Source organism: Panthera onca, chromosome A1 (assembly GCF_046562875.1).
Source record: "Panthera onca isolate mPanOnc1 chromosome A1, mPanOnc1 haplotype 2, whole genome shotgun sequence".
NCBI classification, from domain to species: Eukaryota; Metazoa; Chordata; class Mammalia; order Carnivora; family Felidae; genus Panthera; species Panthera onca.
Genome location: NC_138339.1, coordinates 39,362,691 through 39,651,048, shown reverse-complemented (window position 1 = coordinate 39,651,048; position 288,358 = coordinate 39,362,691). Strand labels below are relative to the sequence as shown.

The 288,358-nt window shown below is 38.7% G+C and overlaps 2 protein-coding genes and 1 pseudogene across 3 annotated transcripts; 1 reads left to right on the top strand and 2 right to left on the bottom strand.

Moving 5' to 3' along the window:
- Positions 1-145,435: 145,435 nt before the first annotated feature.
- On the top strand, positions 145,436-172,259 carry MOCS2 (molybdenum cofactor synthesis 2). 2 transcript variants are annotated; one of them, XM_060634591.2, is made up of 6 exons: positions 145,436-145,545; positions 147,856-148,009; positions 167,614-167,741; positions 168,267-168,417; positions 169,159-169,282; positions 172,141-172,259. In XM_060634591.2, the coding sequence occupies exons 2-6, from the start codon at positions 147,903-147,905 to the stop codon at positions 172,207-172,209; spliced, it is 579 nt and encodes a 192-aa protein (XP_060490574.1). In that variant the 5' UTR covers positions 145,436-145,545; positions 147,856-147,902; the 3' UTR covers positions 172,210-172,259. The 2 variants fall into 2 exon arrangements, with proteins under 2 accessions (XP_060490574.1, XP_060490575.1); XM_060634592.2 differs by lacking the exon at positions 145,436-145,545 and adding an exon at positions 146,562-146,675.
- Positions 172,260-174,752: 2,493 nt separating this feature from the next.
- Positions 174,753-283,251, bottom strand: ITGA2 (integrin subunit alpha 2). Its single transcript, XM_060634588.3, has 30 exons — positions 282,998-283,251; positions 256,216-256,333; positions 241,656-241,765; positions 236,232-236,323; positions 232,816-232,930; positions 232,514-232,641; positions 229,816-229,964; positions 224,829-224,979; positions 224,377-224,542; positions 221,856-221,932; positions 219,952-220,090; positions 218,040-218,185; positions 216,286-216,429; positions 207,221-207,424; positions 206,420-206,556; positions 203,374-203,513; positions 199,460-199,611; positions 197,062-197,172; positions 196,438-196,520; positions 195,868-196,009; positions 194,651-194,743; positions 193,901-193,977; positions 193,731-193,814; positions 190,128-190,230; positions 188,362-188,472; positions 187,296-187,400; positions 185,265-185,378; positions 182,046-182,135; positions 179,159-179,275; positions 174,753-178,651 (listed from the first exon to the last, which is right to left on the bottom strand). The coding sequence occupies exons 1-30, from the start codon at positions 283,050-283,052 to the stop codon at positions 178,571-178,573; spliced, it is 3,534 nt and encodes a 1,177-aa protein (XP_060490571.3). The 5' UTR covers positions 283,053-283,251; the 3' UTR covers positions 174,753-178,570.
- Positions 283,252-284,493: 1,242 nt separating this feature from the next.
- LOC144616113 (MICOS complex subunit MIC13 pseudogene) lies at positions 284,494-286,023 on the bottom strand (annotated as a pseudogene).
- Positions 286,024-288,358: the final 2,335 nt, after the last annotated feature.

Sequence of the window (288,358 nt, the reverse complement as noted above, 5' to 3'; positions counted from 1 at the left end):
CTAGCATACCCATCCCTCATCTGTGAGTGCCAGCTTCTAAAGACTTATAGTAGCCTCCCTCTCCAGACAGTTTCTCACAAACTAATGGGAAGTACTTCATCCTGGCTGCTATGCCTCTGGGGATAGGAGAGGAGTTGAAGAGAGCAGTGCAGAGACTCCTTGCCTCAAGGTAGGAATAAATCTGTGATATATTTATGCTTCAGAATTCCTATATAAATGAGGCAAAGCTGATCTGCAGCTGAGACTACATCCTTATTTAGTTTTACCATGGCATATCCTGTTTTCTTTACTCCTTTTCTCCTGAAAGTAATCTCTCCATAAATTACTCATACAAGACTTTTCATCTCAGGCTCTGCTTCTAGGGTATTTGGCACTAAGAATAGTCCTAAGAAGTGAACTCTTCAAATAGGATTCTGGAGTTGGGTTAGTCATTGGCCAGGTGGCACTGAAAACCCCAGCCTGGATAGGTGGAGCCTTGGTAGTTCCTGGCATGCTGCAAAAGTACACTTGCTAAGATGCTCGCCTATGGTGAACTGACAGGATACAGATGGAAGGAGGTATACTAACTGATACAGTTTCTGGCATTTGAAAGGCACAAGAAAAAGAGTAGCTCTATGGACTGTAGAATGGTTTGCTTTTGCTAAATGGCATTTATATATTGAAGGGAGATCATGATAAATTTCCATCTATTAATCAGTAGTTTAAAGCGAAATATGAGTCAGAAATCCTCTAATTTCTGTAGATTGAGGGCAGACAAAGCTGATGGCTTGGAACAGGACATAATTGTAAGTGGCAGAAGACTTTAGAGAAAGGTGAATTCTCAGCTTTAAGAAGGTCTCCTAATCCAAAGTCAGAGATCTGATAAGAAAGTGGGAGCCTGAGATGGAAATATCTAAGTAGATGCACTTGGGTACCTTGAAATCTTAGACTTCCTTGAACTCTCTGATTTTTCAGAATTGACCATTATCTTTTAGTGGAAGATAAAGTTCCCTCTCCCCTGCTTAAAGACCATGCAGAAGTCTCAAAGGAGAAAGGCATCTTTGGGAAAATCTTCCTCAGGAGCGGTTCCTATTTCTTCTCCTGCCTACAAGACCCATAACTTCGGTCAAATTTCAACAAAGTTAGACTGGGGAAGTATTAGCCTGCTAAAAAAGAGGTATTGAGTACTAAAAAATCTGCTGGCCTTAGTTAAATGTGTATTGGCAGGATCTAAGAAGAGATGCCTATAAACAGATCCCGAAGCTACTGGGAAGGAATATAAAGCTGGATTAGAGATCATGTATTGATATGAGGCACTTTTCTGCAACACAAGATTTAACATTCTGGCAGTGGTCTGAAGAGACAGTTTTAATGCTCTACTGGGATGGTTCTTAGAAGATTGGAAAAAGCAATGCCATATATCAAATGTCAGCAAACCTTTACTGTAATGGGCCAGATAGCAAGTATTTTAAAATTTGAGAGTAATATAACCAATATATAAACAAATGGGTGTGGCCAATAAATTGGGTATTCCAATAAAAATTTACTTACAAAAAAAGGAAGGAGCTGGATCTGGCTCAAGGGCCATAGCTTGCCAACTGCTGCTCTACATTTAATGAGATAGAGGTGCCAACATTTCTGTGGCAGACTATGAAGGAAAGTATTAAGAGGCTCAGAAAGTGGGCATGTTAGAATGGGCTATTACTTAAGACTGGAAAAGCCACCATGTGATTGTATTCCTTGGGAGGTCCTGGAGAAGACTTTACTCATTACAGTAAGAAGTGTGCCAGTAAGGGAGAATTTTTAAGAAGCACGAGGTGGCTGTGCTCTACACTAGAGCAGAATAGAAGATACTGTTGCAGAACTGAGAATGATAGGATCTGGGAGTAGCCAGGTGGTAGTACTAAACTGACAGAGTAAGGTGGGTATAGTTATCATAATAGGCAGAAGCTTGGAATGGCAGCCAGGGAGGCATTATCCACAGAGATCTATGGAGATTGCTAATATAGCATCATGCTCCTAGGGGCAAGATTTATTGTTTAATATATGTAGCAATCAACACAGATAATAAATATGAGATCAGAAAGCTGAAGGCAACTGCCAGAACATCACAGTTCTTTGCCCAGTTTACATACTGAGGAGATTCTTAGGCATAGAGCCCATCAACTGAAGGAGTAACCAGAAATCCATATAAAAGGACTTAGCAACACCATGAGTATACAGAGCAGTGAGACACCCAGTCCTTCCCTCAAAGACCCTACTGCCACTTATTTGGGTAACTGTATACTTTGGAGAGGGATATACCCTAACATTTCAAGAACTAATGATCTGGGTCTTTGTTGATCCTGGTACCTAGGGATGCGGAGTCCCTCAATCGTCTCTTGTTAGAGTAGAAGCATATGGGATCAGGTTAAAAAAAAATGAAGTCTTTGTCTATGTCTATTTCAGTGTGTTCACCAGGGTTAGAGATTCACCTAGTGGTCATTACCTCTGTTTTTGAATGCATAATCAGAAGAACATACTTTGTAATCAGCACAACTTTCACATTAATTCCTTGACCTTTAGGGTAAAAGCTATTGTAGTCAGAGAAGCCAGGTAGTTTTTGAAACTGCGTCCACCCTGTCCACCTTGTCATAGTACATAAAAACAATATCATTTTTTAAGAGGTCGGTAGATTAAAATTTTAAGGAATGTAGGGGTGGTAATCTTTATCATATCCCCAATTAATTCACCAGTCTGTTTCTTACAAAAACTGGATGGCTCATGGGAGGATGACAGTGGACTAATTGCAAATTTAACTAACCGCAGCTGCTCTGCCAAATCTGGTATCTTTATGAGATCAGAATAACACAGCCTCTTTATGTGGTATAAAACTATTGAGGTGGCAAGTACATTATTTCAATATCCATAAAGAATGAGAATCAGAAGCAGTTCCTATTCACATGGGATGGACAACAATATATATTTGTGGTCTTATCCCAGGGCTATGTTCATTTTCCTCTCCTTGTCACAATGTAAACTAAAGAGAGCTGGATCATTTGGATATTCTGTAGATTGGTCCACTTTGTTGATGATATCTTGCTAATTAGATCTGACGAACAAAAAGTAGCAAGTGTATGTCTTGGTAAGACACATGTGCTCGTGAGGGGAAGAGATGAATTCTAAAAAGATTTGGGAGTCTGTCACATTAGTGACATTTTTATAGTTTCCAGTGTTGTGAGACATGCTGGAACATTTTCATTGAATGTAAAGGACGAATTATTGCACCATACACCGTAACACTAGGAAAGAAGCATATACCTTGGTAGGTCTGTTTGGGTTTTGGAGGCAGCATATTCTTTAGTTGGGAGTATTGCTTTGACCCATTTTTTTTTTTTAATTTTTTTTTTCAACGTTTTTTTTTTTTTTTTTAATTTCTTTTTGGGACAGAGAGAGACAGAGTATGAACGGGGGAGGGGCAGAGAGAGAGGGAGACACAGAATCGGAAACAGGCTCCAGGCTCCGAGCCATCAGCCCAGAGCCTGACGCGGGGCTCGAACTCACGCACCGCGAGATCGTGACCCGGCCGAAGTCGGACGCTTAACCGACTGCACCACCCAGGCGCCCCTGCTTTGACCCATTTTTTGAGAAGGTGAAGGCTGTTTGGAGTGGATCTCAGAGCAATAAAGGACTCTGCAGCAAGTCCAGGCTATGGAACAAGCAGTCCTACCCTTGAGCAATATGGTTTGGCAGACCCTCTGGTGCTAGAGGTATCTCTCCTAGAAAAAAGCACGATCTGGAGCCTCTAGAAAGTCCTAGTAAGGGAATTTAAGCACAGAGTTCTGGAGCAAGGCCATCCATAACAGAATTACCTGCCATTTGAAAATACCTGGATTGCTATTAGGCTCCAGTAGAAGTTGAGCATCTAATCATGCGATATCAAGTGACCATTCAGAAATAACTTCCCTTTATGAGCGGGATACTGTCAGCCCATCCAGCAATAAGTTTGGGCCCAACAGCAATCCACTGAAAAATGGAAGTGGTAGATCCCATCCCAAGGCTGGGGCTTGAGCAATTCCAAGGAACAAAAGTAAGCTGCATGACACTTACACTCAAGTCACATATCAGTGTTTCACCAGTGCCTCTCCCTCAGCTCACATCTACAGCCTTTGGGGCTTTCTTACAAATGCCTGATGAGAGGCAAAATCCTGAGTTTGGTTCCCAGATCATTCAACTTGATATGTGGCTGTAAACTAAAAATGAACTGTTGCTCTACTGCATTCACATGCAAGGGTGGGACTGAATGATTGTAGTGAGAGGAAATCCTTCAAATGGGCAGTTATTCAGTGAGTTTAGTGATTTGGCTCAGTCGCTTTGTTGGAGTGGAAGCTGGCCTGAGACAAGATATCCCCATACTCATGAGTGATGGGGGGTGGCTTAATGGGTTGGAAATACATAAACTCATGGGCAGTGGTGAATGGTTAGTTGACTTCTCAGGAGCTTGATAGGAGCAAGATTGGAAGCTCAGTGGTAATAATGTCTGGGCAAGAGGCATATGGTTGGAACTTTAGAAAAGGGCACAAAATGTAAGTAACCTTATGTTGCACCTTAATGCAGAAGAGGTGCTAAACAACTAAGTAGACAAGATAGATGTCAGCCTCCTCTGTCCTCAGTCACTTCAGGGATTGTGCAGTGGGCTTCTGAATGGAGTGTCCATAGTTGGAGGCCATAGGAATGGAGGCTTTGAATGGGCCCAACAACATGAGTTCTGTCTCATTCACAAAGGCTGATCAAACTACTGCTATTTCTAATATCCAGTCTATCAGCCACCAAGACCAATGCTGGGTCCCTATTAAAGTGCCATTTCTCAAGGAGACCAAGCAGCTACTTGGGGGAAAGTTTTCATTCTGATATCCCTTTTACCCTAAAAGGGACAATGATGTATTTTGATAGGATTGTCTTGTATTCCAGGGTGGATTGATCTTTTCTGCCTTGGCTAACATCACAACCCAAGTGTTGACAAAGTATCTAATCTATTGACATAAGATCTCATATAATATTTCTTTGAACAAAGGAACCAAGTTTATGGCAGTGCAGATGAGATGGTATTCACATGACCATAGGATACATCAGTCCTGCCACAACATCCCCAAATTGGATGGCCTGGTAGTGCAGTGGAATTGCCTCTTCTCAGTTGAGGTATCAACTTGAGAGTGACATCCAGTGTAGATGAGGTACCATCCTTCATGATGTGGTGTTCACATTAAACCAGTGGCTATCACATGCTGTTTTATGTGTCTGAGAACCAATGGGTAGAAGTAGAAGTGGCTGTATTCACCATCACTTGTATTGGCCCATTTGGGGAATTTGTGCTTCTCATTCTGAAACTATAAGCCCTGTGGATCTGGTGGTCCTGGTTTTCAGAGGGAGAACTCTTTCTCAAGAAGACATAGTAAAAATCCCTATAAACATTTGTTGAATGGTCGTTTGGGGCTTTTCATGCCAGTGGACCAGCAGGCTAAGATTATAGTTACACAATGGTAGGATAATTGACTAGTTATCATGAGGAGGTAGGATCACGGAGAACACTTTTGTCACTAAGTCAATCCATTTTAGCATCTTTTGATTTTATCATATTTGGTTTTAAGTGTAAATGCAACCATAACACCCCCAGCCTGATAAGGAGATGGTCACTAGGACTTAGATTCTTAGGGATGAGGGCCCACCAAGCAAACTACCTAGCTCAGCACAGATACGGGCTATGAAGGAAGAAATCTGCAATGTGTGGCAGAAGAGGGAGATGAAGAGTATAAGTTACAACCTTGAAATCAACTGCAGCAGTCAGTTGATTGTAGTTTGATCTATTAAACTACATTTGCAGTCTTCCCTGAATTTGTAAGTGCTCTAAATCTTGGAGAAGCTGTGCCTGGAAAGAGTAAACTTAATATGAGAATCAAGTGGCTCTGAGCAGTATAAGGGGTAGACTAGTAAATCTTGTTGGTATCCTTAACTTAAGATGTTGTTGGTGCACTTAACTACTAGCTGCTGGGAATTTTGGCTACCTAGTGGCTCATAGTGGCCTCCTTCTCTGGAGATTTGCCCTTGACCAAATGGGAACCCTCGTTCATGGGAGATGATTTTCTTCTCCAGAGAACTGACCCAGGGTACATAAATATGGCTTCCTTGCCTTAAGATTGGACCAATTCTATGGTGCAATTCTTGCTTAGCACTCCCTGTGGGATCAGGCTGAAGTTAGTCACCAGCTGAAACTATGCCTTTTTTTTCTTACTTCCTCCCCACTTTCCCACAACTTTTGCAATGAGAGCCGTTACACTGATACAATGACTTATAAATCGCTGAAATGAAAGAAGAAATGAGATCATTGCTCTACCTTGCATGACTTATTTTCCTTCTCCTGATATTTTCTCAATAAATTGTTGCACAAGAATCCTCATCACAGGATCTCTTTCCAGGGAAACTGACCTAAGATAAAGTATAAAGCAATTTCCAAGAATCTTGGTTGTTACCAATTCTGAACATAATCAGTTATAACCAAAGGATTTCTCAGTAGGGAAAGGTTTGAGCCAAGAGATATCCAAGAGCCAAGAGATATCCCAAAGATATGTATACACACATTCATAGATGCATATGTGTGGGTGCATAAATTACAGATATTTTATATGTTTCATTGGGTAAGTAAGTCAAATTCTTACTCCCCAAAATGGTTTGGGACTCTTTACCTTTTAGTAGCCAGGAAAAGTAAAGTTCAAGTTCTAAGTGGTGGGCATGCCTGTTTCAGTGACATGTGGGCACATGTATCTTCTTCTTGGAAAGGAATGTAGGCTGTATGCCTGCATGGGAGTGCCTGGGATGAATGCATGACTCAATCGCATGTCTTGGAAAAGAACCAGTAGGCTCATAGCCTGCTGACTAGAGCACAGGTGAAGTAGTTTTGATTTACAAATGTACTTAGGGAAGATTTTATATTAGGCAATAATTAAGACTTTCAAACTGTGCCTGGGTCTAATTCTTTGAACTTGGATGTAAGTGGACTTTTGCAGTTAGAGATATTACATTAATATAATAATTCTTGAATAGCTGAAATGAAAAGGAGAGATAAGATCACCTGCCCTGTAGACAGAGATGCATGTATACTTTTAAAGTTTTGATGAGAGAAGATACCCAGTGACTTGCAAAACTTAACATCTCAGCAGGAACAAACATGATAGATCAGAAGATCTGAATCTGAAAACTGTCCAAAATAAAAAACCACTTTATTTGCATGCTGCAAGCTTTACTGAAGCCACATGTGTGGTTATTGAAATATTCGATAAATGTCAAAGTGGTTCTGGCCCAACATTTTAGTACATTTGGTTTAGTTTCATTAACTATATAATTTTGAAGTTGGCCTTGTCAGCAGTCTTTCATATGCCAAGAGTACCAAAAGAAAACTTAGACAATTGATTTTATCTGATAATAAAAGTTGCTCAGGCCCTTTTCTATAAAGGCAGGGATGCTTCAAATCCTTTGGGGGATTTAGCCATCAATTTGCTTAGGGTGAGAATAAATGACATTATTATGTCAAAGAAGGGCTGATAAGGAGCATAGAAAAGAGGGCTTCACAGAATAGGAGAAAGAAGCCAAGAGCTTGAAGTCTGAACATTTGCTCTAGGCAGGTGAAGTCTGCAGCGCAAATACGGAGTTGTGGGTTGCAGTCCTTACAGCTTCCACTCACTAAGGGCCTTATGGAATTTCTTCCAGGTATTTGAAATCTCTTCTTCAATAGCATTCCCTCCAAGTTCAGCTGTATGTAGTTGCTCTGTTATTCCTTCCTGCTTGACTGTTTCTCACAAACTTGACCAAGAAAATATCACTCAGGAAGATTGCTGAGTGGCAGGCTATCCGTTTAAATTGCAAGACAACTCAGCACAGACCCTGTCTTTAGAGTCATCCAGGATGGGTTGGAAATTTGCAACCTGAACAGGATCTGATCTAGGCACGTGATAAGATGACATCAAAAGACTTGGTGCTCAGGTCTATCGAAGCACCTAGGATGGATACTTCTCCAAACTCAGAATACTCTTGAAAGCTAGCAAATCTGGACTGGAAATTACAATAAGATGACTTCCTATGAAATTTCCGGTACTTTATCTTTCCCATCAGGTCATAAATGTCATGAGAACATAAGCTTTTCTTATTATACATAAGTTTGTCCAGTGCCAGTTTAGGTCTTGGCCCAAAGCCAAAAACTCAGAATGGGAACATATTAAAAGAAAAAAACATAATTGATCATTTTGGAAGACCCTAGAAAATTCTGTGTAGATTCTGATCTAGAAGATGCTGGAGCAGGGAAGGGGGACAGTTCTTATTTTTGAAAGCTAGTTCTCTCATCCAGGTGGTAGTTCTGATGGATATCTGGCTGAAGGTGACTACTGGAGTCATCTGTCTGCTGAGAAGCAGCTGTTTCAAGTGAACAATGTTGGACAATATTATTCTAAGAGAAGAATCTCAACTGGTACATTAGATAAATTAGATTTGCAAATCTTTCATCATGTATACACAGACAGTCAAAAATTTCCAGCTGAAGATTTAAGTTGTATTCCGGAATATGAGGAACTACTGGGCTTGGAGTATGGAACATACAGGAATAAAAAGACAGGGCAAGATTGTGAAGGTGTAATGTTGTATTGCAAAGCATACAGATAGATGGGCTGTGAATGGGAAGGTTGTGGTGGAGAGGGGACCAAGTGTGGAAAGAAGTCTCAGACTCCCAATTTCCAGTCTCTTGGATATTGGCATCCATTGACATCTTCCTTTATGACTTTTAACTTTTTTTAAAGTCTCCAAAAGAGGTAGAAAAGAGGTCTGTAGATATGCAGGTAGTAAGCATCCTTTAATTGATTAATTAACCCTTCATTTCATCTACCAGAAACTCCAGGTAAGATAACTGTACACCAAGGGCAACTTTTTATTTAAAAAATAAAAATGAGTTTTACTTTTCTCTATAGAATACTGTAAAATTCTAGGGCCTAACTGCTTATTGATTTCATCTTTCAGCATCCTTTTACTGAGTGCTTATTCTCAGACACTGCGGTAAGCTTGGGGGTGACAAATATGAATTTGCCAGCAGAACAGAGTTGGCCTCATGTGTGTGCAGCCTTTGTAGTGGCACAAGTGGCCCCTGTTCTCAGAAGGCCCAATGCTTGACTTAATCTCAGGTGTCACTGTCTTGAAATTTCTGAAGATTTTTGAACAAAGGGCTCTGTATTTTCATTTGCACTGGGTCTTCAAATTATGTAGCTTGTCCTGCTTCTGAGGCTTGTTTGAGGAAAAAAACTTTTAAATAAACAACTACATTACAGAAATATCTCATACAATGTGATAATGTAAAGAGAAAAAAAAGCAACAAGCATATGCCAAGTGCTGTGTTGTGAATCCCAGAAGACAGTATATTTATATGTGCTTGTGGGAGGTCATAGGTTTTAATTTAGGATGTATTATTTTGGTGAGAATTTTAATACAGATTTATACCTTGTAACTGTTTCCATTTTGCCAAGACTATGCAAAGTTGTATGAATTTGTACATTTGGTCTAGCAAAGCCCATATAGCACAAAGAGACAGAGAGTATGATTTGTTAAATAACTGTACTTCTAACTTGCCACAGGCTATTCATACTTCCCATTGCATATCATAGTGGCACAAGCCTTGAGTAGAGGGAGCAGAGAATGTGATAGAAAGGACTGTGTGTGTGTGTGTGTGTTTGTGTGTGTGTGAATGAATGTACATGCAAGCATTTCAGCTGCGAACAGGCAGGCAGACATTTGGTTATTAATTGTTTTGCTTTAAGTTGGTAATAAGTGCATTTTAGTAATCTCACATGACTGGATTTTCAGAGGAAACTGCTAAGGCTAAGTGAAGGTAGAGATGTGATGCAGATAAAGATCTGTATCTAGAAACAGAAATTTAGGATAGACAAGGATGAAGATAAAAAGAAACTAAAAATAATGATGTTACCATATATATTATATGTATGTATATATTATACATATAATATAGTTGTATAGTAATTCCATGTTTTATATTCTAATTTATTTCTTTGGCAAGTTAACAATAATTTCCCTTTGTCTTTTCATCAAGTGGGTTTTTTTCTTTTTTCTTTTTTTTTAAGGAAGCAGTTTAAATGTCAGAGTTGAGAATTGGAATACCAAAAATTTCCATTCTCTTCTAAAATGTTTTTTGAAGCTGTAGGCATATAGATTGTCTTTAACGATTTTTTTACTACATGATGTGAGCAATTATTAAATGTTTTTTTATCATAGGAGTTTCTCTTTCACCCAACATTGTCTCTTCTTAAAAACTGAGCTTTCCTGCTCTTTATCCTCTCAAAAAAAAAAAATACAGCTACCCTCAAATGCCAAATGGAAGGATTTCCGTGTCATTCAGAAAATAGTGACAGTGCTTTCTGTTTTCATTTAAGAGGATTGAGTTTTCACCTAAGCTATAGTCTGCACATCTAGAATCATGCATGGTGAAAGGAGGAAATACTGGATGTTGAGAGAATAGCCAACTGAGAGGGAAAGGCAGAGGGGCCTTGATAATAATTTAATATGAGATGACTCTTCAGTTTTAGTAACGCTTATGATAAAATGGGCATTTTAACAAGTTAAAGCAACATTTGCAGATGTAAGTTAAGAAGGGAGATGTTTTCTAATTTGAAAAGATAGGTGCACCTGTATGTTCAGTGCAACATTATTTACAATAGCCAAGTTATAGAAGCAAGCCAAGTATATTTCTATGCATGAATGAAGAAGTTGCACACACACACACACACACACACACACACACACACACACTGGAATATTACTCAGCTATTAAAAAGAATGAAATCTTGCCATTTGCAACAACAGGGATGGACCTAGAGGGTATAATACTAAGTAAAATAAGTCAGTCAGAGGAAGACAAATACCAGATGATTTCACTCACATGTAGAATTTAAGAAACAAAACACACAAAGAAGAAAAGAGATAAACAAAGAAACAAACTCTTAAATAGAGAGAACAAACTGATGGTTACCAGAGGAGAGGTGATTGGGGAGATGGATGAAATAGGTGATGGGGATTAAGGAGTGCACTCATCATGATGAGCACTGAGTATTATATGGAATTGTTTAATCACTATATTGTATACCTGAAGCTAATACAACACCGTATTTTAACTATTCTGGAATTTAAAAAAAAAAATTTTAAAGTAGCAGAAGAAAGGAGATGTCTGCAGAGATAAAAAGTTTTAAGGAAAGGAACATATTGACAAAAAATTTCCTAAAAATCCAACAAGATAAAGCCTACAGAATGTTGTTACCTAACATAGAAGTGTGTCTGTGCAGGTGGATTCTTGGAAAATAAAGTAACATGAATAATGCTTACAGTTGTGCATATTATAAAGATGATTGATTAAAGTGTGCATTTATTTTAATAGGCCAGGAGTATCTGTTTCAGTTTCATAGATAAGCGTGTGCAGGTTTGTGGTTTGTGGTTTTAGAACCAAGGTGCCCAGAGGGAGGAGAATATAGCTGGGTTGGTAGCTCTGACCTTTGTTATTATCACCATCATCATCGTCATTAGGCAACAAGGACACTGAACATTTTGGGATGCTGAGCCCCACAAGTGTGATCCAAGTATCAACTGCCTGGATGCTTCCAGTTCTCCTAGACTATTGAGGTCACCCTGTCCAGCCTCAGTGCCAACTGGGAAACCACAATCTTCAACTACATTTCTTATCTCTCAGATCTGTAAGGATTCCTGGGGTTTTTGTCTCTCATTATTCATAGTCTCTGCTCTGAATCCTACCTTATGTTACTGCTTCTTTCTTCTTCATACTTGGCCTCATTCTGGACATTGCCCTGATTATTTCAGTTCCCCAAATGGCCAATAACATAAGACTGAGCATGTGGCAGACTTTTATTTTGAGGGTACATGCTGTGGACTGAATGTTTGCCTTCTGCCCAAATTCACAATTTGAAACCCTAATCCCTAATATTATGGTATTTAGAGATGGGGCCCTTAGGAAGTAATGAGATCATGAGGGTAGAGACCTCATGATGGGTTAGTGTCCTTTTGAGAAGAGATAAAAGGGAATTTTCCTTCTTTTTGCATGCACACAACAAGAATAGGCCACATATGGACATAACTAGGAATGAGGCCTCACCAATACTGAATTATGCTAGCATCCTGATCTTAGACTTCCAGCTTCTAGAACCATGAGAAATAAATTTTTGTTATTTTTAGTCACCCATTCAATGGTAATTTGTTATAGCATTCCAAACTAGACAGTGATAGAGTGATTACATGGTATAACTATAGAGACGAAACAAGAAATAGAATATTAATCATCACCCTTCCAACATTCATTACCAATTTCCTCCCTTCATATAATTTTTGCTGTCCATATAACCTCCTTAAGTTTTGGCTGCCTTCATCTTTTTGTCTCTGGTCCCCTTCTATCTTCTAGCCTCCTGCTCACTATTCTAAACTAGACATGTAATTGAGCCTGTTTTTAACAGGAAAGATTTTCTACTGTGGATGACTACCATTTCACAGCACAAAATTTTAAAGGAGCTCTGCTAACCTAAAAGACTTTCCACCATGGTGTCTAAAATTTAACAGTAAGGGGAAAAACTAACAGAAGCTCTGTAATGTTTTTCTTTTAACATGATCAAAACTTTAGACAAGATTCCTTCTTCCTGGTTAAAGCATAGTACATGGAATATTTTGTTCTCCTTCCTTTAGAAGCATAGATTAAACACAAATGATCCTTGTAGTCTTAATGATAATAAAGTGAAACAATTCATTGTAATGTGATAAATAGGAAAATGTATTCCTAGAAAAAACTTTTAGGGGCACCTGGGTCACTCAGTCGATTAAGCGTCTGACTTCTGCTCAGGTCATGATCTCACAGTTTGTAAGTTCGAGCCTTGCATTGGGCTCTGTGCTGACACCTCAGAGCCTGGAGCCTGCTTCAGATTCTGTGTCTCCCTTTGCCTCTGCCCCTCCCCTGCTTGCATTCTGTTTCTCTCTCCCTCAAAATAAATAAACATTAAAAAAAGTTTAAAAAAACTTTAAGTAGCTTGGTGAGTCAGACTTTGTGCTCGAGACTTTCTCATCCTCTATCTCTAATTTTACAACAACGTGATCGTTAGATTTTAGTCATCTAATTTCACATATTGCTAAGCCAGTGAGTGGCATTCAGATAGAGATGCTGACCAGCAGGTCACTAACATTTCAAGTGTGTACTCAGTTTAACAAGTTAATAATCTATTCACTTTCATATACTCTGAAATGATCAGGATTTCAGTAACAGACTCACACTATCTTAATCCACAAAAGGGTAATATATAATCCATAAATCCAAATTTTTAATTTATAATGGCACACATTCATACCCAATGACCATAACTTTTGTGTACTACATCCTTAAGGACTACTTCTTTCCTCCCGAATCAATGTATTTGAGGGTCAAACTATTAATCAGAAATATATTATTGGAAAATAGAAGGTTTGCTTAGAGATATTTTACCTAAATTCAGAAAACCGTGATTAGCTATGACTACCCCAATGTCCCTTCCAAGGAGACATTTTTAATGCAGACCACCCTCTTTTCCTTGACACATATTTTCTTAAGATCAGTTAATACTACCGGTTAACACATAATCTAGACATTAATTCATGGAAATGAGAAAGAGTCCATTCCTCAGACTGCTGGATTGCCCCAAATCATAGTTTGTATACACTACAGAGGAAACGGAAGGCTGAGATTAAATGACTCATTCAGTGTCGCAAGGATAGCAGGTGCTCATTATTTTTGCTTCTGTACCACAGAGGAAGAGCCACTGTTTAAACTAAGAAAGGCTAACAGCATCAAGAGCTATTCTAGGGAAAAAGTGAAATCAATATGAGTGAGTAGGTCCTTGATTTATAAGAGGAATAAAATTATTAATGTGTAATCAGGACACAACATATTGCTAAATATGTATTTACAGCCTGTTCCCTCCTCTCACTCTCATTGGAAGGAAAGATTTTTGCCCTCTGCATCAGATTCTGGACTTTCATTTGGGGTAGAGAACCTTAGTAATGGGCAAAGAAGAGAAAAAGTTTAAAAAGAAATCCAGGAGGCTGAGTTCATTTACATAAGAGCTGGGAGTGAGGGTAGTGAAACGGAGAGCAAAAAACTTTATGGGCTTTTTGTCAGGGAGGACATATTATGCTGCAAAATGGCAAGTGAGAAGCAAAGAATAAAAGATTCTAGAGCAGCTTCCATAAGGAAGGATTGGGGAACAGAAACTAGGAGTTTAAAAATTATATAGCTTTGTGTTATGAATTAGATTCTCTTTATTAATCTTTTCATAAGGCAAGAAAAGAGTAGAATTATTTTTAATTACACTTGGCTAACTTTACAGGATTGTGTTTCTTTGAGTGAGACACCTTGGCAAGGCTAGGTCACTTGAAGCCCTGGGATTTATTTGGATTACAGTTGGAGGAAAGACACATTGTTCCTGAAAATTCATTTATTTGAAGTAGGGTTGGCTCTGGCTTCATGGGCATTCAGCCAGTGCAGTGGCACAGGACCACATGTTTGCCAACTGTAGTCTGAACTTCTTGATAAATCTATCTCAGAATTTGTGCTAGAGACTTGTTTTGTAAGTGAGGCGCAGTGGGACAATGGAGCATGGGTGTAGAGGTTGGCTAGTTGGAGTCAGTCCATGTCTGGGAGTGGGACATAGTGGCGGCTGTCCTAATACCAGTGATCTGGAGTATTAAATGGCACAGCAGATACAGTTTCCTGCAATCCTTGGTACAGAGGGTTAAAGATCCTTGGGGTCACTCGTTTGCCCAGAGTTGGGCCAGTGGGAAGGGGAAATGCCTGACTGACTTTCTCTAAGGTGGCTGTTGGGAGGGGTAACCCCTGCTTGGGACCTGAGGCAGCATGTGTGCATGCTCATCATTCCAAGGCTGGATCCTCAGGGCCTGGGGGTAAGGGGAGGGGATGTCTTTTCTTTCCCCACAAGTAATTTTATGGCCTAGAGTACTCCTTTGACTGGCTTTTCCTTTGTGGGCATGCTCTTCTTACTTCTCGACTCCTGTGTCTGACTTGTGTTTGTCTCTTCTGGTCGGTTCAGGGGGCCTATGGGGATGAGCCACAGAATACGAACAGGGTAATTTTGGTGATTCCCCACATCAATTAAATACTCTAATATTTCCATTTAGAACTGGCACTGCATAGGATAGTAACATTCAAGCTAGTAATTTAAAATTTTAATTTTTCTTTACTTAGGATGACATTAAGCAGCAAAAAAACCCCAAAAAACCCCAACATGATAAGTAGGGAGAAATCAGTGGGAAAAGGACAAAGCTTTATATTTTAGTTCCTTTAATGGCATCCCCCTCCTCCCACCCCCCACTCCCCCCCTACTTTTTGAGCAAAGGGCTCTATTGCTTGTTGTTGTTTTGTTTTGTTTTGTTTTGTTTTTACTTTGCACTGAGACTCACAAATTACATAGCCAGCTTCTAGGAGGGAAATTTGTAAGACATCATTGCTAGAAGAAGGGAGAGGGAGGGCTGGCAGAAATAGATTCAGGTTTGAGATGGAAATGCAGTCAAGATGCTTTACTGCTGGAAATGGTGGAATTACTTTCAGTGGATAAAGTGCTGCAGAACACAGGATCCTACTAGAATTCTGTGGTATGGCAGGTTATATCTCAAGCCATGACTTCTACAGTGTATTTATGAAATTTTTCATTTTCTGGGAAATAGTTCATTCCATTAACTGCAGCATGGGGTGTTGCTTGAATATAGAAGCCATTTGAATATACTTGCACTTACTGGATTTTCCTGAGACCTTTACTTCTTTATCTAGAATCATAGATACCATATAATTAGGATGGTGTTTGTGAAGTTGTCTAGTCTACTATATTTCCTAGTCCCTCTTGCATCTAAATAGGATCATGTGATTAGTTCTGGCCAATAGAAAACAAGTAAATGAAAATAGGGGTGTCATTTCCTTGGGTGTACTTTCCTTGCTTCTTCTTTACTCTTTTGTGGGTCAGGTGCAGAGATATCCAAGGCTTAGGGAATGGTAGAGCCACAAGATGGAGGAAACCTCAGTTCCCCAATTGACACATGGAAGAAAGCTACCTGGAATATGTTTATTGAACTTGGTCATGTAATGAACCAGTAAATAAACTTCTCTTGTGTCAAGCCTCTAAATTTGGGAGAATTTGTTGTTATATAACATCTAGTTTACTCTAGCAGCTTTCATCAAACTCCATAACAGATTGTATGTAACCTTTAAAAAAATGAATCTATTCTCTAATTTTACAGATGAGGAAATCAAAGTCTTGGTACTTAAGTTACTTTCTCATATAAATGTAAATAGAAGAATCAGAGACAGATACTAGAGCTCCTGTCTTCCAGTCCAGCTCACGTTCTACTTTTTGGTGATAAATTCTAAACTTAGTAAATATTTGTCTATGGCATGCTTTTGGAAGCATTATTAGGTAGAGAACTGCGATAGCATTTCTTACTTAAAAATCAGCACTAAATAGTCAATATATATTTTTTCATGTTGTTATATTGAATATTATTCAATTTTGTTAAACACAAAATCAATCTTTTTCTTTTAAATGTAATTTTAAAGTTTCATAAAATTTCAATCTTTTGCTGTGCATATTTAATTTAATTTTTTTTTATTTTTAAAATATGTTTATTTAATTAGAGAGAGAGAGAGCACAAGCAGGGGAGGGGCTGAAAGAGAGGGAGACAGAGAATCCCAAGCAGGCTCTGCTTTGTCAGCGCACAGCCCAATGTGGAGCTTGAACTCACAAACTGTGAGATCATGACCTGAGCTGAAATCAAGAGTTAGATGCTTCATTGAGCTACCCCCTCACACCTGTCAAAATGGCTAAAATTAAAAACTCAGGCAACAACAGATGTTAGCGAGGATGTGGAGAAAGAGGAACCCTTTTGCACTGCTGGTGGGAATGCAAACTGATGCAGCCACTCTGGAAAACAGTATGAAGGCTCCTCAAAAAACTAAAATAGAACTACCTTACGACCCAGCAATTGCACTACTAGGTATCTATCCAAAGAATACACAAATCAAAGGGGCACATGCACCTCAATGTTTATAGCAACACTATCAACAACAGCCAAAGTATGGAAAGAGCCCAGACGTCCATCAACCCATGAATGGATAAAGAAGATGTGACATTCATATATATACGCATGTGCATGCATATATACACACGCATATATATACATATATATATTGGAATATTACATGGAAATCAAGAAAGAATGAAATCTTGCCATTTGCAACAACATGGATGGAACTAGAGTGTATTATGCTAAGTGAAATTAGTCAATCAGAGAAAGATAAATATATGACTTCACTCATATGTGGAATTTAAGATACAAAACAGATGAACATAAGGGAAGGGAAGTGAAAATAATATAAAAACAGGGAGGGGGACAAACCATAAAGAGACTCTTACATACAGACAACAAACTGAGGTTGCTGGAGGGGTTTTGGGAGGGCTAAATGGGCAAGGGGAATTAAGGAGGACACTTATTGGGATGAGCACTGGATGTTGTGCGTAGGGGATGAATCACTGGATTCTACTCCTGAAATCATTATTGCACTATATGCTAACTAAGTTGGGTGTAAATTAAAAAAAAAAGTCAGATGCTTAACCAACTGAGCAACCCAGGCACCCCTATACATGTTTAATTTTAGATGAAAATTAAGACAGAGCTTGATTCACTTATGAGCAGTGTTCTTGATGGCAAACTTTATTAGAATGTTCATTAAAATCTCCCAAATAAAAAAGAAATGCCAATTATGAATGTTATAGTTTAAAATTGAATGGCATTTTTGGAGAATGCCAGAGACTTCTATGAACTCTACCACCAAAGATCCTGCTCCATCAAACAAAGGAATCAGATCAAGAAAGAAAAAAGCACAAGAGAAAGAATGTGGAAGTTGTCCCTCTGTGTGAAAATTTAATGGGAAGGGTGAAAATAGTCTGGTGCTTCTAGGTTTTGGGTAAAAATCTTGGTCAAAGAATACTTTTATAGAAAGAAAATGCAATAATAGATTCTAGTATAAGTATTGAAAAAATATTTTGGGTGGAAAATAGTGATATGCAGTGTATGTTGAGACTGATTATCCTCTGGGAGGATTAGGAGGATTTCATCTTCTGCATTAAGTACTTCTGTAATTATAGAATTTTGAGATTTAATAATTGCTTCTGTAAACAACAAACTTTAATTTAGGACAGAGACGTGAATCAGATTATACACTGTGTCCACTCTGCAAGATTTGAGCAAAGTGTTCTAAAAATCTTATATCTCATAGTTAAGAGCAAAGTGTTCTAAAAATCTGTTGTATCTTATAGTTAAGGAAACTGTCAAAGGTGAGGTTTTAAGACATAAACTTGTCACTTTGAGAAAATTTACACAAAGGCTTCTGGGTAGGTAGGTATGTAGATAGAAGGATAGATAGATAGATAGATAGATAGTTGTTAGGATTATGTCTGTGACGTGGACATATCATCATCCCCTTTAATCAAATTTCCTTTACTGGTTATTCAGACTCTCTCATAACTATTTTCATAGTTAACACTGGTTTTACTACATTCTTGGAATGAGGGTGGAGATGGAGACAGGAAGGAGGAGTATTAACTGAGAGAGAACATTCTTCAAGGCAGGCCATGATCTGTAGAAATATCTCGGAGGTATCTATCTAAGGCACTCCTGTTCTTAATTTTTGTTGAAACCATGAACACCTCTTTGATGTACTGGGTCTAGTAATACACACCTTCTTCCTTTCCAGCCAGCCATATGAATTTATTTACATCACAAGCCTCTGCCAGAGGCCAGGAAAGAGATCTGTATAGTAATTCCAAACACAGTCAAAAAAGGAAGTGGCTCAATAGTTTTCATAAAAGTCAATGACACCTATCAAATGGCATTAGAAATATTTAGGAAGGACTATTCACAGTTGCCTCAAACTGACATGATAGTACCTGTCTCAAATCAAATTGAACATCACTGGATGGTTTTTTAAACATTCATCCAAAGTCATGCAGTCAGCAAGACAGTTTCAGCTGCCCAGAAAAACAGATGTTAAGTGGTGAGTGGGCTTTGAAATAGAAATGAAGTCAAGGGTCTTTTATTGCTTTTGAGTGTTTAAAAAGCAAAACAATTTAAATGAAAAACATTCTTTTATATTGCAGTTTTTACTCATAATCACATTGTGTTGTCTGTGTGTGCAGTCCTATCTATTATAAAAACTATTTCTACATAGAATTGCTAGTAAAATCAGCTGTATGACATTAGGCCTCTACTTACCTTACTATATTAGAAATAAACTGTTAGTTATAAAAACAAATGTATGCTGGGTAGGCAAGCATAAGATTATTAACTTTTCAATTTATAAATTAAACAATAAACGTGCCTTAATACATCATAAATTGATGTTCCATTTTTTTTTTAATTTTTATTTATTTTTGATATGGAGACAGAGCATGAAAGCGGCAGGGTCAGAGAGAGAGACGGAGACACAGAATCTGAAGTAGGCTCCAGGCTCTAAGCTGTCAGCACAGAGCCCGACGCAGGGCTCGAACTCACAGACCATGAGATCATGACCTGAGCCAAAGTCAGACGCTTAACCGACAGAGCCACCCAGGCGCCCCTGATGTTCCATTTTTTAAAACCAAGTCTTCTTTTTACCTAAAGGAAGATTTTTTTTATTCTCAAAATAACACTCCTCTTTCTGATTTCCTCACTAGTTCTTATGTACTGAATTTAGACATGCACAGTAGTACCAGGGAGCATCTTGCTGTCAAAGAATTATTTTTGTTCAGTTACATTCTACTAGCAAGTCTTAGGGCACAAGCCTTTAAGAAGCAGTTTGCTCTCACAATCTCTGCCTCTGCAGTGGTTCAGTTGAGCAGCTTAGAGAGTCTTTTATTCATTCTCTCTTGTGTAAATCACCATTGTGCCTTCCTAAATGAGACCAGAAGGCTCACTTAGCATTCTTACCCTACTTTGGGGTACAGTGACCTTTCCTCATTGCTTGAGGGCAGTCCAACCTCATGATTAAGATGAGATCTACCAAGAATGTAGGACTGATATCTTGTTCTAGCACTAGTCAAGGGAGTTTGGCCAACTCATGTGTATATGTGGATGTATGTATGAATACATACTGTATGTATGTATTTGTATCTTTAGAAGACCAGTGTGTATTTACATACACACTGTTTTTAAAGGACCAATTAATTTTAATTTTTATTTATTTAAAAACTTTTTTTGGTGTTTATTTATTTTTGACAGAGAGACAGAGCATGGGCAAGGGAGGGGCAAAGAGAGAGGGAGACACAGAATCTGAAGCAGGCTTCAGGCCCTGAGCTGTCAACACAAAGCCCGATGCAGGGCTCAAACTCAAGAGCCATGAGATCATGACCTGAGCCGAAGTTGGACACTCAACTGACTGAGCCACGCAGGTGCCCATGGACCAATTCATTTTTAAATAGTAAGGAACATATTCTCCATGAGTACAAATTTCTGAGGTACAATGTAGTCCAATACTGTTTTGGCATGCAAAGCGCTGATAGCCAAAACCCTGTTTATCAAGTCTTGGGCTGTCGCTCACATATTTCAAACTATATTCCATACTTTTTAAAAATGTATTAAGGCAGTTCTTTAAAGACTATATTAATAAGACTTTCTAAACTTTGAAAACAAAAAATTTAAAATAATCAACTGAATATATCCAAATACCCATATATTTGGCCTTAAGCATTAATATGTCATGATATTTTTTTTGGAGAACTCTTATCTCAATGTTTGAAGTCAGGGAGCTATGAGTTATGTCAATTATGAAAATAAGCATAGGTTCATAAATGGCATTGACATTGCCCAGGATTTTGTCCAGCATATGTTTAAAGGAATTAGGCAATGCACTTAATGGAAATCAGTGCCATACCTTCAACACATAAAATAGATTCTCTTAATCCCTAAACATGGGATTTTATATTTGGAGAGGCACAAATTGCTATTGTTACCCATAGATACTGGTATTTTCTTGGACTAATTTCCATTAAACGGTAAATATATGGTGACTTGTCTTACTTTTTTTTTTTTTAACTACTTTTTATTACAACTGTGTTCCTCCCTTCATCAAGCTTCATTGGCTGTATCTTCTCTGTTCTAGCATTCAAACTTAGAGAACCAATCATGGTGTATTTCCTCAGGGCCCAAATCTAGGCTCTTTTAAAGAACTTAAGCTGATACATACAGATGGCTAACAGAGACATGAAAAGATGCTTAATATCACTCACCATCAGGGAAATACAAATCAAAACCATGATGAGATACCACCTCACACCTGTCAGAATGGCTAAAATTAACAACACAGGAAACAACAGATGTTGGTGAAGATACAGAGAAAGGGGTACCCTCTTGCACTGTTGGTGGGAGTGCAAACTGGTGCAGCCACTCTGGAAAACAGTATGGAGGATCCTCAAAAAATTAAAAATAGATCCAATTTGACAATAAATTTCATATTTGAAAAAAACAATAAAAAATAAAGGAAAAAAAGAAGTTGTGGTTTATATATACAATGGAATACTACTTGGCAATGAGAAAGAATGAAATACGGCCTTTTGTAGCAAAGTGGATGGAACTGGAGAGTGTTATGCTAAGTGAAACAAGTCATACAGAGAAAGACAGATACTATGTTTTTTCACTCTTATGTGGATCTTGAGAAACTTAACAGAAGACCATGGGGGAGGGGAAGGGGGAAAAAAGAGAGAGAGGGAGGCAAACCATAAGAGACTCTTAAAAACTGAGAACAAACTGAGGATTGAAGGGGGGTGGGAGGGAGGGGAAAGTGGGTGATGGGCATTGAGGAGGGCACCTGTTGGGATGAACACTGGGTGTTTTATGGAAACCAGTTTGACAATAAATTTCATATTAAAAAAAGAAATACACAATTTGTAATAAAATATTTGGGTCAAATTCTAATTTTTCTACTTCACCGTAGGCAGTGAATCTTCCAGAACTTTAGGTTTTCATCCATAAAATAAATAAAGATAAAATACATAAAGATAATCTTGCAATATGTCACAACATGGATGAGCCTCGGACAGCATTATGTAAGTGAAATAAACCAGTAACAGAAGGACAAATACTAAGTGGTTCCACTTACATGAGGTGTGTAAAATGTTCAAACTCATAGAGCAGAGACTGAAGTGATAGTGCCAGAGGGCGGGGGGGGGGGGGTGTTGCTAATTACAGATACACAGTTTCAGTTATGCAAAATGAATAAGTTCTAGAGATTTTTGTATACCATAGTGCCTATAGATAACAGTACTGTATTATACACTTAAAAACCTGTTAATGGATCCCATGGTGTCCTTAGCACAATAAAATTAAAATTAAAATAGATTTTAAAAAGCCAGTACACTAATACTTGCCTTAGACATAGTGGATACAATTTGGGGTTATGTGCTTAACTTAACTACAAACCAGTAGTTCTAAAATTGCCAGTTGCCCACAGGTGGGCCATGGAAGGCACATTGCAGTACATGGCCCTAGCCTGATGGTCAAATATGATTGGATCAGGAAAGGATAGCTTTTCAAACTGGGCTGATCAGAGTTATATTTTCCTGGGATCTTGGAATTAAGACTGAGTAACCATAATTCAGTTGTGCTGGTCATTTGATTACAGGAGAAGTAAACTGGGTGTCTTGATGGTCATTGGACATAATGAAACATATGTACAGAGGGAAGAGCCAGAGATGAAGAATGCAACCCTCAGGTCCTCCTGGCCTTCCCAGGTTCTGATTCTAGTTGTTTGTGAGGCTGGTTGCCCTTTGGGTTTCATGAGATGATGATGGTGATGGTGGTTATGATGATTTTTTTGTTAATGTTTGACATTGGTTTACTTGCTACAAAAAAGCTTGATTATGAGGATAAAATCAGACTTTGTAAAACCATATTGAACCATATATTATCTATGATTATTATTAGAAAATATCTTAATAATTAAGAGGGGGGTGAATATTAGGGAGGACAGTGTAGGAGGTACTCAGGGGCAGTTAGGATCCTGAGTTATATCCTTTTCAATGTGCCATGTAGATAAATAGGTGTTACTTTACTACTTCCAGTCAATTTTGTTTTTAGCCTAGTGATAAAATGAGAAGTGAAAATAAATTTGGCTTTGATGCGGAGGAAAGTAGCCCTGAAAAATTGGGAATTGCCTAATTTAACATTTTTAAGCCAAATGATTTTTGTCTTCTAAATAATTTTGAAGGTGATTTGCAAAAATCTTATAATATAATTAACTGAGAGAATTAGTGGTGATCCTAAATCTTAATATATAAAAACAAATCAACCAATAGAATTGAAATTAGTGATTGAGAAATGGAAGCATAATAGCAATTGTTAACAAATGTACTTTTTTCTTATATTTTTTCTTATTTTATCCATGACTTATAAATATATATTTTTTATCAGTTGTTTCCAACCTGAGGGCCAAGAATGCCTGGCCTAAAGACATGGGAGTACAGAGTAGATTTAGAGAAAATGACCCCTAAATTCATATATACACCAAGCATGATCTATAGGTGTGATAAATACTTTACTTTGAATGAAAAATAGCAAAAATTTATTAAATGATTACTTAATGAATTATACAATTTAATTCTCACAAGTCCAGATATTATCCCATGTTATAAATGATGCATCTAGGACCTAGAGTGATTTGGTAACTTGTTCAGTGTCAAACAGGCAGTTAATGGTAGAACTGATTTGCACCCGGTCAGCATGACTCCCAAGCTCTTAACTACCATAATCCATTACTTCCAGTATAAATATTATTAGGTTGAACCATATGAAATTGCCATTTATCTAGGATGAGAACATGCATATATTAACAATTTCATGATTCAACATTATCTTCTAACTACTTATGTAGTCATGTAAATCACTTATGTAAAGCACTAACTCATTTAAAAACATAATTGAATTGAATATAGTTTAGCAACATGTAATTTTCCCATAATGCAGAAGTTGAAAATACAGCTAGTGTCTTATGAACATTAATGTCTTTGGTTTACTTGGGAGGTGACATCTCAGAATGACAAGAGTAAGGGAAAAAGAGCACTTATGCAGAGAAAAAAGAAAAGCAAATACTAGATTGTAAATTTCTTTCTTTCTGTGTTTGTTTATTTTGAGAGAGAGAGAGAGCATGTACAAGAGTGCCAGTGGAGGAGGGGCAAAGAGAGAGGGAGACACAGAATCTGAACAGGCTCCAAGCTCTGAGCTGTCAGCACAGAGCTTGATGTGGGGCTCAAACTCACAAGCCATGAGATCATGACCTGAGCCGAAATGCCGAAATCAGATGCTTAACCGAGCCACCAATGCGCCCTTAGACTAAATTTCTGAGCTGGCCACAGCTTAACACACACACACACACACACACAGCTAGTTACTCAGGGATACAGGGTATCTCCTTCTGCATACCATACCCAGAACAGTCTGTCAGAAACAAGAAGACAAAGAAGTTCATTTGCTGGTTACTTTCTTTTTCCCAGTCTTGCTGAAGTACCCAAAGGTCAAAGTTCAACATTTCCAGCCTTTCCAGGTTAAGTTATCTGATCTGTATAGGCATATCTCCCTCTCATCATCTGAGTCTGGAAGCTGTGGGAAGAGCCAGAGCCCAATGTGGGTTTGGTCTGACTGGACTATATCTGCTATTGGTTCTGACTCAGTAGGTTGACTGAAGATGGTGCTGACACCTAGTTCTCACCCCGGGGGACCCTAAGATAGCATTGGTCTATAAGGCCAGAGCAGCGACAGCTAAGGCACTCATTCAGCAAGCAGTTGAGGTGCAGAGGGCTGGGTGAACCAAGCAAATCTGGGTAAGCTCATAAATGAGATCTGGCATGGAGAACCTCAATTTTATTTCAAGTTTTGAAGAGTTCCTGTTAATCTAAAAACCTGAAAATAACACAAAAACAGCATCCCTCCCACCCCATTAAAAAAGTTACTTCCTATTTCTTTTCTTGGGTTGCCCTATGATCAGTCATTCCTAATGAAACCATAAAGTTTTACTATTATGCTTTTAGAATTAATATAAGGAGACCCCCCCCCCCCATTCCTAAAACAATAGCAAACAAATCACTAAACAAAAAACTAGTGTGAAATTTAGGAAAGATTGCTTAAGACCACTTATCTGGTACAAAAAGGGGAGTTACATCATTAATAGGTATTCAGGGTTCATCTCTATTTGAGAAAAGATGTTTGCACTTTTCAAGGCCCTCCAGTGACCATGACTTTGGCATTTTTTCAGTGATCACAAATTAAGTTTTATTGGAATATAGTCATGCTTATTTGCTTATGTGCCATTTTTCCTTTTGTGTCACAAAGAATTAAGTACTTGCAACAGAGACTATACAACCCACAAGGCCTAAAATATTTCCTATCTGGCTCTTTTCAGGCATAGTTTGCCAACCCATGCTTTAGGTTGCTTGTCTGTATTCTGAAACTCCCCAAAGATTCCCCTGGAAACAACTTTATATACAGCTGCAATCAGTTGCCCAACATAATTTATATTTATTTATTTATTTATTTATTTATTTATTTATTTATTTATTTATTTATAAATATGAAATTTATTGTCAAATTGGTTTCCATACAACACCCAATGCTCATCCCAACAGGTGCCCTCCTCAATACCCATCACACACCCTCCCCTCCCTCCCATCCCCCATCAACCCTCAGTTTGTTCTCAGTTTTTAAGAGTCTCTTATGTCTTGGCTTCCTCCTTCTCTAACCTTTGTTTTTATTCCCTTCACCCTCCCCCATGGTCTTCTGTTAAGTTTCTCAGGATCCACATAAGAGTGAAAACATATGGTATCTGTCTTTCTCTGTATGACTTACTTCACTTAGCATAACACTCTCCAGTTCCATCCACGTTGCTACAAAAGGCCATATTTCATTCTTTCTCATTGCCAGGTAGTATTCCATTGTATATATAAACCACAATTTCTTTATCCATGCATCAGTTGATGGACATTTGGGCTCTTTCCATAATTTGGCTATTGTTGAAAGTGCTGCTATAAACATTGGGGTACAAGTGCCCCTATGCATCAGCACTCCTGTATCCCTTGGGTAAATTCCTAGCAGTGCTATTGCTGGGTCATAGGGCAGACCTATTTTTAATTTTTTGAGGAACCTCCACACTGTTTTCGAGAGTGGCTGCACCAGTTTGCATTCCCACCAATAGTGCAAGAGGGTTCCCGTTTCTCCACATCCTCTCCAGCATCTATAGTCTCCTGATTTGTTCATTTTAGCCACTCTGACTGGCGTGAGGTGATATCTCAGTGTGGTTTGGATTTGTATTTCCCTGAGGAGCGACGTTGAGCATCTTTTCATGTGCCTGTTGGCCATCTGGATGTCTTCCTTAGAGAAGTGTCTATTCATGCTTTCTGCCCATTACTTCACTGAACTATTTGTTTTTTGGGAGTTTTGTGGAGTTTGGTGAGCTCTTTATAGATTTTGGATACTAGCCCTTTGTCCAAGATGTCATTTGCAAATATCTTTTCCCATTCTGTTGGTTGCCTTTTAGTTTTGTTGATTGTTTCCTTTGCTGTGCAGAAGCTTTTTATCTTCATGAGGTCCCAATAGTTCATTTCTGCTTTTAATTCCCTTGCCTTTGGGGATGTGTCAAGTAAGAAATTGCTGTGGCTGAGGTCAGAGAGGTCTTTTCCTGCTTTCTCCTCTAGGGTTTTGATGCTTTCCTGTCTCACATTCACATCCTTTTTCCATTTTGAGTTAATTTTTGTGAATGGTGTAAGAAAGTGGTCTAGTTTCATCCTTCTGCATGTTGCTGTCCAATTCTCCCAGCATCATTTGTTAAAGAGACTATCTTTTTTCCATTGGATATTCTTTCCTGCTTTGTCAAAGGTTAGTTGGCCATACTTTTGTGGGTCTAATTCTGGCGTTTCTATTCTATTCCATTGGTTTCTGTGACTGTTTTTGTGCCAATACCATGCTGTCTTGATGATTACAGCTTTGTAGTAGAGGCTAAAGTCTGGGATTGTGATGCCTCCCACTTTGGTCTTCTTCAAAATTACTTTGGCTACTTCAGCTTTCTTTTGATTTCCAGTAGCATGATATATAGTTCTCCATCCCCTCACTTTCAATCTGAAAGTATTCTCAGGTCTAAAATGAGTCTCTTGTAGACAGCAGATAGTTGGGTCTTGTTTTTTTATCTATTCTGATACCCTATGTCTTTGGTTGGAGCACTTAGTCCGTTTACATTCAGTGTTATTACTGAAAGATATGAGTTTAGAGTCATTGTGATGTCTGTAGGTTTCATGCTTGTAGTGATGTCTCTGGTACTTGTGGTCCTTGCAACATGTCACTCACAGAATCCCCCTTAGGATCTCTTGTAGGACTCATTTAGTGGTGAGGAATTCCTTCAGCTTTTGTTTGTTTGGGAAGACCTTTATCTCTCCTTCTATTCTGAATGAGACTTGCTGGATAAAGGATTCTCGGGTGCATATTTTTTTTCTGTTCATCACATTGAAGATTTCCTTCCATTCCTTTCTGGCCTGCCAAGTTTCAGTAGATAGGTCTGCCACTAGTCTTATGGGTCTCCCTTTATATGTTAGAGTGTGTTTATCCCTAGCTGCTTTCAGAAGTTTCTCTTTATCCTTGTATTTTGCCAGTTTCACCATGATATATTGTACAAAAGATCGATTCAAGTTACGTCTGAAGGGAGTTCTCTGTGCCTCTTGGATTTCAATGTCTTTTTCCTTCCCCAGATCAGGGAAGTTCTCAGCTATGATTTGTTCAAGTACGCCTTCAGCCCCTTTCTCTCTCTCTTCCTCTTCTGGAATTCCTATTATACAGATTGTTCTGTTTGATTGCATCACTTAGTTCTCTAATTCTCCCCTCATACTCCTGGATTTTTTTAATCTCTCTTTTTCTCAACTTCCTCTTTTTCCATAATTTTATCTTCTAATTCACCTATTCTCTCCTCTGCCTCTCCAATCCGAGCTGTGGTCACCTTCATTTTATTTTGCACCTCATTTATAGCATTTTTTAGCTCCTCCTGACTATTTCTTAGTCACTTTAGTCTATCTGTAGCAATAGATTCTCTGCTGTCCTCTATACTTTTTTCAAGCCCAGCGATTAATTTTATGACTATTATTCTAAATTCTTGTTCCGTTATATTGCTTAAATCGTTTTTTGATCAATTCGTTAGCTGTCACTACTTCCTGGAGTTTCTTTTGAGGAGAATTTTTCTGTTTTGTCATTTTGGGTAGTCTCTGGGGTGGCATGGAACTGGAGGGCACCTCCCCTGTGCTGTCTGGGGTAACTTGTATTGGTGGGCGGGACTGCAGTCAGACCTGAAGTCTGTCCCCAGCCCACTGCTGGGGCCACATTCAGACTGGTGTGTACCTTATCTTCCCCTCTCCCAGGGGCAAGACTCACTGTGGAGTGGTGTGGCCCCTGTCTGGGCTGCTGCTTTGATGGGATCTGGCATATTAGCCAAGGTGGATCCAGAAGGTGCACAGGGGCAGGAGGGGCAGGCTCAGCTCACATTGCTGTTGATGGTCCCCTGCAGGAGGGGCCCTGCAGCACCGGGAGGGAGGCAGGAAGACCCTTTGGAGGGATGGATCCACGGAAGCATAGTGTTGGGTGTTTGCATGGTGCAAGCAAGTTCAGTGACAGGAACTGGTTCCCTTTGGGATTTCGGCTGGGGGGTGGGAGAGGGAGATGGTGCTGGCAAGTGCCTTTATTCCCCACCCAGCTGAGTTCTGTCTTCCAGAGCTCAACAACTCTCCCTCCCAGTGTCCTCTTGTCCTCCCCACTCTCTGAGAGCAGAGCTGTTGACTTATAACATTCCAGATGTTAAATCCCACTGGCTGTCAGAACTAACGCAGTCTGGCCCCTCTGCTTTTGCAAGTCAGACTTGGGAGCTCTGCCTTGTTGGGCAGGCTGCCCCTCCACCACCCTGGCTCCCTCCCGCCAGTCTGTGTAGCATGCACCGCCTCTCCGCCCTTCCTACCCTCTTCCTTGGGCCTCTTGTCTATGCTTGGCTCCAGAGAGTCCATCCTGCTAGCCTTCTGGGGTTTTCTGAGTTATTTAGGCAGATGTGGGTGGAATCTAAGTGATCAGCAGGATGAGGTGACCCCAGCGTCCTCCTACGCCACCATCTTCTCCCCAACATAATTTTAGAATTTAGCTAAGTTGCAAGACATTACTAATTATTCTTTTTTTCAAATTTTTATTTAAATTCTAGTTAATTAACATAAAGTGCAATATTGGTTTCAGGAGTAGAATTAAGTGATTCATCACTTACATACACTAATTATCTGTTCGTAAAGCTCAAAGTTACATTTGATTTTCTGAAAAGGAGCTGGGACTGCAAACAAAATGCATCCAAGTCCTCCTTTGCTGAAACAAAACTAGTTGAAGACTTCAGACATGTGTTTCTTTCCACAGATAATTTAGTGAAGTTCAGAGTGAATCTTTTCAATTGTATGTGAGGTCCTAACACCCTCAAAATAAAGACAGCACTTACCATTGGCCAGTTGAGAAGAGTTGGTTACTTCTTGTCTTCCCTGACAAGTTGTCCCACCTCTGGCTTCAAAGGCTAGTCTAAGTCAGCCACCTTCTCTCTAATTTTCTTTTCCCAGACTCTTCCTACCCCTCAACGTCAAATCTGATTCTCAGAAAATTTCACCAGCTAATCAACAGCCACTGTGCACAGGGAGTGGGAAGGAAAACTAGCAACTAAATCATGACTTTGTCTTTTATTCTCATTGGAAAGACAGCGCCTTTCATGACACAGTGCCCCCAAACACTGCTATATGTAATAGATCCTGAGAAGTATTCAGTTCCTCCAGACAGTACTTGGTCACATTTCTATTGTTGTTGGATAAATCCCATTTCAGTACTGGCCGGAACTGACCTTCCGTAGCTGATCCATTCTGAATAGCCCATTGCTTGAGGTGTTAGGATTTCAGCCAAACTGAAAGAAATATAATCCTAGAACACTGTGTATTGCTAATATTTTTCTCTTTAGATAGGTTTTCAAGAAGAGCCTAGGGATGGGAAAATTGAATGGGGAGGAAGAAGCAAGAGAAAGGAGGGTAAAAGGCATTTGCCATAATCCTGTGTTCTGATGTTGCCACTATGGTAGTAACCATATGACAAATGTCAATAACATTGTTCCTACTGTCCTGCTCAATGATATTACAACAGTCCTTTCTGGTGAACAAACAATAAGATGATGTGTTTGTCTGCCTGAGTAAGGAGACTGCTTGTGAATGCAACAGAGCCACTCACTTTTAGAAAAATCTTGCTTGTTCTTTTCTTTTATGAACAAAAATCCTTTTCCTACCTAAGACCCACTACAGAAGACGGGTATGATGGAAAAGGTTCCCACACAGGGGGGCTTTAAGTATCTGGAAACCTCATTTACTTGGCATGAGTCTTTCAAAACTACCAGGTTTTCTAGTTTTAAGACTATTTGTTAACTTTAATTGCAGTTCACTGTGAAGCTGGCTAAAATTCAATAGCTAAAAGGGCTAAAATTCAATAACTAAAAGGTCAAAATACAATTACATAAGGAATGGGCAAGCTAGATCAGTTTGGAATTGGCTCAGGTTTTCATCTTATTCTTTCATGGTCCCAGATTGAGTATCTTTTAAAGTTTAGAGCAGAATATTTAAAAAACATATACATAGGAGGAAAAATAAGATTAATTCCTAATATTGTATGGTGATATGACAAGCGACAGCATGATTTTTCAAAGTTCATAATAAAAACTTGAACAATATGTTATTTCATCTGCAGTTTTTCCCCATCCCCCAGAATTGCACTACTTTTTTGAGGCCTTTTTGGTCCCTTTGTATCAATTTATTTTTGAAACAGTATATGGAAATAGCCACACAGGAAATAATGCACCCAGGTTGAAGAAAAGGCTAAAATACAAACATCTGGCTACAGTTTATTGATTAGCCCATGACAAAAATTGAGCACTAGCAATAATTTGGGTCATAGAACTAGAGTTTTTTTTTCCTTAAGATTATTTGTTTATTTGAGAGAGAGAGAGCATGCGAGTGGAGGACAGGCAGAGAGAGAGGGAGAGAAAAAATCCCAATCTGCACTGATAGCACAGAGCCCAAAGTGGGGCTTGAACCCACAAACTGGTGAGATCATGACCCAAACTGAAATCAAGATTTGGTTGCTTATACGACTGAGCCAACCAGGTACCCCAAAGTACTGAAACTTAAAAATAAAGTGCCAATTGCTTGGCATCATGAATGCAGCATTATTATTATATTTTTAAATACTTAATGCCTGGCCAGTGATCTGGAAAAGAAGAGAAGGTATCCAACTCTCTCATTGCTCTTGAATAAAGCAAGACACAGGAGGTAATTAGTGACCCTTAGAAGACAAAATGGAATGTTACCCATTTCCGAAACAGTTCATACTTTCCCAAGACTCACTTCACAATGACCCTGTGACATAGATTGGTCAAGTGTTATTTTCTTCATTTTACAGATAGGAAACCGAAATTCCAAGGGAGTACTTAATTTGCCTCAGATTACACAAGAATAAATGGTGTACCGTAAGTTTCATAAGGTAATATTTTTTAATGCAGGACTCCAGGGGTAATGGACACAAATGTGAGCCATAGGGCAGGACATGACCACTTGGGCAAAGCTACACACAAAGCAGAAGTGGAGGTTAAGGGCAGCTATTTATGAATCCTCCTGAGTGAGTTGTTTTCCTCTCTTGAAACTAGAACTGCTCATCTGGTGCTCCAAAGTTCTGGCATGTCCATTGCTAAAAAGAGGCATGAAAATGGGAATAGATAATTTATGTACACTGTGTGTGTGTGTGTGTGTATGTATAGACATGTGTACATATACATGCATATATTATATACATTATATGTATATAATATATATAATATATATTCAATAAGCCCATACATACATTTTTGTACCTTTTCAATCATCTGCTTTGTGCCAGACATTGTTCTGGGTGCCAGGAGTACAGCACTAAACAGTAATAGAAGAAATAATATTAAAGGAAATACATATTAACTTCTTAATAAGAGACAACTTTTTTGTCTCTGGCAAAAGAAGTTTCAGATTATAATTAACAAAATCATAATAAACAAGCACATACCACTCATGAAAACATAAAGTGATAACATTTTGGAAAGAATTTTGGTAATATGCATGTAAATCGTTCAAAGTGGTAGCTTTAGAACCAGCAGTTCAGTTTCTTGGAATCCATCCTAAGGACTTAAGGATAGACCCAAATATATTGTATATTTGAAAGTTGCTAAGAGTAGATTTTAAAAGTTTTTATCACAAGAAAAAAATTGGTAGCTGTCTGTGGTAATGGATGTTAACTAAACTTATTGTGTTGATCATTTTACAATGTATACATGTATCAATTCATTATGTTGTACACTTGAACTTAATGCAATTATATCTCAATAAAATTTTAAAAAATTAGGGTGTAGACCAGATCAGGAATTGCATATTGGTGGCCTAAAGGATACCTGAAAACCGCAGATACATTTTGTTTAGGCTATATGTTTGTTTTGGTTTGGTTTAGTTTTCCCAGGCAGTGAGTTGTATTAAATTAGAATTCCTTTAAGAAGGCCAGTATAGATACTACCCAATATAGACTCTTTATTGTCTTATTAAACAAGTCTGATTCACACATTTATGTACTTGCCTAGTTCTTACAGGCTTTTCTGCCCGCAAAAGCACCTCCCTTCCTGCGGCTTCTCTCTCCCCAAGTTCACCTCTCCATACTGCGTACCTGCTGAATTCTGTGGTTCAGGTTGTGTAGATTTTTGTGTTAATTCTCCAATCAGTTTTCTAGGTGTGAAGGATGGTTTAGTGTTGGTCTGGCTGTATTTCATGGACGCAAGACACACAAAAAACTTCCATGCTGTTCCACCATCTTGGCTACTCCCTACAAATCAATGTCCTTATAGGCTTTTGAGATTGCAAGTTGGAGATTAAATTGTCTCTGAGACCAAAGTCAATTATATTTATTTTTTCCTGGGACTCTATTAAAAAAAAGTAACTTCTAGGAAGACGTAATTTCTAGGAAGTTTGTTATAGCATGGCTTATAAGAGAGGAAAACTATAAACTTGAACGTCTAACAATGTTAGTAATAATAAGGATAATGATAATGAGAGTTATCACGCCATATTTAATGTGTCAACAACACTGTTCTAAGTACTTTATATTATTGCACTTCATACTTTCAGCAATTCTATGTAAGGTAAGAACTATTATCACCTTTATTTTATGGATGAGGAAACTGCAGCATCAAGAAGTGAACTGATTTGCCCAAAGATTTAAGTAAAGAGTAGGACCAAGATTTGATTCCAGATAGCCTTAGCCTGTCTTCAAAATACCACTTCTTAATTAGTATGCTTAATTCTGATATATTCATAAAATGTAATTCTATTCAGTCATTTAGGAATAGATCTACAACAACATACTTTAAAGTGTTTATAGTAGTTCTCTTGGTGTGTGAAATCATGAGTATTCTTTTATTTTTTTCTCATGTAAATTTTGTAGTAATTGTTTGATATATATATATAGTATATATACTATATATAGTATATATAGTATATATATAGTATATGTATAGAAAATATATACTATATATATATATGTATATATATATACTATACTATACTATATATACTATATATATATATACTATATATATACTATACTATACTATACTATATATATATAGTATTTCTGAAATTAGAAATAAAAGTTCTTTAAAGAAGAAAAAGAGCCAAGAGAAGCTTTTGTATTAAAATGACACCAAACACCACCAACAACAACTCAAGCCAGGTTGCCTTTTCTGGCTTCCACTGTGACACACCAATCTTGAGTGTACACAAAGCATCAAGCCTACTCTTAAACATCCCAAATACTCATATTCTTTTATTCCAACACAAACCATACATTTTGTCACTCCCATGAGCAAAGGTATATGAGTGTCCCAAGTAAAATGAAGAGCATAAACTAAAACACTAACAGTCCCTTACAGAGGAAGAAGCTAGCATTATAACTGTGAAGATTCACTACAAGTCCTTATTTTATTATGATAGACACTAAAGCAACAACCCTATAAGTCATTGTTTCTGAGGTTCTAGCCACTGCATCCTGAGGACACTACATTGAAGCTTTGTTTGTTTCTGGAATATTGCTTTATTCAGCTCTGGATGTAGTAGATGAATATTAATGTTCTTTGTGGCATCCCTGCCATATGGGGAATAATAGACAACCTCAGGGAGACATGATTGGAAGGCCTAGGACATATATATACATGCTCAATTTCTTTAAGACTAAACCTTCTGAATATGGTATATCCTGGACCACTGCTAAACAGCAACATCAGAAAGCAACACCATGGATTTTAGCAAGTAGTAGCTTCCCACACACTCCAAATAAAACAATAAAAAGAAGAAAATTTGAGTCCATCCTGAAGGAATTTGAGCAGAGCGAATTTGAGCTATGTGGTGACATGGAGTGTTACTCTCTACATCACCAATGACAATCTTCTATTGTTCCTGAAACCCCAAACAGCCAAGCGTGACCCTTACTTGAACTTCTGTGTTTGTTGTATGCCCAAACTACTGTGTGGAAGATCACATCATGGTCACTGTGTCAGTGCAGAGTTTGATGATTCCCAAGGCAATTGGTGCTTACTGGAGAACCACTTACTGAGTTTGACAGCTTTGATTTTGCTTGTGCTGTGTTCTTTTGTGCATAAGTAGAAATATCCTGAAAAGTTTCACTTGGGTCACTGGAATACCAAATATATGGGAATTCTGGCAAAGCTATAAAGCGTCTTGATACACTGGCTATTGTTGGTATTTTTGAAAGGTTCAAAATACTAAACCAAACATTCAGAAAATTATTACTGTTCTGGAGTCTATTAAACAAGAGGCAAATTCCCTGAATTTACCAAGTTCAAGGCTCATGACATTTTTCCTGAAATCTTTGGGTTAGATATACTCAGGCTCATTTTCCAGGAATATGTGACCTAGATTATGCCCAATGAACCCACCAGTGTCAGCAGCAAATGGATGTCCAGAGCCAACTTCAGCAAGGAAGATGAGCTGAAGGGAATAACAGAAAGCAATTGTTACCCACTTAGTTACTGAAAAGCAAATTAGATCATCCCAAAGCTGGTATGCGTATCTTAATACTCCAGGGGAGTTCTACTCTAGCTAAACACAAATCAGCCTTGGAAATCTGGCACTGGCAGTGTTTCATCTTGCTTCTATTCCCTTTATCTATACACCTGAGATAGTTACCAGCAAAGTGTGAAAGGTTGGAGACAAAGTACAGTGTTCTTACAAAGAGGGAACATTGTACTCTATGTGTCATGCTTGATAAAATTGTGATGATTGGTGGTTTGGATATGATAGTACTTTTCTTATAGCAGATATTATAATCAAAAGATAAAGGAAGATGAGTAGTGGCATTTCCTTCTCAGGATGCATGACTCATGAATACCTTCACTTATTTACTTGAAAGCTATTTTTAAAACAGAGAAAAGCACAATGGTTGAGGACAAATTTCATTAGTTAGGTAAATTGCATTATGCAAGGAGAATTAGGTAAAATGAATAGTCATGGTTCCAAGATCAGGGAAATTGAAGTGTCAACTTAAAAGTCTTAAAAAAAATTAATTCAACAATTAAGAATTCTGCTATAATTCAGTCACTTTTGAATTTCAGAGATATAAATTAAGTATTTGCTGTAAAAAGTATTGCAATTAGATACAGGAAACATTTACTTTTAAATAATTTATCACAATAATAACAATCCAAGTGTCTGTAGATGAATTAATTGGACAAAATATGTGTTAAATAGAAAACGAAACATTAATTCAGTCACAAAAAAATAAAATACTGCCTTTTGTGACTATATGGATGGACCTTGAAAACGTTACACTAATAGAAATAAATCAGAGAAAGACAAATACTATATCTCACTTATATGTGGGATCTAAAAAAGTCAAACTCATAGAAAGAGAGAATGGAATGGTAGTTGCCAGGGGAAGAGGGAGATGTCGGTCAAAGGCTATAAACTTCTGGTTATAAGATGAATGGGTTCTGGGGATCTAATGTATAACATAGTAACTATAGTTAATGATACTGTGTTATATAGTTGATGGGTATTAAGGAGGGCACTTGTGATGAGCACTGGGTGTTGTATGTAAGTGATGAATCATTGATTTCTACTCCTGAAACCAATGTTACACTGTATACTAATTAACTAAAATAAAAAAGAGAGAAAGTTACCAAGAGAATAGATCTTAAATGTTCTTACCACAAAAAATAAAGATAATTATGTGAGGTGATGGAGGTGTTAACTAATTTTATTGCGGTAATTGTTTTATGACATTTATGTGTATCAAACCATCACATTATACACCTAAATTTACACATTGCTATATGTCAACTATACCTTAATAAAACTAGAGAAAAAATAATAAATGTTGTATTTAGGTAGTTAATAAGAAAGTAATCATTAAAATTGAGAGAAATATATCCAAAAAAGACAAAACTTGATAAACCACATGTAAAGTTTTTACATTAAGAAGTATATATTAAAAATAGGATATGAAGGGGTGCCTGGGTGGCTCAGTTGATTAAGCATCTGGCTCTTGATTTCATCTCAGGTCATGATATCACGGTTCGTGAGTTAGAGCCCATGTTGGGCTCCATGCCGAGAGTGCAGAGCCTGCTTGGGATTCTCTCTCTTCCCCACTCCCACTCATACTCTCTCTCTCTCTCTGTTTCTCTCTCTCTCTCTCCCTCAAAATAAATAAACTGTAAAAAAATAAAAATAAAATAAAAATAGGAAATTAAGATGTATGTACTTTTGGGTTAGTTGACCCAATTAGCTTTGAAATGCTCAAAAGTTAGCAAAGTGGAAAGTGATACATAAAATGCAAACATTTTATAGACATTAGGACCTGTCATAAAGGCAACAAGTATGTTTTTACATCCAAGTTAGCATATAGTGCAACAATGATTTCAGGGGTAGATTCCTTAATGCCCCTTACCCATTTAGTCCATCTCCCCTCTCAAAACCCCTCCAGCAACCCTCAGTTTGTTCTCCATATTTATGAGTCTCTTCTGTTTTGTCTCCCTCCCTGTTTTTGTATTCTTTTTGCTTCCCTTCCCTATGTTCATCTGTTTAGTATCTTCAATTCCTCATATGAGTGAAGTCAGGTGGTATTTGTCTTTCTCTGACTGACTAATTTCACTTAGCATAATACCCGCTAGTTCCCATCCATGTAGTTGCAAATGGCAAGATTTCAATCTTTTTGATTGTTGAGTAATACCCCATTGTATATATATACCACATCTTCTTCATCCATTTATCTGTTAATGAACATTTGGGCTCTTTCCATGCTTTGGCTGTTGTCGATAGCACTTATGTAAACATTGGGTGCATGTGCCCCTTCGAAACAGCACACCTGCATCCCTTGGGTAAATACCTAGTAGTGCAATTGCTGAGTTGTAGGGTAGTTCTATTATTTTTTTGAGGAAACTCCAGAGAGACTGCACCAGCTTGCATTCCTGCCAGAAGTGCAAAAGAGATCCTCTTTCTCTGCATCCTCGCCAATATCTGTTGTTGCCTGAGTTGTTAATGTTAGCCATTCTGATTGGTGTGAGGTGGTATCTCAGTGTGGTTTTGATTTGTATTTCCCCGATAATGAGTGATGTTGAGCATTTTTTCATGTGTCTCTTAGCCATCTGTATGTCTTCTTTGGAAAAGTGTCTGTTCATGTCTTTTGCCCATTTTTTCACTGGATTTTTTGTTTTTTGGGTGTTGAGTTTGATAAGTTCTTTATAGATTTTAGATACTAGCCTTTTATCTGATATGTCATTTACAAATATCTTCTCCCGTTCTGTCAGTTGCCTTTTACTTTTGCTGATTCTTTTCTTCTCTGTGCAGAAGCTTTTTATCTTGATGAAGTCCCAATAACTCATTTTTGCTTTTGTTTCCCTGGCCTCTGGAGATGTGTCAAGTAAGATGTGCTGAGGCTGTTATCTATTTTCTCCTCTAGGATTTTGATGGCTTCCTGTCTTACGTTTAGGTCTTTCATCCATTTTGAGTTTATTTTTGTGTATGGTGTAAGAAAGTGGTCCAGGTTCATTCTTCTGCATGTTGCTGTCCAGTTTTCTGAGCACCATTTGTTGAAACTGTTTTTATTCCATTGGATATTCTTTCCATTTGTCAGGGATTAGTTGGCCATATGTTTGTGGGTCCATTTCTGGGTTCTCTATTCTGCCCCATTGATCGAAGTGTCTGTTTTTGTGCCAGTACCATACTGTCTTCATGATTACAGCTTTGTAATACATCTTGAAGTCTGGGATTGTGATGCCTCCAGCTTTGGTTTTCTTTTTTGGGATTGGTTTGGCTATTCGGGGTCTTCTGCTTCCATAGAAATTTTAGGATTGTTTGTTCTAGCTCTGTGAAGAATGCTGACGTTATTTTGATAGGGATTGCATTGAATATATAGATTGCTTTGGGTATTATTGACTTTTTAACAGTATTTGTTCTTCCATTCCAGGAGCATGGAATCTTTTTCTGTTTTTTGGTGTCTTCTTCAATTTCTTTCATAAGCTTTCTATAGTTCTCATGTATAGATTTTTCGCCTCTGGTTAGGTTTAGTCCTAGGTATTTTACAGGTTTTGGTGCAATTATAAATGGGATTGACTCCTTGATTTCTCTTTCTGTTGCTTTATTATTGGTGTATAGAAATGCAACTGATTTATGTTCATTGATTTTATATCCTGAAACTTTGCTGAATTCGTGGATCAGTTCTAGCAGTTTTTTGGTGGAATCTTTTGGGTTTTCCATATAGAGTACCATGTCATCAGTGAAGAGTGAAAGTTTGACTTCCTCCTTGCTGATTTGGATGCCTTTTATTCCTTTGTGTTGTCTGATTACTGAAGCTAGGACTTCAATACTATGTTGAATAACAGTGGTGAGAGTGGATATCCCTGTCGTTTTCCTGACCTGAAGGGGGAAACTCTCAGTTTTTTCCCATTGAGGATGTTATTAGCAGTGGGTCTTCCATATATGGCTTTTATGATCTTGAGGTATGATCCTTCTATCTCTACTTTCTTGGAGGTTTTTTTCAAGAAAGGATGCTGTATTTTGTCAAATGCTTTCTCTGCATCTATTGAGAGGATCTTGGGGTTCTTGTCCTTTCTTTTATTGATGTTATGTATCACATTGGTTGTTTTGAGGTTATTGAATCAGCCCTGCATCACAGGTATAAATCCCACTTGGTCATGGTGAATAATTATTTTAAGGTATTGTTGGTTCCGGTTGGCTAGTATCTTGTTGAGGATTTTTGCATCCAGGATCATCAGGGAAATTGGTCTGTAGTTCTCTTTTTTAGTGGGGTCTTTGTCTGGTTTTGGAATCAAGGTAATGCTGGCTTCATAGAATGATTTTGGAAGTTTTCCTTCCATTTCTATTTTGGAACAGCTTCAAAAGAATAGTTGTTAACTGTTCGTTAAATGTAAATTCCCCTGGAAAGCCATCCGGCCCTGGACTCTTGTTTTTTGGGAGAATTTTTATTACTAATTTGATTTCTTTACTTTTTATGGGTCTGTTAAAATTTTCTATTTCTTCCTATTTCAATTTTGGTAGTTTATTGTTTCTAGGAATTTTTCCACTACTTCCAGATTGCCTATTTTATTGGTGTGTAATTGCTCATAATATTCTCTTATTATTGTTTGTATATCTGCAGTGTTGGTTGTGATCTCTCCTCTTTCACTCTTGATTTTATTTATTTGGATCCTTTCCTTTTTCTTTTTGATCAAACTGGCTAGGGATTTATCAATTTTGTTAATTCTTTGAAAGAACCACCTCTTGGTTTCATTGATTTGTTCTACTGTGTTTTTTTCTTCTTTTTTGGTTTTGATAGCATTGATTTCTGCTATCTTTATATTTCCTGTCTTTTTCTGGTTTTGGGTTTTATTTGCTTTACTTTTTCTAGCTCTTTGAAGTGTAAGTTAGGTTGTGTATGTGAGACCTTTCTTCCTTCTTTAGGAAGGCCTGGATTGCTATATACTTCCCTCTTATGACTGCCTTTGCTGCTTCCCAGAGGTTTTGCGATGTTGTGTTATCATTTCCATTGGCTTCCATGTATTTTTTAGGTTCCTCTTAACTCCCTGGGTAGCCCATTCATTCTTTAGTAGGATGTTCTTTAGTCTCCAAGTATTTATTGTCTTTCCAAATTTTTTCTTGTGGTTGATTTTGAGTTTCATAGCATTGTGGTCTAAAAGTATGCATGTTATGATCTCGATCTTTTTGTACTTGTTGAAGGTTGATTCATGTCCCAGTTTGTGATCTATTCTTGAGAATGTTCCATGTGCACTTGAGAAGACTGTGTATTTTGCTGCTTTAGGATGAAATGTTCTGAATATATCTGTTAAGTCCATCTGGTCCAGTGTGTCATTCAAAGCCATTGTTACCTTGTTGCTTTTGTGTTTAGATGATCTGTCCATTGCTGTAAGTGCGGTGTTGAAGTACCTTAGTATTATGGTATTATCAATGAGTTTCTTTATGTTTGTGATTAATTGATTTATATATTTGGGTGTTTTCATGTTTGGAGCATAAATGTTTACAATTGTTAGGTCTTCTTGGTGGATAGGCCCCTTAATTATGATATAATATCCTTCTTCATCTCTTGTTACAGTCTTTATTTTAAAATGTAGATTTTCTCATGTAAGTTTGCCTACTCCAGCTTTCTTTTGGTGACCATTAGCATGACAGATGGTTCTCCATCCCCTTATTTTCCATCTGAAGGTGTCTTTAGGTGTAAAATTGGTCTTTCATGGCATTGAGGAGAGCACCTGTTCGGATGAGCACTGGGTGTTGTATGGAAACCAATCTGGCAATAAATTATATTTAATATAAAAAATAAAAATTAATTAATTAATTAAAAAAAATAAAATGGGTCTCTTGTAAACAGTATATAGATGGATCTTGTTTTCTTACCCATTCTGTTACCCTTGTCTTTTAATATGAGCATTTAGTCCATTGACATTTAGAGGGAGTACTGAAAGATATGAATTTATTGCCGGCATGTTGCCTACAGAGTTGAAGTTTCTGGTGGTGTTCTCTGGTCCTTTCTAGTCTTTGTTGCTTTGGTATTTTTTGTTTTGTTTCATCTTTTCTCTCCTCAGAGAGTCCTCCTTAAAATTTCTTGCAGGGCTCGTTTAGTGGTCATGAATTCCTTTAGTTTTTGTTTGTCTGGGAAACTTTTTATCTCTCCTACTTTGAATGACAGCCTTGCTGGATAAAGAATTCTTGGATGCATATTTTTTGGATTCAATACACTGAATATATCCTGTCACTCCTTTCTGACCTGAAAGTTTCTGTGCATAGGTCTTCTGTGAACCTGATCTGTCTTTCCTTGTAGGTTAAGGACTTTATTTTTCCTTGCTGATTCCATGATTCTTTCCTTGCCTGAGTACTTTGTGAATTTGACTATGATATGCCTTGTTGGTGGTCAGTTTTTGTTAAATCTAATAGCAGTTCTCTGTGCTTCCTTGATTTTGATGTCTGTGTCTTTCCCTAGGTTAGGAAAGTTTCCCTCTATGATTTACTCATGTAAAATTTTCTATCTCCTTTTCTCTCCATCTTCTGAGGCCCCTATGATTCTGATGTTATTCCTTTTTAATGAGTCACTGAGTTCTCTAATTCTTATATCATGCTCTTTTGTCTTAGTCTCCCTCTTTTTTTATGCTTCATTATTCTCCTTAAGTTTGTCCTCTGTCTTGCTGATTTGCCACTCTGCTTCCTCAATCTTTGCTGTCATGGCATCCATTCAAGCTTGCAGCTCAGTTATAGAATTTTTTATTTCATCCTGACTAACTTTTATTTCTTTTATCTCTGAGAAAGGGATTCTAGTCTGCTTTCAACCCCAGCTAGTACTCTTATTATTATCATTCTAAATTCTGTTTCAGACATATTTCTTGTAGCTGTGTTAAGTCCCTGGCTGTCCTTTCTTCCTGTTCTTTCTTTTGGGGTGAATTCCCTTGTTTCATCATTTTGAAGGAAGAAAATGAATTAATAAAGTAAAAAAAGTAAAAATTAAAAAATTAAAAACGCACAAAGAAATCAAATAAAGGATGCTAGATCCTAGGTGTGTTTTGGTCTGGTTATTGAAAGAAGTTTGATAGATTAGAGAAAAAAGGGAAAGTTAAGAAAAGGAAAAAAAGGGGGGAGGGAATGGAAAATGTTTCAATATTTGGAAAATGAATACAATAAAATAGAATAAAATGAAATGATGAAAATAAAATAGAATTAAGAAATTTACAAAACAATAAAAAATATAGTGGAATAAAATTAAAGAAAAATGCTTTTAATAAAAATGGAAAATAAAAATAGTTTTTTTCTGTTTCTGTATTCAAGAATCAGAAAAGAAAAGTAGAAGAAAAAAAATTGAATAAAACGACCAGTAAACAGAATGAAGTTTGATTGAAATTACATCTGGCTTCCCATAGAAGTCAAACTATGAAGCACTTTATAGTCCATAAACTAAGCAGGCAGAGAGACTTATGGTGTTCTTCAAGAGCTGGGTTGGCCCAGTTGGGCAGGGCTTAGTGTGATGGTTCCATTCTCCACTAGGTGGTGCTGATTAGCTTACTGGGGTGGATTGTTGTACATTTGGACTTGTATGTCCATGCATGGGAGGGGTGAAAATGGCTTACCCAGCTACCCAGTCTCTAGTATCAGAACTCTGTTCTCCCCAACCGGCAATCAAGCACCCTTCCTTCCTCTCTGGCTTCTGTTAACTCCCTGCTTCTACACTGTCTGTGACCAAGCTGTCAGGCTGCCAAGCAGCACCTCCCTCCTGAGTTTTATCTCAGATGGGGCTGTGTTTCCCAGCCCCTCACTTCTGAGGGACTGTGGCTTTGACCTGCTCACACGCTCTGGGGGAGGGTCTCACTGAGCAATGGCTGTGTGCCGGCTGCCCCTGGAATGTTTGTGAGACCGTGCTGCTGCCAATGCCCTGAGACTGTGGCTGGGTGCCAGCCCACCCCCAAAAAACTTGCATGTTTGTGTAGCAGCAGTTTTTCAGAGATTATGGTAAATCACAACACACATCTGGCACCAGGCTTCCCCCTTCACATCCTTGTTCCAACACCAGTGAATGTAATTGTTCTCCAGGGTCCGCTGGGACCTTTGCCTGTGGGGAGGCCACACAGCCTCTATTAAATGTCCTCCTAGCAGGGGAACACGCTCCCCGTGTCACCTGTGGACCCCTCGGACCTTGCTGTGTGCTCTTGGGGATTCACCCTTCCCACCAGAGTACCACCAGGTATCCAGCTGTGGAATTTCAGACTCTGCACTCTCCCTGTTTATAGAGTCTTAATGGAATTAAAGCCCTCTCCTTTCTCCTTTCTTTTTTGTTTAGACCTTTGTGGCTGTTTCCACTTTTCCTTTTTCTCTCTAGCTGCTTTTGTGGCAGGGGTGCTTTTCCCATACTCTCCCCCATCTCTATCCTGTCTCCACAAGCAAAAACAGCTCCCTGCCCTCCGTGGCTTCTCTCTCCCCAGGTTCACCTCTCTGTGCTGCATTCGTGCAGAGTTTTGTGGTTCAGGTTGTGCAGATTGTTATGTTAATCCTCAAGGCAGTTTTCTAGGTGTGCAAGATGGTTTAGTGTTGATCTGGCTGCATTTCAGGGACTAAAGATGCAAAAACACCTTCCATGTTGTTCTGCCATCTTGGTCCCTCCCAAGTATTTTTTAAACTATGAATTTGGCTTATGCATTTATAACCAATGTGGTATGATTCACCATTAGGTAGATAAATAGTCATTTGTCCTTTGAGCAGGAAGCCCAGACTCCTCTGCTTCCAAATGCCAGGTGAATACGTTTATGCCTTACATTGGTGCTAAACTCCATGTGGTGCCACTATTTCTTCAATGATTGCTAGAGGCTTATTATCTTGCAATGTTTCAAGCATGAAGCACCTTACAATTAGAAGTGTCTCAGCCTAGTAGGAAAATCACTTCAAGAGGACAAGTTTTTTTCTACTCTTCTGGTTAATAGTACTTCTTTTCTACTTAAAAGTATCATGGTTTAAAAAGCAAATTACATAATCTTCTCAGGTTTAACGTTACTATACTATCAGTTTCCACTGTAGCTATTTCTCTTCAAATTATACTCACTTAACTAGAGTTGTTTTTTCCAGAGAGCTACCAGCATCAAATACACTAACCTTTCCCTGTGAATACTTAGACATTTGCTTCAGCCTGAATCACAAGCTTAGACTCTTTTCTTCCTAAGGATAATATTATTTCAGAGGTCTCCTTGCTCCTCTTATCCCTACTGGCCCTGAGGTCTTGATCCACCCCAGTGAGCCTCCTTAGCTTTAAAACCAGGTTTGGAGTCTCTACCCTAAAAGCCTATGGACTCACCATGGAAATGGATCTATCACATCCCCTGTGATTAACTTCTCACACCAATTCTCTCACATGATACGACAATTTTGATGAAGCCCTAAAAGATTTTGTAATAGCTAATCCTGGAGCAATGAGTGTCTTGTTCTCAAGAACAATAGCCAAGAGGGTCATCCACTCATGTGACCCTTAACAGGACAATAAAAGAGCAGCTTTTCTCATTTAAAATAATACACTACTTAACAATGAAAAGACAAATAACCTGATTAAAAAATTGGCAAAGTATTTGAATAAACATTTCTCCAAAGATGTAGGAATGACCAGTAAGCCCATGAAAAATGTTCAACATCATTAGTCATTATGGACATAAAAATCAAAACCACAAGATATTACTCATACCCATTAGGATGGCCTTAATAATAATGATAAAACTCCTAGATGATAATTATTGGTAAGGATTTGAAGAAAGTGGAAGCTTTATACATTAGTGATGGGATTGTAAAGTGGTGTAGCCAGTTTGCAGGACACTTTGGCAGTTTCTCAAAAAGTTAAACTTATAATTACCATGTGACACAGCTAGGTATGTACCCAAGACAAATAAAAATGAATATATAAAATGTTCATAGAAAAATATACAAAATATACAAAAATGTATATACAAATATTCATAGAAGATTATTAGTAATAGCCAAAATGTAGAAACAATCCAAGTAGCCATCAACCTATGGGTTAATAAATAAAATGTAGAATATGTATATAATGGAATATTATTCAGCCATAAATAAGAATAAGTACTGAAAAATGCCACAACATGGATAAACCTTGAAAAATTATGCTAAGTGAAAGAAACCAGAGAGGATCAAATATTGTTATGACTTCATTTATATGAAATGCCCAGAATTAACAAATATATAGAGACAGAAAGTAAATTAGTTATTTCCAGGGGCTGGCAGGAGAGGAAATGGGGAGTGACTGCTAATAAGCATGAGTTTTTTTGGAAGTGATGAAATTTTCTGGAATTAGATAGTGGTGATGGTTGCACAACTTTTTGAATATACAAAAAAAATCACCAAGTTGTACACTTTAATAGGGTGAATTTTATGATATGTGAATGACATCTCAATTTTAAAAATGTATTGCTTCGAGTCATTGGATAATTTAGCTTTAATTCAAGACTGATGAGTTATTGTTAGTTTTTAGAGATGATGTTAAACCTAGAGCTAGAGAGTGAGAGAAATAGTCTGTATAAGAGGAACTTTGCTAAACATCCCTTCACCTTACCCCCAGGCAGAATTTTGCATTATACTTCCATCACATGTAATGTAATTCTTTTCAGGTTGGTCTATCTAAGTAATCCCACTATAGCATCAACACCTTTTCTTTAAAAATTTGTTATAAAATAGGTAAACCTTTAAGATTACTTATTTTCATTCATTTTTCATAGGATTTCCATTAAATAGATTCTTTGATATAAAATATGATGATATTCACAAAAATTGATTTGGACATACCTTAAGAGAGATGGGACAAAATGGTCATTATTATAATCAGTCTTCTGAAAGGAGTTGCAAACTGGCAGCTCCAAATCAACATTTGGCCTGCAAAGATGTCATACATTCACCTGAGCTCCCTCATTCCATAGGCATTTGAGTTTATGGCTTCTTTTCAAAATTTAAGTTTATCAGAATTATCAATATTTTCCTTTTTCCCCTTCTAGTTCTCCTTTCTTCATTACTCCCTTCCTTTCATTTCTTCCTTTTTTTCTTCCTTTCATTTTCTTTGTGCTTGCAAACTGGTGTTTGTCACTTAATTAGCTCAAATTCAGAGATTGGATTTAGGCTCATTAATCCCCTTATTTTTGGGTCAGCATAGCCCAACTTGGGTAAGGTTATACATACAAAAACTCTCAGTATGGCTTTCCATACAGATCAGGGAGATTCATCCCTTTCTGTATTATATTAAAATACTTCCAACTCTTATTACAATGGTAGCAACAAAGATGTCTCCATTTCCTCTTCCACTTTAAATCAATTGCAGTAAAGACTTTGTTACATTACCCAAACAGAAGCACAGAGTAGAGGCACTGAGAGTTTGGAGTGGGCAATGAGTTTAAGAATATTACATATTTTCATAGGTAAGATGGGCTGTCCTTTACTTAAGAGATACATTTTTCACATTCTCCCATTGAGTTAGAGAAAGGACACTTAAATGTCAGTCTAATATGGTCACACGTTTGGTTTTTCTGGAAGGAGCCTCTGAAACTGAGTTTAGTGTGTGGCATATTTACTGAGGAGTGCCCTGGAGGATGAACACCTGTGGAAGTCAAGCTGTGATACAGGCCAAAGGACAACCATGGCTGACCCCACAGGAGCTCTGCAACTAGAATGTTCTTCAGAATGGTTTCCCATTAGGCCAAGGTGGCCAATCCTTTATACTCTCACATCAATAAATTATTATATGTCTGTTGTCTCAGGAAAGGATGACTTTGGGTAAGGAAATTGTCTGCAGCTGAGACAGTCCCTGAAGAGACTGACAGCAATAGACATCTGCTGATGGAACCCCCAGCAGCTGGAACCATAGGTCCTTCATTGAAAAGGCATCTGGATGGTACATTATAGTGACCACTACAAATCACATGTAGAACATAGCTATCAGTGTCAAGCAATCAATGAATCAATCAATAGCTGGTATGCATATAGTAGGTATTTAAGGAAATGGACTTTTTTTTTTTTTTTTGGTCACTTGATGATTGAATTTTATGTCTCTCTTTCATTTTTAAGCTGGGAATGAAATATGCAAATCAGTTTGGACTGAAATGCCAACAACATACACGTCAATTCTTTGGAAATCACAATTAGCTAGTCCAGGAATCCTCTCACCTAAATACCAACACCCTTATTAGGACTAGGAAGAAAAGCAAAATGAAGCCAATAAAAGCTCTTCTGGGAACATTCCTGATCTGAAGAAGTATGAGCTCTTCAGGATGTGTCTCAATCATGATGCATCTGCTTTAGGTGTTCAGTAACTGAGCCCATGTGAGTTTGACTAAAACTGTGATAGGCAACAGCTCTTCTGAGTCTGGCCTAGGCTCACTGGTGCACAAATGGCATGGTGAGCTGGCTGGTGAGGAGCACTTATTTCTTTGCTCTTTTTTTCTTTTTCTCCCTCTTCTCATTTTCTGTAACCCTCCCAACAGTATGTTGTATTTGAGAAACTGAAACAATAACTCCCAAATTCTGATTTGTGTAATTTTCAGAATATCTTTAAAGAAATCCTTAGAAGCAATGGCAAACTAAATAAAATTTTTTTCTCCTTCTGGGCTTCATTTGAAATGATTTATACAGAATATCTTTCAATATAATCTTTATATCTCAAAGACTGAAATATTTATTTTGGTTTTGAAATAGTCTCACAGTCTTTGTCTTCAGAACTAAATGTCTTTGCAAATGTCAAATATTTTGCATAAGGCTTTTCCATATTTTACTAAACACTAAATATGTATGCATGAATAAAAACTTTACATTACACTTTGAAGTTATTAAGCTTTCTAAAATTTTATTTCAAACATACTCTGGATGTTAGTAGGCCTGATATACATGTGGTCATTTAAAATAACTTCTAAAACAGAATCATAATCAAATTCAAGACTTCCCAAACCACAGTATAAACTTGGATATAAATGTAAGCCAGATAATTTGCTTTTTACAGCTTCTTTATAGCAGGTTTGCTCTGAATCCTTTATTCCACTTTATTTCTTTAGGTGTGGACTTACGTATTTTTATTTTTAGTTTGAATGCCTCTGATAGTTAAGAAGAAATCATCTTCGACAGGAAAAACTATTATATTTCCTCCATCTTATAGTTTGCATGAGCTAATTCCTTTGTATTTCTATTACCTTTGCAATCCAGACTACTTATAAACTTTTATCAACCAGTAGTCTATTATTAAATGTTTAAAAAGTTAAAAATAATTAAAGCAGTTTGGAGTGTACATTTCTCTTTGTGCTTGGATTCACAAAGTATATTTAAGGATAGTTTTGTCTGTTCTGCTCATCTAGTTACAATACAATAGTTGTTATAGTCATTAATCCTTATAAAGGCAAAGAGAATGAAAAGGTTGTATCGATTGGATACAAAACTACACATTAAATGCCAGATCAAAAATCAAAACTTGTATGCCATAAAGGACATTGGGAGATGATTTTATTTAAGTATTTGACTTAGATTTGTCATTAGCCTGAATTATAATGGGAATTTAGGGGGCAGGGAAACACTGTTAGAGAATAGTTTGAGAATGGTGAAAGTGAATGACAAACAGAAATCACTCACCTCTTAAGTTTTATCAGGTGCAAGGGCAACATTTAAAAATGTATGACTGGGGGCGCCTGGGTGGCGCAGTCGGTTAAGCGTCCGACTTCAGCCAGGTCACGATCTCACGGTCCATGAGTTCGAGCCCCGCGTCAGGCTCTGGGCTGATGGCTCGGAGCCTGGAGCCTGTTTCCGATTCTGTGTCTCCCTCTCTCTCTGCCCCTCCCCCGTTCATGCTATGTCTCTCTCTGTCCCAAAAATAAATAAAAAACGTTGAAAAAAAATTTAAAAAAAAAAAAAATGTATGACTGTTTTACAGCTCCTAAGTTAAAATAATTTATTACTTTACCAGATGTTGCAGTACCATATCCGTGTCATTCCCTTTATTCATTTATTTATTTTTGCATGCAGGGAAATGCCAGATAAGTTGGGGAAGTGAGCCTCCTATCCTACATAATCAGTGTTTGTGGGGGGAAGAGGAAAGAAAAGATTTACTGATGACCATAATTTCACTACGAAATCACTAAGAAAATATTTCATTTCCAGGAACACTAACATAAAAAGAGAGCAAACTCATATATTGCTGATGATTCAGTGTTGGCAAGGAAGACAACAAAGGCTTTTTCTAACAATGAATCATATGATAATGTCATGTTAGGTGGCAAATAACTTAATTACTCTTATTAAATTACAATTCCAGTGGTCAGCTTATATGTTACAGATGTGAGATACATAAAAACACATTTCGTATTATCACACAACATTTGGACAACATTTAGGTTTGCTTTTTCCATAAAACCTGAATGTTTTTCTCTGTCTTCTGTGCACTGGAGTTGAGTTAAAACATCTACTATTTCGTAATACTCTGTCTTCAACCCCTGTCTTAGTCTGCTTGGGCTGCTATAACAAAAATACCATAAATTGGATGGTCTTAAACAACAAACCTTGATTTCTCATAGTTCTGGATGCTGGGAAGTCTGAGGTTAGGGTGTGGACAGATTCTATGTCTGGTGAGTCCACTTCCTGGTAGTTCTCTTCTTGCTGTGTCCTCACAAGGGAGCTCTTCAGGATCTCTTTTATAAAGCCATAAATCCCACTCATGAGAGCTCCAACCTGATGACCAAATCACCTCCCAATGGCCTTACCTGAAATAACATCACATTGGGGATTATGTTTAAACATGTGAATTTGGGGGAACACAAACATTTAGAAAGTAGCAGTGGATATAACCACTTTTTTTTTTTACTCTTCACCAGAAAATATTTCAAACAATAAATTAAGATTGTTATTTTTTGAGGCACTCTCTGTAGATCACCCCTCCACTCCAGTTTGTGTTTGCAAATCTGTTAGATGCTGAGAAAATGTAATAGAATTAAAACATATGTTTCCTATTGGGGCTGCCTATAGCCTGTAAAGATTCTTTGTGCATATTTGAAAAAGGTGCCCCTTTCTCTGGCAGCCACAGCCCTGCACCAGGTCCCAAGGCCAGAGGGCAGAATGCAGGCCAGACTTCAGTGCCGGCTCAGCCTTACTCTGGGTGCCTGTTTGGCATGACCTGAGCAGCAACATACAGGGCCTTGTTTCTACCTTCCTTTCCAGAGTTGGGGAGAATGACAGCTAGTCAACAGCTAGGACACTACATTACTATTTACATTTGGTAAATGCGAGATAATACAATATGAACTTGGAATAGAAACCCAAAGAAGATGAAAAAACACAATAGAGAGGAAGTCTGGGTTTACACTCTAAGTAAGTTTCATTTTATTTTGAAAAACGTAAGTCCACTTGGGTCTTGCTAAGTGTGGCTCAAGATAACCCTGGCTACCACTCGTTGAAAAGCAGAGCCTTCTTTCTAAAGTGTATGAGCTCTTCAGTTTCATGTGCTCTCCAAGAAAGAAGAAGGGGACTTTCCAAATGGCTGATATCAGACTTTCCACCACATGTTGGCAGATGGAGGTTCAAGCCAGATCTAATTAAATCTGACAAAATCAAGAAATGCCAGGCATTATGCTAAGAATTTAACATGCATTTGCTCAAATGATCCTCAGAACACCCTATGAGGAAATTGCTTTTCATGTCATCCTCATTTACAGTTGGAGAAACTGAAATTTAAAAGAAGTCAGTAACTTGTCCACAGTCACCAGCTGTTAAATGACAGAGCCTGAATTTAAACTGAGGCAGTGATCACAGGTATCACCACCTGGCCACACTGCCTGGCTTTGTCAGGTCTTATTCCACAAATCTTTGACTTTATAGTAGGCTCAGCAAGCAACTCTGTGACCCAGCAGTTCCAACGTAAATCAGATGGACTTTCATTAAAATATTGGTACTATGGGGGAGCCTGGGTGGCTCAGTTGGTTAAGTGTCTGACTTCGGGTCAGGTCATGATCTTGCTGCTTGTGTGTTTGAGCCCTGCATCAGGCTCTGTGCTGACAGCTCAGAGCCTGGAGCCTGCTTTGGATTCTGTGTTTCCTTCTCTTTCTTTGCCCCTCCCCTGCTCATGCTCTATCTCTCTCTGTCTTTCAAAAACAAGTGGACATTTAAAAAATTAAAAAAAAATTGGTATTATGAATAAAGTAAAAATAGTAATATATCAACATCAATCATATGCTTGTTATTTCTTGAGGCGGACAGATACTAAATTGGGTTTAGTTATGGTATATAATGCAAGATAAGCTTATGTCCATATGACAGATGTGTAACATATCATCAACGCATGCTAATGACAACATCTATAAAAACAGTTCAAATGTTTTTCAAAGCCCTTAAGGACTTTCCTGATCCTGTTTGTTAATTGGTGATCTTTTGAGTTAACATTTATTTTATGCCTTTTTCACATTACTTTGCATTCACACCTGCTATTCATGCCTTCCTTCTTCTCTAAGCGGGAAGAAGTCATGTGTGTAGGGGTCTGGGTAAGAATTAGGTATTATGTTTGAAGCCTGGGAACCCTTCACAAGAGCCAATAGGGGGTGATACTTAGCCTCATGGAAGGATCTTGCTGGTATGGGTAGAGAGCCTGAGGTGGGGGCCCTGAGGCATGAACCCATGAAATTCATGAACTGTAAAAGGTAGGAAGAGAAGACCTCTTAAATGACTAGTATTGGACTCCACATTGATTTCTGACAGATTTATTTTCAGATTGGTGTTAATTAAATCTGAAAGAAGAAAAATGAAGAATGTGAAATTATCTCCATCCTGAATATCATAAGAAGGGGGACCACAGAATTTGTAATCCAAACTGAGATCCTGTTGAAGGTAAAGGGACATTCTGTTGCTATAGGCATGAGCCTTGTCTGTCCCAGGTAAACTAGGAGTGCAACTCATATCTGCCATATCCATAGTTATTTGTCTTTGTGCAGTATTTTAGAGTTTGGTAGCATATCCATTACCATATATAGAATATAATGCCTATTTCACTCTATGCATTTGTATAATTTATAAAAATAATTCCCTGAGCATCAACTACCATAGGCTCAATTGAACAGCCATCTCCTTCTTTTTGGGTCATCCTTTAAAAATATTTCTACTTGAAGTTTATCAAGAGTCTCTCAACCTCAGCAATATGTACTTTAGTCTGTTTTATAAATTGATGTTATCCAAAATCTGGATCAGAAAGTCAAAAGTGAAAGGAAGAGCTAATCAGTGAAGTCAAGTATAATATGCCGCTCTCCCAAATAAACTCCTTAAATGCACACTGCTCAGTTGGGTCTTCAGAGCCCTTGATAATGTATTCATCTAGCCAGTATTCCTCCTGCTTTTTTGTCATCTCAACTCCTCTGCTCCTCCTCTACATTTACCATACTTACCTTAATCTGCCTACTAATCTCCAAAATATCCTTACTTCTGCATTGGACTTTTGATCAAACTGAGAGGTACTGGAATGTCCTTCACTCCAGACCTCATCTGCCCTATATATGCCTAGCAGAAAACTATAAATTCTAGTTCAAATGATCAAATTATTCTAGTAAGATTATCTTCTCCTTCCTAGATGCCATGTTTCTGTATTTCCTACACTATTTACCATAGGCTATTTACTATCTAGTCTATGGGTAACCATGTAATTTATTATCCAAATCTGGATATTTTTGAAAGTGAAACAATGTGGTAAAAATAATCAACAGGTAGTAATTGATGTATAATAGGCACGAAGCAAGTGAGATGTGTTATCAGCCGACTGGAGATTTTTAGATGTGTGCTTATCTGCTCCCACTGGAATGTGAGCTCCAAAAACACAAGTATTGGTCAGGATTGGTTAGGTTAATACTTTAGTAACAAACAATGCCAAAATTTCAGTGGCTTAATTTAAAAAAATACACAACACACCATCACACTTTAAGTCCAGCATGAGGCAGTGGAAAGAGCCGATCCATACAGTTACTCAGAATTCTGGTTGGTAGAGGCTCTATCATTGTGGCACTATACCATCTAAAAGAACTTTCTTGATTGTCAAAGAAGGGGAAGAGCAACAAGGAAAGTAATGAGCCAACTCTTTCTATCCTTTGGCTTTTCTTTTACTTACAGATCATTGGTAGAACAAGTCACATGGTCTTGTCTAATTCTAAGAGGGCTGAGAAATGCAGGAAAGCAGATCAAATGTTTCATGAGCACCATTTCCTCTGTCAGAGAAAAGATCCTCAAGCGCTATATTTTTATATATTCGTATCCCTACAGTGCCAATCATGGTGCTCCATGTGTAGAAAACACTCAATAAATGTTTGTCATATTGACTTTGTTGAGTGGTTTGACTTGACCCATTTTGCTTTCCTTGTGTATATTGTTTGCCCACTTTAAGAGGAAACCTGATTTTTGAAAGGTTTATGTCTGAAAAACTTACCTCTATATATCAGAAACAAATGTTTTAAAAATAAAACTGAAAAATAAAAAAGATAAGGAAAGGGTGGGAAGTGGTTCTCACCATGAGATACTGCCAGTCATAAACATATGGAGGCTCTTCTCTTTGCCAAAACATCTGTTTGCTGTTGTGTAGACATGGCCTCTTTGATGTGATCTATATTTAAAAAGTATGTTATTACATATTGATCTATGACTAAAGGTCACACGTGGAATCTTGTGAAATTTACTGATGGCTTTATCACTGGGAGTCGAGAGTAAAATTCATTCAAGTAACTCTCAAGCTGAATTTTTGAGATTGTGCATAGAGCTGGGGATAGAAACATATATTTGTTCTGTACACATAAGCAGAGGTATTTCATGTGTGGTGCAAGACTTTTGGAGCATCTAACTGTGAGCAGACTTCATCTATGTCCACTCTGTATGAGAAGTAGGGAAGAAACTATCTTTGATATTGTTGACAGCTTTTAACTCTTTGGTCTTTGAATTTCTTCCGTTTTTCTTCTATGACTTTCTCCTTTCTACTTCTCCTCTTACCTCTGTAATTACTTTCTTTCTCTTTCTTTCCCTAGCTCCTCTTCCTCCAACTTCCAATTTAATATAGTCCTCAAGAGAAGTTTATCAACTTGCATGGTTTTATATGTCATCTTTCTGCAACACATCCAATCTATATTTACAAACAATAAGTGAAGAATTCCAGTTTCCCAGTGCTCAGTGTCTAGGAGATATCAGTATAAATTTAAGAAGGCATAAGTCTGGTTCTGGCCTTGGCATTATCTCCCAGCATGGATTTGGGGCAGATTAGTTACTGTCTTCAAGCTGTTGCCTTTTGTGTAAAATGGAAATTTGCTGTGCTTGTTTTTACAGAACTATAGTGCAGGTAAAATGTGAAAATGGTGAGAAAATACTTTGTTTAATGTATAGAGCTATTAAAACATCACTGTAAATATTACCAAGGAAAACAAATCTAAAACTGTAGGCCTGACCACTCTCCATAGCACCAATTCTGAATTTGCATCTATTTGCTGGACATTTATCTCCACATGGTTGTCTTCCAGGCACCTCAAATTCAACATTTTCAGAAGCAAATTTTCTGTCTTCTTCCCATGGGATTTCTCTTCCTTTTGTCCTCTGTCTCCTGAATTTCCACTATTAATTCAGGCATTACCATCCACCCATTTTTCTCAATTGGGAGCCTCAAGGTCATCTCTAACTCATCTCTCTACTGAACATACTTGCTTCTCCAATCAGTTTGTACATCTTGTGGATTCTTCCTCTAAAATGCCTGCCACAATTTCCTTCAGACTGCTGCCAGTCTTCTGCCTTGTTCAGATTCTGATCATTTTTCTTTCTTCTTTCGATCTGTCAACAGTGTATTACCTCTAGACCAATTATAGCTTGTTATTGGAGAGAATCAGTGGATGTTTCTGGGTGCATCCTTTTGCCAGTGCCTATAGACACAACCTATGGGATATAAGATTGACCTGGTATTTCAGTTCATTCTGATGTCAGTATGGGCCTCAGAGTCTGTAGTTGTGGTATATTTCATCCAGCTGAAATGTATTCCCTTAAACAATATACAGAGGCATCCTTGAGGCCCTGGTCCAGGGAATTTGGTGCATAGTGAATCTTCTGCAGGAAGGAGTAGGCTGGTACCTTCCCTTAGTGCAACCAAAAGTTTACCTGCAAACAAGGACAATAATTATGGGATAGCAGCAATGCTACAAATCCCTACTGGTGTCACTTGTTTCCAAATTACTAATGTCCATGAATTACAATGGAATTTTTTGGTTGCTTAAGTTCAGGCAATGGTCTCTACATCCCATGTCTCAAGCTGTACATTTTTGTACCCTGAAATATATGTTTCATGTCAGAAAAATCTTGTGTTTACTTTGTGAGACAAGAAACAAATGAAGATAAAACAAAAACCAGCCTCAGGACGTTTTATTGTGTTTATTCTTCATCTGTATGTCTCCTAAAAACCCGTGTTTTTCTTATATAAAAACTTGTGAATCAATTAAAAACAACATCAAGTCTCACATGCAAACAAGAGAGTTGCTCTTTCTTCTCCGCGTGTTTCAAATTAGTTCACTTGTTCATCAGTGAGAAATAAAGCAGTAGACTGAGATCCTGGCAGAGGCTGATCTAGAAATATCAACATATTGAAAGATTAACACAACATTAAAACTCACAGTCAATAAATTTCTTTTCCTGGGAATTCATTTGAGATCTTCCACAATGGTGTATCTTAGTATTTCTGTAATGCTGTTTCTTTTACTTTCTGTTTGAGTGAAAGACTATAAAGACACTGATATTTCCAGTTTTATATTATTGAGTATATCAAGTTAAGAATTCATTTCCAAGTTAAATTTATAATCTTGGGATTAGTTTTGTTTTCTACCAAATCACAAAATTATAAAAATAAGTTATCACTTTAAAACTTCTTAGACCATTTATTCATTTACTTTCAAAAAGGCTTCTCCTCTTTACTAACAAAAAAGAGGTGATAAAGTTTTAAAATAAAGAATACTTACATAGCTCTGTGTGGTCATTGTTCTAAGCCCTTTACATATGTTAACTCATTTAATAGTCATACCAACTGTATGAAGTAGACACCATTATTTTGCACAATTACTTATGAGGAAACTGAGGCAGTATAAAGAAATGGAAAAATGATGACTCCCGATCTTCTATCCTGTCTTGTTCCAACATGAAACTCCAAAGACCCTCCGACTTACTCACTACATTTATTTATTCCTGTGTTTATTTAGAGTTACTGAGACATCATTCATTCATTCTACAAATATTTTTAAGCACAGGCTGTGAGCCAGGTCCTAGGTAAAACTGGAGAACAAAGATAATGGCACAGACCCTGCCATAGAAGAGCTCATAGTCCAGTGAGAAGAAAGACAAGCTAAAGGACAACTGCATGAGTGAGATAAGAGTAAAAAGAACATGTAAATGGGACCCTCATGCCAGGGGTAGGAGTCAGGAAAGAAGATGAAGTGACCTATAACTTTGAAGTCAAGGGTGGGAGGACAGCTGGTACAGGAAGCAGACAACAGACAGCATGGAAATGGGAAAAGGCATTTGAGTAGATCTGTGTGGCTGGAGTATTGGGGCATGAGAAAAGAGCTTGAGCTTTGGAATCCAACTGAACTTAAGTCTTCTACTACTTATTTGGCAAGTAACTTAGGACACTTATTCTCACCCTCAGTTTCCCTATCTATAAAATAAGGGTAATAGCTACCTCAAACTGTCATGAGGATTAAATAAGATAACACATGTATATTTGTTTCTTATGGCTGTTGTAAATACCACAAATTCGATGGCTTAGAACAACAGAAATTTATTCTTTCTTGGATCTGGAAGCCAGTAGTTTGAAATCAGTATCACTGGACTGAAATCCAGGTATCAGTATGGCTGCACTCCTTCCAGAGGCTCTGGAGGAGAATCCATTCTTTGTCTCTTCCAGCTCTTGGGGCTGCTGGCATTCTCTTGCTTTTGGCCACATCCCTTCAATCTCTGCTTTTATGGCCACATTTGTTCTCATCTTCTGTATCATTTCCTTCTGCCTCTTTCTTATGAAGACACTTATGATTGCATTTAGGACTCATCAGGATAATCTTCCTATCACAAGACCATTAATTTAATTTCATCTGCAAAGAACCCTCTTCCACATAAGGTAACATTTAGAGGTTTCAGGTTTTGGGATCTGATATCTTTAAGGAGTCATTATTCAACCTACTATAATATGTAAAAGATATATTGACACATTAGAGGCCCTCAATGTATGCTAATTCCAACCGTCCCTATGTTATGCTTTAGCTGGGCCATTAATGGGTCCTAGTCTCCATGATAAGACTTTGTACCTGCTGGCCTTTCTATTTCTAAGCAAAGGTTAGACAACTTTGGTCTCCCAGACAAGCCTGTCACTATAAAAATAAAAGGAACCCAAAGATTAATAGCTTTGTGTTAATGCAGGAAATAATTCTTGTTTATTTTGCTAATGTAGTCCAAACCATTAAGATTATCGTGTTGAGGACCCAGTGGTACATTTCAGACAGGGCTTTTCTTCCACGTTTCATTTTATCAGGCATGGAAATGGGCTTTGTACATGATTAGAGTAGATATATATTGATCTTTTTTTCTCCAAGCATTACTCATTCTTCTTTTTCCATCAGTGTATAGAGAGAATAATCACTGCAAAGGTCAAGTAGCACTTAGGAACAATTTAAGAGTCAAAGCACTAGGCCATGAGCTTTGGGATAATGCTCAAGTTTACACAGACTCATCAACTCTTACATTTATTTTGACAAAGAGACAAATATTTTCATAACTCACCAACCCTAAGTCAAGAGTGCAGACCACAAGGATTTAATAAAAAAATATTTATTGCCCTGAAAAAAGTCAAAATTTGAATTCACTTACAAAATTACTATTAATGGAATAACAGAACAATTGGGTATCTAAAACAAATAATGACTAAAAGGATATATAATGTCAAGGATGTGACCTACTCCAGGTTCCAATAGTTGGCTTACTTGAAATTCTTTTACTTTGGCCACTGGGCCTAATTTTCCACATTAACAGTTTAAAAGTCATCTGTTTACTCAAAACTGTGTCCCCCCATACATTTATTGCCAGTATATTTGTGCCATATTGGTAGTCATCTTTATCACTCCCTTTTTTCCTTTTACTCAGATTATATCCATAAATATGTCTTAGGTATCTTCATGTGCTAGAGACATTAAGCTTGCCTCCAGGGAACTTTTAGTCTTAGCCTGAGTTTCTCCCCCAAAATCTGCGATAAGGACTGGAGGACAAGTAGTTTATGTGAGCAGTTGATCCCAAGGAACAGGAGTGTTGTATTACGAAGTTAAGATAGGAACTGAGGGAATACAAGTCTAAGAGTTTTGATCAAGCTGGTTACTGCTCTGGGAAATTGAGACTCAATCTTTGTTGGGACTCCCTAAGAGTTCATGAAGAATGTGCCTTGGAATTTTTGGCTTGGGATACAAGAAAAGGGAATATTTGTTCATTGGTTCCTGTCCCCCACTGGTCAAGGGTTCCTTGTGCTTCCAGGTTTGTTCATGCTTCAGAATGTCTGACTGGCTACCTACAGCAGGGATCCCAAGTGATGGTGGCAGAAAGGCACTGGGGAAGAAAATGAGAGAGTTAGTGTGCTTAGCTGAGATGAATGAGGTGCTTCCGTGTTACACTGGCAATAGATGATGGCTGCACCAGTGTCTGGACTGAAAAGAAAGGCCATGAAATGTGAGGCTGGGCACTATGCCCAGTATCCACATAGCTGAGAATGCAAAAGCATGTGACAGCTAGGAACACAATATTACAGCTGATGCAGAAATTATTGTCAAAGGAGTAATAGAGATAGAAAGTATATTTAGGAGTTTATTGTACAGTTTTTTCAGGACTGCATATTCACAAAACTTTACAAAAGGGTGGGTTTCAATCTAGGTCTTGAAGGAGGAGTAACATAGTGGACATCAGTTGTGTTTGCCGCTCAGCATCCACTTGCCCTTCCTCTGGTAATCAAATAAAGTTCCTTCTAAACAATGATTCCTGGGGTGCCTGGGTAGTTCAGTCAGTTAAGCATTGGACATCGGCTCTGGTCATGATCTTGTGGTTTGTGAGTTCGAGCCCTGCATCAAGGCTCTGTGCTGACAGCTCAGAGCCTGAAGCCTGCTTCAGATTCTGTCTCCTTCTCTCTCTCTGTTCTCCCCACTCTGTCTCTCTCTAAAATATAATAAACATTAAAAAATTAAAAAAAAAATAACTCCTCCTTTACCCTTAGCCCTTGTGCTTTGGCTTCCTCTAGCCCAGGGGTGGAGCATATGACAGGAGCCTATGTAAATCAGAGCATCGTGCTCCCTGGCCATTGGGATTGAATATGAGAGCAGTTACAATGAAGTGAGACTTTTCCTGAAATTTCTGGGGGAAAAAAAAAGATATGTTCTTATTTGCTGGATTTAAAGTTAAAATGATGCAAGGTATAAACTTTTGATATCTTGTAGTTCTATCATGTGGAAGAAAAGTACAGTAAAACTACAGTATTTTTCTTTATATGCCTACACTGACCTTATAAATTTGTTGTTGGCTATATATGAAAACTGTGAAGGTTGCAATGTCAACAAAGAGTCTAAACCAGACTATCTCTGAAGGACCTACAGTTCCAAGCAAGACAAAAAAAGTAAAGATGAATTTGCAGAAAGAAAAAAAAATTAACCTGGATGCCAGGAAAATCTCTAGACAACGAGATGGTTACTTATTTATTTATTATATTTACTGGACTTGCCCAGACTTATTAGCTTATGTCCAGCACAGTTGTGCATCAAACATCTAAAAGGTTGAATGAATGGCCATGTCTCACATTATAGCTCACAGTCTATAGTAAACATAAAAAGTGAGCTCAAGATGCAAATACAATTTCAAATAAAGCCAAACCAAAGCCCTAGGAAGGAAATTGGCTGTGGCTGTGCTGATTAAGATGCTGAGTGGAAGGCAGCCCCATCAAGCTCACTGTAATTTCAGATTCTGAATATGAACTGGAAATGCAGCTACTTTTGTATTCAGACATTATGTTTTCATCTGAGTTACTTAAACAGTTAGTAAGCCATGACCACATGTCTACACAATCCTGGCCCATGTCCTCTATAATAGACTTTACTCTTAATATGCTAGGAATTATTGAAATCACATGAGCAGCCATTTGTGCTGATCACATTTATAGTCTGTATCGTATGGAAAACCCATATGGGATGGTCATTATTCTTGCTGGAAGTCATATTAGAAGTAGGACTATTACATTTATATATCTACAGAGTAGAAGTTAAATTAGAATATTGAAGCTATTACCTTGGACCCACAACCTTGGGACAATCTGGTTTGAAGGTCTAAACTGTCCAAATCAATCCCTATCCATCTTTTCTTTACCCATGTTAGGTCTTTGTGCATACTTAGAGTGCAATATGTATATCTGAAATAAATTAATGATGTAAAATGTAAATCTTCTTTCAGTAGCAGAAATTGACATTGTATCCAAGGACTGAGTAACACATTTAACATTTAATTTCTGTTATGTTTTACAATTAGAAGATAAAGAAGCTATTTTAGAGATAATATCTTTGATCCCCAAACCTGATGTACAATCATCTAATGTATCTCCAGTTATACCAGTATGAACAAGAAATGATTTCTGCAACAGAGTAAAATTTTATTTTATTTCATTTTTTAAATTTTATTTTTTAAAAAGGAATGCCATGCCGGGTGCCTGGGTGGCTCAGTCGGTTTAGCGTCCGACTTCGGCTCAGGTCATGATCTCACAGTTCATGAGTTCGAGCCCCGCATCGGGCTCTGTGCTGACAGCTCAGAGCCTGGAGCCTGCCTCAAATTCTATGTCTCCCTCCCTCTCTGCTCCTCCCCTGCTCATGCTCTGTCTCTCTCTCCTTCAAAAATAAATAAAAACATTAAAAAAATTTTTTTAAAAAGGAACACAATGCAATATTTGGCATAAAAATTGTAGGCGGTCACAAGATCAAATAACATGCCTCCCTCTAACAGAACAAAGAATCATGCCCTGAACTAATGAGGAGGTGGCTTGATTAAACAAAAATATTTGGGTTTATTTTGGATTGGTTTAGGTTCTCAGGAATACCATGTTAACATAGGGAGTCCTTTTGAAGATGATTTGGGTATGTGAAATTGCTCACTGAATACCTTAAACCTCTTCTGATGGGACATTTCACTACATCTGAGACAAGTTTGATTTTACTAAACTCCTGAGTCCCGTGTTTGGCCACATTGACCTGAGAGCATGATTAGAGTTAGAAAAGCAACTCTGTAAAAGCTGTCACCTTCCTACTGAACCATATCTGCAGCTCCCCATGTGTCTCTGGATCACATCTGTTTACTGAGAGGTCCAACCAATGTCCTCATTCACTCACATGCAACATCGGTGAGGGTTGCGTGTGTGTTCTGCCAGTATATGTTGGCCCCAAATACAAGTTGTACTACTGTTAGCCTTGAAGTCAATACAAAAGTGACCTGGATTCTATCTACTCAACTCTGTACATCAAAATAACTCCTATCCAAGTTCCTATCCCTGCAGCTTTACCTTCATGTTGGTAGAAAAAAACAAATACTGCCTTAGAATTTTATTTTCAGATCTCAGATAGGGCTATTTTAAGCTCGCTGAAATAATAAAGTTAGTATTTCTAGCAAAGTAAGCTCTTTTGGCAGAGAAGTTAAAATTTATTGGGTAAAATTGAAAGTCTTTCTTTCTCCAGAAGTGTATAAAGGTACATTTCTTCATAATTTATTTTCCCCACCAGCCCTTGAGACCCACAAATGGAGTTAATTTTTTTTTAAAGAGAAGTTAAAAAAGTAAGTGTGAGATATTGCCTTATATAATTTCAGCACATTATAGATAAAGAATATAGTGTGTTCGAATGATGGTACATACAGAATCCTACCCTTATTTACAAATAAATAGTTTTGCTTAATGTGCTTTCTTTATGATAGCTAAAAATAAGATCATGCCTTTTCCTTTTAAGACTGGCATAAATTTTCTCTGCTTTGGTAACTTTTTCTAGTTTTAAAAAAGGATATCAACATGTAACTATATAACTTTACTTTTACCTGAAGAATATTGCTGCAGAACGGCAGTGGATACACAATGATTAACATTGTGGTGATCTAGTTTGAGCCAAATTCTTTCTTTCTGCCTCTGAGGAAGAGAGAGGTCTGCAAATTACCATAGACCCATGGGAAACAAATGTAAGCAGAAGTCAAATGACAGCTTGTGATTGCAACCAGGACACCAGTCACACACCAATCTTTGCAAACACGTTTATTTACATAGGAAGTAAAATAGACAGAAATATCTATTTTCAACATAGTATTTCTAAGCTAGAAATGATGTGGTACATGACTGGTATATAAATTGAAGAGTAAATCAGGAATTTTGTTAGATGACTGAGCAATTTTACTTTTCTTTGGTTATATATTTGTTTCTCAAAGAAAATGTGAACGTCTTAAGGCTAGGTACCATGTTGCTTCATCATCTAGTGTGCAGATTACTGTTTAAGGAATCCAACCTATGCATTCATCAATGTATTTTTATTGAGAATCATTTACATACTAGGCACTATGTTAAGTGATGAGGATAGAGTAGTGAATAGGGGGATGAAGAAGAGGAGGTCCCTACCCTAGGCAATGAAGTTGTAATCTATTTTATAAATTTGGAAGGAAAAGAGTCATTCTCCTGGCCAAGAGCATGAGATATTAGGGACCTATACCTAGGGAGGGAAGCCTGAAGTTTCCCACCTAATTACTGGATAAGTAAGAGTCCTGATTCTGGAATGAAGTATCAGCATGCCTATTTTGTCTTATGCCTAAGATTTTTTTTCTCTCAAACATTATCGTCATTCAAAAAGTTAACAATTTATCTGCCTGACTTCTAAGTCTATCTCTGACTTGGTTCTAAACTTGAGTGTATAAGAGAAAGGCAATAGTATTGACCTCTTAAAAACCAAGATAGACTATTTCTGTCACTAACCAGCAGGATGACCTATGGTAAATTACTTCACTTCTGAATTTCTTTATCTGAAAATAAGACTAGGAAGTGATTTCTGAATTCCCTGGCTACTCATATATTCTGTGATTCTGATTATGGTAAAAATTGTTTCAAAATGTGATTGATTAAAATTACTTTTTTATTATTGAGAGCTTAGAAAATTTGTAGCTTGAAAACTAGTTATTGGTTTTGCAGTGCAAGTACTTAGGACTATGATCAAATTTGGGGAAATACCTGTCATATAAAGTTTATTTTACTTATGAACTGTTCCATATATACTTGCTCTTTGTTGCATTGTTGTAAGTTATGCCCTATAAACACAAGAATTCTGGGAAATTTTATTTTGTGTGATTTCTATAAAATATTTTAAGTATGACATATTTATCATATTCACACTATTATTTTTTTTTTTCATTTATTTTATTTTATTTTATTTTATTTTATTTTATTTATTTTTCTTTTTAGAGCAATCTTTTTTTTTAAATTTATTTTTAGATTTATATCCAAATTAGTTAGCATATAGTGCAATAATGCTTTCAGGAGTAGAATCCAGTGATTCATCCCCTACATATAACACCCAGTGCTCAACCCAACAAGTGTCCTCCTTAATGCCCCTTACCCATTAAGCCCAAGGGATACGGTGCATGTGCCCCGTTTGAAACAGCACACCTATATCCCTTGGGTAAATACCTAGTAGTGCAAAAACTGGGTTGTAGGGTAGTTCTATTTTTAGTTTTTTGAGGAACCTCCATACAGTTTTCCAGAGTGGCTGCACCAGTTTGCATTCTCACCAGCAGTGCAAAAGAGATCCTCTTTCTCTGCATCCTCATCAACATCTGTTGTTGCCTGAATTGTTAATTTTAGCCATTGTGACTGGTGTAAGGTGGTATTTTTTTATTTTATTTTATTTTTTATTATATGAAATTTATTGTCAAATTAGTTTCCATACAACACCCAGTGCTCATCCCAAAAGATGCCCTCTTCAATGCCCATCACCCACCCTCCCCTCCCTCCCACCCCCCATCAACCCTCAGTTTGTTCTCAGTTTTTAAGAGTCTCTTATGCTTTGGCTCTCTCTGCCACTCTAACCTCTTTTTTTTCTTTTTTTTTCCTTCCCCTCCCCCATGGGTTTCTGTTAAGTTTCTCAGGATCCACATAAGAGTGAAAACATATGGTATCTGTCTTTCTCTGTATGGCTTATTTCACTTAGCATAACACTCTTCAGTTCCATCCACGTTGCTACAAAGGGCCATATTTCATTCTTTCTCATTGCCACGTAGTACTCCATTGTGTATATAAACCACAATTTCTTTATCCATTCATCAGTTGATGGACATTTAGGCTCTTTCCACAATTTGGCTATTTTTGAGAGTGCTTCTATAAACATTGGGGTACAAGTGCCCCTATGCATCACCACTCCTGTATCCCTTGGATAAATTCCTAGCAGTGCTACTGCTAGGTCATAGGGTAGGTCTATTTTTAATTTTTTGAGGAACCTCCACACTGTTTTCGAGAGTGGCTGCACCAGTTTGCATTCCCACCAACAGTGCAAGAGGGTTCCCATTTCTCCACATCCTCTCCAGCATCTATAGTCTCCTGATTTGTTCATTTTGGCCACTCTGACTGGCATGAGGTGATATCTGAGTGTGGTTTTGATTTGTATTTCCCTGACGAGGAGCAACGTTGAGCATCTTCTCATGTGCCTGTTGGCCATCTGGATGTCTTCTTTAGAGTAGTGTCTATTCATGTTATCTGCCCATTTCTTCACTGGGTTATTTGTTTTTTGGGTGTGGAGTTTGGTGAGTTCTTTATAGATTTTGGATACTAGCCCTTTGTCCGAGATGTCATTTGAAAATATCTTTTCCCATTCCGTTGGTTGCCTTTTAGTTTTGTTGATTGTTTCCTTTGCTGTGCAGAAGCTTTTTATCTTCATGAGGTCCCAATAGTTCATTTTTGCTTTTAATTCCCTTGCCTTTGGGGATGTGTCAAGTAAGAAATTGCTGTGGCTGAGGTCAGAGAGGCCTTTTCCTGCTTTCTCCTCTAGGGTTTTGATGGTTTCCTGTCTCACATTCAAGTCCTTTATCCATTTTGAGTTAATTTTTGTGAATGGTGTAAGAAAGTGGTCTAGTTTCATTCTTCTGCATGTTGCTGTCCAGTTATCCCAGCACCATTTGTTAAAGAGACTGTCTTTTTTCCATTGGTTATTCTTTCCTGCTTTGTCAAAGATTAGTTGGCCATACGTTTGTGGGTCTAGTTCTGGGGTTTCTATTATATTCCATTGGTCTATGTGTCTGTTTTTGTGCCAATACCATGCTGTCTTGATGATTACAGCTTTGTAGTGAAGGATAAAGTCTGGGATTGTGATGCCTCCTGCTTTGGTCTTCTTCAAAATTACTTTGGCTATTTGGGGCCTTTTGTGGTTCCATATGAATTTTAGGATTGCTTGTTCTAGCTTCTAGAAGAATGCTGGTGCAGTTTTGATTGGGATTGCATTGAATGTGTAGATAGCTTTGGGTAGTATTGACATTTTAACAATATTTATTCTTCCAACCCATGAGCAGAGAATGCTTTTCCATTTCTTTATATCTTCTTCAATTTCCTTCATAAGCTTTCTATAGTTTTCAGCATACAGATCTTGTACATCTTTGGTTAGATTTATTCCTCGGTATTTTATACTTCTTGGTGCAATTGTGAATGGGATCAGTTTCTTTATTTGTCTTTCTGTTGCTTCATTATTAGTGTATAAGAATGAAACTGATTTCTGTACATTGATTTTGTATCCTGCAACTTTGCTGAATTCATGTATCAGTTCTAGCAGACTTTTGGTGGAGTCTATCAGATTTTCCATTTATAATATCATGTCATCTGCAAAAAGTGAAAGCTTGACTTCATCTTTGCCAATTTTGATGCCTTTGATTTCCTTTTGTTGTCTAATTGCTGATGCTAGCACTTCCAACACTATGTTAAACAACAGTGGTGAGAGTGGACATCCTGTCGTGTTCCGGATCTCAGGGGAAAGCTCTCAGTTTTTTCCCATTGAGGAGGATATGAGCTGTGGGCTTTTCATAAATGGATTTTATAATGTTTAAGTATATTCCTTCTACCCCGACTTTCTCAAGGGTTTTTATTAAGAAAGGATGCTGAATTTTGTCAAATGTTTTTTTCTGCATCGATTGACAGGATCATATGGTTCTTTTCTTTTATTAATGTGATGTATCACATTGATTGATTTGCGAATGTTGAACCAGCCTGCAGCCCAGGAATGAATCCCACTTGGTCAAGGTGAATAATTCTTTTTATATGCTGTTGAATTCGATTTGCTAGTATATTATTGAGAATTTTTGCATCCATATTCATCAGGGATATTGGCCTCTAGTTCTCTTTTTTTACTGGGTCTCTGTCTGGTTTAGGAATCAAAGTAATACTGGCTTCATAGAATGAATCTGGAAGTTTTCCTTCCCTTTCTATTTTTTGGAATAGCTTGAGAAGGATAGGTATTATCTCTGCTTTAAATGTCTGGTAGAATTCCCCAGGGAAGCCATCTGGTCCTGGACTCTTATTTGTTGGGAGATTTTTGATAACCGATTCAGTTTCTTCACGGGTTATGGGTCTGTTCAAGCATTCTATTTTCTCCTGTTTGAGTTTTGGAAGGGTGTGGGTGTTTAGGAATTTGTCCATTTCTTCCAGGTTTTCCAGTTTGTTGGCATATAATTTTTCATAGTATCCCCTGATAATTGCTTGTATCTCTGAGGGATTGGTTGTAATAATTCCATTTTCATTCATGATTTTATCTATTTGGGTCATCTCCCTTTTCTTTTTGAGAAGCCTGTCTAGAGGTTTATCAATTTTGTTTATTTTTTCAAAAAACCAACTCTTGGTTTCGTTGATCTGCTCTACAGTTTTTTTAGATTCTATATTGTTTATTTCTGCTCTGATCTTTATTATTTCTCTTCTTCTGCTGGGTTTGGGGTGTCTTTGCTGCTCTGCTTCTATTTCCTTTAGGTGTCCTGTTAGATTTTCTATTTGGGATTTTTCTTGTTTCTGGTAGGCCTGGATTGCAATATATTTTCCTCTCAGGACTGCCTTTGCTGCATCACAAAGCATTTGGATTGTTGTATTTTCATTTTCGCTTGTTTCCATATATTTTTAAATTTCTTCTCTAATTACCTGGTTGACCCATTCATTCTTTAGTAGGGTGTTCTTTAACCTCCATGCTTTTGAAGGTTTTCCAGACTTTTTCCTGTGGTTGATTTCAATCTTCATAGCATTGTGGTCTGAAAGTACGCATGGTATGATCTCAATTCTTGTATACTTATGAAGGGCTGTTTTGTGACCCAGTATGTGATCTATCTTGGAGAATGTTCCATGTGCACTCGAGAAGAAAGTATATTCTGTTGCTTTGGGATGTAGAGTTTTAAATATATCTGTCAAGTCCATCTGATCCAATGTATCATTCAGGGCCCTTGTGTCTTTATTGACCGTGTGTCTAGATGATCTATCCATTGCTGTGAGTGGGGTGTTAAAGTCCCCTGCAATTACCACATTCTTATCAATAAGGTTGCTTATGTTTGTGAGTAATTGTTTTGTATATTTGGGGGCTCCCGTATTCAGCACATAGACATTTGTAATTGTTAGTTCTTCTTGATGGATAGACCCTGTAATTATTATATAATGCCCTTCTTCATCTCTTGTTACAGCCTTTAATTTAAAGTCTAATTTGTCTGATATAAGTGTGGCTATTCCAGCTTTCTTTTGACTTCCAGTAGCATGGTATATAGTTCTCCATCCCCTCACTTTCAATCTGAAGGTGTCCTCAGGTCTAAAATGAGTCTCTTGTAGACAGCAAATAGGTGGGTCTTGTTTTTTTATGCATTCTGATATCCTGTGTCTTTTGGTTGGCGCATTTAGTCCATTTACGTTCAGTGTTATTATAGAAAGATATGGGTTTAGAGTCATTGTGATGTCCGTAGGTTTCATGCTTGTAGCAATGTCTCTGGTACTTAGTCTCACAGGATCCCCTTTAGGATCTCTTGTAGGGCTGATTTAGTGGTGATGAATTCCTTCAGTTTTTGTTTGGGAAGACCTTTATCTCTCCTTCTATTCTAAATGACAGACTTGCTGGATAAAGGATTCTTGGCTGCATATTTTTTTCTGTTCATCACATTGAAGATTTCCTGCCATTCCTTTCTGGCCTGCCAAGTTTCAGTAGAGAGATCGGTCACGAGACTTATAGGTCTCCCTTTATATGTTAGAGCACGTTTATCCCTAGCTGCTTTCAGAAGTTTCTCTTTATCCTTGTATTTTGCCAGTTTCGCTATGATATGTTGTGCAGAAGATCGATCCAAGTTACGTCTGAAGGGAGTTCTCTGTGCCTCTTGGATTTCACTGCCTTTTTCCTTCCCCAGATCAGGGAAGTTCTCAGCTATGATTTCTTCAAGTACACCTTCAGCACCTTTCCCTCTCTCTTCCTCCTCTGGAATACCAATTATGCGTAGATTATTTCTCTTTAGTGCATCACTTAGTTCTCGAATTTTCCCCTCCTACTCCTGGATTTTTAATCTCTCTTTTTCTCAGCTTCTTCTTTTTCCATAACTTTATCTTCTAGTTCACCTATTCTCTCCTCTGTGTCTTCAATCCGAGCTGTGGTCCTCTCCATTTTATTTTGCAGCTCGTTAATACCATTTTTTAGCTCCTCCTGGCTGTTCCTTAGTCCCTTGATCTCTGTAGCAATAGATTCTTTGCTGTTCTTTATACTGTTTTCAAGCCTAGAGATTAATTTTATGACTATTATTCTAAATCACTTTCTGTTATATTGTTTAAATCGGTTTTGATCAGTTTATTAGCTGTCGTTATTTCCTAGAGGTTTTTTTGAGGGGAATTCTTCCGTTTCGTCATTTTGGATAGTCCCTGGAGTGGTGCGGAACTGCGGGGCACTTCCCCTGTGCTGTCTTGAGTAACTTGCGTTGGTGGGCGGGGCTGCAGTCAGACCTGATATCTGCCCCCAGCCGATGCTGGGGCCACAGTCAGACTGATGTGTACTTTTTCTTCCCCTTCTCCTAGGGGCAGAATTCACTGTGGGGTGGCATGGCCTGTCTGGGCTACTTGCACATTGCCAGGCTTGTGGTGCTGGGGATGTGGCATATTAGCTGGGGTGGATCAGCAATGTGCAGGGGGGCGGGAAGGGCAGGCTCAGCTTGCTTATCCTTCGGTGATCCACTTCGGGAGGGGCCCTGCGGCACTGGGAGGGAGTCAGACCCGCCAGAGTGATGGATCCGCAGAAGCACAGCATTCGGTGTTTGCGTGGTGCAAGCCAGTTCCCTGGCAGGAACAGGTTCCTTTTGGGATTTTGGCTGGGGGATGGGCGAGGGAGATGGCGCTGGTGAGTGCCTTTGTTCCCCGCCAAGCTGTGCTCTGTCGTCAGGGCTCAACAACTCTCCCTCCCGTTGTCCTCCAGCCCTCCCACTCTCCAAGCAGAGCTGTTAACTTTCCAGATGTTAAGTCCCACTCGCTGTCCTAACGCACTCCGTCTGGCCCCTCCACTTTTGCAAGCCAGACTTGGGGGCTCTGCTTGGCCGGCAAGCCACCCCTCCACCCCCAGCTCCCTCCTGCCAGTCCGTGTAGCTCACACCACCTCTCCGGCCTTCTTACCCTCTTCCGTGGACCTCTCATCTATGCTTGGCTCTGGAGAATCTGTTCTGCTAGTCTTCTGGTGATTTTCTGGGTTATTTAGGCAGGTGTGCGTGGAATCTAAGTGATCCGCAGGACGCGGTGAACTCAGTGTCCTCCTATGCCGCCATCTTCCCAGAAGCCTCGTGAGGTGGTATTTTATGGTGGTTTTAATTGTATTTGGTTTTGATTTGTATTTCCCTGATGATGAATGATGTTGAGCAATTTTCATGTGTCTGTTAGCCATTTGGATGTCTTTAGAAAAGTGTCTGTTCATGTCTTTTGCCCATTTTTTCACTGGATTTTTTGTTTTTTGGGTGTTGGTTTTGATAAGTTCTGTATAGATTTTAGATACTAGCCTTTTATCTGATATGTCAATTGCAAATATCTTCTCCCATTCTGTCAGTTGCCTTTTACTTTTGCTGATTCTTTTCTTCTCTGTGCAGAAGCTTTTTATCTTGATGAAATCCTAATAACTCATTTTTGCTTTTGTTTCCCTGGCCTCTGGAGATGTGTCAAGTAAGATATGCTGAGGACAAACAGGCTGTTATCTATTTTCTCCTCTAGGATTTTGATGGCTTCCTGTCTTACGTTTAGGTCTTTCATCCATTTTGAGTTTATTTTTGTGTATGGTGTTAGAAAGTGGTCCAGGTTCATTCTTCTGCATGTTGCTGTCCAGTTTTCTGAGCACCATTTGTTGAAACTGTTTTTATTCCATTGGATATTCTTTCCATTTGTCAGGGATTAGTTGGCCATATGTTTGTGGGTCCATTTCTGGGTTCTCTATTCTGCCCCATTGATCGAAGTGTCTGTTTTTGTGCCAGTACCATACTGTCTTCATGATTACAGCTTTGTAATACATCTTGAAGTCTGGGATTGTGATGCCTCCAGCTTTGGTTTTCTTTTTTGGGATTGGTTTGGCTATTCGGGGTCTTCTGCTTCCATAGAAATTTTAGGATTGTTTGTTCTAGCTCTGTGAAGAATGCTGGTGTTATTTTGATAGGGATTGCATTGAATATGTAGATTGCTTTGGGTTATTATCGACTTTTTAACAGTATTTGTTCTTCCAATCCAGGAGCATGGAATCTTTTTCTGTTTTTTGGTGTCTTCTTCAATTTCTTTCATAAGCTTTCTATAGTTCTCATGTATAGATTTTTCACCTCTTTTGTTAGATTTAGTCCTAGGTATTTTACAGGTTTTGGTGCAATTATAAATGGGATTGACTCCTTGATTTCTCTTTCTGTTGCTTTATTATTGGTGTATAGAAATGCAACTGATTTATGTTCATTGATTTTATATCCTGAAACTTTGCTGAATTCATGGATCAGTTCTAGCAGTTTTTTGGTGGAGTCTTTTGGGTTTTCCATATAGAGACCATGTCATCTGCGAAGAGTGAAAGTTTGACTTCCTCCTTGCTGATTTGGATGCCTTTTATTCCTTTGTGTTGTCTGATTACTGAAGCTAGGACTTCAATACTATGTTGAATAACAGTGGTGAGAGTGGACATCCCTGTCGTTTTCCTGACCTGAAGGGGGAAACTCTCAGTTTTTTCCCATTGAGGATGATATTACCAGTGGGTCTTCCATATATGGCTTTTATGATCTTGAGGTATGATCCTTCTATCTCTACTTTCTTGAAGGTTTTTTTCAAGAAAGGATGCTGTATTTTGTCAAATGCTTTCTCTGCATCTATTGAGAGGATTTTGTGGTTCTTGTCCTTTCTTTTATCGTTGTGATGTATCACATTGGTTGTTTTGAGGTTATTGAATCAGCCCTGGATCCCAGGTATAAATCCCACTTGGTCATGGTGAATAATTATTTTAATGTATTGTTGGTTCTGGTTAGCTAGTATCTTGTTGAGGATTTTTGCATCCAGGATCATCAGGGAAATTGGTCTGTCATTCTCTTTTTTAGTGGGGTCTTTGTCTGGTTTTGGAAACAAGGTAATGCTGGCTTCATAGAATGATTTTGGATGTTTTCCTTCCATTTCTATATTTTGGAGAAGCTTCAAAAGAATAGGTGTTAAATGTTTGGTAAATTCCCCTGGAAAGCCATCCGGCCCTGTACTCTTGTTTTTTGGAGAATTTTTATTACTAATTTGATTTCTTTATCTTTATGAGTCTGTTAAAATTTTCTATTTCTTTTTCTTTTTTAAATGTTTATTTATTTTTCAGAGAGAGAGCATGGGCAGGGGAGGAGCAGAGAGAGAGGAAGACACAGAATCCGAAGTAGGATCCAGGCTCCAAGCTGTTCAGCACGGAGCCTGATGTGAGGCTCAAACTCACAAACCGTGAGATCATGACCTGAGCCAAAGTCAGAGGCTTAACTGACTGAGCCACACAGGTGCCTCTTCTATTTCTTCTTCTTTCAGTTTTGGTAGTTTATATGTTTCTAGGAATTTGTCCATTTCTTCCAGATTGCCCAATTTATTTATTTATTTATTTATTTATTTATTTATTTATTTTAAATATAATTGATATCAAATTGGCTTCCATACAACACCCAGTGCTCATCCCAACAAGTGCCCTTCTCAATGCCCATTACCCACTTTCCTCTCTACCCCCCCCCCCCATCAACCTTCAGTTTATTCTCTGTATTTAAGAGTCTCTTATGGTTTGCCTCCCTCCCTCTCTGTTTGTAACTTTTTTTCCCCTTCCCTTCCCCCATGGTCTTCTGTTAAGTTCCTCAAGATCCACCTATCAGCGGAAACATATGGTACCAGATTGGCCAATTTGCTGGCATACATTTGCTCATAATACTCTTGTTATTGTTTGTATTTCTGCAGTGTTGGTTGTGATCTCTCCTCTTTCATTCTTGATCTTATTTATTTGGGTCCTTTCCTTTTTCTTTTTGGTCAAATTGGCTATGGGTTTATCAATTTTGTTAATTCTTTCAAAGAACCACCTCCTGGTTTCATTGATTTTTTCTAGCGTTTTTTTTGGTTTTGATAGCATTGATTTCTGCTCTAATCTTTATTATTTTCCATCTTCTGATGATTTGGGGGTTTTTTTTCTGTTCTTTTTCCAGCCCTTTAAGGTATAACGTTAGGTTGTGTATCTGAGACCTTTCTTCCTTCTTTAGGAAGGCCTGGATTGCTATATACTTCCCTCTTATGACTGCCTTTGCTGCATCCCAGAGGTTTTGGCCTGGGGCGTTATCATTTCCATTGGCTTCTGTCATAGACTCTAAGTCTAAAGTTCTCTTTTGTCTAGCAAAAGGGCGGATGCAGGATTAAAAAGAGAGATGGCTAATGTCTGGGAAAAAGACAAGAGCCCCAAATAAGGGTCCTTGCCCCGTAATTATTCAGATTTATTCAGTTTGTAAGAAGGCTTGCAAACATGTAGGCATATACAAAGAGACAAACTAGGAACATTGACTTGTGGATGTGTGGGGGGAAAGGGGATTTTGAAGATATATAGTGTTTGGGGTTTGGGTCAATATAAAACAAAATCCAGGCTCCAGGCATATGGGTTGATGGTAGTTAACAGCAGACAGGAGGCGCTATGCCTGTTTATCTTTGCCAGCCTAGAGGATGAGACAGACAGGGGGAATAACCTCAGGGTTAACAAGATACCTTTTCTTTGTTACTTATCTCCACTCCAGGCTGCTTTGCCTGCAGTGCAGTGGTCCAAAGTTCAATTCACCAATTTACCTAACCTGGCCCTATTCTCCTATGAAAGCAGATTTCTGCTATAGTATTAAACTTGGGGTGCTTTCACCCTGAATATCTAATCTTATGATTCCTATGTATTGGGCACCTTTGCTCTGGTTCTATTTCAGGCCTTTGCCTCTATCTCTCTATTTTGGGTGTTCATCACCCCTCACCCTAACCCTCCTTATTTAGGGGTGCCTTTGCACCTCCCTATTCTTGGCACCTTTGTGCCTCCCTATTCTTGGAGTGCCAATCTGGTTACCCAAACTTGGGTGTGAGCATTTTATGACTTTGTGTTTCTTTATGCCTTGTTAACCCATTGGTGTAGGCCCAGGGGATTCCTAAGCTTATCCCCCACAGGCTTCCATGTACTTTTTAATTTCCTCTTTAACTCCTTGGTTAGCCCATTCATTCTTTAGTAGGATGCTCTTTCATCCCCAAGTATTTGTTGTCTTTCCAAATTTTTTCTTGTGGTTGATTTTGAGTTTCATAGTGTTGTGGTCTGAAAATATGCATGGTATGATCTCAATCTTTTTGTACTTGTTGAGGGCTGATTAGTGTCCCAGTATGTGATCTATTCTGGAGAATGTTCCATGTGTACTCAAGAAAAATGTGTATTCTGCTGCTTTAGGATGAAATGTTCTGAATATATCTGTTAAATCCATCTGGTCCAGTGTGTCATTCAAAACCATTGTTTCCTTGTTGATTTTCTGTTTAGATTATCTGTCCATTGTTGTAAGTGGGGTGTTGAAGTCCCCGACTATTATAGTATTATTGTCAATGGGTTTCTTTATGTTTGTGAGTAACTGATGTATATATTTAGGTGTTTCATGTTTGGGGCATTAATGTTTACAATTGTTAGAACTTCTTGGTGGATAGACCAATTAATTATGACATAATGCCCTTCATCTCTTGTTACAGTCTTTATTTTAAAATATAGATTATCTGATATAAGTATGACTACTCCAGATTTCTTTTGGCAACCATTAGCATGATAGATGGTTCTCCATCCCCTTACTGTCAATCTCAAGGTGATTTTAGGTCTAAAATGAGTCTCTTGTAAACAGCATATAGATGGATCTTGTTTTCTTACCTATTCTGTTAACCTATGTCTTTTGATCTGAGCATTTAGTCCATTGGCATTTAGAGTGAGTACTGAAAGGTATGTATTTATTGCCATTATGTTGCCTGCAGAGTTGAAATTTCTGGTGGTGTTCTCTGGTCCTTTCTAAGTTTTGTTGCTTTTGGTATTTTTTGTTTTGTTTCATCTTTTCATCCCTCAGAGAGTCTCCCTTAAAATTTCTTGCAGGGCTGGTTTAGTGGTCATGAACTCCTTTAGTTTTTGTTTGTCTGGGAAACTTTTTATCTCTCCTTCTACTTTGAATGACAGCCTTGCTGGATAAAGAATTCTTGGCTGCATATTTTTTGGATTCAGCACATTGAATATATCCTGTCACTCCTTTCTGACCTGAAAGTTTCTGTGGATAGGTCTGCTGTGAACCTGATCTGTCTTCCCTTGTAGGTTAAGGACTTTTTTTCCCTTGCTGCTTTCATGATTCTTCCCTTGTCTGTGTATTCTGTAAATTTGACTAGGATATTCCTTGTCGAGGGTCGGTTTTTGCTGAATCTAATAGGAGTTCTCTGTGCTTCCTGGATTTTGATGTCTGTGTCTTTCCCCAGATTTGGAAAGTTTTCCACTATTATTTGCTCAGATAAACCTTTTACCCCTTTTTTTCTCTCTTCACCTTCTGGGACCCCTATGAGTCTGATGTTATTCCTTCTTAATAAGTGACTGAGTTCTTTAATTTTTATATCGTGCTCTTTTGCCTTAGTTTCCCTCTTTTTTTTCTGCTTCATTATTCTCCTTAATTTTGTCCTCTATATTGCTGATTTGCCACTCTGCTCCCTCCATCCTTGCCACTATGGCATCCATTCAAGATTGCATCTCAGTTATAGTATTTTTAATTTCATCCTGACCAAATTTAATTCTTTTAGTTCTGCAGAAAGGGGTTCTATGCTTTTTTTCAATCCCAGCCAGTATTCTTATTATTTTGATTCTAAATTCTGGTTCAGACATCTTGCTTATATCTGTGTTGATTAAGTCCCTGGCTGTCATTTCTTCCTGTTCTTTCTTTTGGGGTTAATTCCTTCATTTCATCATTTTGAAGGGAGAAAAAGAATCAATAAAAATTTAAAAAATAAATAAAAATTTAAAAATTAAAGCAACACACAAAAAATAAAATAAAGGATGCTAGATCCTAGGTGTGTTGTGGTCTGGTTGTTGAAAGCAGCTTTATAGAATAGAGAAAAAAGGGGATTGAAAAGAAAAGAAAAAAAAGAAAACGTTTGAAAATTTAAAAAATAAATAAATACAAGAAAATAGAATAAAATGAAATGATGAAAGTAAAATTGAATTTAAAAAAATTACAAAAAATTTAAAAATAACAGAAAAAAAGTTAAAGAAAATATTTTTTTTATAAAAACAGAAAATAAAAATAATTTTTTCTCTTTCTGTTTTCTTTTTCAAGAATAAGAAAAGAAAAAAAAATTGAATAGATGGACCAGTGAACATTATGAAATACAATTGAAATTACATCCATTTTCCCCTGAAAGTTAAACTACGAAGCACTTCATAGTCCATAAACTAAGCAGGCAGAGAGACTTGTGGTGTTCCTTTAGCATGCATTTGGTGCAGTTGGATGGGGCTTGGTGTAACGGTTCCGTTCTCCAGTTGATGGCACTGGTTAGCTTACTGGGATGGACTGTTGTGCACATGTACTGCATGTACATGCATGTGTTGGAGGGGTGAAAATGGAGTCACCCAGTCACCTGGTCTCTAGTATCAGAACTCTGCTCTCACTAACTGGCAGTCAAGCATCCCTCCTTTGTTTCTGGCTTCTGTCCAATCCCCACTTCCACTGTCTGTAACCAAGCCATCAGCCTTCCAGGTGGCACCTCCCTCCCGAGTTTTATCTTAGATGGGGCTGTTTCTAAACCCTTCATTTCAGAGGGCCCTGTGGCTTTGACCTGCTCCAACCCTCTGGGGGAGGGTCTCCCCAAGCAATGGTCAGGTGCTGGTCTGCCCCCAGGAACATTCACATGACTGGGCTGATACAGATTCCCAGAGACCACAGCTGAGTGCCAACCCACCCCAGAAAAAGTTTGCATGATCATGTAGCAGCAGCGTTTCAGGGATTATGGTAATTCACAATACATATCTGGTCCAGGCTTCACCGTTAAAGTCCTTGTTCCAACACCAGCAAACGTGGTTGTTCTCTGGGGCCCAAGGGACCTTTGCCTGTGGGGAGGCCACACAGCCTCTATCAAATGTCCTCTCAGCAGTGAAACTGCCTCTCCCTGTGTGGCCTGAGGACCCCTCAGACCTTGCTGTCTGCTCCTGGGGATTTGCCATTCCCACCAGAGCTCTGCCAGGTGTCGAGCTGTGGAGTTTCAGACTGCGTGCTCCCCTGTTTATAGTCTTAATGGTATTTAAGCCCTCTCCTTTCTCCTTTCTCCTTTCTTCTTTCTCCTTTCTTCCTTTCTTGTTAAATCCCTTATGGGTGTTTCCACTCTTTCTTTTTCTCTCCAGCTGCTTTCAGGGAGAGTGCTTTTCCTGTACTCTCCCCCCGTCTCCATCCTTTATCTGTAAGCAAAAACATCTCCCTACACTCTTCAGTTTCTTTCTCCACCATTTCACCTCCCTGTGCCACATATCTGCTGAGTTCTGTGGTTCAAGTTGTGCAGATTGTTTGTATTAATCCTCAGATCAATTTTCTAGGTGTGCAATATGGTTTGGTGTTGACATAATTGAATTTCAGGTAGGAGAGAGGCAAAAAAACTTCCATGCTGCTCTACCACCTTGGCCCCTCGTCCTCTATTATTTTTTTAAAGTTTATTTTGAGAGAGAGAGAGAGAGAGAGAAGAGAAAGTGCCTGAGTGGGGAGGGGAAAGAGAGAGAGGGAGAGAGAGAATCTCAAGCAGGCTCTGCGCTGTCAGCACAAAGCCTGACACTCAAACCCAGAGACTGTGAGATCATGATCTGAGCCAAATCAAGAGTCAGACATCTAACCGAATGAGCCGCCCAGGCACCCCTCTATTTTTTAATATATTCCTAAAGAAAAGAACCTCCCCTTTAATAAAGGATTGATAAGAACCAAATCTTTTTACAATTTACATGTCCGATGATTAGAAAAAATTTCCACAGGCTAGCTTCTTGGTCCCCCTCCATTGTCCATATACTACCAACTGCCATTGGAAATGTGTGAAATTGACCTTCTTGTGAATAGAAGAGGATAAATATGTAAGATGAGAGGCTTACATTTATTAGTTCAAAATAATAACTTTACTCTAAAAGGATACTTACATGACAAAGCCATATTATGATACTCTTTGGCCTGGACCTTTCTACTATGACGTCAGGTGGTAAGAATATTCCTGGAATCCATTCCTGTACTAATATATGTAGGAATAATTTAACTACACACAAAGTAATTATTAAATATATCAATATATACTGCTAAACTCAAACTAAGTATATCTTCAAGTTGGGGTCCCCTTAGCTAGATCTCAAGTATGCCCAGGACCACTCCAGTGTCATGCAACACAAGGATAAATATGACAGATGGTGTTATGGACTGAATTGTATCTCTTAAAAAATCATATATTGAAGTCCTAACCCCCCAATGTGACTATTCTTGAAGATAAGGTTTATGAAGAGATAACTAAGATTAGATAAGACCATAAGGGTAGGCCAATAGGGTAATCTAGTAGGACTGATGTCCTTATAAGAACAGGAAGAGACACTAGGGATACTTATGTATATATAGAAGATATGCCATGTGAAGTCATAATGAGAAAGTGGCCATCAGCAAGCCAGGGAAAGAGGACTCAGGAGAAACCAAACCTGCCAACACCTTCATATTGGATTTCCGACTTACAGAATTGTGAGAAAATAAATTCCTGTTGTTTAAGCCACCCAGTCAGTGATATTTTGTTATAGCAGCCCTAGCAGACTAAGACGGGGGGAAAGTTAAGTGGAAAGAGTCCATGATCTTAACTGATTTTAATTAAAATATCTTAATTCTAAGTTTTGCACAAATATATGACTGAAGTTCTGCTTCCACTCAAAATCTAGCAAGACACAAGAAAACATTGACCTCTACCCAAACAATGAGAGAAATATGTACAATCTACAAACTCACAGCTTTTCTTGAGCCTATCAGAGAGTGAGATTGCAAGGCAACTAGGTGGATTGAATTACAAAGGTTGGTAAGCCCCTCCTGTGAAACATGGATATAGGAAGTATTTCACCTTTGAGAAAGCATTGGAGGAAGAGACAGCCACCATAAAAAAAAGGGTAAGAAGAGGGGAGCCTGAGTGGCTCAGTCGGTTCAGCATCCAACTCTTGGTTTCAGCTAAGGTTAAGATATCCATGCTGAACATGGAGGCTGTTTGAGATTCTCTCTCTCTCTGTCTGTCTCTGTCTCTGTCTCTCTCTCTCTCTGCCCCTCCCCCACCCTCTCTCTCTTTCTCTCTCTCTCTCAAATAAAGAAATAAATTGTTTTAAAAAAGAGGGTAAGAAGAAAACAGCTGAAAACTCAACAAATTCTCAATGGCAAAGTCCAGGTTAACTTGATGGTTTAGAGAAGGGGTCAACAAACCCCAACCCATATGCCAAATCCATCTTTCTGCTTATTTTTTATACTTTTAAATCACTGGGAAAAACTCATAACAATAATATTTTGTGATATATGAAAATTACATGAAATTTAAATTTTAGTGTTTATAAATAGCTTTTTGGAACACAGCCACCTCATTGTTTACTTATTGTCTATGTCTGTTCTTGTACTACAATGGGAGAGTTCGTTAGTTGCAATAGACTGTATATTTTGCAAAGCCTAAAATATTTACTATCTGGATTTCTATAGGAAATGTTTTTTGACCCCTGATTTAGAGACCTATGAGCCCAGGACAAAGAGAAGTTGCACTTACTTGCAGGCTCTTTTCCATGCCAGGTCTTTACCATGTTCATATGAGAAAGATTGGGGCAGGGCAGGAGAATAGAAAAGTCCCTTGGCAAAACACAGATATAAAACTTCTTCCTCTTCCCCAGAACTTTCTCTCATATGAGACAAAAGTGCAAGTGCCAGGGGAGTGCCAGGAAATCCTTCCACCTTCCAGGTCAGGAAAAGATTCAGTACCTCTGAGGGAAGGGTAGAAGTAAAACTCACCCAACACTACAGGAGATATGGGAAACTTTTCTACTCCCTCAGTCTCTGATCTTTACTGAGGAAGAGGCAGAAGCAAAAGACATCTATTGCTTTTGGAGAGTAAGGAAATACTTTCATGCCCTGGATTCTATACTTAAAAAAAAAATAGAGATCTGCTCCCACTGGGTGAGGACTAATAAATTCCTCTTGCATAATAACTCTGAGCTATACATGAAGTGTTAGGCTGCAATAGGGGAAGAGATAGAAATGCCAGGTAAGTCTGTCTTCTGTGATACAGATGCACAGAGCCTACCCAGACTGAGGCAGAACTGGAACAATAGAGAATTATGCCTACGCACCATGAGCCTCATACTAATGATTAGCAGTAGTAATCTACTAGTTGGGGAGAGACAAGAACATACAAAGAGGCACTCTATATGGTGTAGGTGTATAAGACTTGCTGAAAAACATTGGTTGATCACGTACACTGGAAAAGAAAACCCTCCAGCTCTACAGGTCATGCATTAGGTACAAAATAGCAGCTGACCACCCCTGGAGGAATTTGAAATTTGTGGTGCGTTGAAAGTAACTCAATCAACAGCAAGCCCAAACTCAGTTCAAGTATCAAGTAAATTGACTTAACTCGCTACATTAACAGTGTTTCAGAAGAGGTATGTTCTCTTCCAACCATAAGTACTGTTTACCTCAGTCTCTACTGGTTTTTGTTGAAAGTACTACAGAAGGTACTTCAGAAAAATATTGAAAGTACTACAGAAAAATTCGAGACATATTTAAAAAGCAAGAGAAAAAAACTTGACCTATTGTCAAGAGAAAAAGTAGTCAACAAAAGCAGATGAAGAGATAACTCACATGTTAGAACTATCAAAAACTTTAAATAATTATAATCAACATGTTGAAGGCCTTATAGAGTAGATGAATAAAATGAATAAACACCTAAGAAATTGCAGCAAAGAGCTGGAAACTTAAAAGAAAAATAAATGGAAATCCTATGAATAATTCAAATAATAGAATTGAGTAAGTCCTTTGACAGGTTAATTAGCAGACTAGACACAGAAGGAAAAAAAATCAGGGTTGGTCAATAAAAATTATCTCAATTGAAACACAAAGAGAAAAAAAAAACAGTGAAAAAGTAGAAAAGTGCATCAAAGAGATCTTGCCCACCATCAAATTGGCTAACTTGTGTAAATGGAGTTTCAAAAGGAGAAAAGAGAGAAAGAGTGAGGTGGAAGAAATATTAGAACAGTTAATGGCAAGAATTTTCCCAGATTAATGAAGACAACAAACCACAGATCCATGAAACTCAGAAAAACCCACAGGGGATACATATAAAGAAAAACACAACTGGGCATATCTTAGTCATACTGCTGTAAATCAAAAATAAAGAGAATATCTTAAATGTAGCCAGAATGAAAGAATTCACTGCATACAGACAAACAAGATAAGAACAATAGTAAACTTCTTGTCAGTAACTATGCATATCAGAAGACAATGGAGCACGATCTTTTATGTATTGAAAGGTGGTGATGGGAGAACCTCTCATGGCAGAGAAGACACAAATTACAAATTATGAATGTGAAGCATGAAAGAGAAGTCATTGGTTTAGATAGTACAGACATGAAAAGGATAATAAGAGACTATTTTCTGTCTTCTCCATTACTACTTCATGTACATAGATTTGACACCTTAGATGAAAAGGACAAATTCACTAAAGGCATGAATTCCCAAGCCCTTTCAAGAAAAAAAAATAGATAATTTGAATAGCCCCATAACTATTAAATAAATTGAATTCATATTTAAAAAAATTTTATTGATGTATTTTGGTAAACATTTAAGGAAGAAAGAATACCAACTTTATATAAAATCTTTTAGAACATAGAAGAGGGAACCCTTCCCATCACATTTTATGAGGTCAGCATTCCTCTGACACCAAAGCCACAGATCAATATTCCCCATGCACAAATAAACAACAATCTTCAAAATACTAGTAAACCAAATTCTACTATATATATTAGATGTGGTGAGGTTTATCCCAGGTATGTAAAGTTAGTTTTAATTAAATAATAAATCAATATAATTTACCATCTCCATATACTGATAAGAAAAAAACATATGTTAATCTCCATAGATGCAGGAAAACATTCAACTAAGTTGAACAACCATCAGTAGTAGAGGTTGCAAACTAGAATGCAAGAAAACTTCCACAGCCTGATGAATGGCATCTACAAAACACCTGGAGATAACATCACATTAAGTCATGAAAGAATGAATACTTTCTCTCTAAGATAGGAAACAAGGCAAGGATGTCCATAAAGGCATACAGGTAGGAAAGAAAGAAAAAAAAAAAGTCTTTATATAAAAATGACCTCATTATCTGTGTGGAAAAATCTAAAGAATTTATGAAAAAATTAAAACTAATAAGTGACATTAGCATGGTCAGGACACAGTTTTGCAAAAGAGCAAAGTCAAAGTCACTATACTGCCTGATTTTAAGATTTAATGTAAAGCTACAGTAATAAAAACCAGTGTAATATTAGAGAAAGAATAGACATATAGGTCAATTGAACTTAATAGAGAATCCAGATGTACCAAGTCAGAATCTGCATTTTAATAAGATTCACAGGTAATTCACATGTACACTCAATTTTCCCCTTTTCCTTACCCCCTCCTCCAAGATCATATCAACCTCTGTCAGTTCGTACCTCTGAAGCAAGTCTCAATCCATCCATGTCTCTATTCCATGGCCACCTTATTCCAAGACACCACTGTCTCTCCTATACTACTGTGGCCTCCTGATTTTTTTGATACTTCTTTTTTCCCCTATAGGGAAACTATAGGCAATTTATAAAACAGCCAGAGTGATCTTCATGGAGTTTGTGTTCTAGTGGAGAAGACAAAATAAACATGTAAGTAAATAAATGAAAATAATCATTATTAACTGTAATAAATGCAAAGAAGGATATCAATATATGTGATAAACAGAGAGGAGGCTACTTGTCTCCTGTAGATGGAAACTATTTAAGTAAGCTTGGGTTGTCATAACAAAATATCACAGACTGTGTGGCTTGAACAACAAAACTTTATTTTCTCCCAGTTCTGGAGGCTGGAAGTTCAAGATCAAAGTTACCTCAGGATTGGTTTCTGGTGAAACCTCTCTTCCTGCCTTCTGGAGAGTTATTTTTTTGCTGTGTTCTCATCTGGTTCCTCTGTGCCCATGCAGGGTGGGGGTCAGGGAGCATACTTTTGTATCTCTTTTTCTTCTTATAAAGATACCAGTTCAATCAGATTAGGGCCCTTATGACTATTTAACATTAATTACCTCTTTATAGGCCCTATAACCAACAGTAATATTGAGGTTAAGGCTTCCCTACATGAAATTGGGTAAGTGGAGATACAATTCAATCCATTACAGGGAGATTGGGAAGGCTGGTCTGTAGAGGTGGCATCTGAAGATCTGAGATTTGAGGTGGAACCAATCATGTAAAGAATGAGGACAAGACCATCATGGGTAGAGGGAACCCATGAACATAGGACACCTTTACATATTGGAGTTTTGGATTATCAGGAGGAAAAGTAAATCCAGCTGTTTCCATTCTGGTCAGAGAGGAGAGGTTACAATCAGACCTGTAATCTTCATATTTCTATTCAGAAGTCACTCTACCAGCATTTGAAATTGGCATTTGGACAAGGACAGAAAGAAAACAAAAAGAAGAAACCAATTACAGGCAGGTAGGAATTATACCTTTATTTGCAATCCAGGGCTAACACCTCTCCCTGAGACTGGTTCACTTAAAAGCCGTCTCAATGAAGAATGACTTCTTGGGACATTTCATTAAATATTTGATGGCTATATGCCTATTCCACTGGTGGTGATTTAGAAGCATTACCAGTGGTGCCTGGGTGGTTCAGTACGTTAAGCTTGATTTTGGCTCAGGGCATGATCCCAGGGTTGTGGGATGGAGTTCTGCATCAGGCTTCTGGCTGAGCATGGAGCCTGCTTAAGCTATCTCTCTCTCTCTCTCTCTCTCTCTCTCTCTCTCTCTCTCTCTCTCTCCCTCTGCCTCGCTCCCCCACGTGCATTCTCTCTCTCTTTCTAAAATAAAATAAAATAAAATAAAATAAAATAAAATAAAATAAAATAGAAAATAAATAAAAGCATTACCATGAAGGAAAATGCCTTAGACAATTCTAAAATTCTCATTGGCTGATGTACACGGAAATTCTTAATCTTAGATTAAGTCAACTGAAAAGTATTTGACATCACGTGTCAGCAAAAACTTCTTATTGGCGCCGCTTGCAGCTTTCCACTGTTTACCTAAGCAGCACCCAGCAGACTATGCTTGAGACGTGCTCCAAGGCAGGAATAGGGAATGTGAAACACTGAAATTTTTCAACATTTATTCAACCACACCCCATTTTCATTATCTCCATGCAGGGAGGTGAACAGAGAGAACTACCAAATACCACAATAAGCGTGATTTGTGCCTGATTCACTCTTTCCCCACTCAGTGTAACTGTCAACAGCATCACAGTGATATAAATAAACATTTTGCTGAATTCAGACCCAAGGGAGGGTTTCTTTCATGGCAGGTCTTTAAGGGATTGAAGTCTTAATTCACTCAGACACTCCATAGACTATCCTAGTATTACTTTTTAGCAACCATCTGACCAAAAATCATATTTGAAAAAATTATCTTAAATATTACCATAGTGCATAGATTCTGTAGTTTGTTAAAAAGAAATACACAAAAATAATACACACTATATGTTCTATTGCCAATGGATAAGTTGTATTCTTTCATAGATTCTATCTTGTATTCCTTTGGTATACAGTGTCATTGGTTGGTTTCTTAAAGGAAACACCAAAGAAAATTAAAATTTAACTTTTTTTACATTGCACTCTGTGCTTACTCTACTTATATAAATGATAAGTAGAATAGAACTATGTTGCTTATGTAGTTTTCTGTGGCTTTATTTGTACTTGTGGTTTAATTTGTACTTAATTGGACAAAACTGAAAGAGGCCTAAAAAAAAAACTCTGAAAATCATTTGATTATAACTATTACAATCAAACAGAATCTTACACTTAAGATCCTGTGATATGTAAAAATACCGTTACACATGAACCTGAACTTTTTAAAGTCTGTTTATGTATGTTACAATGCATGTTTATTTCAACTCAGCTTCTTTTTAGTGAATATCATTTTTCTATTTCTGTTAAAATCACTAACAATCATTTAACTAATTATTTAGTGAAGGAGATTGATTATCTTAAAACTAATGCTGTGGATTGATCAGTTTTAGGTGACACTTATTTAGTTGAAAAATCCACTTGCTGTAAATGTTTTCAGCAAAACCTGTATATTCTTCTTGGTTTTCTCCAAAGACCAGTTTTGGGATCTTTTTCTGTTTTGGGTTTGTCCTAATAATTTTTTTCTTACAAATAATTCCAAGTTTACTTTATTACAGATGGTATTTGTCTATAGTCAAAAATACTTTCCAAAATGCACCCTAGCTCAATAAACTAGTTTAAAAAGCATCTTTAATGAAAACAAACAGTCAAAACAGATTAACAATAATCAAAACCCCTAAGAGCATTGTAACTGGCTATTTGCACCTCACTAGTCCTAGTTTTTTTTTTTAATTAATCTAGGATACAAATGTGTAGGAAATAGAAAATCAATTGTGTGACTATATACGCGATTTAATGGGACATGGTGACTTGAATGGCTGCCACCTGTATTGTGTTAAAAACAGGATTTTGCACATCTCTCTAAACTGCACCAGATAAAACTGACCATTGAGTTTACTACAGTTTAGATCACCAAATATGAAATAGTTTTGGCTAAAACCCTGGACAGTTGGTTGAATAAGCAGAAAAATTAATTTTTCTACACTCAGAATTTATCTTTAGATTTTTATATCACCATAAAGCTATGTTTTTAAAAAGATATCTTGAGTGTCTACTACTTATGAGTCACTGGTGTAGATATCAGGGAACAAAATACATATGATATATATTATATTAATGCATGTTACATATATCATATGATATATATTTTACATGTAATGAACAAAATATTATATGGTTTCTCCAATCATTAATTAAAATATATAAACATCTGAAAGATAGTTTCATTCCTAATCTTCTTTTGTCAATTTTATGGGCAATGAATTGGCTTTGTGAAGATTGTTATCAGAATTTAAGAAAATGAAATAAAAATTCCATTTAAAAATTAACGTGTTAAACCAGCAGTGTTAAGTTGTTCTGAACATGTACTGCCACCCAATGGACATGTGCTCCAATGGCACTAGTATGTAGGTTTGGAGACCATATATCCTTTTGTGAAAGTAATACCATGTGCAAATCATTCATTGTGGTAGGTTGTTTAGTTTAGAATGAACTAGATTGCCCTTGGGGAGGGAGGGATGGAGAACTTTAGCTAAAAATGTTTTCTTCTCTAAACCCAGAAAAAAAAAAAACCTATTCAAAATCTGATCTGAGGTGACTAGTGAAATAGTGAAATTGCCTATAAATATCTTCAGTGATATCAAGTACCAGTGACTATCTCATAGAAACATTACTGACATGCGAATAGTAACCTTTTCGTGTTACGTAGAAGTTGTATCATGAATTGAGGCTGGGAAAAAACAATGGAATAGACCATAGGTCTTCTGCTGTAGGTCTCTAAATTTTCAGCCTGATCCTTTTATTTTGTATTTTGTTTTTGTTTTTGTTTTGTGAAATCAGCCTGGTTTTATGTGCCAAAGATAGTTTGTAAAGAGTTCTGACTGCTCAAGAGAATGAATGGGTTAGAATGTCCCTCAGGGTCCCTTCCACCTTCATGACTACATTTTCGATGTCATTGTTCAAGCCTTTGACAAAGAGTATTTAAAGAGGGAAAACATACAATTCACCTCAAAGGTTTTTAAAATGACTTGCATTAGATGCCTTTTAAAAGTTTTGTATAGGCATTTTCACATTTTTATTGACCCAGAATTTGAGATAACCAGCATATCGCCCTTTGGGAAATTTTTAAATAAAAAGGTGTGCTGATGCAGAGGCTTGCTTTGTTTAGGAAATCCATCATTCAGTAATTTCAAGTTCAATGATAATGTTGCTCTGAAGGCTCTTTATGTTCAAAATGCCACTTCCATTTTTCACGTAGGCCAAAGTAGCAGAGAGGTTGGGGTATTGGATGGGACCTTGGCACATAGGAACCAGAACTTCTTTTTTTAACTTTAGCTATTAAAAAGATCTTAGCTTAATAGTATCATTTTGGGCTTGCTGCAACATTCTCCAAAGCAGCAATTGCATTAATTAATTTATTGTTTGATTAATTTAGCACCCTAGCATAAAGGGAGTAATTATATAATAATGCATATTATGTGACTAAGTTATAATATGCAATGTGACAGTAGAGATTAAATTATTTTAATGAAAAATGTTATGTTAAATTTCTTGTATAGATTTCCTGAACAAGTGATTGAAGCTGGGCTTTGTGTAGGCTTTATAGAATTTTTCTGTTTATTGAAGTGTCAGAAATGACAAATAGCACTGAGTCATTCAATAAACATCTGTTGCATACTTATTATGTTCTCTGTGTAGATATCTTGTGGATATCTGTACATATGTATATAAAAATAAGTAACAAGACAGAACCTCTGCCCTGATAGGGAGGAACACTATTATGGTTTGGTAAGCAAGCGTTGATTTATAGCCTAAGACAGAAGTTAGTCCAAAATATTAATCCCATGTACTGGATGCAGAAGTGATGAGACATTACATTAATTGATCATCAAGTGAATTGTTACATTGTTGCTATAATTGAAAAGGTCTCTGTTCCATTAAAAAATAACTATTACATTTTTACAAAAGTTATTCCAAGGATAACATCTTTTAGCCAGAACAAAGTTTCTGTGAACAAATCAGATGACTTTAAGAATGATAAGGTACTCTACTCAAAAAGTTATAAATGTTGTAAGTATGTAAGATACATAGTAACACTCTAATGACAAATTAAACACATGGGAATACAATTACTTTGCTGGATCCTCATTAATAAATTTGTCTCAAAGGAAGTTGCTAAACCCTACAGGGGAATCTAGATACCTACTCAAGATAAAGGGCCACAGGGAAATCTAGATGCCTACTCAAGATAAGGGGCCACAGGGAAATCTAGATGCCTACTCAAGATACTCTTCTGTCTCACTTGCAATTCACTGGGATTGAGAATCACTAGAGAAGTACATGTAAACCTTGACCCTGCTTTTGAGTTGCTCAAGTCACAAAAGGATCTGTCCTACCCCCCTATTTATCTTACTTAGTCAAATTCTCCCAAGTGCAGAAATCACTTCCATTTTAATTCTAACAAGCTCCTCAGAGTACTAGTTAAAAAATTCCCTTTTACATTAATAGCTCTCAAATGACCTTGGAGTTGAAAACTTTCTGAAATTGCCCAACTGACTCCGAGAGTAATTTATGAAAAGGAAGTTACTGGTTTTGATCTGTGTGGGGCCCACTGTGTAGGTCAGAAAGTGAGTGGACTAATAAATATCTTTAGACTGTTCATGTTTTGGATCTTTGTGGACTATTCATATTTACAGGATTAGAGTTAATTCAATTTGCCTAATTTTTTTCTATTATCTCTAACTTTGACTCCATAATTAATAACATCAAGTACACATCCACTGTTTGTAGAACCCTCTGTCTTCCTTCTAGTTTTCTAATCCCTTTTAAGGGAGATATTTTGTTTTTTGGGTTTTTTTTTTTTTTTTTGACAAAATTTGTATCTGTTCTTCTCCCTTCCAATGGACTGAGAAAATGAAGTGTTCTATGGGGGAGAAATATTTAATGTGAAAAGATATCTGTTCTGTGACCTCATCTGGATTTTCTAATTTGGACAGTATATAATAAAATTGATTATTTTGGAGGATAAAAAAGACTGTTTGGATTCTTTTAGTAAAGCAGTCCTTTATAAATGGGCAAAAGAACACAACTAGTTAATGAAGGAGTAGCGGTGTTTCAAAAACATGTCATACTTCATGTTTATTCTTAGTAACAAAAATGAAAACATTTTGAGTATCTTTCTCCAGAGCCACACTTATCTTCCACTCCCCACAGATGCACTCATAGAAATCACTTTTTCCTTTCTTTTGATTCTGGGACTTTATCTGTATCTTTAAGACCATGTAATGTTTCTTGTTTGTCTGTTCCTTCCCATGGTCATTACCCAATGACACCAGGTCCAGCCAACTTCCATCCACAAGGATCTGAGTTTGCCCATAGCTTATGTCTTCCAACTGTCCCTGATTTCTGTTCTCAGTTCTGTTCTCTGTGTCCTCAGCTGCAGCTTGTCCCTGGAACTTTTCCCAGTTTTAGGAAATAGCCAAGAGAAGCTGACCTACAAGATGAGAGGAATAGAAAAGAGATTTCCTCAGCTCTCTCCAATTCCCTGGACCTGTGGGGCTGTTGTGGTAGGCAATAGGAGCATGTCAACTTCTAGCAATGTCCTTCCACTCTCATTATGGGCATTAGTCCCTTGAATCTTAACAACTCCATAAAATAGATAATTATTTTATAGATAAGGAACATGAAATTTCAGGAGGTTAAACCTCATACTCACAATGGTGCAGCTAGTAAGAGAGCCAGGATTTGAGCCCAGTTGCACCTGACCCCAGGAATCATGCTCTTAATCACTACAGGTCACTGCATTCTAGACACTCAAATGTATAATCAGCACCTATAACGTTCAGCTTTATCAAGTGAAATACAATACAAATGACCTAATCAATTATATTTTATTTAATATATTTGGAGTTTAGAGCCTCTTAAATTTAACATATGAATATATAGTAGCTCATATTTTTGTATAGTTTTTGTGTGCCAAGCAAGGTACTTTACATATAGTTTATATTTAAGTCTCATAACCACCATGTAGAAAAGCAGGTACTATTATTCTTCCCACTGAAAAAAGTTGAAACAGAGGCACAGTATACTTAAATAATTTTCCCCATATCAGAGAGCTGGGAAGAACTGAGAGTTGAACTAGGTATTTCTTTTCCACTGTACATTACCACTTCTGATAGAATTTTATGACTTTTATTATAAATGCTTCCTATGAGTAGATATTGTACAAAATGTTGTTTATGTATTATGCATTGAGTTTTCACAGAAACCTGGAGAGGTGGTACTATTATCTACGTATTACAGCTGAATAAAACAAGGATAAGAGACTTTTGGTGATGTAATGGTAACTGGTAGAACTAGGATTTGAACCTAAATCTGATTGATTCAGAATTGATGCATATGAGAAATAATCTGAAAAATAAGAGGGCAGTCTAAAATGGTGGCATAGGCAGACCCTGAACTCACCGCACATGGACACACCAAATCTATACCTATATATAAAGCAATTCCTTCTAAAGAAGACCTGAGGGTTGATTAAACAGCTTTTGCACAATAAACAATAGAAAGACCATGTAGAGAAGGGTAGAAGAGATGGAGACGTGGTAACAATGGGAACCCCACCCTTGACATGGCACTTTGCAGTAGGGAGGGATATCACAGAGGGGCCCATGAAAAGAATTACTCACCTTGTAGCACAATGGAAAAACAGTAGTTTGAAAAACAACTATAAGTGAAAGAAATCCATTTGCTAAACCTAGTGCATTAGCCAAATGGGTGGGGAACTTCTAGAACTCTCTTTGTAGTTAAAGGTGCTGGTGAGGGCCACTTTTTATGTCTGCCTTCCACCTTGATAGTGCCAGCAGGAACAGCATCCACATGCTCTAAGTGTCCTGGTAGGCCACCCCAGCATACCCTTGTCCATTGACCCACACCAGTTCCATCCATTTTGCCAAGGTGGCCCCAGCATAGAGCACCCTCGGAACCACTGGCCCATGCCCACTCTAACTTCAGCCATCCTGCCAGGGTGGCCCCTGTGTGGAATGCCCATAGGTCTCCTGAGCTATACTTGCTTCAGCTCCTGCTATCCTGTCAAGGAAGCCTTGGCATGGCATGCTGCAGGAATCCCTGGCCCACACCATCTCCAGACAGCCTGCCAAAGCTACCACACACACACAGTCTACACAGGTGACACCCTACACAAGGCCACTCCTTTAAGAAAGGAGAGGTAGTTGTTTCACCTAATTCGTGGAAACAAACAGAAAGTCTATTAAGATGAGGAAACTGGGAAATGTTTTAGATGAAAGAACAAGATAAAAATCCCAGAAAAATACCCTGATGAAATGGAGATAAGTAATTTACTTGATAAAAAGTTCAAAGTACTGGTCATAAAGATGATCACTGACCTCAGGAGAAGAGTGGAGGGACATAGTGAGAACTTCAATAAAAAGTCAGAAAATATAACAAAGAACCAATCAGAGCCAAAGAATATAATAACTGAAATGAAAAATATACTAAAGGGAGTCAATAGCAGATTAGATCATACAGAAGAATGGATCAACGATCTGGAAGATAGAATATGGAAATTACCCAAACAGAATAACAAGAAGAAAAAAGAATTTTAAAAAAAGATAGTTTAGGGGACCTCAAGGAAAACATCAAACATACTAATATTCACATAACAGAGGTCCCAAAAGGAGAAATCAGAGAGAAAGGAGCAGGAAACTTATTTGAAGAAAGGTGCCTGGGTGGCTCAGTTGATTAGGTATCTGGCTTTGCCTCACATCATAATCTCACAGTCTGAGTTGATCCCCACACCAGGCTCTCTGCTGTCAGCACAAAGCCCACTTTGGATCCTCTGTTCCCCTCTCTCTCTCTGCCCTTATCCACTTTGTGCGCTCTCTCTCTCTCTCTCTCAAAAATAAATAAACATTAAAAAAACTTATTTGAAGAAATAAGTGCTGAAAGCTTTTCTAGTCTGGAGGGGAAACAGCTTCTAGGTCCAGGAATCACAGAGTCCCAAAGAAGGTGAACCCAAGAGATCCACACCAAAATCTATAATAATTAACATAGCAAAAGTTAAAGACAAGAAGAGAATCTTAAAATTAACAAGACAAAAACAAATAGTCACATGCAAGGGAAACACATAAAACTATCACTGATTTTTCAACAGAAACTTTGCAAGTCAGAAGGGAGTGGCAAGGTATAAAATGCTGAAAAGGAAAAACTTACAACCAAAAATACTCTACCTGGCAAGATTATCATTCAGAATTGAAGGAGAGATAAAGAATTTCCCAGACAAGCATAAACTAAGCAAAAATTCCAGAGGAGTTCATCACCATCATAGCAGTCTTACAGGAAATGTTCAAGGGTCTTCTTTAAGCACAAAAAAAAGGCCATAACTGGAAATAAGAAAATATATGAAAAAAAAAACTTACTGGTAAAGGCAACTATATAGTAAAGGCAGTGGATTGACCATTTAAAAAGCTAGTATGAAGGTTAAAAATAGTAAAATCAACTATAACTACAATAAGTAGTTAAGGGATACACAAAATAAACAAAAAGATGTAAAATATGACATCAAAAACATGTGGAGTAGTAGAGTGAAAATGTCATACTTTTGTCAAACTTAAGTGGCTATCAGCTTAAAATAGATTGATATAGACAGATGGATAGATAGATAGATGATAGATAGATAGATAGATACCTCATGGTAACCACAAACCAAAAACCTACAATAAATACACACACACAAAAATAAGGAGAATGGAACTCAAATGTAAAACTAAAGAAAACCATCAAATCACAAGGGAAGAGAGGAAGAGAAGAAGAAAAGAACGAAGAACTACAAAACTGCCAAAAAACAATTAACAAAATGACAATGTGTACATACCTATCAATAATTACTTTTAATGTAAATGGACTAAATGCTCCAATGAAAAGACAAAGGGTGGCTGAATGGGTTAAAAAAAAACAAGACCCATCTACATGCTGCCTACAGGAGACTCACTTCAGATCTAAAGACATACAGTCTGAGAGGGAAGGAACAGAAAAAGGTATTCCATGCAAATGGAAATAAAACAGAAGCTGGAGTAGCAATACTCCTATCAAACAAAATAGACTTTAAAACAAATACTATAACCAAAGACAATAAAGGGTATTACATAATGATGAAGGGGTGAATCCAAGAAAAGTATATAACATTCATATATATTTATGCACCCAATATGAGCACCTAAATGTATAAAGCAAATATTACCAGACATAAAGGGAAAAATTGCCAGTAATTAAAAAAATTTTTAAGTTTTTATTTTATTTTTGAGAGAGAGAGACAGAGTGCAAGCAAGGGAGGGGCAGAGAGAGAGGGAGACACAGAAACTGAAGCAGGCTCCAGGCTCTGAGCTGTCAGCATAGAGCCTGACGTGGGGCTCGAACTCACTGACTGTGAGATCATGACCTGAGCCAAAGTCAGATGCTCAACTGACTGAGCCACCCAGGTGCCCCTACCAGTAATTAAATAATAGGAGGGGACTTTAATACATCACTTATATCAGTAGATAGATCATCCAGTCAGAAGAATCAATAAGGAAGCATTGGTCTCAAATGACTCATTAGGCCATATAGACTTAATAGGTATATACAGAACATTTTATCCAAAAATTGCAGAATACACATTCTTTTGAAGTGCACATGGAGCATTCTTCAGGATAGGTTATGTGTTATGCCATGAAACCAACCTCAAATTCAAGAAGTTTGAAAACATATTAAGCATCTTTTTGACTACAGCAGTATGAAAGTAGAAATCAATTACTAGAAGAAAACTAAAAAAACAAAAAACACATGGAGACTAAACAACATGCTTACTGAACAACCAATGGTTCAGGGAAGAAATTAAAGATGAAATAAAAAAATAACTTTGGACAAATAAAAATGAAAACACAACAGTCCCAAATCTTTGGGACCCACCAAAAGCAATTCTAAGGGGAAAGTTCATAGCAATACAAACATACCTCAAGAAGAAAAAACTCCAAGTAACTTAAGCACAATCTAACTTTACATCTAAAAGAATTAGAGAAAGAAGAATAAACAAAGCCAAAGGTGAGTAGAAGGAAGACATTGGTAAAGACCAGAGTAGAAATACAGCGGGAAAAACAATAGAAATGATTAATGAAACTAAAAACTAGTTCTTTGAGAAGATAAACAAAATCAATAAATCTTTAGCCAGACTCATGGAGAAAAAAGAGAAAGCCCCCAAAATAAAATCAGAAATGAGAGAGAAGTTACAACTAACACCACAGAAATATAGAGGATCAGAAGAAACTACTACTAATAATTATGTGTCAACAAATTGGAAAACCTAGAAGAAATGGATAAATTCCTAGAAACATACAACCTGCCAAGACTGAATCACGAAGAAATAGAAAATCTGATAGACCAATTACAAGAATGAAATTGAATCAGTAATTTAAAAACTCCTCAAAATAAGTGTGAGAGCAGACAGCTTCACAGGTGACTTCTACCCAAATTCAAAGAATGAGTACCTATACTTCTCAAATATTCCAAAAATTGAAGAGGAAGGAATGCTTCCACACTCATTTTATGAGATCGGCATTACCCTGATACCAAAACCAGATAGGCACCGCGAAAAAGAAAAGTATAGGCCAATAGCCCTGATGAACATAGATGAAAAAATCCTTAACAAAATATCAGCAAACTAAATTCAACATTATGTTAAAAAGATCATACACCATAATCAAGTGGGATTTATTCTAGGGATCAATTATGGTTCAATATCTGCCAATCAATCAGTGTGATATATCACATAACAAAATGAAAGATAAAAGTTATATGATAATCTCAATAGATACAGAGAGAGCATTTGAGAAAATTCAACATCTATTTATGATAAAAACTCTCAACAAAGTGCATATAGAAGGAATGTACCTCAACATAATAAAGGCCATATGTGACAAACCTATAGGTAATATTATACTCAATGGTGGAAAGCTAAAAGCTTTTCCTCTAAGATCAGGAACAACACAAGGTTGCCCACTCTCTCCACTTTTATTCAACATAATTTTGGAAGTCCTTGACATAGCAATTAGGCAAGAAAAAGAAATAAAAGGGATCTAAATGGGAAAGGAAGAAGTAAAATTGTCACTATTTGAAGATGACATGATACAGAAAACCCTGAAGACTCTACTAAAAAAACTGTTAAAACTAATACATGAATTCAGTACAGTCTCAGGATACAAAATTAACATGAATAAATTGGTTGCATTTTACATAATGATAACAAGCTATTAGAAAAAGAAATTAAGAAATCAATCCCATTTATAATTGCATCAAAAAGAGTAAAACATCTAAGAATAAATTTAACCAAGAGGGTGAAATACCTGTATTCTGAAAACTACTAAGATGTTGATGAAAGAAATTGAAGACAACATAAATAAATGGAAACATATCTGTGCTCATGGATTGGAATAATTAATACTGTCACAATGTCCATGCTCCCTAATGTAATCTCCATTAAAATACCAAAAGCATTTTTCACAGAGGTAGAACAAAGAATCCTAAAATTTGTATGGAATTACAAAGACCCTGAATTGCCAAAGGAATTTTTTTAAGTTTATTTATTTATTTTGAGAGAGAAAGAGTATTTATTTTGAGAGTGCGTGTAAGCAGGGGAAGGGGGGAGAAAGAAGGGGGTACAGAGAGAATCCCAAGCAGGCTCCACACTGTCAGTGCACAGCCCGATGCAGGGCTTGAACCCATGAACTGTGAGATTCTGCCCTGAGCCAAAACCAAGAGTCAGATAGTTAATTGACTGAGCCCCACAGGTTCCCCATCAAAGGAATCTTGATAAAAAACAAAGCTGGAGTTATCACTCTCCCTGATTTCAAATATACTACAAAGATGTAGTAATCAGAAAACAGTATAGTACTGGCATGAAAACAAACATGTACATCAATGAAATAGAATATAGCCCAGAAATAAACCCACACATATATGGTCAATTAGTCTATGACAAAGGAGGCAAGAATATATAATGGGGAAGAAGTCTCTTCTATAAATGGTGATGGGAAAACTGGATGACTACATGCAAAAGAATTAAACTGGACTACTGTTTTACACCATATACAAAAATGAATTCAAAATGGATTAAAGACTTGAATGTAATACCTAAAACCATAAAACTTCCAGAAGAAAACATAGGCTGTAAACTCTTTAACATCAGTCTTAGCAATGTATGCATATTTTGGTCCAATTTCCTCAGGCCAGGGCAACAAAAGCTAAAATAAACAAATGGGATTATATCAGACTAAAAAGTTTTTGCACAGCAAAGGAAACTATCAAGAAAATGAAAGGCAACTTACCGAATGGGAGAAGATATTTGCAAATCATACATCCAATAAGGGATTAATATTCAAAATATAAAAGGGACTTATACAACTTGACATAAAACCCTCAACAACTCAATTTGAAAAGATGGGCAGACGTCTTGAATAGAAATTTTTCCAAAGAAGACATACGGATGCCTAACAGACACATGAAAATATGCTCAACTTCACTAATCATCAGAGAAATGCAAATCAAAACCACAAAGAGATGTTACCTCACTCCTGTCAGATTGGCTTGAAAAGCCTTGAAAAGATGGTGCCTCCTTTGCAAAACATGAAGAAACATTAGAGACACATAGATAATTGTCTCCCAACACATATAACCAGTCTTGTAACAAACTAAATTTGTTGTTTACCAGGGGAAAAGAAAGACAAAAAAGAAGTATTGGTAAGGATGTGGAGAAAAGAGAATCCTTGTACTCTGTTGGTGCAGTGTAAATTGGTGTAGCTGGTATGGAAAACAGTATGGAGGTTCCTCAAAAAAATAAAAATAAAACTACCATATGATCCAGCAATCCCACTTATGAGTATGTATCTGGAGAAAATAACACCAATTTGAGGAGATACTTGTACTCCTGTATTCATTATAGCATTATTTACAATAGCCAAGATATGGAAGCTATCTGAGTGTGCACCAATACATGAATGACTAACAAATATATGGTATATAACACGATGGAATATTTCTCAGCCATAAAACAGCATGAAATATTGCCATTTGCAACAACATGGATAGAACTAGAGGGTTTTATACTAAGTGAAACAAGTCAGACAAAGACAAATACCTCATGATTTTTTTTGTATGTAGAATCTAACAAACAAAACAAACAACTAAGCAGAAAGAGGCTCATAGATAGAAAAACAAACAGAGACGGGAGAGGTTGGGGGTGGGTGAATCAGGTGAAGGGGATTAAGAGGAACAAACTTCCAATTTTAAAATAAATAAGTTATGAGGATGTAATGTACAGCACAGGGAAAATAGTTAATAGTATTGTGATAAATTTGTATGGTGACAGATAGTAGACTTATTGTGGAGATCATTTTATAATGTAGAAAAATATTGAATCACTGTGATACACACCTGAAATTAATAGATATTGCATGCCAATTATACCTCAATAAAACATAGTAATCAATCAATTCCCCCAAATAACTTTAAAAATTGCTGAAGAGGAGATTTCAGAAAAACCTCCTTCATTCCTCTGGCAAGTCCATTCATCTTGAGTTTTACTTGAGGTCTTGCTTTTGCTCATGAGCAGTACTATTTGGAAGATGTAGTGTTTGAATCATAAAAAAATATTTATTGGACTGATTTATGCCTATTGGTCATAGTTATACAGTCATGACATTAGCATTTTATTTTTACCTTACATTTGAGGGATTATATTATTCATTGTAATGCTTTGAGTCTTAATTGCTCACAGGTTGACCGTCACAGGCAAACCATTAAAATGCATGTCACCTTCCACCCACTTTATCTTCCTGGAGTCCAAAAACCTTTCTATTGTGAGGGTGTCTAGTCACCTGAGGCTATTTAATAGACCTGTTAATGCAATTCTCCTGGCTTTTCTGGAAGTGCTACCAGCTCATTCCATGTGCTATTAAAGTGGCCTCACATGGTTATTGACCTGATGTGCCCCTCTGTGGTCTTGTTACAACCCTCTCCACTACACACTCTGGCTTTGTAATATTTGCAAATATGTAAAGTTTCAATCTCCACTCTTGGAAGTGGCACATCGTATTTGGGAATGAAAAGTACTGTGATTTTTGTTACTTGCTCTCTTTTTTTCTCCCTTCAGGCCAAATTTTGGACACTTTTCCCGTTTCATATTATAACTCCCAATTGTATCTACATTCTTATTTCCAAGTTGAGTTTCATTTCACAATTTTTTTTTTGCCATATTTCTAGCTCCTCTTTTTCATGGTGCATGATATTGTCTATCGTTACAATTTTAAACAGCTGCCAACTTAACACATTTATCAAACTAGCAGGGGATAGGGTTTACACCCCGCCCTTTACCAGACCATGAATAAAGATATTAAAATAACCTGGTTCCACTCCAATACCATAGAGACCTTACTGGACACCTTCCCCTGTCCAGGGATGGCTATTTATCACTGCTTTTGGATGTGGTACTCTGGCTTATTTTCAGCTCATCTGACAGGGCTTCCATACGAATAAATCTACTTCAAGAGAGATTTTTGTGTTGCAGTATATTAGCTGTGATATTAAAGATCAGTTCTATTAGGTTTACTGCATTCTTTCCTTCACAATGATCTTGGTAGTTCATTCAAGGGGGATTAAGTGTGCCTGGCATTATGCACACTGCATTTTGTTTAGAGTTCCATTACTCCAGATGTTCAGAATAAGCAGCTATGGGTAGTTTTGAGCAGAAAAGTAAAATATTCCCAGGCACCCCATGATGTGTACATAAATGCCAGAAGTGTTTGATAACTATAACTCTATACATATATATTCATACACATGAATTTATATATGTATATTCATATATGTTCTCTGAGAGAGCATATGGTAGTGTGTGAAGCAGAACTATGAAAGAGGCAAAGCACTAAACAGGTTGTCAAGAAATGTCTCTTCTACTTTAGGCTCTGATGCTGTATAGCTATTTGACCCAATTTGAGACAATGATCTTGTAAAGTCTCAGTTTCTACATATGTGAAATGTCTAGGTGGGTCAAAATTACTTCTTTTTGTTTTTCATTTTTTTTAATGTTTATTTACTTTTGAGAGAGAGAGACAGAGACAGAGTGTTAGCAGAGGAGGGGCAGAGAGAGAGGGAAACACAGAATCCGAAATCCGAAACAGGCTCCAGCTCTGAGCTGTCAGCACAGAGCCTGATATGGGGCTCCAACCCACAAGCGGTGAGATCATGACCTGAGCTGAAGTCGGACGCTTAACCGACTGAGCCACCCAGACGCCCCAGGTCAAAATTATTTCTAATTCGCAATGTGGCATCTAAATATAGCATTACATACTCTTTTTATCTTCAATTTTAATATCAGGGCAAACAACATCCTTTGAGATAGCCTGAGCAAACTCATGTTTGCCCATTTGACTCTTGCCCATTTTACATTTGACTTTTTTTTAACTCTAGCACAAGATTAGGGGATTCAGGTTTTCTTGGCCCATAAGCAGAAAATTATTTGATTCTGGAACTAAACTATACACTGGGAAGAAATGAGGGAAGTTGCCAATACCATTACTGGCAGAAAAGATGAGCTGTATTACATACCCTGGGATGGAAGATTCACTTTTAAGTTTGCTCCTAACGGTTCCTGAGAGTAAAATGGAAACTTCCTTGCCTTTGCAGAGCTTCTGATTTAGAGACTCACAGAATTTTACATCTGGGAACATATTTGAAGGTCAGCTATCTAGGCCTTCATTTTAGGAAACCTAACTTCTTATAACTCCCAGTGTAGGGCTCTTTCATTAGCATACAAGGGAGGAAAAATCAAAAGTTTATAGTAGAGGGGTAGCCCTACCTTCCAGTTTCACTTGGAGCAGTAGTGGGGACCTCCCGCCTGCAGCTGGGTAAGCAAAAGGTACAAGGAGGTGCCTCAGGCACCCTCTGAGAGGGAGTAGAGAAGAACGACAGGGTCAACCAAACCATCCCCACCCTAAAACCAGAGCAGAGGGCTTTGTCCTTGGATTTTCATGAAGTCTTAATTCACAATTTTAAGACAAATGGTCATGACTGCTCAACTTGATGTTTCTCTGAGAGTTTATATGTAGTTCAGTGAAAACAAAGGTGAAGCAAACACTAAGGGGACATGCCTACCCTCCACCCCTAACCAAAACACAAGAGTTGCAAGGTTATTTATTCACAAAAGTACTAAAACCAAAGGAGAGTCTGTACTTTATTTAATCAAATGCATGTTATTTGCAAGCCAAGTTTCCCAGAGTAAATTATGTCCATTTCTATTACCAGTGAAATTTCTCTATTCCTTAATTAAATCATCTGTAACACATGAAGTTATGAGATGCTGAATGTTTCAAAAATTATACAAATACTTTGCCATTACTGGATCTTAAAAACAGTTTCATAAACTATTGAACATACTAAGAAAAAAGAAATAATCACCCATTTTTATAATAAATGTGTAACTGCATAGAGAGGTTACTGGGAGAATGCTTACCAAAGTATAAAGTGTTTATCTCAGGGTTTTAAAATTTTGGATAGTTTTTACTTTCCCTTTAAACTTTTCATGTATGGTTTAAACAGAATAAGTAAAAATTATTTTTTACTCTAAAAACACAAATCTTGGGGCTCCTGGGTGGCTCAGTCGGTTGAGCGTCCCACTTCGGCTCAGGGCATGATCTTGCGGTTTGTGAGTTCGAGCCCCGCATCGGGCTCTGCGCTGACAGCTTGGAGCCTGGAGCCTGCTTTGGATTCTGTCTCCCTCTCTCTCTGCCCCTCCCCTGCTCACGCTCTGTCTCTCTCTGTCTCAAAAATAAATAAACATTAAAAAAATTTTAAAACACAAATCTTACCTCTTTGAAAAATACTAATATAGGGCTAGCTTCAGGTGTCTACAGAATTTTGAGCTTCTGGTTCATGATAGGTACTTCCATTTCCCATACATTCAATCTCTTATTATACCTTTATTTGTTCCTCTTACAAATGAAACTCTTTTTTTAGTGTTACTAATGATTTGCCCTTTTTAAAGACCTGATGTGTTGGGGTGCCTGGGTGGCTCAGTTGGTTAAAAGCGTCAGATTTCAGCTCAGGTCATGATCTCGAGGTTCGAGCCCCCTGCATCGGGTTCTGTGCTGGCAGCTCAGAGTCTGGAACCTGCTTTGGATTCTGTGTCTCCTTGTCTCTCTCTCTCTACCCCTCCCCCACTCACGCTCTGTCTCTGTCTCTCAAAAATGAAAAAAACATTAAAAAAATTTTAAAGACCTGATGTTTTTTGTGTATCTTAATTCCCTGAATTTTCTATAATCTAGGAACCAGCTGGCTACATATTCATTGAATATCTCTTCCCATAATTTTTAATGGTACTGAAATTTTCTCCTCCTCTTTCTTCATCCTATGTGAACATTCCTCTATACTATCACTGAACTGTAGCTATATTTTTTTCCCTCACTTCTTTAGTGAGCCCATCACCTTCCATGATTCTAACTATTTAGGATTCTACTACATGGAAATTGATAGCCACTAGATGCCAGACATGGTGCTAGATGATGAAGATTCCATCACAGATAAGACACAGTATCTTCAAGGAGCTCACAGAAAGGGGAGAATATTAGATTATCTAGCTTGTTAATTTTAAAGATAGAGTCAGACAGGGAAATGCAAGGAAAGAGTACTTAACCCAGTCTAGAAAGTGAGGAAAGTCTTCCTTAAAGAAGTGGTTAGTCATTTTAGAAACAGAATACAGCTCAAGCAAAGGCACAAAAACATGAGACAGCACAATGTACATGTGGAGCTATAAGCAGCCTGGTATTGATGAGCCTGCAAGGCAGGGATGCCCACAGAGAGCAGACCGTGGAGGGCCTTGTGTGATGTGCTCTGGACTGACTGTGTTTCCGTAAAATCCATATGTTAAAGCCCTAACTCCCAATGTGACTGTATTTGAAAATAAGGTCTTGGGGCGCCTGGGTGGCTTGGTCAGTTAAGCGTCCGACTTCGGCTCAGGTCATGATCTCCTGGTCCGTGAGTTCGAGCCCCGCGTCGGGCTCTGTGCTGACAGCTCAGAGCCTGGAGCCTGTTTCAGATTCTGTGTCTCCCTCTCTCTCTGCCCCTCCCCTGTTCATGCTCTGTCTCTCTCTGTCTCAAAAATAAATAAACGTTAAAAAAAATTAAAAAAAAAGAAAATAAGGTCTTTATAGAAGTAATAATGGTTAGACAAAGTTGTAAGGGTAGGGCCCTAATACCATAGGATTTGTGCCCTTATAAGAAGAGATACCAGAGTGTTTGCTCTCTTTTTCTGCACCATGTGAGGACACAGTGAGAAGGCAGCCATTTGCAAGCCAGGAAGAATATACTCACTAGAAATAATTATGCAGGCACCTGATCTCGACTTCCACCTTCCGGAACTGTGAGAAATTAAAGTCTTATTGCTTAAGTCCCCCACTGTCTGGTATTTTGTTATGGCAGCCTGAGATAAGACAACTAGGGAGTTTGGACTTCATCCTGCAGACCAGGGATTCTTCACAGAGAAGTACGGCTGCCAGGGGCATTTTGGAAATTTGAGAGAGGGTGTTATTTTTTGGTTGTCACAATGATTGCCAGGTGCTATTGGCATTTACTGGGTAGGAGACAGTTGTGGTAGATGTCTTACACTTCATGGAGCATTTTCATGCAATTAAGAAATGTCCCATGTACAAGAAACATTTATGTAGGTGAAAAACCTATTTATCATTATCTGGGTCCAAACCAATCTCCATTTTACATGAAATTACCGTGTTTTTATATAATATGGTATACACTGAACCTTTCAGGAAGGTCACTGACCTATAAATTGAGAAAAAAATGTATTTTAAAAATGTCCAGGGGTGCCTGGGTGGCTCAGTCAGTTAAGCATCTGACTTGTGTTCAGGTTACAATCTCATGGTTCATGAGTTCAAGCCCCACGTCCGGCTCTGTGCTGACAGCTCAGAGCCTGAAGCCTGCTTTGGATTTTGCGTGTGAGTGTCTCTCTGCCCCTCCCCTGCTTGTGCTCTGTCTCTCTCTCTCAAAAAATAAGTAATAAAAAAATAAATAAAATGTCTAAACATTATGCATGATTTCAGAAAACCATGTTGCCACAATAGAACCATTCTTGGTATTTGTCTTTCCAGTCTGTATAACTATAGCAGTCAGCATATGTAATTGCCACATATGTGGTATCTCAACATATAGGTGTAAGCCTAAGTACTTTATTAGGTCTTTTAGTGGTTTTGTGCCTAGGCATTTACTATTGAAAGATATTTTATTATGTTACTTTTTAAAAATTCTCCTTCATAATACAGCTAGAAACAATTCTAGTTTTTCACTTAGTTTTGTTTTAAATGTGTATAAAAAATTATACATTTATGTAACCGTATTTGAGGATAATGAAAAGGACATGGGAAAATATTTGTCATAAAAATGGGAGGATTAAGATCTACTGCTCTAGAAGATGGGATCCTTGTGAAGAATGTTAAGACAGATTTATATAAATCTATTCAGAGCCTTTAATTTTTTTCCTCTACCCCCAAGGGTTCAGAGGTGGAAAAGACACAGAAGTCCCCTTTATTACCTCCCTCTCACTCCTGGTACTGTTCCCATAAGAAATTTTTTTCAAGCTCACACTTTGAAAGTTACTGGATTGAGCCTTGGACTTAACTATTAGTGGCATAGACCAAACTTAAGTGGAAACCACCACTTATTTTAAAACTACTTTAGCCAACTTCACCAAAACCCTGCTCCCTACTACTGCCAATTTCAGAGGGATCATGGTAACCCAGAGAACCTTCTGTCCCTTCTCTTGAGGATGCTCTCCTTCAGGGTGAACCAAATTCTGGAATCATAGTAACCATCTTGGTTTTGTGCTCAGTGAGGGTAACAAAATGATCAATGTGTCCTTCAGCCACACTCTGTCACATACCAACAGCTCTGTGAGTTGAATATCAATTCCATCTGAAGGTCTTGTGGAGATCAACTCCCAGTTACACTATATAATTCAGCTTCTTTGCCCAAGGTCTGTGAAAGCTGCTCTGGGAAAGTCTTAGGGCTGTTCCATTCAATGAATGCATAATAAAAACTGAAAACATCACTTCTGCAGGCTGGTGGACTTTGCCTTGATGTCAGATATGAGACTGGCAGGAGTATTACATTTTATTCACCATCTCTCTCATCCCTACAAAGAAGAATATGTCTGATGCTGGTGGTTCTGGCCCACCATCCTCTCATTGCTCCCTAAATCCTATAGCTGGAACCAATTCTGCTGCATGTTATGCTTCAGATCACTGATGGGGGAGTTACAATTTAGTGGATTTCCTGAAGGTGGGGGTTTGCTCCAGTTTGTGGCAATAATGGATTCATTGGTATGGACTGAACCTTGATTAGTATGCCAGTCACTACACTGCTTGAGTAAGTGGTATATCCTCCAGACTCCTCAAGAGTCACTACCTCAAGGCTCTACCATTTGAGATGTACAAAAATGTCTTCACTGCTTGGTGGATTAGTGACCTAGGAGACCACATTCATTGAGAAAGATGTAGGGAAAATTCTGAGATGCTAAGACCATTGGTCATGAGCTCCCCACATTAAACTTCAGTCTTTACCTTCTGGCTACAAGTTCCTAACTTGCTCTTCTTGTAAATGAGCTATACCTTCTGCTTTTCTTCAGAATTCTTCTGCTAGTGTTGTCTAGGTTCTCCTACAAAGCCCCATGTAATCCCTTTGCCATAGGATGTGAGTAAACATGCCACTTATAAGGAAGCATATTCCCCAGTTCTGGTCTCTTTGCCCCTATTTTCATCATGAGTAAAATTTTATGATAGACCTAGGGTCCATCTTCAAGCAAGAAGGTAGATACCACATCATCTTTTAACTGACCTCTTTTAAGCTTTTGCAATTTCATCGACACAGATTTAAGACAGAGTTTCATGGGGCTCCCAACTACAATTGTAAGAGACATAGTATTTCGTGTGAAGAAAATGTTTGAGATGATCTTTTCTGGAAATAGACTATGGCTTAAACGTGGTCATACTCTTTTAACTGGTATCAATTTCCCTGATTCCTAAGCCCTTGGATCAGATTGTCAGATGTCCTCCAGAGATTTTTCAACCTCATCTAATTTTGGAAAGGTGATAAATGGAAGGTCTTGCAGACATGCCTTGTCTAGTATGAGTATACTCTAACACTATGTGTAGTGGAGGCTGCAATGCCCCACCCAGATTCCCCTTCAGGAATGAAGGATTTATTACCCTAGCTGCTGGATGTGCTATCAAAAATAGTTTTGGCTGTCCGCCTTCTTCAGGATTTGCCTCAGCTGAAGAGAACAGCCTTACTCAGTGCCATAACCCCTTCCTGGGGTGGACAATATTCAGTGTGAGGTCCCCAACTTGGGACCTCTAAGGGATGATCCCATCTTCAGAGTAATCCAGAGGATAAGCTGAGGCTTCTATTGAGGCTGTATCCCAGATTGGCTTTTCCATTTGACTGGTTTTGCTTCCTCCCTTCCTTTTTACAGGTCTTGATCCCAAGAGCACTACCCACTAACATCCTATATGCCAATCTTTGTCTCAGAGTCTGCTTCCCAGGGAGTACAAACTTCAGTAGTTGGTGCCAGGAGAGAAAGCAGATGCTGAGATGTGATTTTGGGGCTGGGTCACCCACCATTGTCCTGAACTGGGAGAGTATGCATTAGACTTGATTCTGAGAGTACTGATCAAGAGAGAAGGAGCATAGGTTAAAAAATGGAGAGATTATTAATTTGGGACTACATTCCTAGGATACAGCATTTAATACTCTAGAGGTGGTGCACACTAGGGAGGTGCACACTAAGATGAACCATAAAAGCATGGGAAAGTGATGGCTCACTCTAAGTGAGTGGGATGCTATGGCTGATAGGAAAGAAGAGATTGAAAGGCACAGAGAAATGGGCATTCCATATGGCAGAAAACCCACTAAGACTGGGTTGTACAGGAAGGCTTGGAGGATATACCACTTACTCAAGCAATAAAACGTGTGCTGGTGAGCAGGGCATTAACATCACTCAGAAGCTTCACTGGTGGCAAGATGATGGTAAGAGATGCTGTCACAGAACTAATCTCAAAACGGTAATGTGGATGACAATACTGAAATAATATAGACCAGGTGTCACCACTTTACCAACAGACTCCAAGTGCATGCAATGACTATAATGAGTGGAAAGGAAGGATAGGGTGGCTAAACCAGACAGAGTTATGAATATGGTTAAAAGAACATGTGCCCCTAATGGCAAAAGAAATCAAGGATAGGTAATCAAGAAATTTGGCAATTTACCAGTTTTCAGATGTGAGGCAATTCTTAGAACCAGAATCCTCTGACAAAAAAATTTGGTACCCAGGAGGAAGGATTTGCAATGGTGTAACAAACATACATAATCATAATTCCCTAGTCCTTCCTAAAGGGACCTGCAGCCATATAATCAGGTAAATGTACTCTGGGATAAGGGGAAAACACATACATTTTGAGGACTTTTGGATACAGGGTCCAAGTTGACAATGATATATAGTAACCCGAAGAGTCTTCACAGGCCCTGGTTAGAGTGGGAGAATGTTAGGTGTAGGTAATAGAGACCTGGTCCTCATTTGGCTCCCAGCTGGGTCTCCTGGATCCATAGACTTTCCTGTGGCCATTGCCCCAGTCTCAAATGCATTACTGAAATAAACAAATTGGTTACTTGTGACAACCCATATTGGTTCCTGGGCCTCTGAAGTAAAAGTGGTCATAGCAGGAAAGGTCAAGTCAACCTCTGAAACTATCTTACTTACACCAGGAGAGCAAATAAATAACAATATCATATTCTGGGGTTAAACCAAATCTATCTTTAAAGATCTAAAAGGTGCAGGGGTAGTGGTACCCATCATGTTTCTGATTAATTCAGGAATTCTGTTCCTACAAAAATCAGATAGAACAAGAGGATAACAGTAGAGTACTGTGAAATATAGGAGATAGTAGACCCTATCAGAGCTACTGTGTCAGATGTAATATCTTTTGCTGGATCATATTAACAGAAATCCAAGAACGTGGTAATTTGCCATTCATTTGCTGAACGAATCCTTTTTCATCCTTATCAGAAAAGAGGTTCATAATTGGTTTGCCTTATTTGGAACAAGCCACAATATACATCTTCAGTCTTGGCTCAGGGCTATATCAACTCTCTGGGCCTTTGTCATAATATAGTCTAAAAAGACCCAGGTTTAGTAGACCTCGTGCAGAACATCACATCAATGACATCATATTAATCAGACCATATGAGTACAAAATGGAAATACATTTGAAGGCCTTGGTAAGTTACATATACTTCAGAGGGTGGGAGATAAAACTTACAGAAATTCAGGGTCCCGCCATCATTTTAGGTATCTGGTTATCTAGGGCATGCTGGAATATCCCCTTCAAACTTGAAGCCACGTATATTGCTTATTGTACCTCTCACGCCAGTAACAATTCTACTCCTATTAACATTGCTCCAATGAATATAGTTGGTGACGCAAATACTGTCAGATTTGAAAGGGGTCCAGCACAGGAAAAGACTTAGTCTCAGTTCCAAGTTGCAGTGCAAACAGATCTACTGCACTAACCATTGATCTGTTAGACACTGTGTTATTAGAGGAAGAGCTGGTGGGGGAAAGACACAATATGGACTTTATGGCAAGCTTCAGTGGGGAAATCATAGTGTAGACCTCTTCAGTTCAGCCATGCCATCTGTAGTATAAAATTATATGTTTTTCAAAAAATAGCTTCAGGTCTGCCATTGAGCCCTGGTCGAGACAGAGCACCTAACCACAGGATATCAGATGACCATGTTGCCAGAACTACTCTGAGTATTGTTAACCCTCCTAAACCCAAGTCAAGTGGGCCCAATATCAATAAAACTTTTTTCTTCTTTTAAAATTTTTATTTAAATTCAAGTTAGTTAACATTACAGTACAATATTGGTTTCAGGAGTAGAATTCAGTGGTTCATCATTTACATACAACACCTGGGCTCATCATAACACGTGCCCTCTTTAATACCCTTCACCCATCTAGCCTATCCCTCCCCCCTCCATCAACCTTCAGTTTGTTCTCTATATTTAAGAGTCTCTTATGGTTTGTTTCCCTCCCTCTCTTCCCCACCCACCATATGTTCATCTGTTTTTGTTTCTTAAACTCCACATATGAGTGAAATCATATGGTATTTATCTTTCTCTAAGTGACTTATTTCACTTAGCATAATACAGTATAGCTCCACCAACATTGTTGTAAATGGCAAGATTTCATTCTTTTTGATTGCTGAGTAATATTCCAATATATATATATATAAAATCACATCTTCTTTATACACTCATCAGTCAATGGATATTTGGACTTTATAGTTTGGCTATTATTCAAAAGGTTTCTATAAACATCAGGGTGAATATACCCTTTCAAATATGTAATTTTGTATCCTTTGGGTAAATACCTAGTAGTGCAATTGCTGGACCATAGGGTAGTTCTATTTTTAACTTTTTGAGGAACCTTCAAACTGTTCTCCAGAGTGGCTGCACAAGTTTTCGTTCCCACAAACAGCATAAGAGGGTTCCCCTTTTTATGTTGTTTCTTGTAGTGTTAATTTTAGCCATTCTGATAGGTGTGAGGTGGTATCTCGTAGTTTTGATTTACATTTCCCTGATGATGAATGATGTTGAGCATCTTTTCATGTGTCTGTTAGCCATCTTGATGTCTTTTTTGGAAAAGTATTTACTCATGTCTTCTGCTTATTTCTTAACTGGATTATTTGTTTTTTGGGTGTTGAGTTTGATAAGTTCTTTACAGATTTTGGATACTAACCATTTATCAGATATGCCAATTGCAAATATCTTCTCTCATTCCATAGACTGCCTCTTAGTTTGGTGATTGTTTCCTTCACTTTGCAGAAGCTTTCAATCTCAATATCAATAAATCTTAGTTGGAGGTGGTGCCTCCAAGAAAAAATGCAAGTAGGACCAGTAGAGGAAATGCAAGTGCTGTGAGCTGGTAGCCCAGACCTCCATGTCATCTACCACTGTTGCTCTTGTGCCTTTCTCAGTTTACATCTATGGGGGAAATCATTTATTACCATGGAATGAAGGAGGAAAAAAAGGTCTGAACTTGGTTTGCAGATACATCAGGTTAGGAATGTGAATGCAAGCCAAAAGTGGATGGTAGCTGTATTACATCCTCACTCAAGTGTGGCTTTGAAAGTCAATGGTAAAGGAAAGTCTTCATAGTGGACAGAAATTCAGGCAGAAGAACTGGTTATTTACCTTATGTAGACAGAGAAGTAGCCTGAGGTTAGAAAATACATAGTATACACAGACTTAACTGGCAGTGCCGAATGGTTTGGCTCCATCTTCAAGAACGTGGAAATGAGAAAGTTTCAAGCTATAGATAAGTGAACTTATGCGAGTGGACATAAAGTGTGAATATCTTTGTATCTTAAGCCACCTGCCAAAGAAAACAGAAGAGGAACATAAATATCAGTTAATCAAAATGACTTAACAGTAGATATCAGGCCAGACTGTGCCAATGCTGTCATAACGGACACATGAATGGAGCACATGAATGGACATGTGAATGTTGGCAAGAATGAAGGGTATGTCTGGGCCCAATAGCATGATCTTTTGAGGCTTAACTATTACAAAGGCCAGTGGTGAATCCCTGATAGATTGTTAGATATGTGTACCTGGAACCTAGGAAAGGAGGGTAGGATGATGGTATATATTTGGTATTTTATTAAGTATAGGGTTAGTATGTTATGGGCTATGATCAAGGAGAGAGAATAAGGTAAAACTTAGGAAATAAGAATAGTTAAAGGTCAGACAAAGGAAGAAAAATGTAAAGGGAGGCTGAAAGGGAAAAGAAATAAGTCAAAAGCCAAGGGAGGAGAGCTTCATATAGAAAAAATATGAACAGATCACGTAAGAAGTGGATTAAAAAATATACTTTGGTTTTAGCAACAAAGAGGACATTAAAATTTTTGGCTGAGCAATTCAAAGGAAAGTAGAGAACAAGGGACTTGAAATATAATTGGGAATTGAAGAAAGGAATACACTGAGTGTTAGTTGAGTTTTTAAAGCAATGTACTACTGTGGGAAAAGAACAGATAGGTGGTACATAAAGAGGAAAGTATTAAAGCTTTGAAATAGCCATGATAGAAAAATAAGTCAGCCAACCAGTACACAAATATAGTCATGCGGTGTTAAAGCGAAGCTAAAGTTGAAGTCCACGAATCTGCATCAGCACCAAGCAATTTGATTTATGTGCTTTTTCACTGGTGCTTGGCTTCTAAAGGTGGGGATCCACAAAGCACATGTTTGGATTATCTAGGAATTGCTATAATGGTAAAAGTTTTTACAGTGCTTGTAGTGGGATAAGAAAAATGGGTCAGAATGTTCAGTGTGCTGGCAAGTGAGATAATAGTATGATGGTAAAAACAAAAAAAGAAGGGAAACCGCGAGGAGGTAATGGAGGTGATGGTCTAGGAAGAAGAGGGAGGGTCCAGATGTCTAAGACCAAGAATTCTGGAAGCCAGGGAGTGAAAGAGATAGAGGGATGAGAGGTTATGGGCAGATGTGGTTGATACACTGGAGTTTATGCTTTCATAGGTCATTCAGTTCAAGCTGATGGTAATGTCTACCTTGAGACAACAGTATACCATGAAGTAGAGCCTTTGAAAGATCACCAGCCTGGGTAGCCAATGGCTAAAGTGCAATGAATTTAAAACTATTAGAAGTTAGGAAGTCAACACAAGTTGAATATGTCTTCAACATAGATGCTAATGACACCCAGAATAATGATATTAGTTAGCTTTGAACATCCCAGCAGCTAAGGCACATGGAAGATCCATTATGTTCTTATCTTTTTTTAAAATTTTATTTTTTATTTTTTAAAATTTACATCCAAATTTGTTACCATATAGTGAAACAATTATTTCAGGAGTAGATTCCTTAATGCTCCTCACCCATTTATCCCATCCCCCCTCCCACAACCCCTCCAGTAACCATCTGTTTGTTCCCCATATTTATGAGTCTCTTCTCTTTTGTCCCCCTCCCTGTTTTATATTATTTTTGTTTCCCTTCCCTTATGTTCATCTGTTTTATCTCTTAAAGTCCTCATATGAGTGAAGTCATATGATTTTTGTCTTTCTCTGACTAATTTCACTTAGCATAATACCCTCCAGTTCCACCACGTAGTTGCAAATGGCAAGATTTCATTCTTCTTGATTGCCGAGTAATACTCCATTGTATATATATACCACATCTTCTTCTTTTTTTTTTTTTTTTATTCTTCTCTTCATCCTTTACGGTATTATTATTTTTTTTAATATATGAAATTTACTGTCAAATTGGTTTCCATACAACACCCAGTGCTCATCCCAAAAGGTGCCCTCCTCAATACCCATCACCCACCCTGCCCTCCCTCCCACCCCCCATCAACCCTCAGTATACCACATCTTCTTTATCCATTCATCCACTGATGGACATTTGGGCTCTTTCCATACTATGGATATTGTTGATAGTGCTGCTATAAACATGAGGGTGTCCCTTCAAAACAGCACACCTGTATCCCATGGATAAATGCCTAGTAGTACAATTGCTGGGTGGTAGGGTAGTTCTATTTTTAGTTTTTTGAGGAACCTCCATACTGTTTTCCAGAGTGGCTGCATTAGCTTGTATTCCCACCAACAATGCAAAAGAGATCCTCTTTCTCCGCATCCTCGCCAACATCTGTTGTTGCCTGAGTTGTTAATGTTAGCCATTCTGACAGGTGTAAGGTGGTATCTCATTGTGGTTTTGATTTGTATTTCCCTGATGATGAGTGATGTTGAGCATTTTTTCATGTGTTGGTTGGCCATCTGGATGTCTTCCTTGGAGAAGTGTCTATTCATGTCTTTTGCCCATTTCTTCACTGGATTAGTTGTGTTTTGGGTGTTGAGTTTGATAAGTTCTTTATAGATTTTGGATACTAACCCTTTATCTGATATGTCATTTGCAAATATCTTCTCCCATTCTGTCGATTGCCTTTTAGTTTTGCTGATTGTTTCCTTTGCTGTGCAGAAGCTTTTATTTTGATGAGGTCCCGGTAGTTCATTTTTGCTTTTGTTTCCCTTGCCTCCGGAGACATGTTGAGTAAGAAGTTGCTGCGGCCCAGATCAAAGAGGTTTTTGCCTGCTTTCTCCTCGAGGATTTTGATGGCTTCCTGTCTTACATTGAGGTCTTTCATCCATTTTGAGTTTATTTTTGTGTATGGTGTAAGAAAGTGGTCCAGGTTCATTCTTCTGCATGTCGCTGTCCAGTTTTCCCAGCACCACTTGCTGAAGAGACTCTTTATTCCATTGGATATTCTTTCCTGCTTTGTCAAAGATTAGTTGGCCATACGTTTGCGGGTCCATTTCTGGGTTCTCTATTCTGTTCCGTTGATCTGAGTGTCTGTTCTTGTGCCAGTACCATACTGTCTTGATGATTACATTTCAAAAAATTACTCACCACGACCGAGAGGGATTTATACCTGGGATGCAGGGCTGGTTCAATATCCGCAAAACAACGTGATTCATCACACCAATAAAAGAAAGGACAAGAACCATATGATCCTCTCAATAGATGCAGAGAAAGCATTTGACAAAATACAGCATCCTTTTTTGATAAAAACCCTCAAGAAAGTAGGGATAGAAGGAGCACACCTCGAGATGATAAAAGCTATGAACGACCCAACACTAATATCAACCTCAATGGGGAAAAACTGAGAGCTTTCCCCCTAAGGTCAGGAACAAGACAGGGATGTACACTCTCGCTACTGTTATTCAACATAGTATTGGAAGTCTTAGCCTCCACAGTCAGACAACACAAAGAAATAAAAGGCATCCAAATCAGCCAGGAGGAGGTCAAACTTTCACTCTTTGCAGATGACATGATACTCCATGAAAAACCCAAAAGATTCCACCAAAAAACTGCTAGAATTGATTCATGAATTCAGCAAAGTTGCAGGATATAAAATCAATGCACAGAAATCGGTTGCATTCCTATACACCAACAATGAAGTGACAGAAAGAGAAATCATGGAATCAATCCCATTTATAGTTGCACAAAAAACCATAAAATACCTAGGAATAAACCTAACCAAAGAAGTGAAAAATCTATACACTGGAAACTATAGAAAGCTTATGAAAGAAATTGAAGAAGACACAAAAAAAAAAAATGGAAAAAGATTCCATGCTTCTGGATAGGAAGAACAAATATTGTTAAAATGTCTACCCAAAGCAATCTACATATTCAATGCAATCCCTATCAAAGTAACACCAACATTCTTCACAGAGCTAGAACAAGTAATCCTAAAATTTGTATGGAACCAGAAAAGGCCCTGAATAGCCAAAGCAATCTTGAAAAGGAAAACCAAATCCAGAGGAGTCACAATCCCAGACTTCAAGCTATACTACAAAGCTGTAATCATCAAGACAGTATGTTCTTATCTTTTTAAAATGTTTGTTTATTTTCGAGAGAGAGAGGGAGGGAGAGAGAGAACAAGCAGGGGAGGAGCAGAGAGAAAGAGAGAGAGAGAGAGAGAGAGAGAGAGAGAGAGAGAGAGAGAGAGAAGGAGACACAGAATCCAAAGCAGGCTCCATGCTCTGACCTGTCAGCACAGAGCCCAACACAGGGCTCGAACTCACGAGCTGGAGACAAAGTCAGATGCTTAACCAATGGAGCCACACAGACGCCCTGGTTTTTATCTTTTTAAAGAAAGTATCATATTGGTCTGACGAGATGCTAAATTCTAGAAAGAATGCATTTGGTGAATAATTTTAAGTATGACTAAATGAAGCTGATAACACTGCTTTAGGAGCGGCACCTGAGTTCTATAACAGACCAGGAAAGTACTACTACTACTCCTACCGTGCCCAGCAACTAAGAATGCTCTTATCTTCTTTTCAAGTCAAAGTGTAAAATTGCTGCTCTCTTAAAGTCCCCAAAAGACAATAGTAGGGATGTGCATAGGGGTTGTCAATCATGTGGCTAAGATGTCATCATAAGCCTCTCTGCTGCTCTAACCAATTCCACGGTCAGTGGGAATTCAAAACCTTCCCAAAGTTTTTCTGATTCCACAGGTTTTTGGTTTCTCTAGCCTCCCCTAACTCTTAGATTTCTCACTCACCCATACTTTTTGACTCTAAAGTGAAATTCAGTCCTTTCTGTAGTTTTTGTTATTAAGGCAACCACAAGGAGATTTCTCAAATTAACTATTATTTTTTTAGTCAAAACTTATAATTTACAGCATGTAATGGGTGGCAAACCAAGAAATAGCACATAAAATGCCATCTCAAGAGAGCCAAGCCATAGCCTGAATAAAGTTTTGCTTTGTCAATTCTGATTACATGTTTCTAAACTCTAAGACTTCATCATGACCATGATGATATCCAACTTTGTCAATTTTTTTTTTATCACTTGGTAATGCAAACAGGAACTTCTTTGCCTGTGAGTAGGAATTTTGTACCTACTGGTTGAAGGCATAAATATATATTATTTTGTTACTAAAAGGGGAATTTATAGGCCCGACTATTTATAGGCCAGACTATTTTTCTATCTAGCCTGAATAAACAGGAGAGGGCACACTGAAGATGCTGTGTATTGGCATAATAAAAATTTGCTATAGGGGCAAGAGAACTTCACTACATAAAGTAATTATAGCTACTATCTTTAAAGGAATTGGCAGGGGGCGAATAGCTGTCACAACTTGATTCTTCCAGTTTTATAACAGAAATGATCTTCTTAGGGACTACCCATCGCAGCAATACTTGATACTGTTTGCAGAGTGCACATGTGCTTAGAGAGTGGTGGTGTTCCCTCCTATGTATCAGGATAGATAAGCAACTAAAGTATGCTACAATGAAGAGAAAATCTACCTATTTGCCAAGTGCATATTGCTTTCAACTCTTGTCCTGATCAGATTCCCCCCCCCCTCAACTAATCAGTAGTACTTTTATTAGCTTACGTAGGTGGATGCCATTTGGCAAATTATGAAACAGTTTGTTATGCTTTTTAAAAAGTCAATAATACAACATCTGATTCTTGTTAACAAAAAGTTTCTTCCCTTGAATACTTTCATTACTTTTGACTGTGGATTTATAACCAGTTGTTATTTCCATTGACTAACCCAACTTTTCTAGTCTCTGGTTCTGTGTAACTGGAGCCCAGTAGACTTAATCACATTTAAAGATGACTTAAGTAGCTGAACTTTGCCTTAGCTTGAAACTGTGAGTTTAACTGTGCCTTGATATGCATTAGCTGCCTAATCAATCACTCAGCTGGCTACACATTGTACTGTAGGAGAGTTTGTCTGTGTGTTCATGTGAAAAATAATGGAAATCGGTTCAGAAGATACCCAATGGACTCTCAAATCATTAATTTTTGGATTAGGCCTTTACTTTGGCAACATGTGTACAAATAAACAAGCATGACTGAAATTAATTTATTGCATTCAAGAGACATCTGTAATTCGGCAGTTACTCGGCGAGAAAGAATTAAACAATTTCAGCTTTGACCATATCCCTTTTTATTCCAGCTAAACAAACCTCGCCTTCCTAAATTACTCAGATCCTCTCTTCCAGCTGATAGGAAAACAAAAGGCCTCATAAATGAGCCTTTCTTTGTATTTGTAAATTTTAATACAAATAAAAACACAAGGATGGCATTAAAGTGTCATGAAAGACCAGTTTAGAGATAAATTAAAGACTAATCCTAATTGCCTCAAGTAGATCTTGGGCATCGGTGCCAAAGTATTGCAGCACATGCTAAGTGAGAGAACAGGAACTGAGCTCATCCCCTTTCAGTTCTGAAATATGAAGGCTGGTGTACAAATCACCTCTGAATATCTCGTGGATCCTGGAGAGACATATTCAACAGGATCTTATTTCAGATTTTTTCCACTATTTTAATTTAGTTCCCTTAAAAAGGGGGGGGGAGCTATTATCAAAGAAAGGTGAAAATGCAGTATGTAAGATTATCATAGTGCCATCTTATCTCATTAGGAACACTCTCACCAAAGCTGTCAGCTGGCTAAGGGGTGAGTTGGCCCCTTCTGATCCAGGATAAGTAACCAAAAGCTAAAGGGCAATCAGAAATATGTCAAGATAAATGACAATCCTACTCCAATGATTGACAACTTAATGTTCCAGTGTATTTGAGAGTTCTGCCAGATTAGCAAACTTTTTTTTTAGTTTATTTATTTTTGAGAGAGAGAGAGAGAGTGCACACGAGTGGGAAAGGGGCAGAGAGAGGGAGGGAAAGAGAGAATCCCAAGCAGGCTTTGCCAGCACAGAGCCCAACACAGGACTCAAACCTATGAACTGTGAGATCATGACCTGAGCCAAAAACCAAGAGTTGGGCGTTTAACCAACTGAGCCACCCAGGTGCCCCAAGATTAGCAGACTTTTTAATCCCAGATGACTGACTGGGAAGATGTGTTACTGGAAGGCTTGCAGGAAGAAGGGAGAGGGAGAGAGAGAGAGAGACAAAGATAAATCCAGGTGGTAGAATAATGGAAGAGGAGGAGGAGGGAGACATTTAGTGATGATGGAAAGAAGCCATCAACCTGTGAAAAATCAACCTATAGAGTGGGAGAAAATATTTACAAACCATGTATCTGGTGAAGGATTAATATCCAAAATGTATAAGGAACTCATACAACTCAGTAGCAAACAAATACATAATCTGACTTTAAAATGAGCAAAATACCTGAATAGATACTTGTCCAAAGAAGACATACAAATAGCCAACAGATGTATGAAAATGTGCTTAACATCACTAAGCATCAGGGAAATGCAAATAAAAACCACAACGAGATTAGCATTTAACACCTTTTAGGATGACTTTTATCACTTATGTACTCTGGCTGGGGTGGACAAGAAGATGAAAAGATATTAAAAATGCATTTTTTCTTTGTACATAAGAATCCTTCTGTCACTTGGTATTGTTTTGAGAATTTTGTGGAAGTAAATTGAATGGAATAAGTTCTAGTTATTGAATACCCACTATGTATTTGCTCTTAAAACAACATCATAAGGACACTTATCTGGATTTATCAGGAAACTAAACCTCCAAGAAGTTAATATGATAAGAGATTTGCTCAAGTCGTACATATAACAGAAGTAGAATTGGGGTTGACTGAACCTGGATCTGGCTTCAAAAATCTCAAGATGTTATATTGCCCTCTCCAAAGTGCCAAACTTCCCTGACTGCAGATTAAAATCTCTGCATTAAGTATTTAATCATTCAAGGAGATTATGTTTCTTTAAGAATGAATATTTCATTATATGAAAATGTCATCTTCTTGATATGGGTTCTATTCCACAGAAAATTATTTTCTAGATTCAGTTAGGACTTGGATTATAACAAAGCAAAGCAGAAGGCAGACGTAAGGTCAGAAAATCCATTTAGCATTGTTTGGACAATTTCACGGCACATAATTTGTGCTTTTATTTTAACTTAAAATGTTAAAAATATGAAATGATTATTGACCTATGAAGTTCAAACTAATTTGTAATCCATTTTGTCTAGAAAGGATTTCAGTTCACTTGAATAGTTAGCTAAGTATTTTTTACTTCTTCATCTCTCCTAACTAGATTGCTCTAATCTTTTGGGCCAGAGAATATCCTAGCCATCTTTATTTCTCCAGCAGTACCTATAGTTCCTGATACGGTAAGTGACCAACATTTGTTGAATTATTCCTGCTGAGATGACTTAACAATGGAGTATACAAAGAAGGGCTTCTAAGAAAAGAACTGTGCTGAATGTCTCTCAAAAGAAATAGACTATTTTAGAATCAAGGCTAGGTGGAATGATTCAAGATGGACACTCTTTACAGATTAGTAGATGACCCTTTCGAGTCTTCAAATATCGGTAACTCCCATTGAATGAAAACATTTTTATATTTTAAATTTATCACTTTATGAATATGTTTCCAGGTCAGCAACAATTATTGTACACTTATATTATAATAGATATTATTATTTCTGCTCTTTTATAAGGGAACAAAAGAGACAGGTGCACTGAGGAGCAGGCACACAGGCTGTATTTATTCCTGGGCCCTGCTTTTATCTGTTAATAATTTTATTGGCTACCTTCTGCTTGTATTTTTCTTGCTTTTCATTTGTTAGCAGCACTTGTTTATACTTTGAGAAAATAAAAAGGGTGCCTCATAGAGTTTGGTCTTACTTTATTCTTATATTTTCACTTGCACAATATGAGTGCTATAATTCAAATGGCAATTCAAATTCCATACTACATTATATATATTTAATACCATATTACCTGTGATGGTGAAAAACACAAGGTGAGAAATTAATAAATAATGATGGATTAAGAGTTCACTTGCTGTTGACTTTTGACAAGTTATATCACCCATCTAGATTTCAATTTTAGCATCTGAAAAATGAAGAGATTAAAGCAAATGATATACAAAGACCATTGAAACATTACCGTCCTATGAATGACTGCACAGTCTAGATTAGTTCATTACCTCTGTTTTTCCACTAGGAGAGTCAAGTTACTTGTATCATGGGGTAGATGAGTTTAGAATATAGCTTTTGCATTTCTGTTTTTCTTAACCAGAGGCCAACTTCAGGGTAAATTATATTAAGGTATTTTTTGTAGTATCATAAATACTCTTCCTTCAACCATTTAGGATAGGCCTAGAAAGATATTGTTTTTACCATGTCATTTCCCTGATGGGGCAAAAGCTTTCAGGAGTATTACTGCTCTCACTGATATTTAAGCTATTCTGACTATTACAAGAATTTTTTAGCTTCCTAAAACTGCCCAGTAGGGTGAGGAAATAGCCAGAATCAATCTAACTTTAGATGAAATCATATACTAATCCAAACACAAGTTAACTTGGAAGAGATTAGTCTTCACAGTGAACTTCTAGACAGTCTGTGAAAGTAGTTGCTATTTTTCCTAAGGGTATTGGATGGGGAGGCTACCTAGCTACAAATTATACTATGAGAGCTTGTGAGTCTGTAAATTATATCTAAAAGATTATTGGTGATATTCTTTTGTTACACAGAACAAATTTCCAGCAAGAAAATTGCCAGGGTTGATATCTGATACCCAAGCAAGTTAAATGACAAAAAAAAAAAAAAAAAAAAAAAAACAGAGAGAGAGAGAGAGAGAATGGGAAACCTTTTATAAGTGCCAATAAAATACTCACTGTTTCCCCTACTTTAAATGTAATTTCTTTTACTTTTTTTTCTTTTATGGGCTTCACTTTTCTGACTCTGGTGATATGTAATCAAAAATGTAATATGCTCCAAAGATGGAGATGGATTGCAAAAGCCAGCCAGGGAATTTATTTTAATATTTTAGGCTACCCAGAGGATTAGAAGATATGTCTTAGGTGTCTAGGGTTTATGAAATAAATTTGGATTATGTTGCTAGCAATGGGTAACTAACACTTTGCATATACTACTAATATACACTGATATTTTATTGAGATATAGAAAAATCTCTAAATATCCCCTCAGGTATCTGCTTGCTCCAGAACACTCACTGTTGCTTCCTTCAATTAGCAATGAAATAGTTGCTAATCACTGGCAGATGACACTAATCAACTCTGTAAATATGTTTTAAATTCATTTGAGTTTTATATGGAAATCAGTATGTCCTGAGTTGTTACCTTCCATCCAAAGTGTAAGTACCCAACTTTGAAATTAATGTTTAAGCATATGCTTATGTATTAATATTTAGATTTTTTTAAAGAAAATCTACATATAGTTTAAATTAAAAATGTCTCATGAATGAATGAATGATTTACTGTTTATATCTTATTTTAAGAAGTTTTGCTGTAGTCTTATAATCTGTTCCAATATTGTGTGCTACTGTTGAAAGAGAACAATGAATATTCAGAAATGTCATTGCCTTCCCCAGACAGCCTGACTTTTAGAGATTTTTGTTCTTGAAGGTTATATACAATTCTGGCAGTTTATCCCATGAGGAGGTTATGGCCTTTGCAGCCTCTCAAATACAAATAAAGACCACTTTCTAAACTGTGGTCACAGAGATTTGCAACCACTCAAGTCTGAAGGGCAGGTTGAATTGATGTGCCATTAATTAGCCAACTCTCCATACTCTGCATTTATCAGACAGCCCATACTGACCTTGACTCAAAGAGCAGAAGGGTGACTGGCATTTACAGTGTGATTTGGATGCCAATGGATCATTTTAGTGTGCAAAACATTGGAACTTGGTAAATAGAGAAAGATTAGTAGATAGGTAAAGAGATGTATAGATAGATGGACAGAGATCACCAGAGATGGTTTTTATGATATTGATTTAATAAACCACAATGAGAAGTAATTATTTTTTAAAATACCTCCTCCAGCCAATCTGTAGTTTCTGGGTTTTGGTAGAAATAATAGGTGCCTGGGACTTTTCTATGCCCTAATGAGTGTCAGATGTTAGGAAAATCACCTGAGTGAAGTTGACAGGTCTGCACCAGGAATTCTGCTTGTCTCTACAGAAACTTCCCAGGTTGTTTGATACCTGTAATACTGTTATCAAATTGTACTTGACTTCTAAGTGCTAGTTTGATCTGAGGCATAGCTTCTTCTGTTTGTAGTGATTTTATTGTGACTACAGGAAAATCACGATTGAAGATTATGTTGCATGCATCTGCTTTGTATAATGCAGATTTATTTCACTTGGAAAAAGTTCAAATGTTTGAGTGACCATAATTTTTGAGTGTTATAGACAGACAAATGAGGCTCTGGAACTTCAAGAGATAATAAGGAAGTGTTTCATGTTTTAGGGATAACTGAAAAACATCCCTCTATTTACATAAGATGTGGTTATCTTAGAGGGCACACTTTGTTTGCTTTCTCCCTACTTTGAGCCAACATACACATCACTCTGATTTCCTGGAGTTTCTTCACTCCTCTTCCTGCCAAATTATATCCCAGTCTCCTTTCAAAACTATTTGTAAAACACACATCCTTCAGGGAGCTTTCTGGTCTAACCCCATCGAGTTCCAGTCACTCTCATAATATTCTTGTTGATTTTTACTTTTATTTTTAAAGATTCAGTCATTCATTTATTGATTCATTTACTGATTCATTATATGCACTATGCTAGGCATAGTTCTAGGCACTTGAGATATATTAGTGGACAAAAAAGATTTTGTTCCTCAAGAAACTTGTATTTCAGTTAAAGAGAATATGGTGGTTAATTTCATCTGTTACTTTGGCTACGCCATGGTACCCAGATATTTGGTCAAACCAAATGTTGCTGTGAAGGTATTTTTATAATGAGATTACTCAGACTTTGAGTAAAGCAAATTACCCTCCATAATTTGGGTGGGATCCATCCAGTATTTGTAGGCCTTAAGAGAAAATGAGTAAGGTCTCCTGAAGGATGAAGTATATTTCCAGACTGCCTTTGGACATCAGCTGCAACATCAAATCTTCCCTGGGTCTCTAGCCTGCTCACCTGACTTGCGGAATTCAAACTTGCCAGCCCCCACAATCAGGTGAGCCAATTCTTTATAAAATTAGTCTCTCTCTCTCCCCCCCCCCCCCCCCCACACACACACTATTGGTTTTGCTTCTCTGGAGAGCCTTGAATAATACAGAGATACATACAACAAATAATAAACATAATAATTAACTTATATAGTATACTAGAAGATGATAAATGTGAGAGAAAAACATGAAAAAAGTATATCAGGGTAAGGAGGGCTGGGAATGTTGAGGATGAGAATCAGGCTGTTTTATTAATTATAGGAGTCCTCATTGTGCATATGAGATTTGAGAAAATATCTGGGATATTTAAGAAGATACTGGGAGAGTTAGCCAAGGGTGTCTCTAGGGAAAGAGCATTTCAGGCAGAGCAACTAACTGGAGCAAATTCTTAAAGCAGGAGTGTGTCCGGTGTACTCAAGAAATAGCAGGGACGTCAATATGGCTAGAATGGAAAGCACAAAGGCTGAGTAGTAGGAGATGTAGGCAGGGTGGTAACAGAAAGCCAGATGAGTTAGAGCCTCACAGCCCGCTGTAAGTGAGCCATTGTAGAGTGTTGAGCAGAAAAACGTGGTATGATTCCGATTTATGTTTTTAACCAAGTTATTCTTGCCTTCTGTCCTAAGAATAGGCTTTAGAGACCAAGGGTAGCAGCAGGGGCATGGGTTAAGTAGCTATATCTGTCAGCTATTGCTCAGTAACAAACCACCCCATACTTTAGTGGTTGAAAACAAGAACCATTATTTAGCTTACAATTATGTGGGTTGGCAAATTAGGCTGGGCTGAAGTCAACTACAGGTCAGCTGGGTGGCTCTGCCTCAGGGAGCTGCCTAGCTATTGGCTTGGACAATAGGGATGACTGGGCCATGTGCTTATTCACATGATGGCAGCAAGGTTTCAAGGGAACAAGCAGAAGTGTGCAAGATCTCCTGAAGCCTAGGCTCAGAACTGACACGCTATCACTTGAGGGTATATTATATTAGTTGAAGCAAATCAGGAGGTTTACACAAATTGAAGAATTGGAGGAACAAATTCTGTATCTTTCTAGGAGAAGCTACAAAGCCACATTACAAAGGGGCATGCTATAGAAAGGGGAAAAATTGCTGCCATTTTTGCAAACAATCTACCTGGAGGTTATTTTGGATATCCAGGTGAAAGATGATGCTTGCTTAGGCTAGGGTGGTAGCAGTGGAAGTGGTATGATGTGGCCACAGCCCATCTCTGTTTTCAATACTGAGGCAACAGGATTTCTTGATGGATGGTAGAGAGGAGGAAAAGAGAAGAGTCAAGGGTGAGTCAGAGATCTTCAGCCTAAATTACTGGAATGATGGAGTTGCCATAACAGAAAGAGAGGAGATTGTATCTGGGACAGAGTTCTGAGAGAAGATCAGGGCTTTCATTCTGCCATGTTATTTAAAGTGTCTGTTAGACATCTAAGTAGAAATGTGAAACAGTTTGATCCTAAGACTAACACTTGAGAGAAAGGTTTAAGCTGGAGTTCTCAGCAAGTAGCTAATATTTAAAACCGTGGGACTGAACAATATCACTTCAGGAATGACTAAAGATAAAAGGAAAGGACCACGTATGGAGCCCCAGAACTAATACACTAATACAAATACAGTACTTATACTAATACTGTAGTATGTTAGGAGTTCAAGAAGAAGAGGAAGAACTGATAATGGAGGCTGAGAAAGAGCAGACGTTGACATGGGGAAAAACATCCCCAAAGAGTCCAGTGTCCTAGAAATCAGGAGAAGACAATGAATTGGAGAGTTTAAAATGATTGTGCCAGTTGCTCCAGACAGATCACCTGAGATTATTGCCAGACAGATCATTTGAGGACTGTTGCAAGAACAAGCTTTGGGACCTTTTCTGCTATATTTTCTATCAAGAAAATATTTCCATCTGGACTATCACAGGAGTGGCGGTGGTAGTAGTAATAGTAGTACTAGGAATGTCATGGTGGTGGTAGTAGTCATAGTGGTAGCAATGGGAGCAGTAGTGTAGTAGCAGCAGCAGCAGCAACAGCAGCATGCTCCGGGAATGTGGGGAAATAGGTTCTACTTTACATAAATGGGTTGGGGAAAAGCTTAGGGTGGAAAGCTGCCACCCTGGGGCAAAAGTTCACGAGGTTAGCTAGCAAGATATCGTAATGGGATCACGAGTAACTTCCTATGTCACCTGTGGGAAATTACTTTCTCTCTGATGCCATGATACGACTGTGCTTTGATCACAAACTCCACTCACTGCCCAGACCCTTTGCTTATTACACATACAAGTTAATGACTACTGTCTGATGGTTTTCTCCGCATTCACATGTGTAAGATCTTGTTTTCTTCATGTTTACCACGTGGGTGATACCTTGTGCGCTGAATAAATATGGAGATGAAACCCCTGTTCCGGGCTCTTGTCTCCTTCCGGACATTAGCCTCTCTCATATTTAATTCTGTGTCCGCTCTCTGGCTGGACAAGAGAGAATCCCAGACTCATAGTCTGCCACATAGGTAACTGTTCCATGTGCTTCGTGTGGATTATCTCAGATCTTCACAATAATTCGTTTCTTTATGGATGAGGAAACTGAGTCACAGAAAGTTAACTAATTTTTCCAGAGTCACACAGCCACAAGTCACACATAGACATGATTCCAGAGCCTTTTCCCTCACCACTCTGCTATAGTGACACTCAGGAATTAGGAGCAGTGGCCTCCTTGGTGCTGTGGTTATAACAAATTACATTTTAAGCATCAGATTCAATCATCATGTGTTATAAAAGCTAGGCTCCTGGTCCTATAACCATTCTTCTAGCATATCTTGTTTTATTTATTTACTTAATTATCTCCATATCAACCTAAAACCAATTTGAAGCAGCTTGTACAAACTATTCAATATAACTAAAGAATAAGCAATGGGTTGGGGCAGACACCTTGCTTCCATCAGTCATCCTAATACCCTGGCATACTTGTGGTAGGGAAATGATCACTTTTAATTGCCTCAAAATTTGCTTGCCAACTGGATTAAGAAGGTAATATGTAAATTTTGATGAACTCTTTCATAATTGTCCATGTTTTTCATAGAATGAATGGTAAATGTCCTATATCATTAAGTATAAACAGCATGTCAACTCTTTGTATTTTATATAATCAAAATATTATCCTTGAATTATAAACACATAGTTGTGATGATACGAAGAATGAATAAAGTTTTTTTCCAATTCAAATTTGTCCTTAGAATCACTTCTGTCTATTTCATATTTCTCTAAAAGAGATGTTTCTTCCTATTCTTTCTAATAATATAAAATTCTTTGACACAGTACAAAAATGTGCCTTTGGCCATATATTATTTTTGTCATAGTGACCATTTAATTTCACTGTAGGAAGTAATCAAGCAGAGGTGATGGTGGGGTGTCCAGGTAGAGATGTTTGTAGGCGAGTAGGTTTGCATCCATAACTTTGGTCCGGTGTTGCCCACCTATAGCAGAGTGTGGTGAAAAAAGTGTGATTTTAAACCCACTCAAAGCCAGGAGAAGAAAACTGACACAAACTCACATTCCTGTCATCAGACTCTGCCCCACTTGGAACTGAATACATGTTTAAAACGAGACATGTTCTTAATCTTTCTTGTTGCTTCCAGTCTTTCAGATCTCAAATTCACTCATTTTACCACCACCAGGTCAATCATATTGAAACCTCACTCTGTGTTGTTTCTTTTCTGAAAATCTTTAACAACTGTCTATTGCCTATAAGACCCGTACAGTCCCCTGCTAGTTTGGGAAGGTGGCTAACTAAGGCATCAGCCATCCGCAACACTTTTCTTCTTTGCCATCCCTACTCTCAAGTCTGAAAAGCAGAAACCTTTTTCTCTGCCTCTCTTTCAGCCGGAAGCTGTGGATTCGTTTTTAGACAATGAGATAAAAGACTAGTAGGGATCCCAAGAAAGACTTTGCTTTTCTGATTAAAAGAAAATATGTGGTGGTTACTACTCTTTCTTTCTATTTTGTGTCCTCAATGTAAATATAATGCCTGGAACTTCTGCATCCATCTTGTGACATTGGGGAGACAAATATAAAGACAAAATGTCCCTAAGGATGGCAGAACAGAGGTATAAAGATCCTGGTCCATGAGAACTCCGTTGAGCTGTTGACACAACCCTCAGATTGCCTGCTTCTAGATTTCTATATTAAGAAAATAATAAATGTCTATATGTTTTCATCAGGTTTTCTGTTTTCTGTCTGTAGATGACATTATTCCTAACTAATACAGCTTGGCATTCAGACACCTACGCTATCTGATTTAAAGCTATCCTTCCATACATATCTACCTTTCCTACTTGATCCCTGTGTTTCAAAAAAAAAATCTTTACTAGTCTCTATTCCCAGAACACTTCCTAGCCTTTCCTGCTTCAGTGACTTAGCTGATGTTATTTCTTCCACTTGGAATTCCTTTTTTTGTATTCTTCCACTAACACCCCCTCCATTCCTTGTCACTAGTCTTGCTATACAGTCTTGGATGTCCAGCTCACTTGTCAGCTTTTCCATGAAAACCTTCCTGATCTTTCTGGAGATGATAGCTCCTTTCTTTAAATTCCAGTGAAAGTTGACCCTGTCTAACAAAGATCATACCAAGCCCAAGAATATAATGACTTATGTACATGTCATCTTCTAACTTGTAATTGTTCACTCACTAAAATTTGACCGATTGTCATTATTTCCCCTGGAGGTGGGGGGGGGGCTTTAAACTTAGGTGTTCAATTTTTTTTTCCTAAATGAGTAGATGAGTGAATAAAGGGAATGGGTTCTCAGTCTCTAAATTATAAAGTAGTTTGTAGCAACAGAATTGAGAAGTGGTGATATAGAGAGGACTCCCTGGATAAAGCCAAAGAGCTGAGTATTCCTCCCCCTGTAGAGGCCATGAGAAGTTCCATCAATTATGGGACAGCCTAAGTGAGGTTTTGGTCAATTGCAAGAAATGAAGCAACTCTTTGGTCACAAGTCCTATTTTGACTGTTGGGTGGTTGTACTTTTCTGCATCATTTTTGTTACATTTAATGAGAATTTGGCACATAATTCTATATATTCTACAAGGAAAACTGGGCCCATAAAATATTCTAATTAAAAATTGTATTCTTTGTGGTTTTATTCACATGTTTTCTTTGTATTATAACCTAATATGCTTGCTTAGAAAAACACATTTCATTGTTTTTGAGTCATTTCTCCATCTTGAGTTTATTAAACTTGAATTAAAAGTATTCTAAAAACAAAGCTCTGTTTTCTACACTGGAACTTGAAAAACTTTTGAAACTAAATAAAGTTAAAATTCAAAACACTAAGCAAATATAAGTTAAAAATGCTAAGGCCTTGCCCATCTCAAATATAGACATTTATTACAGTAACATGGGAGTCATTTTGTCCCTTGGTCTTTTCCAGGTGAGGCTGATAAATGTGATGTTAAATGCCTAATATTAGGTAATGAATTAAGTTACTCGTCCTGCGCCTAGCCCCTTCCCACCCACTTTTAGCAGCAAAGGGTGGCTGAGGATAAACAATTATGTGAGTGAAAATAAATATACTTACACATGTGTATAGACAACATATCCATGGCCTTGAAGAGAAAAGGAGAGAGAGAAAGAGAAAAGCTTTGGGAATAAAATCTTTCCAATATTTGCTTCTCTCTCCCCATCATGTTTCATAAATATGTATTACAGAAGAAACAAAAATGCTTAGCAAATAAGGAAAGCCCGTTAGCACTCCCTAAGGGCTGCTGTCACTACTAGATCTTGATGACAGCCAGCATTCTGAAGAAATATATCTAAATCATGGACTTTTTTAAGTTAAGAAATCCAGAAAAGTCATAGGTCCTGATTACAGATTCTGGCATGAGCTCAGTAATAGTTTTTAGACATAGTGTCCTTTCAGTTGTAAACCCACATATGGGTCCTTTACTGGCCAACTTCAGAGCCAATTTCTTCATGCAAGCCTGGAACTCTTATCTATTCCTTTCAGATCTTTCAACAGTTTTCAAGGAGTCAGCCTTCCTTCTTTCCAGAAAGCAACCACCCATTCTTTCAACTTCATGTCACTAACATTACTCATCACAGAGGAGGAATAGACAGGGGTAATCATATTTTTAAAAATATTTTGGAAACAGTCCAAAGGTTCCAAATTTCTTTCAGAATTTCTAAGTAGTTCCCTAGTCTGTGGCTGTCACTTTTCCCAGACTTTATTGTAAGTTTTTTAACTTTGTTTATTCATTCATTCACTTCTTTATTCACCAAATATTTGTCAAGCACCTACTATGTGGCGGGCACTGTTCTGGACTCTGGGAATACATCAGGAGACACAATCCTAATGGAATTTGCATTCTAATGGGAAGAGATGACTATAAGCAAATGAAAGAAAAAACACGATATACCAGGTAATGATAAGTAATATGAAGAAAATAAGCAAAATTTTGGAAAAAGAGATAGCTGAGTGGGAGGATCGCTACTTGCATTGTTTGGCCAATTAAGGATGCCCTAATAATGGGTACCAAGCAGGAAGTAAGGGGTGCACTATGCAGATACCTGGGAGAAGAGCCTTTTAGGCAGAGCAAACAGGAAGTGCTAAGGTCCTGAATACATTGATGTGCTCAGGGAATGGCTGGAAGCCAGCATGGCTGGAGCAGAATGGGCAAGGTGTGTGGAACTGGAGGAAATGACATTAGATATGAGATGGTTGAGGCCATATCAAGATCTTTCATCCATTTTAAGGGTTCTGACATGTATTCCAAGTGAGATAGGAAGCCATGGAAGAATTTTTAGGAGAGGAGTGATATGATTAGATGTAAGTCTTTAAAGGATTAAGAGGATCACTTTGGCCGTATATTGAGAATGGACTGTAGGGATCAAGTTGAGAAGCAAGTAGACCAGTTAGGAGACTATTACAATAATTCAAATACTAGATGTGTTCTTGTCTTAGAAATTTGTATGTCCAGCCCTGTCTGCATTAGATGTTTAACCAACATGCTCACCTCACAGCCAGCTTCTGGGTTGTAGCATTTCCTCAGAAAAACCATTCATAACCTGCTCAGATCTCACTTCTGTACAGGGACCAGCATCCTTTTAATCTACCTACATTCAATTCAGCTGTGTGATACTATCCTAGGCAAGGAACACATTCAGCATTTTGGCTCTCAAGGGTTCTTCCTCTGGGCTTTAAATGTTTTTGAAGGAGCCTTGCATTTGTATCTTTCTCCTCTTCCCAAGTGTCTTTGATACCTCCACTTTTTATTTTATTTTATTTTATTTTATTTTATTTTTAATTTAAATCCAAATTAGTTAGCATATAGTGCAACAATGATTTCAGGAGTAGATTCCTTAATGCCTCTTACCCATTTAGCCCATCCCCCCTCCCACAACCCCTCCAGTAACCCTCTGTTTGTTCTCCATATTTATGAGTCTCTTCTGTTTTGTCCCCCTCCCTTTTTATATTATTTTTGTTTCCCTTCCCTTATGTTCATCTGTCTTATCTCTTAAAGTCCTCATATAAGTGAAGTCATGTGATATTTGTCTTTCTCTGACTGACTAATTTCACTTAGCATAATACCCTCCAGTTCCACCACGTAGTTGCAAATGGCAAGATTTCATTCTTTTTGATTGTGGAGTAATACTCCATTGTATATATATACCACATCTTCTTATCCATTCATCCACTGATGGACATTTGGGCTCTTTCCATACTTTGGATATTGTTGATAGTGCTGCTATAAACATTGGGGTGCATATTCCCTTTGAAACAGCACACCTGTATCCCTTGGGTGAATACCTAGTAGTACAATTGCTGGGTGGTAGGGTAGTTCTATTTTTAGTTTTTTGAGGAACCTCCATACTGTTTTCCAGAGTGGCTGCACTAGCTTGTATTCCCACCAACAATGCAAAAGAGATCCTCTTTCTCCGCATCCTTGCCAACATCTGTTGTTGCCTGAGTTGTTAATGTTAGCCATTCTGACAGGTGTAAGGTGGTATCTCATTGTGGTTTTGATTTGTATTTCCCTGATGATGAGTGATGTTGAGCATTTTTTCATGTGTTGGTTGGCCATCTGGATGTCTTCCTTGGAGAAGTGTCTATTCATGTCTTTTGCCCATTTCTTCACTGGATTAGTTGTGTTTTGGGTGTTGAGTTTGATAAGTTCTTTATAGATTTTGGATACTAACCCTTTATCTGATATGTCATTTGCAAATATCTTCTCCCATTCTGTCGGTTGCCTTTTAGTTTTGCTGATTGTTTCCTTTGCTGTGCAGAAGCTTTTATTTTGATGAGGTCCCGGTAGTTCATTTTTGCTTTTGTTTCCCTTGCCTCCGGAGACATGTTGAGTAAGAAGTTGCTGCGGGCAAGATCAAAGAGGTTTTTGCCTGCTTTCTCCTTGAGGATTTTGATGGCTTCCTGTCTTACATTGAGGTCTTTCATCCATTTTGAGTTTATTTTTGTGTATGGTGTAAGAAAGTGGTCCAGGTTCATTCTTCTGCATGTCGCTGTCCAGTTTTCCCAGCACCACTTGCTGAAGAGACTCTTTATTCCATTGGATATTCTTTCCTGCGTTGTCAAAGATTAGTTGGCCATAGTTTTGATACCTCTTCCATCCTTTGGTCCATTTTTTTTTTCTTTTTAGTACTCTTGGTCTTACCCAAAGCACATTCAGCATATATATGTTACTGTATGCAGGATCAGACTTTAGTTGGAGCTCATCTCTTTACTGTTCTCAGTGGTGCCTGAAATGAGTCTTTTTGTAGCTGATGTGTGAAGTGCAGCAAATGCTCATCATAGGAGCACCAGTGCCTCATTCTTTAGCATTAGCAGAATTTGTCCTGCTTCCTCTACCCCTCAGACTTCCTACAAAGTTCCTATTTCCAGTCTGAGAGATGCCTCTGGTCCAGACCTCATTTTAGGAGCAGTAATGATTGACAGGCCCTGAGCCTTCATTCCTTGTTTCAGTTCTGACCACCTTCTCTCATTACCTATGCCAGAGGTTGCTGGCAACCCACCAGCCATATCAGCTCACAGATGTGTTTCATTTGGCTCCTACAGTGCTGTTTAAAAATTTTGAATAATTGCCAACCCTTAGAAATGATGAGACTTATATAAAAACCTGAATTTTTCATTTCTCTTGAAAAACTGGAAGGTTCGGCTAAAGTAGGTACGTACACTCACATAGCAACAGTAAACTGGGGTTGAGTCGCAGCTGCATCATTTGATGAGGGAGTTCCCCACCCAGCCCAGCCCTTTTCACTGGTCACATTCCCTGCTTGCTGGTCCCTCTAGATATTTGAGTGCAAAGCCTCTTGTTCTCCCATATCCCACTAACCTTTCCAAAAATTATTCTAGAGGTCTCCAGTGCCCTTGAAGAATTTTTAAGGATGAGAGTAATCATTTAAAATTATACCTTGAAATAAAATTAACAACACCTTTCAACATAGAAAAGAATAAGAGATAGAACTTTCACATGGGAAAGTGGCCAGCTTCTTGTAGCTTCTCAAAATAAAAATCTAAATTGACACCTGGCTAGTTGTCCCGTTTAATGCAATCTGTATAACCACTGGACATACACCTTGACCTTCCCCTTGCCCTAGCCCTTCCCCACCCCATTCAAGCAAAGTCTCCTGAAATAGGATTTATAGAAAGACCAACAGCGCAATGCAACTGTAAACAGATATACTGGTACTGGATTTGCCATTGCTACTTCTGACCTAATGCCAAAGTTTTTATTACCCCTTGATCCATTTTCAGGTGTCTGGATGGTGAAGGCGGAATTCTCCAGTATCCTATCCGAGTTACTGGGCAGGATCAACTCAAAAGATTTTATTTCTTCCAGTCACTGCCTTCAGCCATGCTTCATTCGTTTTCAATTTCTTGTCACTTAATACCATCTGGGATAGGTCCCATAAATTTCCAGTCACTTTGAGCCATTAAAACTCAGTTATTTTAAAGTATCAATCTCAAATTTGATTTAAATCCCTTCCCTTCTTTGTGATCTTTCTTGTGTGGTCCATATATGAGTCCTTCAGAGGAGATTCAGCCTGAAGTCCACCGCTTCTACCTCCCATTTGTTTATACCACCACTCTACAGGTTTTTGTTTTTGGAGGCCCCTTGCCAGGAGGTCACCACCGTGAGCACAGTAAGATGCCTAAAGCTGCTACTTTATGCAGTACCCACTTGACCCTCAGTCAAATCGCTCATCTTTGCCACCAAACAATAGTAGAAGAAACTGCTCTCTCTCTCCCTCTTGCTCTTTCTCTTTAGATGCTTTCTTCCCACTCAGATAAGCACAAGGAGAATTCAGCCAGTTCACTGCCTAAGCAGACATGTCACCAGGGCATCCAACCATTTGGCCCCATGCTCTGAGCTGTTTTTTTGGAGCCTCCTGGTCTTTTGCCTTGGTGACAGGAGCACCCTTCTCTTCTCTTTGGTGAAGGAGGAGTGATCATCTCTCATCGAAACCCTATAGTTTCCCTGAGTGCAAGGAATCCATTGACTCTCAGCCTTTCCTCTGCCCATCAGACTGGAGGAGGGAGGCAGTCATATGCGGGAGGGTCAGTTCTGCAGACTCTTTGTAAGTCCCGAGGGAGGTGTCTGGCTGCTCTCTTCAGAATGCAGGGACTTCATGATTTCATATGTGTTGTTCTTTGTTCTGAGACTTGCTGCCAAGTTAGGGAAAGCCTGCTTAATATCCTGCTACACAGTGTTGTATTTGAGCTGGCTGAACCAGCTAGGGCACCTCCAGTTATGAATGACAGAGAAGCTGACTCCAAATGGCTCTGCCAGTAGGAAGTGTATTGTCTCACATAACTAAAAATGTCAAGTGGAAAGACCTGGCTTCAGGCCTTATTGATTCCTGACCTCAGTGGTATCCTCAGCGTCCCTATCTCTACTCTGTTTTCTCTGGGTAATAAATGGTAGGTGGAAGAGTCTTAGGGATCTTATAGAGACCCACTGAAGGCTTACACCATTACACACCCCCAGAGGAGAGTCTGCTTGCCCAGTTGCTCAAATAAAAATCCTGAAATGTGGTTTGGGTCGTGTGCCCATCCTTGACCTAGTAACAGTGTTCAGAGATGGCTGATGATACTTTGAGAGCCAGTTAAAATTTGGAAATAACTTTCCTTCATCTCTCCCACTTCCTATGATATCCATCAAAGGAGACTATAGATTTCCCAGATCCACCCTTGTCCAAACATAATCTGAGAACACTAGATATACTCTAGGACCTGAGTGCAAGGTGTAAGCCTGGCAACATCATGGAGTTATTGCTGGGTTTCAGAGAGACGTGAAGAATAGTGGTTAAAAGTTTAGGGGCTGGGAATATGACAGACCTGCATCCAAATCTCAGGCCTATTAGAGCAAGCAAATCTTGGGGAAGTACTTAATTTCTTTTCAACTCAGTTTTCTCAGCTATTAAGTGGGAGTATTGATAATACCCAAGTTATTGGGTTGCTAAGAGGATAAAATAAACGTGCATGGTACAAATATTATTGTATAACGACTGACATGATTAGGTGCTCAGTAAATATAATTTGTATTGCTAAGTACTTCCTCTTTTGTAGATAGAGGCCTCCACTATGGAAAAACATGCTAAATTATGAAAGTTCTCGGCAGTTACTAGAAAGGACCAATTTGAAACTGTTATCCCAGAGAGTATACAGATTTTTCTGCCAATTCTCATGTTATTCTTTGCACATAGCAGGTGGAGGGCTCAGCGTTAAAGATGAAGGTGGAACAGACCTAAGCACATAAAATGTCTTAACTATTGAGTGTGTGTGTGTACTAGGAAGTTCATGCTAGGATTGAACTAGCAGAGAATTACTGGTCATTTCCAAAGAGCAACATAGGATATGTTGGAAGATCTGCCAATCCTAATTCATCTATGAATTTAGCAATATTCCCAAAGCGGTGCTAAGGCCTTCTACTCTTAGTTTTTTTCCCCACAAAAAGGGGAAATTCAGGCATTTTTGTTGTCACTTAAAGCAAGCAATCTTGCCAAATTTCACTTTTGAAGCAAATTATAAAAATATTGATAGCATGAATTCATATTTCTAAAATGCATTTTAATATTTTTTAAAAAAATTAATACTGGACTTTAACATGAAAGATTTCTTTTTTCTATCTACTAGGAATTGCACCTTTCTGAAACTTAAAATGTTATTTTCTTGAGAGACGGTGACAGTGAAGGCGAGCTTCCCAAGTATACTGTGTGAATTATGTTGAAATATTTTGTGTAACTACATAAATATAAAATATAACAATGGCCCATTATTTCAAACTGGCCTTCCATTTATTCTGAGAATAAGATAGCAATTGGTGCCCTCTTGTGGAAGTGATTATTTTAGGTGTTGGAAAGGAAAATCTATATACTATTGTGTTATACCTATCCTAGATGTGTTTTTTCCCCAGGCACTTTTGATTACTTGAAATTAATATGTACTTTTGTTTATCTCTGACGTTCAGGAAATGCTTTTAACATGTAGCATAATTATGGTCTTTGCAGATTTACACTGTAAGACTATTTTTTCTTGAGTAGATCTTGATCTGTCATCTAATTCACCTGGTCTAAGAGCTTTAATCAGAGCTCCTTTATGTACATTTACACTTTACCTCAAAAAGATGAACCAAATAAGTGTATGAAAATACAAATGAATATGTTTTTCATAGTCTTTAACCCTGTTGTGTCTCCATCAGTCTTTTTCCCTCTAGCATCTGCCCTGCCAAAGTTTCTCTTGATGGTTTTCCTCCAACGATAGCTGGGGTAGCTGACCCAGCTACTGAACAAGTTCTGATCAAGTGGGAAAGCCTCTGCAAACTTCATAGCCATGGCCACCTCCATCTCCTTAGTGGGTGGTCATCCTTGACGTAAGTCATCATACAAAGGAGAACAGTTAGACTGACCCAAGAATTAAAGTGATTCCTGAGCTATAGGATTCTCTGGTATTCAAGGAGTAGCTGGCCAACTGCTGAGTAGACATATGGCAGAAAGCATTCAAGCTTAATTATTTGAACTCAGTGATCTTCATGGTCTCTTTCAACTCTAAAGATTCTACAGCTCTTCTTTTTAACCTGATGGCCACCCCCACTGAATGAACTAACCACTTCAGTGGCTCTTCTTTAGTCTCAAGGTGGCTATATAGATTTGAACCTACTCCTCACAGCATTGGTCTGTACATTCCTGTGGAATTGCTCTATCAAGTAAACCCTCAGAACCTTTAAAGGACCAATTAAAGTGTACGTTAATCAGGGAACCAGACCATAATAGAGATATGAAACCTTTTCCCCATTAGTTTTAAACAGTTATAATCAAGGAGTGTATAAATTACCTCTAGCAGGAAATCTTAAGGCATAATTATAGGTGGGATGCTGATTCAGATAGGAAAACAGGCAATGTAGAAAGTACAGGTGCATATATTCAAAGGAAATGAAGCATCCTGGGGTAAAGGTCAATGTGTGGGCTTTTGTGCTTTGGGGCACAAAAAACCCAGGTACCAACTCTAGCTCTGTTACTTATTAGACAAATGATACTAGGTAAATGTCTGAGCTTCCTTCATCTGTAAAATAACGAGTATACTGACATCGAAGGCTTGTGGTAAGAATTAGATGACATAAAAAATGCAAAGCACAGAGAGTGGTATTTAGCACATAGAAGACTCTTGCAAAATGCTATCTATTTTTATTTTTGAAAAATTTTCGATATTCTTTTATTTGTTTTGAGAGAGAGAGAGAGAGTACAGCAGGGGAGGAGCAGAGCAAGAGGGAGAGAGAGAGAGAGAGAGAGAGAGAGAGAGAGAGAGAGAGAGAGAGAGAATCCCAAGCAGGCTCCATGCTACCAGCGCAGAGTCTGACTCGGGGCTTGAACTCATGAACCACAAGATTGTGACCTGAGCTGAAGTCCAGAGTTGGACACTTAACTGACTGAGCCATCCAGGCACCCCTAGCTATTCTTATTAAGGGGCAGAAATAACATAAAAGGTGAAGTCATGGCCAGAAAGGGCCCTGGATGTTTAAGGCTTAATAGGCATGGAGAAAAATCACTAACCGTTTCCTGTATATAACTAAATTGTGTTCATTGAAGATCTCTGATAGGCTTACCTTATAAATCAGCAGACTATGTCTCCGTCTTCCCAAATACTTTATCTTTGATTATTGACTGGGGCACATTTTAATCTCTTAGCCTTTGGATTCACACAGTGTAAGCACTCTTAGCTGACTCAGAACTATATATCTATATGAGCAGAACACTGTAATTTGTACCTTGCTGGGCTTTTTATTAGGACATTTCTGAAACCTGAGAGCTAAACCTTTTAGGAAACAACAGCTTTAGGTCCCCAGAGTGAAAGATCTATGTAGAAGTTCGATAGATGAGTCCTGACTCTTCGTTAGTTCAAAATCCAAACTATAAGATTGGTCAGCTTTATAAATTGGGTGATTACAATGTATTCAATAGAGGATAATTTCAGAAGGCTTAGTAGCATTCAAAGGATGCATAACTGGAGACAAATTCTATTGGGAGGATGGTATTTGTAATTATTAGCTAAAATGGTGCCATCATGTGGCAAGAGCAAAAATAGCATGCACTCAGCCAATTCTGAAAGTAACAATTTTTGATTGACTTAATTAATTGATTTTGATAATTGGATTAATTGATCTTAATTTCAGTTTAAAATAATGATATTTTAAATATTATACTTTGATACAAATGAAAACTTTATTATTGTTTTTTAGTTGGATGACTTTAAATACACATAATTCAAATGTGCATAAAATATAAAAGCCTTTTAATTTAATTTCTGTGATCTGAACCTAATGTAGACAACAAATGATAACATTGACTTTGAAGCTAAATGAAGCATGAATAAGTCTGGCTTTGGATAATGTTAAATAAATATTAGATTGCTTTGCTTTGCTTAAAATTCTACTAAATAATTCAATTGATTCCCTGAGTAAGAATAAATATATAGTCTGCTAAGAGAATTGACCAGCATTAAAAATATAAAGGCAAGGTTTTGTGGTCGGCATGGCAGGCTGACTGCATAAAGTTGACAGCATTTCAAATGGATACATTCTCAAAGAGTAAGAGAGAGAGACAGAGAATGAATGAGGTATTAGTGAATACCTGGAAGAAAAAGAGCAGGTGGAAGACTGGTAGCAAATGGGGCAGAATAGAAGGAGTTGTAACAGGCTAGAATATCTAAGACGGATAAAGCTGAGGAAGTTTAGATTAGGCCTCAGAAACCTGGAGCGGAAGAAAAAACCCAATGGTGTGTGGAAACGAGAACACAGAGCAAAAACAAGATTTTCAAATTAAAGTCTATACGTAGAAAAGTTGACCCCTAAGTTCCTAGTCACCACCCTCTCTGTATGCACAGAACTCCGGGCCGCCAGACACTTACGCCCCCAGAAACAAATTGGTATGTATCCTTCCGGCTTCTATTACAAAATGCTATGGAAGAAGCCTCTTCTGGCTAAGATTAGTAATATGGGCAATATTTACCCTTCCAATTGAAACAGCTAAAAAAGGTAGACAATATATATGAAAGAACAATTTTCAGGATATGGAAAAAACCTTAAAAACAGAGGGAGCGAAAGGCACAGTAGGTATGGATAAACAAAGGTAAAGTAACAGAAGATACAATAAAAACTAGAATGCCATGGAGAAAGGGTTTCAAAATACCAAAACAAAACAAAACAAAACCCCAACCTCGAATTATGCAGTTGTTGGATATAGTGTTCTGTGTGTCAGTGAGATCAAATTGATTAATTGTTGTATCCAAATCTTCTCTATTCCTACTGATTTTTTTCTGCTTGTTTGTGTGTCAGTTGGTAGACATGTGTTGATAGACGTGTGTTAAAAATCCCCAACTATGATTGTGGATTTATCTACCTTTGCTTTAGTTCTGTCAATATTAGCTTTATGTATTTTAAAGCCATGTTATATGGCATATTACAATTTAGGATTGTGATACCTTCCTCTTCAGTTGAACTTTTAATTATGATGTAATATCCTTCTTTATCTCTTACACTTCTTACTTTAAAATCTGTTTTTTCCTGGGGCGCCTGGGTTTCAGCTCAGGTCCTGATCTTACGGTTGTGGGTTCGAACCCCGCATGGGGCTCTGCTCTGACAGTGCAGAGCCTGCTTGGGATTCTCTCTTTCTCTACCTCCCTCTCTGCCCTTCCCCTGCTCTCTTTCTCTCTCTCTTTTTCAAAATAAGTAAATAAACTTAGCAAAAATCTATTTGGTTTTTTGTGAATATAGTCACACTAGCTTTCTTCTGGTTAGTGTTTACACACCATACCTTTTTTGTTCTTTTTTTTTTTTTTTTTTTTCTGATCTGCCTGCTCTCTTCTTGGGGTCTATTTCCCTGAACCAAGGTTTGGAAAGTATCTTCAAGGAGAAAGCTGGAATGAAGGTGAAGCTTACCACATGTGCTTCCCTTCCCTCAATGACCTTAGCTCTTGCAATTCAGTGCTTGCAGACAGTTGTTTACTATATCTTTCTAGAGTTTAGATTTTTGTGAGAAGGTAAGCCTGAATCCAGCTACTCCATCGTGACCAGAATTGGAATTGTCCCATCTACTATGTAGCATCCAACATTTTTCTTTTGCTGTCTTTCTTATTTTCTTTTTCCCTTGTGGGTTTATGCCCCCCCCCTTTTTTTCTTCCTTTTACCATAATTTTTCAAGGAAGAAGACTTGTTCGTACAATATTCAACCTGCCAGGTTTAACAAGAAACTCTTGCCTATGTTAGACTGAAGTTTTACCTGAAATTGGATCCTTGCACACTTGCTTGCCATCCTTCCCATCCCCCATTTTCCCTTACTTCTTAACCAATAGTTTCCTAAGATCATTTCCTTAATAAAGACATGAATCCTCATTTCAGCTTGTGCTTCTGGGGAACCAGGCCTAAGGTATTTTATTATATGGTAATATTTACCTCATCAATTAAAATGTATTTATATTTTATGACCATAGAGTTTCCATGATTATTTAAGCTTGGTTATATATTAAAGTGGATTCAAAGTTTGCCACCAATCTTTTTTCACAATGGCTTTCATTTTATTTCTTCTTTGATTAGATTTTATTTGGAAGAAGGTTTTATAATATGGTACTATGTATAATATATTTCTCCAATTCTTTCATTTTTACCTGTTGTCTTTACCGTTGAATGACAATATGTCTGAATGTGAAAGATTTTAGGCTCAGTTCTTTCCTTTAGCAGCGGTCCATGTCTTCTGACACTAAATGTTACTGTGGAGAAATCAAAAGGTAGTTCAATCTTCTTCCGCTTCTAAGTAACTTAAAAAAAAAAAAAATTCTTTTTGAATACCTGAAGAAATTGTATCCTTAAAACTCAGTAAAAACAAGAAACTATTTTATTGTCCATTATGATGTTTCAGAATTTTATTAAAATACACTGCGCCCTTAGAATCTGTAGCACAAATTCCTCCTTTATTTGGGAAAATTATCTTCTATTATGATTTAGAATTCATGTCATGTTCCTTTTGTTTAGATTTCTCATTCAGGAAACACAGCTTGTCTTTATGTTCTGTGGTCTCTATACCTACCTTATATTTATTATGTTCGCTGTAATTGTTTAACCTCCTCTTTTTCTCTGTGTTCCTTATGATATGTAATATTCTCCAGAGTTTTCTCTAGACCTACAGTTCAATAAATAGCTACTAGCCATATGTGGCTATTTAAATTTAAATTAACTGATAATATTTTAATGTAAAATTCAGTTCCTTGATTGCACTAACCACGTTTTATTTAAGTGTTCAGTAGTCACTGTGGCTACTGTATTGGATAGCACAATTATAAATCATTCCAATCATTGCAGAAAATTCTACTGGACAGTGCTATTCTATACCAATATTTGAGTCTCTGCTGCTTGTTGTATTTATCCTCTTTCTTATATATTTATTGCTTTGTTCTGTACTGGTCACATGTTAGTCTTCATTATTTCCATATAACCTTTATATATATATATATATATATATATATATATGTGTATATATATATGTATATATATATATATATTTTTGAGAGTGAGCACATGCATGCAGGTGGGGGAGGGGCAGAGGGAAAGGGAGCTAGAGAATCTTAAGCAGGCTTCATGTGCAGCACAGAGTGCCACGTAGGGCTCAATTTCACAATTTTGAGATCGTGATTCTGATATCATGACCTGAGCCAAAATCAGGAGTCAGTCGCTTAACTGACTGAGCCACCCAGGTGCCCCTCTATTTTGTATTTTTAACTTATCCTTGAAGTCTTACAGAAATGTGTGTCCTGGTAAATTCTCTCATAGGGTAAAGTACTCTGGGAGATTTTCCCTTTGCAAGGGGTTTGCTTTCTACTATATTTTTTCATCCATCATTTGCATGCTACATTTTTTCATATTTTAATGTTTGCTGAAATATATTTTCCCTTGTTTTTTATACTTTGTTTTCTGTTTCTCATTTTACTGATACTTAATGTGAAAAGATTTGTCTAAACGTATTTATGCTGATTACAATGAGGCTGAATTCTCCTTTACCCCACCTCTATCTTTTCCCCTCATTTTATGAACAATAATGCAAGGGTCAGCAAATTAGGCCTGTGCTACAAATTGGCTCATCTCCTAATTTTGTAAATAATTTTATTAAAGCAGAGCCACACTCCTTCATCTATTAGTGTCACTGGCTGCTTTCCTGGTGCAATAGCAGAGTGGGGTAGCTGTGTGACAGAGATCACATGGCTTGGGTGGGTTGTCTAAATATTTACTATCTGACCCTTTACAGAAAGGGTTTGCTGACCCCTAAGGTACAGAGAAAGAAATATCAATAGCCTGAGGGTAAGGGGTGGAGTGAGTAAAGAGATTTTTCTCAGCTAGGCCTGTATGCATGCAGCCCCTACTGATAAAAACCAGGCTCTGAGTTTTTAAGAGTCTCTTATGTTTTGGCTCCCTCCCTCTCTAACCATTTTTTTTTTCTTTCCCTCCCCATGGTCTTCTGTTAAGTTTCTCAGGATCCACATAAGACTGAAAACATATGGTATCTGTCTTTCTCTGTATGACTTATTTCACTTAGCATAACATCCACGTTCCATCCACGTTGCTACAAAAGGCCATATTTCATTGTTCTCATTGCCACGTAGTATTCCATTGTGTATATAAACCACAATTTCTTTATCCATTCATCAGTTAAAAACTGAGAACAAACTGAGGGTTGATGGGGGTGGGAGGGAGGGGAGGGTGGGTGACAGATATTGAGGAGGGCACCGGTTGGGATGAGCACTGGGTGTTGTATGGAAACCAATTTGACAATAGATTTCATATTAAAATAATAATAATAATAATAAAAACATTAAAAAAAAAAACAAACCAGGCTCTGTTCTCTCTTGCAGTTTTATTAAAGGTCTTCATCTGGGTTAACTTCATAATGCCCAGGATATCCCTTTACATCCAGGGATGAAGTTGGGCTTCAGATCCTCCTCAACTTCTAGTTGGATTTGGGCATCTGGAACTTGTGCCACTTTTAAGGAGAGGCATCCCCACTTGTGGTTTTACCTTGTATTCAGGCAGTGGTTTCTACTTTCAAATTGCTCACAGGTGTGTGATAGGTGAGGTTGGCTCTCTTCTTGAACACCTTTAAGACAAGGGTTCTGGGCTCAGCCTCTTCCTGATCCTGCAACTGCCTCAGATCAGTATATATACATATTTTAATGTCTGAAGGGATGGGTTTCCTATTTTTATAAAGATTTTTGATTCACCGACTCCCCTTTGGTAAGATTTTTCAAATTATTGCTTTCCTCAGTTGTCCCTCTTAAAGAGTATTAAGAAAGTGAGTATTAGGAGCTCTCTAGAGCCTACACCAGGCTCCTTAAAAGAGCCTTGTATTTTTCATTGGCTAACAACCCCTGTGTGGTGTCTCTATTTTTTTTTTTTTTTAACTATTTGTTGTGCATATCTTAGATTATGCAGAAATGACATTTGGAGATCTGGTTTTGGTTTTCCTCTGCCATCTAAAACTGACAGATTGGATTGTATATTGGTTTTAGAATATGTTCAGTGAAAAGCTGACCATTTGCAAAAAGCTCTTTTGTATTTACTTTCCACATATAATGTGAAGGATTTGCAAGTGGAATACCTAACCACAAGGGGGTGTGATTTTTTGACTTTCATTTCTTTGAATAAACTAACACCGTGTATATATATAGTGTATGGCTGGGTTTTATGTTTTCACTGAAAACAACCAGTGACTATAATTACACAGAAGAGTGTGATATGTTGTGAATAATTTCATTCAATTGCAAAACTGCATCAACAATATTTTGTATACCTACAAGGTGCAAGGTACCCATTAGTTGGGCAACCTGTTAAAACAAGTATCTCCAGATGACTTTATGTGGAACTAGGCTTTCAAAAAATAACTACCGCATTATTAATTTTAAAAAAAAGTTTATTTATTTTGAGAGCGAGCGAGCGAGCAGGGGAGATGCAGAGAGAGGATGAGAGAATCCCAAGCAGGCTCTGTGCTAGCAGTGCAGAGCCCAATGAGGTGCTTGAAGCCATGAACAGTGATATCATGACCTGAGCTCAAACCAAGAGAAACCAAGAGTTGGACGCTTAACCCACTGAGCCACCCAGGTGCCCCTGCATGGTCCGTTTTTATTTTTTTTTAATTTTTTAAAATGTTTATTTAGTTTTGAGAGAGAGACACACAGCGTGAGCAAGGGCAGAGAATGAGAGAGAGAGAGAGAGAGAGAGAGAGAGAGAGAGAGAGAGAGAAACCGAAGCTATTAGCACAGAGCCCACCACGGGGCTCAAACTCATGAACTGTGAGATCATGACCCAAGCGGAAGTCAGATGCTTAGCCGACTGAGCCACCAGCTGCCCCCGTTTGTTTTTAAATGAGAAGTTCAAATACCACCAAAAATATATTAAAGTTATTAGTCAAGTGTCTACAGATCTCAAACCACACAGCTGAAACTTCCTCAGATATTTTCACTTTTCACAAGTTTCATGCATATGGACTCAGACCTGAAAATCTATTCCATTTTTTTAACATAGTATATGAATATAGTATTCAACTTGTTTAAAGTCACTGAAGCAAGTAGCATTTCATGAGGAGTTCCTGATAATGGGGTAAAATACATGACCAGATACCTAGGACTAGATACTATTTAATAGCTGAAAATTATGACAGAAAATATTTGGGAAAAATAAGTAATTTATTATCTCACATAATTAAAAAGTCCATGGATAAGGCTTCATTGGTTTCCTTTTTAGACTTATTTGTGCTCAGCCTCCTCAAAATGGCTCTGAGCAGATGCAGAATCATATCTTTAAGTGTGTGTACGGGGCACCTGGGTGGCTCAGCCGGTTAAGCATCCAACTTCAGCTCAGGTCATGATCTCACCGCCCATGAGTTCGAGCCCCTCACCGGGCCCTGTGCTGACAGCTCAGAGCCTGGAGCCTGCCTCGGATTCTGTGTCTCCCTCTCTCTCTGACCCTCCCCCATTCATGCTCTGTCTCTCTCTGTCTCAAAAATAAATAAACGTTAAAAAAAATCTTTTTTTAAAAGGTGTGTGTATGTGTCTTTGTGTGTAGCTTTCCACTGAAAGTAAAAATCCAAACTGGTCTTCGGGATCTCCAAGGATCTGTATGTCCAGGTTCCATTTATTCCCTTCAAAATCATCTCACCAGGCTCTCTCTCTCTCTTATTCATTCATTCATTCATTCATTCATTCATTCATTCATTCACATTTGATTCATTCATTCATTTAACTTTCAGCCACATTGGCCTCTCTGATTATTCAAACATGCCGAGTCCTTTCCTACCCAAAGCCAGGTTGCCTCATTTCCCAGCACTGCACAAGGCTGGCTCCTCTCATCCTTCAGGTCTCAGCTTAGGTCAGGTGATGTTCATTCCCCTCTGACCCTAACAAACCTGCTCCTTGTAAGGGTTCATCACAAACTGTCCTTACTTGTTTTTTTTTACATTTAGTGTCTTCCTAACTAGGATGTAGGCTCCATGAGGCAAAGACCTTAATTTTATCGTTCACAGTTGTGTCCCTGGTGCTTAAATAACAATAAGCATTCAATAAATATTTATAGAATAAACAAATTACTTCTAAAAATCAAGCAACATAGAAACTTACAAAGAAGAAAGCAGAAGTATTTTTTAATCCATCCATAATTCCGCTACCTGGATACAGTAACTATTATCACTTGGTGAATGTTATTCCATCCCTTTTCTCTGAGCATTAAAGTTCCATAGATATAATCGTTAAATGCAATAGTACTATGTACTATTTTTCTTTATTAGGTTTTAATTTTTACTTGAATTTAACAACAAAATTACTGAGGTGAAACTGAAGGAATTACAAACCATCAGATCATTATTTATTCACAAGATACAACTCCCCCTAAAAGATCCTTCTAAAATTCAGAAACAAGATTATGAAAAATATTCAGAGTCTTGAATCGATATTTTGTAACTACATTCCAATTTTGGGCAGTTTTATATAACTTTTTTTTTTATTATGTCAATGTTATTTACATTTTATTCCATAACCATAATATCTCACAATTGACCTCTTTGTTTAATAACAATTTTAAAAAAATGTTTATTTTTGAGAGACAGAGCACCAGCAGGGGAGGAGCAGAGAGAGAGGGAGACACAGAATCTGAAGCAGGCTCCAGGCTCTGAGCTGTCAGCACAGAGCCCGATGCAGGCAGGGCTCCAACTCACAAACCCCGAGATCATGACTTGATCCGAAGTCAACTGATCGGTCAACTGAGTCACCCAGGCGCCCCTATTTAATAAAAATTTAAGTGGATTAAAATCTCATCTTCAATTGCTTTGTTTTTACTGTTAACTTCTTTAATACTGAGTTTTTAGTTTCATTCTTTTGATTGACTGGATTTCTGCCTGACTATAAGGATGGCTCTTGAATATTGTAGTTTTTGAGTTTTTGCAGATTTAGGAGTATTAGGCTGTGGCCTTTTACAACACCCACGTGGCTCTATGCACCATTTTGGGTCATGCTTTTATTCTCAGCCTCTTTTAGATATTGCACCATCCTCTGGCATTAGATTTCACAGAGAAGTCTAAGGCCCTTGTCGTCATTCCCCTGTTTTCTGGGTTAGCAACTTTACAGGAATATATGTTGGTGTTAGTTCTTGTCAATTTGTCCTGCTGTGGACTACCACCTGGTATCTCCAGCCTCATTTTCAATACTTCCTTGCAGGGGGCTTGCCCACCTTGCCAACTGTTTGTCCTTCTATGACCTCATGATGCTGCTCTATATCCCTCTGACTTGGCACAGGTTAATGAAATTCCCTCATCCCTACCCTTACTCTGCCATTCTCTGCTACTTATTCTAGTTGATTTAGCTCAAGCATGCTTTCTCGTGAAGATTTCTAGACTACATTTCTCAGGTTACCAGCCACCTTCCCCTTTCCACCCCCATGAAATGTTACATGTACCCCTGGCATTACTTTTGGTACACTGAGTTACCATTAATGGTCAATGACTGTGTCACATCCAGCACTGTGAGTTCCAAGGGGAGGGGCGCCTTATAGCCACAAAACTATGTAAGCGGTTTAAAACAGAGATCTTGTTGATTAAAAAAAAAAAAATTGGAAAGGTTGAATGGATACATGGCAATTGGACACATTACTGAGCAGCTAGTAAACCGTAAAAGTGTAAATCTGATACAGTTCGAATACTCTGATAAGCTGAATGCTATGCCTTTAAGGGACATTAATCGTATACCGGACGTCGGGGTAGATAACGGGTGTCAAAGTCAAACCTACAGGTGAGTGAGTGGGAAAGCCGAACTTTCATAACGCAGGTGACAAGTGTCCAGTATAGTCCGGTGTTTGCTCTCCCGCACCTCGGCCTCTCATCTAAGAAGATGAGTTTGAACGGCCAGCCCTTCCCCCATTTGGTGACACCTACAATTGAAGCTCGCCACCCCTCCCCACCAGCGAGTAACAATTGATTTTTTCTTTAAGCAGTCCGCGGCCCCAACGCAGGAAGGCGAACAGCAGCGGAGGGATTGTTTTGCGCATGCCCTGTAGGGGCGGAAAGAGCCGTCAGGTTGCGCCTGCGCTCTCAGTCGACTTTACTCCGCCTCCGCGGCCGCGGTACCGGTTCAGGGAATCCTGGCGGAATGGTGTTGCGGTGCCAGGTAAGGGTGGGCGCCCTCCCAGATGCATGAGCCCCCTTTTCTTCCCTTTACAGACCCGGCCCTGCTCAGCCGGATCCCTACCGAAACCACCTTGGTCGAATCTTACGTCCAGGGTCGCAACCACCACCACCAGTGTGGCCCCGCCGGGCTTCGGAGGCTTTGCTTGGGCTACCTTAACGAAGGTCAAGTTCTCTCCGCGAACTCTTGGTCTCCGAGGTGCCGGCGTTAGAGGTTTCTAAAGGCACCCTCAGAACCTTTGCCTCCATGCTTCTCATATTATACGTTTTGGCGAAGACAGTTTTCAAATTAAAAATGGACTTAACTGAGAATTCTTGTAAAAAGAAAAAAAGGGGCTTCATATAAGCATTTGCAAGCCTCTGATTATTTCATAGAGAAAAATTTGCACAGTGGAACAGGTGGGTCATTTTACTTGGCCAGATTTCTTAGATACCAGGCTGACGGCATAGGTTTCTCCTAGGAAATACCAATTTATCTTGTATTTCAAACCCACCTGCTTTTACAAATGTCCGGGTTTGTATGTTACATAACTTAATCCTTTGCAGCTGGGGTCAGTGTAATGTGGACTTGAATCAAAGGTCCTATGACAACTGTGAAAGACGTGTCTCGCTTTTTTTTTTTGTTATTTATTTGTGTAATTTATCGCTTGACTCAGACATCTGTTCACCACTAAGGGTTTATAAAAGGTGCTATAATTTTATGTGGAATAAAGACTAACTTCATGGTTTTTAAGAAGATACCGTTAGGGTTTTAGTTGTGGCAAGCTTACATTCATAAAACTAAAAATCATCTGGAAATCAATCTGAATTGTGCTTAAAACATAAAGAGTTTTCAAAATTTGAACGTGTAGTTATACTAACATTTTTATGGATGATTTAATTTTCTCTAACTGAAAATTGGTCTTTGATTCAAGTGATTGGAAAGCAATAGAGCCCACCGAGACAGAAAAGGTCTATTATGGTTATTAAAGGCATTTTCTCTCCTTTTCAGGTTGAAGTGTTGTATTTTGCAAAAAGTGCTGAAATTGCAGGAATTCGCTCTGAGACTATTTCTGTGCCACAAGAAATAAAAGCATTGCAGCTGTGGAATGAGATAGAAGCACGACATCCTGGGTAGTTAAAAATTTTAGAATGCTTATGATTAACAATTTTTAAATATTTAAAAATGAGTAAATGATTAGAGAAAAAAAGCTGATTTTTATTTCCATGCACAATTCAGAAAGGGTCATTAGTTGTATTTTTCTGCAACTACTCCAAAAATCTTAAATTCTGGTATCTAAAAATGCATAATTTTTTAAGGTTAAAGGTATTTTACTAAAAAATCCACAGTGAGCTGGGATACTGCCAAAGGGACATGGTTATATTTGCTTATATAATTTACAAAATACTGAAAATGTGGATTCTGCATTTTTATAACATTAAATGAAATTGTTACAAATTAGGTTGAAAACGTGTGCTTTGAATTTTATGTCCTGCCCCTTCTTTAGAGAACTCAAAGTAGAAATTTCTAAGATAAAAGAAAAATGAAAGATCACAGACCTTAGCTACTGTTGAATTTGAGTTTTTGCAATGTTTAATATTTTTCTGGTTCTTGAAAATGTGTAATTTACTGCTGTGGTTCCTACTTCAAGTTCTTTTTGCAACAAAATGTAATTACAGCTTATTTAAAGGTGTTCTAGGCGTATTTTGTCATTTAAGTCTGTATAGATTTTTAACTAGGAAGTCTTAGTGTAATGTAGAAGATACTCCAAGTGTGGGTTTATAAGAGAAAATTACTTCTTGATCTCATGTCTTTTAACTTGCTCTGAAAGTGTCCTGATAATCATTGAAATGAGGTGGGGCTTCTGTTCTGCTTTACTTTTAACCTTTTACCTCTTGAGAGACACCTGGTTTTGTAGGAAAATTCTGAGATACACTTAGTATACTTGTATACTCAGAAGATCTCCTGGGGAGGGCACGTACTGATTAGAAAATTTCTTCTTCTCTCTCTTTTTTTTTTGACCTGGTCTCAATGTTGTCTAGTCTAGTATTTTGGGGGGAGGGGGGTTTGTTTAACTCCCCAAGGCACATAACCTCCATTAAAGAATTGTTAGCATTTTACTGTGTGCTTTGTGGTGAATAAGTAGGTTCTTCAGTGAGTATGTACTTTCTCTGCAGAGTGTGAATTGGCTTAATTAGTAACTTTGCAGGTGATGCCTCATGAAGTAATATTTATGGCTATTTTTAGTTGCAGCTGAAGAGATTGGGGATCTAACACTGCATTGATACTTCTAATTAGCTTTTTCCCCTTCAGATTGGCTGATGTCAGAAATCAGGTGATATTTGCTGTCCGTCAAGAATATGTCGAGCTTGGAGATCAACTCCTCCAGCTTCAGTCAGGAGATGAAATTGCCATTATCCCCCCCATTAGTGGAGGGTAGTGCTCTTGAGCCACTTGGGTGTGTGAGGTATGTTTTTCTTAACCAGTCTTGTGGAGAAGGATCACAAAGACGATAGTATACTCTTGGTAAGTCTGCCTACACCAATAAAGAGTTGGTGCAGACAGACCTGTGCATACCTGCCTTTCATCTCTGCATCTGTTCTCTTGTAAGCACTTTATTTTTTTTTTTTTTTTATTTTTTAATATATGAAATTTACTGTCAAATTGGTTTCCATACAACACCCAGTGCTCATCCCAAAAGGTGCCCTCCTCAATACCCATCACCCACCCTGCCCTCCCTCCCACCCCCCATCAACCCTCAGTTTGTTCTCAGTTTTTAACAGTCTCTTATGCTTTGGCTCTCTCCCACTCTAGCCTCTTTTTTTTTTTTTTTTTTTTTTTTTTTCCTTCCCCTCCCCCATGGGTTTCTGTTATGTTTCTCAGGATCCACATAAGAGTGAAACCATATGGTATCTGTCTTTCTCTGTATGGCTTATTTCACTTAGCATCACACTCTCCAGTTCCATCCATGTTGCTACAAAAGGCCATATTTCATTTTTTCTCATTGCCACGTAGTATTCCATTGTGTATATAAACCACAATTTCTTTATCCATTCATCAGTTGATGGACATTTAGGCTCTTTCCATAATTTGGCTATTGTTGAGAGTGCCGCTATAAACATTGGGGTACAGGTGCCCCTATGCATCAGTACTCCTGTATCCCTTGGGTAAATTCCTAGCAGTGCTATTGCTGGGTCATAGGGTAGGTCTATTTTTAATTTTCTGAGGAACCTCCACACTGCTTTCCAGAGCGGCTGCACCAATTTGCATTCCCACCAACAGTGCAAGAGGGTTCCCGTTTCTCCACATCCTCTCCAGCATCTATAGTCTCCTGATTTCTTCATTTTGGCCACTCTGACTGGCGTGAGGTGGTATCTGAGTGTGGTTTTGATTTGTATTTCCCTGATAAGGAGCGACGTTGAACATCTTTTCATGTGCCTGTTGGCCATCCGGATGTCTTCTTTAGAGAAGTGTCTATTCATGTTTTCTGCCCATTTCTTCACTGGGTTATTTGTTTTTCGGGTGTGGAGTTTGATGAGCTCTTTATAGATTTTGGATACTAGCCCTTTGTCCGTTGTGTCATTTGCAAATATCTTTTCCCATTCCGTTGGTTGCCTTTTAGTTTTGTTGATTGTTTCCTTTGCTGTGCAGAAGCTTTTTATCTTCATAAGGTCCCAGTAATTCACTTTTGCTTTTAATTCCCTTGCCTTTGGGGATGTGCCGAGTAAGAGATTGCTACGGCTGAGGTCAGAGAGGTCTTTTCCTGCTTTCTCCTCTACGGTTTTGATGGTTTCCTGTCTCACATTCAGGTCCTTTATCCATTTTGAGTTTATTTTTGTGAATGGTGTGAGAAAGTGATCTAGTTTCAACCTTCTGCATGTTGCTGTCCAGTTCTCCCAGCACCATTTGTTAAAAAGACTGTCTTTTTTCCATTGGATGTTCTTTCCTGCTTTGTCAAAGATGAGTTGGCCATACGTTTGTGGGTCTAGTTCTGGGGTTTCTATTCTATTCCATTGGTCTATGTGTCTGTTTTTATGCCAATACCATGCTGTCTTGATGATGACAGCTTTGTAGTAGAGGCTAAAGTCTGGGATTGTGATGCCTCCTGCTTTGGTCTTCTTCTTCAAAATTACTTTGGCTATTCGGGGCCTTTTGTGGTTCCATATGAATTTTAGGATTGCTTGTTCTAGTTTCGAGAAGAATGCTGGTGCAATTTTGATTGGGATTGCATTGAATGTGTAGATAGCTTTGGGTAGTATTGACATTTTGACAATATTTATTCTTCCAATCCATGAGCAGGGAATGTCTTTCCATTTCTTTATATCTTCTTCAATTACCTGCATAAGCTTTCTATAGTTTTCAGCATACAGATCTTTTACATCTTTGGTTAGATTTATTCCTAGGTATTTTATGCTTCTTGGTGCAATTGTGAATGGGATCAGTTTCTTCATTTGTCTTTCTGTTGCTTCATTGTTAGTGTATAAGAATGCAACTGATTTCTGTACATTGATTTTGTATCCTGCAACTTTGCTGAATTCATGTATCAGTTCTAGCAGACTTTTGGTGGAGTCTATCGGATTTTCCATGTATAATATCATGTCATCTGCAAAAAGCGAAAGCTTGACTTCATCTTTGCCAATTTTGATGCCTTTGATTTCCTTTTGTTGTCTGATTGCTGATGCTAGAACTTCCAGCACTATGTTAAACAAGAGCGGTGACAGTGGGCATCCCTGTCGTGTTCCTGATCTCAGGGAAAAAGCTCTCAGTTTTTCCCCGTTGAGGATGATGTTAGCTGTGGGCTTTTCATAAATGGCCTTTATGATCTTTAAGTATGTTCCCTCTATCCCGACTTTCTCAAGGGTTTTTATTAAGAAAGGGTGCTGGATTTTGTCAAAGGCCTTTTCTGCATCGATTGACAGGATCATATGGTTCTTCTCTTTTTTTTTGTTAATGTGATGTATCACGTTGATCGATTTGCGAATGTTGAACCAGCCCTGCATCCCAGGAATGAATCCCACTTGATCATGGTGAATAATTCTTTTTATATGCTGTTGAATTCGATTTGCTAGTATCTTATTAAGAATTTTTGCATCCATATTCATCAGGGATATTGGCCTGTAGTTCTCTTTTTTTACTGGGTCTCTGTCTGGTTTAGGAACCAAAGTAATACTGGCTTCATAGAATGAGTCTGGAAGTTTTCCTTCCCTTTCTATTTCTTGGAATAGCTTGAGAAGGATAGGTATTATCTCTGCTTTAAACGTCTGGTAGAACTCCCCTGGGAAGCCATCTGGTCCTGGACTCTTATTTGTTGGGAGATTTTTGATAACCGATTCAATTTCTTCGCTGGTTATGGGTCTGTTCAAGCTTTCTATTTCCTCCTGATTGAGTTTTGGAAGAGTGTGGGTGTTTAGAAATTTGTCCATTTCTTCCAGGTTGTCCAATTTGCTGGCATATAATTTTTCATAGTATTCCCTGATAATTGTTTGTATCTCTGAGGGATTGGTTGTAATCATTCCATTTTCATTCATGATTTTATCTATTTGGGTCATCTCCCTTTTCTTTTTGAGAAGCCTGGCTAGAGGTTTGTCAATTTTGTTTATTTTTTCAAAAAACCAACTCTTGGTTTCGTTGATCTGCTCTACAGTTTTTTTAGATTCTATATTGTTTATTTCTGCTCTGATCTTTATTATTTCTCTTCTTCTGCTGGGTTTAGGCTGCCTTTGCTGTTCTGCTTCTATTTCCTTTAGGTGTGCTGTTAGATTTTGTATTTGGGATTTTTCTTGTTTCTTGAGATAGGCCTGGATTGCAATGTATTTTCCTCTCAGGACTGCCTTTGCTGCATCCCAAAGCGTTTGGATTGTTGTATTTTCATTTTCGTTTGTTTTCATGTATATTTTAATTTCTTCTCTAATTGCCTGGTTGACCCACTCATTCGTTAGTAGGGTGTTCTTTAACCTCCATGCTTTTGGAGGTTTTCCAGACTTTTTCCTGTGGTTGATTTCAAGTTTCATAGCATTGTGGTCTGAAAGTATGCATGGTATAATTTCAATTCTTGTAAACTTATGAAGGGCTGTTTTGTGACCCAGTATATGATCTATCTTGGAGAATGTTCCATGTGCACTCGAGAAGAAAGTATATTCTGTTGCTTTGGGATGCAGAGTTCTAAATATATCTGTCAAGTCCATCTGATCCAATGTATCATTCAGGGCCCTTGTTTCTTTATTGACTGTGTGTCTAGATGATCTATCCATTTCTGTAAGTGGGGTGTTAAAGTCCCCTGCAATGACCACATTCTTATCAATAAGGTTGCTTATGTTTATGAGTAATTGTTTTATATATCTGGGGGCTCGGGTATTTGGCGCATAGACATTTATAATAGTTAGCTCTTCCTGGTGGATAGACCCTGTGATTATTATATAATGCCCTTCTTCATCTCTTGTTACAGCCTTTAATTTAAAGTCTAGTTTGTCTGATATAAGTATGGCTACTCCAGCTTTCTTTTGGCTTCCAGGAGCATGATAAATAGTTCTCCATCCCCTCACTCTCAATCTAAAGGTGTCCTCAGATCTAAAATGAGTCTCTTGTAGACAGCAAATAGATGGGTCTTGTTTTTTTATCCATTCTGATACCCTATGTCTTTTAGTTGGCGCATTTAATCCATTTACATTCAGTGTTATTATAGAAAGATATGGGTTTAGAGTCATTGTGATGTCTGTATGTTTTATGCTTGTAGTGATGTCTCTGGTACTTTGTCTCACAGGATCCCCCTTAGGATCTCTTGTAGGGCTGGTTTCGTGGTGACAAATTCCTTCAGTTTTTGTTTGTTTGGGAAGACCTTTATCTCTCCTTCTATTCTAAATGACAGACTTGCTGGATAAAGGATTCTCGGCTGCATATTTTTTCTGTTTAGCACACTGTAGATATCGTGCCAAGCCTTTCTGGCCTGCCAAGTTTCAAAGGAGAGATCAGTCACGAGTCTTATAGGTCTCCCTTTATATGTGAGGGCACGTTTATCCCTTGCTGCTTTCAGAATTTTCTCTTTATCCTTGTATTTTGCCAGTTTCACTATGATATGTCGTGCAGAAGATCGATTCAAGTTACGTCTGAAGGGAGTTCTCTGTGCCTCTTGGATTTCAATGCCTTTTTCCTTCCCCAGTTCAGGGAAGTTCTCAGCTATAATTTGTTCAAGTACCCCTTCAGCACCTTTCCCTCTCTCTTCCTCCTCTGGGATACCAATTATGCGTATATTATTTTTTTTTAGTGTATCACTTAGTTCTCTAATTTTCCCCTCATACTCCTGGATTTTTTTATCTCTCTTTCTTTCAGCTTCCTCTTTCTCCATAACTTTATCTTCTAGTTCACCTATTCTCTCCTCTGCCTCTTCAAGCCGAGCCATCGTGGATTCCATTTTGTTTTGCATTTCGTTTAAAGCGTTTTTCAACTCCTCGTGACTGTTCCTTAGTCCCTCGAACTTTGTGGCAAGAGATTCTCTGCTGTCCTGTATACTGTTTTCAAGCCCAGCGATTAATTTTATGACTATTATTCTAAATTCACTTTCTGTTATATTATTTAAATCCTTTTTGATCAGTTCATTAGCTGTTGTTATTTCCTGGAGATTCTTCTGAGGGGAATTCTTCCGTTTGGTCATTTTGGAGAGTCCCTGGCGTGGTGAGGACCTGCAGTGCACTTCCCCTGTGCTGTGGTGTATAACTGGAGTTAGTGGGCGGGGCCGCAGTCCGACCCGATGTCTGCCCCCAGCCCACTGCTGGGGCCACAGTCAGACTGGTGTGTGCCTTCTCTTCCCCTCTCCTAGGGGTGGGATTCACTGTGGGGTGGCGTGTCCCGTCTGGGCTACTTGCACACTGCCAGGCTTGTGTTGCTGGGGATCTGGCGTATTAGCTGGGGTGGGTAGGCAAGGTGCACGGGGGGTGGAGGGGCAGGCTTAGCTCGCTTCTCCTTAGGTGATCCACTTCAGGAGGAGCCCTGTGGCAGCGGGAGGGAGTCAGATCCGCTGCCGGAGGTTTGGCTCCGCAGAAGCACAGAGTTGGGTGTTTGCGCGGAGCGAGCAAGTTCCCTGGCAGGAACTGGTTCCCTTTGGGATTTTGGCTGGGGGATGGGCGGGGGAGATGGCGCTGGCGCCTTTGTTCCCCGCCAAGCTGAGCTCTGCCGTCCAGGGGCTCAGCAGCTCTCCCTCCCTTTGTCCTCCAGCCTTCCCGCTTTCCGAGCAGAGCTGTTCACTTATGACCTCCCAGACGCTAAGTCGCGCTTGCTGTCGGAACACAGTCCGTCCGGCCCCTCCGCTTTTGCCAGCCAGACTCGGGGGCTCCGCTTGGCCGGCGAGCCGCCCCTCCACCCCGGCTCCCTCCCGCCAGTCCGTGGAGCGCGCACCGCCTCGCCGCCCTTCCTACCCTCTTCCGTGGGCCTCTAGTCTGTGCTTGACTCCGGAGACTCCCTTCTGCTAATCCTCTGGCGGTTTTCTGGGTTCTTTAGGCAGGTGTAGGTGGAATCTAAGTGATCGGCAGGACGCGCTGTGAGCCCCGCGTCCTCCTACGCCGCCATCTTCCGGAACCTCTCTCTTGTAAGCACTTTAATATAAAGTCAGTTTGATATGTTCATTCTGTTGAATTCAGATGGTTTATGGAAACTATATTATGTGTCAGGCACAGTGCTGGATGCTGGAGTATTAATATTCCTATTTTGCAGGAAGGAAAACTGAAATTCAGAGAAGTTAAAAAACTTGTCTACACTCACATAGCTAAGAGGTGGCAGAGCCAACATTTGATTTCAGATTATTGGATTCTCTGTACTTTTTCACAAAGATGCTTATTAATCGAGGAAAATAGCCCTTTTGGGCACAGAGAAATGTAGAAAAATTGCATGGCCAGAAAGTGAAAAGATCACTGTGCTTAGTAAGAAAGCTTACCATTTTCCAGGTAGAAAGAAACAGCTTTATTATGATAGCTGTGTTGCAAGTAGCTCTGGGATCCATTGCGTCTTGCCATCTTTACAAATAATCTAGAAATTAATGATTATCTTCAATTAAAGAGTTTTGGCGAGTTAGGAATGAAAGAAAGCTTTCTTAGTTTAATGGGGCTTTTCTCCAGAGTCAAGAGTAAATACCATACTCATTGGCAAAATCTTGGCCTCACTAAAGAACGAAGCGTACCCAGGATGCCAGTTTTTTTTTTCCACCTGTTTTTTTCTCCACTTTGCTGGAGAGCAGTGCCCCAAAAGGTGAGGAATATATATTGCAAAGCAAATTGCCCACAATACTGATAAAGACTGGATCTTTCTTAGTCCTGCTGTTTGGAAATAATGGAATTTCTTGATATGTATCTCAGTTTTACTTGGAAACTGGTCGCCATATCACTACCATGATTTTAGAAAAATCCCATTTTTCAGAGTTTGGAATTTATTCAGAAACTGTATGCTGCCATTAAACTGTGTGTGTGTGTGTATGTATGTGAGAAAGAGAGATGGGAGTTCTCTGGAAATAGGAAGATTACTTAACAGCATTGTGTATTGTTTGAAGGTGTCTGAAAGGATTTGTGACATGGTTTTATTTATTTTTTAATATAATTTATTGTCAAATTGACTAACATATTAGTGTGTAAAGTGTGCTCTTGGTTTTGGGGGTAGATTCCCATGGTTCATTGCTTACACACAACACCCAGTGCTCATCCCAACAAGTGCCCTCCTCAGTACCCATCACCCATTTTCCCCTGTCCCCCAACCCCCCATCAACCCTAAGTTCTCTGTATTTAAGAGTCTCTTACACTTTGTATAAGAGGGAGTCCCCCTCTCTCTCTCTATTTTTTCCCCTTCTCTTCCCCCAAGATGTTCAGTTAAGTTTCTCAAGATCCATATATAAGTGAAAACATATGACATCTGTCTCTGAGTGATGTATTTTACTGCGCATAATAGCCTCCAGTTACATCCACGTTGCTGTAAATGGCATGATTTCACTCTTTCTCATTGCTAAGTAGTATTCCATTGTATATATAAACCACATCTTCTTTATCCATTCATCAGTTGATGGACATTTGGGTTCTTTCCATAATTTGGCTATTGTTGAAAGTGCTGCTATAAACATTGGGGTACATGTGCCCCTATGAATGACACTCCTGTATCCTTTGGATAAATTCCTAGTAGTGCTATTGCTGGGTCATAAGGTAGTTCTATTTTTAATTTTTTGAGGAACCTCCACACTGTTTTCCAGAGCGGCTGCACCAGTTTGCATTCCTACTAACAGTGCAAGAGGGTTCCCGTTTTTCCACATTCTTGCCAGTATCTGTTGTTTCCTGAGTTGTTAATGTTAGCCACTCTGACCGTTGTGAGGTGGTATCTCAGTGTGGTTTTGATTTCTTTTTCCCTGATGATGAGTGACATTGAGTGTCTTTTCATGTGTCTGTTGGCCATCTGGATGTCTTTGAAAAAGTGTCTACTCATGACTTCTGCCCATTTCTTCGCTGGATTGTTTTTTGGGTGTTGAGTTTGGTAAGTTCTTTATAGATTTTGGATACTAACCCTTTATCCAGTATGTCATTTGCAAATATCTTTTCCCATTCCGTTGGTTGCCTAGTTTTGTTGATTGTTTCCTTTGCAGTGCAGAAGCTTTTTGTTTTGTTGAGATCCCAATCTCAACATTTTTGCTTTTAATTCCCTTGCCTTTGGAGATGTGTTGAGCAAGAAATTGCTGTGGCTGAGGTCAGAGAGGTTGTTTCAAGCTTTCTCATTTAGGGTTTAGATGGTTTCCTGTCTCACATTTAGGTTTTTCATCCATTTTGAGTTTATTTTTGTGTATGGTGTCACAAAGTCGTCTAGTTTCATTCTTCTGCATATTGTCCAGTTAGTTCTCCCAGCACCATTTATTAAAGAGACTGTCTTTTTCCATTGGCTACTCTTTCCTGCTTTGTCAAAGAATAGTTGGCCATACGTTTGTGGGTCCAATTCTGGGGTTTCTATTCTATTCCATTTGTCTATGTGTTTGTTTTTGTGCCAATACCATACTGTCTTGGTGATTACAGCTTTGGGGTAGAGGCTAAATTCTGGGATTGTGATGCCTCCTGCTTTGGCTTTTCTTTTTCAATATTACTTTGGCTGTTCAGGGTCTTTGTGGTTCCATACAAATTTTAGGATTGTTTGTTCTAGCTTTGAGAAGAATACTGGTGCAATTTTGATTGGGATTGTATTGATTGTGTAGATTGCTTTGGGTAGTATTGACATTTTAACAATATTTATTCTTCCAGTTCATGAGCACAGAATGTTTTTCCATTTCTTTGTGTCTTCTTCAGTTTCCTTCATAAGTTTTCTATGGTTTTAGCATGCAGATTTTTTATATCTTTGGTTAGGTTTATTCCTAGGTATTTTATGGTTCTTGGTACAATTGTAAATGGGATCAATTTCTTGATTTCTCCTTCTGTTGCTTCATTATTGATGTGAAGAAATGCAACCGATTTCTCTACTTTGATTTTGTACCCTATGACTTTGCTGAATTCGTGTATCAGTTCTAGCAGCCTTTTGGTGGTCTTTCAGTTTTCCATATAGAGTATCATGTCTTCTGCAAAAAGTGAAAGTTTGACTTCTTGTTTGCCAATTTTGATGCCTTTTGTTTCATTTTGTTGTCTGATTGCTGAGGCTGGGACTTCCAACAATATGCTAAACAACAGCGGTGAGAGTAGACATCCCTGTCATGTTCCTGATCTCAGGGGGAAAGCTCTCAGTTTTTCACCATTGAGGATGATATTGGCTGTGGGCTTTTCATATATGGCTTTACGATATTTAGGTGTGTTCCTTCTATCCCTACTTTCTTGAGGGTTTTTATGAAGAAAGATGCTATATTTTGTAAAATGCTTTTTCTGCATCTATTGACAGGATCATATGGTTCTTATCCTTTCTTATACTAATGTGATGTATCACATTGATTGATTAGCGAATATTGAACCAACCCTGCAGCCCAGGAATGAATCCCACTTGATCATGGTGAATAATTCTTTTTACATGCTGTTGAATTCAATTTGCTAGTATCTTGTTAAGGTTTTTTTGCATCCATGTTCATCAGGGATATTGGCCTGTAATTCTCCTTTTTTGTGGGGTGTCTGTCTGGTTTGGGAATCAAGGTAATGCTGGCTTCATAGAATGAGTCTGGAAGTTTTCCTTTTGTTTCTATTTTTTGGAACAGCTTGAGAAGGATAGGTATTAACTCTGCTTTAAATAAACTCGGGTAGAATTCCTCTGGGAAGCCCTCTGGCTCAGGACTGTTATTTGTTGGGAGATTTTTGATAACTGATTCAATTTCTTCACTAGTTATGGGTCTGTTCAAATTTTCTATTTCTTTTTGAGGTTTGGTAGTGTGTGGGTGTCTAGGAATTTGGCCATTTCTTCCAGGTTGTCATAGTATTCTCTGATAATTGCTTGTATTTCTTAGGGATTGGTTGTGATAAATCCATTTTCATTCATGATTTTATCTGTTTGGGTCCTCTGTCTTTTTTTAGAAGTCTTGCTAGGGATTTATCAACTTTGTTTATTTTTTCAAAAACCAGCTCTTAGTTTCATTGATCTGTTCTACTCTTTCTTTGGATTCTATATTGTTTATTTCTGCTCTGATCTTTATGATTTCTCTTCTGCTGGCCTTGGGGTGTCTTTGTTGTTCTGCTTCTAGTTCCTTTAGGTGTGCTGTTAGATTTTGTATTTGGGATTTTTCTAGTTTCTTGAGATGGCCTGGATTGCAATGTATTTTCCTCTTAGGACTGCCTTTGCTGCATCCCAAAGGGTTTGTACTGTTGCGTTTTCATTTTCATTTGTCTCCATATATTTTTTAATTTCTTTTTTAATTTCCTGGTTGACCCATTCATTCTTCATTTTTTTAAATATGAAATTTATTGTCACATTAGTTTCCATACAAAACCCAGTGCTCATCCCAACAGGTGCCTTCCTCAATACCCATCACCCACCCTTCCGTCCCTCCCACCCCCCATCAACCCTCAGTTTGTTACCAGTTTTTAAGAGTCTCTTATGTTTTGGCTCCCTCCTTCTCTAACCCCCCCCCCCTTGTTTTTCTTTTCTTCCCCTCCCCCACGGTCTTCTGTTTCTCAGGATCCACATAAGAGTGAAAACATATGGTATCTGTCTTTCTCTGTATGACTTATTTCACTTAGCATAACACTTTCCAGTTTCATCCATTTTGCTACAAAAGGCCATATTTCATTCTTTCTCATTGCCACGTAGTATTCCATTGTGTATGTAAACCACAATTTCTTTATCCATTCATCAGTTGATGTACATTTGGGCTCTTTTCATAATATGGCTATTGTTGAAAGTGCTGCTATAAACATTGGGGTACAAGTGCCCCTATGCATCGCACTCCTGTATCCCTTGGGTAAATTCCTAGCAGTGCTATTGCTAGGTCATAGGGTAGATCTATTTTTAATTTTTTGAGGAACCTCCACACTGTTATCGAGAGCAGCTGCACCAGTTTGCATTCCCACCAACAGTGCAAGATGGTGCCCATTTCTCCACATCCTCGCCAGCATCTATAGTCTCCTGATTTGTTCATTTTAGCCACTCTGACTGGCATGAGGTGGTATCTGAGTGTTTTGTATTTTGTGGTATATGAGTGTTTGTATTATGACTTGTATTTCCCTGATGAGGAGCGACGTTGAGCATCTTTTCATGTGCCTGTTGGTCATCTGGATGTCGTCTTTAGAGAAGTGTCTATTCATGTTTTATGCCCATTTCTTCCCTGGATTATTTGTTTTTTGGGTATGGAGTTTGGTGAGCTCTTTATAGATTTTGGATACTAGCCCTTTGTCTGATATGTCATTTGCCAATATCTTTTCCCATTCTGTTGGTTGCCTTTTAGTTTTGTTGATTGTTTCCTTTGCTGTGCAGAAGCTTTTTATCTTCATGAGGTCCCAATAGTTCATTTCTGCTTTTGATTCCCTTGCCTTTGGGGATGTGTCAAGTAAGAAATTGCTGTGGCTGAGGTCAGAGAGGTCTTTTCCTGCTTTCTCCTCTAGGGTTTTGATGGTTTCCTGTCTCACATTCACATCCTTTATCCATTTTGAGTTTATTTTTGTGAATGGTGTAACAAAGTGGTCTAGTTTCATCCTTCTGCATGTTGCTGTCCAGTTATCCCAGCACCATTTGTTAAAGAGACTGTCTTTTTTCTATTGGATATTCCTTCCTGCTTTGTCAAAGGTTAGTTGGCTATACTTTTGTGGGTCTAATTCTGGTGTTTCTATTCTATTCCATTGGTTTCTGTGTCTGTTTTTGTGCCAATACCATGCTGTCTTGATGATTACAGCTTTGTAGTAGAGGCTAAAGTCTGGGATTGTGATGCCTCCCACTTTGGTCTTCTTCTTCAAAATTACTTTGGCTACTCCTGCTTTCTTTTGATTTCCAGTAGCATGATATTTAGTTCTCCATCCCCTCACTTTTAATCTGAAGGTGTCTTCAGGTCTAAAATGAGTCTCTTGTAGACAGCAGATAGTTGGGTCTTGTTTTTTTATCCATTCTGATAACCTGTGTCTTTGGTTGGAGCATTTAGTCCATTTACATTCAGTGTTATTACTGAAAGATCTGAGTTTAGAGTCATTTTGATGTCTGTAGGTTTCATGCTTGTAGTGATGTCTCTGGTACTTTGTGGTCCTTGCAACATGTCACTCACAGAATCCCCCTTAGGATCTCTTGTAGGACTGGTTTAGTGGTGATGAATTCCTTCAGCTTTTGTTTGGGAAGACCTTTATCTCTCCTTCTATTCTGAATGACAGACTTGCTGGATAAAGGATTCTCGGCTGCATATTTTTTCTGTTCATCACATTGAAGATTTCCTTCTGGCCTGCCAAGTTTCAGTAGATAGGTCTTCCACTAGTCTTATGGGTCTCCCTTTATATGTTAGAGTGTGTTTATCCCTAGCTGCTTTCAGAAGTTTCTCTTTATCCTTGTATTTTGCCAGTTTCACTATGATATGTCGTGCAGAAGATCGATTCAAGTTACGTCTGAAGGGAGTTCTCTGTGCCTCTTGGATTTCAGTGCCTTTTTCCTTCCCCAGATCAGGGAAGTTCTCAGCTATGATTTGTTCAAGTACACCTTCAGCCCCTTTCTCTCTCTCTTCCTCTTCTGGAATTCCTATTATACGGACATTGTTCTGTTTGATTGCATCACTTAGTTCTCTAATTCTCCCCTCATACTCCTGGATGTTTTTATCTCTCTCTTTCTCAGCTTGCTCTTTTTCCATAATTTTATCTTCTAGTTCACCTATTCTCTCCTCTGCCTCTCCAATCCGAGCTGTAGTCGCCTCCATTTTATTTTGCACCTCATTTGTAGCATTTTTTAGCTCCTCCTATTTCTTAGTCCCTTGATCTCTGTAGCAATAGATTCTCTGCTGTCCTCTATACTTTTTTCAAGCCCAGCGATTACTTTTCTGACTATTATTCTAAATTCTTGTTCCGTTATATTGCTTAAATCGTTTTTGATCAATTCGTTAGCTGTTGCTACTTCCTGGAGTTTCTTTTGAGGAGAATTCTTCCATTTCGTCATTTTGGATAGTCCCTGGGGTGGCGCAGAACTGCAGGGTACTTCCCCTGTGCTGTCTGGAGTAACTTGTGTTGGTGGGCTGGACCACTGTCAGTCCTGCTGTCTGTCCTCAGCTCACTGCTGGGGTCACAGTCAGACTGGTTTGTACCTTATCTTCCCTTCTCCCAGGGGCAGGACTCACTGTGGAGTAGTGTGCCCCCTGTCTGGGCTGCTAGTACACTGCCAGGCTTGTGGTGCTGCTTTGATGGGATTTGGCGTGTTAGCTGGGGTGGATCTGCAAGGTGCACAGGGGTGGGAGGGGCAGGCTTAGCTAGCTTTGGTGTCGGTGGTCACCTGCGGGAAGGGCCCTTCAGCACCTGGAGGGAGGCAGACCCGTCGGAGGGATGGATCCATAGAAGCACAGCATTGGGTGTTTGCTCAGGGCAAGCAAGCTCAGTGATGGGAACTGGTTCCCTTTGGGATTTCGGCTGGGGGGTGGGCAAGGGAGATGGCGCTGGCCAGCGCCTTTGTTCCCTGCCGAGCTGAGCTCTGTCTTCCAGGGCTCAACACCTCTCACCCCCGGTGTCCTCTTGCCCTCCCACTCTCTGAGCAGAGCTGTTGACTTATAACATTCCAGATGTTAAGTCCTGCTGGCTGTCAGAACTCATCGAGTCCAGCACCTCTGCTTCTGCAAGCCAGACTTCAGGGGCTCTGCCTTGACAGGTGGGCTGCCCCTCCGCTGCCCGGCTCCCTCCTGCCAGTCCGTGTAGCATGCACCGCTTCTCCATCCTACCCTCTTCCGTGGGCCTCTTGTCTACACTTGGCTCCGGAAAGTCCGTTCTGCCAGTCTTCTGGCGGTTTTCTGGGTTATTTAGGCAGATATGGGTGGAATCTAAGTGATCAGCAAGACGAGGTGAGCCCAGTGTCCTCCTATGCCACCATGTTCACACCCATTCAGTCTTTAGTAGGATGTTCTTTAACCTCCATGTATTTGGAGGTTTTCCAAACTTTTTCCTGTGGTTGATTTCAAGTTTCATAGCGTTGTGATCTGAAAATGTGCATGGTATGATCTCATTTCTTTTATATTTATTGAGGGCTGTTTTGTGATCCAGTATGTGATCTATCTTGAAGAATGTTCTGTGTGCACTCGAGAAGAATGAATATATCTGTCAAGTCCATCTGGTCCAGTGTATCATTTAGGGCCAGTGTTTGTTTATTGATTTTATGTCTGGATGATCTGTCCATTGTTGTAAGTGGAATATTAAAGTCCCCTGCAATTACCACATTCTTACCAATAGGATTGCTTACGTTTGTGATTGTTTTATATGTGTGGGTGCCTCTGAATTGGGTGTATAGACATTTATAATTGTTAGCTCTTCTTGATGGATAGACCCTGTAATTATGATATAATGCTCTTCTTCATCTCTTGTTACAACCTTTAGTTTAAAATCTAGTTTGTCTGACACAAGTATGGCTCCTCCAGCTTTCTTTTGACTTCCAGTAGCATGATAGATGGTTCTCCATTCCCTCACTTTCAATCTGAAGGTGTCCTCAGGTCTAAAATGAGTCTCTTGTAGACAGCAGATAGAGGCCTCTTGTTTTTTTATCCATTCTGATACCCTGTGTCTTTTGATTGGAGCATTTAGTCCATTTACATTCAGTGTTATTATTGATATGAATTTAGAGTCATTGTGTTATCTGTAGGTTTCATGCTTGTAGTGATGTCTTTGGTCCTTTGTGGTCTTTGCATCGTTCCACTCACAGAGACCCCTTAGGATCGCTTGCAAGACTGGTTTAGTGGTCATGAATTCCTTCGGTTTTTGTTTGTCTGGGAAAACCTTTATCTCTCCTTCTATTCTGAATGACCGGCTTGGTGGATAAAGGATTCTTGGCTGCATATTTTTCCTATTCAGCACATTGAAAATTTCCTGCCACTCGTTTCTGGCCTGCCAAGTTTCAGTAGATAGGTCTGCTACTGTCCTTACGTGTCTACCCTTATAAGTTAAGGCCCGTTTATCCCTAGCTGCTTTCAGAATTCTCTCTTTATCTTTGTATTTTGCCCGTTTCACTATGATATGTTGTACAGAAGATCAATTCAAATTATGTCTGAAGGGAGTTCTCTGTGCCTCCTGGATTTCAGTGTCTGTTTCCTTCCCCAGATTGGGGGAAGTTCTCAGCTATGATTTGTTCAAGTATCCCTTCCACCCCTTTCTCTGTCTCTTCTTTTTCTGGAACTCCTATGATACGGATACGATTACGTTTCATTGATTCAGTTAGTTCTCTAATTCTCCCCTTGTGGTCCAGAATAGTTTTATCTCTTTTTCTCAGCTTCATCTTTTTCCATATTTTTATCTTCTGTTTTACTTATTCTTCTCTCTGCCTCTTCAATCCTCACTGTTACTGCCTCTAGTTTATTTTGCACCTCATTTATAGCAGTTTTAAATTCATCATGAGTATTTTTTAGTTCCTTGATCTCTGCAGCAATAGATTCTCTGCTGTCTATGTTTTTTCAAGCTCAGCGATTAATCTTATGACTATTATTCTAAATTCTTGTTCAGTTATATTGTTTATGTGTTTTGATCGATTCTTCAGCTGTCATTTCTTCCCGGAATTTCTTTTGAGAATTATTCTGTTTCATCATTTTGGCTAGTTTTCTTTTCTTTCTCTCTTTTTATTGATCAAAGTCTATTGTAAATTTCTTTTTTTTTAATTTTATTTTTAATTTTTTAAAATTTACATCTGAATTACTTACCATATAATGAAACAATGATTTCAGGAGTAGATTCCTTAATGCCCCTTACCCATTTAGCCCATCTCCCCTCCCACAACCCCTTTAGCAACCTTCAGTTTCTTCTCCATATTTATGAATCTCTTCTGTTTTGTCCACCTCCCTGTTTTTATATTATTTTTGTTTCCCTTCTGTTTTGTCTCTTAAAGTCCTCATGTAAGTGAAGTCATATGATTTTTGTCTTTCTCTGACTAATTTCACTTAGCATAATACCCTCCAGTTCCATTCATGTAGTTGCAAATGGCAAGATTTCATTCTTCTTGATTGCTGAGTAATACTCCATTACACACACACACACACACACACACACACACGCCACCTTTTATTTATCCATTCATCCACTGATGGACATTTGGGCTCTTTCCATACTTTGGCTATTGTTGATAGTGCTGCTGTAAACATGGGGGTGTCCCTTCGAAACAGCACACCTGTATCCCATGGATAAATGCCTAGTAGTGCAATTGCTGGGTGGTAGGGTAGTTCTAGTTTTAGTTTTTTGAGGAACCTCCATACTGTTTTCCAGAGTGGCTGCACCAGCTTGTATTCCCACCAACAATGCAAAAGAGATCCTCTTTCTCTGCATCCTCACCAACATCTGTTGTTGCCTGAGTTGTTAATGTTAGCTATTCTGACAGGTGTAAGGTGGTATCTCATTGTGGTTTTGATTTGTATTTCCCTGATGATGAGTGATGTTGAGCATTTTTTCATGTGTTGGTTGGCCATCTGGATGTCTTCCTTGGAGAAGTGTCTATTCACATCTTTTGCCCATTTCTTCACTGGATTAGTTGTTTTTTGGGTGTTGAGTTTGATAAGTTCTTTATAGATTTTGGATACTAACCCTTTATCTGATATGTCATTTACAAATATCTTCTCCCATTCTGTCGATTGCCTTTTAATTTTGCTGATTGTTTCCTTTGCTGTGCAGAAGCTTTTTATTTTGATGAGGTCCCAGTAGTTCATTTTTGAATTTTGGCTAGTTTTCTGTCCCTTGTGTGTTTTAAAAACTTGTTATGTGGCCTGCACCTGTGAGCACTACTATATTAAAGAGGGATCATACATTATCCAGGGCCTGGTCCTTCAGGAGCTGTTTTTTGGAGTGTTAATTGCTCTCTCTTGTTGTGACTCTGGTTGCTTTTTCTCCCTACTCGTAGTGATCCTTTGGACCCTCCACCAGGTGTGCTTTGATTTGTTCGTTGAAGTAGCCCTCGAAAAGAAAACAAAGAAACAAATACAAAAAGAAAAAACATCAGCTATAGCAAAACAACGGGGTTGAGGCATTGTTGATGGAAGAGGTCTTATCCCATACAAAGAGAGAAATGACAGCGGCGGGGAAGAAGAAAAGAAAAGTGAGCAGGCAGAGAAACTCTACAGCTTATTCCAGAGAGAGAGGAAAATAAAGAGATATAGAACAAGTATAAAGAGAATAGATTAAATATGTCTGCTTAGGTAAACCAATAACCAGAATAACCAGACTACAGGAGAGAAGAAGTAAGAAGGAGAAAAGGAAGAAAAATAAATAAAATATATAATATATACATATATAATAAGAATTGTCCAAGAATTAAATCAGGCAGTGCAATGCCGCTGGGTGCCTTGGAACTGGTGGCAGTGCTGATCTGGAGGAGCAGCCCTCTGGTTTGTTAGTGTCAATCCCGCTTTGGTAGGTACACAGTTACCAGGTATGGAGGGGCATGGTTTGGTGTAGGCATCTCTGGCCTCCACTGTTGGGCCCGCAGACCCATCCCTGAGGACCCATCTTGGTGGTGATGGTGAGAAAAATGGCGACACCACAGTCTCCGCTCCATCGTCCGGCTGTCCCAAACCACTCTGTTCAGACCATGTTTGCAGTGCTGCAGGCACGAACAAGGCAGTTTGTTCTCCTCCCCCGACCCCATGCCTCCCTGGCGCTCGGCTGGGACTTAAACCTCGATGTTTTACAGATTCTCTCTCCATACACCTGGGATCTGGGGAAGTGCCACTCGGTGCCACCGATATATGGCTTATGGCTGGTGGGCGCAGGCAGTCTTTGTCCTTTGAAAGGTTATATACCTTCTTCCCACAGCACTCCAGGAAGGGGATTGCTTTCTCCCACTGCGGACTGTGCCTCTGAACTAGCTACTGAGCCTGGGAAAAGCCCCACGGTTAGAGATTGGATCTTTCTCCCTCCCGGTCTGTGGTTTTTCTCTTGTTTAGATATAGTCCTAGGCTTCGCCAGCCTCTGTTTCTCTTCCCTTTGTCTCTCCGCAGAAAGGGATCCCTTCCCTCCATGCCTACACGGCCTGTTTTATCTCTTCCAGTTTGCAGTCATGCATCTGTGGCCTGCCAGGTTGTCCCCGTGGGTCCCTGGAGACATCTTTGTCACTCTGCAGCCCTGACTCTTGGAATTCGAAGTCCTTTGGCCTTAACGCTGCTGTGTTTGAGAGACAAGGGAACTTTGGGTCCCCCTACTACTACACCATGTTGGATCCCCTCCCTAACATGTGGTTTTAGAATCCACATCCTTACAGAATCAAAGTGGTAGGAATTTAGTATCGTTTGACGTTCACAGACCATGTTCATGTTACATGTAAGTTATTGTAAGAAGCTCAGGTGCCATGTACAGGAGGTTGAAACATCCTGGAACCCAGTGGAATGTGAATATTTGTGCTTTTCTTTCTTTCCAGTAGCTGGAAGTATAGGGAAAAAGACATTGGATTTAGTGGGATTCCTTGGTTGGAACCACATTGAAGGAGTGCTTAACTCCCCTGAGCCTTCTCTCTCTTGCCTTTCATTGTGAATGAAATCCCGCAGGATTTATGATTATATCCAGACTCCTCATCCGGCAAGACCCGGCCCACGTGCCCACCCTCAGCCCATCTGTTCTATCCCTCACATCCTGAGCTCCAGCCTCCCTGCAGGTTCTGGAGGCTTTGTATTTGCCATTCCCTGTCTCTGCCTGGGGGTCTGTTCTTCTGTTTCTTTACAGGCTGCTTTCTTTCAGGTCTCACCTCTCTATAGTATGTCTTCAGAAAGGCTTTCTTTGACCCTCTTAAATAGCCCCTTCCCCAGCACCCATGCTCTGTCTCAGAACCCTGTTTATTTTTATAAGTTACCCCTATTTATATTTTTTGTTTATTGCTTTGTTTCTCCCATTCCCATATAGGTGCCCTGAGCGCAGGAGGCAGGTTTTTTGTTCCCTGGTCCTTGTCTAGTGTGTGGGGTTAGTCACTTAGTGAGAATGTAATAGATGCTTGATAAATGAAATGAGAAATGCATGGCAGAGGACTTTGTAGGACATCTGGTGATAGGCACGCAGTTCATTTCCTTATTTCCTCCGTTACTTAACTAGGATTATGCCCGGTTATGAAATGAACTGAGTTCCTGTGGAGTCACCATTGCTTCTGTTCTCCCTCTCTCCCTTTTGGATAAAGAAAAAACCAGTCCTAGGTGTAGTGCATGGTGATGTAGTGATCAGAGGTGATATGTGTGTGTGGCTGAAGGTGTCGATGTCTGACCTATACCACGATAGGAGATAAGAGTAGCAATTCCAGAATTTGCAATAAAGTGGCATATGAGGTAGATTACAGTTCCTTTTATATATCCTGCTTGATTCATTGGGGATATTTATAAATATGTTGAGTTTTGCTAAAATTTTACACTTGTTTTTATCATTCAGTTCAAACCATGACTTCTATCACATCTAATGTACAAAAAATATAAATTGAAACACAGTTGAGTTGGGTGTTTTGCCTGTAGTACCAATGTTAAGGTTTGTTAATATCTTCCAGGAAAGATATGAATGAAATTGAAGAGAAATCTAAAGATATAATAAAATTCACTGCTGAGAAACTCTCCATAGATGAAGTCTCACAGTTGGTGGTTTCTCCACTCTGTGGTGCAGTATCCCTGTTTGTAGGTAAGTTGTGATTTTCACAGTGTGGGTTGACTGCATAAGACAATAGAAATCAGCAAGTGTTTTCCATGTTCAGTGTTAATAGAGGATTTTAAGATACTAAGAGCAGTAACCCATGGTGGGTAGACACTTTTTAATTTTTATTCAGATTCAAACCAACCTGTGTTAAAGGCATTAAAAGAGTAGAATAAGAGTCATTATTTTCAGGGAGAATTCTGTATGTTCCAAATATTGAGGGGAAAAAATGGTGGTGATACTAACTTAATGATAGTCCTGGGAGCATAATGTTTCCCATCCTGGTTTGTCCTATGAGTGTTTTTGATATGTTTGCCTCATTAGCGACATTGTATTTCCTCATCTTTATGATAATTATTTTTTGGTTTTCTAACCAAATGTTTGTTTTTAGAAAATTTGAAAGCAATTCGTAGGCAAATTGGTGTGCTGCTGAAATAATCCTTTTTTCTATTAATGTGTTATTTCTATTGTAAGGAAACCTTAATATTTTTCTTTTTCTTTCTTTTTTTTTAGGGACTACAAGAAATAACTTTGAAGGGAAAAAAGTCATTAGCTTAGAATATGAAGCATATCTACCAATGGCGGAAAATGAAATCAGAAAAATTTGTAGTGACATTAGGCAGAAATGGCCAGTCAAACACATAGCAGTGTTTCATAGACTTGGGTATGATTTCCTTTAGCAATTAAATAGTTAATTGCATTTGTTTTCCATCATTGTGCGATTTTAATTCTGGAATCTTCTGTAGGAATCCTATATTAGCATGAGAGGAAGGTTTGTGTATTATTCTGGCAGACAGGCAGACAGTGGATAGCACCTCAAGGGCTGTTTGTTTCATTGTAACATCTGGAGAGTGCCTGATGCTAAAACAAAGTCCAAATGTGCCAAACTCTAAAAAGCCTTGTGCAGAACAAGGCCTGTGCTAATGTGTGCTAAAGTCCTTGAGGCCTTTTAAGAATTGTTTTATAGTCTGGACTCTATTTGTATGATAAGTCTGTTAATAGATTTTTTTTAATGTAGTGCCTTTGAAGGTCATTAAATTAGTTGCCTGTTTATACCACTAAGAAGAGTGGAGTTCTAGACTTTAAAAAGAGCCCAGCAATTGAGACTCCATTTCTGTTATATTACATTAGTTGTTATTTTGTTATTAAAAACTAAATTTCATCAATTCTATTCTTTAATATTTGTTTCTATTTAATATACTAACAAATTAGGCACAACCTCAACATCCCCTCTGCTGAATGCAAACGGGATAAATTACTGTTTTTTAATTAACCTGAAGTTTAAAGTAGAACTGGATATTTAGTTGTAAGAATGCTTTGCTGGAATTTTTTTTTCATGTGTTTAATATCCTTTAACATGTGGATTCAGAAGAGATGGCAATTTTTCTTCTTCATTTTGTTAAAGTTTAGTTCCAGTGTCGGAAGCAAGTATTATCATTGCTGTGTCCTCGGCCCATAGGACTTCATCCCTTGAAGCTGTGAGCTATGCCATTGATACTTTAAAAGCCAAGGTGCCCATATGGAAAAAGGTAAGGAAATATCTAATTTTGCCATTTGGACATGGTTTTTCTCACAAATTGTTTAAAAGATAAGGAATGAGATTACATGTAGAACTTGTATTCTAGGGTCTTCCCTGACTCTATAGAATTGTGTTTTCTTTATCTGAAATAGTATTTATGTAATATCTCCTTTCCAAAGTTTGTTAAGCATGAAAAGTACATGCCCCAAAGAAATGCATGGCACAGATTAGGCCTCAATAGTTGGTAACAATTGGAATTCCTTGTCTGGACTTTTCCATTGGTTCATATATGAATTCATTCACTTTGGATTAGAGTTCCCTTGAGTTAGTCCTGTGGAGAGTGATAATAATGCACAGCTGTTCAGCAATAGGTAAACAAGATTTCTCGAGGCAAAAGAGCAAGCAACATTCTAGAATTTCTTAGGAAAAAAGAGTGGGGTATTGCCTCTTTGGAGAAAATGCATAGTGAGTGGATTTTCAGACATAAATAGGAAATTCTAGTTTGTTTTCTGTCAACACATCAAACCAATCAGTAAGAGTGAATCTCTGGTTAAAGAGGACATTCTGAAGGGATGAAAAGACCCAACTCCTTAAGTTCTTCCATGGTGTAGTAACAGTAACAGTGGGGTTGTTCTGAACTCTCAAACTTGTAATTGCCTTTAAGAGTCTAGAATTGCCCACAGCATTTTGGCTGGGTAGCAAAGCCAAGGAGGGAATTAACGTCTCAGATCAGAGGGCAGAGCGTGTCTTTCCTAGGAGCCTGCTGGCTCCGTTTGTGGTAGAGATGAACAAATTGGACTCTTACACAGGACCTATGAAACCCAGTGACCATGTTTTCTGAACAAAAACTGAAACTGGGGTGCCTGGGTGACTCAATTGGTTAAGCGACCAGCTTTGGCTCAGGTCATGTTCTCACAGTTCGTGAGTTCGAGCCCTGCATCGGGCTCTGTACTGACAGCTCAGAGCCTGGAGCCTGCTTCTGATTCTGTGTCTCCCTCTCTCTCTGCCCCTTCCCTGCTCATGCTCTGTCTCTCTCTCAAAAATAAAGATTAAAAAAAATTTTGAAATGAATAAAAACTGACACCTGTTCTTATAAGGGGATACTTTGGGATTTGAAGATAGGATTTGTGACAGAAAACAGTCTCTGTGAAGCTCAGCTGTATGGTGGCTTTGCTTTGAACAAAGCTGCCACCATTTTGATAGACTACATGAGGCAGTCTCCTGAATAGAGTGAGTCAGGGAGAGCATTCTCCATTGAGTTGTGAATCTGGGTGGCAGAGGCAGCTTTTTTTTTTTTAATTAATTATAATTTAATTTAATTTTTTCAGATAGTACAAGCAGGGGAGAGGGAAAGAAGAGAACCTTTTTTTATTTTTTAAATGTTATTTATCTTGAGAGAGAGAAAGAACACATGCATAGGGGAGGGACAGAGAAGGAGAGAGAGAGAGAGAGAGAAAGAGAAAGAGAAAGAGAAAGAGAAAGAGAAAGAAAGAGAAAGAGAGAAAGAGAATATCCTAAGCAGGCTCTGTGCTGTCAGCGCAGAACCCAACAATCCATGAGAGCATGATCTGAGCTGAAATCAAGAATCAGATGCTTAACCTGCTGAGCCACCCAGGTGGCTTAAGAGAGAATCTTAAGCAGGATTCATGCTTAGTGCGGAACCCAACGTGGGACTTGATCCCATGACCCTGGGATCATGATCTGAGCCCAAATCAGAAGTCGAACACTCAACCACCTGAGTCATCAGGCACCCCAGTAGCTCTCCTTACCAAGGAGAAAGAATGGACAGCCTGCCCATAGAAAGTAGATGAGAGAGTAGGTCCCTGGAATAAGAGGGTGGGCAGGATTGGGGCATCCTCTCATCTTTATACTTCAAGGTCTAGCTGAGCTTTCTGTTTACTTTTCTGTCTGTAGAGGTTGAGAGGGTATATACAGTGTTCAGAGGAAGGTCAAATTTGGATTTCTGTCCCTCAGAAATAGGATTTGACTGGAGATTGAGAAGAAAGATTGATACATTCTTTTTTTTTTTTTTTTTTTTTTTTTCAACGTTTTTTATTTATTTTTGGGACAGAGAGAGACAGAGCATGAACGGGGGAGGGGCAGAGAGAGAGGGAGACACAGAATCGGAAACAGGCTCCAGGCTCCGAGCCATCAGCCCAGAGCCTGACGCGGGGCTCGAACTCACAGACCGCGAGATCGTGACCTGGCTGAAGTCGGACGCTCAACCGACTGCGCCACCCAGGCGCCCCGAAAGATTGATACATTCTTATTCCCCTCCCTTCCGAGTATCATCTCAGTTTGTGTCGGGTTCTAGTCCCACCTGTGCTTTGAGATCATTGGTGAAATAGCCGGGTAGGCAGGTAGGTGGGGCACACACTTACAAAGCAATTGTCAATTGTCTCTAGGGTAGAGCCCAAACCTGCTTAAGAACTTCTGTGGGTGGTCACTTAATTTCACACCTAGTGGAAATATCCCATCAGCCTGTGGAAAAGCATATATAGAAATGCTGAAGTAGATGTGTTTGGAAAGAAAAAAGTGTTTAAAATTATTAAAGACCTTGCATCTTCCCTGTGTAACCTTGCTCAGGCTGTCTCCTGACATGGTCCCAAATGGAATTGTTTATTCCATTCTGTGGTTGTACCTTGCCTTGTTAAGTCTTCATGTCAGTGTTTCTCCCACTGGATTGGGGTCTTTAAGTGGAGGGAACAGATTTATTCAGTTTTCTCCTTTCAGTGCCTCAAACAAATATTTATTGGATTGTTGGAAGAGTAGCAGATTTAACTAGATTCATTTGCCTGAATTTTTCTGATGCAGTTGAATTTGTTAAGCCACTCTGTTTTGAATACCTGTTATGGTTCTGTTTTTCAGGAAATGTATGAAGAATCATCATCATCTTGGAAAAGAAACAAAGAGTGCTTTTGGACAGCCAGTGATTAATTCACACATTTTTTTTTTTAGAGAACTAAAATTAAACTTGGTAAACTGTCTTTAATCACATTTTGATTTTTCTTTTCTAGAAGTTAAGCTAGTTTACTGAAACACAGTCTCTTGTGTTACACCAGTGGGACAAAAGGGAGAAAAAAAAAATGAGTGTTAGGATGAAGGCTTATGCAGGAGCCACAGATAGAGGAAAGACTTTAGGGAAAAAATGGTAGAGTAAATTTAAATGTGAGGAAAGATGCCTGTGGTAGACATACCATTCCATGAAGTAGGAAATTTAAATTACTTATATTTTTTTTTCAATGAGAAGCAAAATGAAAGCATTTTATTTTCTTTGAAAGTAATAGATGGTCAGTGAGTGAAATATTTTGTGATTTTGTGGATATTTTTGTCCTTTGGATATGATGTTAGAGTTCTAGTATATTTCAGTTTATTGTGAGAAGTAGTGGTCAAGAAGCCAGTAGTTTGAGTCTTGATCTCAAATCCTTGAATGAACCTGTTGGAGAATTTGAAAACAGATTCTTAGATGTCTCTCAAATCTAGCTGCACTTCTGAATCCCACTGCCGCAACTCTCGTCCAAGCCACCGCTCCATTTCTCTTGGACCGTTGTTGTGGCCCTGCTGACAGCACCCCTCCTGACACTCTTCCTTCTCCCATGTGGGTCATTTCATCCTCCTCAGAGCCTTTGGAAAGCTAATCCCATGCTGGAGCCCCACAGTCCTCACCGTGGTCTATGGTCTATATGCTTGGGCTCCTGCCTGCCCCTCACCTTGCTCCAGCCCCCTGCTTTGCTGTGGCTGGTATGTAGCAGGCTTATTCTGTCATAGGGTCCTTCCTTGTCTATTTGTGTAGAATGCTCTTCCCCCAGATATTCCCATAGTCTGCTTCCTCACTATTTCAAGTCCCCAGTTAAATGTTCCCTCCTCAGAGAGCCTTCTCTACCTTATTTAAAACCGGAATCCCCTTCCTTTACCCTGCCTTGTATCTTCTTGTGGCCCTTAATGCTACTGTACTGTAGCATTAGTTGTACTGTATCTATTAGTTTATTCCCATCACCAGACTACAGACTTCTTGAGGTCAGGGACTTGTCTGTCAGGTGTGCCCTAACCACTACCATGCACCAAAAAGTGCTGTTGGTGTTGAGTATTGTGCTCCAATTAAACACACCTGACAGGTGTAGCAGTAGCCCTTATGTGTGTGTAAAGGTATCTGGTTAAATGCATGAGTGGGTAGGTTTCCCCTCCACTTCCTCCCCCTGGGCCATTCTGTAACATCTTACTTAGTTACTTATTGGGCATGGAGTTTGTGAACATGGTATCTTAAGGCAGGAATGATTTATGATGTAGTTAGTTGCTGACCCAGCAGAGGGCAGTAGAGCCAGGGCTAAGGTAAGAGCAACTTGAGTGAGGTTTTTTTAGTCGGTTACTTTTCTATGCAAAAACTTTTTGCATGGAGCCAAAAAGTTCAGTTTAGTTAGCCTTTTTCTTTAAGTTAGGTCAGAGTGGTTCTTAAAGTAGTGTCTGACTTTGAGTACAATTATTTCCATTGCTTAATTGGTATCAGAGTTTAAAATATTAAGGGTTTAAGTTATACGATAGGATGAGGATGGAAGTTTTTAAAATGCTGTTTATAGTTTTTAAAAGGTGATGTAGAGTAAGTAAAAGGAATTACTTTTAAAAAAAATGAGTAATTATAAAATTATTTTCCAATTTGGGAATACGGGTCTATTCTGTGCCAGAGCTAATGTTCTTTTTGTTCATGGTTGTATTTTAATGTGTGATGTGTACGAGACGCACTGTGATGGTTCTGCAGTCAGTGGCCCTTACGACTTGGTTCACCGGGACTGAGATGGGCAGGGCTGAGGAAGGCGTCTGAGCGATCACCTGATGCGGGAATGGGAGACACGTGTGTATCCATGGAAATGGAAACATGTGCCACCCAAGCTTTGCATTGATGCACCAGTCTGTACAGTGAGGGCCAGTCGGTAAGCTGGATACGTAGCTTTCACAACACCTAATACCTTTAGCATATTTAATCCTTAAAATATTTAAACCCTCCTGCTTACTACTAAAACCAGAGTAGGAAAAAAAAAAAAAAAAAAACCCTGAATGTTTTGGCAAGTTGCAATGGTTTGGCCAACTTTTTTTTCTCTCTCTTCCAAGTACACGTTTGGAGAGAGAAGTTGTGCTTTAGAGCAGTGCTTCTCAAACTTTCAATATGGAACGTGATTCGTTGGAGAGTCTTGTTAAACTTCCCTTCGAATTCACTTCTGGATGCTGTGGAGATACACGTTTGGTAATGGGCCCCAGATGATGCCGGGCTGCCTATCTGTGGACCACACGTTTAGAAGCAAGGTTTTACATCTAGTCCGTAAACTATGAAGGCAATTGAAGGTTCTTACAAAACAGCCTGTGGTCACTGCTAGTAATGTAAGAAATTAGATACATCCTCATTCTTACATGGAGTCTTGAACGTGTTCTGAAGCAGGGTGAGTGCATACAATAAATACACTGAAATATACGAGCCATAAAATCAGAAGTCCAAAGTCAGTAACTTTATTTTCAAAACAACTTTAATTATAATTTAGTAATGTGGTATGAAGAGTGGTTTATAATTAAAAAACACTTTAGAGTCTCATTCTTAGTTAAGAGCTTTTCTCGTTAATGTTGATTACTTTTCCAATGATTTCTCAGGAATCAAATGAGTTGTGCAACTTGATGAACATGATACATTCATTTTTATATTTTTGGAGAGAAAAGCAAAAACCAGTTAATCAAAAACAAATATACTTAATCACATCTTAAAGATTTATACTTTACATGAAGGAAAATATCCAAGATCCTTTCTCTTTAGAAAATGTACAATTCTAACATAGTCGTGCAATATATACATTTTATCTGTCAAAATAAACCAGGTACAGATGAAAATGTAGCCATATGTAAATATAAAAAAATGGTTTCATCCTTTAAGGTTCAAAGTAGTTAACACTTTTTATTTCAGACTTTACCCTCATGTTTATCTTCTACCTCTAGATGTTTAGTCTTTCAAATTGTTTAAAATGGGTATTTGTCAATACACATGAAGGGCATAGTCCTGAAAAGTCATGTATGCAGGTATTTTTTGTGTGCAAATTGAAAAAGTAAAGTTAGGCCACGGTGCTCAGTTTGAGGGATCCTATTTTCCGTTTAATGTCTTAATCGATATATATATATATTTTTAAGTTTTTTGTTAGAGCGAGTCGGGGAAGGGTGGAGAGAATCCTAAGCAGGCTCCGCACCATCAGCGTGGGAGATTTTTAATAACTTACAGCTGTATATCAGGAGAGATAAATACATTATAAAATTATACTTTTTATGATAGTTTTTTGTATAATCACTTAGGTGATTAGGATAAATTGGGTTTAGTTCTTTTTCACAGTTAATAATTTCTATTTTATAAAGAACACTGCCAGCTAGAAAAAAAATCTCCAGTTCTTTTGCTACTAAAATGAATGATGCACAATTTCAAGTCTCAATGCAGCTTCTTTACAAACTATTTTACTATTTTATATGGCTTGTGTGGCAGCCATGCATGAAGCAACTCTTTTTAATCACATTCTACAGATCTTGTCTATATATACCATTTATGAAATGGAAACTTTAAGATGGTGTTTTTTAAGCCCCATATTATACTTACTTTTAAAGCAAAAGTAAGGCTGACTAGGAATACATAACTTGTTTTCAAGCAGTGGGGTTTTGTTCTTTGATTTCTTGGCTAAATACTCGCCTTTGCTTAAAAGTGTTGGAGAAATACTCCTCACTAGAGCCCCTGCCTCAAATCTGTTGCCCATTTAGGCCACTTGCTCCTGGCGCAGTGCTTCTCCGTTGGGGTGACTTTTGCCTCCCAGGAAGTGTGATACAGTGTCTGGAGATACTTGTATATTGTCACAACTTGGGAGAGAGGATGCTCCTGGCACCTGGTAACTGCCAGGGATGCTGCTCAACACCCTACTGTGCACAGGACAGCCCCCTGCAAGGAGTCACCCAGCCCCTTGTCAGCAGGGCCAAGGCAAAGAAACCCTGCCCCAGTGGAATAAATGGCACAGAGACCAGTGGCTAAGTTTTTAGGTTGTAGTAAGCCAGCTGCTTCATGGAGACAGTCCTGACGAGGTACACTACCTAAGCCCCGGCTTGGCCAAAGCGCTCAAGCTCGCCGTGGGCATGTGACCTCAGTTTAGTGCTTCTGTAAGAAAGGCGAGGCAGAGTGAAATAAAAGGAATGACCTGCTAGAATTCTTTGTATAGCACCCTGAAGAACTAGTCTGTATATGTACACAGTAGTTACATGGTTTCTTAAATATTCTTTATCAACTTAGGTTTTTCCTCCACTCTTTAAAAAAATTTTGGACTCAAAGTATTTGAATCCACACAGCTGTTATAAGAATTGGGCTTTAGCACATCTAGAGATAGCCAAAGCTATAAGCCCCTGCCATTTTATGGCTGATTTTTCCACCTAGTTTGTTTTGCTTTGTCAAATACAAAATAAGTTACCAGACAACACAGATAGCTCTAGATAGCTCGCAGGAGCCAGGCCAGAAGAGCAGTTGGGCCTGATGCACACAGGCACGTACTTGTTTTCAGAGTCAGGTTTTTTGAGGATTGTCTGTAATTGTAAGAAATCCAGATCTTCAACTTTCAAAACTAAAAGCATTGCTGCTGAACTCCAACCCAGTCTTCTCATTTTATAATGAGGACACTGTAGTTTAAAGAGGCCAAGTGATTTGTCCAAAGCTTTAGGTATGCAGTTTCTGACATTAAATAGTTCCCACTTGCCTTTGCCTCTGCCTCTGCCTTTCTCCCAGTCCCTCCTGGAGAGTGTGTGGGCTCAAACAAAAGAAGGTGCAGGAGAAACAGGTGGCATTCCAAGGCAGTCCGTTTACGTTAGTGACTGGGATGCTTGTTAAAATGTGGACCACTGGGTTTCATCCTCTTTTGACCAAATAAGTGTTCCAGGAGTTGGGACCTAAGGAGCTACCTAATGAGCATACTTGCCCAGGTGGGAGTCATTCTTCTGAAAGTTTAAGTCCTCCGGCAACACACAAGCACAGAGGGTGCACCTGCTAATTTGGGGGCTTCCAAGGTCTCCTCGTAATTTGCAAATTCCCGAATTTTGTTTTGTACTTTGTTTGCACTGCCTGAAATTCCAACAATTAGAAATTCACCGTGGCTTATTTTTCTTACTTGTTTAGCAATAAAGGAAAATAGCTCCCTGGAGTTAAAGGGATTATTCATGCAAGTAGGTAAGTGAGATGATTTTTCTTCCTCACACCTGGTGTAGAGCAGCTGCTCCAACGAATTGGAGATTTGGATGAAGGCCAAAGGGAGGTGGCTAACCCTGAATTACTGGAGAGGAAGGCACGCCTTAGTGGGCTTCTAGAAGATGGGGACACCAGGAGGTAGGTGCAAGAGTGGTTTAGTACGGAAGGAGGAAGGATGCCAAAGAAATTACTCCTCTTCCATAAATTGAAACTAGGTCCCTGCCAGACAGTCAAGTCAGCCAGCTGTGCATGGTGAAGGAGAAAGGGAACTTCCTACTTCTTTTGGCACAGGCTGGGCCTCTAGTAGATAGGATTTTACCATCAATGTTGTGATACAGATTTTAAATTTTGCATTTGACTTCTAAACTACCCTCCCAGCCCCCACCCCCTTAAATGGAGGTTTCCTCTGTAGGAAGCATACTCTAGGCTCCTACCAGGTATCCAAGATTGTTTTGATAAATAGATCATAGCAAAAAAGGGACTCTGAGAAGGCCAACAGCAGCAAATTATACCTTCATTAACAAAAAGGTCACTTAAAATAACCTCTGTGACAGCTCTGGATGACCAGCATAAGTTGAAGACCTGTGTTGTCTTTTTCCCCCCATCAACCTCAGTATCCAAGCTAATATATAGCTAGGCCAAGTACTTCCACTCTTGTGGTCACTGTTTAAAAACAATCACTTTAAATGGTTGGGGTTCCCCCCACCAAATCTGAGAAAGGTTCTATTTTTCTTTAAGACTTCTCATGTTTGGAAGCATTTCATGTTTCTGACACAATGCACATTATGTAAACTCTGGACCAGCCAGTGTAAAGGTCACTCCCTGCCCCCACCCCCCGCCCATATAAAATACGTCTTTTACCCTTTCTACTCCTAGCCCCCCCCCCCCAAAAAAAAAAACCCAATTTCTTCTTCCCAAACTGACCTGCAGTTTTCGTAAAGTATCAGGCGAGTTTTACCGCTTACACATAAAGCACTGGGATTTAAAACAAATCCATTCACACAAACAGCAAACCCTGGCTGTGCTGCCACAGCTCACGTTGCAGTGAGACCGCCGTGGGGCTCAGCTGTTGAGTTCTGTGGTCTCGTCAATCTCATCCGCAGTTTTGGACATTTTCTCATATTTTCTTTTGAAGAAGCCAAGCTGTAAGGTGATGTACAGTTTTTACCACGTGTGAATTATTTTGTTATGGGGCCTCAGACCCCCTTGGCTGCCCACTAAAGCCCCTGTGGGAATCTCTGGGGCTCTGGAGAGGATGATGTGCAGACTATGACTTGGTCTCAGCTTTTCAGTGAGGAAATAATACACAGGGTTGAACTGAACAGCATACATTTTCCAGGGTCTGGTTTTTTTGTTTTTTTTTTTGTTTGTTTGTTTTTTGGTACCTGAACAAAACATTCAGGGGTCTGGATAAAAGGCAGGTTGGAAAAAAAAGTATCGGGATCCAGACCTCATTTTATATATTGTATATAAAATCCTTACTGATGGTTTTCAGGAACGGATGTGAGAATTTGCAAATAAATTTGCCTTTCCTTTTTCTCTTATGATGGAGGTAGGTACCACATAAAACTTAAGGTTACTGTTTGATAAGGAAATTCAAGACAGATATATTCAGGAGCCCCATATTTTTAAGTATGATAATTTTCTTACCTTCCATAAAACTGCAACCAGAGCTAATAGCAAAACGATTCCAGCAATTACACTTCCTACTATAACTCCAGTTGGTACTTCAGCTTTCTCATGGGGTTTCATTATCGTAATGGGAATCTGTAAATGTATGTATATATGCAACAATTGAGTTAACTAATGGTAGCACCCCCAAAAAAGTGAGATGGTCTATTCAAAGTCTCTGATTTTATTAATGGTGGTCTAGAAAGGTGATGTCACTCGGTCAGGATCTCATTCCTCAGCTAAACATTGTGCAGTATAATTTCTAGAGAAAATGCTTCTGCAAAGTACAGGCAAAGAATACGAGTTTTCTAGTTTCCTCCCTTTAATTGTGTCCGTATTTAGTGGTTATGTCATCTCTGACAACTTTAGATGCTTTATTTATGAAATAGGAACTTTAGTTTCTGGCAGACAGTCTCACTGTCAAATGACAGCATTTGGAGTCCAAACTTGGAAGGGGGCAGGGGTGGCCAAAGACCAAACAAATCAACAACTCAGATGCCTTGTGATTAAGCAACAGCAGCTTTGTACCGGGCTTCTAAATATCGATTTCACTTAACTCTCACTCAAGAGTATTTGATGTGGATTGTTAAAAAGTGATAGTTAATAGCTCAGGGCTCAAGTTGACCTTTTCAGTGATAAATTGCCCCGGAGGCTGTGTGTGATCCTTTATGTCCACTTCCTGGGAATCTTTGTGACTCTGTAATAGAATGGCAGCCCTAAGAGTTCTAATGGTAAAATACTGTATATTTTATATACAGTAAAACCTTGGTTTGCAAGCATAATTTGTTCCAGAAACATGCTTGTAATCCAAAGTACTTGTGTATCAAAGCGAATTTCAGGAACCACCAGCTCAGTTGTGACAATGTGATATTCAGCATCACGGACTACTCCTATGGTAAGACATCGCTCGTTGATCAAGTTAAAATTTATTAGAAATGTTTGCTCATCTTGCAGAACACTCGCAGAACAAGTTATTCACAATCCAAGGTTTTACTGTATGTATATATTGTGTGTATGTGTGTGTACGTATATATATGTTTTTAGTTACAGAAAGAATCACTACCATTTCCTCCACAAAGTGTATTAAGAATACTAAGAACTACATTGTGGGCAAAGCAAGGTAACAAAAATCTTACTGATTGGTTGAATACTACATGACCATGGCAGACAAGCTGCTGCTTATCACAGAATTTATGAGTTGGACTAAATTTGAGTCTGGCCTTTTGGTAATTCTGTTACTTCTCATTTGTATTTTCAAGGGATAAAATAAGGCTTTATAAATTTAGGAATAAAGTAACTGAATTCATATAGTTCACTGCTTAATGGCAGTCATATCTTTACTCTCCATTCCAGAATCTCCCAGTCTGGGGTCCATGGATCCAAAGGGATCCACGGGTATAAATTTTTTTCTCAGATTTTTAAATGGACCAGAGTTCAAACAAATTTAAGAATCACTTAATCTACCCTATAGATAGGTCAGATTATTATCTGGATTCCAAATATTCAAAAAATCATCTAGAATATTTGGATTCAAAATCTAGTTTCATAGACAATTAATAGTTGGCCTTTGTTATTTACCAATATTGCTCAGAGAAAACCAAGAAAAAAAAATCTAAAGGTTCATTAAAATTGCTAATTTCAAATTATAACTTATTTATTAGTACTTTCTGGAAAAAAAAAAAAAAAAAACAAAGACCTCAGCAGATACTCAGTCTGAACACTACATTTTTCTAAAATGAACTGTTAAAATATCTATAGTACTGCTAAGTTCATAATACTTTGAATTTGAAGTCCACATTTCCTTTGGCTCCATTTCTGATTTTCCATGCCCCAGCCTCTGAAGAGTGGGTGTGGGCCTTGACTGAGGGTCTTAAGCCAGAGGCCAAACAGCATCCTCTTTTGGAATAATTTCCCCTGGGACCAGAGTGAGATACCAGGGCCGTGTGTGAGCCTTACTCTCAAGTATGGAGAGAGGTCCAGAGTTCACAGGGCCATTGGCTTTTTAATGGCTACAACAGTGGACTGAGGCCAGCTGCCAGGCTGGTCTTTGGGATAGAGTCTTAAACTGGCTTCTAGTTTGTAACAAAAGCATTAGGAGGAAAAATGGAAAGGGCTCTGCCAGCAGATTAGCAGAGCATGGAAATCCTGCTCTATCTAAATATGGCATATTCCAACCAGAGGCTCACTGCAAAGGAAAGTTGTCCTGTGCCAGCCCTTAGAACAGTGAGCCTTTGTTTTCTGTAAAAGTGCATTTCTTTGCAAGATGCTTTTTTTGTTTTATATCAAGGGGAACATTTATAATTTTCTAGACTATAAGAACTAATGAATGGACCCTATACACAGTGCCAGTATGTAGCTATAAGGAATACTAAAAAAAAAAAAAAAAAAAGGCCCTCTAATAAATGCCTCATTTATTAAGCATACTTAAGCACTTTCTCTTTAAAAAATACTGTAAAATACAATCTATGATTCAAATAAGAATGACCTGAATGTTATGGCCTGTGACCTAGACTGTTTTGTGAAATCAAGAGAAGGAAGGAAGAGCTGGTGGTGCTGCTTTAGGCACGGAGGAAGGAGTCACAAGTAAGATGAACCCCCTCTGTTGTGCCTTCTGCTGCACTGTCACTGCTGGTCCAGCTTTGCCAACAAGGGGAGGTGGGGGTGGGGAATGTGGAGGACAAGTACTTCACTGGACTTGTTTGAGTAGCAGATACCTTTGCCAAAAAGCTCAACCTCACATCAGGTTTTTAGAGTTTCAGTTATATTCTATAGCCATGTAGGTGAGAAGAACCACTACTCTCAAGTTTTCAGAAACGGAATGCCTATCAAAGACCAGTGCCTACTAGGAGTGATAAGGTATACTCACCGTGACTGTGTTTTCTTCGATCACGTATATCTGAGGGTTATAGGTGTTTATTTCTGCAGATGCGGTCAGCTGTACTGTCTGGAAAGTTGACTGGAACATAGAAATAAAAAACATGTTTTATCTTAGCAGAAATGAACGCATGAAATTGGCCTATTATTTATTTCCTTGAGGGAAAGGACAAGAGCAAATGGCAGCTCTGAAGACTCCAGAATCTTGGTGTTCTTGAGTTGGTGATCTGTGGAGGACCACGTATGAGAAGGACCTGGGAGACTAAACACGTGGGGTGGGCGGGCCCTGCCACAATCGCAAATTAAACCTCAGCGGGAAGGGGGGTGCAGGCGTTGGGGATGAAGTCCAGGCATTGTAGGTTAAAAAGAGCTCCTCAGGTCTAACTTGAAAACAGTTAAAAAAAAAAAAAAAAAAAAACCCAAAAAACAAAGGTTTAGAAATGAAGCTTTTAATTGGGAAAGATCACGGTTCAGATTTTTTAAAACTTTATGAAGTTTTTCAACATGAGGGAAAGTTGCAAGCTTGATGTTTTTATAGATTTACCTAAGTCAAATAATGGAATGGAAAATCAAATTAAAAACAGTAGAAATACACTTAGACTTGACCATGCATGTCAGCAGCAGACACCCTGAACCTTTTGTCAAGCTACATGAGTAATTTCAGGTTTCCTAATCTAAGTGTTTCTATAGAAAAAAATACTGTGTTTGGTGCAGACATATAGGAAGGACACAGATTTTATGCTGTTACTAGTAACCACCTAACTTGAAATAGCTTTTACATGTATTCCTGGATCTAGTTACAAGAAAATTCTTTTTCAGTGGATACATTATTGATGTGTATTTTGTTTTTTTCTGTAATGCAATTCTCGGGACTGATGCTTGCTTTGAAATAGCATACAATGTCCAGATTGGAGACCTGCCTTCATATGCTCTGGCTACTAGGATTCAGTTTTTCTGGTTACCAAGGCACATGTTTCAACATACCACATGAGGTAATTTGCTAAATTATATCTGGGAGCCAAAAAAAGAATGCATATCCAAAAGTGAGCAATTTATTTCCTCCTTCCGCCCCACCCCCCACCGACTCCGACCCCCAGTCTCTGATTAGTCTTAATTTTCTCAAGATGGAAGATTGCATCAGAAGTTACCCTGATCATTTGTATCTTAAACATATTATTGGGGGAAACATTTAGAGTATTGACAATTGTTTCCTTAAAAAAAAAAAGCAGTTAGGTGATGCTGGTTTCACAGTCCCTGTAGACTAAAAAGAATTTCTTTACACTGACCTACCTGCCCTCCCAAACCTGGCCCTTTGCGCAACTGTGTACATGATATCCTGCAGGGTTAACAAGCAGTGGTAGTTACACCATGCATACCTGAGAGAATGAAGTAACACCAGCTGGCATTCAACAAGGCTTTGCCTTAGAAATGGCAGCCAACAATGCCATTGGAAGCCTGAGCAATCACTGTGAGGAAATTACTTGCAATGTTCACTTGCACTGCATCAGAAAAAGGGTGAAAGGCAGTATGTTAATGGGCTCTACTACAGGAAATGAGGTTCATATTTCATACTGGATCTCCTGGGTGGTCTGAGAACATCCATTTGGCTGTTGAAATAGCCAGAAACAAGGTGAGAATAAACATTTGACCTTTCGTCAAAGAGGAAGATGTGTAGGGTGTGACAGACAATAACTCTCATGGGAGTTTTCCATCTTAACCACGTCGAAAAAGCGTAAATACATTTCTTCAGAAATTTGCTCCCAGAAATGAAATTGCTGCTCTTGAAAACTTCTTGAAAAGGAAGGTGCTTTAAACAGTCTTACCGTTAAAATAATACAGTTTTACACAAACTCAAAAAACCCAAATGCTTTTTACAGAGCCGGCACAAATGCATTTTGATGCACAGCAGTTTTCCTTCCCTGCTGGCAAAGGGTGCTAGGAAAACATTCCTTCCTCAGCTCCAAGGAGATAAGAACCAATTGGTGAAAGGTGGCACCAAACTGCATCATCTGGGATGGTGGTGTAGCTCACTGCATGCTTCCCATCTTACAGGATTTGGAGGTATCTGCAAGCCTTGCAAGTAAATGTAACTAACAAAAGCCAGCAAGAAGAAAACCGAGCTCCTCCTCCACACTCCTACTTCCCTTTTCCCTTCCCTGCCTTTCACTGTTCCTCTTTCTGTTACGTCTTTATCCAAGAATATTGCTTATATTGTGGTTCCATGGACAAGTTCAAAGGGAACTTAGTCTTCTAATCTTAAACAAGATTCCACAGCAGGGAATGGGATTCTTGCAGAGATCAAGAAGCGATTAGAAAACGGGGAGTAGAGTTTGGTTGGTAAGCACCTCGAGGACTGATTATTTGTTTTAAAAAAAATCCAGAAGAGCCATGAAGACCCCCGGCTCAGGGGTGTTTCAGACTAATTTTTTGCTGCCTCGATCAGAGCCAGTGTTGCTAAAATGAATAGCTATCTACTTACGCAGTCTGCTTTAAGAAGCCCTGTCTATCCCTATATTTGTCATACCAGGCTGAGATTCTGGGCTACTGAAATCTCTGCCAAAAGCAGGTATCACTACCACAGAGTCATAACCTGGGAAATGGCAGGAAACATTGACATTGTTTTGACACCTTCTTTAAACTTTTCATGAGACAAATGATTGAAAAAGCTGTGTGTACACTGGGAGTTGACCAAAGAAAGGGTAAAACAGGAGAGCAGAGTAGTCCCATGGCTCTAACATAGGAAGATGGATCCTGATGTTGGATTCATCTGCGTGGTGGGTTGAGATCAATTAGCTGGGAGCTCAAGGAAGGAGACAGACATAGGCACTTTGATTTGGGCATGGTACAGGTGACTAGGGAGTCAGAAATATCAAGAGCATGAGGATGAAGACCAAGCAGGTGGCTCATTGTACCCCAAGACAGCACAGGGGATCCTGACGACATGTCAGAGACTGATGTCGTGGGTTGGCATGGAGTCCATGAAGCTGATGCTTTACAAGCACCCCAGATGATTCTGAGGCACAGCCAGGTTGGGCAAGCTTTGGAAAGGGATGGAAGCATGTTGCCTTCCAGGATATAATTGCTTGGAGTCATTTGGGCACTGCTGATATTAGCCAGAATACTACTTTTGTCAAAGGGTATGAATTTATTGACAGTGAACCCTTCTGCTCCCTTGCTATTGATAAACCCAACAAATAAAGCTTATACTTACTGCCGCAAAAGTCCCATTCCAAATTCTGGTAGACACATTAAGGAAGTACTCTCCTTTGACCTGAAGGTCTTTCAGCCAGCAGGTAACATTGCTACACGTAGCACTTCTACAGTTCTTTCAGGTTGAAGTCAATGGTAAAAGGAGAGAGTTAGCATGGACTTTAAAGAGTAAATGCTAAAATTTTAAAGATAGATAAAACCCAGTGCTGGGCAGGATCTGGGGAAACAGACAACCTCATGAACTGTTAGTAGTCATAACCCTTCTTCAGGAGATTGTGTCGCTTTGCTTCAAAAGGTAAAAGGTGCACACTCTGCCTGGCCATTTCCCATCTGCATGGAAGGCCTTGGGAGATAACAAATGTGTGGAGAAGAGTACATCGAGCCTGTTTATTGCGTCACTACTTCTGAGAGTAAACACACCCCCCAAAATGAAATAATTGTGTTTATCCACAACATACTAGGTAAGTAAGTTATCAAATATACATGCACAAAATGCAGCGCAATTTAGTCATTAAACATAATTGATAAAGGGATGCCTGGGTGGCTCGGTAGGTTGAGCCTCTGACTCTTGATTTCGGCTCAGGTTATGATCCCAGGGTTGTGGGACTGAGCGTGGAGCCTGCTTATGACGGAGTCTCTCTTCCACCTGTCCCCCTCCCTCTGTCCCCTGCTCATGCTCTAACAAAAACAAAAACATAGTTGACAGTGAAACAATCGGTGGTTGCCAAGGGTTAGGGAGGGATGACTACATGGGATGCAGAGGAGTTTTAAGGCCTTGAAACTGTTCTGTCAGGATACTATAATTGTGAAAATAGGTCATTATACATTTGTGAAAATCCATAGAATATCTGACATCAAGAGTAAATCCTAATGTAAACTATGGACTTTGGATGATTATGATGTTGTCACTGTAGGTTCATCAAATGTACCGCTCTGATGTGGGAGGGGATTTGGACAGTGGGGGCAGAAAGTAGTTGGGAAATTCTGTACTTTCCACTCAGTTTTGCCATGAACCTCAAACTGCTCTAAAAAGTAAAGTCTATTAAAAATGTTCAGTGACCGAATGACCTATTAAAAAAGGTAGCATGGTCGGTTTATGTAACAGTGTACATGTATCTTGGTATGGATGAATACTTATAGAGAAGGATATTCATTAAATACTGAGTGGCCAGCTGTTAAGTTTCTAGAGGACTTTAGTTTCTTTGTAGTGTTTTTGTGCTGTTAGTTTTAGGGTGTTCACAGTGATCAGTTACCCCTTTTACAAAAATCAAAACATTTTCACAAAAATAAGGAAAATGCTCAAAGGTATATTTTGGCATACTCTGAGATGATTTCTCCTGGACATTTTTACATACTACTGTTTAGATATGTCATATTTATACTGTAATTCTACTATAGTTACTTTAAAAAAAAATTCATTATCCTATTTTCCTGTACCCACCCCCCACACCCCGTCCCATTCATCACAAAACCAGTGCAATAAAAGAAAACCAGAATTTCCGTGTTGTTCTTAGAGGAGAACTATGGTTTGTTTAGGGTTACTGTTTGCTAAACATTTACTATTTGAGTACTAGACTAGCCTCTTAAAGAAAGGGGCATAGCTCTGGAGCAGGAGATAATGAGATATTGGAAAACAGAGAAGGCAGCTAGAGAGGCGTTTTAAGCAGCTAAATAAGATATCAGTGATGATGTGGAAGGGAGATGTAAGGAGCTTCACCTTCAAAGCACACACATGCTGCCCTCACAGCTCTTTGCAATGCTTACAAAGCGCCTGGTACAAAACAGTAGTTTCACATGGAATCCTTTGGATTTCATGAAATATGGAACATGTATTTTTTATTACCGGCATAAGTAATAGTCCCAATAACCTGGATTTGAGAGCGTATTTTCTAAGTCTTGATTCATACAGCCCATCAAAGCCAAAATGAGAAAGTTCTACCATAAGAGATGGTAGGAGAAAAGAAGTGCATTGATTTCCAGGTAAAACAATAAATCACCCAAGGAAACTTTCACCCCGTTAACCTGTCCTCACCAATTCTTTTATGTGCCGGAAATTTTCATTCTTGAAAGATACAGAAGAAGCTGTGTGCCCTATTTTCAGTGGATTTATTTCAGCATTACAACTGATGTCACCAGCCTGCAAAGAAGGACATCAAATCAGTCTCAGGAGGCAAAGTCATCTGTGATGTTCCTTTTAACATGTTAGGACATCCTGTGGTCACATGTCTGGGCGGGGGAGGAATCATTAGGTTGCTTTCACATCACTGACCCGGCCACACTTCTTGTAGTCAATTAACATAAACTTGGAAGTATTCAAATCCTCCTGGCGCCACTCGGTGGGGCAGCATGGGTGCTTACCTGGTACGTACTAAGACCATTTGCAGTACCAGCAGGTTGTGAGTGATTTGACTCAGGGTTCTTTCCTGTGCCCCATTTTAAGATTTCGATTTCCGGTAGTTACCTATGCGCACCACAGGAATAACACTACTGTAGAACCAGCTCTAAGTGCCAGACTAAGGCTGAGCCAGTGTCCGGGGATTTGGCTACACAGTGCTTCTGAACCCAGGCTGCATGTTAGAACCACTTGGAAGTGGGGGCTTTTATGGAATCTCTGGTGCTGGAGTCTTAGCCCTGGAGATTCTGATTTAATTGCCTGGGGGTAGGCCTGGGCCTGGGCATGAGGCCCAGCTGATAAAAATGAGGAACAGGGTTGATCACTACCAGGTGGAAGGCCAGGCCAGCGTCTTAAAGACTAGCTACTAACTGCAGCTGTGTAGACCAATTGTTCTCCCGTGGTGGGTTAGACCTCATACTTGTCAGTGAACTAACTACTCAATGGACAGGGCTCTGACACACTCAGATCTTCACCTGGCCAAAACAAGGCTTTAGGAATAATTTCTACCATCTGTAATTGTTTCCTTATAACAGTATCCTGCTTCTGCTAGGACACTGACTGCTAGTTTCCTGGCACTCAGGATGCAGAACCTTTGTCTTCTCAAGTTTTCCATCCATAAGATCTGAGACATGATCACCCCAACCTCATGGGGTATTTCCATGTTGAAAGTGCACAATTTTATAGGCAATTCAGTTGCCCTTACCTGATCTGTGTGCACCCCAGTCACATACATCAACGGGTTCTTTTCTTTGGTGTATTGAGGGATGTGGATGATCACGGATGCCATGCTGACTGGAACACTTCCTGTTGTTACCTATGTAATATGGAAGAAAACATTCTGGTTACTGCTAGATCATGCACATGTTGCAAAGAAAGTGATCAATAACCTCTGTGTTGATGGAGGGCTATTAAATGGTAAGACCATTAAGTGGTAAAGACTACTATTAAATGGTAAGACTGAGGCCATTTGAAAGTAAGCCTTGTTACTTTGCAGTCACACTCGGGTCTGTGTGTCTCACCTCTCAGTGGAGAATCTCAGCCTCTACAGTTTGAACTCGTAAGTTGTGACTTAGGAGTTTGTTAAAAACACCTGCTGTCTGTTGAGCTGGGCTACCAGGGCTGAAGTCCCATTTGGCCCCTGACTAGCAGTGTGGCTTGGGCAAGATACATAACCTGTCTATCCTTCAGTTGTCCTCATTTGTAAAATAAAAATAGCAACTTAGTATGTGCAGACAGCAGTCGTTCGCATGAGTGGGGAGTCTGTTCTAATTGGCCAGAGATCATGTCCTACTGGTTGTTAAACATTTTAAACAACAACCATAGAAATAATAGTTCTACCAACGTTATAACTAGCCTGCAAAACAGGTTAACATATGTAAAGCACTTGGTACAAATGCTGATACTTTTTAAACTCTATGAATGTTATTTTATTGTTACTACTGATTGGTTAAATATCCCATTAAAGAAGTAGTTGCCAAATACTAGCCACATGATACAAATTCCAGTATCTGGATCACAAATCAGGACTTCTAAAGATTTTTTTTTTTTAATCACCAAATCTTAAGGTTGTAACCATGTAACTAACTAGCAGGAAATGTAAAAATAAAATGGTATTCGTTTAAGGTCGTGGATGAATTCTTTTTACATTCCAAATTTTCTGTAATTTATTATAAAATAACAACTTTTTCAACTTTCCCTTTATGTAATTGATAACAATCTTTAGATTAATAATTGCTTACTAATAGCCAATGGAGACTGACTGAACGAAATTTGGATACAAATGGTTAGCTTCTCAAGTAGAAGTCGTCTCCAAGGATAAATTGGCATATTTATTGTATTCCAGAGACTTTTGACCACAGTAATAACATTATATTAATACATTGTTGATTAATATTAAACATTTACTTTCAAAATATATCCATTATCTTTTACCCAGAACACATAGCTATGTACAAAAGCCTCAGCTATTTATTAAGAGTCTTAGTGATTCTCAAAGTACAGCACCTGGACCAGCAACATCAGCTATACCTGGAAACCTGTTAGAAATGTACATCTTTAGGCTCACCGTAGACCTACTGAGTCAGGAAGTCAGGATGGAGCCCAGTGATGTGTCTTAACATTCCCCCAGGTGATTCTAATGCAGCTCAAGTTTGAGAACCACTGGTATATTTCAACATTTTACTTTCTTCTTCTCTTCCTGGCTTCCTTATTTTTTCTTTCCCTTTCTCCTGATTATTTTTTTTTAATGTTTATTTTTGAGAGATAGAGACAGCATGAGCAGTGGAGGGGTAGAGAGAGAGGGAGACACAGAAACCGAAGCAGTCTCCAGGCTGTCTGCGCAGAGCCTGATGTGGGGCTCGAACTCACTCATGAGATATGAGATCATGACCTGAGCTGAAGTCGGATGCTCAACCGACTGAGCCACACAGGTGCCCCATGATTTAGTATTCTTTTGACAGGCTTACCAACCTTAACAGAGAAGACGAACTTTGGACCAATATCTTCAAAACTGTGCACGACAGAAGGAACATTCCCATCCGAGGAGACTTCATAAAAATTTATGTTGGTGGATCTGTTGGAAGATGTTTGTCAAGTCAAATATCTTAGTTTTGCTGTTGTTCTTGAAGCTTAATATTTCTTTTATTTAAATACCTTCTAGCTTATATTAAAAGTAAAAGTTTACATTAAGGTATGAAAGCTTGCTATTTCTAGGCTTATGTTTCTCAGGCTAAAACAAATTCCTCTAAAAACCTATCCTTTCATGATCTTTCTGCAAGGCTCCTTGTGTTATATGTTTATCAGCTGTAAATTTCCTAAAATAAGTACAAATGTATTCCTTTAAAACTGACAGACCCCAAGGTTGCTATTATACTGACTGGTGTATTCATGCAGTACACACTTAGGCCTTGTTGATTGGATGAATAGATTTATAAGCCAGAGGATTTTCCACTTGGGTGGCTGAAATGCAGTGATAGGATTTTAGTTCCTGCAGTATTTGTTATTGGGTGCTTGTAAAACAGGGTGTACATTTTCTTTTATCATTCCTTCTCCCTATCCTTCTCTATTTCCTAACGAATTCTAATGCTTTTGGTCTGAGTTGAGGTTGGTCATGGTTTTCCATGACTAGTGTAGAAATCACCTTTCTGATGGCTGACCCAGAGGTTTTATTAGACTAGGCCTAGAGGTATTAGATGATTTGACCTCTTTGCTTGGAATTGCCAACTAGGGTTTCCAAGTGAAGTGAGGACCAGATCAGAGGAATACCCACAGGACCACTCAAATTGCAACATAACTGGATACCCTTCCCTCTCCTCCTCACTCATTTCTGGGGCTGAAGCTGGATTCCAACCAGGATAGCTTCATTAGGACTGTGGGGAGTGGGAAACAGGCGTAGGAGTCTGAAAAGCAATAGTTCTTCCTACTATGCACAACATAACTGCATAACTGCATATTACCTAATTCTTGGATGTTGATTCTATTTCCCAAAAAAATTTGAATTGGATATTTTCTGAGATACTTTTTGGGTTTCTTTACTGAATTCTTGCCTTTATGTTTAAAAAATTTCCCCCCAAATTCTCAAAAGGAAAATATGTCATAGGTAGACTTAAATAGACGTGGCATCTGTCAAGGTTATGTAGATGAGAGGGAACGATGATTTTTCAGCCTTACATGGAAAAATGGGAAAACTGACTAGAATTTGAAACAGAATGTCTGGCTGTATATGCATGATTTATTCTCTTTACCGTCCAGAAGACCTCTGTGTACCCCCCTAAGAACAGTTTCTAAATTAGTATGTTCTGTTTTTGCATTTTAAAGAGCTCTGACATTTTTCCATTTGTTACTTAAGTTTTCCTTAAGTTACTTAAGTGTGGATGATCAATGTATTTATAAGCAGTTAGCTATACTCAGGGGGCTTCTGTTTTAGAAATAATTCTATCATGATTTCCACCCATAATACTTGCACAACATAACTGCATATTTATCAAAGTGGTTGCTAAGGGATACACTCAATGACTGGGTAGGATTTTTTCACAAAGTTTGCAAAGATGTTAATTTTGGTGTGTTTTTTTTTTGTTTTGTTTTGTTTTTTTACGGCACTACTTGTGATGGTTAAACAAAATAAATATGCAAAACAACAAATAGCTCATTAATCTTGAGTTGGATACATAGATCATGATCCAGCCAGGAATAGAATAAGTTAGATCTGTAGGTCCATATATATAAACTTCTATAAGATCATATAAGAAAAAGTGAGATTAGGAAGGATTTTATTATTCCATTTGGGTAAATATGTGTGCATCCGTGTTACATGAATATATCCTGGTAGATAAACAAACCTTGCATCTGGAAGGTATTCAGAAAATAGCTGAGTCATGTATGGGATGACCAGAGCCAGAGGAGGCTGGAGGCATGACTTCACTTTATGGTATATCTTTTTGTAATGTTTGGATTTTCTATCCATGTACATTTAATGTCTTTCTTTAAAAACAAATCCAGAGGAATGATCTGGGTGGTAGGATTAGGAGCCATTTTAGTTTTTACACACCATAATTCCCCATATTAATTTTTTTCACCTCTCAGGTATATTTTAAAAGACCTCAGACGGTCCAATTTAAAATCCAATTTACCATCACAGAAATACAGAGCTAAGATATTACTGAAAGTGAAGTCCCACTTTCGTCTTGTATTTATTTCATGTTGGGAAAATTGTCTGGAAAAATTGGCCATGGTGTGAGAGTGGAATCATGTAAAGGTTGTATTGAGCTAAAACATATAGGATAAGAATCAATGTAGGTAGGAAGAGAAGAAATCAGGTAACGTGGTAATCTCAATCTCTCTGGATGCATTGGTCTTCCATCCTTTTATCAACAGTGCAGGTGCTTTTGGAATCTGCAGTTACAGATTAATTTTTCAGGGATGGATGACTGGGCTGGATCTGTTTTTGCTTTTGCTGTTTGCAGTTCACTTGATATAGGAACATTCTTTCATCTTTGCTCATGTGTCTCTCACTCTAGACATAATGACACATTTTCCTTTTTGTTTCTGCTCGGTGATCTAGTGCATGATCTACGTGTTCCATGCTTCTGGGGGTTGGGGCGATGTGGCGAACTGGACAAGTCCGTCACTGAACACTGTTCACACCCTGGCTTCTTGGAAATACAGTGCAGTGCATTTTCCAGGCACCACTGAGCTGTGATAGGAAACTGCCTTCATGCCTCCCTAGGTAAAGAACTCTGGTTTCCAGCCTCAAAGGTGGGCATCACCTGCAGGTTGGGTACCTGCATGGCTCTGCTCTAGTGTGTCTGTGCCCGTGAACCTGCTTCACTTCTTGGTGGGGGTTAAGGTGATGCATCACCCTATTAGTATCTTTGGTATCCCACGTTTTAGCCACTTCTCAAGACACCTGTTGCCCTGAACAACTCATGATAGCTAGTACCAACTGGTATCATTTTGCCCCTGCTCCCAGGTACACTTGCTCTGGCCAGGCAAGATAAGGGAATAAAGCATTTCTTCATAGATGACCTCATTGGAAAATGCCTCGTTTCCTCTTGGTGGGAAGAAACCCATTATGTTAAGTCAGGAGTTTTCCACCCAGAAGCTAATTTTCTATGATTCAATTTAATGTTTATGGTGGACCTACTATGTGCAGATCATTGTGCTTGGAGTTCTGGTGTTTAGGGGTGGGGATACCGCTTGAGAGCTCATGTGGATAGTAGGAAGAGGCATGGAGAAGAAAGTGGTGCCACCTCCTAAGGGTCCGGAGAGTTCTGCTTTGACCCTTTGGGAAGGTTGGGCCCTCATCTGAAGGGCTGCAGAGGAAGTACCCTGCGGCCTGTGGCAGAAAGTTTGCTCCTCTGTCTTTCTGGCATTGCTCTCGGTCAATAAACCTAAATAGCCGTGTAAGGTTTTCCTAAGGACTGACTTGTCCCTAAACTTCCTCTGTCCTACTTGACGAGGGAGAAACCTTTAATTCAAATTTTCCAGTTAAGAATAAACGTAGAGAGTCATGAGCTAGATGTGTTCCACACCGAGTGATATCAGTGGCCACAGGCTACTCACGGTTTCACCCACCTCGTTATGTGAATTTCGGCGTCATACAGCAGAGGGATTTTGAAATTGACCAAATTATCTGCCTTGTTTTCTTCAGAGCTTTCGCTATTGGAACGAACATTAGGAAATTACTTAAAGAGAACTATTATTGAAGCCATCTATCATCAATTCAAGACTTCATTAGGTTTTACCTTAAGGCTTGGAAACTGACAGATGCCTGATTCTGAAGGTTTTGAAGATTGAAGTCAAAGTTAATCATGAAAGTCACCTATAACCAAAATTAAAACTCATTAATCTATGGTGGTTTGTACTCAGGGACCAATTAAAAAAATGGTTCTCAGAAAAGCAAACTCACTCCAATTTGATCTGGATTTTATATACCTTAAGCTTTCATCTTTGTAGAATATCTATTTGTCCACCTTGCTTCATTTAGCATGCCTCCCCTTTAGAATCAGAGGGCTTACCTTTCAAGTGACATGTATAACAGATCATCACATCACAGGCATATCTCCTTCACTGAATTTGACAGCTCTGTGCTGATGTGAAACTTGCTTAGCAGGGGGTAACAAATGATATCTGTGACTCTGTACATCACTCTGACCAGTGTTGGTCAATAAATTAAAGAAAGAGAAGGAGAGAAAGGGAGAAACGGAGCGAGGGTGGGAGGGAGGGAGAGAAAGGGGTGGGGAGGGAAAGGGAGAAAGAAAGAACTCTCCATATTGTATGTGTTTTTGAAACGAATTGCATGGGAGAAAATCCCACTTTTATTAATAATTTACAACATTCAGATATTTTAAAAACTTCCTCTAAATACGCAGCTAGTTCTTTTGTAAGGCCTGTCAAATAATGGTACCTAACAAAGAAGGTGGAATGGTGGGGTGAATTAACACTAGTGCCGAGGAGGGTCCAGTGTGGATTTGAGGATGAAATGCAAGTTGTACCTGTTGCTCTGTCTTTAAAGCTGGGTAGCCTACATCACAGGTAACAGATTTCTGAGATGAAGCAATCTGGCATACGACTTCTGTCCCATCAACCTGAAAGACACCAAGGAAACAATGACCAATCAGTATTTTGCATGTGTGTGTGCACACGTGCTTGCATACATGCTGAAAGATGTATAAACCACATGGACATCTTAGCAGTAGAACTGGTTCACACTGAACTAACCTATTGTCCCCCAAGACTTGAAAATCTTATACTGTCCACATAGCTAATATACTATTTTTATTGCTAACAGGACACCCAATAAGCCAAAAGTGAGGTCAAATACTGGAATTTTCCCCCAGAAGTAAATCCTAGTTCTTCTATTTCCAAAGCACAGAATAAATTTAATATTTAGAAATGCTATCTTTATTACATACCTTTCTCTCAATATATTTGAAATTAGTAGTTTCAAGAAAAGAGAACAAAATCATGTGTTGTGTTTGTATTTTAAATAACTTAAAGAATCTTTTTTAGTTTTCCTTGTGTTTTTTTTTTTCCTCTTTGAAATAAGAAGTTCTTATTTGGCACAGGAAATTGAAGCATTGAAGTCAGAATAGATTTAGAATGTTAAATCTGTTAAGTTTGTGTTGACTTTAACTTGGATGAAACCATTTTTAATCCTTTTGTCAAGTAGGGAATTTGGGAAATCTCAGCTTTTCCCTCCTCTCCCGTTCATTGCTTGGTGGCAGAGGAGGGGCCAGAGGGGCGTGCATGGCCAAGTGTGTTCCTGGTATAGTGATCAAGTCAACATGATTAACTGGCCTCGCTGGAATGCATCATCTTGGCAGTAGCATGGCCTGTGGTTACAAAGCCTGGACTCGGCTGTGGGACTCTCATTTCTCGGAGCAAGTGCAGCTCGAAGGATCTGTGCGGCACCACAGCGGCCTCCTCACACAGATGGCTTGAGAAGAGTTATGGTAGGTGTCTGGCCAAGTCTCAGGGCAAAGGAAAAACTGACCAAGCTGTGAAGCAGGACTGGTCTAGATACAGGGCCAGGCTATGTTCTCATGTGGTTTAACTAGTTGGAAGCCCCAAAGTTGGGACTGAGCACACTGAGGGGTAAGGTGCTTCTTCACACAGCACACGGCCCACCGGGATCGGAGTGTGAAGAAGAGGGCCAATTAACAACAAGCAGGAGACACAAGAGGAGTGAGCACAGGGTGTCATCACATACCGGCATGGTCCAGGAAGCGAAAAACAAGTTTTCTGAAAAATCAACAACAATTCCAGTGTTGTAGGCACTTTCCCTTTTGTTTTTCAGCGTTACTAAAAATGTTAACCTTTTGTTTTGGTTGCTGACAATAAAGGGTTGATCTCTGTTACAAGTGAAAAGGAAAGGAAGAAAATTATTAAGGTTAATAGGGCCAGTGTTCAAATTCTTCACTCATTTTAAAAATAAGAAGATAAAACTCTTTAGATTTGGAAGACTGAGAAAGGTGTTTAATAAACTATCTTCATAGTAAAATGATACAGACAACAAAGAAGTCAACGCTATTGGATTTTCTTCTTCATTGACTTTCATCACATTGTAGGGAAAGGAGCCATCCAAATACAAATGTTTTTTTATTTCTTGTTGTTTTACTCCTATAAGGATGGTAAAAACTGAAGTTCAGATTTTAAAGATCTTTATTAGTTATGGATGTTTCTTTTGCAGGAAAAAAAATCTCCATAAACACTCATTTGAATCAAGAGACCTATTGTGTCTTATTTCTACGTTTTACTCTGAGCTCTGAAGCAGACTTACTGAGCAGCTGACAGCTGTTGGACATCTAGAACTAGATCAGAGATGCAAACTCCATCATCCCCACATTCCTTGTAGAAAGGGATCTACAAAAAAGGAAAAACAATCCTACACATTTGCTCTTGACTTAAAAACCAAATTGTGGAAGAATATATGTAGTATTATTCCATTTATATAAAGCCCAAAACCATGCAAAAATAATATTTGGGGAATATAAACATGGTTAGCAACACCAGGAAGAAAAAGCATTGATAAATGCAAAATGCAAGGTGATGATTTGCCTCGGGTAGCAAGGTGAATGTGGATGTGATGGGGGTAGGGAGGGATACAGAGAACATAGGTATTGGTAACATTTTTTAAGTGGACGGTGAGCACAAGGTGTTTGGCTTTATTGAACACCTCTAGTGGGCCAGGCACTGCTCAAGGGGCTGGGAATAGAGCAGGGAAGACGACAAAAACTTCTGTCTTCGTGGAACTTGCAGGCTGATGAATTTCACACAGAAGAGTGTTTCATTTAGAAGACTAACAATTGAAAAGTTCTGTCCTAGGTAGCTTTCAAACAATACCGCAGGGACCGTGAAGCTTTCTTAGCCAGTCTGAATTCCAAGAAGGGCAAAACGCACTTACACTGAAGACCTTGGCCTTCTCAGAGTAGGCTTCAAGGGCAGGGCTGGTGCCAGGGTTTTCCAGACTGATGTTGACACACAGATCCAAAGAGCTGACAACATCAGAGGGCTTCTAAACACACAGAGATACAGTGAAGCGGTTTTTTAGGGCACGGCAGCTTCAAAACAAGAAAATGACAACAAACGTGTTCAAGATTACGAACACAGTCTGCTCTCAATTATGTGGAGTTACCCTTGTTTTGAATTTTCAAGATTCTGGCTTCTTTAAGGTCTTAATTCTCCTCTTAGCCTCTTCACTATTAGGAAACCTAGAGACTTGGGTTCAGTAAAAATCTGAAGCAGTGTATCTTAGTTAAGCTTGTCAGTGATCTCGCTATTCATACACAAGTAGTTTATAAATATTTAGAGGATCTACCCAATTTTAATGCTTAAAGCATCTGTTGGGGCACCTGGGTGGCTCAGTCGGTTAAGCATTCGATTTTGGCTCAGGTCATGATCTCACGGCTCTTGACTTCGGGCCCCGAGTCGGGTTCTGTGCTGACAGCCCAGAGCCTGAAGCCTGCTTCAGATCCTGTGTCTCCCTCTCTCTCTCTACCCCTCCCCCGCTCATGCTCTCTATCAGTACATGGTTCTTGGGTTGTTGGCTAGGTCTTTCCAGTTCCTACTGCCAAGATTTAAGATAGTCTTTAGATTTCCTGACCAAATCTTTGGGAGGGAATATTATGACCTAGATGGGAAGGTGCTCAGGGCCAGTGTCAGACAACGACAAGAGAACTCCCTTCCTTAGTCAGAACCTAACTTGCTCTGCAAAGCCAGATAAAGGGGATTCCCACATGGGAAACCAAGTCCCCCAAGTTTTGGCCCTCATGTACGTGAGAAGCGACACTGCCTCTTGCATGCATTAGATGAAGCAAGTATCACTTGGCAGTTATTAAAGCCGACTCTACCCAGCTACAAGTACAACTTCTCCACTCCGCCTTCACAGCAACTTCGCTCTGCCCTCAGTTCTTGTCAGGAAAGAACAGTATCTCTACAAATGGTAAACCCTAAAAATCCAGTTTGCCTTTTCCTGATTAGTGATATTTGTTATCACCTAGTCCATTCACAGGCAGGATTTACTCCTGCCGTGAGCCCTTTTGGCGGGCAAGACTAGCATGGCGTCCTGACTGTAAGGAGAGGTTTCCTTAGCTGGCTGCAGGGTTGGTGCACAGAGTGGGTGTGGTGTTGATATCCAATATAGTGTGTTAACTGAAACAAGATCTCTGCACTGACCCAAACCGCACACATCTTCTAAAAACTTCACAAGGACACATTTGTGTGAAGAGGATATATATATGAATGACAGCCTGGCTGATTTCATTCCCCCACAATGGACTCCATGTTTTATTTGATCTACCACTTAGCACAAAAATAGAGAATGAGAGCCAGCTTTTATCCCTTTAAAGAATCTGTATAGTCAGCATCTTAACAAAAAAGGTCCAGGCCTTCATAAATAAGACTTCTTTCATACGAACAAGAAATTAAAACAATCAATGGATTTTAATTCCTGTGTTAACTTTGTTTTTCCAAATCATACTTAACATTTTTTGAGATGGAATCTCTGTATCATCAATCTATATCAGAAATATCTGGGAGTACTCCTCAAATCTGCATATTCCTTGGACGTTCAAATCCAGATTACTGGTGGTGAGGACCCTGAATATGCATTTTATAAACTTTTTTTTTGGCAATTCTTATACATTTTAAATGCTGAGAACCATATTCTAGGAAAATTCTTAAGAAGTTCTTTTAAAACTGATTTCCTGAGGAAATCACACTTTCAAAGACCATTACATGGTTTCTAGGGGGAAATATTCATATAATTTATAAAATAAGTTTCCTGTGGGAAATTTTCCCGAGAATTTTTCCTACTTGTGAGATTTTCAAAATTCATGTGACCTGTAGTAACTGTGGCATAAGATTAGAATAATTTTTACCTCATAATCTACCATTCTTGTCCTATATTAATTTAAACCCAATAGTGGAAATCAAAATTGGCATTGTTCATTTCAGCAGCTTAAAATAAAATTTTTCCCTTATAGGAAAATGCTAAAATAAAATTTACTATCTACTAAAAGCTCTCCCTGGTAAACATTTAAGAAAGCACTGTCTTCGATTTAACAATCTTATTTTTTAGCCTTTTGGTTGTAATTCCAAATATTTCTATGCTATTAACATATTAATAGAATGTGACCATATATTAGCATAAAGATAATAGGATTTCCTGCTCATGAAATTAGACAAGAAAAGCATTAAGTAGAAGGGCAACCATTTTCTAACTTGTAAGCTTCATTTTTAGACTTGGACCATTCATTAGTCTCTAAGAGGAAAGGAGGTGACAGAGATGACGGAGACCTTACCTGTATGTGGATGATGTACTCAGAGCAACTCTGTGTTTGACTTACTATCATATTCTTCTGCAGGCATCTTTCATTATTTTCTTTAAATAACCCCCTGGAGGTTACTCTGGATGAATATAGGTCTGCGTCAATTGTGATGTTGTATATAATGGCTAGGATAAAAATCACAAAGAAATGTTAATACAAATAAACTTTTACAGAAAAACCATCCCTAATTGTATCTTACTAGGTGAAGTCAAGGACTTCAAGAAAATATAAAAACAGTCTTTACATTGATGGATTGTGAACTGCAGACATTTGTAATTCACACTCTGGTGTGACGTAGGTGACTGTGGATACAGAGAGAGTGATTCAAAGAAGCGTGGCTTGAAGCAGTGGGGAGAAAAGTAGACTTGCCCGAGGAAATCTACTGAATGAATTTGGTCAAATTACTCACTTCTCAAGCCTTGGTTTCATCACCCCTAACATGGTGATATGTCAAAGAAAGAAATAGCTACCGAGTACCTACAATTGAACACATTCTTGTATGTTATCTTATACAAGTTTTACTATAATCCCAGAAAGTGGATATTATCATCTCATTTTTCAGGTAATAAACACAGTAAAAGAGGTAAAATAAACGAGCTCTGTTCACAACAGCTAGGGCATGGTCAGAAATAAAACTGCAGTAATTAAAAAAAATTTTTAATGTTTTTATTTATTTTTGAGACACACACACACACACACACACAGTGTGAGCAGGGGAGGGGCAGAGACAGAGAGGGAGACAGAGAATCTGAAGCAGGCTCCAGGTTGGGGTGCCTGGGTGGCTTAGTCGGTTGAGCGTCCAGCTTCAGCTCAGGTCATGATCTCACGGTTCATGGGTTTGAGTCCCGCGTTGGGCTCTGTGCTGACAGCTCAGAACCCAGAGCCTGCTTCAGATTCTGTGTCTCCCTTTCTCTCTGCCCCTCCCTTGCTCATGCTCTCTGTCTCTCAAAAATGAATAAACATTAAAAAATTTTTTAAAAAACGAAGCAGGCTCCGGGCTCTGAGCTGTCAGCACAGAGCCCACCACGGGACTCAAACTCACAAACTCTGAGATCATGACCTGAGCTGAAGTTGGACACTTAACCGACTGAGCCACGCAGGCACCCCAAACTGGGGTAATTTTTAAATCAGAATTCATTCTTTCAGTTTCCATGCAGTTGTGAAGATTAACTAATTTGAGCGTTAACTGAGATACTCTGAGGGAACACTCTCGATGCTTAGTTCAGGGAAGGCATGCAACTCTGCAGGAATAAGTTTGGGATCCGACGGACTTGGTTTGAATTCTAATTCCACCATTTATGAGCTCTAGGACTTTAGGCAATTTGTGTAACCTCTTTGAAACTCCATTTCCTCATCTATAAAACAGAGATAATACTACTAACCCAGGGAAATGAAAATGAAAAAAAATGCAATAAAAACTGATGTCAGTTGCCAATACACAAAGTATCAGAGACTTCAACTAAAGCTATCCAAAATTGAGAAAGAAAACCTGATATTATTCAAAGCATCAGCTGCCTTATCTGGGCTTACTCTATCTTATGATTTTCAATATTTTAAAGATTGAATAGACTTCCCAAAAACATTAATTCCACAGGTTACATTTAAAATACCTATTAGAGATGTATAGTTTTTCTTGCTCCAAGAACTTAGTGAAATTCACAAAGATAGATAAAATAGAAGTGAATCAAATGAACTAAAACTAAGTGGTGAAAATAATACAAAGAAAAATAATGCCAGGGAGGGGAACATAGCTAGGACAAAGTTAGTATACATGATCATATGATTTCTTTTTTTTTTTTTTTTCAAGTAGTCTGGTAAAAAGGTATAGTCTGATGGGCATTAATTTTTTTTATGTTGTTAACTTTTAAAATGGAGTGAGCATCTGACACAGTAAATAACAAAGACCATATGCTTTACAGGTTTAGTTTTCAAAGTCGTGAAGATGGGATTCAGGTCTTACATACTCTTATTGCCAAGCAATTAAGTGACAAATGATCACAACTGGCTTGTCTGTGTGGATCTGAAGACATCAAGGAAAAGGTACCCAATGGGAAGAAAGAGCAAGTTGAAGGGAAGGACATTCTTGAAGTCTGCTTTCAAGTGTCTGGTAACAGACGAGTGAAGCCCCGTCAAAAAGTGGAAGATATAGGAGGCAAATCCATGCTTTCAGGCCAGGAGAGCTAACCAGCCAGCTATTTCTGCCAACTAATATATTTCCCAAATTCATGTTTTAAGCAGACTAGCCACTTAATGTCCCCCTCCCCCCCACACAGTTTTTATTGAGATGTAAGGGAGATGTACTGAGTTTTAGTTGTAGAGTGCAGTTATTTTGTATATGTAACTATTGGCAAATGATTACAATAATGTTCATTAACAGATCATCCCCACACAGTGCCAATTCTGTGTGTGTGTGTGTGTGTGTGTGTCTGAGAGAGAGAGAGAGAGAGAGAGAGAGAGAGAGAAATGTTTAAATCTGCTCTCTTAGCAATCTTCAAATGTACAACACAGTACAGTATTGTTAGCTATAGTCACCATGCGGTACATTACATCTAGCCACTTAGCGTTTGTACCGGAATGGTTTTTGACTCAACTATCATGGCTACTCAAATGGACCTGCTCCAGGGCAGGTCTGTGAGATGTGATACCCAACATTGGGTCAGCATTTGAGTACCTGAAAGGAAAAATGCCAGATAGATACAAAAAGTAGGAAACTATGGAAGACATGCCAGGATGGGAATCCAACTTCTGCTTTGTGTTTTTAACCTATGTATTTCTTGCTATGAATCATGACAAAGGCTGAAAATATTAGAGGCAGGTTAAGTTGGTTTCCTAACCACTTAATGAAACACTTGTAGGAACTGCAGGTGCCTGAAGTGTAGAGCCAGACTCCGAAGGAAGGAGGATTAGAACCCATGAAAAAGCAGCAAATGAAAGAAGGCAGTGTTTGATCGAGTGCTAAATCAATGGCTATGCTCTGTGGGTGCTGGAGCAGGAGAGATGAACGTGAGGGGCAGTGGTTAGAAAGGACTCGGCCAAGTTCTGGAAGAGGACTTGGCTGGTCCAAGAGAGAGATGACAGTTTGTCCAATTTTCCTCATTCTCGCCTTCTGACAGGTCACATATCAGAGTTTTATTCACTTCTCTGCATTAGAGCATTTAAAACACTGGGCACAAACTACATACTGGTTTATATCTTCTCTCTCATTATTTCACATATATTAATTTCTCAAGAATAGGAATATTTGGGGGGCGCCTGGGTGACTCAGTCGGTTGAGCGTCCGACTTCGGCTCAGGTCATGATCTCGCGGTCCGTGAGTTCGAGCCCCACGTCGGGCTCTGTGCCGACAGCTCAGAGCCCGGAGCGTGCTTCAGATTCTGTGTCTCCCTCTCTCTCTGCCCCTCCCCTGCTCATGCTCTGTCTCTCTCTGTCTCAAAACTAAATAAAACATTAAAAAAAAAATTAAAAAAAAAAAGAATAGGAATATTTGGTACCTGTACTGAACGCTTCGTATCTAGGCCATGTCACAGCTGACACACAGCATACTAATATGGGTGTATACCAGCGTCATGTGTGTGTGCCCAAGGTTTGGGGTGAGGAACCAATGGGTAAAAGAAACTTGAAGGATAGAGCTGAGCAAGCCTGGGACTAGATCATAGAGATAGTAACTTTCTGTGGCAGAATGTTGTCTTCTCGAGACAGTGAAGGGAAGATCTAATCAAACCTTCCATGTCTAATTAACCATGCTCAGGCACCTCAAATGAGTGGCACCTGAAATGTCTGCAAGACCCTTATTTCTTTTGGCCTTAAATCCAAAGTATAGGTGACATTCAGGACTAAAACTCTACAAGCACACCTATCTCCACACAGATTATTTCAGGCCAACTCACCCACTTGACTGTTTTGCTTAGTAGGTCTAAACTTTGCACTGAAACAGAGTTTGAGTTTTATGTCAGCATTCTTGTTGAACAAAGTAATTTTTTCTGGCGTGAAGGAAGCATTCACAGATACATCAGCGATACTCTGTGACCTGAAAGACATAAACGGAAACAGATATTTTCCTGCCAAGTGCACACGTTATAACCTTTACCTAGAGGACCCAGGGCCAGCATTATCTAATCATTCTCTGCATGATTTAAGCACTTTAGTGGTATTTCATATTTGAAAGCCCTAAAATAGCATCTAGGGATAATGTCTTTTGTGTTTTGTGACCGTATTGCCAGCCCAATCCACATTTAGTATTTGTTTAATGCATGCATGAGTGCAGGACGTGAGTCTGCAACCTCTTTGCAAATAAATTTCCAAAGTCACGGTCCCTGTTGTGTTTTGCCAGCTGGAAGCAGTGATGTTTCCTCTTCCCACAAATGGAGGGGACAGAGCGGGTGGCAAGGTGGGGGTGGCAGGGCTGAGGAGGGTCTCCCTGTCGCCTCCCTTAATAGTTGCCACCGATTCTTGGATGTGTGGCTTATGACCATGATGGTGGCAACTAGCGTGACACCAGAAAGTGGCGGAGGCATCTCTCGGGCAGGGTGCTACACATTTCTGACTCTGGCACAGCCCTTTAGATATCTGAAGGGCTTTGCCATACACATGGCCTCATTTGCTCCTGTAACAGTCCTGTGAAACAGAACAAATATTGTCTCCCTTTTATTGGTGAAAAAGTCTGAAACAAAAGAGAAAACATTTGGTAACTTCTCACTTTACTGAGTAACAGTTAGCAAGTAAGAAATTAGAACCCATGGTCTCCTAGTTCCTCTGCCAGTAAAATTGTCAACTTCATCATAATGACTCTTTGTGTACACGCTCTAGTATTTACAAAGCAGCAAGCAGTAATGAGTAACTTCATTGTTTTGAAAAATACAAGAAGATGCAGAAAACATTTTTTTTTTTTTAATTTCAGGAACCACCTGAAGGACTTGAGTCAATTCAAAAACTGTTTCATTAATCAGGTACCTATAAGGCCCCCTAGTAAGCAGTCATAAAACATCCAATGGCAAATCCAATGTGTCCTCAGACCTACAAGATCTAAAATGTCTATGTGAATGTTTTCTGTAAGTCAATCTCTTTCTTTAAGTCAATCTTTTATCCCAGTGTAGATGGTGCCACTGATTTAAAAAACAAGGTTTACAAAATCATTTCAAATTATTCTCAGGAAGTTACCCAGAAAATCCAGTCTCAGCACCTTGTAAGAATGTGACCAGAGAGGCGCCTGGGCCCATTTAAAAAAAAATTTTTTTAACGTTTATTTATTTTTGAGACAGAGAGAGACAGAGCATGAACGGGGGAGGGTCAGAGAGAGAGGGAGACACAGAATCCGAAACAGGCTCCAGGCTCTGAGCTGTCAGCACAGAGCCCGACGCGGAGCTTGAACTCACGGACCGCGAGATCATGACCTGAGCTGAAGTCGGACGCTTAACCGACTGAGCCACCCAGGCGTGGGCCCATTTAATTAAGCGTCTAACTCTTAGTTTTGGCTCAGGTCATAATCTGATCGTTTGTGGGTTTGAGCCCCATATCAGGTTCCACACTGATAGCATGGGGCCTGCTTGGGATTCATTCTCTCTCTCTCTCTTTGAAAATAAATAAACTTTAAACAAAGTATTTAAAAAATTAAAAAAAAAAAAAAAAAGAATGTGACCACAAAATGGCATGGACCTAGCTTGACTAATCATTTCAATAAATTGATCTGATTCCATGTATCTTGACTTGTTTGAAGAATCAAATCCACCTTCAAAGAAAAAACTTTGGTCCTCACTGACTACATTAAAAGGGAGTGTCAGGGTACCTGGCTGGCTCACTGGTGGAGCGTACAACTCTTCATCTCAGGGTTGTGGGTTCGAATCTCACTTTGGGTGTAGAGATTACTTAAACAATATAATCTTTAAAAAAAAAAAAAAAGGAGTGTCATAGGATAGTAATAATCCAGGCTACCAAGGATGAAGCCCACCAAGATGGCTCTAGGGTGATGTTCACTGAAACATCATTTCTTATAAAATTTTTAAAAAATAAGTCACGTAACTATGTAATCATACCTTGTGTTTCTCTAGTAGTACACTACTCTTAACTGATTTTATTCAGTAAATATGTTTTAAAATTTTTCAGTCTTAGATATCATCCAGGAGTTTTTTCCCCACATTGAGTTTTCATTAAGATGATGCACTCAAAATAATGCACTTCGTCTTTTAAAAGCACAAGTGAAATATTGTAAATAGTTCAATAAGACTCTGAAACAACACATAGATATGTGATGTTTTTCTGTTCTTGAAGTATTTGGACTTTTAAAGCACATTTTTCAACAGAGACAAACGAATGAATGAAATATATTTTTGAGGAGGACTCTTGATCAAATTCTTAATTTCCTTCTGATTCCAATCCCTGGCCAACCCCATATATTTATTTTTGTCCTTAAATCACATAGCCCTGGAATCCCTTATTGTTCCTCCCTGCTCTTCAACTCCTACCGAGGTCAATGGGAGGTCAGCTAAACCTAAATAATGGCTTCTTGTTTATGACTAATAATTTCAAAAGTTACTTCATAACCACATGAGAAATTACACTTTACTTGTGTGGTCTGAATGTTCAGTATTTTTTAGGGCATTCTCATGAGGTTTCCTTTCTGTGAGCTGAGGTAAGGCTATTTGAAAGATAATATTCAGTAATATCTTGGATACCATTTCAAAGCCTTTGTCTTTTCTATGTACTTTTTCTGCTCACCATATAGAGAAGAGGCACTTGATGGCAACATAAAGCAAATTTTTTTTTTCTCCCACGAGGAAAAACACATTTCTTCCTTTATATAAACTATGATCCATAAATGTCCTAGAGTCTTTTATAATGCATGTGGTATTTCCACAATTCCTGCACAGCTATCTGCTGCTGTACTTAGCAGGTCATTTTTTAGTTAGCTAGTTTGTGTCTGGCTCTCCATGGACTCACCAGAGCTGAACCACTTGTCCAAAGGCACCAATGGACACATCAGTGATGGAATCCCCATTTAAATCACTGTAGCCATCCAAAGATCTCCCAAAGTACTGGAGATGGCTCCTAAAGGCTCCATCAGATCCCAAGATTTTCTGAAAGAGCAAGTTTGGCATGAACTTATAATGCACAACAACTGAAGTAGAAAAAAGGAGCTTTTATACAGCACTGTTAGATTCTCTATATAGCCACTTCTCAGGTTGTTTTATTCTCCACAAAATTCCATTCGTTTTTCAATCACAGCCTTTCTCATCGGTTGATCATTCTTGCAGCCACGTCAAAGAACCAGCATGAATCTTTTAACATAAAAATCACAAAGCAGAAGGAGATGAGTGGACTGAGTGGGATTTGAAGGTTGTGATTGCTCTCTTAGCCCACTTCCTTCAGGACTTTACTGGAAAGTTGCCTGATCAATGAGGTCCTCTTGGTCACCCTTTAGAGTATCTGATAATTCCCATACCTGAACTTAAAAAATTTTTAAAAAAAATTCCCTATCATTTATGATGATCTGAATCACTTTATCTCATTTATTGTCCCCTAGTCTTGACAAAAACGTAAGATCCACGAAGAGCAGAATTTTATCTGTCCTGTTCTTTATAGTATCTCCAGAACCTAGAACAGGTTCACTAAATAGTTGTTTGATGAATGAATAAAGTTCTAAAATAAGTGTTATAAATTGGATTGTCTGCATGGTTAGTCCCTAGCTCTCACAGGATGATACTCACATGTCAATACATCACCATGGAACTCACGGATTACCTGGGAATACTTCATGCGAATGGTGCCCTCGTGACCATTGTAGATGTACACAGCTCCAGAGTTCTGATTTTCCAAAGGTGAACCAACTATTACATCATTAAAACCATCCATGTTGATATCTGAAAGAGCTGCAATTGCTGAACCAAACCGAGCATTTTCAACACCCTTAGGGCCTTCAAGAAATTGGTGCCAATTCAAAATGCCCTTGGAAAGGGGAAAAGGGGATGATTAAAGCAAAACCTTGTAATTTTTATCATTACAATTCACAGCAAGTGATGCCCAAACCAATTTTTAAACTGTTAAAAGTAGACAATTTTGAATCTAGATTTCAAAATCCTCTACTTATGATGAGAATCATACCTAAGAATTCTAGCAAGTAAATTCATAGGATATGTGCTCATAGACCAAAGTGAAAGGAGGGAATTCTCTTTACAGTGACTGTAAAACCTACATAAAACTATCCATACCTTTGGATCCTTTTCCCCTAAACATTAGACTCTTCACCTGTTTCCAAACCTTTTGATTTAAAATTTGCTGATGAAAATATACTAGTATCTTAAATAAAATTAAGGTGGAGACACAAAAAAACACAGTATCTTAATTTAGACCTTTACTTAAGAATTATTGAAGAGTGGCATAACTATAATGGGATAGGAAGTCAAAAATGAGACAGTTAGGTTCTGGTCCAAGGTGGCAACCCTGAACTCACTTCCTCCATGGAACATACCAAATTACACCTATTAAAAGGATAATTCCTCCTGAAAAAGAACTGAGGGCTGACTGAACAGTTACTGAACAACCAAAGACAGAAAAAATGGCAAGAGAACAACAAGAGAGATGGGAGCACAGTAACAAAGGGAAACTGATGCAGTGGGAATGCATAGTACTGAGCGACCAGGAACAGATTCCTCTATTCTTGGCACAGAAAATAAGCCACAGTTTACAAGAGCAATTAGCATAGAAGATGTGGTGTGCATGTGTGTGTGTGTGTATACATAGACACGTATATGTACATGTACCTGTATATGTATAATATGTATACATGTATATGTATATGTATAATGGAATATTACTCTGATCAAAAAGAATGAAATCTTGCCTTTGCAACACCGTGGATGGAACTAGAATGTATTATCCTAAGCAAAATAAGTCAGGCAGAAAGACAAATACCATATGATTCCACTCATTTGTAGAATTTAACAAACAAAACAGATTAACATAGGGGAAGGGAAGGAAAAACAAGGTAAGAATAGAGAGGAAGGCAAACCATAAGAGACTCTTAACTACAGAGAACAAGCTGAAGGTTGCTGGAGGGGAGGTGGGTGGGGGAATGTCTAAATGGGTGATGGGTAGTAAGGAGGGCACTTGTTGGGATGAGCACTGGGTGTTATATGTAAGAGATGAATCACTAAATTCTACTCCTGAAACATTATATTATATGTTAACTAACTTGGATTTAAATAAAATTAAAAAGAAAAATAAAAGCAATCAGCATATAAAATAGACAACACTAGAACTCTGCCACATGGTGGAGGCAGTTTTAAAAGGGCCAAGGAGTGGTAGCGACACTCTCTTCCCTTCTATCTTAGAAGCACAGACTGGAGCAGGGTCCAAACACCCTAATTAGTGGGTTCAGATGCCATAACAGGCAGCTCTAAATACTATGAAAAAAATTTTTTTAATGTTTATTTATTTTTGACAGCAAGACTGAGAGTGCATGTGCCCGAGTTGGGGAGGGGTAGAGAAAGAGAAGGGGCACAGAATCCGGAGTAGGCTCCAGGCTCTGAGCTGTCAGCACAGAGCCCAACGTGGGGCTCATACTTGGGAATGCTGAAATCGTGACCTAGACCGAAGTCAGACACATAACCAACTGAGCCACCCAGGTGCCCCATGGTCTCAACACTATAAATGGCAGGTCTGGTCATCACAGGGAGCTTGCCACTCAGCAAGCCCAGGGTCTGCAAGCCCACACCAGCTTCTGTGGTGCCAGGACACAGAAAATAAGCTGTGGAATTTTAGGGCTCCCTTTGTTTTTGTTTTAAATTTAATTAAAAAACCAAGTTTTTATTTTTAATTTTTTAAAGTTTAAAAGAGTAACTAGCATATACCGTCCAGCTCCAGCCAGCCAGCAAAAGTCACCAAGCACACACAGTCTGCACAAGCGGACACCATACACAAGTACCATTCACCATCCTTCAAGTTCAGGAGCAATAGCCATTCTCCCTAATCCTCAGAAACAAAGTCAAGCAAAATGCAGAGACAGAGGAATACATTCCAAAAGAAAGAAGGAAAAACCGTAGAAAAAGAACTAAATGAAACAGATAAGCGACATGGTGGATAAAGAATTTAATGATTGTGAAGATACTGGGCTGGCAAAAAACGTGGAAGATCTCAGTGCGACTTTCAATGAAGACATGGAAAATATTAAAAAGAGCCAGAGTTGAAGAATATAATAACTGAAATAAAAACACACTAGAGAGAATCAACTGTTTATTAGAAGATGCAGAATATACCAGCAACCTGGATGACAGGGTAATGGAGAGCATACAAGTTGAACAGCAAAAAGAAAAAGGAATTTTTAAAATCATGATAGATTAAGAGAGCTTGTGGACAACATCAAGCAAACATTCATATTATAGGGAGGGGGAGGGGGAGGAGGGGGAGGAGGGGGAGGAGGGGGAGGAGGGGGAGGAGGGGGAGGAGGGGGAGGAGGGGGAGGAGGGGGAGGGGGAGGAGGGGGAGGAGGGGGAGGAGGGGGAGGAGAAGGAGGAGAAGGAGGAGAAGGAGGAGAAGGAGGAGAAGGAGGAGAAGGAGGAGAAGGAGGAGAAGGAGGAGGAGAAGAGAGAAGTGTATAGAAAACTTATCTGAAGAAATAAAAACTGAAAACTTCCTTAACCTAGGGAAGGAAATAGACATCCAAGTCCACAACAAGTTCCAAACAAGATGAACCCAAGGAGGTCTACACCATGGCATATAATAATTAAAATGTCAAAAGGTTACAGATAAAGAGACAATCTTAAAAGCAGCAACAGAGAAACAAGAAGTTACTTAGAAGGGAAAAATCTATAAGGCTCTCAGCTTATTTTTTCAGCAGAAACTTTGCAGGCCAGAAGGGAGTGGTATGATATATTCAAAGTGCTGAAAGGAAAAAACCTGCCACCAAGAATAATCTACTAGGCAGGATTATCATTCAGATTTGAAGGACATACAAAGAGTTTCCCAGACAAATGAAAGATAATGGGAGTTCATCACCAGTATACCAGCCTTACAAGAAATATTAAAGGTACTTCTTTAAGTGGAAAAGAAATGGCCATAATTAGGCCTAAGAAAATAGTGAATAAAAAGCTGTATAATATGACAACATATACATAGAATGTGGAGAAGGGAGTAAAAAGGGAAGAGAAGGGGAAAAAGAAAAAGGTTTTCCCTTCCCCCTCTGGAATGTGTATGAACTTAAATGACCATCAAATTAATGCAGACTGCTATCTACTTATGATGTTATGGTAACCACAAACCCAAAACTTATCATACATACAGAAAAAGAAAGCTAACACTATAGAAACTCACCAATCACAAAGAGAATGGGAAGAAAAAAGGAGAACAATAAAACAACCAGAAAAATTTAAAAATGGCAAAAAGTACATACCTGTCAATAATCACTTTAAATGTAAATGACCTAAATACTCCAGCCAAAAGACATAGGGTGACAGAGTGAATAAACAAAACAAAAGCAAACAAACGAACAAGACTCATCTATATGCTGCCTATAAGAGATTCACCTCAGACCTAAAGACACATTCAGACTGAAAATGAAAGGATAGAAAAAATATTCACCATGCAAGTGGAAGTGAAAAAAAAAAGCCAGGTAGCAATACAATATCAGACAAAATAGGCTTCAAAAAAAAACAAAAAACAAAAAACAAAAAACAAAAAACAAAAAAACGACCATAATAAGAGACAAGGCATTCCATAATAATTAAAGGATCAATCCAACAAGAGGATACAATTGTAAATATCTACACACCCAAAACTGGAGCACCCAAATATATAAAGCAAATATAAATGGACAAAAAGAGAGAAATGGATGGTAATACAATAATAGTAGGGGACTTTAATATCCCACTTACATCAATGGATAGATCATCCAGACAGAAAAAAACAATAAGGACAGTGTCTTTGAATGTCACATTGGACTAAATGCACATAACAGATATATACAGAACATTCCAACCCCAAACGACAGAATACACATTATCTTCAAGTGCACACGGAAGATTCTGTAGAATAAATCACATGTTAGGCCATAAAACAAGCCTCAATAAATTTAAGAAGATTGAAATCATACCATGCATCTTTTCTGATCACAATAGTATGAAACTAAAATAAATCACAAGAAAAAAAAAACTGGAAAAAAAACACATGGACACTATGCAACATGATACCAAAAAACCAATGGGTCAATAAAGCAAAGAAAAAAAAAACATGGAGATGACTGAAAATAAAAACACGATGGTCCAAATTCTTTGGGATGCAGCAAAAGCAGCTCCAAGAGGGAAGTATACAGTGATATAGACCTGTGTCAAGAAATCAGAAAAAGCTCAAACAATATAACCTTACACTAAAGGAACTAGAGAAAGAAAAACAAACAAAAACAACAGGTGAGTAGAAGAAAAGAAATAATAAAAATCAGAGAAGAAATAAATGGCATAGGCAAAAAAATAAATAAATAAACTGAGTTGGTTCTTTAAAATGGTAACCAAAATTGACAAACCTTTAGCCAGATTCATCAAGAAAAAAAAAGGACCCAAATATGAAATGAGAGAAAGTAACAACTGACACCACAAAAATATAAAGGATTATAAAAAATTATAGACCTACAAACTAGGCAACCTAGAGGAAATTGGTAAATTCCTAGAAACGTACAATATTTCAAAACTGAACCAGGGAGAAAAAGAAAATATGAACAGACCCATTATAAGTAACAAAACTGAACTGGTCAAAAAAATACCAAAAAATAAAAAAATCCAGGACCAGATGGATTCACAGGGTAATTCTACCAGCCACTTAACTAAGAGTTAATACCTATTCTCCTCAAACTATTCCAAACAATGGAAAAGGAAGGAAAGCTTCCAAATAAATTCTACAAGGCCAGTATTACCCTGATACCAAAACCAGACAAAGACCCCACAAAAATAAAACTATAGGCTAATATTCCTGATGAACATAGATGCAAAAGTCCTCAGAAAAATATTAGCGAATTAGCAACAATACATTAAAAAGACCATTCATCACAATCAGGTATGATTTATTACAGGAATGCAAGGATGGTTCAATATTTACAAATCAATCAATGTCATAAACCACACCAACAAAATGAAGAATAAAAATCATGGTCATCTCAATAGATGCAGAAAAAGCATGTGACAAGATTCAACATCAATTCAAGATAAAAACTCTCAAAGTGGAGTTAGAGGGAAGACACTTCAACATCATAAAGGCCATATATGAAAACCCACAATAATATCATACTCAATGGTGAAAAACAGAGTTTTCCCCTCTAAGGTCAGGAACAGGATAAGGATGTTCACTCTCATCATTTTTATTCAATATAATACTAGAAGTCCTAGCCACATCAATCAGACCAAAAAAGAAATAAGAGGCATCTATGGGGGTAAAGAAGAAATTAAATTGTCACTATATGCAGACAACATGATACTATATAGAGAAAATCCTAAAGACTACACCAAAAAACTACTGGGAGCAATAAATTCAGTAAAGTGGCAGGATGAAAAATTAATACCCAGAAATCAGTAGCATTTCTATATACTAACAATGAAGCTGCAGAAAGACATTAAAATGTCATTTACAACTGCACCAGAAATATCTAGGAATTAACTTAACCAAAGAGGTGAAAGACATATGCTCCAATCAGTATAAAGCACTGATGAAAGAAACTAAACACAACACGAACCAATGGAAACACATTCCATCATGCTCATATTAATATTGTTAAAACGTCCATACCACCCAAAGCAATCTACGCACTGAATGCAATCCCTATCAAAATACCAACAGCATTTCTCACAAACTAGAACAAATAATACTAAAATGTGTATAGAACTACAGAAGACCCTGAATAGCCAAAGCAATCTTAAGAATGAAGCTGGAGACATCACAATTCCAGGTTTCAAGCTATACTACAAAACCACAGCAATAAAAACAGTATGGTACTGGCACAGAAATAGACACACAGATCAATGGAACAGGTTAGAGACTCCAGAAATAAACCCACAATTATATGGTCAATTAATCTATGAAAAAGGAGGCAAGAAGAGACTGTGGGGGAAAGACAGCAGTACTAGGAAAACTGGACAGCTACATGTTAAAGAATGAAACTGGACAATTTTCTTACACTGTACACAAAAATAAACTCAAAATGGATTAAATACCTAAATGTGAGACCTGAAACCATAAAAATCATGGAGGACGACACAAGCAGTAATTTCTCTGATGTCAGCAATAGCAACATTTTTCTAGATACGTCTCCTGAGACAAGGAAAACAAATGCAAAAATAAACTATTGAGACTACACCAAAAATAAAAAGGCTTCTGCACAGCAAAGGAAATCATTGACAAAATAAAAAAACAACCTACCGAATGGGAGAAGATATCTACAAATGAAAGATCCAATAAAGGATTAATAGTCAAAATATATAAAGAACTTCTACAACACCAAAAAAACCCAAACAATCCAATTAAAAAATGGACAGAGAACCTGAATAAACATTTTCCCAAAGAAAACATAGATGGCTGACTCATGACAAGATGCTCAACCTCACTCATCATCAGGGAAATGCAAATAAAAACCACAATGAGATATCAACTGACATCAGTTAGAATGGCTAAGATAAAAATGACAAGAAATAACAAGTGTTTGCAAGGATGTGGGGAAAAAGGAGCGCCCTTGTGCACTGGTTGGTAGTATGGTAAATTGGTGTAGCCACTGTGGAAAACAGTGTGCAGTTTCCTCGAAAAATTAAAAATAGAAATACCATATGGTTCAATAATTCCACTATTGGATATTTGCCCAAAGAAAGCAAAGACTTACTTGAAAAGATATATGCACTCCTATATTTATTGCAGCATTATTTACAACAGCCAAGATATGGGAACAACTTAAGTATCCATCAATAGACAAATGAATAAAGAAAATGTGTCCACATATGTGTGAGTATTACACAACCATAAAAAAGGAGGAGATCATGCCATTTGAGATAACATGAATGGAACTGGAGGGTATTATGCTAAGTGAAATAAGTCAGAGAAAGACAAATACCATATGATTCCACTCATAAGTGGAATCTAAAAAAAAAAAAAAAGTAAATGAATAAATAAAAAACAGAATCAGACCCATAAATACAAAGAACAAACTGGTGGTTGCCAGAGGGGCAGGGGGTAGGGTTGGGCAAAATAGGTGAAAGGGAGAGGGAGATACAGGCTTCCAGTTATGTAATGAATAAATCACAGGAATAAAAGTCACAGCATAAGGAATATAGTGAATGATATTATAATGTAAAAGGACAGATGGTAGCTACATTTGTGATGAACATAGCGGGATGGGACGTGTAAACTTGTCAGATCACTTTGTTATATACCTGAAACTAATGTAACATGGTGTGTCAACTATACTCAGAAAAAAAAAAAAGGAAAAGAAAATGAGATTGTTAATGTCACATTATAAAAAAAAATAAGTCTGCCTAAAATTTTTTTTCTTGTAAAAGATAGGTTTTTTTTTTTCCAGATTTTGAAATCCAGAATGGAAATAATTCATGACTTCACAAGAGAGCAATGCTCCTCATCCATGAAATGGGGTCAGTGTTGATTCTTTCTTCTCTATAATAATCTTATGGAAATCACTTTGTTATGAAGATTGACAAAGTATTATGAGATCTTCTCATCTTCAACAATGATAATTCAGAATATTTGACAAGAAACATTTAAGAAACTAGGGTTTTGTTAAATTTTTAAACAATTATATTTGCCCCTCCCTTATTGAATATTCAATTACACATCTTTAAATGCTTTAGAACTGTTTTAATTGCTTCTGAGAGCTAATGTTTACATTAATTTAAATAAGTAAGGTAGGACAAACTACCACAAAAGCAAAGCATAATATTTATTATATTAACATCAGCTTCTCTTTTTTCCATCCTTTCTCTAATTTTCTAGGTCAACTTGTGCCTTTAATTTTGGTTTTCTTTTCAGTTCCGAGTTCATTATACTTCTGGGCATGGACTTAGAGAGCATAGTCCAGTTAGTGTATGCTAAGTTTTATGTGCAAGGACTAAAAATTCCAAGAGCTGGGTATACGCATACCTAACTGCTACACTAAGCAACAGAATTTGACTAATGCAGAAAACATCCAGGATTATATGAAAGTTTGCAAAGTGCCTGGTACAATTTGACTTTTTCACTGTAAAATGTGAACAGGATAGTTCTGTTATTATGATCTCTTCACAGTAAAGAAGAATAATTGAATGAGATACTTAGGAAATACACAGACATTTGTGTGTGCATGTACATACATTTCAAAAATGATGTGCATTTATATAAGGACTTCATTTGTACAGTATAGATTCAAAGACCCCTCATGGAAAATGGCAGTGCACTCTACATGTAGCTCTTTCTCTACAGGTTATGCTTTTTGATGTGATTTTTAAAATTTTAATGGTGACATCCTCAAAATGATGGAATATAAACTATACTACTACATATGAAAATGATGATTCAAGGGGCGCCTGGGTGGGTCAGGAAGCTAAGCGTCCAACTCTTGATTTCGGCTCAGGTCATGATCTCATGGTTCTGGAGTTTGAGCCCTGCATCAAGCTGTGCAGAGCCTGCTTGGGATTCTCTCCCTCCCTCCCTTCCTCTCTCAAAACAAATAAGCTTGAAAAAGAGAAAATGATCATTCACTGATTCTTCTGCAAAAATGCAGATTAATGTTTTATTTACCAATATTAAAGCAAATTCAACTGAATCAGTTTAATACTTTTTTTTTTTTTTACCTTTGTGATAGTAAACAGGTAGACTCTTCCTTCCTCTTTCTTTAAGTCATTCATGTACATTGGTGCACCCACCAAGAGCACATCTGTAATGGTGTCTTTATTCACATCAACTGAACACAGCACGCTACCAAAATAGGAGCCAATCTGTAAGGATAAAGCATATTAACCTTAGGATTCTTAGGACTCATATACTCTTAATGTTATACTGAACTTTCATTTACTCATTCAACAAACAGAAATAGAGCACTTACTCCCTGTAAGGTACTAGAAACATTAAGATAGATAACAGTCCCTTCTCTCAGGTTGTATCATGATGTAACACTTGGTTCTTAAACCTTAGTGTGCACACAAATCACCAAGAAAGACTCTGAATGGGTGCAATCTAGAAAACGGTATGTTAAATAAGTACCCCAGGTGTTTCTGGTGCTGGTGGGTCAAAGACCACATTTAAAAGAGAAACATTTAGGAGGTTTGTGATGTGTGTCATAGAGAAAGGCAGGAGGGGGAATAGGGAGTTGGGACAAATGACTTTGCCTGCCTGTGCAGTCAAGTAGGTTGTAATAGAGGCAATGGTCAAATGCTGTGTGATTAGAGTGCAGGTGTCAGGAAGGCTCAGAAAGATTAAGTGTTATATAAACGGCATCTTAAAAAACAAGGAATTTTCTAGGTGGAGAAGAGTGGGCAGGCATGTGTGATGTAAGTGTCTGTGGCATGATCTTGCACAAGAGACAAGTTCTCAGATACATCAGGACAGGGGAGCAGGTGGAGATACAATGAAATAAGAGAGGCTGGGAATCTGAATGCTCATTGAACGCCTATGTGAATACCTCTTAAGGATTTGGCAATGAACAAGAAAGGATTCATCCTATAACACGGTCATTGTTTTTTCTCACAATAAAAGCACGGTTCTTTAAAATATTAAAGAGAGCAAAGTATGTGGCCATAGATGGTTTGTGGTCAAGGAAGTCAAAGACTCAGGTTCTCTTACTCCCGGAAAATCCATAGACAGTAGGATCACACTTAATTCCAGAAAAGGGAAAACTAAATAGCTGGTTTCTCTAACTCCAGGAAGGAAAATTTGTTGTCAGAGATCAGGGTTGCCTGTTTCAAATATGTGCCAAGCCCATGGGTTAGAGCTGCTTGGTGAGGAAATAGGAATCTATTCAGCTGGCCTTTGTTCTAGTCAGACATGACTGGGAGTCATCACAGGTTCTGACTATCAAACTGTCATGTTGAGAAGAAAGTGGTGGAAAAGAGAGTTGCTTTAATTTTAGAAACATCAAAGCCACAGGACACCTTGACAGGCCCAGATATAGTAGCCCAGTCTTGACAAGGCTATCCTGCTCCCTTCTTCTCACTTTTCCTCCAGATCATTGACTCCTTGCAAGAGCTTGCCAACAAAGCTGTGGTTAGGACCCAATAATACACATGTAGTAGTAATTTAGGGAGTCAAAAGTATGCAGCTGGATATAACCAAACAGCACAGGCTTTGAGTCTACACACGACTGGGTTTTAATGACAGCACAACCCCATGAAAACTCTTTGACCTTAAGAAGGTAAATGCCCAGTCACCTGTTAGAAGGCGACAGATCTCAGTATTGTGAAGATTTAAGGAACCTTCAAGTGAATACAGGTCACAGAAGCAGCCACAGGGTAGGCACTCAATGCTAGTTTCCTTTTCTATCAACTCCCCACTCCTCATCTGCTCTAGTTGACCGCACGATTAATTTCATCTGCTACAAAATGGACTTTACCTGGTCACCTCGGTGAGCCTGAATAATGGTGACATTGCCATTCTCGTCAACACTGTATAGCACTATCTGGCCAGTGTAATTTGCCCGAGGAGCACCAGCAACAAAGTGAACATCTTTTCCGGTAGAAATCGCAGCCACAGAGTAACCTAGAAGAGAAGGACTTGCAGAGTAGGTGCTATTGAAGAGCTCAGCAGATGGGCTCCCAAAGTTAGTAGCAATGACCAGAGGTCCTTTTTTTGTTAGGAGGCAGGTGTTAGAAAGTGGAGGAGGGTCAGTGATGTACCCTCCAGACTGAGAGATATTTTGATACTGAAAAACGAAGCAAGTCACTCCATATCGTTCACATAGAGTTTTATTGGGGGTAACTTACCCAGCCAGGGGGAAGGTGGGGGTGCAGACGGACAGATGATCCAAGCCATTACACAACTCTTCTACGCAGCTATTCCCCACCCCTACTCAGGCCTTCATCTCCAGTTTTTATGGAGGGAGGGGCACGGTGGTGAGGTCACAGGGTAGTTACCTAAAGCAGCACCATGTGTCCACCACCGGATGTCTGCTAGTTGTCTAGAGTGGTGCCACCTGTGCCAGAGGGCCCTCTGCTGCTTATCTAAAGTGGTGGCATCTGGGGGGTGCTTGGGGGGCTCAGTCGGTTAAGCATCTGACTTCACCTCAGGTCATGATCTCACATTACTTGGGTTCGAGCCCCGCGTCGGGCTCTGTGCTGATGGCTCGGAGCCTGGAGCCTGCTTCGGATTCTGTGTCTCCCTCTCGCTCTGCCCCTCCCCTGCTTGCACTCTGTCTGTCTCTCTCTCTCTCTCTCTCAAAAAATGAATAAACATTAACAAAATTGTTTTAAGTGGTAGCATCTGTGCACCAGAGGGGCGAACAAGACAGAGGGCCAAAGGTGAAGTCAGTGTGATCCGTGCTCCCTCAGGGCGATGCCCAGATCTAAGTGTGCTCTGCACGGGTGCGACACCTACCTGTAAAGCAGGCCCTAGATTCTGGGTTGTCCCATCAGCCCCTCATGAACTTGGCACTCAACAAGTATTTTTTGAATGAACAATTACATGAATTTAAAAGGTAATGGAATGCAGTGGACAGATCATAGGCTATGGAGTCAGACAGTCCCAGGTTCAAATTCTGGATTTGCCACTTGCTAAGTTGTTTGCCTTTGGGCAAGTTATTAACCTCATTGGCTCTCAACGGTAAAATGGGAATAATAATACTTTCTTCAAAGGGTTGTGGGAAGGATTTAAATGTTTATGTAGATAGAATAGCCAGCTCAGGAAGTGTCCCATAGTAGGCACTCAAAATCAGTGGCTGCTTATTATAGGAACCAAAAAGACTAAGAACTCTAAATTAATATAAGACTCCCATTTACTATATTGGCTTCTAGGAACTATTTCCATTTGGGAGAAGCGCAAGCACTTCCCAGGAATAACTACTGCTTGAATAGCCAGAAGACATCAGTAAGTGTAATACAGTATGTCATTAAATAGTTATAGCCAAGGTCTGATTTGCAAAGAGGCAACATAAACATGTGTAATAAATATAATAATTAGATGACACTTCAAGGGCTTTGCTTAATGGATCTTGAAATTCAGAGAGGGGCTAGTTTTTTTAAAATTGTTTTTAACCTTTATTTATTATTAAGAAACAGAGAGAGAGAGAGCATGAGCAGAGGAGGGGGCAGAGAGAAAGGGAGATAGAAGCTGAAGCAGGCTCTAGGCTCTGAGCTAGAGCCCATCGGCACAGAGCCCAATGTGGGGCTCGAACTCACAAACCACAAAGTCATGACCTGAGCTGAAGTTGGATGCTTAACCGACTAAGCCACCCAGGCGCCCCCCCAGCAAGGGGCTAGTTTAAAAAAAGGGAGCTTAAATTTTCTGAGTCAAATGCTGCTATGCCTTACCTAAATATGAACTGTGATTTTTATCTTGCAGAATTTGGTCAAAGGCTTGTTTAGGAAAGATCATATGTCCACGAGATGTCTGCTGGACCACGGTACCACTCCAGCCATAAGCTCCTACTGCACCCAGCATCAGAATATCCTAAAATAAATGAAAAATGAAGACCATGAAAATAAACCATGTTTAAGGCACGAGAATGCAGGGGAGGCAAAACATTGAAATAAATGGTCTAGGTTTAAGGAGAAGATGATAAAGTAAAATGTATATGAATGTATGTCCAAATTGATATATGCCCAAATTGTTTTAATGTATTTTGTGCTGGAGAAAAGTCTTCCCTGAGGCTATGTTACCTTGATACATTCTATAGATAAATCTCTACTATGCTACAAGAGAAGCACATAGCCACCTTCCAATTTGCATTCAGAGGCCCCCATCTGCAAATGCCAAACAGTGTGAGCTGTTAGAGAGAAGTCAGAAATGAGCCTCCTGTCTCACATAGTCATAAGAAAAGTTCACGGTCGGATGTGGGGCATGCTTCAGAAAATAGGAAGTGCAGCTGGCAGAGGAAGAGAGGTGGGGCGTTTCTGCTGTCCAGGCACATCATCCTGGCAGGCCCCCTTCTGACCTATTCTATTTTCAACATTCTTTCTCTTTCCTCTTGGTCACTTCTCAGATGTTCCTCCATCATCTATATCCTATCCCATCTATTTGAAAATAGCTCAGCTATGAAAGGTAACTAGGGCATAACATTCAGTCTACTTGGTGGAGAACAGCCACGGTCAGCACAGCGGGGGTGGGGGGCGGCACACAAGAAATACAGGCTGCTCTGAGGGACTCAACATCCACACAAACAGTCAAAAGCGATACATCATCACAGAAGGCAGGGTTGTCAGGATGGGATTTATTATTTTTTTCAGTTTTTGATCTTAGATCGTAGAAAACACCAAAGTTACGGATTTTGGATTGAAAAATATAAGCCATTAAAAATACAGCAGGTTGGAAAATGATGTGCCCATTTTGAGGACAAGAGACCATGAAATGAAGAGAATGACTGTCATAAATGTGGGACTCTGAATCAGGGATGCAGGAAAGGACTGCAGGAAGTGTACAAAAATCTCAGGAAGGTGTGTGCAAAATTCTCTGTGTGAGGGTTCATTTACATTTTTTTTTTCCGGAGGGAAAAACCCATAACTTTTATGAGTGAGAATCTCTAATGATTGGTGATCCAGAAAAAGTTAGCACCTTGTATTCTCGAGAAAAAAACCCCAAGCCGTTCCTGATCCTTGCTTCTGGCAATCAAATTCTCTGAGTTCATACTGTTCCCTAGGCTTTTCCAGTGTCACTACATCTGGGCCCCTTTACTATCCCACCAGGACCCTGAGCAGAGTTGGAACCAGGGCCCTAGGAAGTGGATGTTTATGACAAGGAAGAATGGATTTTCTGAGCTAAGAAGACGTTGCATCTCACGTTTCCTAACTCCTCACTTTTTCACCTATCTTCTGTCTCTGCTCTTAGAAAAGAGATACTCTGGCAACTCAGAATTCACCACTGGCAGTGCTAACAAGAGTTTGTGTGTTTTTTTTAAATAAACTTTTCTGGTAGTTAATTGATTTAAAGGAAATTCCTGCAATGACAATCCCTTGAATTAATACAGTGCTTGTCCTTTGGAGCATTTTCTTTTTTTTTTTTTCCATAAAAACTCCCTGTGAAACGCGGAAGAGAAGGCATTGTTATCCTTCACTTTTTAGTTGACAAAGCAGCAGCACAAAGAAACTAAAGAACTATGACTGAGAAGCTGAACGTTTGCTCACTACATGGCTCCTTTTTCCACTCTCTCTATAAAGCCGCTGTGCCCAGAAGTGTTGAGCCAAATGACAGCATGGCTGGAAGTTATCTGATTACACACCTTTTGAGGAGAGTAATCTGCGCTGAATCCCACTTGTGACATTTCCATCTGGAAGTTGTCCCCTCCTTGAATAGTACCTGCAAAAAGGTAATTTTGAGAATTATATTGCTGTCAAATTTTAAATCAGATTTTCAAACACACGTGCACACACAGACGCACGTGAACATACGCACACGTATGCACACACACACAATGTTCTCATGGTCACTCAAAAATATTCTGGGATGGAGAAATCACTAAGAAGTATTCTAACATACATGGGAACCCACAATACTTCCAAGATAGTGTTTGAAGTTGGTCTTAATCTTGATTATGCATTAATGCGTTTACTTGTATGCTTAGGATGTTCTTGATATCAAAAACACTCCATATAGGGGATGAGGTAAGATAAAAACTGAAGTCATGGCCTTTTTTTAAAAAAGTTATTATTCCTAGCTAAGAAATTAACTGAATTTTTAGCTTTTAAATATCGGTACTAGAGGCGCCTGGGTGGCTCGGTCGGTTGAGCGGCCGACTTCGGCTCAGGTCATGATCTCGCGGTCCGTGAGTTCGAGCCCCGCGTGGGGCTCTGTGCTGACAGCTCAGAGCCCGGAGCCTGTTTCAGATTCTGTGTCTCCCTCTCTCTCTGACCCTCCCCCGTTCATGCTCTGTCTCTCTCTGTCTCAAAAATAAATAAAGGTTAAAAAACATTAAAAAAAAATAAATATCGGTACTAATAAGTGTACACATATCTCAGATGCAGTTGGAAGAGCCAGGTAGCTGACATGTCATGAAGACTAAACAGACGGATATTTGGGTGACGTTTCAGGATCCAGGATTCAAGACTGAGTAGGAATTTTACCAATTGGGCAGTTTGTCCTACTTCTACATATGTGCCTGCCTCTGACACCACAGCTGTAGGACTCGGTATGGTCAAAATGGTTACATTTCATTAATCTTCACAAAAAGGAATAAGTTCCTAGACCAACACTTTGACATAGAGAGTAATATGTATAATATATAACATGACACAGTCACTTGTTTAGAAGATGTAATAATGTACAAAGGATGAGAAGAGATTCATTTTCTTTAAGATTTTATTTTTAAGTAATTGCTACTCCCAATATGTGGCTCAAAATCACAACCCTGAGATCAGGAGTCACATGCTCCACTGACTGAGCCAGCCAGGTGCCCCAAGACAATTTTTAATAAAGTAGCGCAGTGCTTCCCCAAAATCCATAATAGCAGATAAGGCACAAAATCACTTCTAATTGGCATTTAGGTTGAATTGCGATTATTCATGTCAATGCCACCACAAACAAGTGTAAGTTGTACCATAGGAAGCCAAATAATTTTATATTATCTCAGAGCACATTGGATTTGGATTTTGATGCTGATTCAAACAGCTTAGAAGTATCATCAGATGTTTAAAGAAGCAATAATATTTTTTGGATAGAAGACTCCAGTGGACAATCAGGAAATAAAGATAAGACTCAGGAATTAATGCTTAATTTATGCAATGCCCCTGGACCCAGCTTCTGAAAGATACCTGATATATAGCAGGTGCTCAATAAAATAGGCTCTTTACTGCTGAGAGTTATTTGAACTAATGACCAGGAACCAGAATTTGGATCATGTGGGATTTTTTACCAACTGGGAAATGTGTTCCAAACAGTGAGTTCTTAAACATGGAGTATTTCTACACCGACTAGACCTTCCAAGGCCATATAAGTAAATTATTGTAGATCTGGTAAATAACATATTTCCCTGAAATCTGAACTATTAAAAATCTTCACTATACTTTTCTAACTTAAAAAAAAAAATTTTAACCTTTATTTGTTTTTGTGAGACAGAGAGAGACACAGTGCAAGTGAGGGAGGGGCAGAGAGAGAGAGGGAGGCACAGAATCCGAAGCAAGCTCCAGGCTCTGAGCTAACAGCTCAGAGCCTGATTAGCTCAGAGCCTGATGCAAGGCTCGAACTCATGAACCGTGAGATCATGCCCCGAGCCAAAGTCGGCACCCCTATGCTTTTCTAACCTTAAATGTATACATGTTTGTTGTAAACAAATTCAAGAATTTCAGAAATTATATAATAGGATAGAAAGACAAAACTTCTTATGATTATAAAATATGCAGTGTAAAAAATTGTAAAACTATTTACAATTATAATAGATATTACTAAATTGCCCTCCCCCCAAAGCTATACAATTTATAATCTTATCAATAGTATATGAGCTTCTCTGCTTCCCCATAATATCTCCAAGATCATATATTACTAATCGTTGTTATCTTTTAGGCACAAAGTAACATTGACTTAATTTATATTTTAAAACAATTACTGAAATTGGGAATATTTTCTTATGTTTACTAGCCATTTGTATCTTATCTTCTATAAACTACTTATTCATGTTGTCTATTTTTCTTACTGATTCATCAGAGTCCTTTCATATAAGGTATACAAGTTAACATTATTAGAGTAAATATACAGTAATAAAATCAAGAATTCTCGAAAAAAGTTTTTGAAAGATGGAGTTCTTTTACCTTCAATGCTAAAAATTTGTTCTCCTAGTGTCCCAGCCTTTTCTAGTAGAGCTGCTTCATCAGACACGTTGAAAAAATATCTTTCTGTTGGAATACTGGCAATTGCTTTAATTTCTTTTATTAAATTTTTGGTGTCAAGGGCATTTCTGTTTAAGTACCCAAGAACCTTGAAAATAGAGACAGAGAGAAAAAAGGTCATTATAGCTGTACTCCACTATCCCATTATACTTTCTAGTATTATATTTCTGAACAGAATAGAGCCTCTGGAGAAGTAAATCCATAACCCTGTAGTCAATGGGACTGAAAATCAACAAGACGTGGAGACAGAGTAAAAATGTTCTTTTCCTATAAAGCTGTGAGTAGCCAATGAGAGCGTGTGGTCTTGGGAAGTGATGTTACAAAGGAGCACTCACCCATTAACTGAAAGACAACTAAAAAGAAAATCTACTTACTGCTATGCCAAACCTCAGTATATTGTCATTGTTGCATTCATCAATCACGGCCTTCAGCATTGAACCATCATGTGATTCACCATCAGTTACAACCACCATTACTTTGGTAGCACCTGGTCGTCCTCCAGCAGCTGCTGCATACGCAAAATCTCTGTGGCAGACAAAATTAAAAACTCACTTTCAAAAGGTGAAGCTAATATGTGGACCTCTGGTTAGAAATTTAACTTCCTCATGAAGTTAGTTCTGAAACTAACTTCTTTGAGCATGACCTATTGTGACTTGGAATTTATCTCTATGTCAGTTCTGGTGACATATTTACCTACATTCTATTTGCAGCCTAAAGGGAAATAGATATACATCTTGCATAGTTTTCATGGTGTGTGTGTGTGTGTGTGTGTGTGTGTGTGTGTGTATTTGTGCGCACGTGCATGTATTTACATCAAGAATCCTTAGAATTATCTTCTGATAAGAAAAAATTCATTAATACTAATTAACAGAGCAAAGATATTCAATCCTGTCACCAATTTTACTCATTGGATCTGCATTTACTTTTCAATACAAAATTGTTCTTTAAAGACTAATAAGTACAGTTGATAAAATAATTTCAAAGCATTTGGAAAGATATATATATGTGTGTGTGTTGAGAGAGAGAGAGATTGAGTGTTTGTGTGTGTGTGTGTGTGTGTGTGTGTGTGTGTGTGAGTGGGGTCTGGGGAAAAGACAGAGGGAGAGACAGAATCCCAGGCAGACTCCCCTAACAGCGTGGAGCCTGATGCAGGGCTCCATCTCATGAACCATGAGATCATGACCTGAGTAGAAATCAAGAGTCAGACGCTTCACTGACTGAGACCCAGAAGCCCCTGGAAAGGTATAAAATAAAAATGTAGGGGCACCTGGATCGCTCATCAGTCAGTTAAGCACCTGACTTCAGCTCAAGTCATGATCTCACAGTTTGTGAGTTCAAGCCCCACACCGGGCTCTCTGCTGTCACTGCAGAGCCCGCTTCAGATCCTCTGTCTCCTCCTTTCTGCCCCTTCCCTGCTCACATGCCCACACACACACTCTCTCTCACAAATAAACATTTTTTAAAAATGTGACACCAAGCCACTGTTCCAAAGGAAACCACTTTTATCAATTTATGTTTCCTTATAGAAAACATTTTATTTAGATGTATGTGCATAGTCTATGCCTCAAACATTCACACAAATGGGGGCATAGTCTATACACTTGTTTTTCATTTTCATGGAGCTCTTTCTAAACCAGCACATACAAAGCTCTCCTTTTTTAATGGCTGCATAATATCTCATTATTTGGGGGTAACCATAGTTTAACCAATTCCTCATTATTGTGCATTTAGGGCATTTTGAGTTTTACAAGTAATACTGTAATAAATGTCTTTGTGTATGTATCTCGGCATACTTTTCCAACTGTGTCATTAGGATAAAATCTTAGTAGTGAAACTACTGGGACAAAGGATTTACACATTTCAAATTTGGACAGATATTGCCAAATTGTCCTCTAAAAATTTCCATCAATTTATATTACGATAATGTAAAAAAATGCAAGTTTCTCCATCTCCTTTCCTTAACAATGAGGATTATTAAACTTTTAAATTGGGGGCATTTTGATAAGTGAGAAATAATATATCATTGTTTTAATATGTACTTTTTCATTATGAAGAGATAATGAGCATTTTATATTAGCCATTTATATTTTTTCTCTATGAACTCTTGATTTTTCTTTATCTTTGTCCATTTTTCTTTGTATTGTTCATTATTTTTCTAATTAATAAGATCTTTGTTAGTCAAGAAAATTATCTTTTGTCATATATATATATAAATATTTTCTTCAGTTCATTAATCTTTTAAATTTTAGTGGTATATATACACTTCTGTATAGAAATTTAATATTTTGATACAATCAATTTCATTAACTTTTTATGTGTTTATTTTATATTTGACATGGTATTTTAAAAGGATTTCTTATCTCTATGACTTGTTTCTTTTTTTATTTAAAAAAATTTTTTAATGTTTATTTATTTTTGAGAGACAGAGAGAGACAGCATGAGTGGGGAAGGGGGAAGAGACAGAGAGGGAGACCCAGAATATGAAGCAGGCTCCAGGCTCTGAGCTGTATGACTTGTTTCTTTTAATCACCCAAGCTTCTCATAGTCCTTTAATAATTCCATTTTCCTAGATTTAAATTTTTGGTGCAGCTGAAATTTATTTTGATTTGACTGAGTCAGGGATTCAGCTTTATTTTGTTTTTAGATGGGTATCTGGTTGTCCAATAACATTTTCTCTGTCTACTGGATTCTCTTTTTGTATTTCTTTCTGAGGAATGCCACCCACTCCTTTGGACTACCTACCACCTATATGATGACACCTGAAAGTCTACATCTTTTTCCATTTATTTCTCTCATTTCAAATTTATGTATTCAGTGCCTGCTAAATATTTTCACCTGAATGTGTAAAGGACACTTTAATTTCAGTATGTTTAACACTGAGAATATCATTTTAATCCCTAAAACTTTCCTGTATTCTATATAGAATGTAGAAGGATAGAAAAAGATTTTATATTTGTCACCCAAATTTGAATACAGTACTTACATGAAATATTTTTTGAGTGAATTATACTCTTTATGAACTCATTTATGATTATAAGATTTCTGAGGGCAGAAACCGTGCCTCATTTGTTCGGATTACCTTCAGGTCTTAGAATGATAGATGATAACCATAGGCACACAATAAAATAAGATAAATGGAAAATGGCAATATTTACTAAAACAGTGTCAGAATTCTATTTGATGTTGTAAAGAAACAGACCAAAAAAAAAAAAAAAAAAAAGAAAAAAAAAGAAAGAAAAGAAAAGAAAAAGAGAAAGAAAGGTAATTAAATTCTGAAAGATGTGAGTAAGCAGTTAAGTGATTCTCACTCAGGGTGCCTGGGTGGCTCAGTGAGTTAAGTGCCCGACTTTGACTCAGGTCATGATCTCATGGTTCATGAGTTTGAGCCCTGTGTCAGACTCTGTGCTGACAGCTCAGAGCCTGGAGCCTGCTTCAGATTCTGAGTCTCCCTCTCTCTCTGCCCCTGCCCTGCTTGCGTGCTGTCTCTCTCTCTCTCAAAAACAAACATTAAAAAAATAATAAAAAAGTAAAAAAAAAAAAAAAGTTAAGTAATTCTCTTAACAGCAGCAAGATTTCTATTAGCTTGGGAAATAGTGTAAGAGAGAGATGATAGGGAGAAAACTGAAGTTCTAAAAGGACAATAAAAGCTAAAAAAAAGTCACATCTTCAGACAGTGACCATTCTTCTTGAGAGGAAAGCTTACCAGGTCCCCAGGCTCCTTACAGGGAAAAATACCACATCCATACTTTCTTTTGAAAACACAAGCCCTCTGCAGTCTGTAGCTTCTTCTAGGCCATTTTCTATATCAACCTACTCTTCCTCTGAGTCTAGTTTACTGGACTATAAAGGGCACTTCACCAAAAGGCAATGGACTGGCCAGCAGAGATAGCGTGGCCCAAAAGAACATCTCAATGGGGACAATAGAGATTAACCAAACCAATCATATCTTCTCATCTGCTTATGAGACATATAGGGAAAGTCAATGGTTGATAGAAACAGCAACTACAATATACATCCAGAAAAATGAGCAGATACAATAGGAAATGCAGAAATAGAAAGGACAGGATGTGGTGACTGACCAGATGTGTGTGATTAAGGAAGAACAGAAAGAATAAAGAAAACCAGCAAGTGTTTACTTTGAATGCCTGGGGGAAAAGGTGGTAGCATGAGTCAAATGGCAAAGTCATGAGCATGGGTAGGGAAAAGAATAAGGCTGGTTTAGGATGTATTGAATTTGACAAGTGAGCCAACACTCCAAATTAAATATACCCAGCATCAACTGAATGCCTGTGTGGATTTTTGGGAGGGAATTCAGAATGACTACAGAGCAATGCGGTGACCCACACAGGGCTAATGTGGATGCCATGAGAGTGGAGACAATGCCCAAGAGAAAAGAGCTATAAAAAAAAAAAAAAGAGGGCTCTGTTTAGTAAAGAAAAAATAGGAAAAGGAGCCAGTGAAGAGGCAAAATTGTTGACAAAAAGCTGGCAGGGATTCTAGAAGTTTGTGATGTCATGGCAACTGGGGCTGGAATAGCAGTTTGTGTTCGTCGTCAGCAAATGGCAAGGGAAGCTAAAGATGATGAGGCTTGAGGCGGGACCACTGGGTTGTTGGCTGATAAAGAGAGCTACGTTCACCTGGTGGCAAGCCATATGTTTCAAGGAAGTGGGTGGGGGGGCGGAATAGACAATTTTTCAAGGAGTTATGGTAGTTGAAGGAAGAAATGCACAAGATGACAAAGGCAGGAGGTAGGCTTAAAGGAAGGTGAAGTTATTGTTCTCATTTATTTTTTAACAATAGGAGAATCTTTAGCATTTTTGTAAAGGTATATGATTAAAAGGAGTTCTGAGAAAACAGAGACACTGAGCTAAAAATTAAGAGAGGGTTATACAGTTGTAACATTCACACCACCCAGACTGTAATAAGTATAGTGAGCCCATTCCATTCAATTCATACTCCAAGTTCATAAACATTTAAGATTCTATGGCCCTTCTTAATGTGCATGAAGGACTCCATTAGAAGTTGTCTGTGGCCTTGATAAATACTAACAAATAATTGGAGATTGCTCCATTTCCTACTTAACCTAAGGTCTTTTAATGTTGTTTCCTTTACTTTATATAAAGTCTTCTTTAAAAATCATGGAATGTTTTATAAAAATCCTAGAAATCTAAGACTTTAAAATTTCATTTCCTAGTGCCTTCTCAAAGTGTTCAAATGACAGAATGTTTGAACTTTTCTTAATTACTTCTGATTTAAGTGTGGGCACTAAGTATGTTATTTTTCTTTGTCTCTTTTCTTCTTTCTTACTTAAAAGCACTTCTATTTTATCAAAATATTTGGGCTATTTACATTATAACTTACTTTGCATATTGAATTGCTTTGAATGTATTTGTGAGATCTCCACCAAATTGGTATGTCCGGGATGTTGCTTCAATCATTGCAGCTTTGGTTTTGAAAGTGTTCAGGTTAAATACAACTCTTGGTATGTTGGCATACTGAATTAACCCCACCTTCAAGAAAGCATAAGTTTATTAAAGGCTTGTCATTAAGTTATAAATAATTTCTAATTAACCAATATAAATCAAAATCAAAAGTGCATTTGAAGTGGGATGATAGTATTTGATATGCATTTTCAATTTTGTTCTTAAGAATAGCTATTTTTCTTCCAATGGAATGACTTCTTTGTTAGAAGCTGTTAGTTACAGCAGTAGTATTTGTTGATAAGCAAGATCATGTCCTATCATATATGATTTGGTTCTCAAGAGTAATATTTATAGATTTTTGACTACAATAGTTATAGATTATCTAGTAATGGATTTTTAAGCAGTGCCTTATAATATTTTAATATGGATAATATTAGAATCCAGTTCATAACAGAAATATTAAAATGATATAAACTTTCTGATTAACAATGTATATATACATGTAAACAATTATAAGCAGTCATAGATGGAAGATAACAGCTCATCAATTAAAAACAGGTGCAAAATAAACAAAGAATTATATTTGAATATGAAAGAAAAAAAGAGTGAGCTAATCAAAACAGTCAATTTGAATGCATTTATTGTTCTGGATTTCCTCTAATCGCAGACTTTAGCATCTTTGGAAGAAAGCTGCTATATGTGCAAGTAGGCAGGAGGTTTTTGGCCTTCAGAGAAAATGCCATTAGAGAGAGTCTCATCTGAGAAATCTGACAGATGGAGCAACTTCTGAACAAGGTTGGGGCACATATCCTAATTCTTTAGATCAAGAAGGCCAAATACTTCTATTAATGTCCTTATTCTCAGCACTGAAATCATCCTCTATGCATAGGAGTTGGGGGCTTCTAGAATAGGAAGTAGCAATAAGATGTCAGTATTGTGAAAGGGTCCTTAAGATAGAGGTCAGTACGTAAGGAAGGTGGAAGGGGCAAGGCCTGGATTTCTGAGTTCAATCAGCTACTTTTGCTAGGAAGCAACTAAGTAGGCACTGGGAAGATGTGAAAAATATATTTCTGGAGCCTTCTCTTTAGGACAGGATGTAAGACTTGAGAGAGAGGACAGGATCAAAAATCACTCTATGAATTTCAAAGTCTAATATGAGAGGAAGACGGTATGACAGTCCCAAAACTCCTGTGTGAGAAAGGGGAATAATGAATAGAAGACTTAAGGAAATGTACTATATTAGGACTTACAGAAAGGTCAAATTTAGATGGTAAGAAAAAGAGACTGTGTAAATCACCTCTAGAGATGAAGAAAATGCATGGGGGTAGGAAGACAAGAAGAGGAAGGCCATGAATTCCATTCAAGAGACTATTAAATATAGTAAGTCATGTGATGGGGTAAGTCCATTTAGAGATGGATAAAACAAGCAGATACCTAGGAAAACTTCTCTTATAATGGGACCTTAACAGGATGCTATCCAGAAAGAAATGCTATACCTGGTCTTATTCATAGAATTTTCTGGTAAAAGCCCACAGTGAAACCTCCAAAGATTTGGTGAACACTAATGTCCTCTTAGTATTGAAAAGCAACATCAATGGAAAACATATAATAATATTTTGTAATACTGTACAGGAAAGCAGAAAATCAAATTTCAATATAGCTAACTGTGAAGCATTTAGGGGAAGATGTTCCAACAATTGTTACTAGATGTTGGACACAAGACATCAGATGACAGGAACAACGCAAGAATATACACTGGGAACTCTGTCAACTGGTTCTGTTGATATTGGTTCAACCAGAATGACCGTGAAAGGGCAAATCCAATAGGAAAGAAAGAAAGAAGACCCAGAACTTTAACAATAAATGTTATTCAGTTTTATGGAAGCGTGAAGCTTCTGTTCCTGAGTTTTGGATGCCTATCTCAAGAAGATAGAAAAGGAAATTAAAGACTCCTTAAAACATGGAGAGCTATACAAAATTATTAAAAAGTCTTATTCTGTGTAAAAAAGCAAGGGCTGAGTAAAATATGATAAAAGACTAAAAAATAACAAGATAGGATTATGCTGTTTATAGACTTAAAAATGTTCATTTTTGAGAGGGAGGGAGAGAGAGAGGGGACAGAGGAGCTGAAGCAGGTTCTGTGCTGAGAGCCTGATGCAGGGCTCGAATTCATGAACTGTGAGATCATCAGTCTGATGCTTAATGGACTGAGCCACCCAGGCGCCTATTGACTGTCTATTGACTTCTCTACAAAAATCCCAGAAATTCAAGGACAACAAAAGAAATTAATTATTAGTCCAAGTGGCTATCAATAAAATAATACATATTGGATTTTAAAATGTATCGATAAATTCATAAGTTATAGGAGGGAAAAATAAGCAGCTGAAAAAGATGAAAATGCTACATCCTATATCTGATGCCTGTCAGAAATAGAAATCTAAGCTCAAAGACCAACACTGGACAACGTCATAGACAGAAAAACTCAATGTAGTGCAAATTTCAATTAACTGTCAAGGTTAACGTTAAATGCATTTAATGTGGGGATTTGAAAAATGCAAATATTAAGACCTCATATCTAACAATATTTTCTTAGAAAGAAATCTGTGGGTTAGTGTATGTATTATTCATGTCCATACCTGTGTCTTTGTGGGGCCTATATCCAGGCCTTGGACAAATTTTTCCAAAAAATTCTTTACTGCATCCCAGGGATAAATACTGTTTGACTCATCACATACAACCACAACATCTATGAGGGAAGGGCAGGCTACACAGGAAAAGATGAAAGAAACAGATTTCCATTGTTAATTCACTCTTCACACTTATATGCAAATAGGACAAAGTAAAATGGACTTGAGAGGGGTTGGGTGGTACTTGATAAATCCCGCCTCTGCCCTTCATGTAAGGTATTGCTCGGACGCTCTACACATTCATCACTTACTCTGAACTGCAGGTGCAAAGCTGGCCAAGAGCTGAAAATTGGGACTGATATCAGAACAAACACCAGTTGCATAATACTGGCTTCCGCATTGCTGTGCCCACAGGGGACCACACGTCTTCAAAGAAATGAGAACAATGACAAAACACATGGAAAATGTTAGTCTTCTACTTCTCCATTTGTAAAACTTAGAGATCATTTCTTTTTTCTTTCTTTCTTTCTCTCCCCCCACCCCCACCCAGAGATCATTTCTATGATTTCACAAGATACTAGAAATTGTCAACTCTTGAAACTATCGGGTCAAAAAAGCCTCTGAGAGAAAGTGCCTCAGAAAGAAAGAACAAACAGAAGAGAGGGAGAAGATAGCAGCTGGGCTGGGAGACAGGTGTCAGCGGTGTAGGGAGGAGACCCTCAGGTCACCGAACTAGAGAAAGGAGGTGCTTTCCTTCATCTTTTGTCTCTCAGTTATCTGGACTTCAGGGGCTTTATCTATAAACGAGGATAATCATATCTACTATCATGCAAGGTGTTGTGAAGATTAAATGGTTCTCTAGATGTAAAGCATTTAGAACAGTGTGGGGTAAATAACACATGGCACATAGTTGTTAGCCAGCATCACTACAGTTGTTATTCTTTTTTTCCCCCCAAAGTTTATTTATTTACTCACTCTGAGGGAGAGGGAGCGCAGGGGGGTGGGGTGCAGAGAGAGAGAGAGAGAGAGAGAGAGAGAGAGAGAGAGGAAGAAGAGAATCCCAAGCAGTCTCCATGCTGTACTGTTAGTGCAGAGCCCGATGGTGGGGTGGGGGTGGGGGTGGGGGCTCAAACCCATGAACTGTGAGATCATTGCCTGAGCCGAAATCAAAAGTTGGACGCTTACCCGACTGAACCCCAGGTTTCCCTACTGTTATCTTGAACAGAGATTATACTATTCACTTTTACTATTGTATTATATGTATACTACCACTTATTCTATTCAGCAGAAACCATGAACCCACAAGCCCCAGGATCAGGCAGGAACCTAAGAGTGCTCTGGGTTGGCATAGATGCCATGGTAAATGAAGAGTCCAGGTGTCATACACATGGGCAGGCCACCATGGCTCCTGCCCATTGCCAGCCTTGCCAGATCTTCCAAATTTTCAAGGAGAGTCCGAGAAGACAAATTCTTTGGGAAAATCCACTAAATAAACACAAATGAGGTACATGAACTGTCAGCTTTTAACGATGTTATAAGGTATTTGAGGACTTCTGATCCCCCTATTTCCACTGCCTAAAAGTCATCCAAGCTGGCACTTGTCTCCTTGCCCACATCATACATACTCCAATTCTTAATATCTCCATTAACCCAACCTCAGATCTTTCCTTTTCATCAGCCTTTCAATGCCAAGAACTCCTGATAAAACTGTGATTAAATCACACCAGAAAAACATTACATTAAATCCTGTTAGAACTGCTAGATGTAAAAGGAGAAAAATGGGAAAGAGAAGTCTAGTTAAGATCCTAAAGAGCATCTACAAAGTTTAACATTATGTAAAGCTGTGGTTCAATTATTAAAATTTAACAAAAAAGTATGAACCTGCAAAAAAAAAAAACAATTGGAAGAATAAAAGGGAATTTGTTTGACCCAGTTTAATTGTTGGTTGCTCAAAGGAAAAGCAGCTGTGGTCATAGTTCATGCTCAGTGAATAATCCATAGTTCTTCCTCCTATAACACTACTTCATGATGCCAATTAGTTAAGGGAAAAATCACAATTGATGCCTTTGATTAGTTTACCAAATAATGAATACCAATTATATTGATTAGTATCATCAATCCCCATCCCCAAGTTAGTTTTTTAAAATCACCTTGAAAAATAATAACTCAGGAAGTGTTCAAGAATTTTTTTTTGTTTTAAAAGCAATGGAAAACAGCATTAAGAAGTTGAAATTAGAATATGCCAATTGTTAATGCCAGAACTACATTCCTGCTTTAAGCCCAGAACTTAAGCAGTTTCAAAAAAATGTGATGATTGTCAGCCTTTTCCACATAATTCTTAAGAGTATCTTAAGATTTTGACCTTTTAGGTATGTAAAGGAAGCTTTGGATTTTTTTTTCTTTTTTTTTCCTCTCTCTCCTTCCCTCTCTCTTCCCTCCTTCTCTGCTTGCTACATTGGTTGTTAAATTAATGTCTTAAATTCTCTTGCAATTTTATTTTACTTTATCTGAAGTTACAAATTGAAAATTTAGAAGTACGTCCTGTAATCCCTATATCTCAATATGTTCCTTTTCTTAAATTTATTCAACCTCAAAAGCAAATAAGTAAACAAAAAGAGACGAAAACAATCCTATTTTTAAAACTTTGGAATATCATGAACGATGAAGATTCATTGCACTATTTATTTATGCTTTGAATTACACATATTATAAGTAATATCTGATTTATTGAGTGGTACCAATGTTTGAATACTAATATCTATTAGTAAAAGGAGAATGACATTGTTCAAAATTAATTATATTCTTAGAATAGTTAAGTTATACATCTAGGCTTTTGAGTTAGCATGTCGATGGTATAGACATAACTAATGTAAAGTTAAATTAAGTTTTCTATGGCTATTTTAACAGGGCAATAAATATAACTAGGATCATCTATATGCTGGTGGAAATGTCTAGTAAGATTGGGTTTTTATTTGCCTCAAAAACTTTTTTTTTCGCATGTGATGGTTTTCATTTTTTTATATAGTCAAATTAATCTTTTCAACAATTTCCTATATTATTTCTTCTGTTAGTTCCAAGCTTATAAATTTTCTAAAATTTTCGTTTTCTTCCAGTTTTTTATATTAACTCTAATCCACTTGAAAGTATATTTGGATATACAAGTTGTTAACCAATTAGTTGTCCCCAAACCACTTGTTAAAGAAGGTATTTCTATTTCACTGACTTGTAATGTTTTCTCACAGCATTCTAGAAACTCAATGAGAATAAATACTAACATGAAATAAGATGAGGGACCAAGACATGACTTAAATGATATCAGATTTGCCAAAGGGTTATAGCAAATGGTTAAAGACAGAAATACTCTTCAGCCTGGAAATGCACTCTCTGAATGAGCAGTACCTATCTTAAAATTCCTATGGGAAGAAGAAACAGGACCTGGAATTATGTTGTTATCAACAAATGCTAAGCACACTTTCCAAGGGCAAAGGATTGGTGTTCTTTTTGCTGCTTTCTTCTAAGACATTCTATGGCAATGGTTTTACTGGGTATCTTAATAAGTCTATATACCAATAGATAGGTATGCCACGTTGGATATCCACATGGTATGATTTATCCCAAAGCAAACTCTAATATTTAAACATCAAGATTTGATTTGATAGGTGGGATGGCGAGAAGACACTAACTTCACACTTTGAGACAGATGAGAATTTGAAAGGTAAATACTCACGAGAAATCCTCCGGTTCCTACGTTCCTTGTGAGTGTCAAGCCAAGGCTCATGTTGGTTTTCATTTCGGTAACATTGGGAATGCTTGTGGCAGCTTTCAGAGAAAAAGATTTTAAAAAGTGAATAAATCGTTGCCATTTATTTAAAGTTGTTAAAAACCACACTCACGTTTATATGTAGCATTGAGTTTAGTGTCATATATCCAGGTACTCACGTTATATATTCACATGTAGAGAAATGAAGGACCTTCAGTGATCTGGCAGCTCATACATTTAAATGTGTGAGGCTACAGAATGTAAGATATTGGGGGTGGTATCTGAAAGGGCATGACTTATAGGCATTTAAGTTTAAAATTTTTAAAAACAAAGTGCTGGCCAAACAAAACACATCTGAGGACACTATTTGGTCTCCGATTTGCCAACGCCCACTCTTTTCAAGGTCACAATGGCTCCATGTAATGCTTTATTCTGGATTAGAAAAAAGTATCCCTGAAGTGTTATTTAAAAACAGCATATACATACAGAGAAAGACAGACACCATATGTTTTCACTCTTATGTGGATCCTGAGAAACTTAACAGGAACCCATGGGGGAGGGGAAGGGAAAAAAGAGGTTAGAGTGGAAGAGAGCCAAAGCATACGAGACTCTTAAAAACTGAGAACAGGGGCGCCTGGGTGGCTTGGTCGGTTGAGCGTCCGACTTCGGCTCAGGTCATGATCTCGCGGTCCGTGAGTTCGAGCCCCGCGTCGGGCTCTGGGCTGATGGCTTAGAGCCTGGAGGCTGTTTCAGATTCTGTGTCTCCCTCTCTCTGACCCTCCCCCGTTCATGCTCTGTCTCTCCCTGTCTCAAAAATAAATAAAAACATTAAAAAAAAAAAACTGAGAACAAACTGAGGGCTGATGGGGGGTGGGAGGGAGGGGAGGATGGGTGATGGGTATTGAAGAGGGCATCTTTTGGGATGAGCACTGGGTGTTATATAGAAACCAATTTGACCATAAATTTCATATATTAAAAAAAATAATAAAATAAAAAAATAAAAATGGCATATAATGGAATCTGACCCAAAGCAGTAGTGAGTGAATTTTATAAGGAAATTCTGAAAGGATGCTGAAATCACTCATCATCAGGGAAATACAAATCAAAACCACAATGAGGTACCACTTCCTGCCTGTCAGAATGGCTAAAATTAACAACACAGGAAACAACAGATGTTGACGAGGATGCGGAGAAAGGCGAACCCATTTGTATGTTGGTTGTGGTGTAGTCACTCTGGAAAGGAGTATGGAGGTTCCTCAAAAAATTAAAAATACTAGGCACCTGAGTGGCTCAGTCAGTTAAGTGTCTGACTTTGCTCAGGTCATGATCTCACGGTTTGTGATTTTAAGTCCCATATCCAGCTCTAGGCTCTCAGCACAGAGCCTGCTTTGGAACCTCTGTCTCCCTCTCTTTCTGCCTCTCTCCCACTCATTCTCTCTCAAAAATAAGTAAACATTAAAATAATTAAAAATAGACCTACCCTATGACTATGATTGCCCTACTAGGTATTTATCTAAAGGATACTAAAATGCTGATTCGAAGGGGCACATGCACCCCGATGTTTACAGCAGCACTACCAACAGTAGCCAAATTATGGAAAGAGCCCAAATGTCAAACAACGGATGAATGGGTAAAGAAGATGTAGTATACGTGTGTGTGTGTGTGTGTGTGTGTGTGTGTGTGTGTGTGTGTGTAATTACTTGGTGATCAAAAAGAATGCAATTTTGCCATTTGCAACAGGTGGATAGAACTGGAATATATTATGATAAGTGAAATAAGTCAGTCAGAGAAAGGCAAATACCATATGATTTCATTCATATGTGGAATTTAAATAAGAAAATTAACATAGAGGAAGGGAAGGAAAAGTAAGTTAAAAACACAGAGGGAGGCAAACCATAAGAGACTCTTAAATACAGAGAACAAACTGGGGATTGTTGGAGGAGTGTTGGGTGGGGGAATGGGCTAAATGGGTGATGGGCATTAAGGAAGGCATTTGTTGGGATGAGCACTGGATGTTGTATTTAAGTGATGAATTACTCAATTCTACTCCTGAAACCATTAATACACTATATATTAACTAATTTGGATTTAGAAAAAAGATTTTAATGTTTAGTTTTAAGAGAGTGAGAGAGAGAGAGAGAGAGAGAGAGAGAGAGAGTGTGTGAGCAGGGGAGGGGCACAGAGAGAGAAGGAAACACAGAATCTAAAGCAGGCTCCAGGTTCTGAGCTGTCAGACAGAGACTGATATGGGGCTCGAACTCACGAACTGCAAGATCATGACCTGGGCTGAAGTCAGACACTCAACCGACTGAGCCACCCGGGTGCCCCCACTAACTTGGATTTAAATAAGATAAATAAGATAAATAAGATAAATAAGAAAATAGAAGAAAATGATGAGACTAGCCATGTAAAATAATAATCCCCAACTTCCTCTCTCCCACTCAACTAGGGCATCATCCACTGACTGTATCCATTCTTGAGCTGTGGAACATTGCAATTCTCCTCAACAGTATTATTTAAACATTAAATAATGTTTAAATTTGTTGGCTAATCTCTGCTTAGCCAACATTAACTTTAACTTACCCTCCTTGACCCAGGGCCATTATTTTATTAGCTTTACCTAAAGGTCATTCTTGGAAGTCCTCCTTGTTGTCTCTTTCCTTTGTGTCTTCAAGAAAGGAGCAATCTTTCTAAGACTGATTTTCCCATGGACCAGTGATGTTAATTCCAACCAGTTAATTCTACTCTTGATAAATAGTTACTCCCTTTCATCACCTCCTTCTACTCTCCCTACAAATAGGATCATTCGTTTTTATCAGGAAAATCTTCATTTAACCCTGCTCCTCCATCCGTTTTCCCAACTCTCCTTCACTACTCAAATTCTGTAAACAAAGGACTACTTTTACTTGTAGAACTTGTTCATGCCTCACATGCTCTTAAATTCTTTGTGATCCATTTCTCCCCTCAACACTATTAGATTCATAATCACGGTAAGAAATTTGCAAAATGTGATCTGCTGGAGTTAAAGAAGGTAACAGAGTTGGAAAGAAGAAGATAACAGAACTGCTATGTGTATGTTTTTATTCTTTTAAATTTATTTTTTGATTCATTAATTATTTTTCTAGTTTCAGGGGTAGAATTTAGTGTTTCATCACTTGCATATAACACCCTGTGCTTATTCTTTTTGTTTGTCTCAAGTTTTTATTTAAATTCTAGTTAGTTAACATGTAGGGTAATATTGGTTTTAGGAGTAAAACTTAGTGATTCATCACTTACATATAACACCTAGCGCTCATCCCAACAAGTGCCCTTCTTACTACCCATCACCCATTTAGACATCCCTCACCCGCCTCCCTCCATCAACCCTTAGTTTGTCTCTACAGTTAAGAGTCTGTTTCCTGGTTTGTTTCCTCTGTTTCCCCCCACCTCTTCCCCTATGTTCATCTGTTTTGTTTCTTAAATTCCACATATGAGTAAAATCATATGGTATTTGTCTTTCTCTGACTGACTTATTTATCTTAGCATAATACACTCTAGCTCCTTCCACATCATTGCAAATGGCAAGATATCATTCTCTTTGATGGCTGAGTAATTGTACAATAGTAATTGTAATTGTATATATACTACACCTTCATATCCATTCATCAGTGATGAACATTTGGGCTCTTTCCATAACTTGGCTATTGTTGATAATGCTGCTATAAACATCAGGGTGATATGCCCCTTTGAATCAGTATTTTTGTATCCTTTGGATAAATACCTAGTGGTACAATTTCTGGTCATAGGATAGTTCTATTTTTAGCTTTTTGAGAACCTCCATACAGTTTTCCAGAATGGTTGCACTAGCTTGCATCCCTACCAATGGTGTAAGAGGGTTCCCCTTTCTCTGCATCCTTGCCAACATCTGTTGTTTCCTATATTATTAATTTTAGCCATTCTGACAGGTATGAGGTGGTATCTCATTGCAGTGCTTATTCTTTTAAATTTATTTTTATTTAGGAAGATAATAAGTCAGTGCATGAATATAATTTTTTAAAAATAAAAAGTATAGGAGGGCCTGTGTGGCTCAGTTAGGCATCCAACTCTTGGCTTCAGCTCAGGTCATGATCTCACAGTTCATGGGTTTGAGCTCTGCATCGGGCTCCCTGCTGACAGTACAGAGACTGCCTGGGATTCTCTCTCCTCTCTCCCTGCCCCTCCCAAGCTCTCTCGCTGTCTCTCTAAATAAATAAACTTAAAAAATATATATATACATATATATATGAGATGAGTATTCAAATGTTAGAGGTGATATGGTACACTGGGGGTGATATAATAAAATGTTTGAACTATATAATAAAACCTTTGAGTATTCACTCCTAATGTGTACATTTTTATTATTTTTAGAAATATTATGTAAATGTATGTTTATGATATGTATTATATATGTCTTATATAGATGAATGTTCAAAATGTTTGAAGAGCACTGATCTAGTTCACCCATTATCTCCTTAAATAAGTTAATGATCTGTACTCAGTCTTCATACCCTTCAACTTTGGTAGCATTTGACACCACTGAAGTTCCTTCCACCTCATGTTGATTAAACTCCTATCTTATGCCAGAAATGATGCTAGAAATTAGGTATACAAAGATGTATAAGAAACATGCCCTTGATTCTAAGTCCCAATCACTATTTTTGAATCTCTACTCTCTCTTGATTCCCTAACATAGATTTCCTAATCTATTTTAGTTCTTCAGAACTCTAAAAGTCGTCAGTGCTGGGTTTTTTTGGCATGATTAAATTGAGTAATTTTTTCGATGCACCAGGAAATATTGCATGGAAATACGACTTATTTAGCTTTTTAGTCTTGCACCTTTAATAACTTTATGCATTAATAGAAAGCCTCTGAGATATGGATAATTAAAACAGCAATTCCAAACACAAAGGATCCAAAATGATGACTTTTTTTTTTTCTTTTAGAATGCAATTACATAGTCAAGACCAGAAACAGAGTATTTCTCCTTACTTCTAAATGCAACCCTGGTACTGACAGGTGTATATTTAATAATTTGTTTTGAGGAGGGAGAGAGGTATGGATAAACTTAGATTTCTGTAAGGAATCATCAAAACAATCTTAAACATTAATGGAAAGTGGTCCACAGTCTAGGGCTAGATGGTCCACGAGGCACACATTTCCCATGCATCTTGTTAAATCAGGTCTTCAATCTGCATTGAAAGACTGGATGCAATTGGACCTCATATGACTAAAGATACAAAGGTAAAAAAAAAAAAGCTGTCTCTATTTCTTTAAGACAGAATTATGATTGATTTTGTTATTGTTTTTTAGTTAGGTTTATAACAAATGAGATCTTGTTATTTGTAAAAAATCATATTTCTAATTACCACTTACTTTGCAGATTCAGTTTTTCACATGTAGCAGTGGACAGATCAACAGGACATTTATACACGTCTCCCATTCGGTTCTCAGGAAAACCACTCCAAGGTGAACCAACCAGTAACCTAGAAATAGGAATTTTTTTTCATTAAATATAAAATGTTAGCTATAGTTTCTTAAAGATTAAAACTGACCACTAAACAATGAAAAAACCCACATTTAATTTCAATTTTTAATAAGAAAATAGTAATTCATATTTGTTCAGCTATAACCAGTTCTTTTTCCTTTCCTCTTAGCTGGTCCAAATTCTTAAATGATTTTAATATTTTTTAAATGATTTTAAATTTTTATTATTTTTTTTATTTTAGAGAGAGAGGGAGTATGAGTGGGGGAGAAGGGCAGAGATAGAGAGAGAGAGAGAGAGAGAGAGAGAAAGAGAGAATCTTAAGCAGGCTCCATGCTAAGCCCTGAGCACAGGGCTCAACCCCACGACCCTGGGATCATGACCTGAGCTGAAACCAAGAGCTGGATGCTCAACTGACTGAGCCACCCAGACGCCCCTGCTGATCCTGATTCTTGATGAATATGGGAAATACATTAGAGAAATATAATGCAGGCCACAAATGTGATCTGCATATGTAATTTTAAATTTTCTACTAGCTACATTAATACAATAAAAAGCAAAGGCGAATTAACTTAAATAATATATTTTCTCTAACATGATATACAATCATTATAAAAATCATTAATGAGATATTTGACATTCTTTTTTCCATACTAAGTCTTTGAAATTCAGTGTTCAGATGTTAATTTACATAGGGAGCAAATGAATTATCTAAGTGGTTTTACTGTTTATTGTCTATATAAGGGGATCCTTAGCAAAAACACAGAGCAAATATACTATGGAGCTCTCCTTCCATGTTAACACATCAGTAGCCAGAATGCAGGAAGCAGAGTTTAGAGACTGGTGCTTACATCCTTCTTTGGTTAGTTTTATTTCCTACAGAGCTTCTCCAACTAGAGACTATTTCCCTGTGGAACCATTCATCTAACATTTCTGGTCATAGAAGAATAGACAGAAAGAGTCCATGCAAACAGTCTGATCTTTAGAATCTGTAGTAGGTTAATTACTCAGCATCATCCAGTTACTAAGAAAGCACATTTGATTCAATGTTTTTTCCTTGTCAAAGTTGGGAAAGATGAGATGAAACTTAAATTCTTTCATGAGCCTTCTGCATAAATGTTTTAGCATTATTGATTAAATAACATGTGCCTCACACTAAGTGCCACAATGAGTACAGAAAGACGGTGTGCTTCTAATCTACTAAATCCAGTAAAGCTGTTTAAAATACATGCCAAGGAAAACAATAACAGTACAAATGAACAGAAATATATAAATAGGCTTCCCTCTGGAACAAACATTAAGATGGTCAGAGGATACAAAAATGAACACCAGAGGTTGAAGGTGTCAGTCATTATTCTCAGCAGAGGGAAGAGTATGAATACAGAGGAAAGAGGAAAATACAGATTATTTTGAAAGACAGTTAATGATTCACATAGCTAGTGAGAGCCAAGTGTAACTGATTCTGAAGCCCAAGCTCTTAACCCTTAGGTTATTCTCCTTCCTCTTAGCTACAAGAAGGCCTGGCATAGGGCCCAGATTGGGAAAGCTATCTGAACAAATGGGTTGGGTTCCAGAATAATCAAGGAATAGAAACTGGAAATGATGGTCAAGCCATACCTACTGTGATGGGGGTGTGGCTGTGTGGCGTATAAGGAGGCTGTGGACAGGAAGGACACCAGCCAAGGTCATCTGGTAAGCACACATCCACACTGTAGGCCCAGGCTGTACTGTTCATAATATAGGGAAGGGCAGAGTATGTTCAAATAGTACTAAATTGTGGCAATTCAGGTGACTTGTACTGTGCACATTTTCCATCCATCCTCACCAGCCCAAGAGAAACACACTGCAGAATAAAAGTTAAGTGTTTCTCATCTAACATTTAACCATCCTGTTCTTCAGAGCCTTTGGCAGTAAAGCACCATCAGCTACCTTTTTCTCAATGAGAAAGCTCAAAAGGCTACGTGCTTTCTCCTATTGCCTCAGTGTTCCCCGGATACTCTCCCCTTCACTTCCTCCAGCCTCATCAAAGAATTCAGGATTTGATAATCTCACACTCAGGAAGGGTTATGACATCTCCACTACTGTTGTGAGGGCCGTGGTCTCCTACGTTAATCAGATGGGAAGAAGAGAGAGAAAGAAGTATCTGTACAATTGTGTGCCTCTTAACAAAAAGGACGTGAAGGTACTTGAAATTCTCTCAAAGAATATACATAGATCTCTGGCAGTATTATGCCGTTATTAGACTCTTAACACAAAACAATAGAAAACAGTGGAAAAACAGATCATTCCAGTGACCGGTAAAGAACAAGGGTGTCCTTATCATATATGACTCATTTTTTAAATATGGTGAACCACATTAGTAAGACACCCATAGGTCATGCTAGCGACTGCAGAGAATGTTTCATAGAGCATTGCTAACTCCTTGTTGGCAACATTTCCAGTAGACTCTCCTCCTTGCTTTCACCCGGAGGCCTCAGTGAAATTCTGATTCCTGACAATTCATCCTCATAAGGAAAGGCTATGACATCACTAGTGGCTGCTCCAAAGGAATTGTGACATTCTTATATTAATCAGACAGGAAGATGAGGAGGCTGGCATATTTATTTATAAAATCTTATGTAATCAGCTGTAACAGGAAGAAACATGCCAGGAGAGAATGTTACAAATGTGAAGAATAGGATAGGTTAGTGAGTAAATCCTGCTGAAGTAAGGCAAAGCTTCTTTGAAGTAATGGACTTAACTTAATCACAACCAGACAAAAGAGCTGCATGAACAGTCGTGTGTGCTGATTCTGAAAACAAAACAAAATCCCAAGACATAAACTCTTTTCTCCTGCAGTGAAACTGGGAATTCTTCCAAGATGACTTAAAATAACACTTACTGTTCAATTATCTTGTGGGGAAATAGTGATTATGTAGAGTTCCAAAACATAGCCAATTTGCCCACCTCCAGTGGAATTCAAAATACTTTGTTTAGTTAGTAAACAGTATTTATGGTGGTGTAGGTAGTTTTAAACCCACAATCCAGGGGCTGTTATAAATATCTTCCTTTGGTCCGTGAGTCTATAAACTCTCCAAGTGTTCCTTTAATACTAGCGATTTTTCTAGAGATTATTGACAGAGGTGTACTTAAAATAGTAGGGCAAAACAAGTTTTATTTGATGCTACAGATGTTTATTGCGATCCTGCCAGGCTGAAATTTTGCACCACACCTGGGGGTACCATTTCCATATAAATAGTGTGCCCTGGCCTTGTTAAGTATGCATCCTGTGAGGTTGTACATGGTGGCCAGACCTACTATGTGCCAGACTCGATTCTAGGCACTAGGGATACATCAGTGAATAAGTCAGTCAAAAATTACTGGTCTTGTGGAACTTACATTCTAGTGGGAAAAGATAGGCAACTTTAATAATAAAACATATCATGATGGTGATCAGTGCTCTGTGGGAAGAATGAGCAGGAGAGTTAGGAGTACAGTAGGATTCTCACACAGAGTCATGACACTGAGGCTTTTCTTTCCAGGAAGCAACTTTATTCGTGCCAGCACTGCTCAGTTGGGTTTGTACCAGAAGAACTGCACCCCGAATGCCACGTGGTGTAGTTTTTTATACATTTTCTATTTCTTTGTCTCCATATATGGTAACACACAAACAGTCTGATTAAGTGGTCTCACGTTACAAAGTTGTGAGGGATGTTGTCACGTACACATATAGACAGGTTGTCTTGAGGTTTTTTTGTTTTTTGTTTTCTCCTTGGGGAGGGGACCCTCCCACACGGGTGGGGATGGAAGGTGTTGTAATCTTTATTAGAATGGTCAGGGAGGCCTCACTGAGAAAGTGTCATTTAAGCAAAGACTTGAAGGAGGTAAAGAAGCAAGCCATAAAATTCTGGAGGAAAAATAATCCAGGCTGTGGGAACAACAAATGCAAAGGCCCTGTGGCTGGACTGCAGTGATAAGGAGGAATGTGGGAGGAGATGTAGTCAGATGGGTCACAGGACCAGATCCCATAAGACTGGTATGAAATTGTAAGAACTTGGCTTTGCCTCTGAGTGACATGAGAAAGCCACTGGAGAGTTTTCAGCACAGTAGTGATATGATCTGACATATTTTAGAAGGGTTTTGAAGGCTGCTCTGTTGAGAATGATTGCCCTGGGGTAAAGGTGAAGCAAGTGAAGCATTTTGGAAGCAAATGCAAAATCCAGGCGAGAGGAGATGAGGGGCTCCCACAGGGCTCATGAGAAGTGATCTTATTTTAGATATATTTTGAAGGTAGGGCCAGTAGGATTTCTTGAGGTTAGTTTTTAACACACACACACACACACACACACACACACACACACACACACACACACACACACACTTTCACCCCCCCCCCCCCCACACACACACACACTCACCCCACACACAAATAATCAAGGATGATTCTGGGTTTCTCTGCTAAGAAACTAAAAGGAACCAATTAGTCATGATTAGATAAGGGGGCTACTATCAGTAGAGCAAGATTTTGAGATAAGGTGAGCTTAAGAGTTCAGTATGAGGTATTTTAAGTTTGAGATGTCTATCAGACATCCAAGGGGGATATTTACTTAGGATTAGAAGCCTATTGTATACAATATATTAATGTAAGAAATTTCAAAGTCTATGAATACACAGTATATAAACATAAATATTATTCCATACGTGGTTTAGTTTTAAGCCACTGACAACACAAGGGGTCTGGTGAGTTCTATATAGCTAGTTGCTTCTTGCTTGTAATGCAAAAGGAGTTTTATGATGGAAAGGGGAAGACTTCAAATCTCTAGGAAGGAGGAAGACAGGTAAAGAGAGCTCATTTTTAGCTCCTGGCTGGGAAATGCTGTTGTTATAAATTTAATAGTTAAACCCTTTGGCATGTGTTAAAAGGAAATTTTAGTTTCTAAACTTTATTATGCTACTTCAGACTCCGTTGGCTGCCAGATTGCTTCCTTAAATAGTGGGATGGCTAAACCCTCAAGGTCTCTCAGTTCCCTAAGGTGAAGTCCACCAACCTCATTATTGCTAAAACATCTTAAGCCTATTCTGTTTCATAAGAAGCCTAGAAATTAGCTTTTGCACTGGAAACAAATGAGTCAATAAAAGCTGATTCTGTTACATTGACTCATCCAACATGAGGTTTTCCTAAAGTTAAAATCAAAAGCTGATATTTTCAATTTAAAGCCTTGTGATGACATAAATTCCACATTCTTGGAAGGAAAGGAATGGTCTTAAGACCACCATATTTTTATAAATCAAAGCCCATGAGATAGTACCTTTCAAACAAGGTTCTTTGGCAGATGGTTGTTTTATGAATGAGAAAATTTGGAAAAGCAACATTTATGAACTGCTTTACAGTTTATAAAGTACGTTTTATGTACATTGTCTCCTTTGATGCTTGTAAATTCCCAGAGAAGTCAAGTGTTACAACTATTCCTGTTTTCCTATGAAAAACCAAGTCTCAGTGTCTACTTGGCAACAAAGTCTAGAGCTGCACCTGTGTGCTTTCATTCCAAACCCCTGATTCTTTCTATCATAGTAAGTTCTGTTTAGAAGTCTCCCAGAGAAGAGATACTCATTGTCTGCCCATCCTATTGGCTATAAACAAATTAACAAACAGTTCCAACCTGTGCCACTTAGTATTCCCTAAATCCCTTGTCAGATGGAGCTAGACTGATGGAAAAGTTTCAGACAACTGGCCACCAGGAAGGTGCGCATGTGTAAGCCCCATTCACCTTTGTAAATGAACTTTGTTCCAGGAACAGACATTCAGGCATTAACATAGAGGAAAGCTTTAAATTATGAGCCAAGCTAGTGAGGCGTGGAGAATTTTCCCAGATCACTGCAGGTCTCCAGATATTTGAGAGCAGCAGATCCAACCCCTGTGCAAGTCACAAAAGATGGGTGTGTATGTGTGTTTGTTTGTAGGTATATGCACAAATTTGTGTCCAGAGTGGGGGAAGGGAGAAGCAAGTCAGAGCAGGGATATTTAAAATGGCTTTTCTAGGGGCGCCTGGGTGGCTCAGTTGGTTAAGCGGCCGACTTCTGCTCAGGTCATGATCTCGCAGTCCGTGAGTTCGAGCCCCGCGTCGGGCTCTGTGCTGACAGCTCAGAGCCTGGAGCCTGTTTCAGATTCTGTGTCTCCCTCTCTCTGACCCTCCCCCATTCATGCTCTGTCTCTCTCTGTCTCAAAAATAAATAAACGTTAAAAAAAAAAATTAAAAAAAATAAATAAAAAAAATAAAATGGCTTTTCTACTATAGATTTTTATTTATGATAAGTAACACCAACTATGGAAAAAGTCTAACCATAAAGATTATTTTAAAATGGAAAAGAAATGAATTATGGTATAACAAATATATGTAGATCAACACCAGGGTGGTCCGTGGGGTTCTAAAAGGTACTTGGTTCCCTATTTATTCTGCCCCTAGAGAAGGTCCTTGTTGACAAGAGACATGCCATTTTGCACATCCATATTAGTTGTGTTGAGTGATGGCTTAATTATATGGCAATACCATAATTATTTATAAAAACATTGACAATAAATTTTTAAACTTAAAAGTGTAAGACTATTACAGTCAGACTTCTTATGCCTTTCCAGAAACAAAAATTAGAGTAAGTCACAAGTTAGTGAAAATAACATGGAATGGAAGAACAAAAAGGAATATATATGTCATGGGTTTAAACTAAAAGCAAACCCTGTGAATAAACAAAGTAAGCATGTTAAATGGCCCTGCCAGGCTAACCTAATGGCAGGAGAATTTTATCTTTGGAAAAAGACATAAAGGATGATATTGGCTAATATTTAAAGGCCACAATGAAAGACAAAGACATGATTATTTTGGAAAAGGGATCAGAATAGCATTCTTGGCCAAGAAGAAGAAGAAATGGACTGAAGCTAATCCAATATGCATGGAAGTTAATTGATGACAGATGAGAAATGGTTGAGAAACAGGCAGTGGAGAGAGGTAGGGAAAAACTTGTTACTAAAAATCCTGATTTTCTTCCTACGTATTTTTACACAGTGCTGAGGAGAGTAACTCACATGTGCATAGTGGTTTAGTTTTTGTTTTTGTTTTGTGTTTTACAGTGGACATAATTTATTTTTTTTAAACAGTGGACATACTTTATGTTTTTTAAGGTTTTATTTTTTAAAGTTTATTTATTTATTTTGAGAAAGAGAGACAGTGCGAGCCGGGGGGGGGGGGGGGTGGGAGGCAGAGAGAGAGGGAGACAGAGAATCCCAAGCAGGCTCTGCACTGTCAGCATGGAGCCAGATGTGGGGCTCGAACTCACAGAACCATGAGATCATGATCTGTGCCGAAACCAAGAGTCAGACGCTTAGCCAACTGAGCCACTCAGGAGCCCCAAGGTTTTATTTTGAGTCCAGTTAGTTAACATACAATGTAATATTAGTTTTAGGTGTACAATACAGTGATTCCACATTTCCATACAACACCTGGTGCTCATTGCAAAAAGTGCACTCCTTCATCACTCTACTTAACCACATCCTCCACCCACCTCCCCTCTGATAACCATCAGTTTGTTCTCTATAGTTAAGACTAGTTCTCTCTCTCTCTTTCCCCCTTTGTTTAGTTTCTTAAATTCCTCAAAGGGTAGAATCTTATGGTATTTGCCTTTCTCTGAGTTATTTCACTTAGCATTGCACTCCATCCATGTTGTTATAAATGGCAAGGTTTCATTCTTTCTGTGACTGAATACTATTCCATTGTGTTTACATACCACATCTTCTTTACACATTCATCAATAGATGGACACTTGGGCTGCTTCTATATCATGGCTATTGTAAATAATGCTGCAATAAACATAGGGTGCATACATCCCTTTGAATTTGTGTTTTTGTATTATTTGGGTAAATACTCAAAGTAGTGTGATTGCTGGATCATAGGGTAGTTGTATTTTTAACTTTTTGAGGAATCTCTATACTGTTTTCCACAATGGCTGTACCAGTTTTCATTCCCACCAGCGGTGTAAGAGAGTTCCCCTTTCTCCACATCCTTGCCAACATCTGTTGTTTCTTGTGTTGTTGATTTTAGCTATTCTGACAGGTTTGAGGTAGTATCTCATTGTAGTTTTGATTTGCATTTCCCTGATGGTAAGTGACGATGAACATCGTCTCATGTGTATGTTGCCATCTGTATGTCTTTGGGGGAATTGTCTGTTCATGTCTTATGTACATTTTTTAGTTGACTTGTTTTTTGAGTGTTGAGTTTTATAAATTATTTCTATATTTTGCAAACAAACCCTTTATGGAATATGTCATTTGCAAATATCTTTCCCCATTCCATAGGTTACCTTTTAGTTTTGTTTTTTGTTTTTTATTGTTTCCTTCACTATGCAGAAGCTTTTTATTTTGATAAATCCCAATAGTTTATTTTTGATTTTGTTTCTCTGGCCTCAGGAGACATATCTATAAAGATGTTACTATGGCTGATGTCAAGAAGTTACTGTGTGTGTTCTCTTCACACATTCTTATGGCTTCAGGCCTTGAATTTAGGTCTTTAATCCACTTTGAATTTATTTTTGTGTATGGGGTAAGAAAGTTTCTTTCTTTTGCATGCTGCTGTCCAGTTTTCCAAACACCATTTATTGAAGAGACTATCTTTTTCCTGCTTTATTGAAGATTAATTGACCATATAGTTGTGGGTTTATTTCTGGGTTTTCTTTTCTGTTCCATTGATCTACATGTCTATTTTTATGCCAGTACCATACTGTTTTGATTACTACAGCTTTGTAATATAACTTAAAGTCTGGAATTATGATGCCTCCAGCTTTGCTTTTCTTTTTTAAGATTGTTTTGGCTATTTGAGGTCTTTGTGGTTCCATACAAATTTTAGGATTTTTTGTTCTGTGAAAAATGCTATTGGTATTCTGATAGGTATTGCATTAAATGTGTAGATTGCTTTGGGAAGTATAGACATTTTAACAATATTCTTCCAATCCATGAGAATGGAATGCCATACCATTTCGTTTTCATTTTCAACTTACTTTATCATTGTTTTATAATTTTCAGAGTATAGGTCTTTTACCTCTTTGGTTGGTTTATTCCTACAGTGGTTTATTTTTTGAAGTACTTCACTTTTTTTTTAAACTAACATATAGGTTTTATTTCACCAGTGAAGTGCTTTACTTTTATTCTCTCACGAGGTGCTCAAAACATTCTGGTTTGGTAGGGATGGCCCTCTCTTTGTGCTCCAGAGAGGGCATGTGACTTTTTCAAAGTCAGCCAGCTAGTGGTGGGGAAGCTGAGGGTAAAACCCTTGCGCTCTGGCTCCTGACTTATATGGAAAAGCCTTGTGGATGAGAGAATGAAAAGATAGGTGGTAACTGTCATCTCTATTCAGGCAACACATTCTGTAACAGAAATTTTAATTCAAAGTACTAAATGAAGTTCATCTTTCTTTATCAAGTTTATTTGACAATTATAATTAAATAATTTTTTATAAATGCTGATTACCTCCTGCCACTCTCCTCCTTACATACTTACAAAAATATGTACGCTTGGAACATCTTATCTCTGCTTTGCATTACTACCATATGCACATTACTTCTTAGCTCTGTAGTCTCAGGCAAACTACCTAGTCTTTCTAAGCCCCAGTCCCCTCATTTGTAAATGGAGTAATAATTTTACAAATCTTTCAGAGCGACTGTATTATGTGTCTGGCAAAGAAAGAGTACTCAGTACTTTTCAATACTGTAAATACCAGTAAATACCAAGTACTGTTATTACCAACATACATACAGCATAATCTTTGATATCTGTTATAGAATTGAATGTTTCTTATTACTTATCTGAAATCCTCTTCCATATGTCTTATACACAAGTATTATCCATGTACTTATAACACACATAGAGCTTTATTAATATTTTTCTTAATTATAATGTTAGAACTATAATATAAGTTCATTCATAAAAAATGGAGTTTTTTATTGGCCATGGCACATGTTCATTATATTTCTCTTCTTAAGGAACAAGCACGTACTAGTCCTTGCTGACACAAGAGAATACATCTCTCCCACTGGAAATACCCCCTCGTTCCCAGACAGTTCTCGTTACACAAATGGCTGTAGGGTTCTAAGATTTTTGAGTCATAAAATGAGCTCAGACTGTTCATGCGACAGGCCTTCAGATTAGACAAACAGAGACAGTGCATATCACCACAAGCTTCCAGGAAATGATTTTAAACATATCTCAATCCTTTGTATAATTGCTTCTGATAAAAATTGCATCATCCACATTTAAACATCCTGTGTGTATGATGAGGGCCTCAATGTGCCACTGAAGGGACAGCAGACCACGGCTTTACTTCCAGACACAGGGGTGCTCCCTTGCTCTGCTTGGGAGGTAATCTTGCTTGTCAAACGATCCAGCCTTTTTGAGACTGTTCAAAAAGCTCTAGAATTTTCAAAGCTACATGACCACTATTTCTAGAGAAAAAGCCACAGTGTAGTAAAAGTATAATAAATAAAACTAGAAAAGCATCAAGACCATTTTGTTAAGATCTTGTACATCCCAATGTAAAATATGCCTATAAATTCCTAGGAACATGAGCCATGTGGAAGCTGAGGTTGTATTTGAAAAACAAGGAGTGTGATTCAAGAAAACTCAGACTAGAGCCTTATGTGAGTTGTCAGAAGGAAGGCAAGGGCTGAGAGACAGAGATGGGGCTCAACAATACAGACTGTAAAGAAAGTCAAGGAAAGAGGAGGAGAAACTACGCAAACAGCAGCTTCAGAACAAGCAGTAAGAGAGTAAAGAAAATAAAGGGATGTATGTGTGTATGTGTGTGTGTTTTGTGTGTATGTGTGTTATATAAGTCTAGGAGAAAAAGACTCCCAGTTATTAAAGGAATTCACAGTAATCCCACTTTCTGTGCCCAAAGTTAACTTGACTAGTATCAGGAGGCAAGTTAATATTTAAACAGTCCTTTCCACATCTGCTACTTCCATAATGTCTGTGCAGTTGTCATAAATTAGGAGTGGAGAAGGGCACTGTGCCAATCGTCAAAACAAATAGGCAATTCTGGATTCCAAGTTTCGTATTATTTTCCTTGAGCCTGAGTGCTGTGAGGGCGCTGGTCCTAACCATGGCCACTCGGGCACTAGAGTGGGAAACACCACCACATGGATCCTGTGACAGCCCTGCCCCCTGTGACAGGCTGATGAGAGAGAGGCCAGGAGCAAATCTTGCCCTCAAGTGTCTCAGGCTTCGGGAGGAGAAAACGAGCTCTTAATAGTAAGTTAACACTATCAGTGGCACTGAAAGAACACCAACATTATTAACCATACGGGGTTGGCCCTTATTACGTCTCTGGCATTACTCATGGCTGCCCGCTCTGCATATCAGTCTTTCTCCATGGCTCTACTCCACACTCCTTAAAGGTAATTCTGATGTTCTCTACTTGGCACTTCACGCAGTGTCCAGCCTGTGGTGGATTAGCAGATCATGTCCACTACTTGGCCTCTTCTGCTTCTCTGCTTCAACAAGAACGGAACAGTGGAAGGACAGACTGGCATGCCAGGCCAGCTTTTGTTCTCTTTCCTTCCAGCTTTGCACTACAACGGGGTTGAGTTTCTCAGGTAATACAGGCACTCTCCCTTCTTTTCTTTTTGTGCACTGGGATACGCTCTTACCAGCCGGTTTCAGACAGGCTTGAGGGAAGTAAGGTCTTGATAAGCCTACCGTTACTTATTCCCAAAAAGCTCTACACTGGAGTTAAAAGCACCAGCTGAGCCAATAATAGAGTGGTGCCTTGTTTCCCAATAGCCATTGTCCTGTGTTTATATATATCTCAGGAATGTCATGAGAAGGCCATGGTAGGATTGAGGAATGTTTAGTGTCTTTGGTCTGGACATAACCCTATCAGCACCAGAATCTCACCATAAGTTGCTAATACACTTGTCTTTTAACAATGTTTTGTATGCTCAGAGAGAATCGTGGAGGGAGAAAGGGGGTATGGCTGCTTCTCACTTTCCCAGGACTCTGCCTGCTAGATTCCTGTCAACATTTTTTCCCTGTTGGTCTTGTTCAGCTTCCAACCTGTAGTGGGCCAGTGGTTGAGTTACCTTCCAATCCTTCATAAGCTTATTGTCTCTAATAGCATCTACTGCTGATAGTGTCTCTTTCTCTCAGATTTGTCTTGTCCCAGAAAAACTTTCACTTAAAAAGAACAACCTCAAGCTTGATGGCAGATTGTCCTCAGCAAGGTCATACTTATGAAGCAGAACATCAGAGTCCCCCCGAAGGTCTCGTTCAGTTCAGACCTAAGTCAAATTACTATGGTTCACTTTGTAGAGTACCTAAAGTGAATAATTTGGAAGTGGGACTTTCATTCAGTCATTCAGCAAACAATTATTGATCCCCTACTTGGTGCCAAATAGCACTCTGGGTTCCGAACACGCCATTGAACAAAAACAATGTGCCTATACTCAGAGACAGGGCAGAAGAGAGACAATGGGAGTATAAACATGTAAAGGTGATTTCAGAGAGCAATAACTACTGTACAGAAAAGAAATCTGCATGGAAGGTGGGAGAGTGGCTGGGAGGTGAGCTGAAGTGCTCATGTATGTAGTCGTGCTCTGAAAGGTCTCTATAAAGAGGAGACATTTGAGTGGAGATTGAAAAATGAGAACCCACCAGCCAAGTGAAGATCTTGGGAAGACTGATCCTTCCAGGAAAAAAGCATGGGCAGAAGCTTTGAAGCAGTGATGAGCTTAGTGTGTTCAAGGGACAGACAAAGGACAGAATTCATAGGGCTTAAGGGTGAGGGGGTAAAACGTGAGACAGGACAGGCAGCCTGAGACCAGGTCAAGGAAGATCCTTTAAGGAATTTTAATGTCATCTGATTGGCAATAGGAAGCCACAGAGGGTTTTAATATTGGCAGTGACATTATTTGAATCATGTACTTGACAGTTCACAAGGCTTCCCCGAGGGGGGAGAAGGGAAGCAGCAGGTGGGCTGAGAAGCAGTTGCCGCAGTACCCGCAAGGGCTCATGTTGGCTTTGAGAAAGGACTGCAGGGATGATGGGGGAAACCCATGGTCTGTTATCACATGTATTTTGGTTGTGGCATCAGTAGGACTGGTTAATGGATGAGATATGGGGTGGTGACAGAAAGAGAGGAGTCAGGATTTTTGGTCTCATCAGCTGGTGCAGACAATCAGATATTTGTTTATGTTTGATATGTCAAGCCTGGTATGTCTACTAGGCATTAATGTAGTGATGTTTGTTATGTGTGTCCGCAGCTCAGGGAAGAATCGGGGCTAGATATGTAAAATTGCGGGTCATCAGCAAATTCATCTGCCAGATTCCAAGGTCATACTATACCAACTATAACATCTGTCTAGCCTTTAACCACAGTATATGATTATCAAAGCATAATAAGATAACTGTTAGAGATGCGCTCTCATATCCCAAATGATAATAATTGCTACTCTTTGGGTTTTCAACCAGACCGTTATTATCCTTTGGGATGACTGACAAACTACAACATACGTTGCTTTCCAAGTCTCCTCATATTAGTTAATGCTTTTGTCCTGACTATTCATCTCCTCCCCTTAAGACCCCCTTAAGACTCATGATTCACTTCCTCCAAGATGTCTTTTGAGACAGTACCCTCTCGAGTGATAATTTCATTTTGTTTCCCTATCACACAAATAGGCATGCTCCAAAACGTGAATAATTTGGATTCTAAATGTTTCTTAGAATTCAATTTTTTGAGCATCGAACTTAAGCTCACACAGAAAAAAGATTATTAATGATAGCTCTTATTTGATAAGCCAAAAATAGCCATTCAGTCGTTGAAAAGAACTCTAAAGGATCCAGATTGGAAGATCCAGGGTAAGTCTGAAACCTTCTGCGGCAACAGGAAGATAAGGTTCTAATGGCAGGACTCTTGTGACCAGTGGATATCAAGACTGGCAAGGGAGGAGCTAAAGTTCTTCTACCTAAAGACAACTTTCAGAATCGTCTAATTTCCCCTGCATTGATTTTCATTATTTTAAAGGGAAACTTAAACCAGCAATGGGGGGGGGGGCATATATTTCCATATCCTTGAAGGTAGTTGATATAAATGTAACCATGGTTTAAATGTAACCATTACACAGCATTAAAAATTGGGAGCACTTTTAGGCAAAAATGAACAATGCAAATGCACTAGAGAAAGGGAACTGCTATGATGAATTTACTATGGAATAGTTAGGGGAAGTTTTCTATCTAGGTTTTTAAAAAGTACCATTACACCATCTCATTAATTATCAATCTGAAAGTTATCATCTCTCAAGGAAAGATCCTTCATTTAAGGATATTTGAAGATATCCATTAATAATATATTCATGTACCAATTTGAACAAGCAATTGGAGCCAAACATTAAATTTATTTAGTATTTGTATTGAAACCATAGAGAGAATATTCTTACCAGTTGCCTTTTGGATTTACAAACTGTTGCAGAGCATAGCCAAACTGTTCACTTGAAGGACCGGAAAATATCTTTGCTTCTAGGAGACCAACATTGTATGCCATACAATTTAAAATGCCTATTAAGAAAAATGAAAACATAGTCCATATTTACAATTTGTGAATATAGTTTTGTAATACAATTCTCAAAGACCACTTAAAAAAACTTGTTTTATGTAATAATCGTTTTCCTTATTAGTGTTTACCAAGAACACTATTAGTGTTTACCAGTACTTATTTGGGGTTCTGATACCATGCTAAAAAAATTTTAATGTTTTATTTATTTTTGAGAGACAGAGAAAGAGACAGAGCATGATCAGGGAGGGGAGAGAGAGTGGGAGAGCCAGAATCCAAAGCAGGCTCCAGGCTGTCAGCACAGAGCCTGCCGTGGGGCTCGAACTCATGAGCTGTGAGATCATGACCTGAGCTGAAGTTGGATGCTTAACTGACTGAGCCACCCAGGTGCTACCCATGCTAAATACTTTATATACATGATTAAGTACCCCATTCATCCTCATGGCAACCCTAGAATATGATTGTTAATATTATATTTGTTTTGCAGGAATTTCTAAGGTTCCTGAAGAGAAGTGTGTCTCACACGTGGAAAGAAATAAGGGTGAGGGCAGGATTTGAACACAGGGCTGTCTGATTCAACAGTTTGAATTCTTAAACCACATATCACCTCTAGGGACTTTTAAATAACTCTAAGCTGTTCAAAGGGCTGAAGGCTATCTACTTTTTCTCTTGAATCCCCAAGAAGATTTTGACACGGACTTTGTATGAAATATCTGTTGGAAAAGCACTGCTGATTACCTCAGAGAAGGAGGAAAAATCACAGCCCCTTGAAAATTGTATCATTTTCTTTCATAAGAGATCATTTTTGAGGATGAAAATGTAGAGAATGGTGTCCTATCTCTTTTATTCCAGTGAGAACTGTCAAAAGTGGTTTTGGCTTTTGATGCTCCTTTCTGAATGCCCAAGAAACGATAATCATTTTCAAAAACAACAAAGACCCTGATAGGATAAAGCCTTGCTAGACTGTTTTTTTGAAAAACCTTGTTTGTGATGGAAAGGGAATGAGGGGAAAGAGCACGGTTGATAGCTGTCCGTCCTTCACTCTGAAGAGAGAAGGATGTGTGGATATTAACGCTGTCTGTGGGAAGGGGAGTATGCTTCATCCTGTTTGAGATCTGTTTATTTTTGCAGACACCGAAGGCAGAGTGGGCTCTTTAAAACTGACATCCAAGTTCTACTACTATGTGTTTTCATGAAAGAATATCCCACTTTCTGGACAGCATTGAAAGTACACAGTTTTCATCAATCTATTGTTTCAGCCACTGGAAGGTTGGAGGAAAAGGGCTTGCTATTCCACTGTGCCTGCGCAATCCTGAGAGCAGAGTGTGCCAAAGGAACTATGAGGTCAGTGATAAAACTTTGGGAACTTAAAGTAATTAACGTGCTTCTCTATGTGCCAAAGCCATTCTACCATCTCTTGTTCATTCAAGAGAGCTCAGCCTATTATTTCTTAAAAAGACAGTCTGTCAGGAAGAGGACAAATAATAATTTTGAAATGCTCTGCAGCAAAATCTACACAGCTCTACATTTGCAGATTTTCTCTTTAACATCTATTTCTCATATGCACCACTGCTCCTTTATATTTTTCAGGAAATACAATGCAAAAGAAAATAACATAGGAAACTAAGGAGGGAGCTGGAATAGACATAGAATACTGGGGTCTTCAATCAACAATCCTGGTGTTTATCTTCACCCTACTGTGCAGAATGCGATAAACACTATTTAAATATGTTACCAATGTTCTAACATACTAGTAGAAGCTTCAGGAAATGATATCAAATGTCTAATGCTGGAAAGACCACATATGACCATAATGACTCCTTTTAATTCATTAGACCTATTTGATTAGACTTCAGCAGATCAGGTAATGACATGAAATCATACTGGAATTCATTTTATCATTTAGCAGTTAAATTTCAATTTATGTATATATACACATATATACATATGTATACCTATATTTGTATATTAAATATACATATATGTACATACATACACACATATATAAAATATTGTTCAAAAACATAGATCATTCCATCTCTCTACTTAAAATACCCCAGTGTCTTTTATTAACTAATTAATTAATTCTCAAGTATAGTTAACACGTTATATTAGTTTCAGGTGTACAGTATAATGATTCAACAATTATACACATCACTCATTGCTCATCATGATAAGTATACTTTTAATCTTTTGTATCTAGTTCACCCATCCCCTTGCCCACGTTGCCTACCTCCCATTTGGCAGCCACCAGTTTGTTCTCTGTGTTTAGGAGTCTGTTTTTCTGTTTGTCTCTTTTTCTCTTTGTTTGTTTTGTTATTTCAATTCCACATATGAGCAAAATCATATGGTATTTGTCTTTCTCTGACTAATCTTTTTCACTTAGCATTATACCCTCTAGGTCCCTCCATGTTGTTTCAAATGGCAAGATTTCATTCTTTTTTATGGCTGAATAATATTCCACGGCAATATTTTACACACACACACACACACACACACACACACACCTTCTTTATCCATTCATCTACTGATGGGCACTTGGATGGCTTCCATATCTTGGCTATTGTAAATAATACTGCAGTAAACGTTGGGGTACATATGTCTTTTTAATTTAGTGTTTTTGTATTCTTTGGGTAAACACCAGTAGTGGAGTTACTGGATCATATGGCAACCATATTTTTAAGTTTTTGAGGAACCTCCATACTGTTTTCCACAGTGGCTGCACCAAATTACATTCCCACAAACAGTGCATGAGGGTTCCTTCTTCTCTACATCTATGCCAAGACTTGTTTTTACTTTTTTTTTTTTTTAATTTATTTACGCCATTCTAACAGGTGTGAGGTGATATCTTATTGTGGTTTTGTCTTGTGTTTCTCTGATGTTTAGCGATGTTGATAATCTTTTCAGGTGTCTGTTGACCATCTGGATGTCTTCTTTGGAGAAATGTTTGTTCACGTCTTCTGCCCATTTTTAATTGGACTTTTTTTTTTTTGGTGTTGAGTTGTATAAGTTCTTCATATATTTTGGATATTAACCCTTTATTGGATATATCATTTGTAAGTATCTTCTCCTATTCAGTGGGCTGTCTTTTTGTTTTGTGAATGGTTTCATTCAGTATGCAGAAGCTTTTTATTTTGATAAAGTCCCAATAGTTTAATTTGCTTTTGTTTCCCTTGCTAGAAGAGATTTATCTATAAATTTTTTGGTGTTGAGTTGTATAAGTTCTTCATATATTTTATATATTAACCCTTTATTGGATATATCTATATCTATAAAATTTATCTATAAAAATGTTTCTACAGCGATGTCAAAGAAATTATTGCTTATGTTTTCTTCTAGGAATTTTATGGCTTCAGGTCTCACATTTAGGTCTTTAATCCATTTTGAGTTTGTTTTTGCGTATGATGTAAGAAAATGATCTAGTTTCATTCTTTTGCATGTTGCTATCCAGTTTTCCCAACACTGGTTGAAGAGACTGTATTTTTCCTATCGTATATTCTTGTTTGTTTTGTTATAGAAATATCCCAATGTCTTATCAGTGCACTGACAATAAAATCCAGTTTTCATACCATGGTTTCAAAGGTCATTCATGATCTGACCTTGTGTATCTGGCTTCACTTTCACCACCCTCTTTGCTCACTATGTTCCAGCCACTCTGGCTTTCCTTCTGTCCTTTGAGCACAAGCAGCTCATTCTGCATTATGGCCTTTGCAGCTGCTTGACCCACTGTCTACAACATTTTCTTCCCAACTCAGCAATCTATGTTGGGAATTTTCTTCCCAGCTCAGCATCTAACCTATTTACTATTTAGGTCTTTGCTCAAACAGGTCTCTGCTCTCTTCATAGAGACTTCCCCTGACTCCTCTATCTAGCAGCAACATCCTACTCCATCAATACACCACTATCACAGCACTAGTTATCTGAAATTATCTTATGTATCTGCACTGTTTTGTGTCTGTCTCTGCCTAGTAAGACCTAAACCCCTTGAGAGCTCAGATCTTATTTCTTTTATTCACTCTTTTTTCTCAGCACCTAGTATAATATTTGTTGAATGAAATGAATTTTTGATTAATATATGCTCTTCAATGATAATTTGGAATATAGAAAAAATTAGGAATAAAGCTCACTCATAGTCACATCATCTTAATGCAAATGCAGTGAATTTGGATATACTTCCTTCCAACACTTTTTCTTCTATTATTCCAATTTGTATCATACTACTTTTTAAAATTTTTTTAACATTTATTTACTTTTGAGAGACAGAGAGAGACAGAGCATGAGCAGGGAGGCGCAAAGAGAGAGGGAGACACAGAATCTGAAGCAGGCTCCAAGCTCCAAGCTGTCAGCACAGAGCCCAACGCAGGGCTCGAACTCACAAACCATGGGATCATGACCTGAGCCCAAGTCGGACGCTTAACCGACTGAGCCACCCAGGCGCCCCTGTATCATACTATTTCTTAATGCTTACGTCTTCTTCTTTCAGAATCATTTTGACTCATTTGATGCCTCAAGAAACCTTGTGAAAAAGCAAAAATGTAGCTATTATTACCATTGTACAAATAAGGTTAGATGCCATTCTTCCTCAATGTCACACAATTGGTAGCTGAGCTCAAAGTCTTGGCCTGGCTCATTTTCTCATCCTTACTGTCCAGAACTTCCTTCATCAATGGTCTGCTCAATTCCTCACAAAATACGTCATTTTCCATCACCATTCCTTATCCCATTGATCCCAAATCTCTTCTTTCCTGCTAATTCAATTCTCCCTTCAAGACCATGCCTCTTTTGATAAATCTGGACAATTCCAATTCATTATACTTATTTCTCTTCAAATATATATTTACAACTCACTATCTATGTCATCATTTCACAACTTAGCCTATGATAATTAGTTTATAGTAAACTTAATGTAAGTATTCTGTCTAATCCAATATCTATTCCTTCTTTGAAGTCCCATTATGTATAGAAATATGTTTCTGTGTCTATCCCATAACTTAATTGAATAATATGGAAAATAACAATCATATTTGGTTCATTATATTCCCTTTCCCCACAACCATGCTTATATGTCTATACCCACTAATAAATGGATCATTCAAAACATATTTATCCAGCTCTTTTGCGTCAGGCATTTTCTAGGTCCTGAGGATATAACAATGAACAAAACAGACACTATCCCTGCAGTCATTGAGCTTTGTTCTGGTAATATGAGTAAAAAACTAATACATCATAACAGGATGAGTATTAAATTTCAGAGAACTATAAAGAACTCTGAACCAAAAGTTGATAAGAGGGTAAATCTAAGCCTGAAGGCTTCACAGAAGAGGTGGCAATTAATCTGGATCTTAAAGGATGAGTTGAAATTTACTACATAGAATGGAAGGCAAAGGTCATTCCAGGCACAAGGAATATCCTGCTCAGTGGTATAGAGATGTGAAGGACAAGAGTATGGAATAAAAAAATTGGTGCAGAAAGTCATAGACTGTTTCATTCATTTATACATTTCCAGTTCTACATTAGATGCAGTGAGTTTCAAGGTGACTTGAGCTTCACCCTGCCAGGGGCATATTATTACCCAAAGTATAAATCTTCCCTCCTGGTCCTTATGTGAATGCCTGTGAATGCAATAAAAGTGCAACAAACTCAAAGGATTTATCCAGGGTAACCTTGCTGTGCATTAGTTAGCAGTAATGAAGTCCAAGCATTCCAGTGAATCTCATTAAAATTTGCTGCAAATATAAGTCCTATATCCCCTGGACGTCTAACCAATCTTCACTATGTCCACAATCGTCTTTGGTTATAACCTGGCTTGTTGCCATTTTAATACCCATAGGCAAACCAGATAGATAAGCACAACTTGATTAATGCAGAATTCTTTTTTCTTTAATTCATTTAAAAAATTTTTAGAGAACCTTCTGCCTGGATAATTCTTACTCATCTATGAAGTAACTTTGGGGGGGAACCTTAATAATTTAAGAATTAGTTTCACAAATATGAAATTCATCCTCTCACTTTATTTTGGAAACCAATTTTAAATTATAAGATAATTCAAAAGAGAAATATATGTTTAGGGATTAGATATAGTTAACCCAGTTTTGTTCTTAGATTGTAGTGAGGCTCAAATAGGAACAAAATCTTTTGAAAAGAAGAGCAGAAATAAATGCATAAAACAAAACAGGTCATTCTATACTCACTAACAAATATTTGGCAGAGGAAGTTTATTGACTTCCAAAATACTATTGTAAGAGATTAATGACACATATTTATAGTAAAGGATGGCAGAAGGAGGATCTAATTTGTGTGACCAATGCATAGTTTAAGCATATCTCAATATGTTGAAGGGCTGGTGGAGCAGGCTTTTCATGGAAGGGGTTCATTTGCAGAAAGGTCCAGGGTAATATAAAGGAAGAAATTCACGTTAAGAGAATCAAGGCCAAAAGCAAGAGGTAGATTTGGGAAGAGTGGGGCGTTTTTAACGAGGGTGATTATATTGCATTCTGACCCATTCCTGCAGATGTATGCTGGCATTTTAGGGGGGCAATGTCTCTGTTAAATAGTAAACAAAGACACAAGAACACTGGGGCGCCTGGTGGCTCAGATCATGATCTCATAGTTTTGTGAGTTCAAGCCTCTTGTCAGGCTCTGCACTGGCAGGGAGGAGCCTGCTAGGGATTCTCTATCTCCTCTCATTCTGACCCTCCCCGACTTACACTATCTCTGTCTCTCTCAAAATAAATAAGTTAATTAAACAGAAAACATAAAAACTCTTCCAGTTGTAAAATAAATAAGTCATAGACATGTAATGTACAGCATGGAGAGTACAGTTAATAACACTATATTGTATAGCTGAAAGTTGCTAAGAAAGTAGATCTTAAAAGTTCTCATCATTAGAAAAACCTCTGTAGTTATATGTGGATGGATGTTAACTAGACTTAATCGTGGTGATCATTTCACAGTATCTGCGTATAGAGAATCATTATGTTGTACACCTGAAAGTAATATAATGTAACATGTCAATAAAAAATAAAATCCAAATTAATCATCATATATATATATATATATAAATAGCAGTCACCAAGACATGGGGCAACATGCTTCGGGGACAATGGTTCCCAGGAAAACTGTGCTTGATAGTCCAGAAGAAACGCTCTCATCTAAATCAGGTGCAGGTGAGACTCCAGGTGTGATCTGTCCTGGGGCAAAATTTCCCTCCATCTGTGGGTCTATGAACCTTGAAAATGAGTTGTCTATTTCTAAAATACAGTGGTATATACACAGAAATAAACTCAAAATGGATGAAAGACCTAAATGTGAGACAGGAAACCATCAAAACCCTAGAGGAGAAAACAGGCAACAACCTCTTTGACCTCAGACGCAGCAACTTCTTGCTTGACGTGTCTCCAAAGGCAAGGAAAATAAAGGCAAAAATAAACTATTGGGCCCTCATCAAGATAAAAAGCCTCTGCACTGCAAAGGAAACAATCAACAAAACTAAAAGGCAACAGACAGAATGGGAGAAGATATTTGCAAATGACATATTGGATAAAGGGTTAGTTTCCAAAATCTATAAAGAACTTACCAAACTCAACACCCAAAAAAACAAATAATCCAGTGATGAAATGAGAAGAAGTCATGAATAGACACTTTTCCAAAGAAGAAACTCAGATGGCCAACAGACACATGAAAAGATGCTAAACATCACTCATCATCAGGGAAATACAAATCAAAACTGCATTGAGATATCACCTCACATTGGTCAGAGTGGCTAAAATGAACAACTCAGGAAACAACAGATGTTGGTGAGGATGTGAAGAAATGAGAACCCTCTTGCACTGTTGTTGGGAATGTAAACTGGTGCAGCAGCTCTGGAAAACAGTGTGGAGGTTCCTCAAAACATTAAAAATAGAACTACCCTATGACCCAGCAATAGCACTACTAGAAATTTATCTAAAGGATACAGGAGTGCTGATTCATACAGGCACATGTACCCCAATGTTTACATCAGTGCTATCAACAATAGCCAAATTATGGAAAGAGCCCAAATGTCCATCAACTGATGAATGGATGAAGAAGATGTGGTTTATATATACAATGGAATACTACTTGGCAATGAGAAAGAATGAAGTCCTGCCATTTGCAACAATGTGGATGGAACTGGAGGGTATTATGCTAAGTGAAATAAGTCAGTCAGGGAAAGACAGATATCATATGTTTTCACTCATATGTGGAACTTGAGAAACTTAACAGAAGATCATGGGGGAAGGGAAGGGGGAAAAATAGTTTCAAACAGAGAGGGAGGCAAACCAAAAGAGACTCTTAAATACAGAGAACAAACTGAGGGTTGATGGGGGGGGGGCGTGGGGGAGAGGGGAAAATGGGTGATGGGCACTGAGGAGGGCACTTGTTGGGATGAGCACTGGGTGTTGTATGTAAGTGATGAATCACAAGAATCTACCCCTGAAACCAAGAGCACACTATATACACTGTATTTTAGCTAACTTGACAATAAATTATATTAAAAAAATAAAATACAGTGGTATGATAGGTATGTGACAGACATTTCTATTTCAAAAGGGAGACTTTAGAAGGGATGAAGGGTCAGAGGTACCAAGAAAGTTTAACATAGCAGGTCATATTCCATTAGGTTCCAAGTCTTGAGAATAATCCTCTGTTGCTCAAGGCACTGTCCTCTGGCCTACAACAGTTCTACTGGTCTCTGCTTCTCTGTCCCCTTCAGTCCAAGGTGGGCCTCTGCTTCTCTGTCCCCTTCAGTCCAAGGTGGGCCTCTGCTTCTCTGTCCCCTTCAGTACAAGGTGGCAGCATTTCTGCTGAAACAACATTCCTAAAAGCTGGTAGGTCTCCTGTGTACATCCTGGGGATCTAGGCCATTATACAAGAGAGCTCTCCACAGATCTTTCCTGGATAATTCCGTCTCTATCCCTGGCCTCTGCTGAGATGGTTGAGAGGATCTGTGAATCACATGCCTAATCTGTACTGCAAAATTTTCCAACCACACCCTTGGCCTTCTCTTCAGAGCAACACTTTCTTAACAATGAGTCTCCTAATATTAGCTTTCATTTTTGTAATCTGGATAGGCTGAGAGTTTCTTATATCATTAAGTACTGTTCTGTTTTGTTGGGAAGTTTCTTTCTCAATTTATCTCTTTCCTCTTGCATTTTACTACATTCATTAAGGAAAAAGCAGGCTGCACCTTCAACATTTTGCTGGGAAATCTCCTCCGCTAAACATTTACGTTCATTGATTGAAATTTCCGCTTTCTACACAACTGAAGGACACAGGTAGCATAAATTTTCTGCCACTATGTAACAAGGATTACCTTCCCTTCAGTTTCTGATAGCGGGCTCCTCATTTCCTTCTGAGAACTTCACCAGAAGTGGTTTCAACATTCATGTTTCTACCAACAGTCTCTGAAAGGCAATCTTCAAAGATCCTCTATCCAAATAAGGTAATATTCATGGATTTTTGGGAACTAGGACATAGTCATACCTTTTGGGACTACCATTCAAATTCATACAATGGGTATGCCAAGAATGTAAGATCCTGACTGCTGTTTACCTGGTCCATTTTCCAGGGTTATGTGTGTAGTGAGCAGCCTTGATAGATTTCCCTCCAGGACAAAGAAAAGGCTTGCTGACTTCTTGCTGTAAAACATACATTCCTCTCTTGTAATGAATGCAATCTAGTGTGTATGCAGGCATCCATTTGGACCCCTTCACATACTCTCCATGAGACTTCATGGGGAAGCGAAAGGGTTGCTGATATAAAATGCTCATGAGCATGCTACTAGTTGTGTGGTGAGTAATAAAGTCCTTTGTCTCCAATTCAGGAATCTCGTGTCATCTGTCAGCATCAATGAAACAGTAATAGCCTGATGTATTAGCTTCTACATGGGGCAAAATCAAGTTCTAGACCTGACAGAGTGGAGAACAAAAACTCCACAGTCAGGAAGCTGGAGGTTGAATGACAATGAAAATGGATACCGCCTGGGAGTTCAGAAAAATCTTGGGAGAGCACTGTATTTTCCTATAAGAGTGAAATAGGGATTTGAATGAGTCTTACCTCAATTTTTAGAAGCAGAGAGATTCTGGCTGACATCTGGGTAATAATTCCCTGCCTCATGGTTTGTGCCTACTTTTTTTTTTTTTAAGAAAACAGTGTATGCATGTATTATTTATTTGACAATTACTCTGTATTCATATTAAAGAAATACATGCATCACTTCTATGACCAGCGATAAATCCATTAATATATTATTAAGGCTAACGTGGTGTTATGGATGAATTGCAACCCCCCAAGTTCCTCTATTGAAATCCTAAGTCCTAATGTGATTACATTTAAAAATAGGGCCTCTAAGGAGATAATTAAGATGAAAAGAAGTCATAACGGTGGGACCCTACTCTGACAGGGCTGGTGTCCACATAAGAGGAAGAGTACCAGACAGTTCTCTCTCCATGTGCTCACAGAGGTAACGCCGTGTGAGGACAAAATAAGGAGGCAGCAGTCCACAAGTCAGAAAGGAGGTCTCACCACAGACCAACCCTGATGGCCCCTTGATCTTGGATGACCAGAACTGTGAGAAAATAAATTTCTGTTGTTAAAGCCACCCAGTCTGTGATAGTTTGTTAATGGCTGGCCCAGCAGAGTAAGAGAGGGAGAAAGATTATATCAGAAAATTTTAATATACTCTTCTGAGTTTGGAAGATAATTCTGTCAGTCCATGTGTGTGCATTTCTAAATACAGGAGGGATATATACTAATTCCACTTATATCTTTTAAAGTTCATATTTTGTGTGAAAAAAAATCCAAGTTTTTCCCTGACAAAGTAACTGCATCGAGCCTTGGACTGGTGTGGCATGTAGATGGTTTTGAGGCCCTTTCACATTTTTTGATCTTGCAGGCAATAAACATCTTCAAAAGTCTACTGTAAATTCTTCTTAAATTCATTTATTATGACTTAGTGCTTCCTGACAACTCAATGGATTCTCTTTTTTTTCGTAAAGAGAGGGAGGGTGAGTTGCCATCTGGCAGACTCACTGTCTCCTAGTGGCCAAGAGGACTGGGAGTACCCACTCCTCTATTCACTTTCTATTTTCACATTTTATTCCTAAATTCCTTCCGTGTGAAAGGAGAAATCCTCATTCTCCCTCTCTCACAGAATAGCATTTTTGCACATTTAGCAAGTCAATGCCTGCTGAATAACTTGCTCAGTAACAAGATACGCCTCACATACCCTGAGGCAATGTATGGAAACAACAGGCATAACCGAAGTGAATATTTCCTCTATTAAATCTCTGTTCACAGGCCACTTCTCTATAAACTTTGGTTCTGGTCTTCCTCTCCAATTCATGCCTACATACACCCTTATTCTAACTCCCTTGACACTCGCCATTTGCCATTTCTTACTGTGGTGGACTGCCTTGAAAAGTTACTCCATTGTTCTCCTGTGTGAATTCCTCCTGGAGAGCTGTGTCATCATTCCCTCCCCACCTGTCTGATCTCACCTCCTGCCCTATTCCTTCAGCTCACTCAGCTGGACTCCTCCTTAAACACACTCTGATTTCGAGCCTTTTGCATAGCTCCCTATGCATGGAATATTCTTTTCTCAGAAATTGTCACGTTCACTCTCACTGCCTTTGTGTTCGCATCAAACATCAAGCTATCAGAGCTGTCTTTCCTCACCACCTGTGGTGGTCAGGTGGCTCCCAGTGTTATTCATGTCTTTGTGTGATCCTCTTCCCTGCGACTTCAAACCTATAGAAGTGAAGATTCAAAACAGAATCGAATGCCCTAGGATATATCACTTCTGTGATTACATTACATAAGATTGTAACCTCTGTCTTGCACACAGATGCACTCTCTCTTTATCTTTGATGAAGCAAAGAGGTCCACAGGATAAGGAACTCAGGGCAGCCTCCAGTGAAATCCAGCCAGGAACTGAGGCCCTTAGTCCAGCAACCCAAGAGAAAATTAATTCTGCCAACAATCAGAAGTGGATGCCTCCTCGGGTAAGCATTCAGATCAGGCCCCAGCCCTGGTCCACACCTGAGTGCAGCTTTATGAGATGCCTTGAAGCAGAGGACACCAGTGAAGCCAGTCCCAAATTCCTGACCCACAGAAACTGTAAGATAATAAGTGTACATTATTTAAAGTCATAGCCTGTGTGGTAACTTGTTATATAGTAATAGGTAACTAAAACAGAGCCCCCTGTAAAATAATACATGCCCGTTTTCCACCCCTGCCCAACCTTCTCCATCTCCCTTACTCTGCTGTATTTTTAATAATGCGTAACTACCTCACATATTGGAAATCTATCTTTTTTATAGAGATCAATGAAGACCAGTTGTGTTAATAAATATGAATTCTGGACTGGTTCAAAGCAAGAGGCTTGAATGCAGGCTACTGAGAAGATATACAGACAGATGGATTACAAGGTAGATTAGTAAGTACGTATACATATAGGTACACACATGAAGAGACAAATATACAGACACATTTTTTACTAGCATTTTAGAGAACACTTAACTTTGGTTTTTATCTAGCTAGAGGAGAACCCTAAAAAGAAGATGGACTATTTTGGGGGGTGATGGGATAGCAGAAGTCAGCCAGTGCTAGAAGTACAAGGATTTTTTTTTTTTAACTGAAAAATCCACATACTGCGGAAGACCAACAGTATTATCATAGTGCCTAAGCGCACAGGGTTTGAATAGCTTGGTGACCTTGGGCACGTTCCACATCCCAAATAAGCCACCACTTCTTCACCTGTGAAGGAAATATAATACAGAAATCTACCTCATCATGACCAGACGATGCATATAAAACTCTCCACCCGGGGCGCCTGGGTGGCGCAGTCGGTTAAGCGTCCGACTTCAGCCAGGCCACGATCTCGCGGTCTGTGAGTTCGAGCCCCGCGTCAGGCTCTGGGCTGATGGCTCGGAGCCTGGAGCCTGTTTCCGATTCTGTGTCTCCCTCTCTCTCTGACCCTCCCCCGTTCATGCTCTGTCTCTCTGTCCCAAAAATAAAATAAAAAACGTTGAAAAAAAAAAATTAAAAAAAAAAAAAAAAAAAAAAAAAAAACTCTCCACCCAGTGCCTAGCAAGTGATGAGCCCTTAGGAAAGACAGCTATTTTTGCTTGCTTTGTTTTGTTTACTATTAGTGTCTATATGTTACTGAGGATAGTATGCTTTTTGAAGAATTTGAAAAAGGCCTACCAGTCTGTAATCCCACCTCTACCATGAAAAAATCTCTTAAATGAATTGCCATTTAAGTTTCTGAGAACTGCTGTATAATGGGTGGGAGGATGTCACATTGCTATATTTTGCTGAGGCATACTCAAAGTATACCACGAAAGCCAAGAAAATATTATCAGTCAGTGGATCCTTCAGGAAGCCACACAAGCAGGAAGTGGGTTTACTCAGATCCCGACTTTAAACTTTGAAAACAGACTTTAAACTTTAAAGTGGAGCTAATCATTATTTAGAATATGCATGACAAAATCAAAAATGGTCATCGGTCGCATTAGATCATTTGAACACACACACACACACAACCACGGGAACTCATTTTCAATAGCTTTGTCTTCAGGCTAAAAGGACAAAAAATGCAGAAATAATGTAGCCCTCTCCTGCCCCTATAAAAAGCCCAAAGCAAGTAAACATAGAAATGATAGGCCCTCTAGAAATGACCATATATTGTATACAGATTAAAGCTCTATTATAACTATAGTGCTTTAGAAAAAAAAAAAAAAAAAGGTAGTGCAAAATCCAAAAGGATAAAGTGACCCTCACAACTGCTTTTGGATTATAGCAGCACAACAATTTCCTGCTTTCATTAAGAAAGAAAAATGTAATTTTTTCTTTAAAAGACTTTGTTTTCAGTGTAGGGGCATCAGGGTGGCTCAGTTAAGCTTTCGACTTTGGCTCAGGTCATGGTCTCCAGGGTTGGGGGTTCGAGCCCTGCGTTGCTGACAGCTTGGAGCCTGGAGCTGCTTCAGATTCTGTGTCTCCCTCACTCTCTGCCCCTGGCCCACTCGTGCTCTGTCTCACTATCTCACTCACAAATAAATAAAACATTGAAAAAAATTGGAAGGCTTTGTTTTGAATGTTAAGTATTACAATTCAGTAAGGATCTAGATGCTACCCTTTTCCTCCACAGGTGATGTTAGAAATGGAAAAGCAGAGCTGCCTTGAATCCTCCAAGTTCCCCAGGGTCGGACGCTGCTGCCATAGGACAGGCACTATATATAGGCCCCTTAAACGGGTCTCTTCAATAAATGAATGATGATCAAAATAGATGAATACTAAATGTATGGATTTTTTTTTTTAAATAGCCTTATATATGCTTTTCCAGTTTGCAAAATACTTTTCTATTCATAATCTTATTTGATCCTCCCATTGACCCAGAAAGGTAAGGAATAGTTTGCCTATGATACGTGAAGTCACTAGGAACAATGGCGTTTGGTTTTCTCTTCAGGGCTGGAGTTCTTTCCCTGATGCCACGAATGTAAATGTGCTTAATCCTGGCACGCTTTGTTGTATTGCACTTTATTGAGCTTCACGGATGTTGCATGGTGTTTTTTGTTTTTGTTTTGTTTTTTGTTGTTGTTGTTGTTTTTACAAATTGAAGGAGTGTGGCAACCATGTGTCAAACAAGTCTATTGGCTGCATTTTTCCAACAGCATTGGCTCAACTTCATGTCTCTGTGACATATTTTGGTAATTCTTGCAATATTTCAAACTTTTTCATTATCATTATTATATTTGTTATGGTGATCTGTGATCAGTCATTATGACTTGCTGAAAGCTCAGGTGATGATTAGCACTTTTTAGCAATAAAGTATTTTTAAGTTAAGGTAAGGACTTTTTTGGACATAATGCTATCATATACTTAATAGACTACAGTATAGTATAAACATAGCTCCTGCATACACTGGGAAGCCAAAAATTTACTTAACTCACTTTATTGCCATATTTGTTTTATTGTAGTGGTCTAGAACCGAAGCCCCATTATCTCTTATGTATACGTGTTCATGTTTGTTTAGTGTAGTGGCTCTCAGCTGGGAGAATTTTGTCCCTTGGGGGAATTTTGTTAATTTTTGGACATATTTTTGGTTGTCCCGCTTGGGGTGGTGGTGGCTACTAGTGTCTAGTGGGTAAAGGCCAGTGATGCCACTCAACATCCTATAGTGCACAGGACAGCCCCTCCACCCACCCCCAGCACATCCCCCTGTCCTGGAAGAATTATCTGGCCCCAATGTCAATAATGCCCATGTTGAACAGCTCTGATAAAAACGATGAACTATCTCGTAAGCACTATTAAGTTGATTAAGTTGTGGTGGTTTTAAAATCTGTCTGGGAATTACTTGACACTCTTCCCATCAAGAAAATAAGTCTCCTCCCTCAGAATCTAGGTGAGACTTTGTGACTGCTTTGATGAACAGAGGCAATTGCATGATTTCTGAGTCTAGGTTAGAAAAGACCATGCAGTTTCTGCCAGTATATTGGGAGGGACACATGCCTTTGCATCCCTGAGTCATCCTATAAAAAGTCAGGCTATCAGAGAATGCCAGGATGGCAAGACCACTTGCCTACCCTCTAAGAGAAAGAGCTGCCTACCCTCTGAAAGTAACCACATGAAAAACCTCAAGCCAGAACTGTCCAGCCAAGCTATTCCCAAAGTCCTACTCAAGAAACTATGAGAGATAACAAATGATAGTTGCCATTTTAAGCCACTAAGTTTTAGGATGATAGATTACATGACAATAGTTAACCAGAACAATCTCCAAATTCGGTCACCCGAAGTCAAGTGCTCTGGCAAACAGAATGTCTTCTCTCTTAGGGAATGTGCTTCCCCTAAAGGGTTCTGTCCCATGGAAGAATAGAAATCTTAACCAGAGGACTGCCTCTCCTCAAGTGAAATGGATTTTAATCAGCCTGTGGGAAATAGGTGACCAAGGGTAGGGGGTGGGGTTTGTCAAAGAGATTTTCAGAAGAAATTCTGAAGAGCCTTTTGAAATGATGGATAGCACACTGCAGGCTGGAGTCCTGGGCATTATTCACTTTAAAAACTGATTATTATAAAGCTGAGGCATTTATTAGATGATCTTTTGTGCTCTTCTAGGCCTAACTTCTATAATATTCTAACCTACACATATTTTTCAAAAGATAGGTATATTTAAAGAGTAGCTTCAAAGGTGCACCCTGACAAATATAAAGAATGAGAGTTAAAATAAAAAGGAAGCATCACTTTACATCCACCAAGCTGACAAAAAGTTAAAAAAAACACTACAAAAAGTAAATTAAAATCCTAATGTTGGTGAAGTTTGTAAATTCACACATTATTGATGCCTACACTGTTCAATATGCAACAAAAGCTAAAAAATAGCCGTAACATTTGACCCAGTAATGCCTCCGCTGGAAATTGTCCAAAAGGAAAAAGGAAAGAAAAAGCTTCTTGTACAATGATATTTATAGCCACATTATTTACAGTAGGGGAAAAATCCCACAGGAAACAACCTAAATATCCAAAAATGAAACAATAGTCATGATATGGCAGGATGCATTATTGCAAAGTTGTAAATATGAAGCCCATATAGAAAAGCATATGTAAAAGATATCAAGTGACCAAAGAAGTAAATTGTTCATTTCATATAGATGGTAGGTATATCTATAAAAATTACTTTCACACTTATAAATATCAAAAGAAAGAATATAAATATATTTCTGTTAAGATGAATATTTTAGTATAGGTCACTTTCCTGGAAGACTATTAAAATATTCTGCTTTAATTACCCAAATTTAGTATTTTAATGGACACATGTACCTCAAAGTTATCTGAATTCTGGTTTTATGTTTATTTTTATATATTTTTTTACCAATCATTTTTTTGGGGCACTTACTATATGCCAGGTCCTGGGAATACAATGATGAACAGAACTGAAGGTGATTTTAAAGAATGTATTCAGTGGGAGAGAGAGTCAGGCTGAAGCTAAATTATGGTGCTGCTTTATGAGAACAGAATAGGTGAATGGGAAAGTGCTTGGGGGAAAAAAGACGTCAGTGATGTCCTAATACTTTTATTCATCTTGTTACTTTTCAAATACAGCTAGCCTGGTTGGACATTTCAAGACAAAGAAGAGATATTTTAGGAGCAAACAAACTCAGTCAAAGAAGTGAAGGGAAAAAAATCAATGAAAGAAATATTTTAGCAAATGCAGATAAACCTGCAGGTAAAGGCTTTTTTGCATACTCTAATTGGAAAGAACTAGGAAATTTTCATCTTGGCCTTCATTCAGAAAATGCGCCTTTAATTCACGCTACAGTGACTGCCCTACATGTCTCATGCAGTCATCACTCATTCGACAAAATTCAACTTGGCACAAGTGAAAAAGACATGGCCCCTGTCTTCTCAGGGTCTGCAGTCTATGTGGGTTAGAGCTGCGTAAGCAGGCTTTTGAGATAGAAACTGCTATGCATGTGAGGAGGATACCCAAATTGGACTGGGGTTAGGAAGGTTTCCTGGGGTGCATGAGCCTTGATGAAATTGACACATAAATGATGTGCAGAATAGGGGTTGGGGCATAAAGAGTATTTCAAAAAGAGAGAACACGGACAAAGGTAAGAGACCATGGGGCTGTACTGTTAAAAAGGTTAAGGTCATATCTCACTTAGACCATAACAAAAAAGTAGTAATAAAATGGTGTCCTATAATTTGGGGGCAAAAATTAAATACTTTGATAATAAAAGGGTTTCTTCCTCTTTAAAAATGTTTTTATTTATTTTTGAGAGAGAGAGCGGGGGAGGGGCAGCGAGAGAGGGAGACAGAGGATCCGAAGCAGGCTCCGTGCTAAGAGCGGACAGCTCCATGTCAGGCTCAAACTCACGAACCATAAAATCACGACCTGAGCCGAAGTCAGACACTTCACTGACTGAGCTACCCTGGTGCCCCTAAAAGGGTTTCTTAATTACTATGGACTATGGTCTGAATGTTTGTGTCCTCTCCCCCCCCACCCCCCCCCAACTTCCTATGTTGAAATCCTAACCCCCAAAGATTATGGTATTAGGGAGTGGGGTCTTTAGAGGTGCAAAGGCTTCACCCTCATGAATGGGATTGGTGCCTTATAAAAGAGGCTCCAGAGACACTCCAGCCCCTTCCACCAGCCAAGGAAGAGGCCTTCCACCAGAATGTGACCACGCTGAACTTCCAGTGTCTGGAACAGTGAGCAAAAAATTTCTGTTTATAAGCTGCCCAGTCTGTGGTATTTTGTTATAGCAGCCCAAATGGACTAAGACATTGACATAAATTATGTCAAAAATTACATTTTTATACTAAAAAGAAAACAAATATCACATAAAAGCATCTCCATTTCCAAGGCTAAGTTATTCTTTTTTTCCCCCCAACAATGTTAACAACTACATAGAAAAACTAAGTCAATTGCTGTAAAATATCTACTTATACACTAGCATTTGGAATATGGCTTAGGCAAGGTTATAAAATCCAAAATATTCAGTGTCTATATTCTAACAAACATCCACGAAGCTATTTGGTGAAAGGACCTGAAGGTAACTGGTAAACAGTTTGGAATAGAGTTATCTGACTGAGCTGACCAGAAGCCAGATTGAGTTCAGTCTGCATTTCCACACGGTATCCATGGGAATGAGATCAGGCGTGCACAAAGACAAACAAAGGCCACCTTCAAATGAATGGGAGAGAATGACAACTGCCAATGTTCAAGGCACCCATGGGCGCAAGAGCTTTGCTCATGCTTTTCAAAACACAATGAAATAATCTCTTACACTGACAATACAGTGTCCATCACTCCTTTATTTCCATGGCTCTGTTTAAACATTAGCCTCATTTTTTATACAGAAAGCCTTTCAATGATCAGGAGTTATGTATGGCTTCTGTAGTAAAAACTGTCCCTAGTCACTTTAAACTACTAAAAGGAAGAACTACAGTTACCCTTTCAGAACACAGAATAATAATGCGGGAATCTTCACTCACAAGATCGCACAGTTGCCATGAGCTGTTTGGACAACAGAACAGACAACTCTTTCAAAGGAAGAACAATATATTTGAAAATTATGAACAGTCCCAATATTCTATGGACCTGGAAACATTAGAAAAATATGCAATTCAAGTTTATACTGGTTGGTAAATGTAATTTATGTGTACAAGAATCAGCAGGCACAGACTGGAAAAAATACTTGAATACTAGCTCTTTGGATTAATCACAACTTCAACAAAATTAAGAATTGACATTAATTTCTTTTCTAATTTATATAATTAAATGAAAATGTTTTAAAACACTGTGAAAACACCATTGAGTTACACAGAATAAAAGCCTTCAATATTTTACTAACAGAACCTTTCAAACCCAACTCTAATTCTCTGGGTTATATGGGACTATGATTTCGAAAAGATGACTTTGAGAATCTTTATTATACTGGATAGAAATAAAGAACTAAAAGCTTAACTGGAGAAACATACCTGTAGCTCTAAAAAAAGAAAACCTCTTTGTGTTTTTAGGAAATCTGACTAAAGCACGGATATTAATTCTGCGACCAGAATTGGAATATTGTTATATATTATGTACCCTAAAATCCATGCGAAGTTTATTAATCACAGCTACATTAGTGCAGTAAGTATGTTCTAAAACAAAAATAAATACAAGGGCTCCTTCATCAATCCAAGTGGCCACGCTGGAGGGCAGGGGGTGCCTACTCCCACAACTTGGCGGTCTCCCTCTGCACCCCTCACAGCCCTCAATTTCAGCTTGGTCTCATCAGCCCATATCCTCTCCATGTCATATGCCAGAACATACTCTGCCTTCCCTATATGGTCATCTGTGGCTCCCAAGCTGTTGCCAGAGCTGTTGCTGTTGTGGCCATCCCATTCCATCCCCCCTTCTCTGAGACCCCTTTGCCATGAATATCAGTGCTCCTCCTCTCCCCCAGTCTCTCCTGTGTTAGGGACTCTTGCCACATACAGATGCCTCAATGCAATTCTCAAAAAGCACAAGTGGACCATGCAATACCATAAGCAATAGAAGTAAAACAAAAAACAAAAAACAAACACAAACACAAAACACCTCATTATAATAATTGTTATGAAGTCTCTCCCCTCCTGGCACTCAGCCACTCCCTCTTCTCTTTTACTATCTAACTTCCTGACACTGTCTGCATTTCCTCATGGTCTACTTACTCCTCAGCCTACCCCACTCTGGCTTCTGCTTTTTCATGCCATGGAGACTGTCCTCATCAAGGCTGTCCAACATGCTTGACTTCTGTGAATATGACCCTACTGACCAACTCTTCCCTCTCAAAATATTTGTGTGGTGCCCCACTTACTGTAGTATTCTTTCTACTCACTGCTCCCACTGCTCTTTTCTCTCTCTGGCATCTCCTCTTCCTCACCTGACCCTCTCAGGTAGTCCCTTGGGTTGTGGACAACACTGTCTTCTGGTCTCTGCCTGACTCATCAATGCTGTGTCTTCAGTGACTCTCTAGATACCCCTGACTCCTGAATCTCTAGCCCCTGTTGTCCTCTCTCCTGCTTCTAACACTGCTCTATCTATAACTATCTACCTACTAGACATGTGCTCCTGAATGTGTCCAACAACGTGTCACAGTGAACTGATTATCTTTCTAATTTGCCTTCTTTCCTTGCCTCTCTGTCTCAGTCAGTAGCACCTCACTGAGTTGTCCACACCCAAAACCTAGGCCTCCGTCTTATCTTCTCCTTCACTGGTTGCCATTGTATAAATCAACCACAAATCCTGTCCATTCTCCCTTGCTACCCTTCAAATGCATCCCCTGTGATCCTTCCCTACTGCTACTGAGTTTGAGCACCATCATCTCCCAATAAAACTAAGGCCAGAACTATTTCTTTCCTAAGAAAGGTAGTGCCTTCAGTCTGGCCTCCTTTCAATCCACCATCCACCCTGCCACTGGAGTAATCTACTCAAGAAACCATCCGGTCATGTCATTCCCCTGCTTAAGGCCCTTCAAAACCTTCCCATTGTCCTCAAAAATCCATGCTCCTGACTTCCATTTACAAGGTCATTTATGGTCGGGTGCCTGTTAACCTCTCAGCTTTCACCCTCTGTGAATACCTTGAACAGTATGTTGTGGACATAATGGCTTTCTCCTTTCGTATTCCAGTATCTAAAACATCTGACCCAGGAACTTGGAGACTTGGGTCCTATCCCTGGTTATGTTACTCTATTATTATCACTGACAGCCATTTTAAAAGGGGAGAACTGGACTCTGACCTCTGCAGTCCTTCACAGCGGATCCGAATAGTGAAGATTCTTTCCTGTCCTCGTGAAGACTTGTGGGGAGGTTTGCTACTTATATGCATCACAGTGACATTTCTCCATCCTCTGAACTCAACATTAAGTTCTGTACCACTCATTAGCAATGAATTATATGTGACCAAATGGTAACTATTACACTATAGAAACTTATGGTACATATGTATGTGATAAGCATAATTACAAAACAACATAACAAAAACAACATAACCACATTTTAAATTACATAGACTTTTTTTTTTTTTTTTTAGGCACAAACAGGTAAATGACTCTAAATTTCAGTAATTCAGAAACTCAAAGACAATATCAAGGACCTGCTTTCTGTCTCTCCACAGGGCTAGTGTATCGGCTTTATCCTCAAGCTAGCTGACATTATGGTTGTAGGACAGTTATAGCTGTTGCAAGCTTCACATGACCTGGCAATACATTTCTTAACCAACATCTCTCTTAAGAATGAAAAATTCTTTCCCAAAAGTCCCCAAGCAGATTTCCTTCCACATGCCATCGTAATTACATGCCATGTCTAAATCAGACATTGGAGAGAGGTATGAGATGACCAGGAATGGCTCAGGGCAACCACCCTTCAAGGTCCACCTGACCTCCTAGCTGTGCAGAGGAGGAGGTAACCCAATAATTGGACTTCTGTCAGAAAGGAGGATGGAAGGGTCTGAAGTTGGTTAGGTACCTTCCAGGGACTGAGACAATGTCCTTCCCTCATGGTTGGACTTGTTTCCAAATAGCCTGTAAACTCTTTGGACCATGTTTCAAGTCTCCTATAGTTGGGCCTAGCAGGTTTCCTTGCATAAAAGTTGCTGCATAAAAATATGTTCAAATACTACTTTTCTGGAATTCACTGTGGCCAGATCAACAAAGCACCTACAGGTCATCTGAAGGGGCATCACAGGAATCACCTTCATATACAGAATCTATTGTTGTCTCAGGATTTGAGGTATTAAGTTTTTTCTCTTTAGAGAGACATTCTTCTACGTGTTCTTCTAGGTAAATAATCAGTCACCATAACAAATGAAAAAAAAAAAAAAACCACAAAAACCATCCTACCTCAGTAACTCCCCAAGCTGAGCAAGGCTAATAGTCCAGATTAAAACTTTTGACTCTAGTGGTAACATTCTTATCACATCAGGATGATATTTTTGGTCCCAAATACTTTTCCCATTCTTCCTGAACTTCTTTATTTTTGACATATTGACTTGGATTTGTGTCTTTATTTTTATGAATGTCTAAAATTCCATTATTAGAAGCTCATCTCTTTACATTAACAGGCTTCTGCCTTTTAATAGGCCCAAGGCTGTTAACACATTAAGACAGGAACAGACATCACCTACTTTAGAGGGAATTCATTCGAGCTGATGCATTCACTGATTCTTGGTGTTGAAATGTACCTGTCTTGGTGTTCATCTCACAACAACGTGATATAGGCAATACTGGAATTTTAATTTCTCAGGAAAGAGGAGGTACAGTGCTAACATTTAAGCAATTGCTTCCAAATCTGTCTATATATCAGAAATGTGTGAATAATTGTCTTTAAATTCTGATCCTGAGCCCCAAAGCATGAATTTAAATCAAACAGTGGCTTGTGAACCAGGACTTCTGAGAGCAAAGCTTAGTCGGGGTGGGGCAGGTATAGCTGGAGAGCTATGGGGTGGGAGGTTACTTTATCAGAGGGTGGTTTAAGGCTGTGAAGGTGCTGAGCATAAAGGGGAAGAGGTGGTTTAGGGTTGGTTCCAGAAATTAGAGGTTACCTCAGACTCCTCTTTTCGTTATAAAATAAAAACTTCCCTACTTTATAATTTTGCTTGGCTTTGTCTCTTCTAACATAGGACAGTGGTTAATTACAAAGGGATAAGGGGAGAAGGGAAAAAGCATGAAGGCAGTGAAGGCAAAGGGAATAGTCTGGAAAATAGCACTAAATATGGTCTGATCAAGCGCAGTCAGAACACAGAAGGATGTGTACAGGTGTATGTATGTGGCTTTGGGGTGTGTGTATCATGTATGGGCCTACGTGCAGTACATGTACCCGTGTTTGAGTCTGTGCAGGAGGAGTGTAGCAGAGAAAAGCCTGAATCTGGACTTCACCCTTCGTGAGATGGGGAGCCACCCAAAGTTTGAAGCAAGGGGTTGACTGGATACAGACGAGTGTTTAGAAAGATAACACTAGTGACAATGAGAAGAATGGACCAGAAGGATGAGAGCAAAAAACAGAAAAAACACTTTATTGTTGTCTAGACACAAAGAAAGCAAGGGTGGTGGCGGAAGTTATAGGAAGTGGGGAGGAAGGACAGAACTTGGAGATGGGCTGTCAGCCTGAAACACGGGAAAAGATCCCCGGGTTTAGCGTTTGCATGATTATGTTGCCATTACACAATAGGAGACGATACAGCAGAGAATTCTGGAGGGCAGGTGTTGACTTCAGTTGAGGATGCATTGAGGACATGCTTACAGGACGTCTAGGTGGAGATATTTGGTAGCAGATGGAAATCCTGATCTGGAACCAGGAGAAGAGTCTGGCTGGAGATCCTGACTTGAGTGGGGGAACTAGCCCAGAGAGAACAGGTGGAATGAAGACAAGGACCCAGGATGGAACTCTAAACACCAAGGACTGGGCTAAACAGAGGAGCCTGTGAAAGAGAGTGAGGAAGAACCACCTGGAAAATAGGAAGATAGGGAGACTAGAAGACAGAGGTGGAGGGTGTCTCAAGGGTGTCTCAGGAGGACAGAGCTGCCAAAATACATATTAAAGGAAGGATTTACTTATTCTTAGAGAAATTAGAGTATTTACAGCTTGAAGGGAATTAGAGAAAGGATTTGAAGGTACTCATTAAAGAGGCAGTGACTCCGGGGCAGGGCGCCAGACACAGGGAGAAAAGATGAGGATTATCCATGGCCTGGCAGCACACGAGGATGTAAATGCCATCGTGCATTTTAAAATTACATTTTCTTTCCTCTGTGGACCTATTATTTAGACTATGAATTATCTGGGCCCCTTATGGTCTTTCTTTTCCATCCTTTGCCTGCCGGTTACCATTTCAATGACTGCAGGCACTTAAACCAAGGGGTGATCAATGCGAGGTGATAAATATGAAACTGAACTCCGAGCACTGCTTTTTCTTAAATACCCATGAGAAGGTTTACAGAAAGTGTATTTGACTCTAAGTGTTAAAATGAGATTTGAGGGTTTTAAGTTTCTACACTGGTTGGCATGTATACTGGAGAGGAGGTAAGATGTATAAACACACACATATATGCTCGTTACATTTTCATTTTTGATATGTATTTATATTACACAATTGTACGGGTATATAATTTATAAACAACTATATGTGTGTGTGTGTAGTAATGATGACTATTCAAAAATTTTACACAGAGTAATGCCATAAAAAATTTCAGCTATCACTGACCCAGACATTCAATTATTCATGTTAATCTTGGATATTCGTGGTATCAGCAAATCATGTTGCTTCCCTAGGAACCTGGATTAATATCACAAATGACAAAGCTTTATTATGAGTACCTTGAATTAAGAGAAAACTTAGTTCTTGAGTATGCAAGTAACTGAAACAGGAGGAAGGAATAAATGTAAAAAAATATTTGTGCAGACGTCATTTTAAATCACCTTTGCTTGCTTGCACTGATTTGTCCTTATTAACTAACTCCAGGTTAAGAATCTCTATACCTGACTTCATGACTTGCAGCAATACATTCCACTAAAGTATTTCTCACTGCTCTTTAAAAAACAAGCCTCAACACTTCAAAGATAAGAAAATGATGTTATGTTTCCATAGCTTCTATTAATAATGGGTAATTAAAGAAAGATGAAAAGCTTGGATTTAAATGTCTATTAGTTCTTGGGAAGGTTGTGGTGTTCCAGGGACTGATTTCAATGTGACTCCAACTTTATCCCAACCCCCCAGATTAAGGTTGATGGCCCCCCAAAACACTCTTAGGGGCCCAGCACAGAATATCTGTGAAGCACCAGACACAGAGTTAGACGGAAAACCTAATAATGCATAGTCTGTGCTGGGGGTGGGATGGTGGTGCTATTTCTCTGTTATCTTTGACTGGAAGTAAATGCTACAGGGTTATCTAGATTAGGTTTCTTCCAGAGTAACAAATAGTGTGCCTAAATGCCTCAATGGAGGATAAGAAATATTTCTGTATATTTTAGGAAATACTTATATTCTTTGTAAAAACACTTGTTTTGATAGCTGTTCAAACTACAAATTTTAAATTAAAAAAAATTTTTTAATGCTTATTTTTATATTTGAGAGAGAGCTCTCTCACAAGTAGGGCAGGGGCAGAGAGAGAGGGAGACACGGAATCTGAAGCAGGCTCCTGGCTCTGAGCTGTCAGCACAGAGCCCTACGTGGGGCTCAACCTCACCAACCCGCAAGATCATGACCTGGGCCGAAGTCAGCCGCTTAACCGACTGAGCCACTCAGATCCCCCTCAAACGACAAAATTTAAATGCGACTCCCCCCTCCTCCTCCCAGTAAACTAAAGTTCCGATCGATCGTAAGCACACACCAGGCTCTGGAAAAGATCTGGAGGAGGTACACGTGAAGGATGATGGTCACACAACTTTGTGCAAAAGGAGTCAGGTGATGGGTGGGTCCCACTCTCACGGCCCTGCAGCTGGAGCTATGGCCTCGGTTAATTCTCTTGTTGGCAGCAGCTGAGATCAAGAAAGTAAAAAGAACTTTTCCTGGCCTAAGTTTACATTAAGTTGAACAGAAACGCTACAACAATTGGAGGAAGGCAGAAGGGAAGGAAGAATTCCCATCTGCCAAGCATTTAAGAGGCGCTTGGTTTCTCCACGTCCCCTAAGGGAAGAAACGTCAGTGCTGCGGCCTGAAGAAATGGGAGCATACTTCACACCCTTGGGCTGAAAAACAAGCATTTGGGGCTCCCAGACTCCTGCAAAGCCAGCAGGCATCGAAGAACGCTCGGGTGCGGATGCTGGGCGGCACGGGCAGTCTAAACCACGCTGCGGGACTCTCGACCTTCAGGACACCCCTTAGTCTCCACTGCCCCTGTGCCTGTGTGTGCGTGCGCGTGGCTCTAAAACCAAAGCGCGCAGTGAGCTGACTTTGAAGGGTGCTTCACAGACAGGGTGAGTCAGGCTTTATGGGGACACCAGGCGGGGGAGAGAGGGAATGGGGAGTCTTTCTCTACACAGCTCCGGATGGCTGGGAGCCGGGGTCCACGTGGAATCCAGCAGAGAGGCGCGCTGCCTGCGCCCCTCATCCCGCAAACTCCTCCCCGCTGCGCCCAGGCCCCGCGCAGGTCCCTCCAGCAGCTGATGGAGAGCGAACTCCCCGCTTACCTTGACTGAGCACTAACACCAGCAACGGCGCGCCCCCTGTCCATCCTGGCCGCATCCTGAGCCTGCCCGGGGACGGTAGCTGCTGCTCTCGGTTTGCAGAGGGACTCCAGAACCCGGACTCTTCAGAAGCCGTCCCGAGAGCTTTTCTCCCCCGCCGGGGTGAGGACGGAGAAAAGTTGCCTGGCAGCTCCTGGGGCGCCAAGGCCCGCCCCGCCCCGCCCCTCGGCCAGGCTAACACCGGATCTGCCCCGGCCCCGCCCCGCCGAGCCCAGGCCCTGCAGCCCCGCGGGGCACCTGCGTTGCACCACACCCTCGGAAACCGCACCTTAACTGCCCTGAGAGGTACGGGTCCTGGGACCGCCGAAGCTGCGGGGCTGGGATCCGGGCGCCTGGCCCCTTTCCTGCCCTGCACTGGACTGGCGGGGCACACCCGACGGGCGGGAGCCGGCCTGAAACTACGCCGCCCCCTGATGGCCTGCAGCCCACCCCGCAGGAGACCCCCGGTCTCCCGGAGAACCTTGCTGCTTCTGCAGCCCTTCGTGGCTCCAGGCTCCTGGAGCCTGGGGAGCTCCAGAGGTGCAGAGGTGGGGAGCAAGGGCAGCCGCGAGCCCGAAGCCACGCTTTCAGGGGTGGTGCGGTGCGTGGCATTCTGTGCTTTTCTCAAGTGGGTGGAGAAACGGACAAAAATAAGTGCAGAATGACCAGGTTAGAAACTAACTCGACAGGAAAGAAGATCGGCACACAAGTGATGATTATCCGAGGTATATTTAAGCAAGACCTGTCGCAAGAGCACCGTGTGTGTGTGTGTGTGTGTGTGTGTGTGTGTGTGTGTGTGTGGAGTTCTCATTCATTCCTCTCCCCCAAGATAATAAGCAGCTGATGTGATTACTGAGTTTAAGCGATTTACTGAAAGACACAGAGACAGTGAGAACCCATATATGAAATTGTGACTCTTCCTCTTTGTCTGTATTACACTGTGACCACTTCCTTCCATTACTTTAGTCTCAGATCTGGAAAAAGGACATTCTATAACCCTATCTGAGATTTTTACTTGCCAACCTAAGAAATAGGATATTCACTTTTCTTTAAATCTGGTTTTTCCTTCGAAAGTTCACTCACAAATCCCCAGCACATTACTGAAACCAGAATTCTTCCAGGGACTTCTTTTGTGAAATAGTCAAGTGTTTTAATAAATTACAATTAAAGAATTACTGGTCTAATCATTATTATTATCGCCATTCCAAATCTCTGTGAAGCAGGTAGTATGAGCACTGTGTGATGCTTGGGATGTTGCCACTCAGAAGTAAAGTGGGGGACGCCTGGGTGTCTCAGTCCCTTGAAGTGTCCACCTCTTGGTTTTGGCTCAGGTCCTGATCTCACGATTGGTGGTTCCAGCCCCACATCTGGCTCTGTGCTGACTGCTTGGTGGAGTCTGCTTGGGTTACTCTTTTTCTCTCCCCACCTCTTTCTTTCTGCCCCTCCGCCCACCCCCCCCCCCCCCCCCCCCCGCCATATAAGTAAATAAACATTAAAAAAAGAAGTAAAGTGGTTCAGGGTGGAAGGACTTAATTAACTGGTAAAAATCAAATGCTCCCCTTTATAGCTGAGGCTGGAATCTTGAATTTGTAAAGTAGTAAATCGGTATTCGTCAGCTGCTCCTATTTATCATCATGACTATAAACCCAATACCTTTGAATTCAAAATGTATAGCCCCTGGTTGTTTCCTGTTTTCTTATCTGTCACTTACTAATTCTACTGACTAATCCTGACAAACACTCAAAGGCATTTTTTTTTTTTCCTGACCTGTCTATAGTCCTCACCTGCTTACTAAGACTCCAGATATCACCTGAGAGCTCTTAGGTGGCTGCTCACTAACCCTGACCCCCAACCTTGACTCTCCTCACAGACTTCTTGCAGGAAGTCAGCCAGGTTTCAGGGAGATGAATATCTGTCTGTTTCCTTCTGACTCACTGAAATGTGAGTAAGTGTTTGGAACAGACCCTTGTTTGGGAGGCAGTATAGTTCCCTTCATGTGAGACAGGAATCTGTGCTTTGTCTCTGGGTGCTCAAGAGGAAAATGCTCCCTTCTTTGCTTTTGTGCTCAGAGCTGGACAAGTTAACATTATGCTGGCATGAGGTACAGATAAATCAGGAGCTATATTTTTCCAGAGCAGGCAAAAATTTCAAAGTTCAAGAAACAAAGAGTCATCTCCTGCCCCACATTAATTTTAAAACTATAAAGCGTTCTTGAGAAAAAGCAGTTTGAGAACTCATGCCTTAATCTTCTTAGGAACGACTCTGACTAGGTGTTGGACACCACATTCTGAGGAAAAAAAATTAAGGCAGGGCTTTTTGAACTCTTTAGTCTCAGGGAGACCTTTACACTTAAAACTACTGAGAAACTCTCAGATGAATGGATAAAAGATGATGGAGATATATAAATGTTAATATATTTCACATTTCATAAAGTCCTTTATTGGGCTGGCAGAGCTGGGAGCTGCCCTTGGAGTGGGGTCCCAGTCCCAGTCTGGAGTCTCCAGGTCTCTGGTGCCCCTGCCCCTCTTCCTGACTGGGGCAGGTGCTCTCCTCTGACAGGCTACTTAGTTTGCTCCTTAGGTACTCCCAGCTCTCCTTGGAGGGAGCCACTGAGAGAGCCGACATCACCATTATGATGCCTGAATTCCAGGACCTGTGGATGTGAAAGTTAAACTTTGGGGGTGCTGGGAATTGGGGTATCTTCAGACTGGTCTGCTCACACACACAGTGGCTAACTAGTCTATGGCTGGGGGAACTACCTCCTCAGACTTCCAAGGGACAGTCTGGCTCTTGTCGCTAGGCCCCAGCAGCTCCTGGTCATACACCAGGTAGACAGTGTCCCCAGCCACACTGCCCTCGATGAGAAACATCATCAGCAACCACACTTGGGGCACCATGGTCGCTCAGCTCTGCACACAAGGACAAGATGATGGGATATTACCAGCCATAAAAAAGAAGGAAATCCTGCCATTTGCAATGACATGGATGAATCTGGAGGACATTATGCTAAGTGAAATAAGCCAGACAGAAAAAGACAAATATCGTAGGATCTCATGTGGAGATCTCATGTGGAGATTTGCATGTGGAATCTAAAAAAGTCAACTCATAGTACAGACACTAGAATGATGGTTACCAGGGCTGGAGGTGAGGAAAATGGGGGGATGTTGGTCAAAGGGTACAAACTTTCAGTTATAAGATGAATAGTCCTGGGTGTTTAGTGTAAAACCAAGTGACTATAATTAATAATATTGTATACTTGACACTTGCTAAGAGATTAAGTCTTAAGTGTTCTCACAAGAAAACAAAAATGGTAACTGTGAGTGATGGATATGTTAATTATCTTGATTGTGATAATCACATCACTATGTATATCAAAACCTACTGATGTACATCTTTGATATATACAAGTTATAGTTGTCAATTATACCTTAATAAAGCTGGAAAAATTATTGAGGATCCCAAAGAACTTTTGTTTATGTGGATTATTTCTCCCCATATTTACCATGTAAGAAATTGAAACATACATTTTCCAATATTTATGTATTAATTCATTATGCATTAATTCAACAATAAGGCTCTTATGTGTTGACATAAATAGCATATGTTACAAAAAATAACTATATTTCCTCAAATAAAGAAAATCATGAGAAGAAGAGCATTGTTTTACATTTTTGCCAATCTTTTCACTGTCTGGCTTAAAAAATAAACACTTGGAAAAAAAAAAAAAAACACTTGGATTCTCATATCTGCTCCTGCACCCAATCTGTTGCGATATGTACTTTCAGTCAAATTATATGAATTAATTTGGTATCACACACATGTAATTGAAAAAAACAGGACATAATTGTGGATATTCCTTTGATACTGTCCTCAAAATCAACAAGTAGTAGTTTCCTAAATGCTAGTTCTAATGTGGAATCTGAAACCACATCAATAAACTTTTTCTACCCTAGTGTTGATTTGCAACCTCAAAGTTCCTGGGGTTAAAATTTGAAACTGGCCCCCATACATGGAGGGCAAGGAGAGAGAAAAGAAAAAGGCAGACCATTTCAGATTGGGCAGTGACAATTTTAATAAGCAAGGGAACTTATATACTTGGCTTGTCTGGAGTGGCTACAAAATGAGTAAATCTCCATACTTGCTGCCAGAATCTTAAGTTTATGTAGAGGCCTGAACAAGCAGGGTTCAGTCATTTATACAGTTGAGATGGTCTCAATAACACCTTACTTTCTCAAAGCTGTGTCCCTGAAGTGGCTTCTAGTGTGGAAACAGTAGGCAGAACATATGTTTCAGGGACAGGGGAAAGGATAAGAAGTCTCCAGTTACCTGGGTCCATCTTGCAGGTTAATCAGCAGTCACATCCTCTTAATCTCCTCCAACACATAGTGCATTAAAATTCATTGGTCTATTGAGCACTTTGAATAGATCTTTTACTCATGCAAAGTTTTGTCCCATCATGCATTGGTCATTTGGAAAATGTTGGTTCACTGAGTTATGCAGATTTTCCAATAATTGACACATTTCATTACACAATATCAAAATAATCGTATTTTCACCTACCTCATTAGAAAAGTCTCTATATATTGGGAAGCTGTCAAGCTCATGCCAGCAGACACACATTTTTCAAAATTCCAACTTCCATTTGAAAGCTTGAATTTTATCATTAGCCATGCATACTATCAGTTGTTCTGTGTGAAATGAAAGGCCTACTTCATTCATTTTTGAGAAATGTCTACCAAATACCCAAGTCTGAATAGTTATAGTTTGTCTATCAGTGTTCTTTCAAGTAAAACTGGTGTTCCATGAAAAACACGGCTAGGGGGCACCTGGGTGGTTCAGTCAGTTAAGCACCCAACTCTTGATTTCGTTTCCGGTCATGATCTCATGGTTTGTGAGATCAAGGCCTCTGTTGGGCTCTGTGCAGACAGCACGGACCCTGCTTGGGATTCTCTCTCTCCCTCTCATTCTGCCCCTCCTTCTCTCTCCCTCTCTCTCAAAGTAAATAAATAAACATTAAAAAAAGAATGTGCCTAGTTCCATTTATAGGTCCTTGACACAACTACCTGATTACAGGGTGCAGCATAAGCATGTGTATGCCCACATCTACTCATGCAAAATATTTAAAAGACATGTACTTAAGGGTTGAGATTTAATAAAGGTAGTTAATTTTTACTGCTTTGTCAAGGACATTCTTTTTTTTTTAATGTTTATTTTTGAGAGAGAGAGAGAGAGAGAGAGAGAGAGAGAGAAAGCATGAGCGGGGAGGGACAGAGAGAGAGGGAGACACAGAATCTGAAGCAGGCTCCAGGCTCTGAGCTGTCAGCA

Coding starts and splice junctions, on each gene's coding strand:
- MOCS2 (XM_060634591.2), top strand. CDS start 147,903: ATGTCGAGCTTGGAGATCAACTCCTCCAGCTTCAGTCAGGAGATGAAA. Junction 167,742..168,266: donor TGCAGTATCCCTGTTTGTAG/GTAAGTTGTGAT, acceptor CTTTTTTTTTAG/GGACTACAAGAAATAACTTT. Junction 169,283..172,140: donor AGGTGCCCATATGGAAAAAG/GTAAGGAAATAT, acceptor TCTGTTTTTCAG/GAAATGTATGAAGAATCATC.
- ITGA2 (XM_060634588.3), bottom strand. CDS start 283,052: ATGCGGCCAGGATGGACAGGGGGCGCGCCGTTGCTGGTGTTAGTGCTC. Junction 232,642..232,815: donor CTTTGCACCTGCAGTTCAGA/GTAAGTGATGAA, acceptor TTTCCTGTGTAG/CCTGCCCTTCCCTCATAGAT. Junction 203,514..206,419: donor GGACAAGTGGTTCAGCTCTG/GTGAGTCCATGG, acceptor TATGTCTTTCAG/GTCACAGAGTATCGCTGATG.